Genomic DNA, 262665 nt, shown 5'->3' on the forward strand with positions numbered 1-262665 from the left:
TTTTAAAAACAGAAATGCCTTATTTACATAATTATTCAGACCTTTTACTATGAAGCTCGAAATTGAGCTCAGGTGCATCCTATTTCCATTGATCATCCTTGAGATGTTTCTACAACTTGATTGGAGTCCACATGTGGTAAATTCAATTGATTGGACATGATTTGGAAAGGCACAGACCTGTCTATATAAGGTCCCACCATCGACTGTGCATGTCAGAGCAAAAACTAAGTATTTTTGAAGGAATTGTTCGTAGAGCTCCGGGACAGGATTGTGTTGAGCCACAGCTCTGGGGAAGGGTACCAAAAAAAAACACAGTGGCCTCCATCATTCTTAAATGGAAGAAGTTTTGAATCACAAAGAATCTTTCTAGAGCTGGCCACCCGACCAAACAGGGGTGAAGGGCCTTGGTCAGGGAGGTGACCAAGAAGCCGATGGTCACTATGACAGAGCTCCAGAGTTACTGGAGCTCTGTCGTAGATCCTGCATTGAGATCAAATGTTTTATTGATAAGAAGATCCATCTCCTTCCATCTTCTCCCACTGCTGGCCACTTTGGCTTCCTCTCACTACCATATAGTGAGTGGAAACGCCAAGCGGATGGATGCTTCACATTTATACATCTGGTGAAATATCTATCTGTGGCTTTACCGGTGGAGGAGTACCAAAATGGTTGTGCGACCTTCAATACAGCGCCCCCTGTCAGTCATCCAGGGTTTATACACATCGTTGAATAATGGCCACTACATTTTCATGAAGTCTATTATTAATAAATATCTTTGGGAGGAACGATTTTGTTTACATTTGTATTTAAAATCTTAATTAAGAATAATCACATTCTAGTTGCAAATAGCCTTTAATATCTATCATAACGTATTTGTAGTCAATTACTAAAAATGTATTGAATCACTGAGAAATAAAACTTTTCAAACATAATTTGAAGCTATACAGTTATTTTAGTCGTGTGGCCTGCCAACCACCATAACATAATCTCTGGTTATTTTTTGTTAAAGAATCTAGTATATTTATGATATTTCATAATCTTCAAAAGCCACTGGGGAATTCAAATCATTGATACAATTTTGCATTTTTAGGTTTCATAGTACTTTTATTGATTATTACGGTATGAGTCATAATTAATTAAACACCTAGTGGTAAAACAAGGAAATAGTTATTTTCCACCATAAATTTTTCCCATAGGGGATTTTAGAAACACTTAAAATAAGGGCTGTGCTTGAAGGTGTAGGCTTATCCTGGCGTGATGTTTTGATAACCGTGTAAATCTCTCTAGGACAAGGTGACATATATATATATTCGCCTGCATTTAACCCCCCCCCCCCAAAATGAAATGCTAATTAGCTGCTAATATGGCTATCATAAACAACTACAAATGCCATGATGATCTGGATGAGACTGCCGAATCGAGTCAAAAGTAAGAATATCTGGATTAATTATTTTTATTTAACCTTTATTTATTATCTAATGTTAGCTAAATTTCGTAATGAATACATGGGCAACATTTCTTTAATGGACAATTCTATGAACTGTCTTGTGCAAGTTTTAAATAGACAATACCGTTACTTGCTAGCAAAGATGGCAGCTAGAGTTGACGTAATGTCTATTTTCATGCTAATTAGCATTTTCGAATCTGAGAGTAAATAGAGTTGAATATGTTGATAAAAGTAATCTTGTCTAAGATATATTTACATTGTTATGAAAACAAATGGTGGGGAAACGATTGGAACCATTTCCCCACTGTGGGGCTCTATTGCCGCGTCAAAACAACTGGCAACTCCGAAATTTCCGACCTCAGTGTGTTCATAACAACTGGGAACTCGGAAAAAACGAGCTTCAACTGGAAAAATATATATTTGAACGGTCTTCCAATTCGGAATTCCAATTCGGGAACTCGGGCCTCTTTCTAGAGCTCCTACTTTCTGACCTGAAGATCACTGACGTCATCATTTGATCCTGTATTTTCCGAGTTCCCAGTTGTTGTGAATGCGGCATAAAGTACTGATATTATGCAGACGTCAACTACAAGAAAATACCGCTACTCTCGCGATGTCTCGTATTAAAGCGTTCAGTCGTCGTGACGTAAATCGAATATTGTTGGTGCACAGCTGGCAGGCTTGGCAGCCTTCTCCACACCGTTTACTTAGAAACAACAACATGACAAGTGAGTATATTGCTATATTTTATTTACTAGCTACTAAGCTAAAGTTGTGTTCGTTGGCTACGTATCTCGGTTTGCTGTTTTAAAGAAATGAATTTAGAGACAATCAATGCTAGGTAGCTAACGTTAGCGATCTATGTTTGAACTGGATAAGTGAAAAATAAGAAAATAACGTTACTATAGCTAACTAGAAAGTATAGTGTAACGTGGTTTTCTGTTACTTTACACTAATTTGTTTTAGTGCCATGAAATGTATCATTTTTTCATTATTAACTGGTAAGAAGGATCTGCTTTGTAGTTAACGTAACGTTAGCTAGTTAGCGAGCTAACGTTAACTGTCTAGGCCCGTGAAGTGCCACGCACAATAACAAACCCTGCTAAGCAGTTGCCTAGCCGTATGCTCTCTCTCTCCGGAACGTACATGTATGGATGAAAGTTATTTTCGTCTTATCCATTAGGTAACTGTTTATCTAGCCAGTTACGTTACTGTTAATAGCAGTTACGTTACCAAACGATCAATACAGGGCTGTAGATTGCCAATAGCTAAAGATGCTTGGTTTTAATTTAGTCTTTAAAATGTAAGACATAAGCAATGACTCTGCAACTGTACTCTCCTCACCTGGGTCTTTCAAATCGATTTCTTTGCAGGGGGGAATCAGCGTGACCTTGCTCGTGCTAGAAATGCCAAAAAACAAGGGAATGACAAGGGAAAGAAGGCTGATGATGGCATGTCTGCAGCTGCGAGGAAGCTGAGGTCAGTCACTAGTATTGGCTTTTAGGAAGTTCTCCTGGTATACAGGTGAGAATCTTTCACTGAAACCAGGACACATTTTAAAAATGCATTTCGTTTTTATTTGGTTTAACCATTTGTTTTGTCTGTCTTCCTTAGGGATGCAGAGATAATGCAACAGAAGCAGAAAAAAGCCAATGACCCTAAGCCGGCAGACGAGAAAGCCAAATAGCAGGATACAGAGCCAGAGCCCAATCACAACTATTCTCAGATACCCAGATGTTATCCATTTTTGAAAGATGACCAGTTCTTGTTTTTGTCCCATAATCTGGGGTTTAGAACCAGTTTGTAATATTTTGTGGTGGTGGTGCAGTATAGTTTGGGAAATGAATAAGGACTAATGCGTAAGCCTATTTCAATACACAGGTCGAATGTTAATCAGTATTTACAATGTAAAGAGCAGGAATTTCAAACTCCACTACTTGGAATTACAAAAAAAGCTTGTATTTTTGTATTTCCTCATCTAGAATGTTACTCAACTAGTGGTTGTTTATGGTTTCTATACCATGTTTATTGCTTTTATATTGATGAACATATGCAGTGCTGTAAGATTAATCAAATAAACTAACGAAAGATTCAATCTGGGGAACTTTAATCTAACAAATTATACCACACCTCAGTACAGAAAGTTTATTCAATTAAAACAAATAAAATCAGCTGACATACTGAAAGCACCTCATTGTAAAATGTAGTAATTTCTGAATGTTTCTAACCACAGCATTGTTTCAACTGAGCCTTTCTGAATACAGTAAATTCCTGATGTGTACAACAGATACATGCAAACTATTTAGGTGCCGTACAAGTCCCATTCAAATACATTCATTAAACATCTCTGGAGATCTACATGCTCCAGATCAGTTATGTGCCACGTTAAGGACAATTACCTTTCAGAAGTTGGCAATTACTTGGATTAAATTTAAAATATGAATTAAACATATCTACAGCAATCTCAGGAGATTTGTTACAAAACAGCTCTGCATCACATTCTCAATGATAAAAGCTGTGGTGCTAAAATTGTCTCCATCCTCCCAAGTCTCCAGTCAGTAGATGCATTCCATAGGGTGAAGTGATGGGCCTCCATGGTTATACTCTGCAGCAGTTGGTCAGAGCTTTCTTTGAACTGCTTAAACTCAACTTCACCTGTGACTCTGATTGCCGTCTCAGTTTCACATTTTTCTTAACTTCTCTGTGTTAGGAAAAAATGGTACGAGCTCAGTTATAGTTTAGGTATTCGTGGTAGGGATTGGATGGGAAGATTAAGATTATTACCTTGCCAGGTGAAGTACTGCCTCCACTATATTTGTTCCCTCTTTAGCACTAGTTTCACAGAACAGGGCATCGTATGTCTGAAACACATGTCATATTGTGATTTAATATTTATTTGATGGACCCATGAACAGCTGTTATTGACTGGCAAATGAGATTGTACCCTTGCCAGCTTTTCCCCATCAACAGTGCTGACACAGCTTCCCTCTGGTCGATCTTCCCGCAGGTCCACTTTATTCCCAATCACACACATTGGGAGTTTCTCATCTGTGGAGTCCTGGGATAACAAGTGCAGTTTGTTTTTCACTAAGTTCCTGATTTATGTGTAATCATAATTATTCCTTTTATATTGAATATAACTGAAATATAGACAACCATTATTTTGGCATCCCATTCCAAGTTTTTTTTTTTTTTTATCTCAAGGACCATAAAACCCCTCCACTGTGACTGCTACCTGAATCTGGTCCATCCACTCTCTGACATTAAGGAAGCTGCTTTCAGAAGTGACATCATACAGCAGTAAAACTCCATGGGCTTTACGGAAATAAGACCTGGCAATACTGCGGAACCTACAGTAACAGGGAAATCCCATTTAGTTTTTGATATTACATGATCATTTGGAATCTTCCAGCACTTCAGATTAACAGCCACATCACCAAAGACACATCATGGAACAACTTTGATAAGGCTTTTAGTATGTCAATGTACAGAAACATACCTCTCTTGTCCAGCAGTATCCCATATCTGGAGGTTTGTTTTTTCTCCATCCACCAACATCTTCTTGATTTGGAAATCAACTCCTAAGAACAACATTATGTAATGGAAACAGCAATGCACTTTCTGCATTTATTCTACCACTACCAAAAACTTACTGTACATGTACTTACCCAACGTCGTCTGAATATCTCCCCTGAACTCATTGAGACTCAACCGCAATAGAAAGCTGGACTTCCCTGATCCTGCATCTCCCGCCAAAACTAACCGGTACATGGGACCAGGGCACTCAGGGCCACCAGTGTCAACAAGGTCTGCTTCTGTTTGCTGAGGACCAAGTAGCATTACTTAGGTTATGGAAAATAAAACAGATACCATATTTTTTTTTTTTTTCACCAGGTAGGCCAGTTTAGAACAAGTTCTCATTTACAACTGCTACCTGGCCAAGATAAAGCAAAGCACTGCGACACAAACATACAGTCAATAACACAATAGAAAAATCTATATACAGTTCGTGCAAATGTAGTAAGATTAGGGAGGTAAGGCAATAAATAGGCCGTTGTGGCAAAATAATTACAATTTAGGAGTGATATGTGCAGAAGATGAATGTGCAAGTAGAGATACTGGGGTGCAAAGGAGCAAAAATAATAATAATATGGGGATGAGGTAGTTGGGTGGGCTATTTACAGATGGGCTGTGTACAGGTGCAATGATCGGTAAGCTGCTCTGACAGCCGATGCTTAAAGTTAGTGAGGGAGATATAAGACTCCAGCTTTAGTGATTTTTGCAATTCGTTCCAGTCACTGGCAGCAGAGAACGGGAAGGACAGGCGGCCAAAGGAGAAGTTGGCTTTGGGGATGACCAGTGAAATATACCTGCTGGAGCACGTGCTACGGATGGGTGCTGCTATGGTGACCAGTGAGCTGAGGTGAGGTGGGGCTTTACCTAGCAAAGACTTATAGATGACCTGAAGCCAGTGGGTTTGGCGACGAATATGAAGCGATGGCCAGCCAACGAGAGCATACAGGTCGCAGTGGTGGGTGGTATATGGGGCTTTGGTGACAAAACGGATGGCACTGTGATAGCAAATTGGATGTAGTCTGAGTAGTGTTGGAGGCTATTTTGTAAATGACATCACCGAAGTCAAGGATCGGTAGGATAGTCAGTTTTACGAGGGTATGTTTGGCAGCATGAGTAAAGGAGGCTTTGTTCCAAAATAGGAAGCCGATTCTAGATTTAATTTTGGATTGGAGATGCTTAATGTGAGTCTGGAAGGAGAGTTCACAGTCTAACCAGACACCTAGAGATTTGTAGTTGTCCACATATTCTAAGTCAGAACCGTCCAGAGTAGTGATGGTGGGCAGGCAGGGGCAGCAATCGGTTGAAGAGCATGCATTTAGTTTTACTTGCATTTAAGAGCAGTTGGAGGCCACGGAAGGAGTGTTGTATGGCATAGAAGCCCGTCTGGAGGTTAGTTAACACAGTGTCCAAAGAAGGGCCAGAAGTATACAGAATGGTGTCGTCTGTGTAGAGGTGGATCAGAGAATCAGCAGCAGCAAGAGCGACATTGATGTATACAGAGAAAAGAGTCGGCCCGAGAATTGAACCCTGTGGCACCCCCATAGAGACTGCCAGAGGTCCGGACAACAGGCCCTCCGATTTGACACATTGAACTCTATCTGAGAAGTAGTTGGTAAACCAGGCGAGGCAGTCATTTGAGAAACCAAGGCTGTTGAGTCCGCCGATAAGAATGCAGTGATTGACAGAGTTGAAAGCCTTGGCCAGGTCAATGAAGACGGCTGCACAGTATTGTCTTTTATCGATGGAGGTTATGATATCATTTAGGACCTTGAGCGTGGCTGATGTGGACCCATGACCAGCTCGGAAACCAGATTGCATAGCGGAGAAGGTACGGTGGGATTCGAAATGGTCGGTGATCTGTTTGTTAACTTGGCTTTCGAAAATTTTAGAAAAGGCAGGGCAGGATGGATATAGGTCTAAAACAGTCTGGGTCTACTGTGTCTCCCCCTTTGAAGAGGGGGATGACCGCAGCAGCTTTCCAATCTTTAGGGATCTCAGATGATACGAAAGAGAGGTTGAACAGGCTAGTAATAGGGGTTGCAACAATTGCGGCAGAATTTTAGAAAGAGGATCCAGATTGTCTAGCCCAGCTGATTTGTAGGGGTCCAGATTTTGCAGCTCATTCAGAACATTAGTTATCTGGATTTAAGTGAAGGAGAAGTGGGGGAGGCTTAGGCAAGTTGCTGTGGGGGGTACAGAGCTGTTGACCGGGGTAGGGGTAGCCAGGTAGAAAGTATGGCCAGCCGTAGAAAAATGCTTATTGAAATTCTCGATTATCGTAGATTTATCGGTGGTGACAGTGTTTCCTAGCATCAGTGCAGTGGGCAGCTAGGAGGAGATGCTCTTATTCTCCATGGACTTTACAGTGTCCCAGAACGTTTTGGAGTTTGTGCTACAGGATGCAAATTTCTGTTTGAAAAAGCTTGCCTTTGCTTTCCTAACTGCCTGTGTACATTGGTTCCTAACTTCCCTGAAAAGTTTCATATCACGGGGGCTATTTGATGCTAATGCAGTACGCCACAGGATGTTTTTGTATTGGTCAAGGGCAGTCAAGTCTACCAGCATATACCAATTCCACATGAGCCTCCCTACACAATGTCTTACTGTGCTTCAAAACTGAGCATCTCAGCTCAAAAGCCTTACCTTCATTGGGAAAGCAGACAAGCGTCTCCGGATGGATGAAGCAATGGAACTAGCTTTGCTGGGAGCTACAGACAGTATTGCCTGATTTGCTTCCAATTTCACATCTGATATCTGGTGCAGAAATAGGTACATTCATGTATTAGAATGTGAAACGTACTAATACAATTGTTGGTCAACCCTTGTAGTTACCCTTACCTCAATGTCTGAGGGCACATATGAATAACTGTGGTGTACTGTTTCTGTAGAGTCATCACTGTCAGACTCGCTGCCTGAGCTTTCAGTAGTGTCCATAGGCAAGGACACACCACTGTCCGGGTATGTATCAGCCCAGCTGGCTACATGGGAGTTGGTCGTTTTACTGGAGCCTACAGTTGTGTGTGCTCCCTCTGAACTGGACTCAACATAGGGATGAAAAAATGTAAACATTAGTTAAGTGGTCAATTAATATTATTAATCAATAGGTCCAGATTTCTAGGATAAGAATATAGTATGTGTACTTTATAAGCGTGCTTTGTCGAACTGGCTTCATTCTTCGAGCTGGGATTTCATTGTTGGGGGATAGCTGTGGGGAGGAAGATTTGTAACACTAATGCTTTATAAATGTTGTATAAATGTAAATATAAAGGGGTATTGTGAGTCTTCTTTATCTTGAGTGAAAACAACCAAACTTACCCTCCTTTTACTTGATGCCACATCGTTGACTAAGGCAGAGCGCAAGCCATCATTGCTGTCATACAGCTTTTTGTTCATGGCCCTAATAGGAAGGAGTCAATGTAGAGAACATTTCAGATGCCTAACTAATCTTTTAGCCTGCCACCTTTAGAGTAGAGTCAGCGTTCATTACAATGAGCATATGGTGTGCACTGCACGGATGTGCATGCATGACTCAAAGCTTTGCTTGACTACGATACAACAAAAACAATCATGAAAGGACATACTGTACTAATGAACAATCGGGTCAGACAGACTTACTGGAGAATTTCAATGTGACTGGAGTAAGACTGGTATTCAATAACCATCTTTTTCAGTTCATCACTTTCTCTGTGAAAATAGACAAATTACAACATTTTTTATCAACTAGTCTGTATTTACTCAGTTGGACTTGATCCATTGGACCTGAACGTGAAGTCTGATCTCACCTCTCATGTTGAAGTTTCTGGTCTGCATACATGTTCTTCAGCTTGTCCATCTCTACCTGCAGAATGGAGATGTTTGTCTGTGCTTTGAAGAGAGAAGTCCGTAACTGCTCCTTTTCCTGAGGATACATAATGTAATATGTACAACATTACTGGAAAGTGCACAGGAAATAACGTCCAGGGCATTCGGAAAGTTTGCAGACCCCTTCCCCTTTCCACATTGTTGTTCTGTTACAGCCTTATTTTAAAATGGATTAAATACACACACAATAGCCAATGACAAAACAGATGAAGAAATTTTAGCAAATATAAAAAAATTGAAAAACCTTATTTACATAAGTATTCAGACCCTTTGCTATGAGACTCGAAATTGAGCTCAGGTGCATCCTGTTTCCATTGATCATCCATAAGATGTTTCCACAACTTCATTGGTGTCTACTTTTGGTAAATTCAATTGATTTGACATGATTTGGAAAGGCATACACCTGTCTACAGTGCATGTCAGAGCAAAAACTAGGCTATTAGGTTGAATTAATTTTCCGTAGAGCGCCAAGACAGGATTGTGTCGAGGCACAGATCTGGGGAAAGGTACCAAAAAAGTTAAGCAGCATTGAAGGTCCAAGAACACAGTGGCCTCCATCATTCTTAAATGGAAGAAGTTTGGAACCACCGAGACTCTTCCTAGAGCTGGCCTCCAGTCAAACTGAGCAATCGGGGGAGAAGGATCTGGGGAAAGGTTCTCCCATCCCCACAGAGGAACTCTGGAGCTCTGTCAGAGTGACCATCAGGTTGTTGGGATGGGAAAACCTTCCAGAAGGACAACCATCTCTGCAGCCCTCCACCAAGCAGGCCTTTATAGTAGAGTGGCCAGATGGAAGCCATTCCTCAGTAAAAGCCACATGACAGCCCCCTTGGAGATGGTCAAAAGGCACCTAAAGGACTCTCAGACCATGAGAAACAAGATACTCTGATGAAACCAAGAATGAACTCTTTGGCCTCAATGCCAAGCGTCACGTCTGGAGAAAACCTGCCGCTATCCCTATGGTGAAGCATGGTGGTCGCAGCATCATGCTCTGGGGATGGTTTTCAGTGGCAGGGACTGGGAGACTAGTCAGGATCGAGGAAAGATGAACGGAGCAAAGTAGAGATATCCTTGATGAAAAGTGCTCCGGAGCACTTAGGACCTCAGACTGGGGCGAAAGTTCACCTTCCAACAGGACAACGACCCTAAGCACACAGCCAAGACAACGCAAGAGTGGCTTTGGGACAAGTCTCTGAATGTCCTTGAGTGGCCCAGCCAGAGCCCGGACTTGAACCCGATCGAACATCTCTGGAGGCCTGAAAATAGCTGTGCAGTGATGCTCCCCATCCAACTGACAGAGCTTGAGAAGATCTGCAAAGAAGAATGGGAGCAACTCCCCAAATACAGGTGTGCCAAGCTTGTAGCGTCATACCCAAGAAGACTCTAGACTGTAATCGCTGCCAAAGGCGCTTCAACAAAGTACTGAGTAAGGCTTATTTTAGAATAAGGCTGTAACGTAACAACATTTAGAAAAAGTCAAGGGGTCTGAATACTTTCCGAATGGGACTCAAGATACAGTTGTCTAACTGATCCAACATACCTGAGTCAGTTCACTTATTTGGTTCTGTAGTTTGTCAACATCCTGCCTGGAACTGTTCAGTTCAGATTCCCCTTGGGACTACAATGAAAAGGTTTCCATTTATTTCAAATTAATCATAAATATGATTAAGCATCAACTGAAATCATATTCACACTTAAGGCTGCCTGAATCTAGGTAAATACAGTACTGCAAACATAAGAGTGGCAATCCTTGGGAAACATTAAATAACCTTTCAACACCAACAATAATAGGTCAATAGATGAAATATGTCACAAAACCTGTTTCAAACAGATGACACCTACCTTTAACAACCTGTCCATAACAGTATGCAGGTCTGCCACCTCATTCTCATGCCTTCTCTGGAGTGCCGCCATGACTCCCTCCATTCTCTTATGCTCCTACAGACAAGAAACCCAAGGAGAGACAACTTTGCTCATTGGCTCTGAACTTAAAGAGGGTCTTTCACAAAACTGTAGAAAGGGGCCTTTGTGAGCGTTTGAGCTAGCTGCTCTCCCTTCTCTAAAAGGTATATCCCCTACCACAAATATGCGGATAAACACCTGTGCCGAGGCCCCTCTTGAAATAAAAACAGTTTAATCTTAATTTCCAACAAACTATTTGCCCAAGTCTATTATATTCAACTTTTTCCTCACCATTTTTTTGTACATTTTCTAAGGTATGTTTTCAATGACACCATTGCCTTTTTAATGACTTAGCTTGCTTATTTGCTTGCTTTGTTTGTTTTTAGTTATTAAATACTTGAGAGTGAATTACATGTTTTATTTCTAGCACAATGTGTAGAATATACTGTAGTAACTAAGTCCTCATAATACGTCACTTACCTCTTCTCTCACCCTGACCTCTACACAGGCAAGCTGCTGCTGCATGTCCTCCTCCAGCTCTGTCAACTGACTGGTGTTCAGCTCCTCTGTTCTGTCGGCACACAGAGGTACATACCATTTACATGTCTGCCCTGGTTGTCCATCAAATGCAAAACAACTGCCCAAACACTAGTCCAGCAAAAGTGATGAGTCAGAATATAAGGTGAAGGTGAGGCATTGTTTGCAAGCAATAACACATCTTCAAACACAGCAGAAACACAGCACACAGAACTACACCTTTTGGTTCCAATCATATCTGTTCCATTGGTATCCATTGCCCATGTGTTTTCATCTTGTGGTGAACTTTGAGCGGGCGGGACACTATTCAGTTAAATGTGTTTTATCATCAAGTGACAGCACTTGGTCCAGCCAGTCAAGAGACTCATTTGCAGTGTGAGATTGAATGAATCAAAATACAGCACGTCTTGCCACTGATTAGCAAACATTCTTACAGGCACATTCATTTGCATAAGGGTTAAGATTAGGCCTAAATGGAAATCTAAAAAAGGGACAACTAGGTTTAAAAGTGGAAAATGGGGGGAACAAGACTAGCAACTCATTTAAGAGTACTTCCTTGGGTGAGAAATGTCATCCCTATCAAGAAATGCAGCCTCTGAACCGAGAAAGCAACTCCACACCATCTACAGTGGCAAGAAAAAGTATGTGAACCCGTTGGAAATACCTGGATTTCTGCATAAATTGGTCATAAAATTTGATCTGATCTTCATCTAGGTCACAACAATAGACAAACACAGTCTGCTTAAACCAATAACAATTATACATTGTCATGTCTTTATTGAACACACAGTGTAAACATTCACAGTGCAGGATGGAAAAAGTATGTGAGCCCTTGGATTTAATAACTTGTTGACCCTCCTTTGGCAGCAATAACATCAACCAAACGTTTTCTGTAGTTGTGGATCAGACCTGCGCAACGTTCAGGAAGAGTTTTGGACCATTCCACTTTTCAAAACTGTTTAATTTCAGCAATATTCATGGTATGTCTGGTATGAACCGCTCTCTTGAGGTCATGCCACAGCATCTCAAATCGGGTTGATGTCAGGAATCTGACTGGGCCACTCCAGAAGGCGTATTTTCTTCTGTTGAAGCCATTCTGTTGTTGATTTACTTCTGTGTTTTGGATCGTTGTCCTGTTGCATCACCCAACTTCTGTTGAGCTTCAATTGGCGGACAGATAGCCTAACATTCTCCTGCAAAATGTCTTGATAAACTTCGGAATTCATTTTTCCATCGATGACAGCAAGCTGTCCAGGCCCTGAGGCAGCAAAGCAGCCCCAAACCATGATGCTCCCTCCACCATACTTTACAGTTGGGATGAGGTTTTGATGTTGCTGTGCTGTGCATTTTTTCTCTACACATAGTGTTGTGTGTTCCTTCCAAACAACTCAACTTTAGTTTCATCTGTCCACAGAATATTTTGCCAGTAGCGCTGTGGAACATCCAGGTGCTCTTTTGCAAACTTCAGACGTGCAGCAATGTTTTTTTGCACAGCAGTGGCTTCTTCCGTGGTGTCCTCCCATGAACACCATTCTTGTTTAGTGTTTTACGTATCGTAGACCCGTCAACAGAGATGTTAGCATGTTCCAGAGATTTCTGTAAGTCTTTAGCTGACACTAGGATTCTTCTTAACCTTATTGAGCCTTCTGCGCTGTGGTCTTGCAGTCATCTTTGCAGGACGGCCACTCCTAGGGAGAGTAGCAACAGTGCTGAACTTTCTCCATTTATAGACAATTGATGAACATCAATGCTTTTAGAGATACTTTTGTAACCCTTTCCAGCTTTATGCAAGTCAACACTTCTTAATCTTAGGTCTTCTGAGATCTCATTTGTTGGAGGCATGGTTCACATCAGGCAATGCTTCTTGTGAATAGCAAACTCAAATTTTGAGAGTGTTTTTTATAGGGCAAGGCAGCTCTAACCAACAACCCCAATCTCGTGTCATTGATTGGACTCCAGGTCAGCTGACTCCTGACAGCTTATGGAGAAGTCATTAGCCTAGGGGTTCACATACTTTTCCCAATGTTTAAATGATGTATTCAATATAGACAAGAACAATACAATAATTTGTGTGCTATTAGTTTAAGCACACTATGTGTGTATATTGTTGTGACTTAGATGAAGATCAGATCAAATTTGATGACCAATTTATGCAGAAATCCAGGTAATTACAAAGGGTTCACCACATGCAATTATGTCTGATTATAATAACCTTACTGTGGGAAGCATACTGGCGCAACCAATACTCAAATTTTGTAAATGTTAACTGCTTAATAGCTCAAGCCTGATCTTGATTGAAACATTGTTGCATGGATATCCCACAACATAAACACTACATGTGTTTTTGGTAACACAAACAGGCAAATGACCAAGTTAACTGATATATACATTTGTTCCATTTGTGAAGAGAACAAAATTCAGACAATATAGTTTGGTAGATTGTTTCTCAATATATTGTTTTCCTCTTATTGAGAAATCTGAGCCAAGAGATGCTGCTATGACACAATCCCTACCTTCTCAAACTGGTTTCCAGTTGCTCACTCTCAAGCCTGTGGTCCTTGCTTTCACTGACAAGAGCATCGACAAGTCCCTCATATTGTTGCAACAACAAAGGTTCTGAGATGTACATGGCTTGGTGCAGTTCAGCCAACTGATCCCGCAGTCTGAAAGATGAAAGATTATGGACAACCATCATTTCTACAATTTACATAGTTATAAAACAGAGGAAGGAACGCAGAACGAACATCTACAAATTACACCCACAGTCTACTGTAAGAGCTGTAATAGCAGGTGCAACTTTCTGTCAAACAATTCACACCAACCACCCACCAGATTTACCTTCCTGAGAGGAGACCGGTTGCATCGTCCATCCTGCTCTGGAACTCTTCCCAGGGACTTCCTTGACTTTGAGGAGACGCTCCAAAAGAGGCCAAATCCAATGTTTCTGAAACCTCTTGAAACCGCGATGAAAAATTGCTGTAATTAATACATCCATCTTCACTAGCGCCGAATTTGTTGAATAAAGTTTTGATTTCGTCTTCAGGCACATTCAGCTCTCGACAAACAACTGTAAAGTCTTCGTATTCAATCACACCAGATTTATTAATGTCACACGCTGAAAACAGTCTCTGGAGGCTGGATTTGTCCATGACTTCGTATTTCGAGTTTAAAAGTTACATGAAGTCCGTCTTGGGAAATAACCCCTTGTGTAAAATAAAATCGATATGCTAGCAACAGGTGCAATACTTGACCATTTGATCCCCACCTTTATTTGTGTAACCTTATCCCGCACCAGTGATCAGAATTTTAGCCTGTCAGTATGAAGTGTTGAAGGCAGTAATACTTTTCCCACGCTAATGATAACTCTATTCACGGGTAGACTGCTGTACAATCACTAAGCCACTGATTGGCTCAGCCGGCCTGAAATGGGCGTGACTGCGCGTGCAGACCGATGACAGCACTGGGGCCAAGACATCAGACAGTGAGAATGTGCGTCACCTGTACTTGGCTTTTTATTTTATTTTTACTGTTGTTAAAAATGTCAGTGTTTGTACACGTTGTCATGCAACACACATACTTTACTTATTTTATTTTATTGAGTGGATGTACGTATCACAAATAAATCACAAATAAAGTTTAAACAAAATACACAATTTACATGTATAAAACACTCATATAAAATATTTAAATTAAATGTATCTCAACAATATTTTCAAATAGTATATGATGTATTTGCACAGGGGTGGAGAATAATTGTATATTCATTGCTAGGATGTGGCAAGGATTCTACCTATGACACCGAAGTAGACTATTTTCCTTTCAGGTGTGGACTGCACTCTTTATCAAGAATAGTTGCCTGCCCGCCATTGTTATACTCTACCATACTCAGTAATTAACTCCACCCTACCATGTGATATCCCTAGCCATACTTATTTTTACTACTATGACAGAAACACCTCTACTAAAAAACACAGAACTACACTATTAGCTTATTTGTTTTACATGCTAATGCAAGAATTAGGCTCACATAAAAAAAAGACTGAACAAGTTGAACAGGAACTTTCCACGCTGTTCTTTGCATATGTTTTTATTTGAGTCTGGTGGAATGCGTCAGCAAACGCTGTGCTCCACCTTAATGTGACTAATGTGTTGACATAGGACACAGTCACTGTTAACATTTCACTAATCAAAGAACAGAGGGGATAAAAATGGCTCACACATACTGCTTTAAAAGAACATACCAATTACATTCCTTACTGTAATGACAGAAATCCCTTTTTACATTACAATAAATCTTCTGAAAGTTGTTGATAATATTGTGGCCACACAGTGGCAGTGTAAGAGCAGAATCAGGCAAGTCTGGAACTACTTCTTACACCAATACAGTATTTGGATCCATTTAGCAATGACTGAAACTTTATGATATAGACAGATTTTGAACATTTGTTTGATTGGTGTATTGCTTCACAATCAAGTGCAGCAATGTGACAAGCACAATTTGTGTCCTAGATTCTGTCTAAATTGAGGTTATTCTCTAATTTCATGTGGCATTACAACTATAGAGTTCATGAACCATATAGGAAACTAATTGTATCCATTTATCTTTATTTTATAAAATGTAAATAAAGTGCTTTTATGTACAGAACAATAAAAACAACTGAAACAGTAGTGATGTATAATATAAAAAAATACAGTTCACAAGAGCTTTTTACACTGGCAGCTCAATTTACAAAGCATTTTAACATACAAACTTACAAGACATGTTGACATGAGTCAGAGAAACTTGTTACACTGTCACAAATAGAAGGCTTGGCTGAAGTGGTTCTTCAACTAACAGAGGTGCCTTACTGCAACTCAGTAGAAGCTTATAACAGCAGTCTCAAACATCTTATGTAAGTATATATTCATTTGGAGCAGTGATCAAACAAGTGATTTGTATGATGCATGTCTGAACCTATTATGCTAGATATTCAGGCTGATTTTGTTCTGCATTCGGCTAATGTATTATTGAGTTTAGATAACTTTACTCATCTGATCCAAGCTGTCATTTCTTCACTTGCAATCTTTGTCACAAAATAAAAAAGAATCATGAAATGTTCAGTTGTCAAGACAATGTTTCAACTTCTTCTCCTCCCATCTTTGTTACAATTGGAGTCATTGAACCCCTGATGGAGTTCACACGTGTTGTGCAGACCTTAACAGTATGGGATTTCTGTACAGGTTGAGACTATCATTCCATATACAGGGGTTTGCAATAGTGTCAACACAGAAATACATTGTGACGGAAGTTGAAGCCATTCTAACAGAGTTATTGTACTGATACTGGCCATAATCTAAAGGAATTCACTCAAAGTGTTGTAATAGTATTGTTGGGCATGCCCAGTAGAGTTCTACAGTCTATTCTGTCGTACATATCATGCAGGTGATGCTGCTGCTACCTGGTTATCCATGTGATTAAGTAATGTCACAAGGTCAGGAGAACACATTTAGTATCCCAAGATGTACAACTCGATTCTTTAACTTTGCTTAAAAGGCATGAAAAAATAAGTTGAAAACCTAATACATAATTCTCAACAAAATCCTAATTTGTATCCCAAACCAAGTCTTTCCAACATTCTGTGCAAAAACAACGCGTTCTCAAGGTCTTTGCTGGTTCTGCACCTTCACCACAATGACACAACTTTCACCAGTCTTCTCCAATACAATACAAATGTACATTATATACAATCAGCCAACATGGCAGTCCTTTAGCAGTATGCTTTTTGCACAGCTACTTTGTCTTTAAAAAAAAAATATGTCCCTTGTACAAAATTCAATATCTAGAATAAACTTAAATAAACAGTTTTACTTAGAAATTGTTTTGGAATACTTGTATCACCACATTCCACAACGCAATGTTGCAAGAGTTCATATTTACCACAAATTTGCACTGACATAGCAACATCTATGGAATATGTAGAACTATTATTTATTTACCATCATGAACAGCTGAAAACATATACCTGTTATTGGGTATTGTAATGCCTGAATAAAAGCCCTTGCTTTTGGATGATCAAATATTCTGCAAGTTCTATCCTTTAACAATATCGGTTTCTACAGTAGTTTAAAAAAACCACACACATTCCTCCATTGACTGGTCCATAACTGCTGTGTGACCTTTTGCTCCATGTTAGTAAAACCCATTTTACAGTCATTAGTGTCATTAAACCAGAGGTGATGGTTGTAACTATGACAGCTTTCATATGCACTACGTTATGAATGGCCTAAGCACATACTGTTAGGTACAGTACATGCTGAATCAGTCAGGCCCATTAAACATAAGACATTGATTTGACATGACAGTTGTGTTGGATAGGATGAAAACAAAAGATGCATGATTTAAAAAAAGTTATTTTTGGCACAACAATCACTTTGTTTACATAAATGAACACACAGGAGCTTGGTTGCCTCTGGGTGTGTCACATCAACGACACTAACAGCTCCATAGCCCACTGGCTGATTCTCTGTTGTGTTGCCACTCTTCCTTTGTCTCTTCTAACCTCTGCTGTCTACTGGTCTCTGAATAACAGGACCAGAACAGAGCTATCTAAACAATGTGGTGAACAGGTTTTTATAGTCTCAGCCCACTTTTACTTGGTGTCTGAAGTGACTGAATTTGGATTGAAGGAATCAGTTCTTGACTGGCACTCTGAACTAGTCATTAACCATTTTATACTGGGACTTCACCCTAGCTACATCAACTCCAGGCCTAGTGATAGTCTTTATCTCATCCCGTGCCTCTATGACACAGAAATGGCTCAAAATCACTTGCATACTAAATTGCATGTGAGTATGCCTCTCATTCTCTGTAATTAAGAATGTGCTGACACCTATGTGCTTGCATTCTCAAGATCAGATTTTGGTGTGACCTTTCACCCCACTTCACATGATGTGCTTTGCATAGTCTGTCTGCTCCATAATGAACAATATGTTAATACCTGGTCTAGGGTCTTCCCCAATGTCAAGGGTACATTTCAACCCTGTGAATGTCAATCTTCCACAACTTAGGCACCATATCCTCCAATACTTTGGGACTTACAAATTCCATCTGTGCCACTCTGGTGGAGCAGAGGAGAGGGCCTCAATAATACCTGTCCAGTGTTATGTTATTCTGTTGTGTGCTATTTTAACCTCACCTCATTCCAGGCGGTGACTACCTCTTTCATTCCTTCCTCATTGGTTCCTCTCCATGTCTCTCTGGTACTGCTAGCCCTTCTCTTGACCAGTGGATACCATTCTAATGCCTGTCTGGTTATGCTGCATTGAGGTTTATGTACAGTTTCAACTGCCTTGAATTAATAGTGGCAGCAGGTAGCCTAGTGGTTAGAGCATTGGGCCAGTAACCGAAAGGTTGCTGAATTGAAGCCCCGAGCTGACATGGTAAAAATCTGTCATTCTGCCCCTGAACACTGTTCACCGGTAGACCGTCTTTGTAAATAAGAATTTGTTCTTAACTGACTTCCCTAGTTAAATAAAGGTTTAAAAATTTGCTGTTATAACTAAGTCATAGGCCTAATGATCTCCTGTTTGAATACGAGGTTGTTTACTCCACTGCTATCCTGAGTCTGTCTCAGTGCAGGGCTAAGCCCATGCTTATGGATGTAGGTGGGAGAGTTAAGGGTCAGTTCTTGACCCATAGAGTATCTCTCTACTTTCAATGCAATGCCAACAGAGTAATTGGATGGATTGAGTGTCAAAGCATACAAACATGACTAAACCATATAGAAATTGTTACAGAAGGACAATATCAGCTGTATGTGTCCTACACCCACCATGAGCATAATTCCACAGCTTCAATAGTCTGAAGGCAATCTGTATCAGCTTCTCTTCGTTGTGCTTCAGATGCACTAGAGAAAGAAGAGTCACTAAACAAGGAAATGAGAACTGACTACAGGGACAAAATGAAAAAGACAAATGTGCAAAATCAGTGTAATGAAATGTCCCTCTTTAAGAAGAGGTTGGCGGTTTTCAGTGTTCCCTCCTTTAGTGTTTTTCTTTTCTTTCACTTATAGTCCCCTCTTTCCTTACAGTTCAAACTTAGTCACTCTGCATAACAGTTTTATTTCCTGCTCAAGTTGATCAAAGCTGTCCTCACACAATGGAGTCTTTGATCTCTGAGCCCAGTCTCACCCGAGGCCGTGGGCAGGTGTGCGAGATCTCGACAGTGCTCTCCTTCAAGTTTAGAGGCCTCTTCTCTGACTCTGAGAAGCTCTTGCTGTTGTCTGGTGATGAGCATTCATGTGACGGCGTGTTGCAGATGTAGTTGTCATTGAGGGTCTGGTAACCCTTGTGGTCTGACACAGATGCTGGAACTGTGCTGTTGCCATTCAGAGGCACGTTTTCTGCAGGCTTCCCCACTATCCTGGGTTTCTTCTGCTGCATGTTAGGACACTCACCCTCCTTCAGCATGGACTTCATGCGGTCACGGTTCCTGTAGACCACAAACAGGGAGAAGACCACCAGGGAGAAGCCCAGCAGGGCACACACTACGATCAGCTCGTTCCAGTAGGTCTTGGTGTTGATCTGTGGAGAGCGGGTCTCTCCGGGTAGGATGATTGGCTCCTCCTGGGGGACCAGAGGGGTGCGTGAGCGGCCGATCAGGGTGGTGCTCTCCTGTCTGGCCTCACCTCTCACACAGTAGTTGGCCAGGAGCTGCCTGAAGCCCTCCTCCACTGACCAGCACTCATAGGTTTCCTGTCTGTCAGCCTGGGCCACCACCACTAGACCTCCCTCAGGACTGGGGTACAGGAAGTGACCTGCACCCTCACTGTACTCCCACTTCCTCTCAGCCAGGTTGGAGCGCAGCTTACAGGGCAGCACTTTGAACGTGTTGGCTGGGATCATTATCACCTGGCATGAAGACATCCCTGCAGACAACAAAAGGAAGGGCTTTTTCATTTTTCATTTGTGAAAGAAAGTCCATCCCAGGTAGTTTGAACAAACTGCATTATTATATCACTGTGGTAGCTGAGTAGGAGTGCGCTGAGATGGAATAAATTAAATGAGCTGGGTACGAATAATGATGTTAAGGGAATATTGGAATAAAATTGTCAGCAAAATGTTAATTTAAATGCAGCAGTCCCAGAGTAGAGCACAGTGGTACAGTATAGAGCCGAAAGGATTTAGTCCAGCAGGAGCAGATGGTATGGTACCGTACTTACGTGTGGGTGGGGGTTTAACAAAGCGAGGGCTGGGCTGTGTCTTGTTGCAGATAACTGATGTGTCTGCCTCGTCCACATCCTGCTGCCAGTGGCTGAGAAAACAGACAACAGTAAATCAGAGAAATGGGTGTCTCAGAACAGCTCTAACTGGCACTATCAATCTACACATAGATGGTCTTGACAGACTACAGTGTTAGTCTGCACATATAGCATGTAAGCAAACAGCATTGAGCATTGTCCTGTATTGTCACTTTTTCTTTGGTGTAGTCAGATGTTCTGGAACGTTTTCAGTCATTATGAGAGCTTAGCATCAAAATAGTTTATACCTATCTCTTACATGCCAATACAAGGCTAGAGGCTTACATGCCAATACATCTCTCTGAGTGGACCATGGAAATGTAAAGTATAATGGTTGGTGGTCTGGATGAAATATACCTATCTGGTGGAGCCAGCCTGACATCCAGGCACTGCCTCCCTGTCCAGGCACAGTAAGGGTCTCTGGACAGGACACACTCTCCACAGCTCTGGTAGTTGGAGCAGTTAGCCACAGGGACCTCCACCAGGCCAGAGTAGGAGGACACAAACAGCAGGCCCTGTAGAGAGACCAGTCAGTCAGTCAGATGCCAGGGAGGAATAGCCCTAGGTCATGTATTCACATACAGTTAACCCTCTCTAATATAGTATCAACACCATCCCCTCTACGAACCCAATGCTGGAGTAACAGCACAGACTAACAGCACAGAGTAACATCACAGGGTAACAGAACAGAGTAACAGCACAGAGTAACAGCACAGAGTAACACAGGACAAGATTCATGATGGGTCACACGCCGTTTACAACCCATCTGTTTTCAGTTCCCCTGAGAGGAAGTTGCATGCAATTATCCCAATGAACGTGAGCTGAGCTCCCCTTCAGGCTCCGGCTCTCTTCACGGCTCATGGGACCCCTAAGCTGATAGTGCTGACATTTAGTGAGCTCAATATTACTACCACTATGAGGACATGCTTCAGAAATAAACAGAGTTCTCACTCTACACTCTGTACTGTACCTTCTCAGACTCCAGTTCTATGTGTTCTACAGGCTGGGGGTCAGTGAAGAGCACCATCTCCTCAATGATGTGCATCTTGTTGTTGACATTAATGGCTTTGTGGAGTCTCCCGTCATCTGCCAGAGACATATGACAGAACAGTAGATGGTTAATGTCTGCTAAAGCTCTGCCTGTCATACAGAACATGAAAGGGGGAGAAGGTCTGTCAGCTGAGCCTGTTTACAGAACCTGTTCCAACGAAGAGCACATTGTAGTGTTTGTGGATGGCTTGGACCCGGTGGACAGCTATCTGGGTGTAGCGGACACTGCGTTTCAGCAGGAGTGGCTGGCTGCGGATCACACTGTCCATCAAGAAGTGGTCCTTGACGAAGTTCAATACCTTGTCAGGCATGTGCATGGAGGAGGGGATGCCCTGGTCCCGGGCTGCATTAGTGATGCACTGTGGAAGAAACACAGGGAGTCTCATAAGCACACACTGGGCTACAATACACACTACACAACCATACTACTCCCCCATCAATATGTGTTTGTATCCTTCAGTTGATGTGGCCATGATAACACTGCCAGGAAATGAAAGCAGCAGCAGCTTTTTGATAACATCAGGCCTTCTGGGAAGAGGGCAGCCAGTGACAGCAGAGAAACAGATAACTTAGCTGCTTAAGCACTGATGTTCAGTCCAGATTGGTGATGTGACTAAGGCAGGCTAGAACACATCCGACCTGCACACACGAGGTTTGCTAAAGTTTACTGTAGACTTCCCAATGGAACAATTTTGCGCATATATTATAAAAAAAAAATTCTGTTAAGTAGCTTTCAGCAGTTTTATTCTTCGGCTGTTCGAGCACACATTCTTTCCTTGAGGCTTGTTGTTGTCACGACTTCTGCCGAAGTTGATGCCTCTCCTTGTTCGGGCGGTGTTCGGAGGTCGACGTCGCCGGTCTTCTAGCCATCGCCGATCCATTTTTCATTTTCCATTTGTTTTGTCTCGTTTTCCCACACACCTGGTTCTCATTTCCCTCATTATGTGTTGTGTATTTAACCCTCTGTTCCCCCCATGTCTTTGTGTGGTATTGTTTATTGTAAGTGCTTGTGCACATTTTGTTTTACTGGTGCGAGTCGGGTTATTGTGCCCATACTTTGTATTTCTTATGCTGTTGGTTTAACTATTAAACTGCTCCGGCTATTATCAAGTTCTGCTCTCCTGCATCTGACTTCCCTGCCACCAGATACGCACCCCTTACAGTTGTAGTTCGGTAGTCAAAGTTTACGCCCCTTCGACGGTGATTGGTCAACAGTAAGTGTTCTTTAAGTGTTTGTTGTCATTCAAAGACAGGCGACTAGTTTTCATGCAAATGTTTTCACTTGAAAAAAAATTAATTACAGATTTCTTGAGTTATCTTAGATTATTTCTGACTATTTTGAGGAAGTGTACTGGCTGATACAGCGTTTCATGGCGTCGGAGAAGATGGCTGACGTTTTCCTAACCAACTGTTTTTGGTTCATTATTTTGTGTTGTTTGTAACTTATTTTTTTACTTATTTTGTACATAATGTTGCTGATACCGCCTCTTATGACCAAAAATAACTTCTGGACATCAGAACACCGATTACTAACCACGAACTGGCAGAAGCCTTTTTTTCCCTTTAACGAGTCCAACGAGCCCGACGTGAAGGACAAGGACATACTGCTTTCCCGGGAAGAGACCCAAATCCCCGTAATTTGCGTGAAGAGAAGGCAGAGAAAAAGAGTTCACATCGTCGGATGTGGCTGGGCTTGCAAACCATTACAGACTACAAAGAGAAGCACAGCCGAGAGCTGCCCAGTGACATGAGCCTACCAGATGAGCTAAACTACTTCTATGCTCGCTTCGAGGCAATTAACACTGAAACATGTATGAGAGCCCCAGCTGTTCCGGACCACTGTGTGATTACGCTCTCCGCAGCCGATGTGAGTAAGACCTTTAAACAGGTCAACATTCACAAGGACGCAGGGCCAGACGGATTACCAGGATGTGTACTGCGAGCATGCGCTGACCAACTGGCAAGGGTCTTCACTGACATTTTAAACCTCTCCCTGTCCGAGTCTGTAATACCAACATGTTTAAAGCAGACCACCATAGTACCTGTGTCCAAGAACACAAAGGTAACCTGCCAGAATGACTACCGACCCGTAGCACTCACGTTTGTAGCCATGAAGTGCATTGAAAGGCTGGTCATGGCTCACATCAACACTATTATCCCAGAAACGCTAGATCCACTCCGATTTTCATACCGGCCTAACAGATCCACAGATGATGCAATCGCTATTGCACTCCATACTGCCATTTCCCACCTGGACAAAAGGAACATCTATGTGAGAATGCTATTCATTGACTACAGCTCAGCGTTCAACACCATAGTGCCCTCAAAGCTCATCAATAAGCTAAGGACCCTGGGACTAAACACCTCCCTCTGAAACTGGATCCTGGACTTCCTGACGGGCCGCCCCCAGGTGGTAAGGGTAGGTAACAATACATCCGCCACGCTGATCCTCTACACAGGGGCCCCTCAGGGGTGCATGCTCAGTCCCCTCCTGTACTCCCTGTTCACTCATGACTGCCCGGCCAGGCACAACTTCAACACCATCATTAAGTTTGCCGATGACACAACAGTGGTAGGCCTGATCACTGACAACGATGAGACAGCCTATAGGGAAGAGGTCAGAGACCTGGCCGTGTGGTGCCTGACAACAACCTCCTCCTCTACGTGATCAAGACAAAGGAGATGATTGTGGACTACAGGAAAAGGAGGACCGAGCACGCCCCCATTCTCATCAACAGGGCTGTAGTGGAGCAGGTTGAGAAGTTCCATGGCGTCCACATCAACAAACTAACATGGTCCAAGCACACCAAGACAGTAGTGAAGAGGTCACGACAAAACCTATTCCCCCTCAGGAGACTGAAAAGATTTGGCATGGGTCCTCAGATCCTCAAAAGGTTCTACAGCTGTACCATCGAGAGCATCCTGACTGGTTGCATCACTGCCTGGTATGGCCATTGCTCGGCCTCCGACCACAAGGCACTACAGAGGATATTGCGTACGGCCCAGTACATCACCGGGGCCAAGCTTCCTGCCATCCAGGACCTCTATACCATGCGGTGTCAGAGGAAGGCCCTAAAAATGGTCAAATACTCCAGCCGCCCAGTCATAGACTGTTCTCTCTTCTACCGCACAGCAAGCGGTACCCTAGCGCCAAGTCTAGGTCCAAAATAGAACGCAGCATCATCTGGATATGTGTACAACAAAAGTTCAACATTCACCTTCTGCTACCATTTCTGTCAAGTCGTCTGCGCATACAGTTTTACGCATACGTTCGAGAAATCCAACGTATGCACCACACAGAAGGCACTGCAACACAATGCTTCAAGGCAACGTTGCATTTGAAATTAATGTACTTCTGGTGTACCACCAAATGCAACTGCAGTATTGGTGTGATCGAGGCGTAATGCAGGTTAGTGATACTGTGTCAGCTGTCCAGCAGAGGGCAGTGGACACTAACTCACCGTTCCAGGCCGTGGCTCAGGGACAGGGTGGTTGTAGGTGTACCACTGCTGGGTCTCCCGGTTGACCTCCCGGTAACGGCCGTTGAAGGCCTTCTCCACCTGGTCCATGGTGAAGGCACACACTGCTGAGCTGCCAGAGGCCCCTTTATACCTGGGATAACACCACACAGCAGTTAGGCTGCATCACATTCCTCTTCCCCCAAGTCATCCTATTCTTTACTCTGACAGTAGTGCCGAACTAATATAAAGTACGTGATCAATAATGTCTCCAATACACCATAGACGAACAGAGGGAATGGAGGTGTGGCTGTTTGATATGATAATCTGCTATAAACTGTATGGAAAATGTTATTGAGGAGATGAGTGTAATACCAATATTTCATGACCCAAATCAATAGAAAATCCTGCACACTCTTGCATATGTACTGTATGTCTTAGTGACAAAGAGTTTCCTCACCACTGTGAAGTGAAGACCCCGTAGAACACGGTGTTCTTCCAGTCTTCTGGACTGGGCGTCAACACAAACATGTCCTGGATGATGTTGAAGGGGAAGCCATCATCAGGCAGCGAACACAGGAGCTGGGCTTTAAGGAAGGTGGTCCATTTCTTCTGCAGCACCCTCTCTCCTCCTTTGTCACCCTGTAATACAAATCAGAGCTTTGTTACAGTATATGGACCTGCAGTCACAGTAACCCAGTGTCCAGTAGAGGGCACAAGCATGTACGTTTAAACTGTAAACCCAGTAGTTGAAATGGTGAGAATGCATAATAATCTGATGTCATGGCAAACAACTTGCCTAAATATTATTATGGTTTACATTCTGCCTGGTATACATGTTCTACACCTGTTGTATTCGGCACATGACAAATACAGTTTGATTTGATATATGTAATGATATGTCTGAAACATTATTCTCCCCAGTTGTTTACCTCGAAACAAGGAACTGTTTGAATTGGCAGAAATGAGAACCAATATTGTAAAACCACTAGACTGAGTACAACGGATGGTGGCTATAACACATCTCCCCTGGGGCAGTGGAGTTCTAGGTCAAGAAAACAATATAAGACATCACAACTGGATGGAAGAAAAACACTGGGGCACTGGGGAGGCCAAATGCTTTTCAGTGAGAGAGCGAAAAGGACACTGCTCACACACAATGCCTCTCCACGGACACTACCACTCTGAACCTGTGCCCGTGGCACTACCCTGCCTGGTGGTCTGTGGTCATCTATGGAAGCATGATACTTGGTTGGCTTGAGAAGCTAAAAAAGCAGCACAACTTTTCCATTAAGAAATTATTCATTCACTTAGATCACTCCAACCTCTCCATGAAAGATATTATTTGTGAGCCTTACAGCTATGAATGCTGTACCTATACAGATAGCTGAATGTACAGGGAATGTGTGGGGACATACAACTGAAAAAAGGAATATAATTTTCTGTTTACATTCACTTGAGTCTGTGGCTCAGAGTGCAGCAATTACTCCAATTCTTGTCTGGGACATAGATCTGAGGAGATTGAAAAGGCTGAGCGAGGAACGGTAAGTCATCTTCACAGAGCACTGTTCAGAGGACTAAAAAGAAACCAAAAGAAGTCTAGCCTACATAACCCAGAGCCCTGTAAGATGTGCCTTCATCTGAGTCCCCCTCTGCCCAACATTAATCAGAGGAAATAACATCAGTGAATGGTAAAGGGAAATGACACGTGACTAATGCTGAGTTTCAGAAGCAATTACTTGCTGTATTAACCCAACCAGATAATGAGCTACATGTATTCCCTGCTCTGCTCCCCTGGGTCTACCTAGTTATTATTAAAACCAGAGAGAGTGTGTACCTAAAGTCTCTCCTTCTGAATATTGGACTGAAAGTGCTCAATTCATTAATCCCTTACATAAGCCCCCCTTTCCAACACGCAGGTACTCAGGGCCAGGTTGAATTTCCAGAGTTTCTGTAATAACAGTAATACCAGTGTAACGGCAGCCTTCCCTCTCTTCACTAGAAGAGAGAGTGTAGCAGGGATCGGACCAACACGCAGCGTAGCCAGTGCTCAACATGTTTAATAACACTAATAAACAGTGAACACTTAACACTTAACAAATAACAAAATAACAAAATGTGGCAAACCGATAACAGTCCTATCTGGTGCAGAACACAAACACAGAGACAGGAAACAACCACCCACAATCCCCAACACAAAACAAGCCACCTATATATGATTCTCAATCAGGGACAACGATTGACAGCTGCCTCTGAATGAGAACCATATTAGGCTGGACACAGAAACAGACGAACTAGACACACAACATAGAATTCCCACCCAGCTCACGTCCTGACCAACACTAAACAAGCAAAACACATAAGAACTCTGGTCAGGACGTTACAGTACCCCCCTCCTGAGGTGCGGACTCCGAACGCACCCCTAAAACTCAAGAGGAGGGTCTGGGTGGGCATCTGTCCGCGGTGGCGGCTCCGGCGCCGGACGAGGACACCACTCCACCACTGTCATTGTCCCCCTCCTTAGCGTCCTTTGAGTGGCGACCCTCGCCCACGACCTTGGCCTAAGAATCCTCCCCAAGGCCCCCACATGATTTAGGAGGTAGCTCAGGACAGAGAGGTAGCTCAGAACAGAGAGGTAGCTCAGGACAGAGAGGTAGCTCAGGACAGAGAGGTAGCTCAGGACAGAGGGGCAACTCCGGACAGAGAGGCAGCTCTGGACTGAGTGGCAGCTCCGGACTGAGTGGCAGCTCCGGACTGAGTGGCAGCTCATGACTGAGTGGCAGCTCATGACTGAGTGGCAGCTCATGACTGAGTGGCAGCTCATGACTGTAGGGCAGCTCATGACTGGAAGGCAGCTCATGACTGGAAGGCAGCTCATGACTCGAGGGCAGCTCATGACTGGCGGGCAGCTCATGACTGGCGGGCAGCTCATGACTGGAGGGCAGCTCCTGACTGGCTGGCGGCTCTGGCGGCTCCTGACTGGCTGGCGGCTCTGGCGGCTCCTGACTGGCTGGCGGCTCCTGACTGGCTGGCGGCTCTGGCGGCTCCTGACTGGCTGGCGGCTCTGGCGGCTCCTGACTGGCTGGCGGCTCTGGCGGCTCCTGACTGGCTGGCGGCTCTGGCAGCCCTTGACTGGCTGGCGGCTCTAGCGGCGCTGGGCCTGGCTCAGATGGCACTGGGCAGACGGGTAGGCCTGGCTCAGATGGCGCTGGGCAGACGGGTGGCTCAGATGGCGCTGGGCAGACGGATGGCTCAGATGGCGCTGGGCAGACGGATGGCTCAGACGGCGCTGGGCAGACGGATGGCTCAGACGGCGCTGGGCAGACGGATGGCTCAGACGGCGCTGGGCAGGCAGGCAGCTCAGACGGTGCTGGGCAGACGAGCAGTGCAGGCGGCGTTGGGCAGACGAGCAGTGCAGGCGGCGTTGGGCAGACGGCCGACTCTGACCTGCTGAGGCGCACAGTAGGCCTGGTGCGTGGTGCCGGAACTGGTGGTACCGGACTGGAGACACGCACCTTAAGGCTAGTGCGGGGAGCAGGAACAGGGCACACTGGACTCTCAAAGCGCACTATAGGCCTGGTGCGTGGTACCGGCACTGGTGGTACCGGGCTGAGGGCACGCACCTCAGGGCGAGTGCGGGGAGAAGGAACAGTGCGTACAGGGCTCTGGAGACGCACAGGAGGCTTGATGCGTGGTGCCGGAACTTTAGGCACTGGGCTGGAGACACGCACCACAGGGAGAGTGCGTGGAGGAGGAACAGGGATCTGGAGACACACTGGAAGCCTGGTGCGTGGTGTAGGCACTGGTGGTACTGGGCTGGGGCGGGAAGGTGGCGCCAGATATACCGGACCATGCAGGCGTACTGGCTCCCTTGAGCACCGAGCCTGCCCAACCATACCTGGTTGAATGCTCCCCGTAGCCCGTCCAGTGCGGGGAGGTGGAATAACCCGCACTGGGCTGTGTTGGCGAACCGGGGACACCATGCGTAAGGTTGGTGCCATGTACACCGGCCCGAGGAGACGTACTGGAGGCCAGATATGTAGAGCCGGCTTCATGGCACTTGGCTCAATGCTCAATCTAGCCCGGCCAGTGCGGGGAGGTGGAATAACCCGCACCGGGCTATGCACACGTACAGGAGACACCATGCACTCTTCCGCATAACACGGTGTCTGCCCGTACTCCCGCTCTCCACGGTAAGCATGGGAAGTGGGCGCAGGTCTCCTACCTGACTTCTCCACACTATTCTTTAGCCCCCCCCCCCCCCCCGCGTCGTCGTGCTAACCTCATTCGCCGGTATCCCTCTGCACATTGCTCCATCGAATCCCAGGCGGGCTCCGGCACTCTCCCTGGGTCAACCGACCATCTGTCTATTTCCTCCCAAGTGGTGTAACCCAGATCCGGCTTCTGCTGCCGAGCTAGCTCCTCAAAACGTCGCCTCTCTGCTTTTGATGCCTCCAGCTCTGCTTTGGGGCGGCGATACTCCTCTGGCTCTGCCCTGGGTCCTTTTCCATCCAGCTTGTCCTCCCATGTCCATTTCTCCTGGTCCCGCTGCTGCTGCCGCTGCCGCTGCTGCCCGTTGCTACGCTGCTTGGTCCGAGTTTGGTTGGTGGTTCTGTAACGGCAGCCTTCCCTCTCTTCACTAGAAGAGAGAGTGTAGCAGGGATCGGACCAACACGCAGCGTAGCCAGTGCTCAACATGTTAAATAACACTAATAAACAGTGAACACTTAACACTTAACAAATAACAAAATAACAAACTGTGGCAAACCAATAACAGTCCTATCTGTCCTAACCTTTACAAGAAGAATTCCCTAACAAATATAAGAATAATATAAGATAAGAAAGTCCAGGAGCTGTAGCTAAGATACTCTGTACTCTGAGTTCAAATCTCCCCTGTGATTGGCCTGCACACCACCATCCTGTATTTCATTTTAGAGGAGAATCAAGGGTGTGTCCTGCAGTCTCACTCTAACAGTGGCAGACACACTGGTTACCATTTGACTGCCACTCAGTGTCAAGACATACACCTGCAGACAGCTACTGTAGAGAAGCCTTGCTACTTGCAGTCTGCAGAGCCTGGGATGTATAGGCAGTCAAAATCCTATTACTAGAAGCTGTCTGCTGCCTGTTTGAAAAATATAAACAAGGGAAAATATCCCTCCATTGGAACTGCAACGTATGGGGCCTCTTAAAATGCAAAAGATGCCTGTCGCTGCTAAGTGTAGACTGCTTTAATGAGTTTAGCTCGTATGGCCAAGGTGGAAATTAAATTAAAAAGGCACGGAAGCAATTGAAATGACTTGTGAGCTGGCCCCAAAGCAGAGCTCTATTTCACATCTCATCATGGTAAATATTTTCAAATTAAGTTTGATAATGGGCTTTGGTGGATTCATTACGTTTGTTTGTTATATGCGGGAGGACAAGGTGCTGCCTGCAGGAGGACTTAGTCACACAGCTCCTCCCTTCATTGTATGCACCTCACTCTGTCCACTCTGGCAGCACTGCAATGGTACTGCTTATCTCTTCATAAAACGAAAAAGGAAAGAAATGCAATATTACAAGATGCTTTCCCGGAAGATTGACTGCTGGAAATGCAAAGCCTGGGAGGAGGGGTGTTGCCCATAAAACTGTCAGCTAGTATTTCACACTGTGTTTGGATTGGCCATACTACAGCTGGGATAAACAAGAGGCCATGACCATGCTGTCAAAGTGAGGGCAGATTCTCTGGTCACAGAGAATAGAAGAGGTTCATTAAATTATTGTGAAGAAGAAGTATCACTCAACAATAGACCGGTGGTAAAATGTTTGGAAACCATTCCTTTCAGGTTCAAATTCTGGAAACTGAAATAAAGTGTTCAGGCTGCTCGTAGTACACCCTTGTCTGCAGGTAAGTGCAGGAAAGAGGTGGAAAAGGAGAAGGCATTTTAGGTCTGCTGTGAATCCTAGCTGAATGCTAATATTTGCTGAAATGTGATAAGAGTGGAGGAGGGCCCAAACAGGGGGAACTCACAGGAGGAATGTTTTTCTGTAACACAAACCCCTGTCCCCCCCCCCCCCCCCCTGTGAAACCAACCACTTTCACCCTTAAATCCCCCACCTCACACACACATGCATACACCACATAGAAGTGTACACACACACACTTCTCCCACTCTGATAGAGTCCATTAAAGTGTGTCTAGATCGGTGGGGTTGAGGAGAGCCTTGCTCAAGGGGAAAATACACTCTTTAGACAGGCCATCTCCGTTGAAGCGTCACTCACCTTACACACGCGAGCGATGCGTGACACAATGGTTTTGTCAAAAAAATCAAACTCTTTTCCCGCTTCGCTGAAGAAGAAGTAAATCTTATCGTCGTCGCCTACTGGGTTGCCTTCGGGCAGGCTCTCCTGGATGTAGGCAGAGCCCACAAAGGCTGGGTCTGGAGGAACAACAACAACAACATAACCACAGGGTGAAATGTTAACCTACAACCATGTCTTGTAGGACACCGACATGCCTTTTACATCCACAAACGTCTTCTGGTGATTCAGTCATTTTGCAACAGGAATTGTGGTAACTACTGCATGTTGAAATTAACAAAATACCATGGAAACGCCTATAGTTCTTCAAAGCTACGTCATTTTCATTTATCATGTCCAGCCTGAGGTCTTCAAATACTGATTGTATGTTTAGGGGAAAACTATTTATGCGTGTATGTTTACCTTATCAGCCAGCTTCATATACAAACAGTAGACCATGACATGAAGCAGTTACCAGATAGCTTGAAGACCTGAACGTACCTTGGAGCCAGTTCAAGGAGTTTTCTGTCTTCAGGGCAGCGCCTTGGCCCAGGCTCTTGTAAATGATAGGTTCATTTCCTTGGAAATTACTGACTGTACCAGCATACAGTTCTCCATCTATAATATAAGGAACGATAAGATGAAGACAAACAATATCTGGACCTAGAGATGGAGCCTCTGTGTCACTCATAACAAACCCTGGAATCTAGAAGGGAAGGGTTGTCTGCTAGTATATTTACAGTATGGAAGACACTAAGGATGGTAAAATATACATTGCAGCTACTGTATATAAAATATTTTATAATTGATAAATCAGTAATTAAGTATGTCTACATTATGTCTATTATTTGTATGCATGTATTGACTTGTATACAGTATGTATTGCGTACACAGTCTTATGGAAGCCAAACATATTTCCCTAACAGTAAATAAGTGACCCATATAGTGAACGTACCGGCTATGATGGCAGTGGACTTGTACTCAGGGTTGAAAGGGCAGCGGCTGCGCCCGTCCTCTGTCACTATCTCTCCAGTCTGGCTTCTCACCAGGGTGAAGTCAGCTGTGTTCTGGAGAGGACCCAGAGAGAAAGAGAGGATTGAGGAGAAGTAGGGCTGTAATCTACACTGACAATTCCCACTGCCTGCTGGCCACTCTGTTCGCTACTACAGCGCTGTAGTAGAACCACCAATTTTCCCACGGTTGCATACCAGCCGCTGAAGCTAATTGGCAAAATTATTTGGCTAACTCCTCCCACCTGCAAACACACACAAGAGACACCCACATCAAACCACACCGGGTGTTACACAAATGACACAATGTAAATGTTCATTTTGCACAACTTTTAGTTGTCTCATTAAATGCTTTCAATATTTGTATATGAAAATGTATAGATGGATTGAAGTTTTTAAGTCATTGACATTTGAAGCTATTGACCGTTTAAAATATTGTCCGATGTACATTGTGCAATTTACTGATGGCCACTAACCAGCCCCATAGGGATATCGAATGTCAAACCAAATTGACCATGGGCATTACAATCGGGTCGCGTGCAGCTGCGCTCCGAATGTATGATTATGTGCGTGCTGCCATCTGTGGGCAGGATTGAAATAAACCCAACCTGTTATGCTACCCTTCATTTTTTGCATTATCTTGCAAATCTCACTTTTGGATGAGACTGAATTTATGACCAAATTTATCTTAAATTCACTTTGTAGTACATTTTTACACTATAATAAATATTATGCCACATAGGCCATTTTTAAATGATAAATAGCTTTTAGGGGCCGTCGCTCTTTAAGTAAATGTTATTATACAATTCCTTTTAAAAGCGATCTGGTGATGGGGAAGATGAGGATTGCTGCTTACAGAAGGAATGGACAGAACTTTGTATACTGTACTTTATATCCCTGTGTGGGCTGAGACTCAATGGTTGTGATAAGAGAGACGCTCGGGAATCCTGGTTCACAACCTAAAGTTCAGCCAAGATACTTCTCCTCCTCCCTTAATGTCCCCCCCCCCCCCCCCCCCATATTGAAGTAGTACAAGGGGGAAAGGGACACACATTTGAGATGTTCTTTGACTGTCAATATTTTTAAATGGAAATGTCAATGTTATTCTGAATTGCCTCAGAGACTTGTCTGCTCCATCAGCAGAACACTTTTAAAGATGCACTTCCTCTCAAATCTGTGTGTTCGAAAACGTCTTCATACAACCCAGAGCCACACATGCTCACTAAGCATCTGTAAGGGGTATACTTGGAATACACTGATTTCAGGTGGGGAAAAAATGCAGTCTCCAGGGGGATAATCGCATGGAGAAGAAAATAAGTACCTTGATTGACAGAGTGAATTACATGGCTAATCACATCTCTCCACAGCACACAGGCATGGTGGTTCTTTCTACAGCACACAGGCATGGTGGTTCTCTCTACATCACACAGGCATGGTGGTTCTCTCTACATCACACAGGCATGGTGGTTCTCTCTACATCACACAGGCATGGTGGTTCTTTCTACAGCACACAGGCATGGTGGTTCTCTCTACATCACACAGGCATGGTGGTTCTCTCTACATCACACAGGCATGGTGGTTCTCTCTACAACACACAGGCATGGTGGTTCTTTCTACAGCACACAAGCATGGTGGTTCTCTCTACATCACACAGGCATGGTGGTTCTCTCTACATCACACAGGCATGGTGGTTCTTTCTACAGCACACAAGCATGGTGGTTCTCTCTACTTCACACAGGCATGGTGATTCTTTCTACAGCACACAGGCATGGTGGTTCTCTCTACATCACACAGGCATGGTGGTTCTCTCTACATCACACAGGCATGGTGGTTCTCTCTACAACACACAGGCATGGTGGTTCTCTCTACAACACAGAGGCATGGTGGTTCTCTCTACATCACACAGGCATGGTGGTTCTCTCTACAACACAGAGGCATGGTGGTTCTCTCTACAACACACAGGCATGGTGGTTCTCTCTACAGCACACAGGCATGGTGGTTCTCTCTACAGCACACAGGCATGATGGTTCTCTCTACAACACACAGGCATGGTGGTTCTCTCTACAACACACAGACATGGTGGTTCTCTACATCACACAGGCATGGTGATTCTCTCTACATCACACAGGCATGGTGGTTCTCTCTACAGCACACGGGCATGGTGGTTCTCTCTACACAACACAGGCATGGTGGTTCTTTCTACAACACACAGGCATGGTGGTTCTCTCTACATCACACAGAAATGGTGGTTCTCTACTTCACAGAGGCATGGTGGTTCTCTCTACAACACACAGGCATGGTGGTTCTCTCTACAACACACAGGCATGGTGGTTCTCTCTACAACACACAGGCATGGTGGTTCTCTCTACAACACACAGGCATGGTGGTTCTCTACTTCATACAGGTATGGTGGTTCTCTACTTCATACAGGCATGGTGGTTCTCTACTTCATACAGGCATGGTGGTTCTCTCTACATCACACAGGCATGGTGGTTCTCTCTGCAACACACAGGAGTGGTGGTTCTCTCTAAAGCATACAGGCATGGTGGTTCTCTCTACAACACAGAGGCATGGTGGTTCTCTCTACAACACACAGGCTCTGTGGTTCTCTACTTCATACAGACATGGTGGTTCTATCTACAACACACATGCATGGTGGTTCTCTCTACAACACACACGCATGGTGGTTCTCTCTACAACACACAGGCATGGTGGTTCTCTCTACAACACACAGGCATGGTGGTTCTCTCTACAACACACAGGCATGGTGGTTCTCTCTACAACACACAGGCATGGTGGTTCTCTCTACAGCACACGGACATGGTGGTTCTCTACAGCACAAAGGCATGGAGGTTCTCTCTACAACACACAGGCATGGTGGTTCTCTCTACATCACACAGGCATGGTGGTTCTCTCTACATCACACAGGCATGGTGGTTCTCTCTACATCACACAGGCATGGTGGTTCTCTCTACATCACACAGACATGGTGGTTCTCTCTACAACACACAGGCATGGTGGTTCTCTCTACATCACACAGGCATGGTGGTTCTCTCTACATCACACAGGCATGGTGGTTCTCTCTACAGCACACAGGCATGGTGGTTCTCTCTACAGCACACAGGCACTGTGGTTCTCTCTACAACACACAGGCATGGTGGTTCTCTCTACAACACACAGGCATGGTGGTTCTCTCTACATCACACAGGCATGGTGGTTCTCTCTACAACACACAGGCATGGTGGTTCTCTACTTCATACAGGCATGGTGGTTCTCTCTACAACACACAGGCATGGTGGTTCTCTCTACAGCATACAGGCATGGTGGTTCTCTCTACAACACACAGGCCTGGTGGTTCTCTCTACAGCACACAGGCATGGTGGTTCTCTCTACAGCACACAGGCATGGTGGTTCTCTCTACATCAAACAGGCATGGTGGTTCTCTCTACAACACACATGCATGGTGGTTCTCTCTACATCACACAGGCATGGTGGTTCTCTCTACAACACACAGGCATGGTGGTTCTCTCTACATCACACAGGCATGGTGGTTCTCTCTACAGCACACAGGCATGGTGGTTCTCTACAGCACAAAGGCATGGAGGTTCTCTCTACAACACACAGGCATGGTGGTTCTCTCTACATCACACAGGCATGGTGGTTCTCTCTACATCACACAGGCATGGTGGTTCTCTCTACATCACACAGGCATGGTGGTTCTCTCTACAACACACAGGCATGGTGGTTCTCTCTACATCACACAGGCATGGTGGTTCTCTCTACATCACACAGGCATGGTGGTTCTCTCTACAGCACACAGGCATGGTGGTTCTCTCTACAGCACACAGGCATGGTGGTTCTATCTACAACACACAGGCATGGTGGTTCTCTCTACAACACACAGGCATGGTGGTTCTCTCTACAACACACAGGCATGGTGGTTCTCTCTACAGCACACAGACATGGTGGTTCTCTACATCACACAGGCATGGTCGTTCTCTCTACAACACACAGGCATGGTGGTTCTCTCTACAACACACAGGCATGGTGGTTCTCTCTACAACACAGAGGCATGGTGGTTCTCTCTACATCACACAGGCATGGTGGTTCTCTCTACAACACAGAGGCATGGTGGTTCTCTCTACAACACACAGGCATGGTGGTTCTCTCTACAGCACACAGGCATGGTGGTTCTCTCTACAGCACACAGGCATGATGGTTCTCTCTACAACACACAGGCATGGTGGTTCTCTCTACAACACACAGACATGGTGGTTCTCTACATCACACAGGCATGGTGATTCTCTCTACATCACACAGGCATGGTGGTTCTCTCTACAGCACACGGGCATGGTGGTTCTCTCTACACAACACAGGCATGGTGGTTCTTTCTACAACACACAGGCATGGTGGTTCTCTCTACATCACACAGAAATGGTGGTTCTCTCTACAACACACAGGCATGGTGGTTCTCTCTACATCACACAGGCATGGTGGTTCTCTCTACAGCACACAGGCATGGTGGTTCTCTACAGCACAAAGGCATGGAGGTTCTCTCTACAACACACAGGCATGGTGGTTCTCTCTACATCACACAGGCATGGTGGTTCTCTCTACATCACACAGGCATGGTGGTTCTCTCTACATCACACAGGCATGGTGGTTCTCTCTACAACACACAGGCATGGTGGTTCTCTCTACATCACACAGGCATGGTGGTTCTCTCTACATCACACAGGCATGGTGGTTCTCTCTACAGCACACAGGCATGGTGGTTCTCTCTACAGCACACAGGCATGGTGGTTCTATCTACAACACACAGGCATGGTGGTTCTCTCTACAACACACAGGCATGGTGGTTCTCTCTACAACACACAGGCATGGTGGTTCTCTCTACAGCACACAGACATGGTGGTTCTCTACATCACACAGGCATGGTCGTTCTCTCTACAACACACAGGCATGGTGGTTCTCTCTACAACACACAGGCATGGTGGTTCTCTCTACAACACAGAGGCATGGTGGTTCTCTCTACATCACACAGGCATGGTGGTTCTCTCTACAACACAGAGGCATGGTGGTTCTCTCTACAACACACAGGCATGGTGGTTCTCTCTACAGCACACAGGCATGGTGGTTCTCTCTACAGCACACAGGCATGATGGTTCTCTCTACAACACACAGGCATGGTGGTTCTCTCTACAACACACAGACATGGTGGTTCTCTACATCACACAGGCATGGTGATTCTCTCTACATCACACAGGCATGGTGGTTCTCTCTACAGCACACGGGCATGGTGGTTCTCTCTACACAACACAGGCATGGTGGTTCTTTCTACAACACACAGGCATGGTGGTTCTCTCTACATCACACAGAAATGGTGGTTCTCTACTTCACAGAGGCATGGTGGTTCTCTCTACAACACACAGGCATGGTGGTTCTCTCTACAACACACAGGCATGGTGGTTCTCTCTACAACACACAGGCATGGTGGTTCTCTCTACAACACACAGGCATGGTGGTTCTCTACTTCATACAGGTATGGTGGTTCTCTACTTCATACAAGCATGGTGGTTCTCTACTTCATACAGGCATGGTGGTTCTCTCTACATCACACAGGCATGGTGGTTCTCTCTGCAACACACAGGAGTGGTGGTTCTCTCTAAAGCATACAGGCATGGTGGTTCTCTCTACAACACAGAGGCATGGTGGTTCTCTCTACAACACACAGGCTCTGTGGTTCTCTACTTCATACAGACATGGTGGTTCTATCTACAACACACATGCATGGTGGTTCTCTCTACAACACACACGCATGGTGGTTCTCTCTACAACACACAGGCATGGTGGTTCTCTCTACAACACACAGGCATGGTGGTTCTCTCTACAACACACAGGCATGGTGGTTCTCTCTACAACACACAGGCATGGTGGTTCTCTCTACAGCACACGGACATGGTGGTTCTCTACAGCACAAAGGCATGGAGGTTCTCTCTACAACACACAGGCATGGTGGTTCTCTCTACATCACACAGGCATGGTGGTTCTCTCTACATCACACAGGCATGGTGGTTCTCTCTACATCACACAGACATGGTGGTTCTCTCTACAACACACAGGCATGGTGGTTCTCTCTACATCACACAGGCATGGTGGTTCTCTCTACATCACACAGGCATGGTGGTTCTCTCTACAGCACACAGGCATGGTGGTTCTCTCTACAGCACACAGGCACTGTGGTTCTCTCTACAACACACAGGCATGGTGGTTCTCTCTACAACACACAGGCATGGTGGTTCTCTCTACATCACACAGGCATGGTGGTTCTCTCTACAACACACAGGCATGGTGGTTCTCTACTTCATACAGGCATGGTGGTTCTCTCTACAACACACAGGCATGGTGGTTCTCTCTACAGCATACAGGCATGGTGGTTCTCTCTACAACACACAGGCCTGGTGGTTCTCTCTACAGCACACAGGCATGGTGGTTCTCTCTACAGCACACAGGCATGGTGGTTCTCTCTACATCAAACAGGCATGGTGGTTCTCTCTACAACACACATGCATGGTGGTTCTCTCTACATCACACAGGCATGGTGGTTCTCTCTACAACACACAGGCATGGTGGTTCTCTCTACATCACACAGGCATGGTGGTTCTCTCTACAGCACACAGGCATGGTGGTTCTCTCTACAACACACAGACATGGTGGTTCTCTACATCACACAGGCATGGTGATTCTCTCTACATCACACAGGCATGGTGGTTCTCTCTACAGCACACGGGCATGGTGGTTCTCTCTACACAACACAGGCATGGTGGTTCTTTCTACAACACACAGGCATGGTGGTTCTCTCTACATCACACAGAAATGGTGGTTCTCTCTACAACACACAGGCATGGTGGTTCTCTCTACATCACACAGGCATGGTGGTTCTCTCTACAGCACACAGGCATGGTGGTTCTCTACAGCACAAAGGCATGGAGGTTCTCTCTACAACACACAGGCATGGTGGTTCTCTCTACATCACACAGGCATGGTGGTTCTCTCTACATCACACAGGCATGGTGGTTCTCTCTACATCACACAGGCATGGTGGTTCTCTCTACAACACACAGGCATGGTGGTTCTCTCTACATCACACAGGCATGGTGGTTCTCTCTACATCACACAGGCATGGTGGTTCTCTCTACAGCACACAGGCATGGTGGTTCTCTCTACAGCACACAGGCATGGTGGTTCTATCTACAACACACAGGCATGGTGGTTCTCTCTACAACACACAGGCATGGTGGTTCTCTCTACAACACACAGGCATGGTGGTTCTCTCTACAGCACACAGACATGGTGGTTCTCTACATCACACAGGCATGGTCGTTCTCTCTACAACACACAGGCATGGTGGTTCTCTCTACAACACACAGGCATGGTGGTTCTCTCTACAACACAGAGGCATGGTGGTTCTCTCTACATCACACAGGCATGGTGGTTCTCTCTACAACACAGAGGCATGGTGGTTCTCTCTACAACACACAGGCATGGTGGTTCTCTCTACAGCACACAGGCATGGTGGTTCTCTCTACAGCACACAGGCATGATGGTTCTCTCTACAACACACAGGCATGGTGGTTCTCTCTACAACACACAGACATGGTGGTTCTCTACATCACACAGGCATGGTGATTCTCTCTACATCACACAGGCATGGTGGTTCTCTCTACAGCACACGGGCATGGTGGTTCTCTCTACACAACACAGGCATGGTGGTTCTTTCTACAACACACAGGCATGGTGGTTCTCTCTACATCACACAGAAATGGTGGTTCTCTACTTCACAGAGGCATGGTGGTTCTCTCTACAACACACAGGCATGGTGGTTCTCTCTACAACACACAGGCATGGTGGTTCTCTCTACAACACACAGGCATGGTGGTTCTCTCTACAACACACAGGCATGGTGGTTCTCTACTTCATACAGGTATGGTGGTTCTCTACTTCATACAAGCATGGTGGTTCTCTACTTCATACAGGCATGGTGGTTCTCTCTACATCACACAGGCATGGTGGTTCTCTCTGCAACACACAGGAGTGGTGGTTCTCTCTAAAGCATACAGGCATGGTGGTTCTCTCTACAACACAGAGGCATGGTGGTTCTCTCTACAACACACAGGCTCTGTGGTTCTCTACTTCATACAGACATGGTGGTTCTATCTACAACACACATGCATGGTGGTTCTCTCTACAACACACACGCATGGTGGTTCTCTCTACAACACACAGGCATGGTGGTTCTCTCTACAACACACAGGCATGGTGGTTCTCTCTACAACACACAGGCATGGTGGTTCTCTCTACAACACACAGGCATGGTGGTTCTCTCTACAGCACACGGACATGGTGGTTCTCTACAGCACAAAGGCATGGAGGTTCTCTCTACAACACACAGGCATGGTGGTTCTCTCTACATCACACAGGCATGGTGGTTCTCTCTACATCACACAGGCATGGTGGTTCTCTCTACATCACACAGACATGGTGGTTCTCTCTACAACACACAGGCATGGTGGTTCTCTCTACATCACACAGGCATGGTGGTTCTCTCTACATCACACAGGCATGGTGGTTCTCTCTACAGCACACAGGCATGGTGGTTCTCTCTACAGCACACAGGCACTGTGGTTCTCTCTACAACACACAGGCATGGTGGTTCTCTCTACAACACACAGGCATGGTGGTTCTCTCTACATCACACAGGCATGGTGGTTCTCTCTACAACACACAGGCATGGTGGTTCTCTACTTCATACAGGCATGGTGGTTCTCTCTACAACACACAGGCATGGTGGTTCTCTCTACAGCATACAGGCATGGTGGTTCTCTCTACAACACACAGGCCTGGTGGTTCTCTCTACAGCACACAGGCATGGTGGTTCTCTCTACAGCACACAGGCATGGTGGTTCTCTCTACATCAAACAGGCATGGTGGTTCTCTCTACAACACACATGCATGGTGGTTCTCTCTACATCACACAGGCATGGTGGTTCTCTCTACAACACACAGGCATGGTGGTTCTCTCTACATCACACAGGCATGGTGGTTCTCTCTACAGCACACAGGCATGGTGGTTCTCTACAGCACAAAGGCATGGAGGTTCTCTCTACAACACACAGGCATGGTGGTTCTCTCTACATCACACAGGCATGGTGGTTCTCTCTACATCACACAGGCATGGTGGTTCTCTCTACATCACACAGGCATGGTGGTTCTCTCTACAACACACAGGCATGGTGGTTCTCTCTACATCACACAGGCATGGTGGTTCTCTCTACATCACACAGGCATGGTGGTTCTCTCTACAGCACACAGGCATGGTGGTTCTCTCTACAGCACACAGGCATGGTGGTTCTATCTACAACACACAGGCATGGTGGTTCTCTCTACAACACACAGGCATGGTGGTTCTCTCTACAACACACAGGCATGGTGGTTCTCTCTACAGCACACAGACATGGTGGTTCTCTACATCACACAGGCATGGTCGTTCTCTCTACAACACACAGGCATGGTGGTTCTCTCTACGTCACACAGGCATGGTGGTTCTCTCTACAACACACACGCATGGTGGTTCTCTCTACAACACACAGGCATGGTGGTTCTCTCTACAACACACAGGCATGGTGGTTCTCTCTACAACACACAGGCATGGTGGTTCTCTCTACATCACACAGGCATGGTGGTTCTCTACTTCATACAGGCATGGTGGTTCTCTCTACAACACACACGCATGGTGGTTCTCTCTACAGCATACAGGCATGGTGGTTCTCTCTACATCACACAGGCATGGTGGTTCTCTCTACAGCACACAGGCATGGTGGTTCTCTCTACAACACACAGGCATGGTGGTTCTCTCTACATCACACAGGCATGCTGGTTCTCTCTACATCACACAGGCATGGTGGTTCTCTCTACAGCACACAGACATGGTGGTTCTCTCTACATCACACAGGCATGGTGGTTCTCTACTTCACAGAGGCATGGTGGTTCTCTCTACAACACACAGGCATGGTGGTTCTCTCTACAGCACACAGACATTGTGGTTCTCTACATCACACAGGCATGGTCGTTCTCTCTACAACACACAGGCATGGTGGTTCTCTATACGTCACACAGGCATGGTGGTTCTCTCTATAACACACACAAATAGTGGTTCTCTCTACAACACACAGGCATGGTGGTTCTCTCTACAACACACAGGCATGGTGGTTCTCTCTACAACACACAGGCATGGTGGTTCTCTCTAAATCACACAGGCATGGGTGTTCTCTCTACATCACACAGGCATGGTGGTTCTCTCTACACAACACAGGCATGGTGGTTCTTTCTACAACACACAGGCATGGTGGTTCTCTACTTCACAGAGGCATGGTGGTTCTCTCTACAACACACAGGCATGGTGGTTCTCTCTACAACACACAGGCATGGTGGTTCTCTCTACAACACACAGGCATGGTGGTTCTCTCTACAACACACAGGCATGGTGGTTCTCTCTACAGCACACAGACATGGTGGTTCTCTCTACAGCACACAGGCATGGTCGTTCTCTCTACAACACACAGGCATGGTGGTTCTCTCTACGTCACACAGGCATGGTGGTTCTCTCTACAACACACAGGCATGGTGGTTCTCTCTACAACACACAGGCATGGTGGTTCTCTCTACAACACACAGGCATGGTGGTTCTCTCTACAACACACAGGCATGGTGGTTCTCTCTACATCACACAGGCATGGTGGTTCTCTACTTCATACAGGCATGGTGGTTCTCTCTACAACACACAGGCATGGTGGTTCTCTCTACAACACACACGCATGGTGGTTCTCTCTACAACATACTGGCATGGTGGTTCTCTCTACATCACACAGGCATGGTGGTTCTCTCTACAGCACACAGGCATGGTGGTTCTCTCTACATCACACAGGCATGGTGGTTCTCTCTACATCACACAGGCATGGTGGTTCTCTCTACAACACACAGGCATGGTGGTTACTCTACATCACACAGGCATGCTGGTTCTCTCTACATCACACAGGCATGGTGGTTCTCTCTACAGCACACGGACATGGTGGTTCTCTCTACATCACACAGGCATGGTGGTTCTCTACTTCACAGAGGCATGGTGGTTCTCTCTACAACACACAGGCATGGTGGTTCTCTCTACAGCACACAGACATTGTGGTTCTCTACATCACACAGGCATGGTCGTTCTCTCTACAACACACAGGCATGGTGGTTCTCTATACGTCACACAGGCATGGTGGTTCTCTCTATAACACACACAAATAGTGGTTCTCTCTACAAAACACAGGCATGGTGGTTCTCTCTACAACACACAGGCATGGTGGTTCTCTCTACAACACACAGGCATGGTGGTTCTCTCTACATCACACAGGCATGGGTGTTCTCTCTACATCACACAGGCATGGTGGTTCTCTCTACACAACACAGGCATGGTGGTTCTTTCTACAACACACAGGCATGGTGGTTCTCTCTACATCACACAGAAATGGTGGTTCTCTACTTCACAGAGGCATGGTGGTTCTCTCTACAACACACAGGCATGGTGGTTCTCTCTACAACACACAGGCATGGTGGTTCTCTCTACAACACACAGGCATGGTGGTTCTCTCTACAACACACAGGCATGGTGGTTCTCTATTTCATACAGGTATGGTGGTTCTCTACTTCATACAGGCATGGTGGTTCTCTACTTCATACAGGCATGGTGGTTCTCTCTACATCACACAGGCATGGTGGTTCTCTCTACATCACACAGGCATGGTGGTTGTCTCTGCAACACACAGGAGTGGTGGTTCTCTCTACAGCATACAGGCATGGTGGTTCTCTCTACAACACAGAGGCATGGTGGTTCTCTCTACATCACACAGGCATGGTGGTTCTCTACTTCATACAGACATGGTGGTTCTATCTACAACACACAGGCATGGTGGTTCTCTCTACAACACACACGCATGGTGGTTCTCTCTACAACACACAGGCATGGTGGTTCTCTCTACATCACACAGGCATGGTGGTTCTCTCTACAACACACAGGCATGGTGGTTCTCTCTACATCACACAGGCATGGTGGTTCTCTCTACTTCACACAGGCATGGTGGTTCTCTCTACAGCACACGGACATGGTGGTTCTCTCTACATCACACGGGCATGGTGGTTCTCTACATCACAGAGGCATGGTGGTTCTCTCTACAACACACAGGCATGGTGGTTCTCTCTACAGCACACAGGCATGGTGGTTCTCTCTACAACACACAGGCATGGTGGTTCTCTCTACAGCATACAGTCATGGTGGTTCTCTCTACAACACACAGGCATGGTGGTTCTCTCTACAACACACAGGCATGGTGGTTCTCTACTTCATACAGGCATGGTGGTTCTCTCTACATCACACAGGCATGGTGGTTCTCTCTACAGCATACAGGCATGGTGGTTCTCTCTACAACACACAGGCCTGGTGGTTCTCTCTACAGCACACAGGCATGGTGGTTCTCTACAACACACAGGCATGGTGGTTCTCTCTACATCAAACAGGCATGGTGGTTCTCTCTACAACACACATGCATGGTGGTTCTCTCTACATCACACAGGCATGGTGGTTCTCTCTACAACACACAGGCATGGTGGTTCTCTCTAAAGCACACAGGCATGGTGGTTCTCTCTAAAGCACACAGGCATGGTGGTTCTCTCTACACAAAACAGGCATGGTGGTTCTCTCTACAACACACAGGCATGGTGGTTCTCTCTACAGCACACAGACATGGTGGATCTCTCTACAACACACAGGCATGGTGGTTCTCTCTACAACACACAGGCATGGTGGTTCTCTCTACAACACACAGGCATGGTGGTTCTCTACTTCACACAGGCATGGTGGTTCTCTCTACAACACACAGGCATGGTGGTTCTCTCTACATCACACAGGCATGGTGGTTCTCTCTACAACACACAGGCATGGTGGTTCTCTCTACAACACACAGGCATGGTGGTTCTCTCTACAGAACAGAGGCATGGTGGTTCTCTCTACAACACACAGGCATGGTGGTTCTCTCTACAACACACAGGCATGGTGGTTCTCTCTACAACACACAGTTATGGTGGTTCTCTCTACAACACACAGGCATGGTGGTTCTCTCTAGAACACACAGACATGGTGGTTCTCTACTTCACATAGGCATGGTGGTTCTCTCTACAACACACAGGCATGGTGGTTCTCTCTACAACACACAGACATGGTGGTTCTCTACTTCACACAGGCATGGTGGTTCTCTCTTCCACACACAGGCATGGTGGTTCTCTCTACAACACACAGGCATAGTGGTTCTCTCTACATCACACAGGCATGGTGGTTCTCTCTACGCACCACAGGCATGGTGGTTCTCTCTACATCACACAGGCATGGTGATTATCTCTACATCACACAGGCATGGTGGTTCTCTCTACAACACACAGGCATGGTGGTTCTCTCTACAACACACAGGCATGGTGGTTCTCTCTACAACACACAGGCATGGTGGTTCTCTCTACAACACAGGCATGGTGGTTCTCTCTACATCACACAGGCATGGTGGTTCTCTCTACATCACACAGGCATGGTGGTTCTCTCTACAACACACATACATTTTGGTTCTCTACTTCACACAGACATGGTGGTTCTCTCTACAACACACAGTCATGGTGGTTCTCTCTACAGCACACAGGCATGGTGGTTCTCTCTACAACACACAGCCATGGTGGTTCTCTACTTCACACAGGCATGGTGGTTCTCTCTACGTCACGCAGGCATGGTGGTTCTCTCTACATCACACAGGCATGGTGATTCTCTCTACATCACGCAGGCATGGTGGTTCTCTCTACAACACACATGCATGGTGGTTCTCTCTACAACACACAGGCATGGTGGTTCTCTCTACAACACACAGGCATGGTGGTTCTCTCTACAGCACACAGGCATGGTGGTTCTCTCTACAACACACTGGCATGGTGGTTCTCTCTACAACACACAGGCATGGTGGTTCTCTCTACAACACACAGGCATGGTGGTTCTCTCTACAACACACAGGCATGGTGGTTCTCTCTACATCACACAGGCATGGTGGTTCTCTTTACATCACACAGGCATGGTGGTTCTCTCTACAACACACAGGCATGGTGGTTCTCTCTACATCACACAGGCATGGTGGTTCTCTCTACAACACACAGGCATGGTGGTTCTCGCTACAACACACAGGCATGGTGGTTCTCTCTACAGCACACAGGCATGGTGGTTCTCTCTACAACACACAGACATGGTGGTTCTCTACTTCACACAGGCATGGTGGTTCTCTCAACAACACACAGTCATGGTGGTTCTCTCTACAACACACAGACATGGTGGTTCTCTACTTCACACAGGCATGGTGGTTCTCTCTACAACACACAGGCATGGTGGTTCTCTCTACATCACACAGGCATGGTGGTTCTCTCTACAGCACACGGACATGGTGGTTCTCTCTACATCACACAGGCATGGTGGTTCTCTACTTCACAGAGGCATGGTGGTTCTCTCTACAACACACAGGCATGGTGGTTCTCTCTACAGCACACAGACATTGTGGTTCTCTACATCACACAGGCATGGTCGTTCTCTCTACAACACACAGGCATGGTGGTTCTCTATACGTCACACAGGCATGGTGGTTCTCTCTATAACACACACAAATAGTGGTTCTCTCTACAACACACAGGCATGGTGGTTCTCTCTACAACACACAGGCATGGTGGTTCTCTCTACAACACACAGGCATGGTGGTTCTCTCTACATCACACAGGCATGGGTGTTCTCTCTACATCACACAGGCATGGTGGTTCTCTCTACACAACACAGGCATGGTGGTTCTTTCTACAACACACAGGCATGGTGGTTCTCTCTACATCACACAGAAATGGTGGTTCTCTACTACACAGAGGCATGGTGGTTCTCTCTACAACACACAGGCATGGTGGTTCTCTCTACAACACACAGGCATGGTGGTTCTCTCTACAACACACAGGCATGGTGGTTCTCTCTACAACACACAGGCATGGTGGTTCTCTATTTCATACAGGTATGGTGGTTCTCTACTTCATACAGGCATGGTGGTTCTCTACTTCATACAGGCATGGTGGTTCTCTCTACATCACACAGGCATGGTGGTTCTCTCTACATCACACAGGCATGGTGGTTCTCTCTGCAACACACAGGAGTGGTGGTTCTCTCTACAGCATACAGGCATGGTGGTTCTCTCTACAACACAGAGGCATGGTGGTTCTCTCTACAACACACAGGCATGGTGGTTCTCTCTACAAAACACAGGCATGGTGGTTCTCTCTACATCACACAGGCATGGTGGTTCTCTCTACTTCACACAGGCATGGTGGTTCTCTCTACAGCACACGGACATGGTGGTTCTCTCTACATCACACAGGCATGGTGGTTCTCTACTTCACAGAGGCATGGTGGTTCTCTCTACAACACACAGGCATGGTGGTTCTCTCTACAGCACACAGGCATGGTGGTTCTCTCTACAACACACAGGCATGGTGGTTCTCTCTACAGCATACAGTCATGGTGGTTCTCTCTACAACACACAGGCATGGTGGTTCTCTCTACAACACACAGGCATGGTGGTTCTCTACTTCATACAGGCATGGTGGTTCTCTCTACAACACACAGGCATGGTGGTTCTCTCTACAGCATACAGGCATGTTGGTTCTCTCTACAACACACAGGCCTGGTGGTTCTCTCTACAGCACACAGGCATGGTGGTTCTCTACAACACACAGGCATGGTGGTTCTCTCTACATCAAACAGGCATGGTGGTTCTCTCTACAACACACATGCATGGTGGTTCTCTCTACATCACACAGGCATGGTGGTTCTCTCTACACCAAACAGGCATGGTGGTTCTCTCTACAACACACAGGCATGGTGGTTCTCTCTACAGCACACAGACATGGTGGTTCTCTGTACATCACACAGGCATGGTGGTTCTCTCTACAACACACAGGCATGGTGGTTCTCTCTACAACACACAGGCATGGTGGTTCTCTCTACAGCACACAGGCATGCTGGTTCTCTGTACATCACACAGGCATGGTGGATCTCTCTACAACACACAGGCATGGTGGTTCTCTCTACAACACACAGGCATGGTGGTTCTCTCTACAACACACAGGCATGGTGGTTCTCTACTTCACACAGGCATGGTGGTTCTCTCTACAACACACAGGCATGGTGGTTCTCTCTACATCACACAGGCATGGTGGTTCTCTCTACAACACACAGGCATGGTGGTTCTCTCTACAACACACAGGCATGGTGGTTCTCTCTACAACACACAGGCATGGTGGTTCTCTCTACAGCACACGGACATGGTGGTTCTCTCTACATCACACAGGCATGGTGGTTCTCTCTACAGCACACAGGCATGGTGGTTCTCTCTACGTCACACAGGCATGGTGGTTCTCTCTACAACACACAGGCATGGTGGTTCTCTCTACGTCACACAGGCATGCTGGTTCTCTCTACAGCACACAGGCATGGTGGTTCTCTCTACGTCACACAGGCATGGTGGTTCTCTCTACAACACACAGGCATGGTGGTTCTCTCTACAGCACACAGGCATGGTGGTTCTCTCTACGTCACACAGGCATGGTGGTTCTCTCTACAGAACAGAGGCATGGTGGTTCTCTCTACAACACACAGGCATGGTGGTTCTCTCTACATCACACAGTTATGGTGGTTCTCTCTACAACACACAGGCATGGTGGTTCTCTCTAGAACACACAGACATGGTGGTTCTCTACTTCACATAGGCATGGTGGTTCTCTCTACAACACACAGGCATGGTGGTTCTCTCTACAACACACAGGCATGGTGGTTCTCTCTACAACACACAGTTATGGTGGTTCTCTCTACAACACACAGGCATGGTGGTTCTCTCTACATCACACAGGCATGGTGGTTCTCTCTACAACACACAGGCATGGTGGTTCTCTCTACAACACACAGACGTGGTGGTTCTCTACTTCACACAGGCATGGTGGTTCTCTCTTCCACACACAGGCATGGTGGTTCTCTCTACAACACACAGGCATAGTGGTTCTCTCTACATCACACAGGCATGGTGGTTCTCTCTACGCCACACAGGCATGGTGGTTCTCTCTACATCACACAGGCATGGTGATTATCTCTACATCACACAGGCATGGTGGTTCTCTCTACAACACACAGGCATGGTGGTTCTCTCTACAACACACAGGCATGGTGGTTCTCTCTACAACACACAGGCATGGTGGTTCTATCTACAACACAGGCATGGTGGTTCTCTCTACATCACACAGGCATGGTGGTTCTCTCTACATCACACAGGCATGGTGGTTCTCTCTACAACACACATACATTTTGGTTCTCTACTTCACACAGGCATGGTGGTTCTCTCTACAACACACAGTCATGGTGGTTCTCTCTACAGCACACAGGCATGGTGGTTCTCTCTACAACACACAGCCATGGTGGTTCTCTACTTCACACAGGCATGGTGGTTCTCTCTACGTCACGCAGGCATGGTGGTTCTCTCTACATCACACAGGCATGGTGATTCTCTCTACATCACGCAGGCATGGTGGTTCTCTCTACAACACACAGGCATGGTGGTTCTCTCTACAACACACAGGCATGGTGGTTCTCTCTACAGCACACAGGCATGGTGGTTCTCTCTACAACACACTGGCATGGTGGTTCTCTCTACAACACACAGGCATGGTGGTTCTCTCTACAACACACAGGCATGGTGGTTCTCTCTACAACACACAGGCATGGTGGTTCTCTCTACATCACACAGGCATGGTGGTTCTCTCTACAACACATAGGCATGGTGGTTCTCGCTACAACACACAGGCATGGTGGTTCTCTCTACAGCACACAGGCATGGTGGTTCTCTCTACAACACACAGACATGGTGGTTCTCTACTTCACACAGGCATGGTGGTTCTCTCAACAACACACAGTCATGGTGGTTCTCTCTACAACACACAGACATGGTGGTTCTCTACTTCACACAGGCATGGTGGTTCTCTCTACAACACACAGGCATGGTGGTTCTCTCTACATCACACAGGCATGGTGGTTCTCTCTACAACACACAGGCATGGTGGTTCTCTCTACTTCACACAGGCATGGTTGTTCTCTCTACATCACACAGGCATGGTGGTTCTCTCTACAACACACTGGCATGGTGGTTCTCTCTACAACACACAGGCATGGTGGTTCTCTCTACAACACACAGGCATGGTGGTTCTCTCTACAACACACAGGCATGGTGGTTCTCTCTACATCACACAGGCATGGTGGTTCTCTCTACAACACATAGGCATGGTGGTTCTCGCTACAACACACAGGCATGGTGGTTCTCTCTACAGCACACAGGCATGGTGGTTCTCTCTACAACACACAGACATGGTGGTTCTCTACTTCACACAGGCATGGTGGTTCTCTCAACAACACACAGTCATGGTGGTTCTCTCTACAACACACAGACATGGTGGTTCTCTACTTCACACAGGCATGGTGGTTCTCTCTACAACACACAGGCATGGTGGTTCTCTCTACATCACACAGGCATGGTGGTTCTCTCTACAACACACAGGCATGGTGGTTCTCTCTACTTCACACAGGCATGGTTGTTCTCTCTACATCACACAGGCATGGTGGTTCTCTCTACATGACACAGGCATGGTGGTTCTCTCTACAACACACAGGCATGGTGATTCTCTCTACAGCACACAGGCATGGTGGTTCTCTCTACGTCACACAGGCATGGTGGTTCTCTCTACATGACACAGGCATGGTGGTTCTCTCTACAACACACGGGCATGGTGGTTCTCTCTACGTCACACAGACATGGTGGTTCTCTCTACAACACACAGGCATGGTGGTTCTCTCTACAACACACAGGCATGGTTGTTCTCTCTACATCACACAGGCATGGTGGTTCTCTCTACTTCACACAGGCATGGTGGTTCTCTCTACATCACACAGGCATGGTGGTTCTCTCTACATCACACAGGCATGGTGGTTCTCTCTACAACACACAGGCATGGTGGTTCTCTCTACAACACACAGGCATGGTGGTTCTCTCTACATCACACAGGCATGGTGGTTCTCTCTACATGACACAGGCATGGTGATTCTCTCTACATCACACAGGCATGGTGATTCTCTCTACATGACACAGGCATGGTGATTCTCTCTACATCACACAGGCATGGTGGTTCTCTCTACATCACACAGGCATGGTGGTTCTCTCTACAACACACAGGCATGGTGGTTCTCTCTACAACACACAGGCATTGTGGAATTGTATGCCGTATGCTGCAGCAGAGTAGAAAGTTAAACACTTACTATGTATGCACAGATTGGGCTGAAGGCATACGTTCCACACACGTATAGATGGGTACTGTTCACACGCAGTAAAATCTTGATGTAATTGAAGCAATCCGTCTGCATTAAAGACACAGGAGAGGAGAGAGCATCGTTAATATGATTCATATGTTCCCACAAACTATTCTGGAGGGAGAGTTACTCAGGTTGAATGGAGTAGCTCGTTAGGCGACCCTCCAAGCATATTCCCACATTACTTGGCCGGAATGAATTGCTTTCAAATAGCCTGGGAGGGCTGTTGGCAGCAGTGTGACAAACGTATGAGTGACTGTCTCACACAGAAAACGGATTAGAGTGTCTTCATCACGATCCTGGTCTATAAGAACTGTACCCCAACCAACCAATCAATTAACCATAAATGAATCATACAATATGGCCTTCTGATAATATACTTCCCACAGAATTGAGGTTTCACCACAATCACAGGGGATTGGTTAGATGGGATGAATAGACAATTTATCTGGCTGTAAAGAAATCACTCAGGCCACCACTGCTGAATGGATATGTACTTAAATTAGAACTTCCACTGCCTCTGACTAAGTTCATTTTCAGTACTATGGCAAAAAACAAGCCTACGGACTGGAATGGAAGTGTAAATATTGTCACTAGAGTTCCACACATGTAGCGCAGTGTACTCACCTGTAGGTCTTTGCCTTTGAAACTGCACTCGTCTCTCTTCATTTTTGGGGTGCTCCATGTAAGCTACAGGAGAGGAGAGTACAGGTGTCAGGCACATTACTAAGACACATCATAGAGCTGTAAAGAAAGTAGCTGCCAAGCACTGTCAAAAAGAGCAGTGTCCACAAGATGTCATACACCATATAAGTTATATACTGTAATTAACATATCTTCACGCACGCACGCACGCACACACACACACACACACACACACACACACACACACACACACACACACACACACACACACACACACACACACACACACACACACACACACACACACACACACACACACACACACACACACACACACACACACACACCAGTACTGTGATGATTTGTATCTGAGAGCAGAGAGGGTATTACATACCACCTCTAAAAATACAAATGTTTCAATATTCACACACAGACACACTCGTGCCCACTTACATTGCGTTGTAGTTTGACTCTGCTGATATCAGAGAGGTTGAGGGCGAAGAGCTCCTCTCGTGCTCCAACATAGAGCATGTTATCTTCCTTACTGAGGAGCAGAGAGGTGTAATTGAAGACTCCATCCACAGAGAATCTCTTGGCTGATCTCTCCTTTGCATCTGGGGAGAGAGGAAAAACAGAAAGAGGAGAAGAAATATTAACCTTACTGCAGTGGGCTAAATCAGGTTCACAGAATGTTTCTTAAACAAACCTACTATGAAACTCAAGTATATACCTCACACACATGCGGTTGGTCTTGAAAAGAAGACACCTGTACCATGTCAGATATAAATGCATTCAATGTTGGGTTTGCATACCAATATTACACGTTATAGACATCACAGAAAACTGAAATAACACCAAAACGTTTGACATAGAAACACCAGATTTTCTGCACTAAGAAAATAGTTTATTCATTATTCATTATGAAAAATATGAATAACATTCCATCCATGAGGCCACTAGAGGGCGATTTGATCATCTGACTGCAGAAAAGGACTACCGAACAGAATGTATTAATGCAATATGACCCTGCAAAGAGCCTGCAAAGAGCGTTCTGGGCAAGAAAGGGCAAGAATTAAACATAAAAAATGCAGTGTGTGTGTGTGTGTGTGTGTGTGGTCACATAACATCATGAGCAGGATAAAGACAGATGTTGTGTCTTAACCAGAGACACCAGCACACCATGTCATTACTGACGGTGCTCCTTCAGGCTGTATATTTGTTCCCATGACAACACTGTCTGGCCTAGCAGGCTGTCTCTCTCCATCGCTACAGGGGAACTACAATAGGAGAGATGGACAGAGCCTGGCCTCCTGTATGTGTGTGTGTGTGTGTGTGTGTGTGTGTGTGTGTGTGTGTGTGTGTGTGTGTGTGTGTGTGTGTGTGTGTGTGTGTGTGTGTGTGTGTGTGTGTGTGTGTGTGTGTGTGTGTGTGTGTGTGTGTGTGTGTGTTCAGTTAGCAGTATACATTAGCAGCCTCCAGTCTCATCACCTCTGGAGTGGGCTGCAGAGAAAGAGAGCGAGAGCCGGCACCCAATCTGTCTCTCACCATCCTGACACCCCTTCAAAAGCCCTCACTCTGTCTGCAGCCTGTAGCCACGTGTCTTATCATTGACTCTCTCTATAAGCCTTCAGCGTTGCTGTCAAAGCTCCACATTCAGCGCACTGTTGCAGACTGGAAGTCTTTTGAGCTGGCCACGGTCAAACACTTTGTCTTTACGCCAGTCCAACATTAGCAACATGGAGAGCATTCTGTCATGCAAACAACGCCTACTAAGTGATTCTCAGAGGACATTACTGCCTTATGGATTATGAGCCAAATACGTCTAGGTAGTGTGTAGTTACCTCCCGGCCTGCTAACCCCACCACAGACGACAGAAGGTGTGTAGAGAGGGTTCGCTTCCCCAGGGGAAACTACAGGCTAATAGCAGTGCATCAACGCAGCAACAGGGGGCCTTTACCACAAAATCATGCTGCAAAACAAAAACAGGATCCTCGCTAGTCTACATAGCAAAAACCCAAGCCCACCAGGACTGCTCCCTCTCTGTCTGTGATTACAGGATGTAGTATGATTGGCGCTCTATGCTAGTGCCATTTACCCTCTCTCCTTCCTTCTCTCCTCTCCTCCATCTTCCTTCTCTCACCTCATTTCCTCTCCTCTCTTCTTCTTTCTCTCTCTCGCTCCTCTCCTCCCTTAGAGCGTTGGGCAAATTTAACAGTGATTTACCCATGCTAAGACAAAGGCTGGAGCTTGAACCAAAACAAGGGGTTAGAGGGATTTCCACAGAAGAGGGTATCTACACAGTTAGAGTTAGATCCCCACTGTCATATTCTCTGAGCACTGCTGAGGGAGGCACAATGAGGCGGGTAATTGTGTACCATTAAGGGAATCCATGTGGGTTTAAATAGTGTGATGCTTTCGTTTTATAATTTCAGCCAGTCATTAGTCAGGTTTCTATTTCCATTGTGTCACACTGCAGTGATGAGGTTTGTATACAATGTTGTGTATAGCCAAACAATACTCAACATGGTTGTCCATTTATGCTGCATGTCTTCCCATTCCATAACATTGTGGTAGGTATAAGTGTCACGGATTCCTCTGGAACTTTCATTGCGCACACCTGGCCCTTATTCCCACTGATTGTGTTTGTATATATGTGCCCTTTGTTCACCATGGTGCTGTCGATTATCGTTACTATGTCCGTTGGTTCGTGTGAGTACCTGTTCTGTGTGTTTTGGGCTTTCGTGCCCTTGTGGATTGCGCAGATGATTACGGGTCTCGTCCTGTGTGATTTTTTAAAATGTTAATTTATTTCACCTTTATTTAACCAGGTAAGCTAGTTGAGAACAAGTTCTCATTTACAACTGTGACCTGGCCAAGATAAAGCAAAGCAGAGCGACACAAACAACAACAGAGTTACACATAGAATAAACAAGTGTACCGTCAATAACACAATAGAAAAAAGAAAGTCTATATACAGTGTGTGCAAATGGCGTGAGGAGGTAGGCAATAAACAGGCCATAGTAGTGAAATAATTACAATTTAGCAGATTAACACTGGAGTGATAAATGGGCAGATGATGATGTGCAAGTAGAGATACTGGTGTGCAAAAGAGCAGAAAAGTTAATAAAAACAATATGGGGATGAGGTAGGTAGATTGGGTGGGCTATTTACAGATGGACTATGTACAGCTGCAGCGATCGGTTAGCTGCTCAGATAGCTGATGTTTAAAGTTAGTGAGGGAAATATAAGTCTACAGCTTTAGCGATTCGTTCCAGTCACTGGCAGCAGAGAACTGTAAGGATAGGCGGCCAAAGCAGGTATTGGCTTTGGGGATGACCAGAGAGATATACCTGCTGGAGCGCGTGCTACGAGTGGGTGTTGTTATTGTGACCAGTGAGCTGAGATAAGGCGTAGATTTACCTAGCATAGACTTATAGATGGCCTGGAGCCAGTGGATCTGGTGATGAATATGTAGCGAGGGCCAGCCGACTAGAGCATACAGGTCGCAGTGGTGGGTGGTATAAGGGGCTTTGGTAACAAAACGGATGGCACTGTAATAGACTGCATCCAGTTTGCGGAGTAGTGTATTAGAAGCTATTTTGTAGATGACATCACCGAAGTCGAGGATCGGTAGGATAGTTAGTTTTACTAGGGTAAGTTTGGCAGCGTGAGTGAAGGAGGCTTTGTTGCGAAATAGAAAGCCGATTCTAGATTTGATTTTGGATTGGAGATGTTTATTATGAGTCTGGAAGGAGAGTTTACAGTCTAGCCAGACACCTAGATATTTGTAATTGTCCATGTATTCCAGGTCAAAACCATCCAGGGTAGTGATGCTAGTCGGGCGGGCGGGTGCGGGCACCGAACGGTTGAAAAGCATGCATTTGGTTTTACTAACATTTAAGAGCAGTTGGAGGCCACTGAAGGAGTGTTGTATGGCATTGAAGCTTGTTTGGAGGTTAGTTAACACAGTGTCCAAAGAAGGGCCAGATGTATACAGAATGGTGTAGTCTGCGTAGAGGTGGATCAGAGAATCACCACCAGCAAGAGCGACATCATTGATATATACAGAGAAAAGAGTCGGCCCAAGAATTGAACCCTGTGGTACCCCCATAGAGACTGCCAGAGGTCCGGACAACAGGCCCTGCGATTTGACACACTGAACTCTGTCTGCGAAGTTGGTGAACCAGGCGAGGCAGTCATTTGAGAAACCAAGGCTATTGAGTCTGCCGATAATAATACGGTGATTGACAGAGTCGAAAGCCTTGGCCAGGTCGATGAAGAGGGCTACACAGTACTGTCTTTTATCGATGGCGGTTATGATATCGTTTAGTACCTTGAGCGTGGCTGAGGTGCATCTGTGACCAGCTCGGACACCGGATTGCACAGTAGAGAAGGTACGGTGGGATTCGAAATGGTCATGATCTGATTATTAACTTGGCTTTCGAAGACTTTAGAGAGGCAGGGCAGGATGGAAATAGGTCTATACAGTTTGTACAGTTTGGGTCTAGAGTGTCACCCCTTTTGATGAGGGGGATGACCGCGGCAGCTTTCCAATCTTTAGGGATCTCGGACGAAACGAAAGAGAGGTTGAACAGACTGGTAATAGGGGTTGCAACAATGGCGGCGGATAGTTTTAGAAATAGAGGGTCCAGATTGTCTAGCCCAGCTGATTTGTACGGGTCCAGGATTTGCAGCTCTTTCAGAATATCTGCAATCTGGAAATGGGTGAAGGAGAAGCGGGGGAGGCTCGGGCATGTAGCTGCGGGGGGGACGGAGCTGTTGGCCGGGGCTGGGGTAGCCAGGAGGAAAGCATGGCCAGCCGTAGAGAAATGCTTATTGAAATGTTCGTTTGTCATGGATTTATCGGTGGTGACCGTGTTACCTAGCCTCAGAGCAGTGAGCAGCTGGAAGGAGGTGCTCTTGTTCTCCATGGACTTTACAGTGTCCCAAAACTTTTTGGAGTTAGAGCTACAGGATGCAAATTTCTGTTTGAAAAAGCTAGCCTTTGGTTCCTGACTTCCCTGAAAAATTGCATATCGCGGGGACTATTTGATGCTATTGCAGTCCACCACAGGATGTTTTTGTGCTGGTCAAGGGCAGTCAGGTCTGGAGTGAACCAAGGGCTATATCTGTTCTTAGTTCTACATTTTTTGAAAGGGGAATGCTTATTTAAGATGGTGTGGAAATTACTTTTAAAGAACGACCAGGCATCCTCGACTGACGGGATGAGGTCAATATCCTTCCAGGATACCCGGGCCAGGTCGATTAGAAGGGCCTGCTCGCAGAAGTGTTTTAGGGAGCGTTTGACAGTGATGAGGGGTGGTTGTTTGACCGCGGACCCATAGCGGATGCAGGCAATGAGGCAGTGATCGCTGAGATCCTGATTGAAAGCAGCAGAGGTGTATTTGGAGGGCAAGTTGGTCAGGATAATATTTATGAGGGTGCCCATGTTTACGTATTTAGGGTTGTACCTGGTGGGTTCCTTGATGATTTGTGTGAGATTGAGGGCATCTAGATTAGCTTGTAGGACTGCCAGGGTGTTAAGCATATCCCAGTTTAGGTCACCTAACAGAACGAACTCTGAAGATAGATTAGGGGCAATCAATTCACTTATGGTGTCCAGGGCACAGCTGGGAGCTGAGGGGGGTCTATAACAGGTGGCAACGGTGAGAGACATGTCTGGGGAGATACATTTTTAAAATTTGAAGCTCAAACTCTTTGGGCATAGACCTGGAAAGTATGACAGAACTTTGCAAGCTATTTCTGCAGTATATTGCAACTCCTCCCCCTTTGTGTGCTAGTGTTATTTATTCGAGGTACTCCTCGCTCTTTTGTTTGGGTTTCAACCCTGTGTTTTTGTTACGTGTTTGTTTGGTCTTAGTCCCTGTGCCTTTACATGGCACGCCATAATTTGGGCATACTAAAAAAAACTATTACGCATTCCTGCGCCTGTCTCCCGAATCTCTTCATGCCAACGTGACAACAAGGATATGTGTGTCCAGAATAAAATTATTTCCATGCATCTGATGGCGTGCATTTATTAATTATTCATGGAGCAAACTAAGATAATTGCTCATAAATCCAAGATAATAATCTGGACTGATACAAGAAAATGACCCTATAAAATGTATCAACGATTTGAGCAATTCAACGCATTTCCAGGAAATGGTAACATATGGAATGTGAGGCTATTGGCAGAAGAGGTGCAGCTGCAAGGAGGGCTATAAAAAACTCAAGGGAGTAAATATATTGGATAAAGATATAATACAAGATATAATAAATATAGACAGAGTCTGTCTGCCTGAATGTACTGGTGCTGCTGTTAAGGATTTTGTTTAAAGGTGCTATTACAATGGCATAATTTAGGAGTTAAAGATAACATGATTGCTGATAACATGATTCTCAAAGGGACAAAATATGATTTGGAAATAAAATACAATTTCTAGCCCTGGGATGACAAACCCCAATAGTGAACTGGAATAACTGTGGGTCAGTGTCTGTCTGTAGACTGTCTCCCCCAGTCACCATACAGACAGAAAGTCACCAGAGTCTCTTTCAGACAGACTCCAATCTATTGTTGTTAGAGCGTCTGAGGTTGACTCCCGGGGGCCATCCCATGACAACGCAGGCAGCCATGGAAACGCTGTGCTGTAGTCTACTCTGGGAAGAGAAGAGGTCTGGTCTGTTTAGTGTTCAGAGGAAGCAGAAGCATTCAAGAGCTGCTAGTGTCTTCTGGAGCTTGGGAGACAGGGGGATGTCTGCCGGAGCTAAAGAAGGCGAGGGTGTTAGGGAGGGCAGGTAAGTGGGCACAGTGTAACAAATGAATAGTCACAACAAACTATATCACAACTAGCGTGCCCTCACATTGTTGAGCACACTCCCCCTCTCCCTACCCTGCACGGCAACTGAGAGCTCCACAGTACTTTTATCAAAGGGACATCTCATAATTGAGTCCCACAATGTCAATGACGAACAGGGGAAATCAAGCTAATAGAGGCTGGGTTCAAATAGCAATACACTTTCTTTGGAGAGGAGACATGGCTATCTAGGCTAACAACCTAGCACGTGTGCAAAGGGAACTGCATTGACAGGTGTTGTTAAAATGACCACAACATTGTTTTCTGCTATCACTGCGGGGTTTGTCACTGTTTTGAACATTCATTTGGATAGACTCAGTCCAAGTACAACATTGGTGCATATCACAGCTTCCAGTCTCCGTTTCACAGACAGGCTCTGAGTTCATTCAACACAGTCCTATTTAACCTGCTGGCTCTGACTGAAAGACACAGCCTCCACCTGACACAGCTGCCAGTCACACATTTCTCTTCCTGTCAATGTGCCAGCTCTCTCACCGTATCGCTATACCCAGGCCCCCGTCTGTCCGTCCTTCCATCCATCCCACACCCTCAGAGAGAGCAGCTTTGTGTGACTGGGAGCACTTCCTGTGTGACCCCACAACCAAACCACACAGACACACCACACGTACACACCAGTGCTCCTTCAGCAGAACACACAATAAGATGCAGTGAGGGGGGATGGCTCAACCACGGGCAGCTGTAAGCAATATGAGATCTTTACAATCATTATGTAATTAAATGTCATTTTTGCAAATGACACTGCTAAATGGATTTTAATATCCACCCTGCCTTGTTCACTAATCCATTTAGGGGCAAATTAGCGATGTGGGATTTTTGGGAACCCTAGTCTACGTTTTGTTGCTGTGGATTTCCCAACGGCTCTGAGTTCCAACAGCACAAAGTTAATTATGAGCACAGAACATCCCGTCTAAAAGGCAAACCTCAACTAGCCTGTACCCCTGCACAATGACTCGGTGCCGGTGCCCCCTGTATATATCGTCGTTATTCTTATTGTGTTACTTTGTATTATTACTTTTTATTTTAGCCTACTTGGTAAATATTTTCTTCTTCTTGAACTGCACTGTTGGTTAAGGGCTTGTAAGTAAGCATTTCACGGTAAAGTCGTGGCCAAAAGTTTTGAGAATGACACAAATATTAATTTCCACAAAGTTTGCTGCTTCAGTGTCTTTAGATATTTTTGTTACTATGGAATACTGAAGTATAATTACAAGCATTTCATAAGTGTCAAAGGCTTTTATTGACAATTACATAAAGTTTATGCAAAGAGTCAATATTTGCAGTGTTGACCCTTCTTTTTCAAGACCTCTGCAATCTGCCCTGGCATGCTGTCAATTCACTTCTGGACCACATCCTGACTGATGGCTGCCCATTCTTGCATAATCAATGCTTGGAGTTTGTCAGAATTTGTGGGGTTTTGTTTGTCCACCCGCCTCTTGAGGATTGACCACAAGTTCTCAATGGGATTAAGGTCTGGGGAGTTTCCTGGCCATGGACGCAAAATATCGATGTTTTGTTCTCCGAGCCACTTAGTTATCACTTTTGCCTTATGGTAAGGTGCTCCATCATGCTGGAAAAGGCATTGTTCGTCACCAAACTGTTCCTGGATGGTTGGGAGAAGTTGCTCTCGGAGGATGTGTTGGTACCATTCTTTATTCATGGCTGTGTTCTTAGGCAAAATTGTGAGTGAGCCCACTCCCTTGGCTGAGAAGCAACCCCACACATGAATGGTCTCAGGATGCTTTACTGTTGGCATGACACATGACTGTGAAAGAAACTAGCTCCCTGGTATACAGAAAATACCCGAGCTCTGAAGCAAGCTTCCAGAAAATTGGAACGGAAATGGCGCCACACCAAACTGGAAGTCTTCCGACTAGCTTGGAAAGACAGCACCGTGCAGTATTGAAGAGCCCTCATTACTGCTCGATCATCCTATTTTTCCAACTTAATTGAGGAAAATAAGAACAATCCAACATTTTATTTTTGATACTGTGGCAAAGCTAACTAAAAAGCAGCATTCCCCAAGTGAGGATGGCTTTCACTTCAGCAGTAATAAATTCATGAACTTCTTTGAGGAAAAGATCATGATAATTAGAAAGCAAATTACGGACTCCTCTTTAAATCTGCGTATTCCTCCAAAGCTCAGCTGTCCTGAGTCTGCACAACTCTGCCAGGACCTAGGATCAAGAGAGACACTTAAGTGTATCTCTTGACACAATGATGAAAATAATCATGGCCTCTAAACCTTCAAGCTGCATACTGGACCCTATTCCAACTAAACTACTGAAAGAGCTGCTTCCTGTGCTCGGCCCTCCTATGTTGAACATAATAAACGGCTCTCTATCCACCGGATGTGTACCAAACTCACTAAAAGTGGCAGTAATAAAGCCTCTCTTGAAAAAGCCAAACCTTGACCCAGAAAATATAAAAAACTATCGGCCTATATCGAATCTTCCATTCCTCTCAAAAAGTTTTGAAAAAGCTGTTGCGCAGCAACTCACTGCCTCCCTGAAGACAAACAATGTATACGAAATGCTTCAGTCTGGTTTTAGACCCCATCCTAGCACTGAGACTGCACTTGTGAAGGTGGTAAATTACCTTTTAATGGCATCAGACCGAGGCTCTGCATCTGTCCTCGTGCTACTAGACCTTTGTGCTGCCTTTGATACCATCGATCACCACATTCTTTTGGAGAGATTGGAAACCCAAATTGGTCTACACGGACAAGTTCTGGCCTGGTTTAGAGCTTATCTGTTGGAAAGATATCAGTTTGTCTCTGTGTCACGTTCCTGACCTTATTTGCCTTTGTTTTACTTAGTTTAGTTTGTCAGGACGTGAGCTGGGTGGGTAGTCTATGTTATGTGTTTCTATGTTGGGTTGAATGTGTTGCCTGATATGGTTCTCAATTAGAGGCAGGTGTTTGACGTTTCCTCTGATTGAGAACCATATTAAGGTAGGCTGTTCTCACTGTTTGTTTGTGGGTGATTGTTCCTGTGTCTGTGTCTGTCGCACCACACAGGACTGTTTCGTTGTCTTCCGTGTCTGTGTATGTCGCACCACACGGGACTGTTTCGTTTTCGTTCGTGTATGTAGTCTGTTCCTGTTCGTGCGTTCTTCGTGTTTATGTAAGTTCACATGTTCAGGTCTGTCTACGTCGTTTTGTTGTTTTGAGTTTATTCAACTGTTCATCGTGTTTCGTCTTGTTATAATAAATCATCATGTCTTCAACCTACGCTGCATTTTGGTCCGACCCTTACTTCTCCTCCTCGTCCGAGGAGGCATTAGACGATGTAACGGCATTCCTCCTCCTCTTCATCTTCGGAAGAGGAGGAGTATTGAGGGAACCAAGGCGCAGCGTAGAGAACAGACATATTTTATTGAACACAACACGAACTTGATTAACTAACAAAAACAACAAACGGTGTAGACAGACCTAGACGACGAACTTACATAAAACAAGAAGAACGCACGAATAGGAAACATAAGCTACACAAACCGAACAAACCGTAAACAGTCCCGTATGGTGCAAACAATTACACAGACACGGAAGACAATCACCCACAACGAACACTGTGACAACGCCTACCTAAATATGACTCTTAATTAGAGGAACGCCAAACACCTGCCTCTAATTAAGAGCCATACCAGGCAACCCAATAAACCAACACAGAAACAGAAAACATAGAATGCCCACCCAAACTCACGTCCTGACCAACTAACACATATAACAAATTAACAGAAATAGGTCAGGAACGTGACAGACGAACGTTACAGAATCACCCACCAACAAAGGACCTAGTGGCGTGGGAGTAAGCAACAGCGATCGCAGGATTCATGGACATGGGAGGAAATATTGGACGGAAAAGGTTCATGGGCACAGCCAGGAGAATATCGCCGCCCCAAAGAAGAGCTGGAGGCAGCTAAAGCTGAGAGGCGGCGATATGAGGAGGCAGCACGGAAACGAGGTTGGAAGCCTGCGAGTCAAACCCAAACATTTCTTGGGGGGGGGGGACTCTCGGGGAGTGTAGTTGGGTCAGTCAGGAGACTTGAGCCAACTCCTCCTGCTTACCGTAAGGAGCCGGTGAGGGCGGAATTGGAGGTGAGTGACGCAGAGACAGTGAAGGAGTTAATGGGGAAATTGGAGGAGAGAGTTATGAGGGATGTACTGGTTTTTTCGTGCATGAGGCACGACATCCGTCCGACTGAACGTGTTGGTGAGTTGATGTCACCGGGAACAGCTCTCCATACTCGTCCTGAGGTGCGTGCTAGCCGTCTGGTTAAGACAGTGCCTACACCACGCACCAAGCCTCCTGTGCGTCTCCAGAGTCCTGTGCGTCCTGTTACTGCTCCCCGCACTAGCCCTGAGATGCGTGTCCCCAGCCCAGTACCACCAGTGCTGGCACCACGCACCAAGCCTCCTGTGCGTCTCCAGAGCCCTGTTCCTCCTCCACGCACTAGCCCTATGGTGCGTGTCTCCTGCCCATTACCACCAGTGCCTACACCACGCACTAACCCTCCTGTGCGCCTCCAGAGTCATGTGCGTCCTGTTGCTGCTCCCCGCACTAGCCTGAAGGTGCGTGTCCTTAGCCCGGTACCTCCAGTTCCGGCACCACGCACCAGGCCTACTGTGCGCCTCAGCCGGCCAGAGTCTGCCATCTGCCCAGCGGTGCCTGAACTGCCCGTCTGCCCAGCGGCGCCTGAACTGCCCGTCTGCCCAACGGCGCCTGAACTGCCCGTCTGCCCAACGGTGCCTGAACTGCCCGTCTGCCCAACGGCGCCTGAACTGCCCGTCTGCCCAACGCCGTCTGAACTGTCCGTCTGCCAAGCGCCGCATGAACTGCCCGTCTGTACTGAGCCTGCAAAGCCGCCCGTCTGTACTGAGCCTTCAAAGCCACCCGTCTGTCATGAGCCTTCAGAGCCGTCTGCCAGACAGGAGCCGCTAGGGCCGTCCGCCAGACAGGAGCCGCTAGAGCCGTCCGCCAGACAGGAGCCGCCAGAGCCTTCCGCCAGACAGGAGCCGCCAGAGCCTTCCGCCAGACAGGAGCAGCCAGAGCCTTCCGCCAGACAGGAGCAGCCAGAGCCTTCCGCCAGACAGGAGCAGCCAGAGCCTTCCGCCAGACAGGAGCAGCCAGAGCCTTCCGCCAGACAGGAGCAGCCAGAGCCTTCCGCCAGACAGGAGCAGCCAGAGCCGCCAGCCAGCCATGAGCAGCCAGAGCCGCCAGCCAGCCATGAGCAGCAAGAGCCGCCAGCCAGCCATGAGCAGCCAGAACCAGCCAGCCAGGATCCGCCAGAGCCAGCCAGCCAGGATCCGCCAGAGCCAGCAAGCCAGGATCCACCAGAGCCAGCCAGCCAGGATCCGCCAGAGCCAGCAAGCCAGGATCCGCCAGAGCCTGCCAGCCAGGATCCGCCAGAGCCTGCCAGCCAGGATCCGCCAGAGCCGCCAGCCAGTCAGGAGCCGCCAGACCTGCCCTCCAGTCATGAGCTGCCCTCCAGTCATGAGCTGCCTTCCAGTCATGAGCTGCCCTCCAGTCATGAGCTGCCCTCCAGTCATGAGCTGCCCTCCAGTCATGAGCTGCCCTCCAGTCATGAGCTGCCCTCCAGTCATGAGCTGCCCTCCAGTCATGAGCTGCCCTTCAGTCATGAGCTGCCCTCCAGTCATGAGCTGCCCTCCAGTCATGAGCTGCCCTCCAGTCATGAGCTGCCCTCCAGTCATGAGCTGCCCTCCAGTCATGAGCTGGCCTTCAGCCCGGAGCTGCCCCTCAGCCCGGAGCTGCCCCTCAGCCCGGAGCTACCAGTAGTCCAGAGTTGCCCCTCTGTCCTAAGCTACCTCTCTGTCCTAAGCTACCTCTCTGTCCTGAGCTACCTCTCTGTCCTGAGCTACCTCTCTGTCCTGAGCTCCCTCTCTGTCCTGAGCTACCTCTATGTCCAGAGTTATCTAGGGGGGACCGGTGTTAAGGTTCCTAGACCAGGGTCGAGGGCGAGGATCGCCACTCGGAGGACGCTAAGGAGGGGGACAGAGACAGTGGTGGAGGGGTGTCCTCGTCCTGCGCCAGAGCCGCCACTGTGGACAGATGCCCACCCAGACCCTCCCCTCGAGGTTCAGTTTTGCGGCCGGAGTCCGCATCTTGGGGGGGGGGGGGGGGGTACTGTCACGTTCCTGACCCATAATGCCTTTGTTTTACTTTGTTTAGTTGGTCAGGGCGTGAGCTGGGTGGGTAGTCTATGTTATGTGTTTCTATGTTGGGTTGAATGTGTTGCCTGATATGGTTCTCAATTAGAGGCAGGTGTTTGACGTTTCCTCTGATTGAGAACCATATTAAGGTAGGCTGTTCTCACTGTTTGTTTGTGGGTGATTGTTCCTGTGTCTGTGTCTGTCGCACCACATGGGACTGTTTCGTTGTCTTCCGTGTCTGTGTATGTCGCACCACACGGGACTGTTTCGTTTTCGTTCGTGTATGTAGTCTGTTCCTGTTCGTGCGTTCTTCGTGTTTATGTAAGTTCACATGTTCAGGTCTGTCTACGTCGTTTTGTTGTTTTGAGTTTATTCAAGTGTTCATCGTGTTTCGTCTTGTTATAATAAATCATCATGTCTTCAACCTACGCTGCATTTTGGTCCGACCCTTACTCCTCCTCCTCGTCCGAGGAGGAGGCATTAGACGAACGTTACACTCTGTGAATGGTTTGTCCTCTGACAAATCAATAGTACATTTCGGTGTTCCTCAAGGTTCCGTTTTAGGACCACTATTGTTTTCACTATATATTTTACCTCTTGGGGATCTCATTCGAAAACATAATGTTAACTTTCACTGCTATGCGGATGACACACAGCTGTACATTTCAATGAAACATGGTGAAGCCCCAAAATTGACCTCGCTAGAAGCCTGTGTTTCAGACATAATGAAGTGGATGGCTGAAAACTTTCTACTTTTAAACTCGGACAAAACAGAGATGCTTGTTCTAGGTCCCAAGAAACAAAGAGATCTTCTGTTGAATCTGACAATTAATCTTGATGGTTGTAAAGTCGTTTCAAATATAACTGTGAAGGACCTCGGCGTTACTCTGGACCCTGATCTCTCTTTTGACGAACATATCAAGACTGTTTCAAGGACAGCTTTTTTACATCTACGTAACATTGCAAAAGTCAGAAATCTTCTGTCCAAAAATGTGGCAGAAAAATTTATCCATGCTTTTGTTACTTCTAGGTTAGACTACTGCTATGCTCTACTTTCCGGCTACCCGGATAAGGCACTAAATAAACTTCAGTTAGTGCTAAATACGGCTGCTAGAATCCTGACTAGAACCCCAAAAAATGTATCATATTACTCCAGTGCTAGCTTCCCTACACTGGCTTTCTGTTAAGGCAAGGGCTGATTTCAAGGTTTTACTGTTAACCTACAAAGCGTTACATGGGCTTGCTCCTACCTATCTTTCCGAGTTGGTCCTGCCGTACATACCTACACATACGCTATGGTCACAAGACGCAGGCCTCCTAATTGTCCCTAGAATTTCTAAGTAAACAGCTGGAGGCAGGCTTTCTCCTATAGATCTCCATTTTTATGGAATGGTCTGCCTACCCATGTGAGAGACACAGACTCGGTCTCAACCTTTAAGTCTTTACTGAAGACTCATCTCTTCAGTAGGTCCTATGATTGAGTGTAGTCTGGCCCAGGAGTGTGAAGGTGAACGGAAAGGCTCTGGAGCAACGAACCGCCCTTGATGTCTCTGCCTGGCCGGTCCCCCTCTCTCCACTGGGATTCTCTGCCTCTAACCCTATTACAGGGGCTGAGTCACTGGCTTACTGGTGCTCTTTCATGCCGTCCCTAGGAGGGGTGCGTCACTTGAGTGGGTTGAGTCACTGACGTGATCTTCCTGTCTGGGTTGCTCACTGACCTGACCTGTTCACTGGACGTGCTAAAAAAGCCAACTGACATTTACTCCTGAGGTGCTGACTTGCTGCACCCTCGATAACTACTGTGATTATTATTATTTGACCATGCTGGTCATTTATGAACATTTAAACATCTTGGCCATGTTCTGTTATAATCTCCACCCGGCACAGCCACAAGAGGACTGGCCACCCCTCATAGCCTGGTTCCTCTCTAGGTTTCTTCCTAGGTTTTGGCCTTTCTAGGGAGTTTTTCCTAGCCACCGTTCTTCTACATCTGCATTGCTTGCTGTTTGGGGTTTTAGGCTGGGTTTCTGTACAGAACTTTGAGATATCAGCGGATGTACGAAGGGCTATATAAATAAATTTGATGACTGATGGTAGCGCTCACCTTGTCTTTTCCGGACAAGCTTTTTTCCGGATGCCCCAAACAATCGGAAAGGGGATTCATCAGAGAAAATGACTTTACCTCAGTCCTCAGCAGTCCAATCCCTGTACCGTTTGCAGAATATCAGTCTGTCCCTGATGTTTTCCTGGAGAGAAGTGGCTTCTTTGCTGCCCTTTATGACACCAGGCCATCCTCCAAAAGTCTTTTGCCTCACTGTGAGGGCAGATGCACTCACACCTGCCTGCTGCCATTCCTGAGCAATTTCTGTACTGGTGGTGCCCCAATCCCACAGAGGAATCAACTTTAGGAGACGGTCCTGGCGCTTGCTGGACTTTCTTGGGCGCCCTGAAGCCTTCTTCACAACAATTGAACTGCTCTCCTTGAAGTTCTTGATGATCCGATAATTTGTTGATTTAGGTGCAATCTTACTGGCAGCAACATCCTTGCCTGTGAAGCCCTTTTTGTGCAAAGCAATGATGATGGCACATGTTTCCTTGCAGGTAACCATGGTTGACAGGGGAAGAACAATGATTCCAAGCACCACCCTCCTTTTGAAGCTTCCAGTCTATTATTCGAACTCAATCAGCATGACAGAGTGATCTCCAGCCTTGTCCTTGTCAACACTCACACCTGTGTTAACGAGAGAATCACTGACATGATGTCAGCTGGTCCTTTTGTGGCAGGGCTGAAATGCAGTGTAAATGTTTTTTGGGGATTCAGTTCATTTGCATGGCAAGAGGGATTTTGCAATGAATTGCAATTCATCTGATCACTCTTCATAACATTCTGGAGTATATGCAAATTGCCATCATACAAACTGAGGCAGCAGACTTTGTGAAAATTAATATTTGTCATTCTCAAACTTTTGGCCACGACTGTACACTTGTTGTATTCGGCGCATGTGGCAAACAAAGTTTGATTTGATTTGATTTGAAATGTGGAGTAATCTGTCATTCAGTCAGGGAGATCCAAGTGCTTCATTTTGTAGGGCATCCATCTACGGTAGCAGCCTGATTCACTAAATGGCCTCTTCTATGAAGGGGTGTTGGCTTTCACAGCTGTGGGTTGAGGGGTTTGAAGTATGCATTCCCCATTAGAGACAAATGTTGTTATTGTTTACTTCAATGATGCAGAACTAGGTGGAAACAGTGATGGCCACTGGCAGAGCCATGTGTATCTCTAGTACACGTCGCTGGATGGCAATGGGACAATACACAGCAGACTGAACCGCTTTTGAATAGTGCCAGATTCTGTTAATGTATGTTTTAGAAATCTAACAACAAAACCAGCATCCTAACAGAGGCCTTGAGTGGAGAAAAAGAGGCAGGAGAAAAACATGATGAGCACTCTTTCCATTACTCAAATCCTCCCCCTTCCTCCCAATTCAGACCTGCATTATTTGAGCAAATAGATTAGGCTAAAATAAGTGACAGCTCTCTATAGCTGCAATAAAATACGTTGTCTGTTCAAACAGTCATTAATTTGGTGCCTGTCATAACAGCAGATGACCTGGAAACAATCTCATCCCTCTTCATTGAGATCAAGCAGCATGCCCTGTTGGTGCATCTTGAACGGGATGTCTGATGTCCCATTTCTAGCAGTCTGTCTATAAACATGGCCTAGATTCTCCTGTGGAGGGACACATGAAGATACTTCTATGGCATTGGCAGTAGGAGGCCACTATGGACAAAAGGGCTGTGCCTTCTGTAAGCAGGGCAGAACAAGCCTATCAGCAGCAGAGAGCTGAGCACAGCCCCACAGCCACAATTACAGACTGATGGAGCTGGACCTATTACTCACAATAAGACAGAGCACACCTCCACAACCAAAACACACTAGAGCAGGGTCTCAGCAGCACCACACGCCATACAAAACATGTCTGTGGAACTACATAAACTAACAGGGCCTCCACAAGATTCAAGAGCTTATGGGGTTTTCATTAAGATGACCCAAAGATGTACATACGCAGGCCACTTTGGCCATATCTCAGTAACAATTAATTGTAAGCAGATGATCAGGCCTATATATTCATAGGTAACTGGGATTTAGCCTAAAAAGGATAGCTGTGCTGTGAAAACCATAGGAGGAAACCCTGTCATTATTGAACACATACATGAAAGATATCTGTCCAGAAAGTCCAATCAAATAGGTAGCGTAATAAACAAACACAGATACCAGAACTTAAAAACACGAACATTTGCGTTGTGTTAAGAGTTGGAGTCTGTAGTGGGAGTATGCTGAGTGAGTGGGGTTTATCAAGGATTAGACTATAAACTTTGGAAGGTGAAATGGTGGGGTTTAAAAGAGAGGTTAGGTAGAAACAAGGGGGTGGATGGCAGTGAGATTGTTTCACCACAGCCAGACCAAAGAGGACAGAGTATCAGAAGGGGCTCAATGGTGTTTCATATGTCTCCGAGTCTTTCTGCTCCACCTGTAGCAGAAACACTCACTGTCTTTTCATCTCACATATCCACACCTATCTCATGTGTCTATCAGCACGCAGACACACACGCACACACACACAAATCTGTGTCATCACCATACTTGTTCTTACAGGATCCTCTGTTTTGACTTTGTGCACACTAAAACCAGGCGGTTACTTTTAGTCATGTTCTTTTTCAGTTGGATCTTACCCAATGTAGAAGAACAGATACAGAACATTCAATAACCCAACATGTTGTTCTACTCACAGAGGAAGTGGTCACACCCCAACTCTTGGGAAACAGTACCAGGAACCCCTAACACAGTTAGAACTGAGCAGCTCTTCCCGCTTTCTAGAAACCACTTTCCCAATGGGGACAGACTGAGCTAGGAACAACGTCAGTTCACAACTTCCCCTATCATCCCATCTAATCATATTCTCTGTGGACAAACAGCAGGAAGAAAAAACCCACCACAGACCTTGTTCATTGTGGAGGCACACGACATCAGTTGACCTAGAGTGGGAACTGAGTCAACCCAATGCTCTGGGACCTGGCAGCTTGCATGAGTACTATGCTGCAGAGGTGAAAAAGCAACATGAACTATGATTAGTAGAATGGTGCATGGACGTGGTAGAGCAGAGGCAGAGAAAGGGGCAGACATCAGATCCACCAGGAGATTCATTAGGCACTCCGTGAGTCAGCTGTTTGTTTAGGGAAGGGCTTGGGTCTTGGCTCGCTATGGTTAGAAGGAGATAGGCTAGAGCTCACAAATGGTAGCATGAATAAAACATCATGGTGATGCTGAGAATTCTGGCAAGTTTATACACAATCTATGTGAAGAGGATGTTGGTTACCACAACAATTAAATGAAGATGTGCATATTAATGGTGTGAAAATGCAGAATCATAGAACTCAATAGGCATCTACAGAACAATTAATTTTGCCTAATGAATAACTTTGTTCGGCAAAGAGGGGCGTAACAGGTTTCATGGGAACCATAGTAACATTTATTGGGAGAAAGAATCAAATTAAACTGCTCAGTGTTTTCAGAATTGATACAGCCTGCAATTTGCAAACAGCGGTGTGGCTCGGCTAAAAATAAACTAATTCCCGCTGGAAAATAATGTTGCCCTCCTATGATCTAGGACCTGTTCTGCTGGTCAGAGAGATCATGCTGCTGTATGCTGCTGAGTGTTGCTGCTGACCCCTCAATATGGTGCTCCACTCCACAATGTAAACCAGCCGTGGCCTCAGGCGCTCAGGCTCAGGACCTCCTCATGACCCCTGCTGCACTATGGGGAGAGGCTGAGCATCAGCACCATGTAGTCAGAGTCCTTGGTGTGAGAGGCCAGCAGGGGGCTGAACAGGCTGGCGGCAGAACTAGGCTACATGCTGAGTGCAGCACCAGACTAGACTATACAGTGTGTTGAGGAGTCCCTCCCCACAACACAGGTTAGGAGATGAGGGTGGAGGAGGAGCAGCGATGAGGGTGTTTTCAAAACAAGACCTGTCCAGGGTGATTTATGAGCAGCTAGCTCCCTGGAGAAAGTGTCTGGGTCTCATAAACACTAGCAACATCAACATCAATGTTCTCCTCTTTATAATGAACCTCAGTCACCCGAGCCACAACCTGTTCACCCCGCTACCATCTAGAAGGTGGAGACAGACCGAGAGACTGACAAACAGCTTCAATCTCCAGCCATCAGACTGTTAAATAGTCTCCACCAGCCGGCCACCGCCCAGTATCCTGCCCTGAACCTTAAGTCACTGTTACCACACGGTACTCTACCCTGCAACTTAGAGACTGCTGCCCTATATACAGTTGAAGTCGTAAGTTTACATACACTTAGGTTGGAGTCAATAAAACTCGTTTTTCAACCACTCCACCAATTTCTTGTTAACAAACTATAGTTTTGGCAAGTCGGTTAGGACATTTACTTTGTGTTTGACACAAGTAATTTTTCCAACAATTGTTTACAAACAGATTATTTCACTTATAATTCACTGTATCACAATTCCGGTGGGTCAGAAGTTCACATACACTAAGTTGACTGTGCCTTTAAACAGCTTGGAAAATTCCAGAAAATTATGTCATGGCTTTAGAAGCTTCTGATAGGCTAATTGACATAATTTGAGTCAATTGGAGGTGTACCTGTGGTTGTATTTCAAGGCCTACCTTCAAGCTCAGTGCCTCTTCGCTAGATATCATGGAAAAATCAAAAGAAATCAGCCAAGACTGGTCTGGTTCATCCTTGGGAGCAATTTCTAAATGCCTGAAGGTACCACGTTCATCTGTACAAACAATAGTACGCAAGTATAAACACCATGGGACCACGCAGCCATCATACCGCTCAGGAAGGAGATGCGTTCTGTCTCCTAGAGATGAACATACTTTGGTGCGAAAAGTGCAAATCAATCCCAGAACAACAGCAAAGGACCTAGTGAAGACGCTGGAGGAAACATGTACAAAAGTATCTATAGCCACAGTAAAACGAGTCCTATATCGACTTAACCTGAAAGGCCGCTCAGCAAGGAAGAAGCCACTGCTCCAAAACCGCCATAAAAAAGCCAGACTACAGTTTGCTACATATGGGGACAAAGGTCGTACTTTTTGGAGAAATGTCCTCTGGTCTGATGAAACAAAAATATAACTGTTTGGCCATAATGACCATCTTTATGTTTGGAAGGAAAAGGGTGAGGGTTGCAAGCCGAAGAACACCATCCTAACCGTGAAGCACAGGGGTGGCAGCATCATGTTGTGGTGGTGCTTTGCTGCAGGAGGGACTGGTGAACTTCACAAAATAGATGGCATCATGAGGGAGAAATTATGTGCATCTATTGAAGCAACATCTCAAGACATCAGTCAGGAAGTTAAAGTTTGATCGCAAATGGGTCTTCCAAATGGACAATGGCCCCAAGCATACTTCCAAAGTTGTGGCAAAATGGCTTAAGGACAACAAAGTCAAGGTATTGGAGTGGCCATCACAAAGCCCTGACCTCAATCCTATTGAAAATTTGTGAGCAGAACTGAAAAAGTGTGTGCGAGCAAGGAGGCCTACAAACCTGACTCAATTACACCAGCTCTGTCAGGAGAAATGGGACAAAATTCACCCAACTTATTGTGGGAAGCTGGTGGAAGGCTACCCGAAACGTTTGACCCAAGTTAAATAATTTAAAGGCAGTGCTGCTAAATATTAATTGAGTGTACGTAAACGTCTGACCCACTGGGAATGTGATGGAAGAAGTAAAAGCTGAAATAAATCCTTCTCTCTCCTATTATTCTGACATTTCACATTCTTAAAATAAAGTGGTGATCCTAACTGATCTAAGACAGGGAATTTTTAATGGATTAACTGTCAGGAATTGTGTAAAACTGAGTTTAAATGTATTTGGCTAAGGTGTATGTAAACTTCTGATTTCAACTGTACATAGTCATTGAACACTGGTCACTTTAATAATGTTTACATACTGTTTTACCCATGCGAAGTGCCTTCAGAAAGTGTTTATACCCCTTTACTTATTCCACCAATTGTTGTGTACAACCTGAACAAAAAATGTCATAAATAGATTTTTTCCCCTCACCTATCTACACACAATACCCCATAATGGCAAAGTGAAAACATGTTTTTAGAAACTTTCACAAATGTATTGAAAATTAAATACAGAAATATCTCATTGACATAAGTATTCACACCACTGAGTCAATACTTTGTAGAAGCACCTTCTGCGGCGATTACAGCTGTGAGGTTTTTTGTTTAAGTCTCTAAGAGCCTTGCACTCCTGGATTGTACAATATTTGCACATTATTTTTTCAAAAATTATTCAAACTCTGTCAAGTTCATTGTTGATCATTGCTCGACAGCCATTTTCAAGTCTTGCTATAGATTTCCAAGCCGATTTAAGTCAAAACTGTAACTGGGCCGCTCAGGAACATTCAATGTTGGTAAGCAACTCCAGTGTAGATTTGGCCTTGTGTTTTAGGTTATTGTCCTGCTGAAAGGTGAATTCGCCTCCCAGTGTCTGTTGGAAAGCAGACTGTACAAGTATTTTTTTCTATGATTTTGCCTATGCTTATAGTTTTATTCTGTTTCTTTTTATGAGTGGTACTCAGTCATGTGTTGTGTTGGATTTTCCACAAACATAAAGCTTATGTTTATTCAGGACAAATAGTTAATTTCTTTGCCACATTTTTTGCATTATTACTTAAGTGCCTTGTTGCAAACAGGTTGCATGTTTTGGAATATTTGTATTCTGTACAGGCTTCCTTCTTTTCACTATGTCATTTAGTGTCACGTTCCTGACCTGTTTTCTGGTGTTTTTTATGTGTGTGATGGTCAGGGCGTGAGTTTTGGGTGGGCAGTCTATGTTTTCCGTTTCTATGTTGGTTTTGGGTTGCCTGGTATGGCTCTTGATTAGAGGCAGGTGTTTTGCGTTTTCCTCTAATTGAGAGTCATATTAAGGTAGGGTGTTCTCACTATTTGTTTGTGGGTGATTGTCACTGTGTCTGTGTTACACCACACGGTACTGTCTCGTTCGTTCGGTCGTTCCTGTTTATGTGTTCCTCGTTTCATGTAAGTTCATAGTTTAGGTCTGTCTAGTTCGTTTTGTTGTTTTGTAAAATTATTCAAGTGTTCTTCGTGTGTTTAGTTTCGTCTTGTTTAATAAAGTTCATTATGTATTCACAACCCGCTGCGCCTTGGTCAACTCACTCACCGAAAGAGAGCCTTTACAGAATCACCCACCAAACCCAGATCAAGCAGCGGGTTAACGGACAGCAACGACAGCAGCAGCGCAAGAAGGAGGAATGGACTTGGGAGGATGTTTTGGATGGGAAAGGTTGCTACACATGGGAGGAGATTCTGGCTGGAAGGGATCGCCTCCCATGGGAACAGCTGCAGGCACTGAGGAGAGCAGAGGCAACCGGAGAAGGGAACCGGAGTTATGAGGGGACTCGTCTAGCACAGAAGCCCGAAAAGCCCGTGAGTACCACCCAAAAATTAATTGGGGGGGGGGGGCTAAGAGGTAGTGGGCCGAGGGCAGGTAGGAGACCTGCGCCCACTTCCCAGGCTAACCGTGGAGAGCGGGAGTACGGGCAGACACCATGTTACGCAGTAGAGCGCACGGTGTTTCCTGTACGGGTGCATAGCCCAGTGCGGGTTATTCCACCTCCCCGCACTGGTAGGGCTAGATTGGGCATTGAGCCAAATGTCATGAGCTTACATGGCACCAGCCTTACGCATGGTGTCCCCGGTTTGCCAACACAGCCCAGTGCGGGTTATTCCACCTCCCCGCACTGGACGGGCTACGGGGAGCATGCAACCAGGTAAGGTTGGGCAGGCTCAGTGCTCAAGGGAGCCAGTACGCCTACACGGTCCGGTATTTCCGGCGCTACCTCCTCGCCCCAGCCCAGTACCACCAGTGCCTACACCACGCACCAGGCTTCCAGTGCGTTTTAAGAGCCCTGTTCCTCCTCCACGCACTCTCCCTATGGTGCGTGTCTCCAGCCCAGTGCCTCCAGTTCCGGCACCACGCACTAAGCCATCTGTGCGTCTCCAGAGCCCTGTACGCACTGTTCCTTACATTTTACATTTACATTTAAGTCATTTAGCAGACGCTCTTATCCAGAGCGACTTACAAATTGGAAAGTTCATACATATTCATCCTTCTCCCCGCACTCGCCCTGAGGTGCGTGCCCTCAGCCCGGTACCTCCAGTTCCGGTACCACGCACCAGGCCTATAGTGCGCTTCGAGAGGTCAGTGTGCCCTGTCCCTGCTCCCCGCACTAGCCTTGAAGTGCGTGCCGTCATCCCGGTACCTCCAGTTCCGGCACCACGCACCAGGCCTACTGTGCGCCTCAGCAGGGCAGAGTCGGCCGTCTGCCCAACGCCTTCTGCACTGCCTGTCTGCCCAGCTCCGTCTGAGCCATCTGTCTGCCCAGCTCCGTCTGAGCCATCTGTCTGCCCAGCTCCGTCTGAGCCATCTGTCTGCCCAGCGCCGTCTGAGCCATCTGTCTGCCCAGTGCCGTCTGAGCCATCTGTCTGCCCAGCGCCGTCTGAGCCATCTGTCTGCCCAGCGCCGTCTGAGCCATCTGTCTGCCCCGCGCCGTCTGAGCCATCTGTCTGCCCCGCGCCGTCTGAGCCATCTGTCTGCCCCGCGCCGTCTGAGCCATCTGTCTGCCCCGCGCCGTCTGAGCCATCTGTCTGCCCAGCGCCGTCTGAGCCATCTGTCTGCCCAGCGCCGTCTGAGCCATCTGTCTGCCCAGCGCCGTCTGAGCCATCTGTCTGCCCAGCGCCGTCTGAGCCAGGAGTCAGGAGCCGCCAGAGCCGCCAGCCAGTCAGGAGCCGCCAGAGACGCCAGCCAGTCAGGAGCCGCCAGAGACGCCAGCCAGTCAGGAGCCGCCAGAGACGCCAGCCAGTCAGGAGCCGCCAGAGACGCCAGCCAGTCAGGAGCCGCCAGAGACGCCAGCCAGTCAGGAGCTGCCAGAGACGCCAGCCAGTCAGGAGCTGCCAGAGCTGCCCTCCGGTCATGAGCTGCCCTCCGGCCATGAGCTGCCCTCCGGCCATGAGCTGCCCTCCGGCCATGAGCTGCCCTTCAGTCATGAGCTGCCCTACAGTCATGAGCTGCCTTACAGTCATGAGCTGCCCTACAGTCATGAGCTGCCCTACAGTCACGAGCTGCCTTACAGTCACGAGCTGCCTTACAGTCACGAGCTGCCTTACAGTCACGAGCTGCCCTACAGTCACGAGCTGCCCTACAGTCACGAGCTGCCACTCAGTCATGAGCTGCCACTCAGTCATGAGCTGCTACTCAGTCATGAGCTGCCACTCAGTCATGAGCTGCCACTCAGTCCGGAGCTGCCACTCAGCCCGGACCTGCCAGAGTCCCTCAGCCCGGACCTGCCAGAGTCCCTCAGCCCGGACCTGCCAGAGTCCCTCAGCCCGGACCTGCCAGAGTCCCTCAGCCCGGACCTGCCAGAGTCCCTCAGCCCGGACCTGCCAGAGTCCCTCAGCCCGGACCTGCCAGAGTCCCTCAGCCCGGACCTGCCAGAGTCCCTCATCCCGGTGCTGCCCCTCATCCCGGTGCTGCCCCTTATCCCGGTGCTGCCCCTTATCCCGGTGCTGCCCCTTCATTTAGGTGGTTTTAGTTGGAGGGTGGTCATTGGGAGGGGGATACAGAAGCGGGGAGTGACTATGGTGGTGTGGGGACAGCGTCCGGAGCCTGAGCCACCACCGTGGTCAGATGCCCACCCAGACCCTCCCCTGGACTTTGTGCTGGTGCGCCCGGCGTTCGCACCTTGAGGGGGGGGGGGGGGGGGTTCTGTCACGTTCCTGACCTGTTTTCTGGTGTTTTTTATGTGTGTGATGGTCAGGGCGTGAGTTTTGGGTGGGCAGTCTATGTTTTCCGTTTCTATGTTGGTTTTGGGTTGCCTGGTATGGCTCTTGATTAGAGGCAGGTGTTTTGCGTTTTCCTCTAATTGAGAGTCATATTAAGGTAGGGTGTTCTCACTGTTTGTTTGTGGGTGATTGTCACTGTGTCTGTGTATGTTACACCACACGGTACTGTCTCGTCTCGTTCGTTCGGTCGTTCCTGTTTATGTGTTCCTCGTTTCATGTAAGTTCATAGTTTAGGTCTGTCTAGTTCGTTTTGTTGTTTTGTAAAATTATTCAAGTGTTCTTCGTGTGTTTAGTTTCGTCTTGTTTAATAAAGTTCATTATGTATTCACAACCCGCTGCGCCTTGGTCAACTCACTCACCGAAAGAGAGCCTTTACATTTAGGTTATTATTGTGGAGTAACTACAATGTTCTTGATCCATCCTTAGTTGTCTCTTATCACAGCCATTAAAATCTGTAACTGTTTTAAAATCACCATTGGCCTCATGATGAAATCCCTGAGAAGTTTCCTTCCTCTCCGGCAACTGAGTTAGGAAGGATGCCTGTATCTTTGCAGTAGTTGGGTGTAATGATACACCATACAAAGCCTAATTAATAACTTCACCATGCTCAAAAGAATATTCAGTACTGCTTTTTTTTTTTTTACCCATCTACCAATAGGTTCCCCTCTGTGAGGCATTGAAAAACCTCCCTGGTCTTTGTGGCTGTATCTGTGCTTAAATTTCCCTACTCGATTGAGGGACCTTACAGATGACTTCATGTGTGGGGTACAGAGATGAGGTAGTTATTCAACAATCATGTTAATTAAGCAATAAGGCACAAGAGGCATTGCTGTATCATGAATACAGTCACAGGTAAATGCTGTTTTTCGGTCCGCTATAACAAAGGGGTTGAATTCTTATTGACTCAATGTTAAATTCAGGCTGTAACAAAACAAAATGTGGAAAAAGTAAAGGGGCATGATACTTTCCGAAGGGACTGTATATACTGTATTCTAGTCATGGTTCATCCTATATAACTACTGCTGTACACACCTTTTCTACTCATATGCTGTCCATACTTTATATATATATATATTCAGCCCTCTGTTTGTTAAACCCAGTGCGGCCAGTCTAATATATATATAATATATATACTAATTTCGGACTCGTTCTGATATTTCTTAATTTTTTAATTTTTATTTGGGGTTTTGTGTATATTTTTTTGTATTGTTAGGTATTACTGCACTGTTGGAGCTAGAAACATAAGCATTTCACTGCACCTGCATTTACATCTGCAAAATATGTGTACGTGACCAATAGATTTTTTTTTGATTTGAACAAACAGATACCAGTGTGCTGCAATATCTAGCAGATTTTAGCATGAACAGGTAAAACAGCATGTTTTCACACATGGTCACTCTTTTCATGGATGATATACACTGAGTATACCAAACATTCCCCCGTCCCCCCCGTCCCCGTCTCTGCCATGGGGCTGTGGTCTAGTGGAGCGTGTCTAAGCACCTACGGCCAAACCCCTCCCATAACAACACAGTCCACAGGCATGGAGACCATTTCATGCATACTTAAAGAAGATTACGGTGTAGTAGCTACATTGTGCAACTATACTGTACATACATTCTTGGTAGTCATTTTCAATCACTTCAACATGAGTGGCTCAACAGGCCTAATCACAGTCCTACAGGACAAGAACAAAGCACATTCTGATATACATTATGTGCTTTCAAATTAATGATCTTCTTAATTATTAGTGCTGTAGGCATGGCAGCTATATGCTGACCTATACCATGACTGGCCGCATTGGGTTTACCAAACAGAGGGCTGAATAGATCGACAGGCACATAGAGCCAACATAAACCGCTTATAGGTGTCCCTTTAAATAGCATTCTAGCTCTCTAAGCTCTTCGGCATGGTCTGCATTAAAGCCAGGAACAAAAGAAGAGAGCAAAGCAGATGTAGGATCGCCTCCCTGAACCCATGATCCATCCTGATAGGCGCATAATGAGAACCAGATCTATGTTCACACCATAACACACACAAATCCCCATTCAATATTCATGGAAGATTAGCCTCTTCATTGAGGCGGAGGGCAGATCGGAGGGATGGCGGGGGAGGGGAGAGGAGAGAAAGGCTGTCCAGGAAAATGTTGCTGCTGCTGGGCCTGATGAGGGACTGGGGAGGGCATGGCTGGTCTGAGCGCACCAGAATCATAAGGCATGCAGTCATGAAGTCATGAATGCTCACATGAAGTCATGAAGGCTCACATACAAACTGACAGGACTGAGGGGTAGATGGAGAGGAGAAGTGAGGAGTCAGCCTGGTTCTGTAAGGCCTAGGTCCCCAAAGGTCATGGCATGAAATGTTGCTTTGATACAGTAAACAAAGAGTGACTCAGCCCTTTTGCCGGGAGCCTAGAAAATGTAATCACACCGGCACTGATGTTAGCAGGCAAAGGCAGCTTCCATCGTCAGGCCACTGGCAATCAGCATCCCTATCAACATGGCCACTTTGTTTTCTCTTCATGAAGGTGTATGCTTAACCAATGGAAGATATATCACTACTGGACACAAACATTTGCCTATTCCAAAGAAACAGATCTGTGTAGGTTGTTTAAATGTCAGTGGGACCACACCATTTCCCTGTCAGATGCAGTGCTGCAGCTGGTAAACGTTTATATGACTGTAACTGTATCATGAGCAGACAGTCAGGTCCTTTTACTACTGAACCTCTCAACGTTTTAAGAGCTGGAAGTCACTCATATTGTTATTAAAGTAGGCTGTTTCCTTACGTTGACCCCATTGAGAAAAACGACTCAACAGTAGAACAGTGGCAAGACTGCAGTATGATGTCCAGTAATGTGATACTAATTAGCTTACAGCTTTACATAATGACTGAATGGGTTTATGGATTATTCCCAATGGATGCTTCTGTAACAATGGTTTCCTAAACCAAAAAACACAACCTACAGAGTACAGACACACAAGTGAGAAGATAGAAACTTGGCATATATCCAGAATCTTGACCTAATGTAGGCTTCTTGACATGACTGACTAGGAAAGTGACATTTAGGTCTTACATGTTTTGTAGTGTTCATTCAAGATTAGTGATTCACCCTAAAAGCAAATATTTTTCCAGCCCGAAGAGAAGTGTGAAATGTGAAGGGACTGAAAGGGCCTCTTCAGTTGTGATTGATGGTGTATGCTGTTATGAAATGCTCCGTCAGGGCCGTGCTGGGGGCTTTGTGAAGGCTGGCAGGTGAGAGACATGACCTGGGACTATAGAGGTCCACCAAGAGAAAGCCAGGATGCATGCTGGGACAGGCAGGTAGGCAGGGCTCCAAGCTGAGGGCTCCGTGACCCATTTTAATCTTCCCCTGGCCTCAGAGGAGAACACAGTGGCTTACACTATTGTAGGCGAAGATATTATGACAACAAAATCTGAGCACACCGTTTCTATGCCAGTATGTGCATAAAGACTATAGGCTGATTGGGATCATTGGGATCAACAGTAAACTAACCCTATTCCTGCATTTGCTGTCTTGCATCACTACTATCCCATCCAAATATCCATAAAGCTTTTGTCCTCCTATGAAAACAAAAGTGTTACAGATTAATGAAAAGTATAGCTATGATTTCTAGTGCTGCCCTCAATAGTGCTGGACCCTCTGCCCCCCAAATGGTCTGTAAGACCTGAGACCATGTGAACCGTGACGAATTGGGTGGTAAATCACTTTATTAATGGTTCACACCAAAGGGCATGGGAGCCATCCATAGCTTTAGCATTATGTGCACACGCTCATCAAACCTGGCAGAGCATTAGTATGTTGACAAATGGGTTGTATTGCCATTACATATCATTTGCTTCCTTCTTCCAAAACCTCAAATCTGGAGCCATATTGAAATCAGATGAGAGAGCATAATCCCTACGCTTATTAGTTTAACGCACTGCACTGAATAAAGATGTGTTTTGAAGAGTTTTTAAATACGGTGTTCATCTTGCAAACAAACAATTAGCACAGACTTAAGAGGAGGACTCCAGAAGAGCAATACCTCCCTGTTGATGGAAACTCTGTGTGTGATACTGTCCTGAGTAAGACTGAGTACAATGACCTGGTTCATGTTGTAACTACCTTTGACCTGCTATGGCTTGATAGACCCACCCAGATGGAACTGCCATTCATGCCCTGGAATTTAGCTGGCTTTCCTGCCATTAAGGTCTAGACACACTGAGGAACACACTGAGGAACACACTGAGTCAAATGCATGGATTGGAAACTTTTCGTACTGCTGAGCCATCATGAATGTTCCTTTAAATTTTGCGAGGAACTGTCAGTGAAATGTATTGAAATGTTGCACAATGACAGTGGAAGTTAATCAATGGAAACACAAGCAAAATGTAAAATCACTGACAAGAGCATCATTCTCACAATAGGTTACATAATACAGCATCTTGTCCTGAGTAACAATATATCCCTAAGACCTTGCAGAACATGCTTTCTCTCCTTTTCAGCAGGATAACATTCAAAGTGTGTGAGGCACTGTCCTGAAATACCAGCGACTTTCCGTGAGCATGGCAGTAATGTAAATGTTGTGCTCCACCACGATGTGTCCCACTGAGAACACACTGAGCTCCTCCACAGAGCCGGTTAGAGAGGAACAGCCCTGCTACCATCCATCAGTTCATCAACACCTTGCCAAGCGTTACTGTCCATGTCGTATATTCCTCAAAGCCCTGCCTGAGCCCCAGTGCTCCAGAGCTCTCCTCTCTTCTCAACACCATGGGCCATCCCAGCCACCTCCACCACAACCACAACACCACACTACTCCCTGCTCTTATTTATAGACAAACAACAACTCTGGGAGTGAAGCAGGCTGAGGCCTTACACATTTTTTTGCCTTACACATTTTTCAGTAAATGGATGATCTACACACCCAGGTCAGTGGGGAGAGCACACCAAGAGCACACTCTCGCTCACTTTGTTTCTCTAACACTCAAGGAATTATTGTGTTTCTCACACTATGACCTACACCTGGTCCTGGAGAAAAAGGAATACAGGAGGGAGGAGAGTTACAGTGCATTCGGAAAGTATTCAGAACCCTTGGCTTTTTCACATTTTGTTACATTACAGCCTTAATCTAAAATTGATTAAATAGTTTTTTTCCCCTCATCAATCTACACACAATAACCCATATTGATAAAGCAAAAACATTTTATTAGAAATGTGAAATGTTTGCAAAACTTAAATATTACATTTACATAAGTATTCAGACCCTTTACTCAATACTTTGTTGTAGCACTTTAGGCAGCAATTATAGCCTTGAGTGTTCTAGGTTATGACACTACAAGCTTTCCACACCTGTATTTGGGGAGTTTCTCCCATTCATCTCAAACTATGTCAGCAGTACAGAGTCGCTGCACAGATATTTTTAGATCTCTTCAGAGATGTTTTATTGGATTCAAGTACGGGCTCTGGCTGGGCTACTCAAAGACATTCAGAGACTTGTCCCGAAGCCACTCCTGCGTTGTCTTGCCTGTGTGCTTAGGGTCTTTGTCCTGTTGGAAGGCGAACCTTCACCCCAGTCTGAGGTCTGGAGCAGGTTTTCATCAAGGGTCTCTCTGTACTTTTCTCCTTTCATCTTTCCCTCGATCCTGACTACTCTCCCAGTCCCTGCCGCTGAAAAACATCCCCACAGCATGATTCTCCCACCGTAGGGCCAGAGAATCTTGTTTCTCATGGTTTGAGTCCTTTAGGTGCGTTTTGGCAAACTCCAAGTGGGCTGTCATGTGCCTTTTACTGAGGAGTGGCTTCCGTCTAGCCACTTAACCATAAAGGCCTGATTGGTGGAGTGCTGCAGAGATGCTTGTCCTTCTGTACTTTTCTCACATCTCCACAGAGGAACTCTGGAGCTCTGTATGAGTGACCATCGGGTTCTTGGTCACCTCCCTTACCAAGGCCCTTCTCCCCCGATTGCTCAGTTTGGCCGTGCGGCCAGCTCTAGGAAGAGTCTGGGTGGAGCCTCGACACAATCCTGTCTTGGAACTCTACGGACTATTCGCTCATAGAGGCTTGGTTTTTGCTCTGACATGCACTGTCAACTATGGGACCTTATATAGACATGTGTGTGCCTTTCCAAATCATGTCCAATCAATTGAATTTACCACAGGTGGAGTCCAATCAAGTTTTTGAAACATCACAAGGAAGATAATTGGAAACCGGATGCACCTGAGCTCAATTTCAAGTCTCATAGCAAAGGGTCTGAATACTTGTGTAAATAAAGTATTTCTATTATCATTTTTTATACATTTGTAAAAATTTCTACAAAAAGGTTTTTGCTTTGTCATTATGGGGTATTGTGTGTATATTGATGAGGATTTAAAAATATATATAATACATTTTAGAATAAGGCTGTAACGTAACAAAATATGGAAAAAGTCAAGGGGTCTGAATTCTTTCCGAATCCACTGTAAGGTCCCATAAAGAACTACAGCTATTCTAACAGTCAGGAAGGAAAGCAATGGATGACACTTACTGTAAGTGAAGCTGAGTCGTGGAGTGACATCGTCCTCGGTGGCAGCTGCTTGGACAAAGGCGTAGGCCAGTAGAAGAGTGAAGGCCGGGAAACAGAGCTGGACCATGCTTATTGTCCACATGGCTCCTCTCCTCACGACTGCCAGCCAACTCACACTGTTTGTTTTTCAGGATTTGGGGGAATTCATGAAGAGCGTCTTTTTCTCCCGTGTTTATTTTCTCTCCCTCTCTTCCTGTAGGTCTGGGCTCCCTAAATGGGAGACCTGTGCTCTATTGTGAAAGTGAAGCTTCTCCGGGGCTGCAGACAACTCTGGCCTTGGAATGATGACCTTTCACCTCACAACGAGCCTCCCAGGACGGACAGCCAATCAGCCTCCATACAGTCAAACCACCCCAGGGGCTCAGCTGAGATCTACACACATGGACAAAAGAACATTCATTCACATTGGTGTACAGACAGTGCAACACAGTTCACATGATTCCTCTCCTTATCATGGAACATTGGTTCGGAAAAACATTCCATTCGCACATGTCTCAGTACTAACAAAGGCTTTAGCCATAAGGCTACTGGCTACATAGGAGCTACTTTAGGCTGAGTGCACTTCCCTGTGTTTGTGTTTGTTAGACATAACTGGCTGGACGTATATTAATTTCATAGCTTGTGGTCATTTCTGTCTGTTTTCAGATGGGCAGAGTGCACTCTTTACCTGGACCAAAACAAACACATCCTCTGTCCTCTTAACGGGCCCATAATATCATATCTGACAGACTGAGACGAAGCAGAGCTGAGACAAAGACTCCCTTCTCTAAGGGAGTTAGACTGATGTTTTCACTACAGTTAATATCATAATATCACCTGGCTTGTATGGGTCTGCTTTCAATTCAAATCAAAACCAAATCAAGTATATTTGGTCGTGTACATATATTTTCAGATGTTATCGCAAGAGCAGCAAAATTCTTGTGTTTCTTGGTCCAGCAGTGCAATTATACCTATTAATACAAAACAGTACATGCAAATATATATATACAGTACCAGTCAAAAGTTTGGACACACCTACTCATTCAAGGGTTTTCTTTATTTTTATACTATTTTCTACATTGTAGAATAATAGTGAAGACATCAAAACTATGAAATAACACACATGGAGTCATGTAGTAACCAAAAAAGTGTTAAACAAATCAAAATATATTTTATATTTGAAATTCTTCAAAGTGGCCGCCCTTTGCCTTGATGACAGTTTTGCACACTCTTGGCGCTCTTGACAATAGTAAAACTAAAGAAATACAGTTGAAGTCGGAAGTTTCAATATACTTAGGTTGGAATCATTAAAACTTGTTATTCAACCACTCCACAAATTTCTTGTTAACAAACTATAGGTTTGGCAAGTCGATTAGGACATATACTTTGTGCACAAGTATTTTTTCCAACAATTGTTTACTTATAATTCACTGTATCACAATTCCAGTGGGTCAGAAGTTAACATACACTAAGTTGACTGTGCTTTTAAACAGCTTGGAAAATTCCAGAAAATGATGTCATGGCTTTAGAAGCTTCTGATAGGCTAATTGACAATAATTTGAGTCAATTGGAGGTGTACCCGTGGATGTATTTCAAGGAATACCTTCAAACTCAGTGCCTCTTTGCTTGACATCATGGGAAAATCAAAATAAATCAGCCAAGACCTCTTGTAGACCTCCACAAGTCTGGTTCATCCTTGGGAGCAATTTCCAAACACCTGAAGGTACCACGTTCACCTGTACAAACAATAGTATGCAAGTATAAACACCATGGGACCACGCAGCCTTCATACCGCTCAGGAAGGAGACGCGTTATGTCTCCTGGAGATGAACGTACTTTGGTGCGAAAAGTGCAAATCCCAGAACAACAGCAAAGGACCTAGTGAAGACGCTGGAGGAAACATGTACAAAGTATCTATAGCCACAGTAAAACGAGTCTTATATCGAGCAAGGAAGAAGCCACTGCTCCAAAACCGCCATAAGAAAGCCAGACTACAGTTTGCAACTGCACATGGGGACAAAGATTGTACTTTTTGGAGAAATGTCCTCTGGTCTGATGAAAAAAATAGAACTGTTTGGCAATAATGGCCATCGTTATGTTTGGAGGAAAAAGGGGAAGCTTGCAAGCCAAAGAACACCATCCCAGCCGTGAAGCACAGGGGTGGCAGCATCATGTTGTGGCGGTGCTTTGCTGCAGGAGGGACTGGTGAACTTCACAAAATAGATGACATCATGAGGATGGAAAATTATGTGGATCTATTGAAGGAGCATCTCAAGACATCAGTCAGGAAGTTAAAGCTCGGTCGCAAATGGGTCTTCCAAATGGACAATGACCCCAAGTATACTTCCAAAGTTGTGACAAAATGGCTTAAGGACAACAAAGTCAAGGTGTTGGAGTGGCCATCACAAAGCCCTGACCTCAATCCTATAGAAAATGTGTGAGCAGAACTGAAAAAGCGTGTACGAGCAAGGAGGCCGACAAACCTGACACAGTTACACCAGCTCTGTCAGGAGGAATGGGACAAAATTCACCCAACTTATTGTGGGAAGCTCGTGGAAGGCTACCCGAAACGTTTGACCCAAGTTAAACAATTTAAAGGCAATGCTACCAAATACTAATTGAGTGGATGTAAACTTCTGACCCACTGGGAATATGATGAAAGAAGTAAAAGCTGAAATTAGTCATTCTCTCTACTATTATTCTGACATTTCACATTCTTAAGATAAAGTGGTGATCCTAACAGACCTAAGATGGGGGATTTTTACTAGGATTAAATGTCAAGAATTGTGAAAAACTGAGTTTAAATGTATTTGGCTATGGTGTATGTAAACTTCCGACTTCAACTGTATAATTGTGTGTAGAAAGCCAGTATGGACAGTATATGAATAGAGAAAGTGTGTACCGCGGTAGTTTAATATGATATGAGCCTTGATTAGAATACAGTATACAAATATGAAGTGGGTAAAACAGTGTATAACCATTATTAAAGTGACAATTATTAAAGTTTTTGTTTATAAGGGTAAACAAGTAGAATACACAAAGAGATGGTTTGGTAATGATTCACAAAATACTAAGCCATAATTTAACTCTGCCCGTAGGCATGCATTTCTCTGTGTGCATGAGGTAATACGTGAGGTCAGGTTCATTTGAAGGCATCACCTCATGACGAAACATCCTCAAACCCTGAGAACTGGTATCTCCATACATACACTACATGGCCAAAACTATTTGTATACCCCTTCAAATGAATGGATTCGGCTCATTCAACTACACCCATTCCTGACAAGTTAGTAAGATCAAGCACACAGCCATGCAATCTCCATAGACAAACATTGGCAAAAGAATGGCCCATGCTGAAGAGTTCACTGACTTTCAACGCACCATCATAGGATGCATCATTTCCAACAAGTCAGTTCGTCAAATTCCTGCCCTGCTGGAGCTGCCCCAGTCACATGTAAGTGCTGTTATTGTGAAGTGGAAATGTCTAGGAGCAACAACGGCTCAGCTGCTAAGTGGTACTGAAGGCCACACAAGCGCACAGAACCGGACCACCGAGTGCTGAAGCGCGCAGCGAGTAAAGATCGTCTGTCCTCGGTTGCAACACTCAATACCGAGTTCCAAACTGCCTCTGGAAGCAACGTCCGCACAATAACTTTTCGTCTGGAGCTTCACAAAATGGGTTTCTATGGCTGAGCAGCCACACACAAGCCTAAGATCACCATGCGCAATGCCAACCATCGGCTGGAGTGGTGTAAAGCTTGCCACCATTGGACACTGGAGTAGTGGAAACACATTCTATGGAGTGATGAATCACACTTCACCATCTGGCAGCCCAACGGACTAATTTGGGTTTGGCGGATGCCAGGAGAACACTACCTGCCAGAATGCTAGTGCCAACTGTAACGTTTGGTAGAGGAGGAATAATAGTCTGGGGATGTTTTTCATGGTTACATATAGGCCTAGGGTTTCAAGCTGGTTGATTTAAAATGTAATGATATTTGGTGATATTGAATTGTGTTTGGTTGTCAACGCAACCAAATAGTAACATTTGAAGGAGATGTACTGTATCTTCTGATTTTAAATGATTGAAAGCTCAGTGATAGACATTTTGGTGACAACTTACCCAAAAATAAGACATTGTTTTTCCATTGGAATTTGGTTGTGCTTTTAGATGTTTGAAATCATATTGATAACACATTGGAAATTCAACCAACTTTTGGCTGTCTTTTTGAGTGGGTAAATATAGGTTGTACGTTTCAACCAAGTATTACCCAATTATCCACATTGAAATGACATGGTGTGCCCAGTGGGAGTAGTCACTGAGATAAGAGGCCTTGTGTTTATTCATAATTGATCATAAGATGTTTTGGTTTTCACTGTACATAACAGCCTGTCTGCTTTCAATTATGTCCTCTACAAAACCGTATTAAAGGAAATTGGAATAAGTAGAGCTTGTTGCAAACCATTTGTGGTGGGGTTTGAAGAAAATGAAAGGACCAATGCCCACAGGAGAGGAGAGGCCTCTGTGATAAAAATGGTTGGACACAGCTACAACACTTCTCAACTCTCTATGGATCAATGATAGGCTATTACATCTATGATGGGCTATTTAATGTACTTGCCAAGACCAAGAGTGGACACTGGCTACCTTGTATGCCCACATCTTAGCCAATATGATATGTGAAAGCAAAAGGACAAAACCACAAAGCAGCTGTACAAGAGCATTAATGTGATGTGAACCACTGAAATTGACAGTGTGGCAAACGGCAAGGACTATATAGTAACAGAATGTAACATGATAGACATCCCAATTCTGTCTATTTGTCACACCCTGGCCTTAGTTATCTTCGTTTTCTTTATTATTTTAGTTAGGTCAGGGTGTGACATGGGGGATGTATGTGCTTTTGTATTGTCTAGGGGTTTTGTATGTTTATGGGGCAGTGTCTAGTCTAGGTGTATGTTTGTCTATGGTTGCCTGGATTGGTTCTCAATTAGAGACAGCTGTCTATCGTTGTCTCTGATTGGGAACCATATTTAGGCAGCCATATTCATTGGGTAGTTCGTGGGTTATTGTCTATGTCTATGTGTAGTGTTTGTGTCAGCACTATTTGTTTATAGCGTCACGTTCGTTCGTTTGTTGTTTTGTTTAAGTGTTCTTTATTACGTCGTTTAAATAAATAGAAAATGTATTCACTTCACGCTGCGCCTTGGTCCTCCTCTCTTCCACCATCTAACGATCGTGACAGAATAACCCACCAAAATCGGACCAAGCAGCGTGAAAGAGATGAACAGCGCGTTGTGGATTTCTGGACATGGGAGCCTGATCTGGAGTATAATACTTGGGAAGAGATAGACAGATGGGCGGTCGACCTAGGGAGAGTGCCGGAGCCCGCCTGGGATTCGCTGGAGCAGTGCGAGGAGGGATACCGGAGAATGGAGTTGGCGAAACGAGCCCGGCGGCGCGGTAGGAAGTCCGAGAGGCAGCCCCAAAAATGTATTGGGGGGGCACACGGGGAGTGTGGCGAAGTCAGGTAGGAGACCTGTCAGTAGCTGCCAGAGCCGCCCGCCAGTCAGGAGCTGCCAGAGCCGCCCGCCAGTCAGGAGCTGCCAGAGCCGCCCGCCAGTCAGGAGCTGCCAGAGCCGCCCGTCTGTCAGGAGCTACCAGAGCCGCCCGCCAGTCAGGAGCTACCAGAGCCGCCCGCCAGTCAGGAGCTACCAGAGCCGCCCGCCAGTCAGGAGCTACCAGAGCCGCCCGCCAGTCAGGAGCTGCCTGAGCCGCCCGCCAGTCAGGAGCTGCCTGAGCCGCCCGCCAGTCAGGAGCTGCCTGAGCCGCCCGCCAGTCAGGAGCTGCCTGAGCCGCCCGCCAGTCAGGAGCTGCCTGAGCCACCCGCCAGTCATGAGCTACCCCTCAGTCATGAGCTACCTCTCAGTCCGGAGCTACCCCTCAGTCATGAGCTACGCCTCAGTCCGGAGCTGCCCCTCAGTCCGGAGCTGCCCCTCAGTCCGGAGCTGCCCCTCAGTCCGGAGCTGCCCCTCAGTCCAGAGCTGCTCCTCAGTCCGGAGCTGCCCCTCAGTCCGGAGCTGCCCCTCCGTCCAGTGACGCCCTTTACGAGGGTCTTCAGTCCGGGACTCGCTGCAAGGGTCCCCGCTCCAGAGGCGCCACCAAAGCGGGTATTGACTATGGTGGTGTGGGGTCCACGTCCTATGGTGGTGTGGGGTCCACGAAACGAGCCCGGCGGCGCGGTAGGAAGTCCGAGAGGCAGCCCCAAAAATGTATTGGGGGGGCACACGGGGAGTGTGGCGAAGTCAGGTAGGAGACCTGTCAGTAGCTGCCAGAGCCGCCCGCCAGTCAGGAGCTGCCAGAGCCGCCCGCCAGTCAGGAGCTGCCAGAGCCGCCCGCCAGTCAGGAGCTGTCAGAGCCGCCCGCCAGTCAGGAGCTGCCAGAGCCTCCCGCCAGTCAGGAGCTGCCAGAGCCGCCCGCCAGTCAGGAGCTGCCAGAGCCGCCCGTCTGTCAGGAGCTACCAGAGCCGCCCGCCAGTCAGGAGCTACCAGAGCCGCCCGCCAGTCAGGAGCTACCAGAGCCGCCCGCCAGTCAGGAGCTACCAGAGCCGCCCGCCAGTCAGGAGCTGCCTGAGCCGCCCGCCAGTCAGGAGCTGCCTGAGCCGCCCGCCAGTCAGGAGCTGCCTGAGCCGCCCGCCAGTCAGGAGCTGCCTGAGCCGCCCGCCAGTCAGGAGCTGCCTGAGCCGCCCGCCAGTCAGGAGCTGCCTGAGCCGCCCGCCAGTCAGGAGCTGCCTGAGCCGCCCGCCAGTCAGGAGCTGCCTGAGCCGCCCGCCAGTCATGAGCTACCCCTCAGTCATGAGCTACCTCTCAGTCCGGAGCTACCCCTCAGTCATGAGCTACGCCTCAGTCCGGAGCTGCCCCTCAGTCCGGAGCTGCCCCTCAGTCCGGAGCTGCCCCTCAGTCCGGAGCTGCCCCTCAGTCCGGAGCTGCCCCTCAGTCCGGAGCTGCTCCTCAGTCCGGAGCTGCCCCTCAGTCCGGAGCTGCCCCTCCGTCCAGTGACGCCCTTTACGAGGGTCTTCAGTCCGGGACTCGCTGCAAGGGTCCCCGCTCCAGAGGCGCCTCCAAAGCGGGTATTGACTATGGTGGTGTGGGGTCCACGTCCTGCACCCGAGCCGCCGCCGTAAGAAGGCCCACCCGGACCCTCCCCTTCTGTGTCAGGTTTTGCGGCCGGAGTCCGCACCTTTGGGGGGCGGGGGGGGGGGGGGGGGGGTACTGTCACGCCCTGGCCTTAGTTATCTTTGTTTTCTTTATTATTTTAGTTATGTCAGGGTGTGACATGGGTGATGTATGTATTTTGTATTGTCTAGGGGTTTTGTATGTTTATGGGGCCTAGGTGTATGTATGTCTATGGTTGCCTGGATTGGTTCTCAATTAGAGACAGCTGTCTATCGTTGTCTCTGATTGGGAACCATATTTAGGCAGCCATATTCATTGGGTAGTTCGTGGGTTATTGTCTATGTCTATGTGTAGTGTTTGTGTCAGCACTATTTGTGTATAGCGTCTCGTTCATTTGTTGTTTTGTACTTTTGTTTAAGTGTTCTTTATTACGTCGCTTAAATATATAGAAAATGTATTCACTTCACGCTGCGCCTTGGTCCTCCTCTCTTCCACCATCTAACGATCGTGACACTAGTATTTCTCCTATATGCATTTAGCGCCAGCGTACCGCTACTGCTAAATCCTGGCCTCCACTGCAAAATGTTTTAAAATAATTATACAATAAAATATATAATGTATGACGCAGGACAACCCCATCACCCCATCCACTGCTTTAATTATAGTTGTCGAGAGGCTTTGTTGGTGCTATATTTGTGCTATATTTGTGCTATATTTCAGTGCTGCTGAATAACAAATGATCAAAATGTTTCAATGTCAGAAAGCCCCTCAGGTTAAGAACGTCTCATCACCACCAGTGAATACCCACACAGGGAGCCGCAGAGCTCCTCATACTGACTGTATCATGAATTAATCAGGAGCATCTGGATCAGACAGGATACGTGTTTTACTCCGTCAACACTGCGGAAGGTGTCCCGTCTCCTGTTTCAAACTGATGTCTATTTTCTCACTCAACTAAATCACTCAACAGTAAAATACATTCACAAATGCAAATACGTACGCATTTTCAAAACTCCAACCAGGCTGTGTTTCTCTCTAACCCCTTGTAGAGTCCTAATTCGAAAAACTGGTTGCTGAAAGAACATAGACTCTAAAGAGCACAAAGAGAGAGGCTTCAGAGAGTTGTGATAGTCTGCTTGGCTATGATACCCCATCAAGGGCATCAATGATAAGATAAAATGAAAGACAAGGAGGCCATCTAATAGAAAAGGGCCACACTGTAATGGTAGCGCCTTCCAAGTTTCCCTGTCTTTTGTGTGGACTGTTACGTGCCATAAACAGGGCCATGGTGAGGGCCACATCAGCAGGGGAGACAGCCACAAGCATCATTAGCCTTCTTTGTGGGGAGCAAATTGGAGTCAAGTCCCATCTGACCAATGAGCAGCCGCTGCTCCATTAATCCTTCTGTTGTGTGACAGGCAGAGGTAGAGTCCTACGCTACACTACTGGCCCACATACATCAGGCCGAGTTTTGCTGAGGCATGCCAACACTTGAACTCACTGTGAGTAATAGAAGGAGGGCCTTTGACAGCATAAAGATTGCAACTCTGTATTTCTCTCTAGTATGGTTTATCTGAAGGCACTGAATCATCTCATTGTCTTACTATCATCTCTTTCACACACAACAGCCTACAATTTGCTATGGTCAAGATACAACGGACCATAGCAAACATATATGATACAACTGAATAATGGATTTCATTGGTATCAACGTAGGCTACTACTTTATCTTTTTGAGTGAATTTTCATTCAGATACAATCAGGTTGGAGCAACCCTTTCTACTACTGTAGCAAATGTCAAGGTTGTTGATAACAGCTGCGAGTTAGTTTCCCCTTTAGGTTGGAATAGCATTTCTGGCATGTCTCTTTGGACACAATGTAGGGAAAATAATGTGTATTTTTTTTGTGCAAATGAAAACAGCAGAGAAAAAAACATTTAAACACTTACATTTCCAAAGGAACAAGATGATTATGCCATGGTTCATTATTGAGGTGCTAAGTGAGTTGGTCTACATTTTCTAATAGACTTCACATTTTCAAAGGCATAAAGATGCTTTCCCTCAGATTCATACTTGCCTATCATCTGCATGATGAGTAATAGTAATAGTTTTGACCAGTCACTGCAATGGATTAGTTTGGAGAGGAGGTGACCAATATAACTAACCAGCCTTTCCCAGTCACTGTGAGAGTCACTCTACTGGCCTTCCTAATTATTGCCGGAGTCCTATACTGGGAGAAACCGGAGCACTTGTGAGAACTGTGCCAGTGTGCTGGGGAGCCACCATGGAGTTTCTTACTGGAATTGTTTACAGAATCATGAATGTTTCCATTGCACTTTTAAAGGGAGCAAAGATTATTATGTAGTGATTATTCAGAGCAGAGAAAAGCTTTGAGGCAATCTAGACATATTAACTCAACATTAAAAGGGTATTAAGAGCTATGACAAGTTCAGAGCAGGATCAGCTGGAGCTATGTTATTGTTCCCACACTGAAGAAATAGATCATAGAAGGGTCTGACGCAAAAGAGGAAATACGTTTTATATTGAACTAAAACAGGGAAATTCCCAATACTCTGTATTAGTCATATCCTGGAGTACAGTTCCTGTTGTAATTTACAGTGTATATCACTGTATTACAGTATGTGTTATTAACATATACAGTACCAGTCAAAGGTTTGGACACACCTACTCATTCAAGGGTTTTTCTTTATTATTTTTTTCACTGGAATAATAGTGAAGACATCAAAACCATGAAATAACACATGTAGTAACCAAACAAGTGTTAAACAAATCAAATTATATTTTATATTTGAGATGCTTCAAAGTAGCCCCCCTTTGCCTTGATGACAGCTTTGCACTGTAACGTTCCTGACCTGTTTTGTGTTGTTTTTGTATGTGTTTATGGTCAGGGCGTGTGTTTTGGGTGGGCCGTCTATGTTTTCTGTTTCTATGTTGGTTTTGGGTTGCCTGGTATGGCTCTTAATTAGAGGCAGGTGTTTTGCGTTTTCCTCTAATTGAGAGTCATATTGAGGTAGGGTGTTCTCACTGTTTGTTTGTGGGTGATTGTCTTCCGTGTTTGTGTATGTCGTTGCACCACACGGGACTGTTTTCGGTTTGTTTTGTTCATCGTTGTTTTTGTGTAGCCTGTTTTCTCTATTCGTGCGTTCTTCTTGTTTCATGTAAGTTCGTCGTCTAGGTCTGTCTACACCGTTTGTTGTTTTGTTAGTTTATTCAAGTTCGTGTTTTTTCGTTAATAAATATGTGTTCAAACTCCACTGCACCTTGGTTCGATCAATACTCCTCCTTTTCGACCGAAGAGAAGGAGGACCGCCGTTACATGCACACTCTTGGTATTCTCTCAACCAGATTCATGGGGTAGTGAATTGTGCCTTGTTAAAAGTTCATTTGTGGAATTTCTTTCTTTCTTAATGCGTTTGAGCCAATCAGTTCTGTTGTGACAAGGTAGTGGTGGTATACAGAAGATAACCCTATTTGGTAAAAGACCAAGTCCAAATTATGGCAAGAACAGCTCAAATAAGCAACGAGAAACAACAGTCCACCATTACTTTAAATCTCTACAGGATCGTTGGGTCCCCCGCGGGACGGTTGAGCTAACGCTGGCTAATGTGATTAGCATGAGGTTGTTAGTAACAAGAAGATTTCCCAGGACATAGACATATCTGATTTTGGCAGAAAACGTATATTCTTGTTAATCTAACTGTACTGTCCAATTCACAGTAGCATATTACAGTGAAATAATATCATGCTATTGTTTGAGGAGAGTGCACAGTTATGAACTTGAAAAGTTTTAATAAACCAATTAGACACATTTGGGAAGTCTTGAACAGAAATGCAAAGGCTCATTGGATCAGTCTAAAACTTTGCACATACGCTGCTGCCGCTGCTGCTCTAGTAGCCAAAATCTAAATCATGCCTGGGCTGGAATAATACATTATGGCCTTTCTCTTGCATTTCAAAGATGATGCTACAAAAGAAATACAGAAAAAGGGTTGTTTTTTTCTTTGTGTTTTCTTTTACCAAATCTAATGTGTTATATTTTCCTACATTCATTTCACATTTCCACAATCTTCAAAGTGTTTCCTTTCAAATGGTATCAAGAATATGCATGTCCTTGCTTCAGGTCCTGAGCTACAGGCAGTTAGATTTGGGTATGTCGTTTTAGGCGAAAATTGAAAAAAGGGGCGGATCCTTAAGAGGTATTAATTTGCAAGTAAACATGTTTCAATGAAACAGTAGATAAGTCTGTCAATATAACAAATAAGTAGACATGGCTTATATTCAAGACAAAGTTTATTTGCTCTGGAGACCAAGGTGAGTTTCCACAGCAGTTATGACAATGTATGATACATTAGAAGGAAAAATATACTACTTTTAGCCTAGTGGTTAGAGCGTTGGACTAGTAACCGAAAGGTTGCAAGATCAAATCCCCGAGCTGACAAGGTACAAATCTGTCGTTCTGACCCTGAACAAGGCAGTCAACCCACTGTTCCTGCCATTAAAAATGAGAATTTGTTCTTAACCGACTTGCCTAGTAAAATAAAGGTAAAAGATAAAAAATAAATATTACAGTTCTACAAAGGGAATATTGTGTGTTTGGGTGGTGCAGAGTCACTTTGATACAAGAGGTATTTTTCTTCACATCTCGAGAGTCAACTTCTTTGAATCCAAGCGGATTCTAACTCTGTGAGAGTTAGACAAAAACACTATTACACGTTCATTGGCAATCATTGGCAATCATTGTGCACTGTCCATATTCATGGTGCAGAATATGAGACATCTCACAGACACATGTTAGAAAGCTAGCTACAACACCCAGGTATAGTTACTCCAAGACTAATATGAGTCATAAAGCCAAAGTCATTCCTTTACTCTCCGCAATCATCATCAAACATTTATCCAGTTTTGCTCCTAATGAGAGGCACTGAGGCTAGCCAGGCTAGTTAGCTAGCTAGCTATAATGTTAGACTACAGTACATTTTAGGTATAGCAAATACACAGCTAGCTAGCTAGCTAAACTTGGCTAGCTTGCCTTGTAATGGTACTAGCAAGCCCCGTTGTGGCCGATCATCAAATTATACTGTACTGAACAACATCCCTCATGTAAAAAATATATCTTATATTGCTAGCTAGCTAGCTACCGACAGCGAAACAACTTTCTCGTTTGTCATTTTCCCTCCTGAGTCCAACTGGTCTAGGCTGACCGCAACTGCTTGCTGGTCTCGCAATGATTTTTCTCGCAGTCTCAACTCCTCTTCAAAGTATTCCGACTCAAATAAATGGGGTTGTATGTTCCTATGTAAAAGAACATTTCATTTTTTTTGGCGGGGGAAAGGAAACATCAGATGCAGCCGTTGTAGCTAATTATATAGCAATTCCGGATTGACAGTGCATGGTAACATAGCTTCCATAAACCTGTAAACTAGTACAGCACCCATTTTGAAAGCCTGCCTTCGAGGGTTGGAACAAGGAAATAGGGCTCCCGTCAGGCTGTAGTGTTTACAAAGCCAGGGAAAATGTGTCAACCTAAATATTCTACAATGTCCTGGCAGATACGAACATAATTGATGTCCAATGGCTCTAATGAAAAAGGACAAACACAAAGGCCACAATAATTGCTACAAAACATGACCCAATTAAAATCAAATCAAATTTTCAAATTACAGTGAAATTCTTACTTACAAGCCCTAACCAACGATGCAGTTTTAAGAAAATACCTAAAAAATTATAAAATTAAAAAAGTAAGAAGAGATAAGAAAAACAAGGAATTAAAGAGCAGCAGTAAATAACAATAGCAGGGCTATATACAGGGGGTACCGGTAGAGTCAATGTGTCAATGTGCGGGGGCACCGGTGTGGAGGTAATTGAGATAATTATGTACATGCAGGTAGGGTCGTTAAAGTGGCTATGCATAGACAATAGCAGAGAGTAGTAGCAGCTTGGAGGGGTGGGTGCAAATAGTCTGGGTAGCCATTTGATTAGCTGTTCAGGAGTCTTATGGCTTGGTGGTAGAATCTGTTAAGAAGCCTCTTGGACCAAGACTTGGCGCTCCGGTACCGCTTGCCGTGCGGTAGCAGAGAGAACTAGGGTGGCTGGAGTCTTTGACGATTCTTAGGGCCTTCCTCTGACACAGCCTGGTATAGGGGTTCTGAATGGCAGGAAGCTTGGCCCCGGTGATGTACTGGGCCATACGCACTGCCCTCTGTAGTGCCTTGCGGTTGGAGGCTGAGCTGTTGCCATACCAGGCAGTGATGCAACCAGTCAGGATGCTCTCGATCTGTAAAAGCTGTAAAATCTCTTGAGGATCTGAGGACCCATGCCAAATTTTTTCAGTCTGCTAAGGGGGAATAGGTTTTTTCGTGCCCTCTTCCTGACTGTCTTGGTGTGCTTGGACCATGTTAGCTTGTTGTTAATGTGGAGGCCAAGGAACTTGAAGCTCTCGACCTGCTCCACTACAGCCACATCGATGAGAATGGGGGTGTGCTCGGCCCTCTTTTTCCTGTAGTCCACTATCATCTCCTTTGTCTTGATTACTTTGAGGAAGAGGTTGTTGTCCTTACATAACATGGTCAGGTCGGTGACCTCCCCCCTATAGTCTGTCTCATCATTGTCGGTGATCAGGCCTACCACTGTTGTGTCATCAGCAAACTTAATGATGGTGTTGGAGTTGGCCGTGCAAGCAACTGGCCGTGCAGTCATGAGTGAACAGGGAGTACAGGACTGAGCACGCATCCCTGAGGGGCCACCGTGTTGAGGATCAGAATAGCGTATGTGTTGTTACCTACCCTTACCACCTGGGGGAGGCCCGTCAGGAAGTCTAGGATCCAGTTGCAGAGGGAGCTGTTTAGTCCCAGGGTCCTTAGCTTAGTGATAAGTTTTGAGGACACTCTGGTGTTGAACGCTGAGCTGTAGTCAATGAATAGCATTCTCACACAGGTGTTCCTTTTGTCCAGGTGGGCAAGGGCAGTGTGGAGTGCAATAGAGATTGCATCATCTGTGGATCTGTCGGTGCAAATTGTGTAACCATGTGTTGTGTAGCCATGTGTAACGTCCTGACCAGAGTTCTTATGTGTTTTGCTTGTTTAGTGTTGGTCAGGACGTGAGCTGGGTGGGAATTCTATGTTGTGTATCTAGTTCGTCTGTTTCTGTGTTCAGCCTAATATGGTTCTCAATCAGAGACAGCTGTCAATCGTTGTCCCTGATTGAGAATCATATATAGGTGGCTTGTTTTGTTTTGGGGATTGTGGGTGGTTGTTTCCTGTGTCAGTGTTTGTGCCACACAGGACTGTGACGGTTAGTTCGTTTGTTATTTTGTATAGTGTCTATGTCTAACGTTAGTAGCTTGTGTATTGCACTTTCGTTTGTAGCTTCACGGTCGTTTGTTGTTTTGTATTAGTTTGTCAGTATCTTGTCTTTGTGTTAATTAAATTCATGGAAAATTACCACGCTGCACATTGGTCCTCCAATCCTTCTCTCCTCTCCTCGTCCGAGGAGGAGGAGGAGGAAGAGCTAGAATGCCGTTACACCATGACCAGCATTTCAAAGCATTTCATGGCTACAGACGTGAGTGCTACGGGTCGGTAGTCATTTAGGCAGGTTACCTTAGTGTTCTTGAGCACAGGGACTATGGTGGTCTGCTTGAAACATGTTGGTATTACAGACTCAGACGGGGCGAGGTTGAAAATGTCAGTGAAGACAACAGTTGGTCAGAGCATGCTCGGAGTACACGTTCTGGTAATCTGTCTGGCCCCGCGGCCTTGTGAATGTTGACCTGTTTAAAGGTCTTACTCACATCGGCTGCGGAGAGCGTGATGACACAGTCATCCGGAACAGTTGATGCTCTCATGCATGTTTCAGTGTTAATTGCCTCGACGCGAGCATATAAGTTATTTAGCTCGTTTGGTAGGCTCGTGTCACTGGGCAGCTCTTGGCTGTGCTTCCCTTTGTAGTCTATAATAGTTTGCAAGCCCTGACACATCCAACGAGCGTCGGAGCCAGTGTAGGACGATTCGATCTTAGTCCTGTATTGAGGCTTTGACTGTTTGATGGTTCGTCGGAGGGCATAGCGGGATTTGTTATAAGCTTCCGGGTTAGAGTCCCGCTCCTTGAAAGTGGCAGCTCTACCCTTTAGCTCATTGCAAATGTTACCTGTAATCCATGGCTTTTGGCTGGGGTATGTACATACATTTTTGATCAGACAGCAAGCTCAATCAACCAAGGAGTCTGCTCTGGGCGTTCGTAAACTCAGAGCGTTGACAGATTGTCAGTTCGTAAATTTAGAGCATCTCGCTCTCGGAGCACTCAGAGCGCACCCTGGTGCTTTGGCCGAAAAGTACGGTTGAGCTGAGCGTTCTGACCTAACAACAGCAGTCAAGCACCCAAGCTAACAGGCTAGCTTTGGAAAAAGAATCCCCTAATTTCATTGTATCCAATTGGTAGTTAGAGTCTTGTCCCATTGCTGCAACTCCCATACGGACTCAGGAGCAGTGAAGGTCAAGAGTCGTGCATGCTCCGAAACACAACCCAGCCAAGCCGCACTGCCCGCTTAACCTTGAAGCCAGCCGCACCAATGTGTCAGAGGAAACACCATACACCTAGCGACAGTGTCAGCATGCATTGCGCCTGGCCTGCCACAGGAGTCACTAGAGTGCAATGGGACAAGGACACCCCTGCAGGCCAAGCCCCTCCCCTAACCTGGACGACACTTGGCCAATTGTGTACCGCCCCATGGGTCTTCCGGTTACGGCCAGCTGGGCCAGAGCCTGGACTCAAACCAGGATCTATAGTGGCACAGCTAGTACTGCGAGGCAGTGCCTTAGACCACTGCGCCGCTCCGGGGGCCCAATGTTGGCTAGCTTGCTAACTATTCCAGACACAAATGAGAGAACAGCTCACTCGACCCTTTTACTCGCCCCACTCATTATCTCAGTCAATCACGGCGAGCGGGAAAGTTGCTGTCTTCTTCCATGGTTAATCCAATTAGGCTCGAAATGTAACAATTTTATTCGTATACAGATAGCATACAAGTTTGTTATTAAGGCACATGAAAGTTCACATGTTCCAGAAGGCATTTCTGCCTAAAAACACATTTTGATAAAAAATAAAAGTTTACGTTCAAATTGCGCTCTTGTGAAGTACTGATGCGCGACATACACCTAGTTTCCTGAAACTAGTCACATATCATCACATTGTCCTCTGGATACTTCTCGCATTCCGCTGCAGCACATCATCGTTGCTGTTGAGATGTTCCTGTAGTAAATGGGAAACGTGCAGCCAGCTAGTCTGTGTGAAGGTGACCGAGGGGCCTGGAAAGGCCACGTCTCTCTGCCCATTTCAAAGTCCGCTCCCCAGGCCCAGCTTAGAGTAATTAATGGCTTATTCATTCCTGAGCAAACCATCCAGCAGTAATTATGACCATATGCTATTTCAAAGACCTTTAATTGGCCAATTAAAATCTTATTAGACACCAGATCAGAGATGGGAGAATTTTTTTTACTTCAGGTTTTGGGAGTGTAAAATTCTTCAAGCCAAATTACTACAGGGACTCCTGAACCATGGTCAGTAGCCGTTACTTTAATCACAACCAGGGTTTTTTATGGATAAAAAAGCATCGTGGCAATGGGCGCAGTCGGCCCATTGGTGTGGTTGGATTTTAGAGAACATTTTAGAGGCCCCCATCTTGGCGGTGTAGAGAATAGTTTTAATATTTAAGCCAATTTCCTGCAAACATAATAACAAAATCAATATAGCAAAATCAATTGTTTTGGGAATTTTCAATTCTCTCTGACTGTCAAGCTTTAATTTTGCTGATTGTTAGTTCTTAAAGATTATATTATTTAAAAAAAATCTAGGTCCTTTTCTACATACTTTATATCTGATTTAAGTCATTTAAGTTAACACTGAAAGCGTTTTTTACATCCTGAAAATGTATTAAAAAAAGATTTATTAAAATGTTTGATACCGTTTGGACTTCGTCATCCCGAAAAAACACTTAGGCGGCCCGTCCAAGGATTTCAATGGCAGAAACATCCCTGACAACTGCTGACTGGATGAAATCGTTCCTATGTGAGGAGGACATCAGATGCTCTCTGTGAGCCCAGCTCATTGATATATTAATGTAATATATGGCTGTGAAAGTGGATGAGAATATTTCATCACCTCTGTCTTTGAAACCTACGCAGCAAACTGCCTAAATCAACCAGCTCTCAGAAGTGAAAATATTTGAAATGGTATTCCGTTTCATTCCATTTCCCCTCTGTGCTAAATTTCCATAACAGATGTGGAGGCAGCAGAAGCACCTACTGTAGCTGATGAAATGTAAAGTAGCTCTCTCTCTCTCTGTCTGTCTGTCTGTCTGTCTGTCTGTCTGTCTGTCTGTCTGTCTGTCTGTCTGTCTGTGTCTGTCTGTATTTTCTGAAATTACAAGAAATTACAGTGATTGGGGACACTGCCCTGTATAGGGTGCCGTCTTTCGGATGGGACGTTAAACGGGTGTCCTGACTCTCTGAGGTCATTAAAGATCCCATGGCACTTATCGTAAGAGTAGGGGTGTTAACCCCGGTGTCCTGGCTAAATTCCCAATCTGGCCCTCAAACCATCATGGTCACCTAATAATCCCCAGTTTACAATTGGCTCATTCATCCCCCTCCTCTCCCCTGTAACTATTCCCCAGGTCGTTGCTGCAAATGAGAAAATGTTCTCAGTCAACTTACCTGGTAAAATAAAATAAAAAAAATAAAAAAATACCCCCCTGTATATAGTCACGCTATTGTTATTTTACAGCTGCTCTTTAATTACTTGTTACTTTTATTTCTTATTCTTATCTGTATTTTTTTAAACTGCATTGTTGGTTGGGGCTCGTAAGTAAACATTTCACTGTAAGGTCTACACCCGTTGTATTCGGCGCATGTGTCTAATACAATTTGATTTGATTTGATCATATCAGTAGCTCTTAGGAATAATTTTTGGTCAGTTTTGACAAGAGAAATAACCTACTTAATATTCAACATCCTGTAAAAATACTATATTCTCTTTCCATTGAGAGGTGTGCTTTAGGTGGTTTTGTCCAGTGAGATGTGCTGGCCTAACTGAGTGAGAGAGAGAGGTGGTGCTCACAGCCTCCCTTCCTCTTACAGCCAGGGCTTTCTTTCCTGGCACTGGGGCCAAATCTCCCTGTCAAAACACATCAGGCAGGGTCTAAACCAGGCGGATTAAAACCTCTCGTGTGTTGTTATGAAGTAAGTTTCATAACACAGTGAATGCAGAGGGACTGAGAAACATTTTGAATAGTGAGAGGGACCATTTCTTCGTATTCTCCACAACTCTTGAAGAACTCTGCTGTAAGCTGATCTTCTTTGGGAGGTACCTTGTTGATTCAGTTGAAGTGGCTTGATTATTTTCTACAGTATGTGTTACTCTTGTCACACCCTGTATTGTGCATAGGAACACCTCTACTTCCCCTTCACTATAGCACATTATATTTATTGGACCACTGGTTATTTGATATGAAGCCACTATATTCCCATGGTGTAAGCAACAGTACAGTGAGCTTTCCAGAAGGTAATTCGGAGAACTCATAGTGGGCATCCACAAAAGATGAACCCATGCAGGGACTTCAAGAACAAATGAGATTCCTCATTGAACTATCCAACACTTGAGGTATTACATGCTCTATCCATAGATCCCACTATTTGAATGCATGGCAGAGGTGTTATTGTTGTCTTAGCAGTGTATGGTTAGTAGCATCCCCTGAGATAGCTGAAGTAAAAGGCTTACCATACCTAATTTCCTGGGTAAATACAGTATGTCATGCTGACATTTGCTTTGGTACACAATGCAAGGAGAATATGACTATACTGTTTACAACTTTCTAACGCAGGGGGGGATGTGTAATGGTCCAGAGGAGTTGTTCAGATACAGATACAGAAGACTGTGTGGTGAGCTACAAAACCAACCTTGACTGCCATCTCAGTTATTTGAAATTATTGAGTATTCAACAAATACATTAGTGTGTAGCCTATAGCCTACTCTAAATGCATGCATTGTTATCATGTTCGCTTATCTCCAACACTATCAAAGCCGGTACTGATTGGGCTCCAGCTGGTGCATGTTTAACTGATTCTTACCAAAGATATGCAAAATCACCCATTATAATCTTTGTCTTGTATGTGCTGTTATGATGATAGTATTCAACTGAATCAAAGCCTGCAGGTTCTATTCCCCTTCTAAACATCCTCATCAACCGCTGTTAGAGAAGTCATAACACTTCCATCTGTTGAGCCTCCTGGCTCCCAACACTCACAGAGCTGCTCAACATGCAGTCAGATCAATTGTCATCCCACATGTGTTTGGCAAGTACCAACCTGGTCTCAGAGCATTTCATATTATTCTGTACGTAAATCTGAGACACTCCATTTAGTATGACATGTTACGTTTTGTATGGTATTTATTAATTTGTGGATGTCCATCATCCATTTCGCATGAATTACAATTCATAGGATATGTTACTTGCTAACGTTAGTTAGGTGGCTAGGTAGTTAACGCTAATATTAGCTAGCTGGCTAACGTTAGCTAGGCTAGGGGTTAGGGGTTAGGTTTAAGGATGGGGTTAAGGTTAGGGGTTAGGTTAACTTCTCTAGGGTAGGGGGCAGCATTCGGAATTTTGGATGAAATGCATGCCCAAATTAAACTGCCTGCTTCTTGGGCCCAGAAGATATGATATGCATGTAACTGGTAGATTTGGATAGAAAACACTAAAGTTTCCAAAACTGTTAAAATAGTGTCTGTGAGTATAACAGAACTGATTTGGCAGGCGAAAACCTGAGAAAAATCCATTCAGGAAGAAGTTTTTTTTGTTGGTTTTGTAGTTTTCTATTCAATGCCATTACAGTATCCATTGACTTAGGACTCAAATTGCAGTTTCAATGCCTTCCACTAGATGTCAACAGTCTTTAGAAATTGTTTCAGGCTTGTATTCTGAAAAATGAGGAAGTAAGAGCAGTCTGAATGAGTGGACCCTAAAGTGTCACAGAGCTTTTTCATCCGCGAGACCGAGATAGTGACTTTCTTGTTTACCTTTTAAATTGACGACGTTATTGTCCGGTTGAAATGTCATCGATTATTTAGGGTAAAAACAACCTGAGGATTGAATACATAAACATCGTTTGACATGTTTCTATGAACTTTACAGATACAATTTTGATTTTTTTGTCTTCCTGTTTTGACTGCAGCCTGTGGATTACTGAAGAAAACGCGTAAACAAAACTGAGGTTTTTGGATATAAAGAGACTTTATCGAACAAAAGGAACATTTATTGAGTAAATGAATGTCTGCTGAGTGCAACCATCTGAAGATCATCAAAGGTAAGGGATTATTTTTATCTCTATTTCTGACTTGTGTAACTGTTCTACTTGGCTGGTTACTGTTTGTAATGATTTGTCTAGTGGGCTATGTTCTCAAATAATCGTAAGGTATGCTTTCGCCGTAAAGCATTTTTTAAATCTGACACCGTGGTTGGATTCACAAGAAGTTAATCTTTAAACCTATGTAAAATATGTTTTGTGTTCTGAATTTTTATAATGAGTATTTCTGTATTTTGTATTTGGCGCCCAGCAGTTTCACTGGCTGTTGAAGAGGTGGGACCCTAACGTCTCACGTACCCAAGAGAGGTTAAAGGGTTTTAAGGTTAGGTTTAGGGGAAGGGTTAGCTAAAAGGGTTAAGGTTAGGTTTAGGGGAAGGGTTAGCTAAAAGGGTTAAAGTTAGGGTTAGGGGAAGGGTTAGCTAACATGCTAAGTAGTTGCAAACTAGTTAAAATGTGTAAGTAGTTGAACATTTGCTAATTAATTAAAATGCTAAAGTTGTCCGTGATGAGATTCCAACATGCAACCTTTGGGTTGCTAGACGTTTGCGTTATACGCCCACCCATCCACTCTGACCCACCATCCGCCTTTCGTTTTTGCCTAACCATACCAAACGTAACGTATCATACTAATTTGAGTGTCTTGGATTTACATGTATTATGTTACGTCTAGTCTATGAGACCAGGACCATGTTCTCAAGGCGTGCTTTGTTTAGAGGGGTCACATCGTCAGAGACACAGGTGAAGAACTGTGAAAGTCCTGGCTGCTTAAAGTAGGTCAGAGCAGGTCTGTCCAAATGCTTGCTGCTCCGCCTCTAAGTGTTTCCAATTGTTTGGAATTATCTCCACGTATCCTTCTTTGTACATTTACTGCCGGAGCAATATTGACCCTGATACGCTAAGCACTGATAAGCCTGTTACAATCTGCATGATTTCAAATCTCACTGTAGTTTCTGTTTTGCTTCAGGTCTGACTGCATATGGTAGATTGGTCTTTAATGGCAAGGGCCTATCATTGTTAGTTCAAAGTACACTGTGGATGCTTGCCTTATAAATGACTAACACATCAGGTTTTACTAATACATAACCTAAGTACTTTAATTAACATTATGTTTCATTGTCACAAAAAATGTATAGTTATTGACCACCAGATTGAACCTGCATAGATAACATGAAGAAATGTAAACTATTCTTTAACAAAATTCCTGAGACTAGGAGAAAGATGACATACAGAAAAACATAGGCTATTTCAGAATGTGAGTGAATACGGGTGCACGACCAGTGCTCTATTTGGTTGCGCGCATTCCAGTAGCTTAGACGCTTAGACAGATGCTCAGAGCACTGGCCAGATCAGGGCGGTGTGCTCAGTCCATCCATCCATCCATCACTGTGTAGGGACGATTAAGGGCTCAGAGTCACTGCTCCTACACACACCCATCACTGACACACAGCCCCCAAGGCTGTGTCTAGACTTGACAGTTAATGTAGTTTTTGTATTCTGATCATGGAGTTCTGATCATGGAATTCCAAACACATCATGTGTCTACACTTACAGTTGAATGTGTCCACCATGTTCACACTATGTTCGGATTTTCTTTTCCTGAGCTCTATTCAAATGCCAGTATGCATTTTGCAAATGGTGGAATAGGCAAAATATGATAATAATAACAACAACTTGATGGCAGTAGCTAACTACTGTAGCTAACTAGCCAGCTAACATCTGTAGCTAGCCAGAAAGCTAGCAAGCAAAGCTAAAGGGATTGCAAAATTAAATAGTTTTTCTAAATATTAGCTAGCTGGCTAGCATTTATGAGGCCATCACAAACTTTCCTCACACGCTGGGAACGTATTTCCTCCAACGTTATAATGAAAAGGTGCCTCTCGTCACAAAATGGGCTCTCGTGGCCTGATTGCGTCCAGACTGAGGAGAAATCCGCACACAATGTGCTCCGGCTCTATTTTCACATCATCTGACCAAAGCACCGGTTCCGATTCAAGTGCCAATGCTGTTTAGCAAACTTCAGGCATTTACATTTGTTGGATGACATGAAAATAGAGCTCTTTGGCCACGCACACCAGTGGTGGGTTTGGCGTTGAAATGAGAATTCATGAGCAGAAAATAACCCCGTACCTACTGTAAAATATGGTGGTGGATCTTTGATGTTATTGGGCTATTTTGCATCCACTGGTCCTGGGGCCCTTGTTAAGGTCAATGGCATCATGAATTTGACCCATTACTAGGACATTTTAACCAAAAACCTGTTTGCCTCTGCCAGTACGCTGAAACTTGGCCGCAAGTGGATCATCCAGCAGGACAATAACCCCAAGCAAACATCAAAATCCACAAATAGTTGATTATTTGGCCACAAAATCAACATTTTGCAAAGGCCATCTCAATGCCCGGACTTGTAACCCATTAAAACCTGTGGTTTGAATTGAAGAGGGCAGTCCATAAGTGCAGACGAAGGATATTAAGGATCTGGAAGGATTCTGTATGGAGGAATAGTCTAATATCGATCCTAATATGTTTGTTAACTCAGAAAAAAATTCTGAAAAAAGATCTGTGTCATTATCGTCGCACGGTGAGGTATTGAACGCTATTGAAAATAGGGGTGTCAATAATTTTGACACCAACCTTTTTGAGAGAAAAAAATATTATATGTTGAACAAAATCTCTTTCTCTGAGAAATTGCATTAGTGTCAAATAATAGAATTTCCCAATTTTTTGCATCATCCAATATAGCTCAGTATTAGAATTATTTCTTTCATACAATAATATTTGATCATCTTTATCAAGTGTGTCAATCATTTCAGGACCCCACTGTATGTGTGTGTATTGTTATCTGCATCTATAGGCTACTTGTTGTCAGCTCATAGCAAACCCTGCACACGTTTACACATAGCTTACTGTATGAAGAGCAGAGGAAGAAACTGACTACAACTCAATATGCACTACACACAATATGACCTAGAGGATAACATTGATTATTTAGCCTACATGTCTGAGAGGTGTAAGAGGAGATTATGCATACAAAGTAGTCATATACAGTGGGGCAAAAAAGTATTTAGTCAGCCACCAATTGTGCAAGTTCTCCCACTTAAAAAGATGAGCGAGGCCTGTAATTTTCATCATAGGTACACTTCAGCTATGACAGACAAAATGAGAAAAAAAAATCCCGAAAATCACATTGTAGGATTTTTTATTAATTTATTTGCAAATTATGGTGGGAAAAAAGTATTTGGTCACCTACAAACAAGCAAGATTTCTGGCTCTCACAGACCTGTAACTTCTTATTTAAGAGGCTCCTCTGTCCTCCACTCGTTACCTGTATTAATGGCACCTGTTTGAACTTGTTATCAGTATAAAAGACACCTGTCCACAACCTCAAACAGTCACACTCCAAACTCCACTATGGCCAAGACCAAAGAGCTGTCAAAGGACACCAGAAACAAAATTGTAGAGCTGCACCAGGCTGGGAAGACTGAATCTGCAATAGGTAAGCAGCTTGGTTTGAAGAAATCAACTGTGGGAGCAATTATTAGGACATGGAAGACATACAAGACCACTGATAATCTCCCTCGATCTGGGGCTCCACGCAAGATCTCACCCCGAGGTGTCAAAATGATCACAAGAACGGTGAGCAAAAATCCCAGAACCACACGGGGGGACCTAGTGAATGACCTGCAGAGAACTGGGACCAAAGTAACAAAGCCTACCATCAGTAACACACTACGCCGCCAGGGACTCAAATCCTGCAGTGCCAGACGTGTCCCCCTGCTTAAGCCAGTACATGTCCAGGCCCGTCTGAAGTTTGCTAGAGAGCATTTATATGATCCAGAAGAAGATTGGGAGAATGTCATATGGTCAGATGAAACCAAAATATAACTTTTTGGTAAAAACTCAACTCGTCGTGTTTGGAGGACAAAATAATGCTGAGTTGCATCCAAAGAACACCATACCTACTGTGAAGCATGGGGGTGGAAACATCATGCTTTGGGGCTGTTTTTCTGCAAAGGGACCAGGACGACTGATCCGTGTAAAGGACAGAATGAATGGGGCCATGTATCGTGAAATTTTGAGTGAAAACCTCCTTCCATCAGCAAGGGCATTGAAGATGAAACGTGGCTTGGTCTTTCAGCATGACAATGATCCCAAACACACCGCCCGGGCAACGAAGGAGTGGCTTCGTAAGAAGCATTTCAAGGTCCTGGAGTGGCCTAGCCAGTCTCCAGATCTCAACCCCATAGAAAATCTTTGGAGGGAGTTGAAAGTCCGTGTTGCCCAGCAACAGCCCCAAAACATCACTGCTCTAGAGGAGATCTGCATGGAGGAATGGGCCAAAATACCAGCAACAGTGTGTGAAAACCTTGTGAAGACTTACAGAAAACGTTTGACCTCTGTCATTGCCAACAAAGGGTATATAACAAAGTATTGAGATAAACTTTTGTTATTGACCAAATACTTATTTTCCACCATAATTTGCAAATAAATTCATAAAAAAAATGTTTTTCTCATTTTGTCTGTCATAGTTGAAGTGTACCTATGATGAAAATTACAGGCCTCTCTCATCTTTTTAAGTGGGATTACTTGCACAATCAGTGGCTGACTAAATACTTTTTTGCCCCACTGTAACTGCCCACAGTAGAGTACCAGAAAACGGAGAAAGAAAGATACAAGCATTAAATACATACATACAAAACTGATGGCCACAACAGTCAACTGGGGGGTGACATTAACGTGTTTCTTCTTTGATATTCGTAATATCGGCACACTATTTGACTGTTATCATGTTGCTCATCCCAGATGCTTGTTCACCCTCTTCCATGCACCAGTTTGTGTGTAAGCTGCTCTTATTTGCCGTGTGAAGATTGTAAATAGATTTTTCATTGCAGGGTGTGTACTGTAGTAAATCTTCATCTGAGCATCCGTGTTTTCATTTTCATAATGCAGAAATAATGATAATTACAATGGTAATACCAAATAGCAGGTCTCCCAGCTCAAACTGAATGCAGAAGTTGCCGTAATATGCAGACTGCTCTGCTCTGCCTTTGTAGTCAGGCTGTGCTCTGAATGATAAGACACTTCTCTATGGGCTGCAGATAGGAGAAAATGCTCTCTAAACATTCTGAGGTTGAATTCTAAACCCTGAACATAGTGCAAAGATTGCCTGCCTGATATTATTTTGCCAATCAGGTTCACAAAATCCGGTTTACAGAGATATGCAAATGAGGTGCTACTAATCCTGGGGCAACAGCAGCAGACACTCTGACTGATGCCTGTAGTTCCTCCAGTTCCTCTGCTTCTTACTCAGCCGTGAAATGAGTGGGGATGATACCAAGTACCAGCCCAAGCCCCCTGGTTGTCTTTATCTAGCTTTATCTAGCAGACAGAGCGTTTTGTTTTTAGTATAGTCTGTGTGTGGGCTATTGGCCCTCCACATGCAGTGACCTCATAGTGGAGTGATCAATAGCATGCTACTCATTCCTAAAGAGCATTGGTATGCCAGTCATCCTAGGCATATCATCAATCCTTTACACCACAGATATATAGGGTACATTCCACCCAACAACCTAGACAACTGGCTTTGACCCCAAAGGGTGGGGGGCTGGTTGCCAATCTGGAGAAGACTTGGTCTTGTCACTCAATGTGTCAACCTGATAGCCATGGAACGCTAAAGCGCAACACAGCTCCTAGTTATTTTTTAATAGTAAAATGTATAATTGAAGATAAAATCACATTGGAGGGATTGTTCTATCAAGCCTTTCTCCTCTTTTTTTGTTCATATTTCTAAGTAAAGTTCTGCAGGGTCCCTATGATCCCTGTGCTGTATGGTTATAAGGCTGACTGACTGACTGCTCTACTTAACCAGACAAGCATAATAACAAGATTAGCAGCCTATCAGATGACACGGTATAGTGAAGCTGGTTGCAGGTACATACAGGCCCACATCTTATGTCACATGGTCTGGTCAACAAGCACTATGCAGTATTAGAGTGCAAATGGCTTAATTTGAAACTTGATGTCTGAGAAAGAGGGTAGAAATTAAGTTTCTCCTTTTCATTAACACCAAGCAAAAATACATGCATAACATGCATTAAAATGCATAACCTTTATATCACATTTCTGCTAGTGGGAGTTAGCTTTCAGCTTGCTTTCACTGGCTCTGCAGAGGATTGTTGGTTAATGTAGTACAGAGTGGAGTGAACCTCAAAAGGACCCTTGAAGTTCCTGTGGCCTTTGTTTGCAGTGAAGGGCCCAGTCATAGAGTGTAGTGGATGTGTGTGAGATCCAATCAGAGTCCTGACACGTCCACACAGCTCAGCTCTTTGCAGGGCCCTGCGGCTGCAGGCATGGAGGTGGGAGCTGATGTCATGGAGAGATGGCAGTGAAATGATCTGTGACAGGAAAGTTGAGCTTCTTCAATACCATGTTAGAGCCAAGCCCACATAGCATTTCCTCAGACAACTTCATCTACTTTCACAACAGAGGTCAAGGCACGTCAAACCACAGGTCAGGCCCTCTGATGCAATCTCTTTTCCAGACATGAGCAGAGCAAGACAGATGCTGCTTTTTCCAATATACACAGAGAAGAAAGATCATGTGCAGAACTGGAACAATGATAACCTATTTTCTTATCTAAGAAATGTTGTAGGTCAATCTATCAGGCAGACTAAATCCAAGTAGGTACTGTAGATAACTATCAGTTTTAAAAGAGTTTTGCTTAACCTTAAGAGCTGGGTCTGAACAAACCAAAGGTTTTATTTTCTACCTGGATCCAGAGTCAACTGATTAGAGGGCACAGGAGGACAAACAGTAATTTCAAGAAGACACAACTCAGACAATGAGCATACAGTATCCCTCAGGAGCCATACAAGGCAATATCCCAAAATACCCTATAACTTCAGGGAGAACTATGACTTGTGAAACTAGGCTCTACTGCTTTGTTGTTTAGTAAAAATGCAAATACATGCCGTATCTCTTTCTTTTGGGCAACCTCCTCACAATAAGTAATACAGCATCCTTCAAATAAAGCACAAGAAGGTCCCTTACCTACTTTATTAATTCAGGAACATGAGGAGCAGTCTTTTACAGACTAAAGTATGGCTGTGTAGAGGGACAGCATGAGGATATCTTTGTGATCTGAACCAATTAGACCAGCGGCCCTCTCCTCTGTTCCACTGTCCCATCAACCACGCTGGCAGCAGTGAGGAAAATGAGCATCAAAGCATCAAAAGCGTTAGTTGCTTCCTGTGAGCTGCTACCTGCATGCTAAGCAGTTCCATTCCCCCAGATGTCTAAAAGCTCTGCTGAACCCCAGGCAGAAGCAGCATATCTGTAACCGTCTCCCTCCCAGGCTGTCCAGACCAGACTAGCCAGGCAGACAGTGTAGTGGACAGGTGCAGGGATCTGAACCCTGCTGTCACTCACAGAACAAGAAAGCACCGGGATAAGATGTTAGCTTCCTTTAAAAGGCCAACGAATGCCTTGCCCTGGGTGTTTATACATCACATATTCGATCCAATGCCATTAATTATTCAGACTGCACTCTGCCTACTGTGGCTCTTACCTCAAACACCTGCACTGTCTGCCTACCTGCCCTGGGTAACAGTGTTACCATAAGAAGTACGATTCGATATGTATCTCGATTAATGGGCTCCGATACGATTCAGGAACGATACGTTTTAGTTTGAAATGATTCGGTGCGATTCAATTTGATTAGAATAACGAATCGATGTGATGCACTAACATTTGTTGCATAAACACATTAATTTTACATGATATATTAAAAATGTGTGTGTGTGTGTAAATTATGTATATGTCTATGGTGTACACACTTTTGATCTGAAATCACCGTCACCCACTAATTAATTTGTACCCACTGAATATATAGGACAACTTTGGATTCCACCAATCTCACAATGAAATGGTTTAGATCTTTTGGAAGGTTTGAAAGACTGGACCTAAAATTGTGTATAAACGATCCTACAAGAGGTTTTGCCATGATTCCTATGTTGAAGATGTGAAAATTATTTGTTGGTCTGTAATGAGGAACATTCTGATGCTGCACTTGACGAATTCATGAAACTGCTTCTCCGGTTACTGGTAGGCATGCACCCATCAAGAAACAGACTGTTAGAACTGCCAAATCCCGATGGATAGATGATACATTTAAAAACGGTATGGCTGAGAAGGATAGCAAATAAGTCTGACAACACAGCAGACTGGCAAACATACAGTAAATTGAGAAATCACGTAACTAAACTAAACAAAAAGAAGAAGAAACTATACTATGGAACAAATAGAAATTATATAAAGAATAAAAGTAAAAAGCTCTGGAGTACTTTAAATGAGATTCTAGGTTCCATCCTTCATTGAGGCAGACGGCTTGTTCATAACAAAACCCTTTGATATAACTTTTTTTGTTGACAAGATTAGCAAATTTAGGCATGACATGCAAACATCAAATTCTGAGTCTTCATTTCATGCATACTGGACCAAATAATTAAAGACAAGCACTGTAATGTTGAGTTCCACAATGTGGGTGTGGAAGAGGTGATTTATTTTTGCTATCTATAAGGACAAATCACCTGGTACTGACAACCTGAGGTTGGTAGCGGAATACATTGTGACTCCTGTTTGCCACATCTTCAATTAAAGCCTAGAAGACGTTGTGTGCCCTTAGACATGGATGGGGTCAAAGGTCATTCCGCTGCCCAAGAATAGCAGAGCACCCTTTAATGGTTCAAACAGCCGACCAACCAACCTGTTACAAGTGCTTAGCAAACTTTTTGAAAAAATAGTGTTTGATAAAATACAAAGTTATTTTTACAGAAAACAAATGAACAACATGCTTTCAGCATGCTTAAAGGGAAGGGCTCTCAACATGCTCGGCACTGACACAAATGACTGATGATTGGCTGAAAGAAATTGATAGTAAGAAGGTTGTGGGAGCTGTTCTGTTAGACTTCAGTGCAGCTTTTGATGTCATTGATCATAACCAATGTTCCCTCAAAAACTTTTCGGCACTGAGCAAATTTCAGAGCAAACATGAAATTCTGTGTAACTTCCTGCGTTTACTGTGAACACTGAGGCTGTACCCAAGTTACAGCTTAACAGTGGCCAAGTAGGCTACTGTGGCTATTTGATCATAATATAGGCCTACCAGAGTGGCCTACCATCAAAAACAATGGAGAAAATGCATCCCATACGTAACATTTTAACACAGAAATAGCTGTTCTACCATTCAGCCTACAGTAGCAGCTAATGTGTGGTGTTCAATGTAGGGCTTGCCATGAACCTGTTTGTCCATCCTTCAGACACGGTGACTGAAAATGTTGTTTTGTTTTGTTTGATGCATTCAACCACTTTACAAAATGAAATGCATTATTATTCCAATGCCATTATTAGAGAGAATCCGACAAATTATGCTACCCTCTGCCTATTGGCTACTTAGCATATTCAAGCCTGTCTCAAAATACAACACTGCCCATTTAAGACACAAAAAGCTCTTTACCTTACTCGCTTTTCAAAGATGTCTAGAAATGTATGTTTTTTGCTCTTGTAGGCAATGGTCTATTTGCATATAGGCTTACTGCAGCTCTGTTTGTTTATGCAGCACAGGTCTGTGTAGAGTAAGGGCTGACTCGTGTGTGTCAATGCAATAGAATCCTACTCCGATGCATTCTGCCTACAACTAAATCTCTTGTGTAGTTCGTTTTGGGTATGTTACATTGAAAGTGGCTAATATTGTGTTGATTCAATCACAATAGCCACAGTAAAGGGAAACGTTGATTGAGTTAACAGGGAAAATGTTATTGTATTTCAAAATTTGAGGAAGGCTATATGATCACACCGGTAATATATCCATTGTTGTGTTACTTGTGAGGCACAGCTGAGTGAGCAAAACATTTTATAATTAGCTTTTTATTTGTGTTTTACTGGGCTGATGGTGGCTGCATCTGATGGTCAGTCTCAGGGAGAGAGCAGCAGACTGAGGGTCTGTCTCAGCGGAGGGAGAGAGCAGCAGACTGAGGGTCTGTCTCAGCGGAGGGAGAGAGCAGCAGACTGAGGGTCTGTCTCAGCGGAGGGAGAGAGCAGCAGACTGAGGGTCTGTCTCAGCGGAGGGAGAGAGCAGCAGACTGAGGGTTCGTCTCAGCGGAGGGAGAGAGCAGCAGACTGAGGGTCTGTCTCAGCGGAGGGAGAGAGCAGCAGACTGAGGGTCCGTCTCAGCGGAGGGAGAGAGCAGCAGACTGAGGGTCTGTCTCAGCGGAGGGAGAGGGCAGCAGACTGAGGGTTCGTCTCAGCGGAGGGAGAGAGCAGCAGACTGAGGGTCTGTCTCAGCGGAGGGAGAGGGCAGCAGACTGAGGGTTCGTCTCAGCGGAGGGAGAGAGCAGCAGACTGAGGGTCTGTCTCAGCGGAGGGAGAGAGCAGCAGACTGAGGGTTCGTCTCAGCGGAGGGAGAGAGCAGCAGACTGAGGGTCTGTCTCAGCGGAGGGAGAGAGCAGCAGACTGAGGGTCTGTCTCAGCGGAGGGAGAGAGCAGCAGACTGAGGGTCCGTCTCAGCGGAGGGAGAGAGCAGCAGACTGAGGGTCCGTCTCAGCGGAGGGAGAGAGCAGCAGACTGAGGGTCTGTCTCAGCGGAGGGAGAGAGCAGCAGACTGAGGGTCCGTCTCAGCGGAGGGAGAGAGCAGCAGACTGAGGGTCCGTCTCAGCGGAGGGAGAGAGCAGCAGACTGAGGATCCGTCTCAGCGGAGGGAGAGAGCAGCAGACTGAGGGTCCGTCTCAGCGGAGGGAGAGAGCAGCAGACTGAGGGTCCGTCTCAGCGGAGTGAGAGAGCAGCAGACTGATGGTCCGTCTCAGCGGAGGGAGAGAGCAGCAGACTGAGGGTCCGTCTCAGCGGAGGGAGAGAGCAGCAGACTGAGGGTCTGTCTCAGCGGAGGGAGAGAGCAGCAGACTGAGGGTCTGTCTCAGCGGAGGGAGAGAGCAGCAGACTGAGGGTCTGTCTCAGCGGAGGGAGAGAGCAGCAGACTGAGGGTCTGTCTCTCAACATCCCTCCGCTCTCCCTTTCCTCCACTGACACTGACCAAAATGGGACACCGTCTTCCATCTGATGGCGAAACTCGAGTCGCACCGCATTATTTCGGCCTCATGCACTCATTCATGCTGTTACTCCTATTAACAGAAAAAGTGAAATACTCCTCCATGTTAAAAAAGACCCAAGCCGCTAATAATAACAACAAAGCAAGCCTATTGATATTCATTCATTACTGCTTCCGTGCTTGTTGTTACGCTGAGTTGAAATAGGAAGAACGCACATTTTATGGTTATAAAAGTGTTGAATACAAAATGTTGACAGTGCTGAGTAAGAACTTAAAAACATGAACTCAATCATAAAATCAGCAGTTCTTTGCTGTATTAGTTGACAGTATCTTTCTAGTTAAATACATTTACATTTTAGCATACAGGAGCAATTAGGTTTAACTAAGTGTCTTGCTCAAGGGAACATTGACAGATTTTTCACCTAGTCAGATTCAAAGCAGCAACCTTTTGATGACTGCCCTGACCTCTTTACCACCAAGCTACCTACTGCCATGGTTTTAAAGGCTTTGAAATCTCACAATATCAACTTTGCTGTAGTTTTCTTTTATGTCTGCTACATCACTGCAGACACGTAATCTGAGCCATCCGATTGGCCAGTGGTAGGCCTATAGTGCACTTGATTTGCTCTCTGGGCCGCCGGGAATGCAAAGTTTGAAACCTTCAGACACATGAAATGGTTCAAAATGGAAACAGTTCGCCTACCCGGTGCGCAGGGCAGCTGAATCGGGTGCACCTGTAACAGTATAACTTTAAACCGTCCCCTCGCCCCGACACGGGCGCGAACCAGGGACCCTCTGCACACATCAACGACGGTCGCCCACGAAGCATCGTTACCCATCGCTCCACAAAGGCCACGGCCCTTGCAGAGCAAGGGGCAACACTACATCTAGGTTTCAGAGCAAGTGACTTAACTGATTGAAACACTACTAGCGCGTACCCGCTAACTAGCTAGCCATTTCACATCCGTTACACACCTATCATCAGAATAGTTTTTACAGAAATATTCAAGGCACTAGGAATGCCTTGGAGATCGACCAGTCGATCGCGATTGACCGGTTGGTGACCACTGCTTTAGAAAATGGTCACGAACTTGTGCTTCTCTCTGTGGGCTGATATTTCTTCTGCGCGGCAGTCCTGGCGGGGCTGTGCGGCAGTCTCAGGGCTACTACACGAGGTAACATTGATCTTAACCTATTGAAAAGATGTAGGTGTTATGGATTAGCATCCTCTGCTTTATTATGGATTGAGGGTAACCTATCTAAGAGAACACAGAGGGTTTTCTCATGCAAATTCAGTTGAGTGTGGTGTCCTGCAGGCCCTAGTTTTGTCACGCATGGACTACTGCGCAGCTGTGTGGTCATGTGTGGCAAAGGGACATAGGTAAATTAAAGTTGGTCCAGAACAAGGCAGCATGTATCACACTTAGATGTACACGGAGTGCAAGTGTCAGTTACATGCATGTCAATTTCTCCTGGCTCAAAGTTGAGGAGAGATTGACTGTATCACTATTGGTCTTTGTGCGAGGTGTTGATGTGTTGAAGGTACCGAACTGTCTGTTCAAGCAGTTGACACACAGTTCGGAGACTCATCGAGACAACACAAGACATGCAACCAGAGGTCTCTTCACAGTCCCCAGGTCTAGAACAGAGGCTGGGAAACACACAGTATTAAATAGAGCCATGACTACATAGAACTCTCTGCCACCCCAGGTACCTCAAGCCAGCAATCAAACCGGTTTTTAAAAAACAAATAAAATAACACCTTACTGCACGAAGGGGACTGTGAAGAGACAAAGCCATTTTATATATATTGTATTGTCATTTGCACTGTATTATGTACTGATATGTAACCTATTTTTGACGTTTTAAAATGTACACTACCGTTCAAAAGTTTTCGATTACAGGCTCAAAATGTCCAGAAACAAATAACTTTCTTCTGAAACTCGTCAGTCTATTCTTGTTCTGAGAAATGAAGGCTATTCCATGTGAGAAATTGCCAAGAAACTGAAGATCTCCTACAACGCTGTGTACTGGCAGCGTTGTCATTAAATAGTACTCGCAAAACACCAGTCTCAACGTCAACAGTGAAGAGGTGACTCCGGGATGCTGGCCTTCTAGGCAGTTGCAAGGAAAAGAAAAAGCCATATCTCAGACTGGCCAATAAAAATAAAATATTAACCTTTTCACAAGTACCAACACACGGGTGTGATCATTCTACAGTGGTCCCTGTAGTGTACGATCAAACCGGTGTGATTAGAACACTTATTTAGAACGCTTATTTAGAACGGCCAGTTTCGAATGACACAACAATCAGCATTTGAGCTGGCCACACTTTTTTCAGAAATATTTTGCACAAACACCGTCCTTAGAAAGTTAACATCTGAACTGGGTGAATCGTTACATCCCTAATAACTAGCTTTTAGACTGCCACTGTCTACAATCAGTATTTCAGTTCAACTGGAAGCCCTGGACAAGCACACCTAATTCAACTTGCCAACTAATCATCAAGACCTCAATGAGTTGAATCAGGTGAGTTTGTCGGGGGCTACAATAAATATGTGTGCTGTTGGGGGTACTTGAGGACTGGAGTTGGGAAACACTGAACTAGGGTGATACAACCAGCATACAGTACTCCCCTCACTCACTTTGTTTGTGGATTCCAGCTACAAATGAAATGGCCAAATACCAGCATCTCTCCTCCCGGTTCTCCTCTGTGAAGCTCCCACTCCTAACTATCAGCAGGGATTCCTGACTGGATAATGTGACCAACACTTCCAAGTTTAGATGATGACAGAATCACCCAACTACAGTTTAATGAGCCCGGACTTCTCAGCTAGGCCTAGGCTAAATATTCAGTTAGCCTTCACGTAATTGGATAATTGATAAAGAATATATTATCACAAAAAAACAAGGCCTATGACTTGTTTATCAGTCACTCCGCGATTCTGTGATTAATTCTCTTAATGCAAAATCAACAATGCCTAGCATATTATGCGAGGGCTTGAAAATCTGACCAATCACTATACAATTTCTGCATAAAACAGTAAAATCATCTCAATGTAATTGCATAAAACTGAACCATCACCGTAGTACAACAAGAGGGCTCCCAATTTCAACCAATCACTGCACATTTACTGCATAATATGGTTCAATCAAGCCACACATCAACAAACATCCCACCTCAGCACATTTTGGCTACAAATTTGGTAAAATCCTTGCATACTGCCATGCAAAATGTCAGAATTGGCACAGCAAAATCAAGTATTTTGCCTGCAAATATCACAACAAATCCCTGTGAAAAGCAGTAGAAAAGCAATTAAAAGCCTTCTATGATTAGTGGTCTGAAGTTGGGAGTCTGGGAGGGTCAGTAGCACCATTATTGGAGTAAAGGGCACAACCTGGAATGCTGGGAGATATCGAATCACTGCAGAGGGGGAAGGAGAGGGGGAGGCTGCCATTGTACAAGGCTGATTCCATTCATCACACACAGCAGCACCACACTGGTGTCAAAGAGGAGCACACCAACACCATCACAGTGAGAAACACCTCATATAGACACGTTTAGATCAACATGGCAGCGACTGACACGTCGTCCTGTTTCTAGCTCCTAAACAACTTTGCTGTAGTTTTACTTTGTTATTTCTTACATTATTTGCTCATAAGGTTTTTGTATTATTACCTACAGACGGAAATAACATTTGGATCTAAGATCGCCAGTCACTCGCCAGGCAATAAAGTGCAAATTAATTACTTAAAAATCCAATACAATGTGATTTTCTGGATTTTTGTTTTAGATTCCGTCTCTCACAGTTGAAGTGTACCTATGATAAAAATTACAGACCTCTACATGCTTTGTAAGTATGAGAACCTGCAAAATCGGCAGCGTATCAAATATTTGTTCTCCCCACTGTAGTTTTCCTTTTTCATGATGCCATCTATTTTGTGAAGTGCACAAGTTCCTCCTGCAGCAAAGCACCCCCACAACATGATGCTGCCACTCCCGTGCTTCATGGTTGGGATGGTGTTCTTCCGCTTGCAAGTAGGCCTGTTTGTCCTCCAAACATAACGATGGTCATTATGGCCAAACAGTTCTATTTTTGTTTCATCAAACCAGAGAACAAAAAGTCCGATCTTTGTCCCCATGTGCAGTTGCAAACCGTAGTCTGGCTTTTTTATGACGGTTTTGGAGCAGTGGCTTCGTCCTTCCTGAGCGGCCTTTCAGGTTATGTCGATATAGGATTCGTTTGACTGTGGATATAGATACTTTGTACCTGTTTCCTCCAGCATCTTCACAAGGTCCTTTGCTGTTGTTCTGGGACTTATTTGTAACTTTTCGCACCAAAGTACATTCATCTCTAGGAGACAGAACGCGTCTCCTTCCTGAGCGGTATGATGGCTGCGTGGTCCCATGGTGTTTATACTTGCGTACTATTGTTTGTACAGATGAATGTGGTACCTTCAGGCGTTTAGAAATTGCTCCCAAGGATGAACCAGATTTGTGGAAGTCTACACTTTTTTTTCTGGTGTCTTGGCTGATTTATTTTGATTTTCCCATGATGTCAAGTAGTAGGCCTTGAAATACATCCACAGGTACACCTCCAATTGACTCAAATGATGTCAATTAGCCTATCAGAAGCTAAGCCATGACATAATTTTCTGGAATTTTCCAAGCTGTTTACAGGCACAGTCAACTTAGTGTATGTAAACTTCTGACCCACTGGAATTGTGATAAAGTGAATTATAAGTAAATAATCTGTCTGTAAACTATTTTTTGAAAAATGACTTGTGTCATGCACAAAGTAGATGTCCTTGCCAAAACTATAGTTTGTGTACAATAAATGTGTGGTGGTTGAAAAACAAGTTTTAATGAATCCAATCCAAGTGTATGTAAACTTTCGATTTCAACTGTAACTACTGCTGTTCACACCTTTTCTATTCATATCCTGACCATTCTGTCTTTACACACCATTATACACTGAATGTACAAAACATTGGGAACACCTTCCTAGTATTGAGTTGCACCCCCTTTTGCCTTCAGAACAGCCTCAGTTTACTGGGCATGGAATTTAGAAGGTGTCGAAATCTTTCCACAGGGATGCTGGACCATGTTGACTCCAATGCTTCTCACAGCTGTGTTAAGTTGTCTGATGTCCTTAGAATGGTGGACCATTCTTGATACACACAGGAAACTGTTGATCATGAAAAACCCAGCAGCGTTGCAGTTCTTGACACACTCAATCCGATGTGACTAGCACCTACTGCCATACCCCGTTCAAATGCACTTAAATATTTTGTCTTGCTTATTCACCTTCTGAATGGCACACATACACAATCCAAATCTCAATTGTCTCAAGGCTTAAAAATCTTTCTTTAACTTGTCTCCCCCCCTTCATCTACACTGATTGAAGTGGATATAACATGTGACCTCAATAACGGTTCATAGTTTTCACCTGGATTCACCTGGTGTCACGCCCTGACCTTAGTATTCTTTGTTTTCTTCATTATTTTTGGTTAGGTCAGGGTGTGACAAGGGTGATATATGTTTTTTTGTCCTGTCTATGGTTTTTGTATGTTTATGGGGTTGTTCCTAGTCTAGGTGTTTTGTATGTCTATGGTTGTCTAGATTGGTTCTCAATTAGAGGCAGCTGTTTATCGTTGTCTCTGATTGGGAACCATATTTAGGCAGCCATATTCCTTGAGTATTTCGTGGGTGATTGTCTATGGTTAGTTGCCTGTGTCAGCACTATTATTATATAGCTTCACGTTCGTTTTGTTGTTTTTGTATAGTTCGTTCAGTGTTCTTTCTTCATTAAAGAAGATGTACTCAAATCACGCTGCGCTTTGGTCTCATCACTATAACGAACATGACACCTGGTCAGTCTGTGTCATGGAAAGAGCAGGTGTTCATTATGTTTGGTACACTCGGTGTATATATATATATTTATATACATTATGTGTTTATATATTTATATTCCAGTCTCTGACATTGCTAGTTCTGATATTTCTGAATTTCTCTATTTACATTTTTCTGGATGATGTGTATTTATTTTATTTATTTTTTAAATTGCTAGGTATTACTGAACTGTTGGAGCTAGAAACACAAGCATTTCGCTGCACTTGCGATAACATTTGCAAATCTGTGTATGCGACCATGATTTCATTTGTTTGGTGTACACAGGTCACACACTTAGCTCCCCTCCAGGTCGGGCATTAGTAAAGGACACTCACAGACACTCACATTCCCTAGCTCACCACTGTTTAAAATAGAACGGTATAATGTGTGTAACATGGACATGCAAGAACAACAGGTGTGAACCCGAGGGTGACGGACAGCATGCCCTGAAGACAATTTTGCAATTCTCACATGGACACATGAGAAACACTGAACCACGTGGAAACATATTCCAAATGTCTTCCCAAAACTGTTGCACAGGCCGGCTTGTGTACAGTTAAAATAAGTCACTGGTCGGGTGATGTGAAAGCCTGAGGCACCTTGTAGTACATGTGCTGTGTTTCTGTTCATGTCTCATATGGGTTAAAGGCAAATCTGAGGCTCTCTGAGACAGCCGAGCAAACACAAGGTTCTGGATAGGATCCATGTCCACAGCCATTTCCCACATCATGCCACTGTGACTGCTGTGGACTGGGAAAACACAGGAGACTGCTAGCTGTGTTCCCAGAATGACTGTTTGCAGAGTTCCCATGAGTAAGTAGACAGTAATAGGACTCCCTGAAGGCCCATGTTTAACCTTCAGGTTACAAGTGGCTGCCACTCCATGACCCATCCCCCTCTAGTCTCTCCCTGCTATCAACACCTCTCTCACTCACGCTATCCATCCGCCACAGCAAAACCTAACTGCTCTCTCACATTAAGACCCTTGCATTTATCATAGCACCTCAGTCCCAGCTGGCTTTCACAAACATTAAGTGGCAATCAGTCATCATAATGGTGGATGGGTCCTCCGAAGGACAGGGGTTCAGCTCACTCACATTACTTAATTTGCTTCCTCATTGAACTAAGCACATGACTGTTGAGAGGGGGATGGGTTGGGTGAGGGTTGAAGTTGATTTACATTCCTTATTTTTACGACTAGAACGAATTGCATAACCTAATTTGTGATCCACTTCACACACGCACAAGCAAGTGTGTACACATGCGCACACACGCACGCACACACGTAAACAAACACTCACCCAGGCACTAAGCCCAAAAAATAAAGAAGAGAAATCAGAGTAATGCTGAGAAAAGACCCCTGGGATTATATGATGAATGTGATTAGAAGCATGTGCTAGAGCGGGGCCAGGGTGGGTTGTGCTGTGCAATACTACAGTGTGATGATTTTCTTATTTTATTTTTCTCAGAGCCGGATCACTAATCTGTAACAGGTTGTGCATTGCACTCACATTGTGAAGCTTCAGTGCACAGAAGCACTATTTATCTTTCTTTGCTTTGTGCCCCTCAACTGCTGGAACAGCACATCAAGAAAGTCCTTCCACTGTAGCTAAAAACAGCCATTAAATGCTGTTTACTTTAGGCATTATATTATCACTTTTAACGTTAGTCAAATATCCGAACTGACGTTAGTATTCGAATATTTGTACGAGTATACATTTCTGTGAAAGAAAAATGCATATAGGCCTATTTTAACACTGAAAAGGCTTTTTCTAAATTAAATGAAAATACCCATGTGACATTGTTACATAAAGGATATACCATGACATTTCAAATTAGTAATTAAATAAGACAACAAACTTTTCAATGTAGTTTAGCAAAATGAGAAGGAGTAGGGTACAATGAGCAACCAACAGGTAGAATATTGTTTTATCTGAATGGGGTTTGGTCATGGCCGTGGGAAGGAGTATTTTTCTCCACTCATACAGGAGTAATAAAGGCCTAGTGCATTAATTTAGTAAAAAAAAATATATATATGTATATATATATATAGCACCCCCACTTCCTGCGGCTATGGGTTGGGGAGAAAGTGCACCATGTAGCCTCAATTAGCCTAGCTAGCTATAGCCAGCTAGTTTAGCTAGCTTCTCTAGGCTGCTCCAGTCAAGACAGGCACTGTTATATGGGACAATAAATAACATTGTGTCTGCTACAAGTTAGCTAGTCTTGGCTGTAGCCGAATTGCCTTGGCTAGTGGCTACAACGTCTGTCTCTCCCTCCATCTGCTCACTCTTATCTCACACATACTGGTCCATCCACAGCTGCAGCAATAGAGCGCCAGCCTCTCCCCCAATTAAGATATTTTGGAATATACGCATATTCGACCACAACATCTGACCAAAATTCATGATATTATTTGAATAGTGAAATTAGTCAAAGCACAATATAGATATTTACACTGTAGTATTGGCATTGAGAATACCACTATAGAAACATTAATTTACAGTTCATATCCAAGGAACCCCATCCATTAACAGTACATAGAATATCACACAATGAAATGTACATCTCCCAATGGGATACTAGAAGTGGGTAGCTGGAGTGTGTATTTGAGGTATTGATGTAACAGGCACCGTTCTCTACCAGAGAGCCAAACTCTTTGTGACAGCGTCATACAGGCAGCTCATTGTCAAGGATTCTGTACCCAGAATTCTGTTGCCAGCTGTTGTTTTTATGGATCAGACCAAAAGAAAACACAGGGACAAGGTCATCAGCAGAGGCAGGCTTTTCTTCTCCTCGCAAATGTGCCACAGATGGGGAAATCGACACGTTTCCAAATGAACTAGGTAACATAATTCACCTTGTTTAAAGAAGATATCCATTGTTCCGTCCTCTCATTCTGAGAGGAACCCCCTCTGACTGCTTGTTGTAAAAAGCTGAATATCTCTGCTGTAGTTCTACATTTGCTGATTTTGTTGTCTCCTGTAGCATATCCATGGTTGGGATGGCTAGCCTATGTCCAGCTGTCTAGTCACATAACTGGACTACACCTCCAGGTTATAATGAACTGGTCTGCCTCTGAGGGATACTTCACGTTCCATAGTGGTTCATATTGCACTTCAGTGATACAGTATCTAGGCTATGTAGTCCCGAATAGGTTGATGTTGACGCCATATTTTGACAAAAAAGTAGGCACTGACCAATGTGCACTAGTAACATAAAGTATGTCCCAGAATGAACTACCTGTACACACAACTATTGTATAGGTTAAGTCACCGTTTCCCAAACTATGGGTCACAAACCCAATGTGGGGTCGCCTGATTTGAAAATGGGGTCATGAGGGAAACTCTGAAAGAAAATAAATGCAATCACACTTGGGTTACGTCAGTAACCTCCGGCAGCCGCTAGATGTGGTTGTAATAAACAGAGTGGTTTGGCTGTTTAAGCTAAAAAATATTACGACCCCATCACTGAAAGACTCTCAGGAACACGTATATGTCTTCTGCTTCCCTCTACCAGCCCACAAGCTGTGCAGGACTCATTAGAACAGAGTGGACAAGACCAGGCACTAAATCAGACTGGGGGAAAAAGAACATCATCAATGATGAAGTTCTTTTCTACACAGAAGAGCATACAACATGATCGCCTGATGATCTTTTGAACTTCCCAATACTTTTCTGATGCATTTCAGTCATTTCAAATCATACTTCCTTCAGATGGAAATACTGTCAAAAGTAATGTCAGACTGATTTGTAATAGACTGTAATAGCCCAAATTCAAAAAGTAAACACTGGCCGCTGATTGCATCACTTTTTTCACATGGTGGGGTGGTGATTTTTTTAATATAACAAAATGGGGTGCGGCCCAAAAAAGTTTGGGAACCCCTGGGTTAAGTTATGTACACTAAGTACTTGGAAACCCTGACTCTCCAAAGAAAGGCAAAAAGTGTAACAAAGGTAGGCTTGTTTACTTCTTCATAGACTGGATTCAGTTTCCATTTATGTAATAATGAACCTCTAACACATTGGCAGGCATTATGTCAAGACTGTGCTGCCAGCAGAGTGAGGGTGAGAGGTTTGAATTTCACACTGTAATACCTGCAGCCTCTGGCCTGAAGATGCCCAGCCACAACCCCCTAATACCCACAACCCCTGACTGGCATCACAACTCAAACCACCACCTGTCCTGCTGCACAGCACAGCCTGAAACCACTACGGGAGAAAAGGCATAATCACGCTAACACACTCTCAAATGTTGCTTTTTTTGTTTGTTATTTCCCCCCATTTACAAAGCCAACTTTACCACAGGCCACAGAGTTCAAGGAAAGTTCCTGTGCTGAGAGAGGATTTGAGTGCACTGGCTGCCACATTCACTGACTCCTATCTGTAGAGAGGCACCATTCCCTGTCACACACTCTCTGTGCCACAGTGGTTCTCTAGTTTAAAGAGCTGGAGAGACTGAGCCATCATCTCCACTAGAAAAAAACACTGCTTTACTATGGTCCCTCACACCCAGGCCAACAACCCTTTAAATGTGAACACACCCAGGTAAATAGCTGTGTAAATACAGAGAGAAAAATACTGAGTCAAATGCCAACATCTCTTTTTTTGCAGGAGGATTTAAACACACCCAAAAATATAGCCTGCCACTATGTAGAAAAAGGCAGCCCTTTAAAAAACCCTCTGCCCTGCTATCACCTTGTGATAAAAACTTACTGGGGAGAGGCTGTCTCATGTCAGCATACACCCACTCTGGCAATGTGTACATAGAGAGAGGTAGAGCAGCAACAACTAACCCCATGCAGACAGAGAGAGCCATAAAGTAGCTCTAAGCCCATAATGCAGCGAGACGGAGCAGAATGACAGCACAGAGAGAATGACGTCATTTCAAAAGGTAACCAAAACCACAGGAGACACATCAATGATTAACTGAGGCTAGGCTCAGCGCCGTCAATAAATACAGGGCTGCCTCTATAGTAGTGGCTTGTAGTTACACGATTCTTGTACTTACACTCTTTCTAGCACTTCTCTGTACAAAAATGATCTTCAGATTTAAACGGTTCCTTTAAGGTGAATCAGAGATAGAAGTCCTTCAGGGATTGAGTAATAGATTAGCCAGTATGTTATCCAGCGTAGAGCAGTTTGAATACCAGTAGTTAAGGGCTCCTACTCCGTGTCTGTCTGCCTTCTCTCTCTCTCTCTCTCTCTCTCTCTCTCTCTCTCTCTCTCTCTCTCTCTCTCTCTCTCTCTCTCTCTCTCTCTCTCTCTCTCTCTCTCTCTCTCTCTCTCTCTCTCTCTCTCTCTCTCTCTCTCTCTCTCACACACAGTCTGACACACTGTTGTAGTACAGCCTGCCTCAACTCTGGCCACTCTCCACCATAGCCCCTCCCCTCACACACTGCTGCCAGAGAGAGAGCGAGAGAGGAGGGAGGGGACTCTTATATTCTGATTCCACAGAGGTGGGGGAAGAAAGTGAGGTGGACAGGATACATCCACAGAATGGTTCTCTATCTGATGCATGAACCAGGCGTAACTAGAATTACCACTCTAAACAATGGAACCATTTAGAAGGGGTTTGAAGAAGAAAAAACCTACGCCTGTTTAATTCAATCAAAAAGTCACTTTGTATTTGACTTGCTACATACATGTACATATCTACTGTATGTCACTGTAATTTGACTAGGCTATATAGTGATACGTCCCCTGAAAGTTCAATATTTCACACACAATATTAGGTATATTATTATAAGGAGTCAGTGAATGATATTGGATGGGTTAGGGTTACATCCATTAAAAAATGATGTTCATCATATCTAGAAAATTCAGTGGGAAAACTAACTTCTCTGTCCAATTGTTTTGTTGAGTATCACGATCAGAGTATTAATTGGAAGAAGTTAACTGGTTAAGAGGAACCACGAGTGTATTTTATATTAATCAGAAGAAGCAGAGGCAGAGTATGAGGCTATCCCTGACATGATGGTGTCATGAAGTGCTACTAAAATAATACCCAACCCACTGCCAAGGACAAGCTTTCAGGGATAGACATACACAGCTAACAAGTCTTGGTGGGAATTGCATTCAGAACTAAGAGACCATTTCATACGCTGAAAAGGGGCCACTGTCTTCTGGTGAAACCACATACTCCCATGCTAAATAGACACAGTTTGGAGTTGGCTCTCATTTCAATAACATTAGTAAATGCTGTTATTCTTGCATGAGTGCCTTGGAGAATGCTGAAATGGAATTGAAAATGGACAAATCATATCACTCAGCCACCACATGCTTTTTTCCTTTATCAAACAAAACAACTATGAGTGTTTGGTAGAAAACAGGTGCATTACATGCAAACACTTTAAGGAATGGATTCAGTCCAATTTCACACAAAAAAAGTTGCAGTCTCTGATGTGTAAAAATAACTTTTGAAAGTAGAAAAAGCCATCCATAAGAACACAGAGAAGTGTAAGGGAGCAGGCTGTTGAGAGGGGGACGCCTGTGTCTAAACTAGTGGGTGCTAATTAAGCCTGTTAACAAATACAAATGATAATTTATGCCAGAGTGCTAAGGAGGCAGACAGAATGCCAGGTTTAGCCTAGAGGTGTCAGGAATGGAAATGCCAGCTCTGGGCATCTCTGCGAGAAGGTATGAGGCTGAGATTCCATTGGTCACATGAGGACTACTAGGACTACTATGGCAAGGCCAGCCTACTTTACAGACGTCTTATTTAGTCACTGGACACGGTCAGTCAGTCCTGTACTTTAAGGAGACTGTCTGTTCTGCAGCACATACTGAAGCCAGACAGACAGTGTACCTCTATAGAATGTGTGTAGGACAGTCAGTTAAGTTAGAACAACTGTCATTGCCTATACCAGATGTCCCTAAAGTAAACAGTGCAGAAGGTGCAGAAGGAACCCCTCACCGAGGCTGGGAATATGTGGATCAAACTAGTCAAACAAAAGGAGACAGAGGTGATCATTAAGGCTCTTTCTATTGTCTGGGATCCTATTAATACATTTGAACAGGTCTCTCTGGACTTCAGACTCCAGTCTACATACGCTACTGTATGGAGGGAATGCAGATAGGCTAACCAAAATAGTAATTTCACATAACGGTACCTATGAAATAGAAGGCATTAAACATATTCATAAAATATTTGTTTAATCCTTCTGTGCATCACACACCCAGAGGAAGTGTTGACAAGTCACTTTATACAAATTACTTACAAATAGTGAACAAATTACAGCACAGGGATAAGAGTCTGTATTACACATATTAACCTAATGGGAAAACACCAGATAAGGTCCCTATTGAACTAGTGGGGCTGACAGGACCAATGAGACAAGAGAGATAGGCTAGCTCCTCAATGTTATCACCTCTGTGTTCAGGGATTATTTTATTATATTCAAGACCTCATCATCTTCAGGATAAGGTTTGGGTTTCACATCCAACCACACAATGTCAACATTTACACTCTTTGCTCCTCCATTGTGACAAAAACGCAGGTATTTTTATCTGTAGAAACATTGGTGATTGATGTTGAGTGACCTTGTTACAGACAGCTGTGTAGAAACCTCTTTCTCTCCCTCTCACCTTACTTTGAGCGGACACACACATCACCATCATCATGGTGTTGAATTTAGAAGGTCTTAGTTGAGTGTGCACTGCATATGAGTAAGTGATAATAATTTTGAAACTTTCAACAATTAACAGCAGGGAATGTTGTGGAAGGCCACTTTATTCATGTGAATGTGCATCCAGAGGATAGCCACTCTGACTCAGCGATTTGGACCTCTATAGACAAAGACAGGTACTGCATCATCAATAACATGACACCACTTGACCTTTCCAGTATCGATTCAGGAAAGAAAACCATACAGAGATGCATAACGGTATTGAATGATAGATATGTCAGAACTAAGGTAGTCATGATACAGAGACTATGAACCCAAGGTCAACTGTCTACTCCCACGCTCTCTCTCTCTGTTCTCAGGTTATCTATTATAAAAACGATATGGCAAAGCTGTCTTTTACATCACGTCTCAGCTTGTCACAGCCACAGGCACTTTAAACAGAGTGACGGTTTGCCTCTATTCACACAAAGTGTTGAATACTTTAGACCAAATTAGTGTATGTTAAAAACAGAATTTAGAATACGATTTTAACAAAAGTCTACAACTTAAGTAATTAAGTAATTGTTCTCACAGTTCATTTATATGATTGTGACCAGAGATATTTTTTTTCTCTGGAAAAGTACAGGCAGGAGTGGCACTGTGTCACAATGGTGGGGGTGAAAGAATCATCTTAACCTGAGAGACTGTAGCCAGTAGCACGTTGCGTTAGAGTGGCATAAACAGTCATGTACTTCTCAGATGGCTGATGTCACAGGGTATGTAAGGCCAGTTCACTAGGTTTCCGCTCTAGATGATGAAATCTGTAATTGCTATTTTGAAAATTCACTCAAAAGAGTCATTGAGCTGTACAGTATGAACAATAATAACATCAGTATGGTGGCATGGCATAGCCTGTCACAAGCTCTTGAAGCCAAATCCTCCATCTTCCCAACAGCATTAATATATAATCTAGCATTATAAAACAGTAATTCCCTGACCAGAAGCCTTATTACACCACCAATAATGCCTCTGTATCTCCTAGGGAGGGGTAGGGTGTGGGCCGCGATGCGTGCCCTCTGGCAGATTGGCAATCCCACTGCTCCATCCCAGGATGTGTTGTAAAAGAAGGTTTGTGTTAATCTGTGTGACTCACTACACGACATGTCCTTTCATTAGAATACTGAGTCCATGCATGCTCCTCTGTCTCATACACTATGTCACTCCCATTACTCATCAGGCTAACCTCCCTCTCTTTCTCCAGACCTGTCTGTCATGTCCTCACCATATCAGCTGTGTACAACATCCTTCTCTCTCCTAAACATGCTTTATCCCTCCTCGTTCTCTCTCTCTCCCTCTCTTTCTCATCCTCTATAGAGCATCTAAATTTGTGACATAATCACAACTGTGCAATATTGAATAACCATGATTAACAAACAGTTTATTGAGTTGATAGTTAAACTCCTTCAGCATCTCTCTTTGTCAGTATTGAGAATCTATGTTCTGGCTTGACTAGAACAAGCACCTGTTCAATATTCAGATAGGGCTTTGGGGAGAGAAAAACTCCTGTGCTCCTCAGGTGGCCCTCCATGTCCATATCAAAGGCAACAGCAGCTCACTTTCACTTTCCTTAAAAGGAGTACTGAATATACATTACATAACCAAAAGTATGTGGGCACCACTTTAAATTAGTGCATTCTGCTATTTCAGCCACACCTGTTGCTGACAGGTGTATAAAATCGAGCACACAGCCATGCAATCTCCATAGACAAAGAATGGCAGTAGAATGGCCTTACTGAAGAGCTCAGTGACTTTCAACATGGCACCGTCATAGGATGCCAACTTTCCAAAAAGTCAGTTTGACAAATTTCTGCCCTGCTAGAGCTGCCCCAGTCAACTGTAAGTGCTGTTACTGTGAAGTGGAAACGTCTAGGAGCAACAACAGCTCAGGCGCGAAGTGGTAGGCCACACAAGCTCACAGAACGGGACCAGCGTTCTCTGGAGTGTTGAATCAGGCTTCACCATCTGGCCGATGGATGAATCTTGGTTTTGAGGATGCCAGAAGAACGCTACCTGCACAAATGCATAGTGCCAACTGTAAAGTGTCACGCCATGATCTGTTTCACCTGTTCCTGTGATTGTCTCCAACCCCTCCAAGTGTCGCTTATTTTCCCAGTGTATTTATCCCTGTGTTTCCTGTCTCTCTGTGCCAGTTCGTCTTGTATGTTTAGGTCAAGTCAACCAGCGTGTTTTTCCCGTACTCCTTTTGCTATTCTCCTTTTTCTAGTCCTCCCAGTTTTGACCCTTGCCTGTTCTCTGGACTTTGTACCCGCCTGCCTGACCATTCTGCCTGCCTTGACCACAAGCCTGTCTGCCACTCTGTACCACCTGGACTCTGATCTGGTTTTGACCTTTTTGCCTGTGCACGACCATTCTCTTGCCTACCCCTTTGGATTAATAAACATTTTAAGACTCCAACCATCTGCCTCCTGTACCTGCATCTGGGTCTCACCTAGTGTCATGATAAAAAGTTTGGTGGAGGAGGAATAATGGGGAGGTTTTTCATGGTTCGGGCTAGGCCCCTTAGTTCCAGTGAAAGATTTTCACATTTGAAACACTTAAACAATCTGTGTAAGTCTTTCCCTGTTGGTTGGTTGTGTGGGGCTGCTGATGTTGGTGGGGGCTTGCAAGGGGCTGCTGGGGTTCAGGGAAAGTCAAGGCTTATGAGAAGGTCTGCTGAACCCAGGAAGCCAGCTGGAAGTCTCTAATACAAGCCTGTACTCTGGGGGCCTGAAATAAAACACTAATTAACTCTGAGTAGTGATAATAAATGACTAAGTGCCTTTATTCAGCACAACATCCTTCTGATGTGTAGTCTGGAGCAAAAAGACAGCAAAACACAGTCCTAAAAAGGTTAATGAAATCAAGAGATCTCTGTAAAGGATGAAGTACAACATATTGATTATTCTGCTGGTGTTCAGCTTGTAAAATAGTAATTAGATTGTGCTTTAGAATAATGGGCCTGAGAAGCCAACATACTGAGCAGGCATAATTGGGTAATATTTGGTTGAGACATTGATCAATAAGATTACAACCTATATTCACCCACTCAAAAAGTTAGTTGAATGTCCAATGTGTTATCACTATGCTTTCAACCATCTAAAAGCACAACCAAATCCCAATGGAAAAACAATGTCAGATTTTTGGTTTAGTCTGTCTCTATCACTGCGCTATCAACCATTTAAAGGTACAGCAAAGTTCAAATAGGAATACAATGTCAGATATTTTGCTTATTTATACAACATATTAATGTGTTATCCCTGTGCGTCATCAAATAGCAGAACCAAATGACCTTGATTGCGGTTGAGATTACATTAAAAGTACAGGGTTCAGTGCTTAATTTGTAAATCTGGAGGTGCCGAAACAAAATGTGAGCGCGAGAGGGGGGTGCCCTGTGGAGCTCTGAGGTACCGGAACACATGATTTAAAAAATCACCTTTATAATAAGGCATTGCGTGCATAGCATCGCATTTGCGTAGTGGCATATAGCAATAGAGCAGAGGCACTTACACATGGGGGGAAATTTTGTAGCCTAGGGTCCCGGAAACATGTGGCCTTTTATAAACGCATTTCATACAATTCTACATCATTTTACATGACTGGAGAATTTGGCAGAAACTTTTTTAATACCGCACAAATGATCGAAATGATAGGATACTTTGGCACTGACAAACTGAGAATCTGACTGAGATCAATAAAAACGACCTTGAATCCATCAATAGCATAGGCCTAGGTGTGTGGAGACACATATAGCAGGCTACAATATGAGGAGGAAGTTAGAGTCCTGAACATCCTTTCCCAATGATGCGCAGATGCGTTCTTGCCAAAAGCCTATATCTCGCTCTTGTTTTACTTGATTTGGAAGTTGGTCAAATATGTTGTTAGTCTACATCAGGTAGATTCGAGTCTTCTCTTTTCAGCAGGAGCCATTTGGTTTCCAAACTGTTTTCCCGTAATTGTATTTGAAATATTGCGAAAGGCCTGTTTTGTCAGCATGCTAACAGATTTGCCGCACATTCCCGACAGTAGGCTATTCCTTGCTATTGTCACGTTCCTGACCTGTTTTCTGTTGTTTTGTATGTGTTTAGTTGGTCAGGGCGTGAGTTGGGGTGGGCATTCTATGTGTTGTGTTTCTATGTTGGGTTTAATGTGTTGCCTGATATGGTTCTCAATTAGAGGCAGGTGTTTGACGTTTCCTCTGATTGAGAACCATATTAAGGTAGGCTGGTTTCACTGTTTGTTTCTGGGTGGTTGTCTTCCGTGTTTGTGTCTGTGCACCACACGGGACTGTTTCGTTTGTTCGTTTGTTTGTTGTAGTCTGTACCTGTTTGTGTGTTCTTCGTGTTATGTAAGTTCTCATGTTTTAGGTCAGTCTACGTCGTTTATTTGTTTTGTAGTTTATTCAAGTGTTCTTCGTGTTTCGTCTGTTTATAAATAAATTCATTATGTATTCACAACCCGCTGCGCCTTGGTCCGCTCAATCACCACAAGACGACCATTACAGAACCACCCACCAACAATGGATCAAGCAGCGGTGTAACGGGAGAAAGCAACAGCGCACGAAGGAGGAATGGACATGGGAGGATGTTTTGGACGGCAAGGGTTGCTACACATGGGAGGAGATCCTGGCTGGAAGAGATCGCCTCCGATGGGAACAGCTGGAGGCGATTAGGAGAGCAGAGGCAACCGGAGAGAGGAACCGGAGTTATGAGGGTACGCGACTAGCACGGAAGCCTGTGAGTAAAGCCCAAACATTTATTGGGGGAGGCTACAAGGGAGTGTGGCGAAGTCAGGTAGGAGACCTGAGCCAACTTCCCGAGCTTACCGTGTAGAGCGAGAGTATGGGCAGACACCGTGTTATGTGGTAGAGCGCACAGTGTCTCCTGTACGTGTGCATAGCCCGGTGCAGGTTATTCCACCTCCCCGCACTGGCAGGGCTAGATTGAGTATTGAGCCGTATGTCATGAAGCCGGCCCTACGCATCTGGCCACCAGTGCGTCTCCTCGGGCCGGCATACATGGCACCAGCCTTACGCATGGTGTCCCCGGTTCGCCTACATAGCCCAGTGCGGGTTATTCCACCTCCCCGCACTGGTCGGGCTACGGGGAGCATACAACCAGGTAAGGTTGGGCAGGCTCAGTTCTCAAGGGAGCCAGTACGCCTGCATGGTCCGGTATATCCGGCGTCACCTCCCCGCCCCAGCCCAGTACCACCAGTGCCTACACCACGCACCAGGCTTCCTGTGCATCTCCAGAGCCCTGTTCCTCCTCCGCGCACTAGCTCTATGGTGCGTATCTCCAGCCCATTACCACCAGTACCGGCACCACGCACCAAGCCTCCTGTGCGTCTCCAGAGTCCTGTGCATCCTGTTGCTGCTCCCCGCACTAGCCTGAATGTGCGTGTCCTTAGCCCGGTACCTCCAGTTCCGGCACCACGCACCAGGCCTACAGTGCGTCTCAGCCGGCCAGAGTCTGCCGTCTGCCCAGCAGCGCGTGAACTGCCCATCTGCCCAGCGGCGCCTGAACTGCCCGTCTGCCCAGCGGCGCCTGAACTGCCCGTCTGCCCAGCGGCGCCTGAACTGCCCGTCTGCCCAACGGCGCCTGAACTGCCCGTCTGCCCAACGGCGCCTGAACTGCCCGTCTGCCCAACAGCAGCGTCTGAACTGCCCGTCTGCCCAACGACGCCTGAACTGCCCGTCTGCCCAACGCCGCATGAACGGCCCGTTTGTACTGAGCCTTCAAAGCCGCCCGTCTGTACTGAGCCTTCAAAGCCGCCCGTCTGTACTGAGCCTGCAAAGCCGACCGTCTGCCATGAGCCTTCAGAGCCGTCCGCCAGACAGGAACCGCCTGAGCCGTCCACCAGACAGGAGCCGCTAGAGCCCTCCGCCAGACAGGAGCCGCTAGAGCCGTCCGCCAGACAGGAGCCGCCAGAGCCTTCCGCCAGACAGGAGCCGCCAGAGCCTTCCGCCAGACAGGAGCCGCCAGAGCCTTCCGACAGACAGGAGCCGCCAGAGCCTTCCGCCAGGCAGGAGCAGCCAGAGCCTTCCGCCAGGCAGGAGCAGCCAGAGCCGCCAGCCAGCCATGAGCAGCCAGAGCCGCCAGCCAGCCATGAGCAGCCAGAGCCGCCAGCCAGCCATGAGTAGCCAGAGCCGCCAGCCAGCCATGAGCAGCCAGAGCCGCCAGCCAGCCAGGAGCAGCCAGAGCCGCCAGCCAGCCAGGAGCAGCCAGAGCCGCCAGCCAGCCAGGAGCAGCCAGAGCCGCCAGCCAGCCAGGAGCAGCCAGAACAGCCAGCCAGGAGCAGCCAGAGCCACCAGCCAGCCAGGAGCAGCCAGAGCCGCCAGCCAGCCAGGATCCGCCAGAGTCGCCAGCCAGCCAGGATCCGCCAGAACCGCCAGCCAGCCAGCCAGGGTCCGCCAGAGCCGCCAGCCAGCCAGGGTCCGCCAGAGCCGCCAGCCAGCCAGGATCCGCCAGAGCCGCCAGCCAGCCAGGATCCGCCAGTAGTCTGGAGTTGCCTCTCTGTCCTGAGCTACCTCTCTGTCCTGAGCTACCTCTCTGTCCTGAGCTACCTCTCTGTCCTGAGCTACTTCTCTGTCCTGAGCTACCTCAATGTCCTGAGTTATCTAGGGGGGACCGGTGTTAAGGTTTCTAGACCAGGGTCGGGGGAGAGGATCGCCACTCGGAGGATGCTAAGGAGGGGGACAAAGACAATGGTGGAGTGGTGTCCTCGTCCTGCGCCGGAGCCGCCACCGCGGACAGATGCCCACCCAGACCCTACCCTTGAGTTTTAGGGGTGCGCCCGGAGTTCGCACCTTGAGGGGGAGGTTCTGTCACGTTCCTGACCTGTTTTCTGTTGTTTTGTATGTGTTTAGTTGGTCAGGGCGTGAGTTGGGGTGGGCATTCTATGTGTTGTGTTTCTATGTTGGGTTTAACCTGTTGGGGATGGGGGCGCTGTTTAGACTATTTATGCTAATTTGGCTAATTTTTTAAACGGCTTCCCACAAAATCCTTGATCGTACAATATGCATATTATTATTATTATTGGATAGAAAACAGTCTATAGTTTCTATAGGAGTTGAAATTTTGTCTCTAAGTGGAACAGAGCCCATTCTACAGCAATTTCCCTGACATGGAGTCAGATTTGAGAAATGTTGGCCACTCTTCTGAAGTCAGTTAAAGGGGCACTGTCGTTGCTATGACTATACGGACACTTCTTACGTCTTCCCCTGGATGCCTTTACGTGATGACGATTCCAACGGGGTCGATTGCGCGTTCACAGGCCCTACAAATGAAAAAACCCTGAAGCTAGTCATTCTTTGGGAGCTGCGTCATGAGCCTAGAGGACACCGGCGCGCACCTGTTCCAAGCGTTAGTTTAGCCTGTTATATTTCTCCGGTCATCTTTTCACTCGTTATAGGAGTTAAAAACATCATAAGGTAGTTAATTTAAAGCGTTTTATAGCAATTTATATCCGTTTAGTGCGATTTTGGGACATTTATTTTTGCAACGATGTGAAAAGTTGGGCACGCTTTTCAGTTCATCCCGAACGCAGTTGACATTTCCACATGGCAAGAGGACAGCTTTCCACCAAAAGACGATTTCTCCCAAGAAAGGATCCTTTGCCCAAGATACTGATGGAAGAACAGCTCAAGGTAGGACATTTTTATTATGATAAATCGTGTTTCTGTCGAAACATTTTAGTGGCTTAGGACGCCATGTTTTTTGACGTAGCTTCGCTTGGCGCAAACTGTATTGAAAAGTAAGGATAAATAAAAAAATGTAATAACGCAATTGTATTAAGAATTAAATTGTCTATCAATCCCTGTCCACCCTGTATTTTTTAGTCACGTTTATGAGTATTTATGTATAAGAGTAGATCACTGTCTAAGTGGCGCAAGGACATTTTCTTTACCAGCTTGTCTACATTTCACATTGTCTAACCATGATTTTGGTGGCTAAATATAAACATTTTCGATCAAACTGTATATGCATGTTGTAATGTGATGTTACAGGAGTGTCATCGGAAGAATTCTGAGAAGGTTAGTGAAAAAATTAATATCTTTTGGCGATGTTGACTTTTATCGCTCACTTTGGCTAGAATCAATGCTGGGCTGCTAATTGCTATGTGCTAAGCTAATATAACGATTTATTGTGTTTTCGCTGTAAGACACTTAGAAAATCTGAAATATTGTCTGTATTCACAGGATCTGTGTCTTTCGATTCGTGTATGCTGTGTATTTTTACGAAATGTTTGATGATTAGTAGTTAGGTAAACACGTTGCTCATTGTAATTATTCTAGTCCATTTGTGATGGTGGGTGCAATTGTAAACTATGAAGTCTACCTGAAATATGCACTTTTTTCTAACAAAACCTATCCCATACCATAAATATGTTATCAGACTGTCATCTAATGAGTTTTTTTGTTGGTTAGGGGCTATAAATATCTTAGTTTAGCCGAATTGGTGATGGCTACTGGTGTTGGTGGACAAATAAAAGATGGTGGATTATGCTAATGTGTTTTTAGGTAATAGATGTACATCTTTACATATTGTGTCTTCCCTGTAAAACATTTTAAAAATCGGAAATGTTGACTGGATTCACAAGATCTGTGTCTTTCATTAGCTGTATTGGACTTTAATGTGTGAAAGTTAAATATTTAAAAAAAATATTTTTTTTTAATTTCGCGGCACTGGTTTTTCAGTGGGGGGGGGGGGGGGGGTGCCGCTAGCGCCACGCTGATCCTAGACAGGTTAATGTGTTGCCTGATATTGGTCCGCTCAATCACCGCAAGACGACCGTTACAGTTATTGGGCTACACACAATCCACAGCTAAGCCATTTAAGAAAAATAAGATACTGATCTTATGTGGCTACATTATGGTCATTTCCATGGTGTAGTAGGCTATTCTGAATTAGTTCATTTCTTTCTGAACAGATACCAGTTATTCTATAACTTCGGCAAATGTATTTCACATTTTCAGGGGTGCTGCAGCTCCTCCAGAACCCATCGGCTATGATTCAATAAAGAAAGGAATTATGAACTGCAATGCCGGAGTGATGAAAGTTGCAGGCTCATGTCTATCAGTACCGGAACCGGTTAAATAGGTCCCGGAACGACACAATGCAAAACGGAGACGTGCCGGATCTGGCAGGATCCGGTGTTGTGCCGAAAATCTCCCCCCTCCCACCTGTTTTCTGTTGTTTTGTATGTGTTTAGTTGGTCAGGGCGTGAGTTGGGGTGGGCATTCTATGTGTTGTGTTTCTATGTTGGGTTTAATGTGTTGCCTGATATGGTTCTCAATTAGAGGCAGGTGTTTGACGTTTCCTCTGATTGAGAACCATATTAAGGTAGGCTGGTTTCACTGTTTGTTTCTGGGTGGTTGTCTTCCGTGTTTGTGTCTGTGCACCACACGGGACTGTTTCGTTTGTTCGTTTGTTTGTTGTAGTCTGTACCTGTTTGTGTGTTCTTCGTGTTATGTAAGTTCTCATGTTTTAGGTCAGTCTACGTCGTTTATTTGTTTTGTAGTTTATTCAAGTGTTCTTCGTGTTTCGTCTGTTTATAAATAAATTCATTATGTATTCACAACCCGCTGCGCCTTGGTCCGCTCAATCACCACAAGACGACCATTACAGAACCACCCACCAACAATGGATCAAGCAGCGGTGTAACGGGAGAAAGCAACAGCGCACGAAGGAGGAATGGACATGGGAGGATGTTTTGGACGGCAAGGGTTGCTACACATGGGAGGAGATCCTGGCTGGAAGAGATCGCCTCCGATGGGAACAGCTGGAGGCGATTAGGAGAGCAGAGGCAACCGGAGAGAGGAACCGGAGTTATGAGGGTACACGACTAGCACAGAAGCCTGTGAGTAAAGCCCAAACATTTATTGGGGGAGGCTACAAGGGAGTGTGGCGAAGTCAGGTAGGAGACCTGAGCCAACTTCCAGAGCTTACCGTGTAGAGCGAGAGTATGGGCAGACACCGTGTTATGCGGTAGAGCGCACAGTGTCTCCTGTACGTGTGCATAGCCCGGTGCAGGTTATTCCACCTCCCCGCACTGGCAGGGCTAGATTGAGTATTGAGCCGTATGTCATGAAGCCGGCCCTACGCATCTGGCCACCAGTGCGTCTCCTCGGGCCGGCATACATGGCACCAGCCTTACGCATGGTGTCCCCGGTTCGCCTACATAGCCCAGTGTGGGTTATTCCACCTCCCCGCACTGGTCGGGCTACGGGGAGCATACAACCAGGTAAGGTTGGGCAGGCTCAGTTCTCAAGGGAGCCAGTACGCCTGCATGGTCCGGTATATCCGGCGTCACCTCCCCGCCCCAGCCCAGTACCACCAGTGCCTACACCACGCACCAGGCTTCCTGTGCGTCTCCAGAGCCCTGTTCCTCCTCCACGCACTAGCTCTATGGTGCGTATCTCCAGCCCATTACCACCAGTACCGGCACCACGCACCAAGCCTCCTGTGCGTCTCCAGAGTCCTGTGCATCCTGTTGCTGCTCCCCGCACTAGCCTGAAGGTGCGTGTCCTTAGCCCGGTACCTCCAGTTCCGGCACCACGCACCAGGCCTACAGTGCGTCTCAGCCGGCCAGAGTCTGCCGTCTGCCCAGCAGCGCGTGAACTGCCCATCTGCCCAGCGGCGCCTGAACTGCCCGTCTGCGCAGCGGCGCCTGAACTGCCCGTCTGCCCAGCGGCGCCTGAACTGCCCGTCTGCCCAACGGCGCCTGAACTGCCCGTCTGCCCAACGGCGCCTGAACTGCCCGTCTGCCCAACAGCAGCGTCTGAACTGCCCGTCTGCCCAACGACGCCTGAACTGCCCGTCTGCCCAACGCCGCATGAACGGCCCGTTTGTACTGAGCCTTCAAAGCCGCCCGTCTGTACTGAGCCTTCAAAGCCGCCCGTCTGTACTGAGCCTGCAAAGCCGACCGTCTGCCATGAGCCTTCAGAGCCGTCCGCCAGACAGGAGCCGCCTGAGCCGTCCACCAGACAGGAGCCGCTAGAGCCGTCCGCCAGACAGGAGCCGCTAGAGCCGTCCGCCAGACAGGAGCCGCCAGAGCCTTCCGCCAGACAGGAGCCGCCAGAGCCTTCCGCCAGACAGGAGCCGCCAGAGCCTTCCGACAGACAGGAGCCGCCAGAGCCTTCCGCCAGGCAGGAGCAGCCAGAGCCTTCCGCCAGACAGACGTGCCGGATCTGGCAGGATCCGGTGTTGTGCCGAAAATCTCCCCCCTGCTAGACCCCCCCCCCCCCACCCCCCCCCACCGTTCGCGTTCCTCATTGCTGCGATTTGCTTGCTACTTTGGATTTCTGCTCTTCACTCCATTGTCAGTTTAGCCTACATTTCACTTATCTTAGTATTAGAAAGCATTTTTGTCTGCAGTTTTCAGTTTGGCTATTTGTTTCAAGTGTATGTGGCGGTTCTAGCTTGTATGGCGCCCTGGGCGAACCTTACCTTCAGCGTCCGCGCCCGTCTGCACTCTGGGCGGCATTTAAGATTGCGCCCTGCGCGGCTGCCCATGTCGCCCATAACTAAATCCGCAACTGAATTTTGTATTAGTCTATAAATAAATCTCTTTGCCAAAATTCGTCATCTCCCCCATGTCTTATTCGACTAGTATTTTTGAATGTGTAAGGATAATAATTCAGCCATAGTTGTTCTGAAATGTTTATTGCTTGCCACATTTTACTCCCTCCTCTATGTTTAATATAACACACATACATTAATTATTATTTTCGGTTGCCTATCCTGACGTGAAGTTTGTTCTATAGAATTTTTTTGACTCGGATGTGTGCCACAGAAAGTATTTGACTCTAGCCACAAAATTAAGGAAATTGGAAGTTGGCTTCTGGCAGGGGGGGAGATTTTCGGCACAACACGGCTCAAATGAAGCACTGACAGGGTGCAAGTGATCAGTGGCATATGGGATTCTGCGCAGATTATTACAGCAATTGTGAAGATTTCCACTGACCCGCGAAGACCTATGAATGTTATCTTGAACATGCAGGAGTTATATGATTACATAAAAATACATTTTATAGTTACAGTAACCTCAAAGCGTGGCCATGTTACTCATTTTAAGTTTGAATGTTATGTTAGTTTGTAAGATAGCATTCACTTTAGGCTATTTAGTGTTTTACAAAATATATTTTGAATTGTGTTTGGTTGAAAACACAGACAAATATCAACATTTGAAAGAGATCTGCTTGGATAATTCCATCGGTGCGACTAATTTAGTCTGGATTTAATTCCAGTTTGTCTAATAATTAATAATTGGTATGTTGGATTCATGTCTCCATATTAACCAAAAATCTAAGTTAAAGAATAGGACTAAATCAAATCAAACTTCATGTCCTATTCTTTACTTGGATTTTTGGTTGAGATGGAGATGTGAATCCAACATATCTATTAATCCGTAGACAAACTGGAATTAAAGTCAGACTTAGTGGCACAGATGGAACAATCCGAGCAGAAGATACATCTCCATCAAATGTTGATATTTGTTTACGCTGAAATGTGGTTACCATGATGATATAATACTATGGTTGAAATTTCACCCTCAAAACAACAGTTAAAAAAAAAATCCAATGTATTTTCCAAGTCACAATACGTTGACAAATTACATTGAAACATCTTTAATTCAAACAGTTTGTGCCCAGTGGGAATGTTCGATTTTCAACAGCTGTTTAAAGATCAGACACATTAACTTTATAAACGTTACCCTAGTGCACACATACCAGATTTTTTCAAATGTAACCTTTATTTAAACTACATTACTATGATTTATATATATATTTTTAAAGTAAGGACATAAGAGTAACCTCGGCATAAAAGTGACCAAAACCAAATGTATTTTCAGACCTATAATATCCACCCTCATACAAAGGGTTGATAGTAGACTGATAGTATGATACGATTCTATTGGGAGTCCAATGTATGAGCAGCCCCTATGTTCTCCCCAGGCCTTCTGCATGACTAAGGTCTGAGTGTAGTATTTGAATAGTAATCCACCACATCTCAGAGACAGACAGGTCTTCCCCAGCTACTCTCTTAATTGGAAACCATTTCAATAACAAGTCTATTTATGGCTTTCACTCCTTTCCCAGGAGAAGTTTAACACAAAAACACCTGCTGTCATGGTGCTATATTCAGCTAACAAGTGTAATAAGCAAAGCCCTTCGTTTACAGAATCACTACCTTGAAAGATATCATATTGGTGTAAGATTAACATTTTTTAGACCCCACAGCTCAATAGAATTAGATAGGACCCCTTTTTTTAAAAGTTTGCCTAAAATGACATACCCAAATCTAACTGCCTGTAGCTCAGGACCTGAAGCCAGGATATGCATATTCTTGATACCATTTTAAAGGAAACACTTTTAGTTTTTGGATTTTTTTTTATTAATGTAGGAGAATATAACAAATTAGATCTGGTAAAAGATAATACAAACAAAAAACATGCGTTTTCTTTTCCTTCTTCATCATCTTGAAATGCAAGAGAAAGGCCATAATACAATATTGCAGATTAGGCGCAATATAGATTTTGACCACTAGATGGAAGCAGTGTGTGTGCAAAGTTTCAGATTGATCCAGTGAAGCGTAGCCATACTGGGGAATATTTTGTATCAAATCTGCTCAAATGTGCCGAATTGGTCAATTGATGCGTTTTCAAGTACATAACTATAGAGAACATACCAAAACATCATCAGTGATTTCCACCTTTGCCGCCCGGACCGACCCGCTCCTTGTCCGAGGGGTCGTCCCTCTGGTCGGCATTATCCTGCGGTTAGAGCCTCGCGTCAGTGGGGGGGTACTGTCACGTCTTCTCCTGCTCCTTCCCTCCCACAGGGTTAAGGGATCGGCTGCTGACCTGGGCACACACAGCTGTCATCGCTGGACATCCAGGTATTTCCCGCACCATCCACACCAGAAGTACTGGTGGCCCACCTAGGTGCAAGATGTCACTTGGTATGTAAACTCCTGTTCCATATGTGCTCAAACCAAGTCCCCCCCCGGAATGCTCCAGCAGGGAAACTCCTGCCACTTCCAGTGCCCCAGCGACCTTGGTCACATCTATCCATTGACTTTGTAACCGGTCTTCCCTCCTTGGATAGATTTTCCAAGTCATGTCGATTAATCTTTCCGGGTCTCCCCACTGCTCTCCAGGTCGCTGAGGCACTCTTCCAGCAGGTCTTCCTGCATTATGGCCTTCCGGAGGACATTGTCTCTGACTGTGGCTCCCAATTCACATCATGAGTATGGAGGACCTTCTTGGAGAAGCTTGGGATCACGGTCAGCCTCACTTCCGGGTATCGGCACCTGCCCTGCAAGAAACTAAGCCCCCGGTTTGTGAGGCCATTCAAGGTTCTTCGGAGGGTCAACAAGGTGATGTACAGGTTACAACTACCCAGTCACTATTGTGTCTCACCCTCTTTTCATGTCTCCCTTCTCAAGCCGATGGTTCCTGGTCACCTAGCTGATACTGTTCCCCAAGACACACCTCCACCCCCCCCCTGGACATCGAGGGGGGTCCGGGGTACGCTGTCAGATCCCTATTGGACTCACAACGTTGTGGGGGTCAGCTCCAGTATCTGGTGGACTGGAACGGGTATGGCCCAGAGGAGTGGTGTTGGGTTCCAGTGGGGACATTCTGGACCCCAACATCATCCGTGATTTCCACCTTCGCCAGCCGGACCGACCTGGTCCTTTTCCTCGGGGTCGTCCCTCTGGTCGGTGTCAAACTGCGGCTGGAGCCGCGCGCCGGGGGGGCGGGGGAGATAATGTCACGTCTTCTCCTGCTCCTCCCCTCCGGTGTACGACGTCGCCGGAATACTAACCACCGGTCGTGGGATTCATCATTACGCACACCTGGCACTCATCATTATACGCACATGTTAATCATTATGATTCACACCTGGACTTTGTTACCTTCATCCTTTCCTCCCCTTTATATGTCACTCTCTTATGTTCACTCACCAGTTGGTATTGTTTTTGTGTACCGGTGTGTAGCCACATGGAATTGTTTCGTTACTGGTTTTGTTGTTTTATTAAACGTTGCAAGTGCGTCCCAACTCACAGCTCCATTATTACACAAGCACACCTTGTCAACTAATCATCAAGCCCTGAGGTGTGTTTGTCAAGGGCTACAATGAAACTGTATACTGTTGCGGGTACTGGAGGACCAGGGTTGGGAAACATTGCTCTACAGTATGCTACACATGCAGATGTTTAAATGTTTAAATTGCCTGAAGCGTACTACTGTCTGTTGGCTGAATACTACAGTATAGTTTGGCTCAAAGAGCCAATTACCTTGACTGTAAACATCACCTCTTCCCATGGGGAAATCATAGGATGACGCCCCCCCCCCCCCCCCCCCCCCTACATGATCTTACCTGACCAATCAAAGCAGGGGATTTTTGTCTACAGTAGATCTTCTCTGCACAAAGGATCCCCAATATTCACACCTTTTTGTGTTTGGTTTGAGTGTTTATATAAATGGATGATTAATCTGAAAATATGATGAAATCAATTCCAAATTGTTAAAAGTGTACCAATATAGTGGCCTGAATGTCAAGCAACATAGTGAGATAAGTGAACATATTACAGTCCTTAATTACACTGAGTGGTTAGTGGGTACAGAGGGGTGTAGGTATTCTCCTCTGATAGTAGAAGGGGAAATCCTCTGGATGAATTAGTAATGTCCACAGACAAGACATTAATTATTAACATTGCATCAGACAACGTACCAGAGTTTAGCCCAGGCAACCACTGAGAATTCACCAGTTACATTTAAACTAGCAACCGATTTGAAGCATATGGACCAGAAATATATATCCAGAGTATATTTTTGACAATATGATGACGTAAGCATGATGCATTAAACCTGTACGTTATCAATCTACCTCCACTTTTAAAACAATCCATGATCTAAATGGAAAGAGATCTGCAATCATGCAGATGACTCCTACTGTATAACTCATGCACATCATTGGCCATGCACACACCCACATTTTCTGAACTGAAAAAAATCATATATTGAAAATAGATAGAAACCTATAATTATTACACTTAGACAGAACAGCATAATCATTCATTTAGTTACAGCAAAATGTCGATTTTCAAGTATGAGAAAGAATAACAGTAACCCTGTATCCCTGTTCTTTTCAGAAATATGGTTACTCTTAAATAATTGAGAAGAAAAGGAAGCTTACTGTAATTCTCCATGAAATGTGCCTGGGAAAAAAGGAATAACCTTTCCAAATGTAGCTCTTCACTAGACATGCTGAATTAGCTCTGAGCCAGTATGGGAATCCATCCCATCTTAACCATGGTAACCAACACCTTATACTACATGCACAGAGAGGCAGGCAGAGAAAGAGAGTGGGGGTGCGATAGCAGAAGCCACAGGGTGCAGAATTCAATCTATTGCCATGGCAGCCAGCGCTACAGAGACAAGAAGCTTTCACAGCACAGACCGATTCATTCAGCAGTTGACTGGACACCAAGCCAGGTTTCTCCTGTCATTCCTCTCTCCTTTCTCTGTCTCTCTCTCCCTCCCTTGCTCTTTACAATATATTCCTTTGTGGTGAGCCAGACGAGTTACCTTGAGTAATAGAGGATAGGTATTGCGGTGGTCTGTACCAGTATCTTCTAGTCAAGCGGTGACAGAGGAACAGAAGCTCTGCAGGGATCCCCAGAGATGCCGAGGGCTGCAGCTGAACCAAACCAGCGCCCGGCTCGCAGACTGAGCCACTACTACCAGCAGCCTCAGAAGCAGCAGACAGCAAATAGGAAGGGGAGGGGGGAAATCTAAAACAGGAGAGGGGTTTGCTCTATCAGTGGCAGGCACATTACATCATAGGCTGCTCCTGTAGAAGGGTGGGAGAGGAGAGGAGGGGAGAGCGCTGGGGAGAGGAGCGGCTCCCTGTAACAGCAGTACTCTCTGTCACTGGTGGGCTCTTCACACTGCACACACAACAATGAATGCGCTGTTAATTCCTGTAATAGTCTGAGGTCATTAACAGAAGATGCTGTAATGCTGTAATTAATGCTCAGTATTGCTGATTGTTACAGAAGATTACTGTTATTGTTAATGGTACTAATGCTATGTATCTGAGTGTTATTCTAAAGGGTGTAATTTATGTGTGTTTGCTTAGTATTGGAGAGCATGCTTGTATTGTGTGCGTTGGCGGATGTTTTTTGTGTGTGCACACATAGGTGGTAGCATTGCAGGTTGATATTCAGCTCCTAACAAAAAGTCATTTTAGATTCCTTACAGCAATGTTATTGAGAGTGAAAATGTGGAATTGTTGCTGGTAGACATCTGCTCAAGTTGATTACATTTAAACCAAACTGTCACAATAAATAAGTGAGGCAGCAGGAAAGCTGATATGTGAACAGTTCTCCTCCTGCAGCATGTCTCCGACAGAGAGAGACACACATAAAGACAGAACACAGACAGAGTCTGGCTGGTGGCACTAGGGAAGACATGATGGTGGTCCTCCCTTCACCAGTAAACATATGTTCATCCCCCACCAACAGACCCACCACATGCCACACACAATACCCACAGCAATGACTGTTCAGAAAAATATTAACTTCATATCATACACTCATACACTGCTAATGTAGGCTATTGGCCTGATATCCTCACACATGAGGTTAGATGAGGCAGGGTGAGACTGGCCGTGTCCGAATACTCATATTAGTGTACTACATACTTAAACTGCATAGTATGTACTCATCATAGCATACTATTTAGCATACTGTTCAGTAAAAAGTATGCAGTATGCTATGGCGTCAACGCAGTAGCGGCTCCTGATTGGCTGTGTAGGTGGGGCGGGGCCGAGGGGATTTTTCCAAATTCAACAGACATGCATCACATTAACCAGCCTGATAATAGCTGATTTGATTTGTTTCTCTAAACTCTGAATAGAATAGGAATGGAGGTATAGGCCTACTCAGGCTGCTTATAATCAGACTATCACATTCAACGTATACAGGAGGTTAAAAAGAACTGAAGACAGAAACAGATAATTTGGGTCCATTTCAACTTATTTATTAGTGAAACCAAAGTGATATAACATATATAAATTAAATCAAATACTATAGTACACACACCAAAACAAAATGAAGACTTCTGTTCAAATCTTGAATACCACCGCAGAAGCTTTGCTATTTGGCATCTTCCCAATTAAGTAGCATAGTTTTGTTGATGGCTACTTGAAGAAAACTAGGGACTATCACTCGCAGCCCACCTCTTCCAATGCATGGTGGAAGTTTGCATCGAATTCTACTAGATGAAGAGACAAAATGAATATAACATGCTGGTATTTAAACCATACTTGATTTTCAAAAATGTACATACTATAAAACATTCTATTTTTGCATACTTAGAAGGCGTCATGCGCGATTGTGTTGTTTCCCGCTATTAGTTGATTTCACTAGCACATCCCTATATCTAATTGATCAGCTGTTGTCAAAGCCGAAATTTGTATGACATCCGGGCATTTAAAGTACACCCGATTTTCGAAATGTTGCATACTATCAAACTTTTTTGTTCGCATACTCAAGCAGCCTACTATTTAGGACGGACATATGGGTATTCGAAAACCTCCAGTGTTTTCAAGAGGTCTTGACAGCACATTGAGTCAAACAGCAGAAAATAGCAGCCAATGCTTCTCCAGCTGGTGCCAGATGTTACTGGCAGAGAGCACAGCTCCTCAGTCCCCCCTGCTATTACCTCAAGATTGAAGGAAACATTAAAACCCTTGGATTTCTCTCTTTGCTCAGTCTCATATCGATCCATAGAGAGAACTGTAGAAAAATAACAGAATCGATTGACGTTTTAGAATGAAAAAGACCATGGACAAAAATTGGAACCTAAAGCGTGAAAAATTATCCCCTCTCCCCCTCCTACTGTCCCTGCATCACTCATCTCCAAATCGAGACAAACCTTGTGCCTCCCAACGGAGACTGTGTCATCATGTTATTGTGCACTCTCTGTGTTTACACAGCTAGCATTCCAAGTTAAGCTCTGTCCATCCAGGAAGATAGTATACTGTTTGCCTTGCAGCCACACTGCCTGTACCACTGTGCACACTTTGCCCATCTGGCAAATTGCCATTGATAGATAATACTGTTCAAATTGACTTTATATTGTTCAGATTGACTCTTGGAACATCATTGTTTTGACTTACAATTGAATGTCAATCATGTGGGTTTCCTGTTTGGGTCATTTTGGACTGTCCAGTTTACCCAGCATTGTAGCACTGCCAAAACTAATGCTACCACTCAACATCCTCAAACAAAGGCCATTTAACTCAAGCGTGAACTCAAGAGATCCTTCTGTGGAGCTGATGAATTGTGTTAGTGTTTGAAGGACATATTTTGTATAGTTGTCACATGTCTTTACGGTAAGGTTGAGGTAAACTGCTTCAAATACCGTGCTGATGATATGGATGCCACTGTCGGTTTGCACTTCCATGTAAAAGGTCCCATGAGCACCTACATGTGAATTTCATAGGAGCATGTCAAATCAAATGAAAGCTAAAAGTTTTTATTTTAGAGAAATGAAGGCATACAGTTGAAGTCAGAAGTTTACATACAGCTTAGCCAAATACATTTAAACTCAGTTTTTCACAATTCCTGACATGTAATCCTAGTAAAAATTCCCTGTCTTAGGTCAGTTAGGATCACCAATTTATTTTAAGAATGTGAAATGTCAGAATAATAGTATAGAGAAAGATTTATTTCTGCTTTTATTTCTTTCATCACATTCCCAGTGGGTCAGAAGTTATACACTCAATTAGTATTTGGTAGCATTGCCTTCAAATTGTTTAACTTGAGTCAAATGTTTCAGGTAGCCTTCCACAAGCTTCCTACAATAAGTTGGGTGAATTTTGGCCCATTCCTCGTGATAGAGCTGATGTAACTGAGTCAGGCTTGTAGGCCTCCTTGCTCGCACATGTTTTTTCAATTCTGCCCACAAATATTCCATAGCATTGAGGTCAGGGTTTGTGATGGCCACTCCAATACCTTGACTTTGTTGTCCTTAAGCCATTTTGCCACATCTTTGGAAGTATGCTTGGGGTCATTGTCCATTTGGAAGACCCATTTGCGACCAAGCTTTAACTTCCTGACTGATGTCTTGAGATGCTGCTTCAATAAATCCACATAATTTTCCACCCTCATGATGCCATCTATTTTGTGAAGTGCACCAGTCCCTCCTGCAGCAAAGCACCACCACAACATGATGTTGCCACCCACGTGATTCACGGTTGGGATGGTGTTCTTCGTCTTGCAAGCGTCCCCCTTTTTCCTCCAAATATAACGATGGTCATTATGTCCAAACAGTTCTATTTTTGTTTCATCAGACCAGAGGACATTTCTCCAAAAAGTCTGATCTTTGTCCCCATGTGCAGTTGCAAACCGTAGACTGGCTTTTTATGGCTGTTTTGGAGTAGTGGCTTCCTCCTTGCTGAGCGGCCTTTCAGGTTATGTGGAGATAGGACTTGTTTTACTGTGGATATAGATACTTTTGTACCTGTTTCCTCCAGCATCTTCACAAGGTCCTTTGCTGTTGTTCTGCGATTGATTTGCACTTTTCGCACCACAGTACGTTCATCTCTAGGAGACAGAATGCGTCTCCTTCCTGAGCGGTATGCTGCGCGGTCCCATGGTGTTTACACTTGCGTACTATTGTTTGCATAGATGAACGTGGTATCTTCAGGCATTTGGAAATTACTCCCAAGGATGAACCAGACTTGTCTACAATGTTTTTTCTGAGGTCTTGGTTGATTTCTTTTGATTTTTCCATGATGTCAAGCAAAGAGGCACTGAGTGTGAAGGTAGGCCTTGAAATACATCCAAAGGTACACCTTCAATTGACTCAAATGATGTCAACTAGCCTATCAGAAGTTCCTAAAGCCATGACATAATTTCCCGGAATTTTCTAAGCTGTTTAAAGGCACAGTCAACTTGGTGTATGTTAACTTCTGACCCACTGGAATTGTGATACAGTGAATTATAAGTGAAATAATCTGTCTGCAAACAATTGCTCAAAAAATTACTTGTGTCATGCACAAAGTAGGTGTCCTAACCGACTTGCCAAAACTATAGTTTGTTAACAAGAAATTAGTGGAGTGGTTTAAGGTCTCCAACCTAAGTGTCTGTAAACCTCCGACTTTAACCCTATATACATTTTTCAAATATTTTCCATCCTAAATATTAGGAATAAGCAAAGGTTTGGAAAAATCCCCCCCCCCTCCTCTGCCTCTCTCCCTTTTCTCTCTCGCTCCAGTTAATATCACCTCTCCCTAATCTTACACCTAACCATGAGCCCCCTCTCTTTCCATTTCCATCCTTACCCACTTACACCGACCGACACCCCGGATGTTCCTGGATGTTTAAAAGATGTTGACATTTTGCTAGTCCGCCTTGGCCCTGATTTCAAAGTCCACAGATGTATTTTTTTTGGTACTTCCGGACCAGCTTTAATTTCAACGTCCACAGATGTTGACTTTTGGTCCAGTCTGGACTTGATTTGGCCCAAACATAGACGTCTATGATTGATTCAAATTTGGCCCAGTCTGCAACAAATCTGAACCGATCACAGACATCTATGTTTCACAATTTTGGAGAGCACAGTACAATACAGTAGAGCACAGTTGAGTATAGTGGCCACCGTGAGTAGGTCATTTACGCGTTAATCCTCACGGCATCCAAGACGCGTCCTCCGAGCATGTGCAAACCAGCTGGCTGGAGCGTTTGAGGACATTTTCCATCTCTTCATATCCCATACTGTTGTCCCCAGTTACTTCAAGATTTCCACCATTGTTCCTGTACCCAAGAAAGCAAAGGTAAGTAAACTAAATGACTCACTTCTGTCATCATGAAGTACTTTAAATTTAGTTAATGAGGACCATATCACCTCCAGTTTGTCCGACACCCTAGACCCACCACAATTATCATACCGCCCCAACAGGTCCACCTGGACAAAAGGGGAAATAACTATGTAAGAATGCTGTTCATAGACTACAGCTCAGCCTTTATCACCATAGTGCTCTCCAAGCTAATCACCAGGCTAGGGACCCTGGGACTGAACCCTTCCCTCTGCAACTGGGTCCTGGTGGTGAAGGTATGCAACAACACCTCCGCCACACTGATCCTCAACATGGGCGCCTGTCAGGGGTGCGTGCTAAGTCCCCTCCTGTACTCCCTTTTTACCCATGACTGCGTGTCCATGCACGTCTCCATCTTAATCATCACGTTTTCTGACGACACAACAGTGGTAGCCTTGATTACCAACAACAATGAAACAGCCTACAGGGAGGAGTTGAGAGCCCTGGCGGAGTGGTGCCAGGAACATAACCGCACCCTCAATGTCAACAAAACAAAGAGGCTGATCATGGTCTACAGAAGAGAGCAGCGGAGCAGAGAGAGAAGAGAGAGCACGCCCCCATCCACATCAACAGGCCACAGTGGAGAGGTTCAAGTTCCTCGGTGTGCACATCACTGATGACCTGAAATGGTCCCTTAGTCACTGTTACTAGCCGGCAACCACCCAATACTCTACTCTGCAACTTAGAGACTGCTGCCCTATGTACATAAAGTTATTGAACTCTGGTCACTTTAATAATGTTTACATACTGTTTTACCCACTTTATATGTACACTAAGTGTACAACATGTTATGAACACCTGCTCTTTCCATGACATAGATTGACTAGGTGAATCCAGATGAAAGCTATGATCCCTTATTGATGTCACTTTTTAAATCCACTTCAATCAGTGTAGATGAAGGCGAAAAGACAGGCAAAAGAAGGATAAGCCTTGAGACAATTGTGACGTGGATTGTGTATGTGTGCCATTCAAAGGCTGAAGTGCCTTTGAACGGGGCTATGATAGTATTTGGTATAATCAGTGTATATACTGTATTCTAGTCATGGTCCTATATAACTACTGATGTACACACCGTTTTCCATTAATATACTGTCCATACACCATGTATATATATATACACTGAACAAAAATATCAACGCTACATGTAAAGTGTTAATCCCATGTTTCATCAGCTGAAATAAAAGATCCCGGAAGTTTTTCATACGCACAAAACGCTTATTTCTCTCAAATTTTGTGCACAAATTTGTTTACATCCCTGTTAGTGAACATTTCTTCTTTGTCAAGATAATCCATCCACCTGACCGGTGTGGCAAATCAAGAAGCTGATTAAACAGCATGATCATTACACAGGTGCGCCTTGTGCTGGGGACAATGAAAGGCCACTCTAAAATGTGCAGTTTTGTCACACAACACAATGCCATAGATGTCTCAAGTTTTGAGAGAGAGTGCAATAGGCATGCTGACTGCAGGAATGTCCAACAGAGCTATTGCAAGATAATTTATTGTTTATTTCTCTACCATAAGCCGCCTCCAATGTTGTTTTAGAGAATTTGGCAGTATGTCCAACCGGCCTCCCAACCGCAGACCACATGTATGGCATCATGTGGGCGAGCGGTTTGCTGATGTCAACGTTGTGAACAGAGTGCCGCATGGTGGCTTATGGTATGGGCAAGCATAAACTACGGACAATGAATACAATTGCATTTTATTGATGGCAATTTGAATGCACAGAGATACCGTGATGAGATCCTTAGGTCCATTGTTGTGCTATTCATCTGCCTCTTTCACCTTATGTTTCAATGCACGGCCGTATGTCGCAAAGATCTGTAGACAATTCCTCTAAGCTGAAAATGGCCCAGTTCTTTCATGGCCTGCATACTCACCAGACATGTAACCCATTGAGCAAGTTTGGGATTCTCTAGATCGAAGTGTATGACAGCGTGTTCCAGTTCCCGCCAATATCCATCAACTTTACACAGCCATTGATGAGGAGTGGGACAACATTCCACAGACCACAATCAGCAGCCTGATCAACTCTATGCGCAGGAGATGTGTTGCCCTGCACACCAGATACTGACAGGTTTTCTGGTCCATGTCCCTACCTTTTTTTTAAAGGCATATGTGAACAACAGATGCATGTCTGTATTCCCAGCTATGTGCCTAATGAATTTATTACAATTGACTGATTTCCTTACTTGAACTGTAACTCAGTAAAAATTTTGAAATTGTTGCATGGTGCGTTTACATTTTTTGTTCAGTGTATATACTCACTGGCCAGTTTTACTAAGTGCCCATATAGTACCAGATCGGAACCCCCTTTGACTCCGGAACATCCTGAATTCTTCAGGGATGGATTCTACAAGGTTTTGGAAACGTTCCACAGGGATGTTGGTCCATGCTGACGTGATGGCATTATGCAGTTGCTGCAGATTGGACGGCAGTACATTCATGCCAACAGCCCATTCCATCTCATCCGAAAGATGCTCTATTGGGTTTGGTCAGCAACAATGTTCAGATACGCTGTGGCATTCAATTGTTGCTTAATTGGTATCAAGGGACCTAACATGTGCCAGGAAAAGATTTCCCACACCAATACACCACCGCCACCAGTCTATACCGTTGACACCAGGTAGGATAGGTGCATGGACGCTGCTTACACCAAATCCTGACTCAGCCATCAGCATGACGAAACAGGAACTGGCATTCATCAGACCAGGTAATGTTTTCCACTCCTCAATTGTCCACTGTTGGTGATCGAGTGCCCACTGGAGCCACTTCTTGTTTTTAGCTGATAGGAGTGGACTCCAGTGTTGTCGTCTGCTGCAATAGCCCATCCGTGACAAGGATCAACGAGTTGTGTGTTCCGAGATGCCGTTCTGCACACCGTTGTACTGCGCCCGCTAACAGGCGGTTAGCTTCAAAACTGTTATGTTTACATTCATTCTGATTATTTCCAGAGATACACAACATCCTGAAATTCATGTAGATATCTTTGTTAGAAAGAATACTTTATTTCCCTTGATGTAGTGATGCTTTTGGGGCGGGAGGTAGCCTAGTGGTTAGAGCGTTTGGCCAGTAACCAAAAGGTTGCTGGATTGAATCCCTGAGCTGACAAGGTAAAAATATGTTGTTCTGCCCCTAAACAAGGCAGTTAACCCACTGTTCCCTGGTAGGCCATCATTGTAAATAAGAATTAGTTCTTAACTGACTTGCCTAATAAAAAATGTCTAAACAATCTCCCCTACATGTTGCTTGTCATTTATTTTCCAGCTGTTTTAAACAGTGAACAAAGTTGACTTTTTTATTAGGTCATGCAGCTGAATCCTGAGATCACTTGAGATTTTAGTAAGGCCTTGAAGGCAAAGTTTACCATTATATGGGCATGTCAGAATGATGGCTGCCTCAGTGCTTGATGTGGTGCCATCAATGCTTCACTAGGGATTTACTGATACTTACTCCTTATTCGTCCCTACATAGCCATCATTCAACTCTTATCCAGCACCATGGACAAAATGTACAGGCCAGAAACACACTCCCCAGATGAGTAGGAAAACTACAGTGTATTTTCTCAGTAACAACATGTCATGCTTTGATTTGTGTTTAAAAATAGAAATTACATAAATGTGATCAAAACACTACATTATATTAATTTGGAAAAGTTAAATGGGAGTTATATTTCACCTCCCTCGTCAGATGCATTTTACACATCTCACCCCTCACTCTCTCCCTCTAATCAAATCACATCAATCACCTTCCTAATATTGAGTTGCAGCCCCTATCTCCCTATGTGTCACGCCCTGACCGTAGATTGCTTGGTATGTTTCTATTTTTTGTTTCGGTCAGGGTGTGATGTGGGTGGGCATTCTATGTTTTGTTCTATGTTTTGTATTTCTAGGGGTTTGGCCTGGTGTGGTTCTCAATCAGAGGCAGCTGTCTATCGTTGTCTCTGATTGAGAACCATATTTAGGTAGCCTGTTTTCCCACTGTTAGTTGTGGGTGGTTATTTTCTGTTTAGTGTTGGTTGCACCTTGCAGAACTGTTTCGGCTGTTCTTTTTGTTATTTTGTATTCAGTGTTCAGTCAGTTAAGCGAATAAAGATGAACGCGCAGCATACCCCGCAGCATTTTGGTCTGACGATTCCTCTTCTTCTTCCGATGAATGCCGTGACACTATGCCCTCAGAACAGCCTCAATTCGTTGTGGCATGGACTCTACAAGGTGTCAAAAGCCTTACACAGGGATGCTGGTCCATGTTGACTCCAATGCTTCTCACAGGTTGTGTTAAGTTGGCTGGATGTCCTTTGGGTGGTGGACCATTCTTGATACTGGTGTGCCTGGCACCTACTGCCATACCCCGTTCAAAGGTTCTTTTGTCTTGCCGATTCACCCTCTGAATGGCACACATACAAAAAAAAATCTTTAACCTGTCTCGTCCCCTTCATCTACACTGATCGAAGTGGATTTAATACAATAGCTTTCACCTGGATTCACCTGGTCAATCTATGTCATGGAAAGAGCTGGTGTTCTTAATGTTTTGTATACTCAGTATATATATTCTGGACTCTGACATGGTTGTTTCTGATATTTCTTTACTGTGTGTATATTATGTGTGTATTGCTAGGTATTACTGCACTGTTGGAGCTAGAAACACACATATTTTGCTGCACCTGCGATAACAAATTTGCGTACATGACCAATGAACTTTGATTTGAGTTCAGTACATCACAGTATTGTAGAGTACAGTCATGTACTGTACTTTACAGTAGAGCATACTCGAGTTGAGTACATTAAAATGTACTGTGTTGTCCTACACTCTACTGAGCTAGGCTATACTCTACTTTACTGTACTCTACTGAAATGTACTGTCCTGTATTGAACTCTACTGTTCTGAGAGATTTTTTCAAACTTCAGGTGTCATTTTATTTAACCTTTATTTAACCAGGAAGGGCTCATTGAGATTTAAAATCTCTTTTTCAAGAGCGTCCTGGCCAAGATAGGCAGCACCAAGTCATTACAAAAATTACAGACAGACAACATGAAAAACTACAAGTAATCTAGTAAAAACCATTGAATTCACAAGAGTATAACAAAATCAAAAACGGCAAATTAAAAACATTGACAGGTCAGGGAATCAGCCTCAAAATCCTTCATCAGTGATTTAAAAACACCAATCGGGACAAGTTCTTCCAGTTTAAAATGATTTTGTAAGGTGTTCCAAGACGATGGCGCAGAGTACATAAAAGCCCTTTTACCAAATTCAGTTCGGACATTTGGAACAGTTAGCAGGATAAAGTCCAGCGAACGAAGAGAGTACCCACCACATTTCTGAACAATAAAAATGCCAAAATAAAAAGGTAGTAAACGCAAAATGGCTTTGTAAATAAAAGTATGCCAGTGACTGAGCCTACGAATGACTAGAGAAGGCCAGCCAACCCTGGTATACAAAGTGCAGTGGTGCGTAAGGGTTTTGCAGTTTAAAATAAATCTCAAAGTGCCATGGTAAAGAGTGTCAATTGATCTCAAACACTGAGCGGAAGCATTCATATATAAAATATCCCCATAGTCTAGTAAAGGCATAAATGTAGCTGATACTAGCCTCCTTCTGGCTTCAAAAGAAAAACAGGTCACAAAAACGGTCACTAAAACTGACAGCCCATAATGCTATTTCACAGTTGTATGAGTAGGTTTCAAATCAAACTATAGATCATACATGCCATATCTTTGAACGTAGCCATCTACAAAATCAATATGAGTATGTTTATGAATCTTACTATGCTAGTCTGAGAATATCCATAATTATGTCCAGGTGTTTTTTCTGACAGCGTTCCCAACAAAGACAGAATACAGCTCCAGCATCGTAACATGCAGATGTGACCTTCACTTCCCAACAATATAGCACATCTCAGCAGTGATACGCCCAAACAGAATGAGAAAATAAAGGGGCCATTGTGTGTTGCTGTGTAGAACTTAAGAAGTATGACAGGCAAGGGAGCAAATCAGTCTAGCTAGTCTTTTGCTTCTGCCTCTTTTACAAACTGAAGAATGAAATTCCGAACGCGTTAGAGACTGTAGGTTGACTGGAATGCAGAACAGAAGATGATCTTGGAGAGAGCAGACTGACTGTATGATGTCCAGTGTGTGTAGAGGACATGGCCTACTATGGCCTACTATTGAGTAGAGAACTATTGGCCTGGGGAAGGACAAAATGTAAACACCCCTACAGATGGAGCTGACCCCTACTACCATAAATTGGTTGAACCCTTATAACCGCAGGGGACAGCAGCTATGAAATATTATTGCTCAACACACAGCTTTCTATTTTCCACTGCAATAAAATGCTATTTTCACAAAGAATTGTGCAGTTACAAAGTTGCTCATAGATTCCAGTATTACATTGCATGAAGCGGAGGGGAAATAACAAAAGCATTCAACTGGAGGGGATGACCTTGACAAGAGAAGCAAAAAGGAAGAGAATCATTTTCATGGAATACAGTGGTTCACTTCAGCCATTAAACATATTAAAGTAGAAATATTCATATTATGTGAGTGAAGTAACATTGTAAAATGTTAATCAAACAAAGAACAATTAGCCTATTCTTGTTATATCAATATCACATTGTACAGAAAGCAAAAATGGAACAAAGAAAATCAGGCATACATCTAGTTCTTGTTTTTCTTCGTTCTCCTACCAATCCAAATATTTAGCTACAAAACACGGACTTTCATGAGAATCACTGTGGTTGTATAATTCAATAACCAGACAATGAGTTCCTTTGAGGGTGTTAGATGTCAGAGAATTACTCAGATTTCACACATGGAGTTGAGAAGTGATCAGTGTTCAGACTCAGCGTGATGCATGGTGCTGATTAATCACACTTAGCAGTAGCATCCTGGCCCCCGGCCCCTGAGAGCACTTCCCTAATTAAAAGGTCAGAGGCGAGTGCTTGGCCCCTTCTGTAACCGCTGAACAGAGGCGAGAACAATCAACGTCATGACAACCTCACTCAGTGACATCCTCCCTGATATGAGGAAAATTATGGACATTAGTGTAGTGATATCTGGCCTCACACATACATTAATCATGGGAGATAATGCCACACCAGTAATGGTGACATACTTAATTAACCCAATGCATGGACAGACTCAGCCCAATATGAGTGGGGTCAAGAGTCAAACAGACAGAGAGTTTAAAGCATAAAGGTCCCCATATCACTGATGTAGAAGACGGGTATTCCTTCTAATATGGTGTCTTCCACATCACCTCGCTCTCATTACTAGGCCTATACATTGTAAGAAGTGAATTATAAAATAATACCCTAGGCTAAAAGACTGGATGTCTAATGTTCATAGTCTATGTACCTTACCAAAGCATTTTAAAGCACATTCTTCCCACAAACTGAAACTTTGCAGCTCTTCTCATATTTACCACTGTCTATTAGACCAGCTTTGCAATTAATAACCAGGGTCAAGCCAGGCCTTTCAGATGCCTCAGCTAATGCTGCAAGCAATTCATCACTTCGACACTTCCACAGCCTGTTTTCTCTGGATTTTTCCATCCTTTGTTTCTCTGCTGTTAACAAGTCAAACAGAACAAAACAAGAGTGCAACAGTTCTAAATGAAAGAATGACAACGCAAACAGATTAGTACAAGGGCATGAACACGAACACAACCTTATTTTTTGTCAAAACACTTGTTCCAGACAGTGAAGCATCAACAAGAAACACAAGCTGAAACCCTGCTGATAAACATGCAACTCTCTGGTAATTGTGTACTCTAATGATACAAAAATCAAAACAAAAACAAGTGAGGCCCTACAGATGTCTAAACATGGCCATGAGAACATCTGACCTTCATTACCGTTGAAGCCTTTACGGGAAAAAATGCAGTTAGAATGCAGTATAAATGCAGTTCAACTGCAGTACACTTGTCACGGCCATTGCTGGAAGAAGACCAAGCTGCAGCGTGGTGAGCGTACATTTTCCTTTTTATTTCAAAATGTCGCCAACAAAACAACAAATGAAAAACAACCTTGAAGCTTAGGGGCTATAGTGCCACAAACAAAGACAACTACCCACAACGAAAGGAGGAAAAAAGGGCTACCTAAGTATGGTTCCCAATCAGAGACAACGATAGACAGCTGTCCCTGATTGAGAACCATACCGGGGCAAAATATAGAACCACAAAATCATAGAAAACAAAACATAGAATGCCCACCCCAAATCACACCCTGACCAAACCAAATAGAGACATAAAAGGCTCTCTAAGGTCAGGGCGTGACAATACCGCTCTGGAAGGAGACGCGTTCTGTCTCCTGGGGATGAGGGTACTTTGGTGCGAAAAGTGCAAATCAATCCCAGAGCAATAGCAAAGGACCTTGTGAAGATGCTGGAGGAAACATGTACAAAAGTATCTATATCCACAGTAAAAACAAGTCATATATTGACATAACCTGAAAGGCCGCTCAGCAAGAAAGAAGCCACTCCTCCAAAACCGCCATAAAAAAGCCAGACTAAGGTTTGCAACTGCACATGGGGACAAAGATCGGACTTTTTGGAGAAATGTCCTCTGGTCTGATGAAACAAAAATAGAACTGTTTGGCCATAATGACCATCGTTATGTTCGGAGGAAAATGGGGGTGGCTTGCAAGTCGAAGAAAACCATCCCAATCGTGAAGCACGTGGGTGGCAGCATCATGTTGTGGGGGTGCTTTGCTGCAGGAGGGACTGGTGCGCTTCACAAAATAGATGGCATCGTGAGGGTGGAAAATTATGTGGATATATTGAAGCAGCATCTCAAGACATCAGTCAGGAAGTTAAAGCTTGGTTGCAAATGGGTCTTCCAAATGGACAATGACCCCAAGCATACTTCCAAAATTGTGGCAAAATGGCTTAAGGACAACAAAGTCAATGTATTAGAGTGGCCATCACAAAGCCGTGACCTCAATCCTATGGAGAATTTGTGGGCAGAACTGAAAAAGTGTGTGCGCGAGCAAGGAGGCCTACAAACCTGACTCCGTTACACCAGCTCTGTCAGGAGGAATGGGCCAAAATTCACCCAACTTATTGGGGGAAGCTTGTGGAAGGCTACCCAAAACGTTTGACCCAAGTTTAAATTGTTTAAAGGCAATGCTACCAAATACTAATTGAGTGTATGTAAACTTCTGACCCACTGGGAATGTGATGAAAGAAGTAAAAGCAGAAATAAATCATTCTCTCTACTATTATTCTGACATTTCACATTCTTAAAATAAAGTGGTGATCCTAACTGACCTAAGACTGCATTTTTACTAGGAGTAAATGTCAGGAATTGTGAAAAACTGAGTTTAAATGCATTTGGCTAAAGTGAGTGTAAACTTCCGACTTCAACTGTATGTATTGCGATTCGATACTGTGATTTATTTGCAATTCGATGTTCCAAACATATTGGTCACTATACTGTATGTCTGCTGCAGACAGACAAGAGAGAGCCATGAAAAAAACGAGTTTTGATCAGACATGGAAATAAAAGTACTGAAAACAAGTAGAGTTTTGCTGCAGATACAGCCAACTAGCGCAAAAACAATTGTGTGATGTTGTCAAAACGATACGATATATCGTCAAAAATAATATCCAGAGAGGTAACTGTATAGATTTGTTCCCCCCATCATTGACTCGCAGGCGTGCAAACATCACATAAATCCATCATGTTTTCTCCAGTTATCTCAAAAACACTTTGTACTCTAGGAATTTCTTCATTTGGAGAAAGTCACGCATTTTTCTGAGACAAGATCAACACAACAGAGGCGGAAACTGTTAGTAAGATATGCCATGTGTGGAATACTCAGCCCTCCCCTCAAGTAATCCAGGCAGGGTTCAAACCACCCAAGGCCTAGTCAGACTACAATGCAACTGTACAGTACACTTTCCTTACACTTCCCGGACTGTCATTTGATCAGCCCTTAATTTCCCATTAACCAGGAGAGTATGCACAACCTCTAACACCTTACCGCTGAGCTACTACAGGTAATTACTTCTGTTGCACCAGTACCTGTCCAGCCACACCTCCACCTACCTACTTTTGCTGCGGTGTCCTGTTCCCCGTTACCTTGGCAACACAGCGGTTATGTTCTCCTCTCCATTCACGCAGCACTCTTGTCTCACTAAGGAACACTCTGGTTGTCAGCACACTCTGAGAGAACAAAAAAGAACCATCCACTTGGCCATTACAACAAACACTCAGTTTCACTACAAGCAGGGGGAAAAGGCCCCTCCCTACTCTATTGCATATTTCAAACAGACAAGCTGTGATGTGTAAAAGTGGCCTCAAGGGGTTAATGCTCACATCTCATGGAGGAAGAGGTGGGACAGATTTAATTAAGTTTTACATCACTGCTTTCCCAGTGTGCTGCCAAGGGCAATGTCACGTTTCTTTATCCATGGCACACGGTACAGAGCAGCTCTCCCTATTCTGTTATCTCCTCATTGGACACCAGCTGAAATGTACTGCGCCAATGATAACCAGGTCAAACACACAGGAACAACATTGTGACAATGGTACATTGGTAAATTCAACTTCTACAGCTCGCTATACAGAATTACTGATCACAAGAGTGATGTGCAGAACAGAACAGGACTGTATCTTCACAGTCAGTCACAGAAGGGTGGCCTATGTATAGGTACTGGTGAATATTTTGTTAATGTAGCAAACTGTGTGAACTCAACAGTATAAACAATTTATAACCACATATAATTCAAAATAGCACCATCTACTATAAGATTCCACAGCAAACACATTCAGATGCTGCTTCCATGGGTTTTTTATTTTATTTATTTTATTTTATTTAACCTTTATTTAACCAGGTAGGCAAATTGAGAACACGTTCTCATTTACAATTGCGACCTGGCCAAGATAAAGCAAAGCAGTTCGACACATACAACAACACATAGTTACACATGGAGTAAAAACAAACATATAGTCAATAATACAGTGAAAAAAAATAAGTCTATATACAATGTGAGCAAGTGAGGTGAGATAAGGGAGGTGAAGGCAAACAGATATATGTATAAATAAATAAAAATATAAAAAGGCCATGGAGGCGAAGTGAGTACAACACAGCAAGTAAAATAAAAACTTTTTAAAAAAAACTTAAAAAAACACTGGAATGGTTGGTTTGCATTGGAAGAAAGTGCAAAGTAGAGACAGAAATAATGGGGTGCAAAGGAGCAAAATAAATTAATAAATAAATACAGTAGGTAAAGAGGTAGTTGTTTGGGCTAAATTGTAGATGGGTTATGTACAGGTGCAGTAATCTATGAGCTGCTCTGACAGCTGGTGCTTGAAGCTAGTGAGGGAGATAGGTGTTTCCAGTTTCAGAGATTTTTGTAGTTCGTTCCAGTCATTGGCAGCAGAGAACTGGAAGGAGAGGCGTCCAAAGGAAGAATTGGTTTTGGGGGTGACTAGAGAGATATACCTGCTGGAGCGCGTGCTACAGGTAGGTGCTCCTATGGTGACCAGCGAGCTGAGATAAGGGGGGACTTTACCTAGCAGGGTCTTGTAGATGACCTGGAACCAGTGGGTTTGGCGACGAGTATGAAGCGAGGGCCAGCCGACGAGAGTGTACAGGTCGCAGTGGTGGGTAGTATATGGGGCTTTGGTGACAAAACGGATGGCACTGTGATAGACTGCATCCAATTTATTGAGTAGGGTTTTGGAGGCTATTTTGTAAATGACATCACCGAAGTCGAGGATTGGTAGGATGGTCAGTTTTACAAGGGTATGTTTGGCAGCATGAGTAAAGGATGCTTTGTTGCGGAATAGGAAGCCAATTCTAGATTTGACTTTGGATTGGAGATGTTTGATGTGGGTCTGGAAGGAGAGTTTACAGTCTAACCAGACACCTAGGTATTTGTAGTTGTCCACATATTCTAAGTCAGAGCCGTCCAAAGTAGTGATGTTGGACAGGCGGGCAGGAGCAGGCAGCGATCGGTTGAAGAGCATGCATTTGGTTTTACTTGTATTTAAGAGCAGTTGGAGGCCACGGAAGGAGAGTTGTATGGCATTGAAGCTCGCCTGGAGGGTTGTTAACACAGTGTCAAAAGAAGGGCCAGAAGTATACAGAATAGTGTCGTCTTCATAGAGATGGATCAGAGAATCACCAGCAGCAAGAGCGACATCATTGATGTAAACAGAGAAGAGAGTCGGTCCAAGAATTGAGCCCTGTGGCACCCCCATAGAGACTGCCAGAGGCCCGGACAACAGACCCTCCGATTTGACACACTGAACTCTATCAGAGAAGTAGTTGGTGAACCAGGCGAGGCAATCATTAGAGAAACCAAGGCTGTCGAGTCTGCCAATGAGGATGTGGTGATTGACAGAGTCAAAAGCCTTGGCCAGGTCAATGAATACGGCTGCACAGTATTGTTTCCTATCGATGGCGGTTACGATATCGTTTATGACCTTGAGCGTGGCTGAGGTGCACCCATGACCAGCTCTGAAACCAGATTGCATAGCGGAGAAGGTGTGGTGTGATTCGAAATGGTCGGTAATCTGTTTGTTGACTTGGCTTTCGAAGACCTTAGAAAGGCAGGGTAGGATAGATATAGGTCTGTAGCAGTTAGGGTCAAGGGTGTCCCCCCCTTTGAAGAGGGGGATAACCGCAGCTGCTTTCCAATCTTTGGGGATCTCAGACGACACGAAAGAGAGGTTGAAGAGGCTAGTAATAGGGGTGGCAACAATTTCAGCAGATAGTTTTAGAAAGAAAGGGTCCAGATTATCTAGCCCGGCTGATTTGTAAGGGCCCAGATTTTGCAGCTCATTAAGAACATCAGCTGACTGTATTTGGGAGAAAGAGAAATGGGGAAGGCTTGGGCGAGTAGCAGAGGGGAGGGCAGTGCTGTTGTCCGGGGTAGGGGTAGCCAGGTGGAAAGCATGGCCAGCCGTAGAAAAATGCTTATTGAAATTCTCAATTATAGTGGATTTGTCGGTGGTGACAGTGTTTCCTATCTTCAGAGCCGTTGGAAGCTGGGAGGAGGTGTTCTTATTCTCCATGGACTTTACGGTGTCCCAGAACTTTTTTGAATTTGTGTTGCAGGAAGCAAATTTCTGCTTGAAAAAGCTAGCCTTGGCTGTTCTAACTGCCTGTGTATATTGGTTTCTGGCTTCCCTGAAAAGTTGCATATCACGGGGGCTGTTCGATGCTAATGCAGAACGCCATAGGATGTTTTTCTGTTGGTTAAGGGCAGTCAGGTCAGGAGAGAACCAAGGGCTATATCTGTTCCTGGTTCTAAATTTCTTGAATGGGGCATGCTTATTCAAGATGGTGAGGAAGGCATTTTTAAAAAATGACCAGGCATCCTCTACTGACGGGATGAGATCAATATCCTTCCAGGATACCCCGGCCAGGTCGATTAGGAAGGCCTGCTCGCTGAAGTGTTTCAGGGAGCGTTTGACAGTGATGAGTGGAGGTCGTTTGACCGCTGACCCATTACGGATGCAGGCAATGAGGCAGTGATCGCTGAGATCTTGGTTGAAAACAGCAGAGGTGTATTTGGAGGGCAAGTTTGTTAGGATGATATCTATGAGGGTACCCGTGTTTACGGAATTGGGGTGGTACCTGGTGGGTTCATTGATAATTTGTGTGAGATTGAGGGCATCAAGCTTAGATTGTAGGGTGGCGGGGTGTTGAGCATGTTCAAATTTAGGTCGCCTAGCAGCACGAGCTCTGAAGATAGATGGGGGGCAATCAGTTCACATATAGTGTCCAGAGCACAGCTGGGGGCAGAGGGTGGTCTATAGCAGGCGGCAACGGTGAGAGACTTGTTTTTAGAGAGGTGGATTTTTAAAAGTAGAAGTTCAAATTGTTTGGGAACAGACCTGGATAGTATAACAGAACTCTGCAGGCAGTCTTTGCAGTAGATTGCAACACCGCCCCCTTTGGCCGTTCTATCTTGTCTGAAAATATTGTAATTGGGGATAAAAATGTCTGAATTTTTGGTGGTCTTTCTAAGCCAGGATTCAGACACGGCTAAAACATCCGGGTTGGTAGAGTGTGCTAAAGCAGTGAACAAAACAAACTTAGGGAGGAGGCTTCTAATGTTAACATGCATGAAGCCAAGGCTATTACGGTTACAGAAGTCATCAAAAGAGAGCGCCTGGGGAATAGGAGTGGAGCCAGGTACTGCAGGGCCTGGATTCACCTCTACATCACCAGAGGAACAGAGGAGAAGTACGATAAGGGTACGGCTAAAAGCTATGAGAATTGGTCGCCTAGAGCTACTAGAGCAGAGAGTAAAAGGAAGTTTCTGGGGGCGATAAAATAGTTTAAAGGAATAATGTACAGACAAAGGTATGGTAGGATGTGAATACAGTGGAGGTAAACCTAGGTATTGAGTGATGATGAGAGAGATCTTATGTGGGTGGTGGAACTGAGAGGTTGGATATGGTATAGAGAGCAGGGCTAGAATCTCTACAGTGAAATAAGCCAATAAACACTAACCAGAACAGCAATGGACAAGGCATATTTACATTAAGGAGAGGCATGCTTAATCGAGTGATCAATAAGGGTCCAGTGAGTAGAGGTTGGTTGGGGTCGTGGCGATCCAGACAGCTGGCCGGGTATATGGCTATCGGTAGCAGCATAGGATGGAGGTCTGTTTGTAGATACCTCGTGCGTTTCCGTCGGTAGGTTCCGTGTAGTGGGGTTTTGTTCAGATAGCAGCCGATAAGACAGCTAACGATTAGCGGGCCTCAGATGAGCGTTCAGGTAACGTCGGGACGGAGGTGCCGGTTGGATAAATCCCTCGGGCAGATAACGTCGGCAGTCAGTTGTGAAGGCCCGGTGGGGTTCTGTATCTGCAGCAGCAACAAAAGAAACGGGTCCGGATGGTGATGGAACTCCTCAGCTGGCTAGCTCCAGCATGATTTGAGTTTGCTCCGGGGTCGACGTAAGCCAATAGTCACACGGTATGCAGCTAGCTAGCTGCGAAATCAAGGTGCAAGTGTCCAGAGCCTGCGGTTGGAATCCGGGGAAACTGAGAGAAAAAAAGTCCCGGAATGCTCCGGTCCGAGTCGCGTTGCACAAAAGTGCCGGTAGATTATCGAGCTAAAGGAATAGCTGATGACCGCAAAACGTGGGCAGCTGAAACACCAACGCTAGCCAGCAAACCGGCTAATTTCGGGGCAGCTACAGATTAGCTTCTGGCTAGCTATCGGAGTAGCTTCTGGTTAGCTTTCAGGCTAGCTTCTGAATTAGCCCCTGGCTATCTTCCACGATGGATTTTCAGATTGAGGTAAATAATACTTATTGTAATTGGTGAAGCGGGTTGCAGGAAAGCTTTTGCAGGAAAGCTTTTGTAGTTGAGTTCTTGGATAATAAAATAAATTAAAGATATGTGAAGAAAAGGTGTAAATATATATATATACAGGACACGACACGACAATACGGAAAAAGACGTCTGAACTGCTAAGCCACCTTGGAATTATGTTGCCCATAACTCTGAAGGAGCTGAGTGAAGTCTTCATCGAACTAGGTAAATCCTATTTCAGTTTTAAAGCACCTCATTGCTGGAACCAATTATACTGAACAAAAATATAAACGCAACATGCAACAATTTCATATAAGGAAATCAGTCAACTGAAATAAATTCATTAGGCCCTAATCTATCGATTTCACATGACCGGGAATACAGATATGTATCTGTTGGTCACATATACCTTAAAAGAAGGTAGGGGTGTGGATCAGAAAAAACGTCAGTATGTGGTGTGACCACCATTTGCCTCATGCATTGCGACACATCTCCTTCGCATAGAGTTGATCAGGCTGTTGATTGTGGCCTGTGGACTGTTGTCTCACTCCTCTTCAATGGCTGTGCGAAGTTACTGGTATATTGGCGGGAACTGGAACACGCTGTTGTACATGCCAATCCAGAGCATCACAAACGTGCTCAATGGGTGACATGTCTAGTGAGTATGCAGGCCATGGAAGAACTGGGACATTTTAAACTTCCAGGAATTGTGTACAAATCCTTGCAACATGGGGCTGTGCATTATCAAGCTGAAACATGAGGTGATGGCGGCAGATGAACGGCACGACAATGGGCCTCAGGATCTCGTCACGTTATCTCTGTGCATTCAAATTGACATTGATAAAATGCAACTGTGTTTGTTGTCCGTAGCTTATGCCTGCCCATACCATGATCCCTCCGACACCATGGGGCACTCTGTTCACAACGTTGACATCAGCAAACTGCTCGCCCACACCACACTGTCTGCCATCTGCCTGGTACATTTGAAACCGGGATTCATCCATGAAGAGCAAACTTCTCCAGCGTGCCAGTGGCCATCAAAGGTAAGCATTTTCTCTCACAGAAGTTGGTTTACATCGCTAAACTGTATTCAGGCCATGACCCTGTTGAGGACAACGAGCATGCAGATGAGCTTCCCTGAGACGGTTTCTGACAGTTTGTGCAGAAATTATTTAGTTGTGCAAACCAACAGTATCATGAGCTGTCCGGGTGATTACACATGATCTGCAATTGTAAGGCCGGTTGTACGTACTGACACATTTTCTAAAACAACGTTAAAGGCGGCTTATGCTAGAGAAATGAACATTCAATTCTCTGGCAACAGCTCTGGTGGACATTCCTGCAATCAGTATGTCATTTGCACGCTCCCTCAAAACTTGAGACATTGTGGCATTGTGTTGTGTGACAAAACTGCACATTTTAGAGTGGCCTTTTGTTGTCCCCAGCACAAAGTGCACCTGTGTAATGATCATGCTGTTTAATCAGCGTCTTGATATGCCACACCTGTCAGGTGGACGGATTATCTTGGCAAAGAAGAAATGCTTTCTAACATACTTTTTTCCCTCACCCATCCGCACACAATGCCCCATAGGCCAGTGACACAAAATCTCAATTTTGATCTTTTTAAATTCAGGCTGAAACATAACAAAATGTGGAATAAGTCAAGGGGTGTGAATACTTTCTGAAGGCACTGCCCATACCAAGGAGAAAGTATAACTATTATGTTTTTCTTCAGTCTGACATCATGGCTGTGTTCATTGGGCAGGGGAGTGCTTCTCTATTCTGATGGTGTACTTCACCCGATTTCACCTCATCTCTTTCCAGATTAGGAGCCAAAAACATTAGATGAGTACAGCTGTTCCCTCATCTAGATTAAACATTTTCATTCTGCATTCAGAGCCAGCCCTCTCATGCACTCCTCAATTATTCAGTTTTTCTCTAGCCTCAGAAAGGAGGACCATTTGAGCAGTGGTAATTTGAGGGCTAGAGTTAAAGAGCAGGTAGGTATGTCAGGGAGCGCTGGGCTGTGTGCACATCACCAGCCTGTTTATTTGCTGCAAATGTCTGTCTGATTGCTGCAGGTCTAATGACAGGCTGTATATCCAATAAAGTAACACATCAGATCAGCCCCCTGATTGTCACCTGGTACAGCAGCAATACACAGCACTCATCCCACTTGGGTATACTCTATGTGATTAGAGCAGAGCATCCCCATAAGGGTGCTGCAGAGAGAGATACTGGGTCTGTCCATCAGTCCGCTCATCTGTCAGTCTTCCTGTCTATATCTGCCTGGCTGCCTACCTGCCTGTACCTCAGTCAGTCAGTCCCCAGGAGAGCAGAGAGCAGGGCTTCATTACTCTCGCCTCCATGCAGTAAGCTCTGATATGCAGAGTGACATCTCCCAGCGCAAACAGTAAGGCAATCAATTTGGGACATAATTACAATTTTCACGGACACTGCTCTCGACTAACAAGGATTAACTGTAGCGATAAATGAACGGCAACGCATCACATTTCATACATAAGTTCATGTCTCATCCATTTCAATTGGGACATTGCACCCACCTTGTGTTTTCTTTATCAAGATGCTGGTATTTACAGAAAGAGATTGAACAAAATAACTAAATACCTTTGTCATAATATGTTTCAATAGGGAAAGGGAAGCCTTGTAGTGGCAGTGACATTGTAGCTACAGTCAAGGTGACCCTCATTGTGATTTCAAGGTAATATTTGCAGAGCAAAGCATGGACATGAAGATGGACCTGTGCAATAACAAAACTGTTCCAAATGAACTCATTTTAGGAGAATTCCCCTTAAATAAGAGCAGTAGATTATGAGAAGCAAACCAAGCTGACAGAATCAATGTTCTATAAATGATCCTGTATCAGACGTCATTCCTGTTCAAACATTAGGTACTGTAGGCAGCAAGAAACTTTCAAACTTCAGAGTTTATTTTTATAAGAGAAGCTTCGTCATTGGCTCTTCCTGCCTCTCTTCATAAAATATGAAGCATATGACGCACACCAACAGTGGCGTGGGCACAAAGCACCAGGCAGAATTACTCAGCATTAGCTGTGGCAAACTTGGGAGAGCAACGGTTGGGTTGAGAATATGTTGTGCATTACCGGGTTCTGATGAGCTGTTAACTTCCATGCTGTGTTGTCCTGATCTGAACCACGAACATCGTAAGGTAACGTTGACACTCGTATTAAGCTGATGTGAGCTCAACTGGGGAATATGGAAAAACCTATTTAGACATCCAAAATAGAGCATCTCCCTGTACTGCAGAGCCAGTTAGAAAAACTGGTAACAATGAAGCCAGGTATAGCTTTCCTCAAAGCTACACCTGACACAGTGTCTCTCTCTCAATCTCATTAACACAACTGATATGCTACTTTCACATAGTAACAGTAACTGGTATGAGCTTTGATATGAGAATCACACCTTACACTAAATAAGCTATTCCACCTAGGGGCGGCAGGTAGCCTAGTGGTTAGAGTGTTGGGCCAGTAACTGAAAGGTTGCTAGATTGAGCTGACAATGTAGAAATCTGTCATTCTGCCCCTGAACAAGGCATTTAACCCATTGCTCCTAGGCCATCGTTGTAAATAAGAATTTGTTCTTAACTGACTTGCCTAGTTAAATAAAGGTTCAATAAAAAATGAACTGCACAAACTTGATTTAAACCAATACAATGAAGTATGTGTACCTATAATTTCCCCCACTAAAAGATGTGAAAGCTGGGTGAGCATCTATTACGAAAGGACAGGGACTGTACAGTGGGTTTTATCCTCTTCACTGTGGTAAGAGCCACAGCCATCTTTAACTGGTGATTTCATGATGTGTCACAAGAGTACTCACTATAGGCCTGCTTACCTTATCAATGAAATAGTCTGGTTTTCCTTGAACTGACTGCACCGTTGTAGGCTACTGTTTGTCATTGAAAAACGAGGCTATTTGTTTTGTCTGTTTGAATTTGTCATTTTCCCTAGATACCACACATTTCTCTAACCCTGTCAGTATCTCGGTCTCCTTCAGCAGCTAGACGCTACAGGACAGATAACTGACAATATAAAGGAAACTCCAATATAAAGTGTCTTAATAGGGCGTTGGGCCACCACGATCCAGAACAGTTTCAATGCACCCTGGCATAGATTCTACAAGGGTGAACACCAGCACAAAATATTTTTGGTATCTCAGATTGTTCTGGCAATCCTCACATAGAAACTTCATTGGGAGGAAGGATGTTTGACATGTGTTTTACATTTGGTGTTTTGTTGATGGTGGTGGAAAATGTTGTCTCAGACGCCGCTCCAGAATCTCCCATAAGTGTTCAATTGGGTTGAGATCTGGTGTCTGAGACGGCCATGGCATATGGTTAACATCGTTTACATGCTCATCAAACTATTCAGTGATCACTCGTGCCCTGTGGATGGGTGCATTGTCATCCTATGGAGGCATAGCCATGGTAGCCAAAATAATAACCCGAACATAAATATAAACACAACATTTAAAGTGTTGTCCCATGTTTCATGAGTTAAAATAAAAGATCCAGAAATGTTCCATACACACCAAAAGCGTATTTCTCTCAGATTTTGTGCAGATATTTGTTTACATCACTGTTAGTGAGCATTTATCTTTTGCCAAGTTAATCCATCCATCTGACATGTGTGGCATATCAAGAAGTTGATTAAACAGCATGGTTATTTCACAGGTGCACCTTGTGCTGGGGACAATAAAAGGCCACTCTAAAATGTGCAGTTTTTTTACACAACACTTTGCCACAGTCTCAAGTTTTGAGGGAGCGTGCAGTTGGCATGCTGACTACAGGAATGTCCACCAGAGCTGTTGCCAGATAATTTAATGTTCATTTCTCTAACATAAGCCACCTCCAAAGTTGTTTTAGAGAATTTGGCAGTACATCCAACCGGCCTCACAACCTCAGACCACGTGTAACCACGCCAGCCCAGGACCTCCACTTCCGGCTTCTTCACCTGAGGGATCGTCTGAGACCAGCCACTCAGACAGCTGATGAAACTGAGGAGTATATCTGTCTGTAATAAAGCCCTTTTGTGGGGAAAAACTCATTCTGATTGGCTGGGCCTGGCTCCTCAGTGGGTTGGCCTGGCTCCTCAAGTGGGTGGGGCTATGCCCTCCCAGGCCCACCCATGGCTACACCCCTTCCCAGTCATGTGAAATCCGTAGATTAGGACCTAATTAACTTATTTTAATTGACAGATTTCCTGAAATGAACCGTAACTCAGTAAAATCATTGAAATTGTTGCATGTTGCATTTATACACTGCATTTTTGTTCAGTATACTTTGTATCCCTCATTTACTCATGTGTTTCCATTATTTTGGCAGTTACCTGTATCTCTGTGTCCCTCATCCCTTGTGTGGAGCCCAGAGATAGGGTACAACAGCAACAAACAGTCAGCTACATGCATCTCTGTTCCCCCACTGTCAAACTATGCTATTCATTTTGTTCCACACAGCCGGGTGAGGATCAATCGCTCGCCCCTCTCTCTCATTGGTGTTTCTGACATTTATTCAAATACTGTTCACATGAGCACATGGCTCAATGGCAACTCTATTGACTATCACTGGCCAGCTGCACACCAGAGGATAACATCATGTACTCTTATACATCATATGAATTACACATTACCTATTTTTTTAAAGGGACAATATCAAGAGATTTTCTTGGGTAACTGGTGAAATGATTGTAAAACATATCATTATCAAACAATGATATGATCATGAAGACAGGCTATTGTATTGAGAGTATGTAAGGAGAGTAGAGTGGCCTGCTCAAAGTCTGAGGTGAATGCGTGGTGTGTACTAGCGTTATACAGCATGTGTTTTTACTCCCATGCCAGTCCGAATAATACACTGACCCGGCATGCACCCCAGTCACAGCCAATACAGCTACACACATAGGCCTCGTTCTCCAGGCTGGTAGCGCCCAGAAATCCTCCCAGGTCACTCCTCTCTCTCTGCAGGCCTCTAATGTTTGAAAACAGAACGGAGCAGATCAGTGGACGACGGTATGCAGGCCTGCTGCTGGGTCGCATGGCAATCCCTTAAAGGGCACAAAGATATGTGACAACTGCTAGAATTCCCAGGCAACGCCGTTGTCATCACGGAACCTTAGCAAGCGCTTTAATCCCAGAGACTTCGTTTGAACTGTGACAGACGAATGCACAACCCTACGACTAAGAGATTATTCAAAAAGCTACATTGAAAGTTTAAGTTTTCTACACGTTCTCACAAAGAATTACACAATCTGGTTCTTATATAAAGATGTGGTTCTTAGAGATGAGGAGTATCGTGCAGCTATAAAGAAAACATTTGATGTGACATTGAATAATTCCAGCAGATGTTTTTTATTTAACTAGGCAAGTCAGTTAAGAACAAATTCTTATTTACAATGGCGGCCGAGGAACAGTGGGTTCAACTGCCTTGTTCAGGGGCAGAACGACAGATTTTTACCTTGTCAGTTTGGGGATTCGATCTAGCAACCTTTCGGTTACTGGCCCAATGCTCTAACCATTGGCTACCTGCCGCCCCGGATGTCCCGGAAACATTGATAAAAAACCTTAAAGGCCCAGTGCAGTCAAAATTTTGTTTTTTTCATATGTTTTGTAGCCTACCGTACAACAACTGATAAAACTAACATTGTAAAAGTGTGATTTTTTCAAATCAGTGTTATTTTATGATTGTTGCTGGTTGAAAATATAATCTACACAGGAACTTCTAATTAGCAGGTTTTGCATGGGTGGAGTTTCGGCTTGCCTGGTGACTAAGGGGCCTAGCCCGAACCATGAAAAACAGCCCCAGACCATTAATCCGGCAGGTAGCGTTCTCCTGGCATCCGCCAAACCCAGATTCATCCATTGGACTGCCAGATGGTGAAGCGTGATTCATCACTGGAGAGAACGCGTTTTTACTGCTCCAGAGTCCAATGGCGGTGAGCTTTACACTGCTCCAGCTGACGCTTGGCATAGAGCATGGTGATCTTATAGCTCATGGCATAGCATAGCATAGCAGAGCATGGTGCATGGTGTGCAGCTGCTCGGCCATGGAAACCCATTTCATGAAGCACCCGACGAACATTTCTTGTGCTGATGTTGCTTCCAGAGGCTGTTTGGAACTCGGTAGTGAGTGTTGCAACTGAGGACAGATGATTTTTACGTGCTACACATTGCAGCACTTGCCAGTCCCGTTCTGTAAGCTTGTGTGGCTTACCACTTCGCGGCTGAGTCGTTGTTGCTCCTAGATGTTTCCACTTCACAATAATAGCACTTACAGTTGACCAGAGCAGCTCTAGCAGGGCAGAAATTTGACGAACTGACTTGTTGGAAAGGTGGAATCCTACGATGGTGCCACTTTGAAAGTCACTGAGCTCTTCAGTAAGGCCATTCTACTGCCAATGTTTGTCAATGGAGATTGCATGCCTGTGTGCTCGATTTTATACCCGTCAGCAATGGGTGTGGCTGAAATAGCCGAATCCACTCATTTGAAAGGGTGTCCACATACTTTTGTCTACATCTAAATGGTTGCTTATGCTTTCTGGAAGATGGAGCTGGAGGGTAGGGCTGCCGTCTTGTCGGCTCTTAACCAACCATGCTATTTTGTTAGTTTTTTCGCATTGTACGTAACTTGTTTTGTACATAATGTTGCTGCTACCGTCTTATGACTGAAAAGAGTTTCTGGACATCAGAACTAGGATTACTCACCTCTTCTTCAATGAGTTGGACGCGAGGGATATACTACGGACACCCAACCAGGCACAGATCCCTGTGATTTGCTGGAAAAGGAAACTTAGGTTTCGCGGAAAGAGATCAGGATGCCTTGTGTGGATCAGGCGACGAGCGGCTAATCTGCACTTGCCTTCCGTTCTGCTAGCTAACGTTCAGTCGCTGGAAAATAAATGGGACGAACTGAAAGCATCCTACCAACGAGACGTTAACAACCTTAATATCTTATGTTTCACTGAGTCGTGGCTGAACGACGACGTTAAGAACATACAGCTGGTGGGTTATACACTCTATCGGCAGGACAGAACAGCAGCCTCTGGTAAGACAAGGGGCGGGGGCCTATGCATATTTGTAAACAATAACTGGTGCACAATATCTAAGGAAGTCTCAGGGTTTTGCTCGCCTGAGGTAGAGTATCTCATGATAAGCTGTAGACCATACCACCACAGACCATTCATCTGTATTTTTCGAAGCTGTCCACATACCACCACAGCCCGAAGCTGGCACTAAAACCACAGCCAATGAGCTGTATTCCGCCATAAGCAAACAGGAAAACGCTCATCCAGAGGTGGCGCTCCTAGTGGCCGGGGACTTTTATGCAGGGAAACTTAAATCAGTCTTTCCTAATTTCTATCGCATGTTAAATGTGCAAACAGAGGGGAAAAAATTCTAGACTACCTTTACTCCATACACAGAGACACGTACAAAGCTCTCTCTCGGTCTCCATTTGGCAAACCTGTCCTCCTGATTACTGCTTACAAGCTAAAAATAAAGCAGGAAGCACCAGTGACTCAGTCTATAAAAAAGTGGTCAGATGAAGCAGATGCTAAACTACAGGACGGTTCTGTTTTGCTAGCACAGACTGGAATATGTTCCGGGATTCTTCTGATGGCATTGAGGAGTACACCACATCAGTCACTGGCTTTACCAATAAGTGCATTGAGGACGTCCCCGCAGTGACTGTGCGTACATACCCCAACCAGAAGCCATGGATTACAGGCAACATTTGCACTGAGCTAAAGGGTAGAGCTGTCGCTTTCAAGGAGCGGGACTCTAACGCGGAAGCTTATAAGAAATCCTGCTATGCCCTCCGACAAACCATCAATCAGGAAAAGCATCAATACAGGACTAAGATTGAATTGTACTACACCAGCCCCCGAAGCTCGTCGGATGTGGCAGGGCTTGCAAACTATTACAGACTACAAAGAGAAGCACAGCTGAGAGCTTCCCAGTGACACGAGCCTACCAGACGAGCTAAATAACTTCTATGCCGCTTCGAGGCAAGTAACACTGAAGCATGCATGAAAGCATCAGCTGTTCTGGACAACTGTGTGATCACGCTCTCCATAGCCGATGTGAGTAAGACCTTTAAACAGGTCAACATTTACAAGGCCGCTGGGCAAGACGAATTACCAGGATGTGTACTGCGAGCATGCGCTGACCGACTGGCAAGTGTCTTACCTGACATTTTCAACCTCTCCCTGTCTGAGTCTGTAATACCAACATGTTTCAAGCAGACCATCATAGTCCCTGAGCCCAAGAACACTAAGGTAACCTGCCTAAATGACTACTGACCCGTAGCACTCACGTCTGTAGCCATGAAATGCTTTGAAAGGCTTGGAATGGCTCACATCAACACCATTATCCCAGAAACCCTAGACCCACTCCAATTTGCATACCGCACCAACAGATCCGCAGATGATGCAATCTCTGTTGCACTCCACACTAACCTTTACCACCTGGACAAAAGGAACACCTACAGTTGAAGTCGGAAGTTTACATACACTTAGGTTGGAGTCATTAAAGCTTGTTTTTAAACCACTCCACACATTTCTTGTTAACAAGCTATAGTTTTGGAAAGTCGGTTAGGACATTTACTTTGTGCATGACACAAGTCATTTTTCCAACAATTGTTTACAGACAGATTATTTTACTTATAATTCACTGTATCACAATTCCGGTGGGTCAGAAGTTTAAACACACTAGGTTGACTATGCCTTTAAACCGCTTTGAAAATTCCAGAAAATTATGTCTGTAACGCTCGTCGTATGAAGTGGACCAAGGTGCAGCGTGGTACGTGTTCATGATTCTTTATTTCTCAGAACACCAAAACAACAAAAGAATAACGAACGTCAAGTCTCTGAAGGCTTCTCAGAGCTAACAAAAAACCACATCCCACAACCTAAGGTGGCAAAACAGGCTGCCTAAGTATGATTCCCAATCAGAGACAACGATAGACAGCTGTCCCTGATTGAGAACCATACTCAGGCAAAACATAGAAACACAAAACATAGAATGCCAACCCCACATCACACCCTGACCTAACCAAATAGAGAAATAAAACGTCTCTCTAAGGTCAAGGCGTGACAATGTCATGGCTTTAGAAGCTTCTGATAGGCTAATTGACTTAGATTAAATATCAGGAATTGTGAAAAACTGAGTTTACATGTTTTTGGCTAAAGTGTATGTAAACTTCTGACTTCAACTGTATGTGAGAATGCTATTCATTGACCACAGCTCAGTGTTCAACACCAGAGTGCCCTCAAAGCTCATCACTAAGCTAAGGATCCTGGGACTAAACACCTCCCTCTTCAACTGGATCCTGGACTTCCGACGGGCCGCCCCCAGGTGGTAAGGGTAGGTAACAACACATTTGTCACGCTGATCCTAAACACGGGGGTCCGTCAGGGGTGCCTGCTCAGTCCCCTCCTATACTCCCTGTTTACTCATGACTACACGACTCCAACACCATCATTAAGTTTGCAGATGACACAACAGTGGTAGGCCTGATCACCGACAACGATTGACAGCTTATAGGGAGGTCAGAGACCTGACCGTGTGGTGCAAGGACAGCAACCTCTCCCTCAACGTGATCAAGACAAAGGAGATTGTGGACTACAGGAAAATGAGGACTGAGCACGCCCCCCATTCTCATTGATGGGGCTGTAGTGGAGCAGGTTGAGAGCTTCAAGTTCCTTGGCGTCCACGTCACCAACAAACTAACATGGTCCAAACACACCGAGACAGTTGTGAAGAGGGCACAACAAAACCTTCTCCCCATTAGGAGACTGAAGAGGCATGGTCCTCAGATCCTCAAAAGGTTCTACAGCTGCACCATCGAAAGCATCCTGACAGGTTGCATCACTGCCTGGTATGGCAACTGCTCAACCTCTGACTGCAAGGCACTACAGAGGGTAGCGCGTACGGCCCAGTACATCACCGGGCCCAAGCTTCCTGCCATCCAGGAACTCTATATCAGGCGGCGTCAGAGGAAGGCCCTAAGAATTGTCAAAGACTCCCGCCACCCAAGTCATAGACTGTTCTCCCTGCTACCGCATGGCAAGCGGTACCGGTGCGCCAAGTCTAGATACAAGAGGCTTCTAAACAGCTTCTACACCCAATCCAAAAGACTCCAGAACAGTTAATCAAATGTCTAATCTTAATTAAATAGTACCCGCAAAAGACCAGTCTCAAAGTCAGCAGTGAAGAGGCGACTCCGGGATTCTGGCCTTTTAGGCAGAGTTGCAAAGAAAAAGCCATATCTCAGACTGGTCAATAAAAAGAAAAGATTAAGATGGGCAAAAGAACACAGACACTGGACAGAGGAACTCTGCCTAGAAGGCCAGCATCCCGTAGTTGCCTCTTCACTGTTGACGTTGAGACTGGTGTTTTGTGGGTACGGTTTAATCAAGCTGCCAGTTGAGGACTTGTGAGGTGTCTGTTTCTCAAACTAGACACTCTAATCTACTTGTCCTCTTGCTCAGTTGTGCACCGGGGCCTCCCACTCCTCTTTCTATTCTGGTTAGATCCAGTTTGCGCTGTTCTGTGAAGGGAGCAGTACACTGTGTTGTACGAGATCTTCAGTTTCTTGGCATTTTCTCGCATGGATTAGCCTTCCTTTCCCAGAACAAGAATAAACTGATGAGTTTCAGAAGAAAATTATTAGTTTCTGGCCATTTTGAGCATGTAACCCACAAATGCTGATGCTCCAGATACTCAACTAGTCTAAAGAAGGCCAATTTTATTGCTTCTTTAATCAGAACAATAGTTTTCAGCTGTGCTAACATAATTGCAAAATGATTTTCTAATGATCAATTAGCCTTTTAAAATTATAAACTTGGATTAGCTTACACAACGTGCCATTGGAACACAGGAGTGATGGTTGCTGATAATGGGCCTCTGAACACATTATGTAGATATTCCATAAAACATCTGCCGTTTCCAGCTACAATAGTAATTTACAACATTAACAACGTCACACTGTATTTCTGATCAATTTGATGTTATTTTAATGGACAAAAAAATGATTTTCTTTCAAAAACAAGGACATTTCTAAGTGACCCCAAACTTTTGAATAGTGTACAAATGCACACCATGAACTGAGAAACAATCTGGCCACTAAGGGCTTCATAAACTAATTTTCATTGATTGGTTGAAAGTGCTGTATAGCATCCTGATGATACTGTTTACTGTGGGTGTGGAATGGGATGCATGTAATTGTATCACACAATTTATTATGGAAACCCCTAAGAGGTGATGATTAGGAAGAGAGCATGTGCATGGTTGAGAAAAAGAGAGGAAAGAAGAGAGAGAGCGTGAGAGGGAGAGAGATTATGTTCCTGACCACAGTTGTATCCCATTTGATGCTCTGCTCCTCTCTCTCTCTCTCTCTCTCTTCCTCCCTCTCCCTCTGTTAGTCTGTTCCTCTAGGTCAGTGAAAGCGAGGGAAGTGATGTGTAAAGTCGGGGCCCAGCAGCAGAAGGCAGGGAAAAAGAGGAGTTGCAGATGATAGGAAGGATAGATATGTGGAGCGAGGAGGAAGCGGAGGGAGGAGCGGAGTGAGAGGGAAGGGAGAGGGGAAGAGGAGAGTGAAGAAGGAGAGTGGGGGAGAGAAACATGGAGAGGAAGAGGAAGATGGAGAGGAGGAAGCAGAGGGAGTGGAAGAGGGAGAGCACACCCAAGAGGGGAGCCTACGTTTCCATGGAGAGCGTCTGCCCCAAGTCCCACCATTCACCCTTGTACCACACAGCCTGGGCCTAAAGTGACAGTGGCAGGGGTATTGGAGTTGTTTTTAAAAGTAGTAGGAGTCTGTTTTTTTTCTTCAGATCTTGTGTTTAACACCAACCTGTCACTGAATTGTTGTCAAAGTAGGCTACTATTTCTAAATGTTGTGTCGGGCCTGGTCTGTACTAAATCTTATTAAGAGAGGATATGTACATTATGTGTCAGGCCTGGTCTGTACTAAATCTTATTAAGAGAGGATATGTACATTATGTGTCAGGCCTGGTCTGTACTAAATCTTATTGAAAGAGGTTATCTACATTTTGAAATAGTTGTTTGGATTTTTACAGAAGTAAGACTCTTTGTCAATACAATAGCCTACTTTGATTTATCACTCCAGTGTTAATCTGCTAAATTGTAATTATTCGATTTATTGCCTACCCCCTCATGCCTTTTGCACACATTGTATATAGATTCTCATTTTTTGTACCATGTTATTGACTTGTTTATTGTTTACTCCATGTGTAACTCTGTGTTGTTGTCTGTTCACACTGCTATGCTTTATCTTGGCCAGGTCGCAGTTGCAAATGAGAACTTGTTCTCAACTAGCCTACCTGGTTAAATAAAGGTGAAATAAAAAAATAAATAAAATAAAAAACTTTGTACGGATGCATTTAGATTCATTCTCTGGATTTTTTCCAATACTTGTTGTGTTTACTGAATTGTTTTCAAAGTACTATTTTTACATTTTGTGCTACTTTGTAGGAGGGGCTGTGCTTCAAGAAGTTTCATGCCATGTTCTAGGCTAAATGCAAACACTTAAGTGACAGTGTGACATGAATTTGTCCTACAAATCTTATAGGGAAATTGTGTACTTTTTAAAATAGTTGTGTTTTGTATCTTCCCTCTTTATCTGTCTCTAACTAATTCTTGTTGCATTCACTAAATTGTTGTCAAAGTAAGGTACTATTTCTATATTTTGTGTCAGGCCTGGTCTGTACTAAATCTTATTAACATGTGTCAGGCCTGGTCTGTACTAAATCTTATTAAGAGAGGATATGTACATTTTGTGTCAGGCCTGGTCTGTACTAAATCTTATTAAGAGAGGATATATACATTATGTGTCAGGCCTGGTCTGTACTAAATCTTATTAAGAGAGGATATGTACATTATGTGTCAGGCCTGGTCTGTACTAAATCTTATTAAGAGAGGATGTGTACATTATGTGTCAGGCCTGGTCTGTACTAAATCTTATTAAGAGAGAATATGTACATTTTGTGTCAGGCCTGGTCTGTACTAAATCTTATTAAGAGAGGATATATACATTATGTGTCAGGCCTGGTCTGTACTAAATCTTATTAAGAGAGGATATATACATTATGTGTCAGGCCTGGTCTGTACTAAATCTTATTAAGAGAGGATATGTACATTTTGTGTCAGGCCTGGTCTGTACTAAATCTTATTAATATGTGTCAGGTCTGGTCTGTACTAAATCTTATTAAGAGAGGATATGTACATTTTGTGTCAGGCCTGGTCTGTACTAAATCTTATTAAGAGAGGATATATACATTATGTGTCAGGCCTGGTCTGTACTAAATCTTATTAAGAGAGGATGTGTACATTTTATGTCAGGCCTGGTCTGTACTAAATCTTATTAATATGTGTCAGGCCTGGTCTGTACTAAATCTTATTAAGAGAGGATATGTACATTTTGTGTCAGGCCTGGTCTGTACTAAATCTTATTAAGAGAGGATGTGTACATTTTGTGTCAGGCCTGGTCTGTACTAAATCTTATTAAGAGAGGATGTGTACATTTTATGTCAGGCCTGGTCTGTACTAAATCTTATTAAGAGAGGATGTGTACATTTTATGTCAGGCCTGGTCTGTACTAAATCTTATTAAGAGAGGATGTATACATTATGTGTCAGGCCTGGTCTGTACTAAATCTTATTAAGAGAGGATATGTACATTTTATGTCAGGCCTGGTCTGTACTAAATCTTATTAAGAGAGGATGTGTACATTTTGAAATAGCCTCTGAATAGTTGTTTGCATTTCTACGTTGTTACAGAAGTAAAAATCATTGACAATCAAAAAGCCTACTTTGTGTGGGAATTTAAATACTTTCTGAATATTGTCCTCTGGTCACATTTGGGATTATAAATAATATACTTGGTACATTTTGAGTGAGTAATTAAGTCAAATTTACTACAATTTAAATATTCTGGAGTTTTTTGTTGTGATGAGTGTTAATCGTTTTTTTGATAGTGAATGTCACTCTTTACAAAATGGAAGACAAAAATAGTGTTATTCCTATTGACATGAATATGGTTTCATATTAAAGACAAAGTTGTGCTCTTTAAAACTAAGTTAACTTGTAATGTAATTTGTTCTTTGTTTTTGAGCTATGTCTGCTTCTTTGAAATGTGTGAGGAAAATAGCTTTATCTTGAAAATTCCGCGGTAACCTACAGCAGCATTCTATAATTCTATTAGGATCTAAAGGATTAATAGACCAATAACAAAGAGAGTTCCAAACCTCTCTCTAATAACAGCTAGTTTTCAGTTTTCCCCTCCCCACTCAGACCAATCCAAGACAGTCCTAGCCAAATTATTGCTTGAGAAATATTTTTCAGCTAAAAATACATTTTTGTTTCTTTTAGACCATTTTAATGTAAAACTATTATAGTAAATTACTTAATTGTTACCCAGAAATGATTTGATATTGATATAAAAATGGCTGCATTGGGCCTTTAAACATGCCAACAATATCTTTCGTTGTGTGCCAAATGTTTACATCACTTCTTGGTGAGAGGTTATTTGATAATATGTAAACCCTATTTGGGGATTTTTTATTTTTCATGCCTGGTTTCCTCCAGATGTGACGCTTAGCTTTCAGGTCAAAGAGTTCAATCTTGGTTTCATCAGACCAGAGAATCTTGTTTCTCATGGTCTGAGTCCTTTAGGTGCCCTTTGGCAAACTCCAAGTGGGCTGTCATGTGCCTTTTACTGAGGAGTGGCATCCGTCTGGCCACTCTACCATAAAGTCCTGATTGGTGGAGTGCTACAGAGATGGTTGTCATTCTGGAAGGTTCATGTCCAATCAATTGAGTTTATCACAGGTGGACTCTAATCAAGTTGTAGAAACATCTCAAGGATGATCAATGGAAACAGGATGCACTTGAGATCAATTTCGAGTCTCATAGCAAAGGGTCTGAATACTTCTGTAACTAAGATAATGCTGTTTTGATTTGAATACATTTGCAAAAATGTCCAAAAACCCATTTTCTCTTTGTCTTTATGGGGTATTATGTGTAGATTGATGACTACATTCTTTTTATTTAATCAATTTTAGAATAAGGCTGTAACGTAACAAAATTGAAAAAATTGGAGGAAAAATGTGGAAAAAGGAAGGGGTCTGAATACTTTCCGAATGCACTGTACACTGAAAATAAGAATTTGTTCTTAAACTGACTTGCCTAGTTAAATAAAGGTGAAACAATTAAAAAATAAAATACTTGTAAGTAAAAATGTCACAAGGATAATTAAACTTAGACAAATCTTTTTCATCATTAAAATAGGCAACAACAAAAAAAACACTCAAAAAATTAACACTCACTCAAGTAATTGATTACTAACATCCGTTCAGATATCCGGATATTCGATTAACCGTGCCTGGCATCCCTAATAAACAATATTCTGTACGTGCTGTACTTTGTGTGACACCTATGACGGTGTACCGTATAGGCACAGCCATTTCACCCAGGGTGCTTTCTGAACTTTGGATTTGATTTCCAAATAGGAAATCAGATGAGTTCAGAATGTGCTACTCACATGCAGAAATGCATGACTGTAACCTCTCTGACAGGTCAATGTGGGCTGAGGGAGAGGATGACATGACATGTTCTTTCCAACAGCCCATTGTGAGCGTAAGCTATGGGACGTTCACATACTGTACTTACACATCTTTGGAATTATAAACACAAAACTGCTTTATACATAAGTCAAACCCATGGCAGAAAATGGGCACGTATCTGTAGACTGAGAGAACGTCAGCTATAAATACAGTTAAAATGTACCACCGGGACAACTGGTGATCAGATTCTGTGGTAAAACTGGATATAAGTGGCAAAGAGGTGGCTGTGGCTCCAGTAAATGTATGAATGAATCCTGTCACGGTCAATTGAGTAACATTCTTATGTAGTAATTGAAAAGATTAAACAAAAACAATGTCATACCGCATATGGTTTCATTCACTGAACTGAACCCATTGAAAATGGCTTTGGCAGCATAATGGCAGCATAATACTGTACCTTTTCATTCATATTTAGATGCAGTTTCAGAAAAACATGCCGAGACCTGAGGCTGACCTGTCAGTGGTTTAGAATAGAGACATTCACTTGGGGGCAGGAGTAGGCTTGGAACAAATCAGGCTGATCAAAGAGCTGGAGAGGAGTTGAAAGGTCACGGAGAGAAGAACACAATAACTTTGACAACCATAACATTATGAGGAGACATAATGATGGACACTGTCTGCTAGGAGAAACCTAACCATAATAAGAAGTTGCCAGACAGAATTATTCTCTGTTTTGTTTCTTCTTTGTTGGGGGAATTAAAGCAGATCTGTAAAAAATCCCCAAATCAAAAAAAAAAGTCCAAAAAGAGGAGACTGTACAATACTGTTCAACCATCACACAGAAACACATTTAGAATATAGGACTTTTATGTCCAACCCTCCTCCTCCCCCCAGAAACAAGATTCTCCAGAAAACTTGGGGAGCAAAATAAAATCACCCACGGGCCATATTTGGCCCACGGGTCGCCAGTTGGGGAACCCTGCTGTAGACAGTAATCATGTCTCTATAGGTGAGGAACTGCCATACAGACACCTGACCACCACACAGAAACATCAGACAAGTGGGTAAAAATAACTGTAAGGAGTTGGAGAGTGACTCATTAGTTGAAAGACTTTTTGACAGAAACAGAGAAATGTGTCAAAACGTTGCCTTGGCGGGTGTTGTGATGCGATGCAGACCCACCGCCAGCATATTTCTTGTTCGTCTGATGGACACAGGCCTTGTGTCATAACATCAGCACCTCATTTCAAAGCCCCCTTCCTCTATGTTTACTGAAATCACTCAATGAGGTATCATCTGAGCAGATGTATTTTGACAACTCAGGACTCAACCTGCTGGGATTATTTCTGAAGTCTGTCACGAGGAGCCTGCAGAGATGATTTCCGAGGATTTATTCTTCTTAAATTGAGCTGCTGCTCCTCAATCTTCACGCTTCCTTGTCCCTACGGGTCCAATAATACTGCTGCATGGCATAATTACACATCCTGCATGGATGCCTACAGCATGGAAATCCTAATACCCTTTTTGTTCTGGGCTAAATCTGGCTGCAAATCTGCCTCCCTTCTCCAATTACACCCCTTTTAATATCAGGTTCACAGAGAAACCTCTCCATTACTCTCAAACAACAAACTCACTGCACACTATAAAATATGGAAAGGTGTAGATATGTCTGTATTTTTACAGCAGCACTACAACGATGTTGCATTGACATTCATAGCCTCCCCCTACAATTTATTTTAACAGCAATCTCCTCCAGAGAGAACACAAAACACATGATGTCTAGAATGAGATCTCTACTCGCACTGCAACCTGTTATTGCAGCTGGCTGCCTCTTCGGATTCCTATTAATGAGATGGACTATGTTACAGTATGTTTCCGCTTGGGGAAGGAGGGAGCAGTTCCTGTGGCCAAGGGTGTGTCCTCCTGAGCACCTTTTATCTATGCACAATAACAAATTAGAGCACAGGAAGAACCACGTTTTGTTCTGAAACCCACCCAGTCCATACAGACATAACACACCCATCAGAGTCAATGGGAGCCCCTCTATCTGAGTTGAACTGGACATGTCAGCCTGAAGAACACATGGCTCTCCACATGAATGGTGTTTTCAAAGAACATCATTCTCAAATCTTCTTGGCATGATCACTATAGTTGTAGTAACAGGAAAGAGGGTAAACAACAATAGACTGAGGTGATGCGTCATGATTTCTAGGAACCCTGAATCACCTTCACACCAAAACCACTTATACCAGTGACCCACCCAGGGTCATTGAGTGGAGTATGGTAGCAGGTGCCAGGTGCACAGGTTTGTGTCAAGAACTGCAACACTGCTGGGTTTTTCACGCTCAACAGTTTCCCATGTGTATCAACAATGGTCCACCACCCAAAGGACATCCAGCCAACTTGACACAACTGTGGGAAGCATTGGAGTCAACATGGGCCAGCATCCCTGTGGAACGCTTTCAACACTTTGTAGAGTCCATGTCCTGACGAATTGAGGCTATTCTGGGGGAAACTCAATATTAGCAAGGTGATTGATGTGATTTCATTAGAGGGAGAGAGTGAGGCTTGAGATGTAGAAAATGCATCTGACGAGGGAGGTGAAAGAACTCCCATTTCCAGATCCCTTTTCCAAATTAAACAATGTAATGTTTTGATCACATGTATCTAATTTCTATTTCTATTTTTAAACACAAATCAAAGCATGACATGTTGTTACTGAGAAAATACACTGTAGTTTTCCTACTCATCTGGGGAGTGTGTTTCTGGCCTGTACAGTTTGTCCATGGTGCTGGATAAGAGTTGAATGATGGCTATGTAGGGACGAATAAGGAGTAAGTATCAGTAAATCCCTAGTGAAGCATTGGTGGCACCACATCAAGCACTGAGGCAGCCATCATTCTGACATGCCCATACAATGGTAAACTTTGCCTTCAAGGCCTTACTAAAATCTCAAGTGATCTCAGGATTCAGCTGCATGACCAAATAAAAAAGTCAACTTTGTTCACTGTTTAAAACAGCTGGAAAATAAATGACAAGCAAAATGTAGGGGAGAATGTTGAGCCATTTTTTACATTCAGCATCACTAGATCAATCGAAATATAGTATTATTTCTAACAAAGATTTCTACATATATTTCAGGATGTTGTGTATCTCTGGAAATAATCAGAATGTATGTAAACATAACAGTTTTGAAAACAGCTTGTCAAAAAAAGTGGTCTCTTGGAACAACTTACCCTGGGTATGGGTTTAGTTGAGCATAGGGACAGAGTATGTTGAGCAGCCTTTGGGTAAGTGGGTGATGGTGCTGGTGCTGGTATTTCAAAGTATTTTTTATATTTTTTTCATCTTATTTTTGCACTTTAACCCCTTTTTTGTGATATCCAATTACAGTCTTGCTGCAACCCCCCTACGGACGAGAGGCAAATGTCGAGAGCCATGCGTCCTTCGAAACACGATCCTGCCAAGTTGCACTGCTTCTTGACACACTGCTCGCTTAATCTGGAAGCCAGCCGCAGCAATGTGTCGGAGGAAACACCGTCCAAATAGTGACCGGAGTCAGCTTGCAGGTGCCCGGCCCGCCACAAGGAGTCGCTAGAGCACAATGGGACAATGAAATCCTGGCTGGCCAAGCCCTCCTGTAACCTGGACGATGCCTTAGACCACTGCTCCACTCAGGAGGCCGATAGTTCCAAGTTTAATTCATGGAATGTGGGTGTGGTGTATTGTATATCTTAAATGTATGTCTACATTCATATATAGATCTCTCTGTTCAACATCACTTACACTTCCATTTCTAGACCAGTTGTCTAGAACAGGGAGGTTTATTCAATGTGCCAATTCTTAGGCAAGTTCTCTGCATTTGAGGCTTTCAGGGCATACACAGGGCATAATGACGTATAATGACGTATTCCCTGTAACAATAAAAATGCTATTCATATGCATGACACATTGCAAAAATACTATGCAATCACTATGTAATCATTATTTGTATGGGGGTATGCTGGCCGTTGGCTCAATTTACCCCATGGTCATTGGCTCTACTTACCCCAAGGCAAACATTTTGATGATATTAGCTCACACAGCGACAAGGATGCACTTTCATGCTAGGTTTAGGACCTGATAATGTAGCTTATAGAGACCCCAACTGATGTTTAAAACTTAAAACTATCAACTTTGGTTTAGATACAAGCATCATGAAACCTATAACACAATAAATTAATTTGATGATCTGTTTTTTGGACCTAATTTGCTTATCACTTTTCCCATGTGGTTTCTTCCTTCACAGGCTCCATGAAGACCTCTTCCTAAATATTAAGTCACATGATTCATTTGGTGTATGGTTTCCCAGAAACAAGGGGTGGCTCAACTAACACTTTGGCTCAACTTACCCCACTCTCCCCTACTTTAGGCTACTTTAGGCTAATACCACTATGCAGGCACTTTGTCTGTTCAGTACAGAGCAGCAAGTCAATGTTTGATGGTGTTTGCCAGCAGCATAATGGGAACGTTCAGATAATAATCAAAGTCAGTGGCTACATGACAGAAGTAAAATTGGCAGAAAGGTCCAACAACCCACGTGTAACCCAATATCATCCTTCTCCAGTAATAGTGGCTTACAACATCCCCGGGCTCTTCAAAGTTGAAAGGCCTTCTGAAACCACTATGCCATTACTTAGCTACATCAAATGTCACCTGCCTTAGAAACACCTGCACCGGGTGAATCAGGACACAGATGTAATACTATATCTATATATTACATCAGATCTTTATACGACCTGCAAGTAACCTCAGGCTAAAACTCAAAAAGGTTTGGAAAATGAGAATGTATCATAAAGGTAAGAACAAGAAGAGAAAGATAGTCCCTGTCTGATGTAAGAGACATGGTCCTCTGCTGCTGCTCACAATAAGGACTGACAAGACCTTTGGAGGCATTGCAGCACTGCAAAGGCTTATCAAGAGCTCAACAAGCTCATCTCCTCATAATAAAACACAGGGATGTAAAATGTAAACAACCTCCCTGTCCCGACTCATTCTTGTTGATGTGATGCCTCACATATTAATGCTGCTGGAGCGCTTATTTTAAAGAGCACTTCGCCCTGACTAGAACACACAGAAAAACCCACATAGCCGAACAATCTGGAGGTGAAGGGGTATCACCCACTGGGCAAAAGGTGGTTTGTTGTTTCCATGCAATTTAAACCCAATAATTCAATATTATGACATTGAATCAATGTGGAAAACTGATTGGATATGAAAAAAGTTACAAAAAAATTTTTAAATATTTTTTTTTCACACAACATTTTTTGTTGATTACACTTTGAAATCTCATTAGTTGACAAGCTAACCAAATGTTAATCAAAACTAGACGAACTGACGTCTGTGCCCAGTGGGAATACTGTGAAATGCATGTTTGGATTCTTAGTTGATGATATGCTCTTCACTTCAATAATAAAAGCAGGAAGGTACATCCACTTTCATATGAATAGGTAGGTCTACGTATTTCATGTGATTGAAACAAATGTCAACCAGGCTTGTAAATTACAATTTCATGAGGTTTGAGAAGATGTTTCTATGAACGTTTTCCTTTACAGCAGTATTTCTTTTAAATGGGTTACTTTGAGCAACTGCAGCGGGAAGACAGAGGGAGACAGTCAGCTTTTAGAACACTGCTGAAGAACAGTGCTCGTTGAGAAATACAAAGGCTCAGTGGGAAAATTATATATTTTGGTACGATAGCATGCGTCATCAAAGCAGAAAATGAACCCTGCAGCTGAACTAGACAAGTAGCACAGAACAGGCCTGTTGAGTATCATTGACCTTGAGGGTCTTTGTGAGAGAGTTTCAGTCAAAACCACAGTATAGGACAGTTCAGAGATTTAGTGTCAGCTTATTAAGAGCAGAATATCTTTCCCTGGTAATGAAGAGCCTGTCAGGGCTGCACTCACATCAAACAGTGAGAGGTTCTTCCTTGTCTGTCTGATCAGACCTCAGGCAGTATCAGCCTGGCCTCAGTCTGGAAGGAGTACAATTGAAACCTGAGACCCAATCACAGCTGGACTGGTTGAGCCAATATGACACTTTGGAACCATCTCCCTTCCGTATGCATGTACCTTCCTCTGACAAAAACAGGGTTTGTCCTGGTCAGTCCCTGAATGGGAGACCAGATGCTGCTGGAAGGGGTGTTGGAGGGCCAGTAAGAGGCACCTTTTCCTCAGGTCTAAACAAATATCCCAGGGCACCCTGTGTAGGGTGCTGCCTTTCGGATGGGATGTTAAATGGGTGTCCTGACTCTCTGTGGTCACTAAAGATCCGATGACACTTATCGCAAGAGTGTTAAGCATGGTGTCCTGGCTAAATTCCCAATCTGGTCCTCATACCATCATGGTCACCTAATCATCCCCAGTTTACAATTGGCTCATTCATCTGTCTCCCCTGTAACTATTCCGCAGGTCGTTGCTGTAAATGAGAATGTGTTCTCAGTCAACTTACCTAGTTAAAATAAATAAATCCTAAAAATTGTACAATAACCTCTAGTAATAAAAATAGCACCCTAATACAGTGTGTGTGTGTGTGTGTGTGTGTGTGTGTGTGTGTGTGTGTGCGTGCGTGCGTGCGTGCGTGCGTGCGTGCGTGCGTGCGTGTGTGTGTGTGTGTGTAAAAATTATGTGCAACGGAGCCCGGAGCTGATCCTCGGCCCTAAGCGGAGTCCTGCACAGTGACTGGATGTGACAGCTGAGAAGTATTATTTAGCCCATTATCCCACCAGTCATACTGCTGCCTGGGAGCCATCACACTTCACTGTCGCGTCACCTAACAGTACATTGAAAACACATTCCGCTGCATCTCCACCAAATACAGAGCAGTACCAGCAGCAGTGGTGGCCATTGGATGAGAGTTATTGTCCTTTTCAACCTTAAATGCGGCAGGTAGCCTAGTTTTTAGCACATTGGGCTAGTAACCGAAAGGTTTCTAGATCTAATTCCCGAGCTGACAAGGTAAAAATCTGTGGTTCTACCCCTGAACAATGCAGTTAACCCACTGTTCCCCGGTAGGCCGTCATTGTAAAATAAGATTTTGATCTCAACTGACTTGCCTAGTTAAATAAAGGTTAAATAAAAATGTAATATATATACTGTATATATAGGTTTGCGTAATGACTTAAGCCTTCACATGCTTTGGTTTCCAACCCAGGAACAGGTTTGGAGAGCCCTGGGCTAGGCGAAACGAACAAGTGTGCTCGCATACTCCCTTAATAGACCTTCACTTGAAAAATGAGAAAAACAGCATTAGCACTGTTTCTCCATCTTGAGACACCATAGCCAGTATACACTGCCTCATGATATAATTAACCGAAGATAACTCAATAAATCTGTCATTCATTTTGACATTTTTGCAGAGGAGATGTTGGTCACACAATTTTACATCTACTGTAACTAAGATGTTTGGTGCAGTATTTCTCAAGTGAAAAACTGCATGAAAACGATTGATCTCTCATTGAATGACAACAAACACGTCATTGAAAAATCCCTACTGTTGACCAATCATAGATGAAAGGACGTAGACTTCGGCTACCGACTTCGGCTTGCCTTGAGAAAAAAATATTGTGTGTATGAACAGCCGAAAAAACCCTTGACGGAGACCAGAACGAACGAAAATGTCCCAAAATATCGTCATGTTATATGCACGAACTGTTCCGAACTGTTTCAGATTAGAAGCATGCGGATGCCTTTACTGGTACATCTACTGAGATTTCCATGTAACAGAGTCAATGCTTAAATAAATGCCTTTTTGTTAACGTATTATTCTTGTAAACATTCAGTTTGGTACTTCCATTGCTCTAAAACATAGAGTAAACTCTTTAGCACTGAGTAATTGCTTTGACCTCAGCATTGTAATGTTAAGTGAATCACCAACGGGTACATCACTGCATGATGAGATTTTTCAAAAGATTGTGCTATTGTTTGTTGAACATTGAAGTCTTTACAAATCCTCCTGACTCACGTAGCCTGAATCAGAGCTTTTTATTACTCAGTCGTCTGTTGGTCATGGTTAGGGGCTTGACTGAAGAAGTCTGCTAAATTAAAAACATACTGTCTAGGAGGTGATGGGCTGTAAAGAATTATAAAGCTGTTGCCTCGTGATTGGGATTGCACAGGGCCACTTTCATTATTTTAACCTGAATAGTTACATTAGAATTATTGGCGCAATACTAAATCTACCAAATTCTACTTGATTCTAGTTCACTACTACCATTTCCCTTCTCCAAGATTAGATAAAATTGCAACAAAGACAAGTCATCAGAATGAGAAATTAAAGATACAATATTGAATGGTAGAAATTGGATACCTCATCAGACTTGGCAATTCAATGATATTGCTAATACTGGAACAAACTACATTGTCAATGTAGTGATCATGCAGTTTATCTTTTCAGAACCAACTACTGAACATTTCTACATCACCAATGTAATCAGCTATCACAAGTTGGAATAGAAAGTATGCCAATGGCCAAACTCTGTTTTAAGCATTTGTGTTGAACATCTGTTGTGCCAGTTAAGATGCAGGGAGGAGTCTGGTTATATTTTTGTTGTGCGACCATACACACATGCTCACTCACAGCCCCAGAGCTAGCCTACATTGCTCCATAACCTGAATGCTTGACTCCTCACCCCAGTGCTGTGGTGGTGTGTTGCTCTTCTGTTAACCACACTGTTTTGTCTAACATACTAAAGCTTTGGTCAGTCAGCAGCCGTGAACCTGAAGCTGGGACTGGGAAATAGAACAGAGCTATATTGAGTGCATTCTTCCATTGAAAAAGGCAACTCTTTTTGGAAGCTATTTACAAATTGTCACAAAGGATGTGTTAAGTCACAGTGCAACAGAGGTCAAGTTTCTGCTGTTGCAGGTGTTTAACAGGACATTTGGTCTGGATAGTGCCTTTTAAGAACAAGATACATTCTGTGATCCGACTAAGCGCAGACGTCATTTCAACGTCAGTTTTGATTTTCATTCGGTTGAGCTGTCAATAGGGATGTGCATCTTTTCTTATCAAGACGATTTAATACGTGTCTTAATAAATGGGCTACGATATGATACAGGAACAACACGTTTCAGTTTGAAACAATTCAGTGCGATTTGATTTGATTAGAGGAACAAATCAATGCGATTTGGTTAAAAGCGATACGATTCATTAACATTTGTTGAATAAACACATTCATTTTCCATTCTGGAATAAAATACACTGCTGATGGAGGTCCTGAGTTGGTCCTCTCTGAGCTGACTTCTCTGTGCGTGTGTGTAAATTATTTGCATTTACAGTGCCTTTGGAAAGTATTCAGACCCCTTGACTTTTTCCACATTTTGTTACGTTACAGCCTTATTCTAAAATGTATTAAATAAATAAAAAATCCTCAGAAATCTACAAGCAATACCCAATAATGACAAAGCAAAAACAGGTTTTTGGACATTTTTGGAAATGTATATATAAATAAAAATGTATATACCTTATTTACATAAGTATTCAGACCTTTTGCTATGAGACTCAAAATTGAGCTCAGGTGCATCCTGTTTCCATTGATCATCCTTGAGATGTTTCTACAACTTGATTGGAGTCCACGTGTGGTAAATTAAATTGATTGGACATGATTTGGAAAGGCACACACCTGTCCATATAAGGTCCCACAGCTGACAGTGCATGTCAGAACAAAAACCAAGCAATGAGGCCGAAGGAATTGTCCATAGAGTTCCAAGACAGGATTGTGTCGAGGCAAGATCTGGGGAAGGGTATCAACACATTTCTATAGCATTGAAGGTCCCCAAGAACACAGTGGCCTCCATCATTCTTAAATGGAAGAAGTTTGGAACCACCAAGATTCTTTCTAGAGCTCGTTGCCCTGCCAAACTGAGAAATTGGAGAGAAGGGCCTTGGCCAAGGAGCTGACCAAGTACCCGACGGTCACTCTGACAGAGCTCCAGAGTTCATCTGTGGAGATGGGAGAACCTTCCAGAAGGACATCTCTGCAGCACTCCACCAATCAGGCCTTTATGGTAGAGTGGCCACTCCTCAGCAAAAGGCACATGACAGGCCGCATGGAGTTTGCCAAAAGGCACCTAAAGACTCTCAGACTATGAAAAACAAGATTCTCTTGTCTGATGAAACCAAGATTGAACATCTGGAAGAAACCTGATGGTGAAGCATGGTGGTGGAAGCATCATGCTGTGGGGATGTTTTTCAGCATTAGGAAATGGGAGACTAGTCAGGATTGAGGGAAAGATGAACAGAGCAAAGTACAGAGAGATCCTTGATGAAAACCTTCTCCAGAGTGCTCAGGACTTCTGACTGGGGTGAAGGTTCACCTTCCAACAGGACAATGACACTAACCACACAGCCAACATAACGCAGGAGTGGCTTTGGGACAAGTCTCTGAATGTCCTTGAGTGGCCCTGCCAGAGCCCGGACTTGAACCAGATCAAACATCTCAGGAGAGACCTGAAAATAGCTGTCCAGCAATGCTCCCCATCGAACCTGATAGAGCTTGAGAGGATCTGCAGAGAAGAATGAGAGAAACTCCCCAAAATACAGGTGTGCCAAGCTTGTAGAATCATACCTAAGAAGACTTGATAATGTAATCGCTGCCAAAGGTGCTTCAACAAAGTACTGAGTAAAGAGTCTGAATAGTTATGTAAATTAATTTTCATATTTTTTTATATATATAAATTAGCAAAAATGTCTAAAAACCTGTTTTTGCTTTTTCATTATGGAGTATTGTGTGTAGATTGATGAGGACAAAATACAATTTAATACATTTTAGAATAAGGCTGTAACGTAACAAACAAAAAAAATGGAAAAAGTCTAGGGGTCTGAATACTTTCAGAAGGCACTGTTTCTACTAGATAGTAAAGATGAATAAAAACAAACTGATTGTTTGTCTTCATTTAAGGTTAGGGTTAGGCATTAGATTAGTAGTGTGGTGAAGGTTAGGTTATAAATAATATTTTAAGAAGAGAAACTGCAGAAATTAGCAGGGTCATGACTTTGTGGCTGTGTTAACAATTGACGACCCACCTGAGGCGAGCCATAACGGAAACTGGGCATCTACCACCCCACTATCAGATTATAAGGTGAGAGTCATGTATCAAGCGGTTGCTTAGTTAGGCTACTTCCCCACTGGTCAATGTTGCTTCCACGTCATTTCAATTAAATTACATTGAACCAACATGGAATAGACTTTGAAATGACGTTTGCTTCCAGGGGGTTTATTTCGGTAAAATACCATTTTCAACAGCACATTTGACAACAATAACCTAGCTAATTAAATTGGTTCAACTAATGAAGCTTAACATTTCGCAAACCTTTTTTTTTTTTTACAAACATTAGAAAGCTGAAGGTGATGTGCGGTTTACCTCTCCCTCTTTGTTAGAACAGGCGATTCTTAACGTTTGAAACGGTTTTCTGAACGATGCATGCTAATTTTTGGAATCAGTTTGGGATCCTGCAGACCAATCAATGCACTCGCATATGAAACATTTGTATCGGTGAATCATCCCTAGTTGTCAACTAATGTGATTTCAACGGGAAAATCAACAAGAAATGTCACCATGTCATTGGATTTAGGTTAAAAGTTGGGTTAAATAAAGACAAATGTTGATGATTTTTTTGCCAATCCAATTAGTTTTCCAGGTTGATTCAACATTGTCACATTGATGTATTTTGTTGAAATTATGTGGAAACAATGTTGATTCAACTAGTTTTTGCCCAGTGGGATTTAATGTCACAGGGGATATATTATCAGTTCAATATTGTTGTGAAACATGGCTATATAACTATTTGAATCTACATTACAATAAACTACTGAGGCATTATAATTGACATGCTTTGATTTTCCATCAGAATGTTTATGAAAGAGGAACATCACTAATTACTTGAAGGCTGCACCGTTTTCCTTTGAAAAGAAAATTAAACACCAGCTTATTAGGGTTCAGCTAATTAGAGATCCATCGATTTCTAAAGGAAGAAAACAGCTCCAAGTCAACGCTCTCAGCTTAGGCGAAATTGCGAAGGTAAATTGGTAGAGCCCAGGGTCCAGAAAGACCTTCCTTGGACTTTCCTGTTTGTCTGGGTTCATCAACGATAATCATTTGACATTTCCCTTTGTGAAAGACTGAACATTCAATAGGAATTTCTATGGCAACTATTTTTAAATGCCTTGTACACTCTGAGGTTTGAATTGTCTACCCTCCGTTCTATTGGCAAACGTACAATCACTAGAGAACAACCTGGACGAGCTCCGTTTGAGACTATCCTATCACTGGAACCTGAATAACTGTAATGTCCTATGTTTTTATAGTCATGGCTGAACAAGGACATGTATATTATCCATGTATACACATTTTTCTTTGTTCTGTTATTTTTTGTTTGAGGCGTTACAGGTACATTATCCCAAAAAACATCTAGCTGGTTTTTCTATGTATCGTCAAGACCGAAATGGAGCTTTGGGTAAGGTTACGGGTGAGGTGTGTGTCTCTTTGCTAACAAAATGTTAATATTAATAAGGAAATCTCAAGGTTTTGCTCACCTGAATTAGAATACCTCATTATAAGCTACAAACCATACTATTTACCAAGAAGGTTTTCATCTATATTTTTCGTAACTGTCTATTTACCACCAGAAACCGATGCTGGCAACAAGACCACACTCAAAGAGCTGTATAGGGCCATAAGCAAACAAGAAAATGCACATCCAGAGGCAGAGCTCCTAGTGTCCGATGATTTGAATGCAGGGAAACTGAAATCAGTCTTACCTTATTATTACCAGCATGTCACCTGTGCAACTAGAGGTGACAAAATTCTAGATCTCTTTTACACCACACACAGAAATGCATACAAATCTCTCCCTCGCCCTCCATTTAGCAAATCTGACCATAACTCTATGGTTACAAGCAAAAACTTGAACAGGAAGTACCAGTGACGTGCTCAATAGAGAAGTGGTCCGATGAAGCGGATGCTAAGCTACAGGACTATTTCACTAGCACAGACTGGAATATGTTCCAGGATTCATCCAATAACATTGAGGTTTTCACCACTTCAGTCATCGGCTTCATTAATAAGTGCTTCGACAACATCGTCCCCACAGTGACCGTTTGTACACATCCCAACCAGAAGCCATGGATTACAGGCAACATCCTCACTGAGCTAAAGCTGACCCTTTCAAGAAGCGGGACACTATTCCGTACTCTTATAGGAAATCCCGCTACGGCCTTCGACGAACCATCAACCAGTCAAAACATCAATAAAGGCATAAGTTTGAATCTTACTAAGCCGGCTCTGACGCTCGTCGGATGTGGCAGGGCTTGCAAACAAACTATCATGGATTATAAAGGGAAACCCTGCCGCGAGATGCCCAGTGACGCAAGCCTACCAGATGAGCTTCTATGGCATGCCTTCCAAGACAAGCAACACTGAACCATCCATGAGAGCACCAGCTGTTCTGAATGACTGTGTGATCTCGCTCTCTGTAGCCGATGTAAGATCATTAAACAGGTTAACATTCAGATGGATTACCAGGAAGCATATTCTGAGCATGCTCTGGCCAGCTGGCAAGTTTTTTCACTGACATTTTCAACCTCTCTATGACCCAGTCTGTAATGACCTACATGTTTCAAGCAGACCACCATAGTCCCTGTGCCCAAGAATGCCAAGTAACCTGTCTAACGCATCTTACCCCTGTCATGACGTTGGCCTGTGGGTAAGGTTTATGACCCACCCCACAAATACCTTTCTCCCTTCCCTCTCTCTTGACTCTACAGAGGGACTCTTGAATAGCTTTTGTTAAACAGAGAGTCTGGGAACATCAAACAAGTGGAGGGAAAGGAACCATATTTAGGTAATAGAACCAGTTGAAAATATGCGTTGGTACTTAATGAATATGATGTCAGTTTGGTTGTCATCTGAGACATTATGACTGATGACAGGACAACATAAACTGTATCTGGGAAAGTCTACACGTTATAGTTATCAGATTCACGTGAAATTGTTGTGCAATTCAAATGTTTAAAAATACAATTATTTGTGAAAAGATTAAATGTCATTTTAGCTTCCAAATGAGAGATTTGGGTTTTCATAAGGTTAGGGCTCTGCTCAATCAGTGGCCCGCCCCTGTGAAGAGACATGGGTTATAAACTATGAAACACACCCTTCTCCCTCCACTATATAAGCCCTTGACGAAAATGTAACCTGCTGTTCCGGGTACATTAGGATGACGATCCGATGTCAGAAGGATTCAGATAATAACTACAGAACGAAGCCAACCTCAGCATGAGCTTTGGTTGCGAATGGTATTAACTTGGAAGTCTTATTCGCTACAGAAGTGATACCTCCTAGCCGTTGAGTTAGCAGCGGCCGCTGTAAACGTGGGCTAGGAAAGGACGGACAGAGTATCCCATCTACCACAAAGCGACGACACTACAACGTTTCCCGTTCACCACCAGAGACACTCTTCAAAGGACAAAGGACTCTGTTGGGCAACACAGCCTTCCATCTACCACCAACCTATTGAAGCGCAGCTAGGAGTAAATATTTATTGCTTTTTCCATTTCCAAATGGGCGGTAATTTAGAATGCATAAGATTCTATATTTACGATAGAGTGGCTGCCTACAGCCCGATAGAGACATCGCTTCTCCCTTCGTTCTTCAGTCTTCCCGCTCTTTCACTCAAACCCAAACCCATTTTCTTTGGGTAACCAGCTGTCATATCTGTTCCGTCCGCCAGGGACGTTTTCCTTTACGACATAATTTGTAATCAATGTATGGTTCATTCTGTGTATATGTACTTCTGTGTGATTAGTTAGGTATTTAGTAAATAAATAATTAAACCCAATTTTGTATTGCTGATTCAACTTGTTAGCCAGGGTTCATGAAGATAACCAAGAATTTACAACTTTCAGATGAGACTGAAATAAGGTGACGATTAATATTGACTGCTATTGGTGTAAAATATTATTAGGTCTTTAAGAGTTTATTCGGAAGATAACAGCTCTATAAATATTCTTTCGTGGTGCCCCGACTTTCTAGTTAATTATATTTACATGATTAGCTCAATCAGGTAATAATAATTACAGAGAAAAGGTTTTATAGAATAGCATGTCACATCACTTAATCCGGCATAGCCAAAGACACGACACCCCTCAGGACGCTGGAAAGATTCTCAGATCCTCAAAAATGTCTACAGCTGCACCATTGAGAGCATCTTGACTGGCTGCATCACCGCTTGATATGGCAACTGCTTGGCATTCAACCACTAGGCGCTACAGAGGGTAGTGCGTACAGTCTAGTTTATCTCTGGGGCTGAGCTCTCTGCCATCCAGGACCTCTGTACCACGCAGTGTCAGAGGAAGGCCCTAAAAAAATTCAAAGACTTCAGCCACCTAAGTCATAGACTCTTCTCTCTGCTACTCTTCTCTCTGCTAGTGGTACTGATGCACCAAGTCTAGAACCAACAGGACCCTAAACAGCTTTCTACCCCCAAGCCATTGAACTGCTGTATAGTTAACCAAGTAGCTACCCCGGACTATCTGCACGGACCCTTTTTGCATTAACTTTTTTGACTCATCACATACACTGCTGCTACTGTTTATCTATCCCATTGCTTAGTCACTTTATCCCAACCTATATGTACATATCTAACTCTATTACCTCGTACCCCTACACATCGACTCGATACTTACCCCATGTATATAATGATGTTATCGTTACACATTGTGCATTTGGTCCTAGTAGTATTTTTCTATTATTTCTCTATTTGTCTCTCCGCATTGTTGGGAAGTGCCCATAAACAATCATTTCACGTTTAGTCTACACGATGACGTGGATGTCGATTAGGCAACCCCCTGCACCGTTCTGTTTCAGAGGGGTTGGGTTAAATGTGGATGACACATTTAATTTGAATGCATTCAGTTGTACAACTGACTAGGTATCCCCATTTCCCAGTTTTCCAGTGTTGTTTCTGAAGCATGTGACAAATACAATTTGATTTGACATGCAGTACATTGTTTTTAACTCCTTGTACGCTGGCTGGGCTTTGACAAGGAAAACACACTGAGCCTTTTAAGATTACAATTTACCCACAGTGCTGACAATGGATTGAGAGGCAAACACTTTGGGGCTCTACTGTTGATTTTCTTTCTCAATGATTGGTTTCAGGATTGTTTGCACAGATTTATACCCCTATGACTTTCACTGTATCCATCCATCAAATTTTACAACAAATTCAACTAGATGTGGATGTGTGCATGAATGTGAGAAAGCATTATAGATTTGCTAAGTTTTGCACATTTGCTTTTGCTTATACTTATCTGATGCTTGAGAAGTCAATTTACAGTGTGTCATAGTATTGGGCCTACAGTGCCTTCGGAAAGTATTCAGATCTTTTGACTTTTTTCACATTTTGTTCGTTACAGCCTTATTCTAAAATTGATTAAATAAATAAAAATCTGCAGCAATCTAAACACAATATCCCATAAAGACAAAGTGAAAACAGCTTTTAAGAAATGTTGGCAAATGTATTAAAAATAAAAAAACAGACAAACCTTATTTACGTAAGTATTCAGACCCTTTACTATGAGACAAAAAATTGAGCTCAGGTGCATCCTGTTTCCATGTATCATCCTTGAGATGTTTCTGCAACTTGGAGTCCACGTGTGGTAAATACAATTGATTGGACATGATTTGGAAAGGCACACACCTGTCTATATAAGGTCCCACAGTTGACAGTGCATGTCAGAGCAAAAACCAAGCCATTTGGTTGAAGGAATTGTCCGTAGTGCTCCGAGAAAGGATTCTGTCGAGAAACAGATCTGGGGAAGGGTACCAAAACATTTCTGAAGCATTGAAGATCCCCCCCAAAAAACACAGTGGCCTCCAGCATTTTTAAATGGAAGAAGTTTGGAACCACCAAGACTCTTCCTAGAGCTGGCCGCCCTCCCAAACTGAGCAATCGGGGGAGAAGAGCCTTGGTCAGGGAGGTGATTGGGTCACTGACAGAGCTCTAGAGTGCCTTTGTGGAGATGGGAGAACAATCCAGAAGGACAACCATCTCCGCAGCCCTCCACCAATCAGGCTTTATGGTAGAGTGACCAGACGGAAGTCATTCCTCAGTAAAAGGCACATGACAGCCCGCCTGAAGCTTGCCAAAAGCCACCTAAAGACTCTCAGACTATGAGAAACCAGATTCTCTGGGTCTGATGACACCAAGATTGAACTCTTTGGCCTGAATGCCAAGCATCACGTCTGGAGGAAACCTGGCACAATCCCTACGGTGAAGCATGGTGGTGGCAGTACCAAGCTGTGAGGATGTTTTTGAGCGTTAGGGACTGGGAGACTAGTCAGGATCGAGGGAAAGATGAACGGAGCAAAGTACAGAGAGATCCTTGATGAAACCCTGCTCCAGTGCGCTCAGGGCCTCAGACTGGGGCTTAGGTTCACCTTTCAATAGGATAACCCTAAACACACAGCCAAAACAATGCAGGAGTGGCTTCGGGACAAGTCTCTGAAACTGCTGGAGTGGCCCAGCCAGAGCCCGGACTTGAACCCGATCGAACATCTCTGGAGAGACCTAAAAATAGCTGTCCAGCAACGCTCCCCATCCAACCTGACAGAGCTTGAGAGGATCTGCAGAGAAGAATTGGAGAAACTCCAAGTACAGGTGTGCCAAGCTTGTAGCATCATACTAGACTCGATGCTGTAGTTGCTGCCAAATGTGCTTCAAAGTACTTAGGAAAGTGCCTAAATACTTATGTAAATGTAATATTTCAGTTTTAATTTGTTCACAAAAATTTATAAAATCCTGTTTTTGCTTGTAGTTATGGAGTATTGTGTGTAGCTGTCACGTTCTGACCTTTATTTCCTTTAAGTGCGCGAAGAGGCGCACTAAAACTATGGTGAAGTGGGGTCCAAGTCCCGCGCCAGAGCCTCCACCGCGGACAGACGCCCACCCAGACCCTCCCCTATAGGTTCAGGTTTTGACGTTCACGTTCTGACCTTTATTTCCTTTGTTTTGTCTTTATTTAGTATGGTGAGTTGGGGTGGGCTGTCTATGTGTGTTTTTCTATGTTGGGGTTTTGTGTTCGGCCTGGTATGATTCTCAATCAGAGGCAGCTGTCAATCGTTGTCCCTGATTGAGAATCATACTTAGGCAGCCTGGGTTTCACTTTTGGTTTGTGGGTGTTTGTTGTCGTGTCAGTGTTTGTTCGCCACACGGTACTGTTTCGTTCGTTATTCTTTGTTTATTGTTTTGTTCCAGTGTTCCGGGTTGCTTATCAAAATGACATGAACACTTACCACGCTGCTCTTTGGTCCTCCTCTCTTCCACCTAACGACGAGCGTTACAGAAACACCCACCAACCAAGGACCAAGCAGCGTGGTAACAGGCAGCAGCAGCAGGAGCAGCGCAAGAAGGAGGAATGGACATGGGAAGACGTTTTGGACGGCAAGGGTTGCTACACATGGGAGGAGATCCTGGCTGGAAAGGATCGCCTCCCATGGGAACAGGTGGAGGCAGCTAGGAGAGCAGAGGCAGCCGGAGAGAGGAACCAGCGATGTGAGGAGGCAGCACGGAAGCGAGGCTGGAAGCCTGAGAGTCAGCCCCAAAAATTTCTTGGGGGGGGTCTAAAGGGGAGTGTGGCGAAGTCAGGTAGGAGACCTGTGCCAACTCCCCGTGCTTACCGTGGAGAGCGAGAGTACGGGCAGACACCGTGTTATGCGGAAAAGCGCACGGTGTCTCCTGTACGTGTGCTTAGCCCGGCGCGGTACATTCCAGCTCCACGTATCGGTCGGGCTAGAGTGGGCATCGAGCCAGGTGCCATGAAGCCGGCTCAACGTATCTGGTCTCCAGTACGTCTCCTCGGGCCGGTGTACATGGCACCAGCCTTACGCATGGTGTCCCCGGTTCGCCAGCACAGCCCAGTGCGGGCTATTCCACCACGCCACACTGGCCTGGCTACGGGGAGCATTAAACCAGGTAAGGTTGGGCAGGCTCGGTGCTTAAGAGCTCCTGTACGCCTTCACGGTCCGGTATATCCGGCGCAACCTCCTCGCCCCAGCCCAGTACCACCAGTGCCAACACCACGCACCAGGCTTCCTGTGCGTCTCCAGAGCCCTGTTCCTCCTCCACGCACTCGCCCTGTGGTGCGTATCTCCAGCCCGGTACCATCAGTTCCGGCACCACGCACCAAGCCTCCTGGGCGTCTCCAGAGGACAGAGTCTGCTGTCTGCCCAGCGCCACCTGCGCTGCCCGTCTGCCCAGCCCCACCTGCACTGCCCGTCTGCCCAGCGCCGTCTGAGCTGTCTCTCTGCCCAGCGCCGCCTGCACTGCCCGTCTGCCCAGCGCCGTCTGAGCTGCCCGTCTGTCCTGAGCCTTCAGAGCCGCCCGCCAGACAGGAGCTGCCAGAGCCGCCAGCCAGCCAGGATCCGCCAGAGCCTTCAGTCAGCCAGGCGATGCCAAAATCGTCCTTCACTCTGGAGCTGCCGGAGGCGTCCTTCACTCCAGCGCTGCCGGAGTCTCCTGCCTGTCCGGCGCTGCCGGAATTCCCCGTTCATTCTGGACCCATGTCTAGGGTCCCCAGTCCAAGGTCGGTGGCGAGGGTCGCCGCTTTAAAGAGGCCACGGAGGCGGGCGAAGAGGCGCACTAAAACTATGGTGAAGTGGGGTCCACGTCCCGCGCCAGAGCCTCCACCGCGGACAGACGCCCACCCAGACCCTCCCCTATAGGTTCAGGTTTTGACGTTCACGTTCTGACCTTTATTTCCTTTGTTTTGTCTTAATTTAGTATGGTTGGGGTGGGCTGTCTATGTGTGTTTTTCTATGTTGGGGTTGTGTGTTCGGCCTGGTATGATTCTCAATCAGAGGCAGCTGTCAATCGTTGTCCCTGATTGAGAATCATACTTAGGCAGCCTGGGTTTCACTTTTGGTTTGTGGGTGTTTGTTGCCGTGTCAGTGTTTGTTCGCCACACGGTACTGTTTCGTTCGTTATTCTTTGTTTAATGTTTTGTTCCAGTGTTCCGTGTTGCTTATCAAAAAGACGAACACTTACCACGCTGCTCTTTGGTCCTCCTCTCTTCCACCTAACGACGAGCGTTACAGTAGCTTAATGAGGAAAAAAAAGAATATTGAATAAAATGTTAGAATAAGGCTGTAACATAAAATGTGGGGTCTGAATACTTTCCAAAGGCAAGGCATAACCCCCCAGCTAACGGTTCACATTTTGTATGCTAGGTTTTGCTGGGGGAATCAGAGATGCAAGTGGAGAGACTGCACACAATTTATGCCCCGACAATGAATACTGGAAATGTATACAGCTTGCTTTGGAATACAGGCCTGCATTGAACTAGCCACTGAATGTGACTAGCCTTCATGGCACATTAGTGCGCTAACATGGGCATGTCAGTTCAGAGGGCAAGAGTTTTCGCTATGCCTATGGCTGAAGGGGCAGTATTGAGTAGCTTGGATGAAAGGTGCCCATTTCAAACGGCCTGTTCCTCAGTCATAGTTCCTAATATTTGCATATTATTATTAGTATTGGATAGAAAACACTCTAAAGTTTCTCAAACTGTTTGAATTATGTCTGTGAGATTAACAGAACTCATATTGGCAGGCAAAATCCTGAGTTGAAATCAAAACAGGAAGTCAGAAATCTGAGCTTGTCTGTATTCACCAGAGTCCCTTAAGAAATCCAATTGAGTTATGAATGATGTTGCCTAGGGGTTCCACTAGATGTCAGCAATCAATAGAAATTCCAATAAGACTTCTATGATGTTGTGGGAGAGAATGAGAGCAGAATCAGTCAGGTGTCCATCAAGCAGCCATGCCCTGATCATGCCTTTTCTTCATGCAAGGCACTGACGTTCCATTGCTCACGCAGACAAGAAGGAATACTCAGTTTGGAACTTTATTGAAGCTATATGTTAAAAACATCCTAATGATTGATTCAGTACTTAGTTTGAAATGTTTCTTCAACTGGTAATATCACATTTTGAAGTTTTTGTCCGATATAACGCTGACCAGAATTAGCGTTTGGATATGTAAACCAGACGCGCTAACAAAAGAAGGTATTTGGAAATAAACAGATTTTTTCGAACAAAACAAAACATTTATTGTGGACCTGGGATTCCTGGTGTGCTTTCTGATCTACATCAAAGGTAATGGAATATTTATCATGTATTTTATTGTTTATAGTGACGCCATCTTTGCAGCTGTGGTATGCTACTATTGAGCGCCGTCTCAGATTATAGCGTGCAATTATTTTTCCGTAAAGTTTTTTTGAAATCTGACATAGCGGTTGCATTAAGGAGAGGCATATCTATAATTCAATGTGTATAACTTGTATTATCATCTATATTTATGATGAGTATTCATGTTGAAACGATGGGCTATGCAAAGTCACTTGATGTTTTTGCATTTAGTGAATCTTGTAGCCTCAATGTAAACTCAGATCGTTTGATATATATATGCATTTAATCAAACAAAACATGCATGTATTGTGTAACATGAAGTCCTATGAGTGTCATCTGATGAAAATAATCGAAGGTTAATGATTAATTTAATCTATTCTGGTTTTTGTGAAGCTATCTTTATCTGGGAAAATGGCTGTGATTATTTTTGGTTTTGTGGTGACCTAACATAATCGTTTGTAGTGCTTTCGCTGAAATGCCTATTTGAAATCGGACACTTTGGTGGGATTAACAACAAGATTATCTTTAAAATGATATGACACATGAATGTCTGAGGAATTTTAATTATGAGATTTCTGTTTTTTGAATTTGGCGCCCTGCACTTTCACTGGCTGTTGTCATATCAGTCCCGATATCGGGACTGCAGCCATAAGAAGTTTTAACCATGCCAATATTCTGTTCATATTGTCAACTGAAAAGCATGGGGAACAAAGTCTTTGAGGATGCAAGAGCCATTGCTCCCACACCCAGATTAAATAAATAAGCAACTGAGAGGAAAAAGTGCAAATAACCCACTTGCTCAATTACAAACATCCTTGCACATAACATTTTTAATCAGGGTTGGAACAATGCATTTGTCAAATTTTACAAACTAATACTAGCTGACTATCAAGGCACAAGGCAAAACCCAGATGCAGACACAGGCGGCAGATGGTTGGAGTCATAATGTTTATTAATCCAAAGGGGTAGGCAAGAGAATGGTCGTGGACAGGCAAAGACTAGATCAGAGTCCAGGAGGTACAGAGTGGCAGGCTCATTGTCAAGGCAGGCAGACTGGTCAGGCAGGCGGGTACAAAGTCCAGAAACAAGCAAGGGTCAGAACCGGGAGGACTAGAAAAAGGAGAATGCAAAAAGCAGGAGAACGGGAAAACCACTGGTTGACTTGGACACATACAAGACGAACTGGCACAGAGAGACAGGAAACAGGGATAAATACATGCGACACCTGGAGGGGGTGGAGACAATAACGAGTGAAACAGATCAGGGTGTGACAGTACCTCCTCTAGGGACGCCACCTGGCGTCCTATCTGGGTGCATACCTGGTTGACCGGGGTGTCGGTGGAAGCCGGTGATGAGGGCTGGGTCCAGGATGTCTCTAGCGGGAACCCAGCACCTCTCCTCCAGGCTGTAACTCTCCCAGTCAACCAGGTACTGGAAACGCCTGCCCCATGGTCGAACGCCCAGGATACGTTTTACCGTGTAGGCCGGATGGCCATCAATGACACGGGTAGGCGGGGGTGGGCCTGGGGACAGAAGACAAAGAACAGTGAGACACATGCTTAATCTTGGACACATGGAAGGTAGGGTGAATACGGAGGGTACGGGGTAACACAAGACTGACAGCAGTGGAAATTAGGACTCTGGAGATGGGAAAAGGACCAATGAAACGAGGGGACAGTTTGCGGGACTCTACCTGAAGGGGCAGGTCCCGTGTGGACAGCCATACCCTCTGCCCAATGCAGTAGCGGGGAGCTGGGGTCTGGCGACGGTCTGTTTGTCGACAATACCTGGAGTTGGTCTTAAGAATATCCGCCCTGGCTCGTCTACAGGTATGTCGACAGTGGCGGACAAACATCTGGGCCGAGGGTACGCTGACCTGCTCTTGTTCAGGGAAGAGTGGAGGCCGATTCCCCTTTCGAGTGCTCCATGGGGTGAGGCCCGTGGCAGAACTGGGATGAGTGTTTCTGGCATGCTCCACCCAGATCAGTAGACGGCTGCAGGTAGTGGGGTTGGTTGAGACAAGGCACCTTAAGGTGGTCTCCAGGTCTTGGTTGGCTTGCTCCGACTGACCGTTAGTTTGGGGATGGAATCCGGATGACAGGCTGGCCGACAACCCAAATAAGGATGCAGAATGCCTTCTAGAACTGAGACGAGAACCCCGATCGGAGACCATGTATACAGGTAGTCCATGGATCCGGAAGACATGCTGCACCATAAGCTGGGCCGTCTCCTAAGCAAAAGGTGGTTTGGGGACAGGGATGAAATGGACGGCCTTGGAGAACCGATCGACTACTGTCAGAATGACAGTGTTGCCATCAGAAGGAGGGAGCCCAGTGACAAAGTCCAGAGATATGAGACCAGGGATGATGAGGAACGAATGGTGCCTTCAGGAGACCAGAAGGAGCTTGCCGTGGAGTCTAGTCTTGAGCGCACACAGTGTATGCAGTGACGAAGGCAGAGACGTCAGGGACCATTGTGGGCCACCAGAAACATTGTCAAAGGCAGGCTAGTGTACGACAGGACCCTGGATGACGGGTCAGCCTGGAGGAATGAGCCCATTCCAGGAACCGGGACTGGACTGGATTAGGGACAAACAGCCGGTTAGCCGGGCCCCCTTCAGGTCCAGGCTGGGAGCGTTGTGCCTCACGGACCAGGTTCTCAATACCCCAATCCACAGTTGCAGCAAGGCATGAGGTAGGGAGAATGGTTTGAGGTCGAAGGTGTGGCAGAGGAACTGTATAGGTGCGAGAGGGCGTCAGGCTTCACATTCTTTGACCCTAGGCGGTAGGAGATGGTGAAGATAAATCTGGTGAACAGGACGGCCCACCTGAAGTTGAGGCGCTTGGCTATACGGAGATATTCCAGGTTTTTATGGTCGGTCCAGACCAGGAATGGCTGTTCTGTTCCTTCCAGCCAGTGCCTCCACTCTGCCAACGCTATCTTCACCGCCAGGAGTTCTCAGTTTCCAACATCGTAGTTCCTTTCAGCAGTATTGAGACGATGGGACAGGAAGGCACAGGGATGAAGCTTCTGGTCCTGGGTAGATCGCTGGAACAGGATGGCCCCCACTCCAACATCCCAAGCATCCACTTCCACTACAAATTGATGCGAGGGGTCCGGATGGATGAGGATGGGTGCTGTTGTGAACCGATGCTTCAGGTCCACAAAGGCTTTGTCGACAGCTGGAGACCATTTGAACGGTACCTTGGGAGAGGTGAGTGCCGAGAGGGGGGCCGACAGGGTGTTGTAGTCCCAAATGAAACGGCAATAGAAGTTTGAAAACTCAAGAAACCGTTCCAACTGCACCCTGGATGTTGGTTGAGGCCAATCCACCACTGCTTTCACCTTTCCAGGATCCATCTGAACATTGCCCTCAGCAATGACATGTCCCAGAAAGGTGATAGTAGAGCGGTGGAACACACTTCTCGGCTTTCGTGAACAGTTGGTTCTCTAGGAGGCGTCAAGGCACACGAACACAAACCGGTGTAACATGTCCCAAAGCACATCATTGACCAAAGCCTGGAAAACAGCAGGTGCGTTGGTGAGTCCAAATGGCAAGACCTGGTACTCATAATGTCCACTGGCTATGTTGAAGGCTGTCTAGCACTCATCCCCCTCACGTATCCGAACCAGGTGGTAGGCATTTTGAAGGTCCAACTTGGAAAATATCGTGGCCGCCTGGAGAGGTCCAAACACCACAGAGAGGTAGGGGGTAACGATTTTTGACAGTAATGTCATTAAGTCCCCGGTAGTTGATGTACGGACGCAGGGTCTTGTCCTTCTCCACAAAAAACACCCTGCACTGGCAGGAGTTGCAGACGGACGGACGGCCTTTGCAGACCCATGTTTGCCTTACTGAACACTTCCAGGAGGTCATGGTATTCTGTAGGGATAGTCTTGCTAACTTCCAGAGGAAGACGACTATGGGAAGGCTGTGCTGCTTGAAGGCAGTTGGAATGGCAAAATGGGCTCCAACCCAGGATGGAGCTTGTGGTCCAATCAATCAATCAATCGGATTGTGCTTTTGAAGCCAGGAACACCCAAAACAACCGGAACATGGGGAGATGCAATGAGGAGTAACTGTATTGTCTCACTGTGGTTACCAGAAACCCGTAATTGATCGGGCACAGTACTATGGGTGACTTCCCTTATAGAACAGCCATCCAGTGCCCTAGCATCCATGGGCACAGAGAGACTTAGTGGGAATACCAAGCTCCGAAGCTATCGTAGCATCCATAAGACATTCATCAGTACCAGAGTCAATGAGCACTCGGAGAGACTTAGATTGGTCTCCCCACAGCACAAGAGCAAAAAGGTGTGTACAGGTGATGGAAATTAAGGAACTCCCAGTCTGACTCACAATAGTACTGGTACCCACTAGAGACAGGGGTTTCCTAATAGGGCAGCTAGCTATAAGAAGTCCTGCCCCTCCACAGTGCAGACAACAGTTATTATTCATCCTCTGTGAGCGCTCCCAAATTGCTAGCCTAGTTCTTCCCAACCGCATAGGCTCAGGAGTATCCAACGCACCCGTCGTAGATTACTGAGAGAGCTCGGGTGGCATCGACTCCTCCTCGGAAGAGCTGCCTTCAGAAACATCCGCACCATATCAGGTGCACGAGTGTGCCAGAGACCAGACCTCTCACTCTTGTGTTCCCTTGGGCGTCCATCAATGTTAATGGTTAAGCCGATAAGGGAGTTGAGGTCCACCGGCAGTTCTCGAGCAGCTAGCTCATCCTTAACCTCAGATAATTCGTGCAGAAAAGTATTGAAAAGAGACTCATGCACTCTCGGTGGCCAACGTGCGAAAGTCCACCGCGTAGTCTGCCACACTACTGGAGTTGACATAAGACAAGCAGTTTACTTGCCGCCTTTCTCCCAGAAAACAGAGACTCATACTTTCTCACTTCTGCCATGAATTCCTCCAGATGACCACAAAAGGCAGATTGTTGCTCCCAAACTGCCATAGCCCAGGAGAGCGCTCTTCCCGACATTAGCATAATAATATAGGCCATCTTCGATCTGTCTGAAGGAAACGAAGATGGCTGTAGCTCAAAAATAAGCGAGCATAGAGAAAGAAATCCCTGGCAGGTACCAGGATTCCCTGAATATCGCTCCGGAGGTGGGAAGCGGGGTTCTCAGGGAGCCGGGATAGGCTGTACAAACTCACCACTGATAGGGGGAAAATTACTGGCTGATTGGAGTTTTTCCCCAGAGGTGGCATGCAGCCTCTGAGCTAACTCCCTGATTTGCTCCATAATAGCCTTTAACCCATGGTCGTGGCATTCCGTCAAGGACCTGAGCCCTTCCAAAAGGCCCTGAACCAACTCCTCGTGTCTCCTAATTGTGGCTCCCTGCAGGGAGACAGAGTGGCGGAGCTGGTCCAAGTCTGCAGGGTCATGGCCAGTTCGTACTATCAAGGGACAAGGCGAGACCCAGCTGCAGACACAGGAGGCAGATGGTTGGCGTCTTAATGTTTATTAATCCAAAGTGGTAGGCAAGATAATGGTCGTGGATAGGCAAAAAGGTCATAACCAGATCAGAGTCCAGGAGGTACAGAGTGGCAGACACGCTCGTGGTCAAGGCAGGCAGAATGGTCAGGCAGGCGGGTGGGTACAAAGTCCAGAAACAGGCAAAGGTCAAAACCAGGAGGACTAGGAAAAAGGAGAATGCAAAAAGCAGGAGACCAGGAAAACTGCTGGTGATTTGGAAACATACAAGACAAACTGGCTCACAGAGACAGGAAATACATGGATAAATACACTGGGGAAAACAAGCGACACCTGGAGGGGGTGGAGACAATAACGAGGACAGGTGAAATAGATCAGGGTGTGACACTGACACTGATATATTCTTCATGTGCTCTTGGCAACATAGTGATAGTGACCAAAAATTCACACCACGATTACTAACATCTCACAACAGACAGTAATTGGATGAGCAATAGCATACATTAAATGATATTTCATGTTCATACTTGTGACAGTCTAAAATGAATAGGATAAATATCTCTGTATGTATCTATAATTGCATAAGCAAACTAATCCGGCAGTTATTATCTCACAATAATTAAACCTCAATTCAAATGTTTTAATTAAGGCTTGGGATGCTATTTCAGATGCATTTTCAAAATACCACGCTATAAACCCCAATGTGCTGTCATTACTCAAAACTTTTGAGGAAACCCATTGCACTTTATCTATCTGAGTACAGTTACTTAATTAAAGTGATAGTGTAGTCATTACTCAAACCATTAGAGTCACTGTGACTCTGTAGGGTGTCCAGATTTGAGTTGTATCAGTTTGAAAATGTTAAGTAATGCCCCCACTAAGCCACGCACTCAATATCCTTTCCCAGTGTGCCTTGCCTTTTCGAGTGAATTGTAGAGTTACCACCCATGACTGTATTTGTTAATGACATAGATATGGTTATTGAATTTTGCCCAGCTAACCAAACTCCTTACTCTGGCCAAACACTTCACCATGCCCACGAATGTTTTTTCTCCACAATGAGTCTGGATCTAAATACCTAACTGATTATTTCTAGAATCTGTCTGATTTGTCACATAAACTGATGGGTTGGGCCACAGCCAGAATGCACATCGGTAAAGCGACATTTTGAAAATATGGATTTGGCTTTGACACTCTGAGGGGTTAGAAATGATCCAATCGCTGATGTCTTTGTTTTGTACAACACTTCTCATTTTCACCTCACCACAAACGACTTCAATGATGGCAGTCTCAGACGAAAGTATGTAGCGAACGATACAGCATCAGAAGAATTCACTTTGAGTTCCTAGGCAGATATTATGAATATAATTAAACTCTTTATAACAATACATTACATACAGTATCTTATAATGCCTTATTTTGAGGCCTAACTTTACCCTCATACAGTGGCCTGAAACTCATGGTTTGAAGTCCACATCAGGCCTGCCAGTAGGTTGCAAAATTCTGTTAACTTTCCCCAAATTCCAGATTTTCAAAACATTCTGGTCGAAGGATTTCCATAAATCTTCCAACCGTTATTTCATGGAAAACATGGGAAATGTACCAGGATTTTGCAACCCTACCTGCAAATCTCATTATGCTGGCTTGCAAAGTGATGTGTAATTCCTATTGCAATCCAGCCAGAGCTAGGATATCCAACAATTCATAATGACTGCCAGGGTTAGGAACAGTGTGAGGAGACTACCTAAGCCATTTAAACTGGAACAACCATTTCAGTAACGGGTGCAAAATAATCTAACCTAATTATTAGATTAGTTAAGAAAAATGTTCTTTATCTTTGTATAGCATAAGATTAATCAATGACTCAATGTACATGAAAAACACAGATATTAAAAACAATTCCCGCCTCTCAAGTGGTGCAGCGGTCTAATGCACTGCATCGCAGCTGCGTCACTACAGATCCTGGTTCGATTCCAGACTGTGTCACAGCCGGCCGCAACCGAGAGACCCATGAGGTGGCGTACAATTGACCCAGCATCGTCCGGGTTAGTGGAGGGTTTGGCCGGAATTAAAGTGAAATTATAAAAATGTTAAATTAAATAATGAATAAAGTACACATTTTTTTAAATCAACCTGCAGTAGAACATGCTGGGATTTTTTTTTTTTCAATTACAGTTGATGTGACTTCTCATTTAGTTTTGAGTCAGTAGCACAAATATATAAAGCTATAATGACTTAATTGACTTTGTGTTCAACTTACTAGAAGTATTTTATTTATAAATGCCTTGGGGTTTACAGTGCAGTGCTGTATGTCCGCATAATGGACCATGACCCTGCATTTGAAATAGACCTGCATCTAAGCAAGTATGGTTAGGAGGGATAGCAGAGGCACACAGATGTGACGACAGGAGCTGTTCTCACACAGTGGCCAGGGCTGCAGGTAGCCTGCTGCTGACAATGATGCTGACCTGGACAAACCTCCAGCCACAGAGGCCAGCCCAACTCAACACATAGAGATCTCTCACTGCTCACATAGTCAGACACACAGTGTTCAGCTGGTTTACAGGATACTTTCTGACCTTTGCCATGCAAACCTGCCAAGCTCTCAGCTAAAAGGGGAAGGTCTAGATGTACAGTTCAAAAGGTACTCACACTCAGACCATGAAAATGAAAAATCCAAGGAGGCCGAGATGCAAAGATGTACTTAATAATCCATGCTTGAAATAATACAAAGGTGAAAGTGTAAAGTGATAAATCATGGTGATGTCTAGAAACAAACTTCTGATGGGACCCAGGTATTCCTATTGCTATGTCAGTTTTCCTTTGTTGCATGTTTTTCAACCTGATCAGTTCATTCCAATTGTTTTACTCAGCAATCTTCCTGTATACTACGAGTCTAACTAGTCCTTCTGTGTGTGTATAAAAACAGCCACAGCAGTGTTAGTGATCATAAATGTTCCCCTGGGTTGGGGGCTTCACCCTGAAGGCAGTGTAGTGTAGAGCTGACTTTGAACCTTGAAGATAAATCAACATTAAGGTCATGGCTGGGACACGTCTGCACCTTTTTTAATTTTTTAATTACATTTTTTAAATTCATAGTACAAAAATCAACTTACATTGCTACATCAAACATGTCTAACAAAACAAAACAAAACACAGGTATTAACAAGAAAATACTCAAACATACAAAAACAGCTGGGAGCTCCAGGTTATGACATCACACGGAGCAGCAGCACAGTCAGACAACTCTAACACAGCCAATCTCAGCCCAAATTTGGGATTAGTAATCCATTAAATATGTTTTGTGGCACATAGGGCCTAACATTAGATGGTAAGTCTTTTTTTGCATGTGTTCCGGTCCTGTACATTACCTTGAGGTTAGGGCTCACTTTCAAGCAGAGCTGTATAATGTGAGCAGAGGGGGAGACCAATTAATTTCCAGCCGCTGAACTTCCTCATCTGTTCAATGCCAGTCTCAGCAGTGTCAGGACTTTTATTTTGACTAGTTAAGCAGAGAGGAAGTGGGACTACAACAGACCCATGTTTGGAAAGTCATAATATAAACTTTTAGATATTCCCCCAGTCGTAACGACCAAATGTCATGCCCATCGGCACAGTAAATAGAAATGGAATTGTATTTAACTTCTGTCTTCCCTCAAACTGTTTTTGTGCAACCCAATAATTGGGAGTAACGCAAGTGTATGTAAATACACATGTTGCTAAAAGCAGCTACAGAGTAGAGATATATGGATGCAAGGACTGCCCATCCAGGATACCAAATATATAGTTCTAACCATGTTTTAAGGCTAAACAGTGTTTGTTTGCATTTACATTGTTTACAAACATTGGAATAAAACAAGCTTACATGGGGTTTTGATGGGGTACAACAGTTTAACTAAGCTTATGTGGCATTTTTAAGTTATTTTCTTCTAGAATAAATGGGTATATAAAAATCATTTTTAAGTCCCAAATGGATGTAGCAACTAAGGATTCTAGCTTTAGTTTAAACTGTCTTGGAGCTCCTGCGCCATCTGGTGGAATTTGCATTTCACTACAGATAATGATGTCATGGAATTTCTACTAAAATAGGGTTCATTCACAGATATGGTATATCATGTTGGTGAATTTGGTACACAGGAGGCTGGTGGCACTTTAATTGGTGAGGACGGGCTCATGGTAATGGCTGGAGCAGAATAGGTGGAATGGCAGCAAATACATCAAACACATGGTTTCCACATGGTTTCCATGTGTTTGATGCTATTCCATTTTCTCTGTTCCACCCATTATTATGAGCCTTCCTCCCCTCAGCAGCCTCCACTGCGGTCCACCTGTCTAGAAAGCAGAAAATCACATTTTGCTATAGACCTACTCTTTAGTATTGTTACTTAACTTTAATCTGCACAAACACTGTTCTCAGTGAGCTGGAACTGGATCAGGTGAAGAGAACCATAGATGCTAGGCATTTAAGTGTATCAATCCAATATGTTGTTTGAATCGCATTTAGGGATTTTTTTGTGCAAATGTTGAGAATTATTTTATTTACCATAACAGTTGATATCTTGTGCTTGTGATATCTTGTGATATCTTACACACTCCCTCAAAGCAGACAAAGCCAGTCAAGTCCCTACTTCAAACAAATAATTCTGAAGAAAATCTGCCAAATTCATTGAGACCCGAGAAAACTTCGCCAACGTCAAGTGATTCCTTAAGTAGCTAGTTTTTGGTAGCTAGCTAGCTAGTCTGACCGTCACTAGTTACCACAACTACAAAGACATAAACCCTGCCTATTTCTTTAATTTCTCTTTATTTAAATTAGATTTTAAACCTAACCTTGAACCTAACCATAACCACGCTGCTAACCTTATTTTTACGACATGGCCAATTTGGACTTTGTGGTAACTAGTGGAAACCAGCTAGTTTCTCCAAAAATTCTGTAACAAAATTGCTTAAACATCTCAACCTAACCAAATCCAAATTCAGTAGCAGGCTGGAGGTTCTGTTTTGCTGAGAATTATTTCTTGGTGCAACAGCTAGCTGTGGCTAGCATTTTATTACCACGACTTTAAGTGTCGGATATGTGAAAATAGTCGATTGTTTTAAATTATTCAGTATATTATTACCTGTCCCTAACTTGTTGTGGACCTTGCTAGCTAGCTATGCAGCAGCCATCACATCAGTTGGCGGGTTGTTTGTCAGAAGGAAGTCTGTACAACCAAATGGTAGGCGATCATCACTAGGATGCTTTAGCTGCTAGCTAAGATGGCAATCTAGCAGGTATCTCTACACACACCGACAATCTGGATATTACTTAGCATTTATTTTTTTTTATATAGTTTTTTACCCTACATAGGTGAGACCCATTCAGCTTGCCTCTCAGACAAACCTCTCCAATGTGCCCGTGTGGGTGATATATTATTAAAGTTAGGCCTATACAACTTAGTATGTGTAACGGGTGTCCTCCTCCTCTTCGGACGAAGAAGAGGAGTAGGGATTGGACCAAAGCGCAGCATGGAATGTAGACATAATGAAGTTTATTAAAGTTAAGACGAAAACCGAAAACACCTCAACAAACTACAAAATAACAAAAACGACGTAGACAGACCTGAACATGGAACTTACATAAATACACGAAGAACTCACGAACAGGAACAGACTACATCAAACGAACGAACAAACCGAAACAGTCCCCTGTGGTGCAACATACACAGACACAGAAGACAACCACCCACAAACAAACAGTGTGAACAGCCTACCTTTATATGGTTCTCAATCAGAGGAAAAGTCAAACACCTGTCTCTGATTGAGAACCATATAAGGCTAATTACAAATGACCTAAACATAGAAACACAAAACATAGAATGCCCACCCCAACTCAAGCCCTGACCAACTAAACACATACAAAAATAACAGAAAACAGGTCAGGAACGTGACAGTATGGAGGCGAACTGTTTACCTGAAAGGCTCACATTTCAATTGTATTGCTCATAAAGCTATGAGTAAACTATTATATGAATACATTTATTACCAGTCAGTTAACCTGGAAAAAATCTTTTCATTTTTTTTTAGCAATGTTTATTACAAAGTCCCTCAAATTACTAAATTACCCTTTATATTAGTGTGATTGCCTTGGAATTAAAAAGACCTGGTTTTGAGTCCCATACAGTCATACTATGCTACCCCTGAGTCCTGGGATCTTTAAAATCAAGAAATAAAACATAAAATGTTAACTAGCCTACATTCATAGCGACCATCTAAAAGAAAACAGACATGTGGCAAACGTACAAAGGATTTTGAAATTAAGTCGAAGTGCAGGGAGGCGCTTCCCAGAGGAGGGGGGTATTATGGTAGTTGAGAGGTGTAGGCTACCCTTTTTTTACTCATGAGTGGCCTTCGAGCAAAATTATGCAGTGTACTTTTAAAAAGCCTCTATTTCTTGATTAAACTCATTCATAATAAACTACACCCTGAAATGTCCTGGGTTGACCACTGTTCCAGACGTGAGGGTATTCCTGAGTCTAATAAACTACTGTCTATCCCACTCAGACCGAAGGTAGTCAGGAGATTTCAGGATCTGTTGGGAAAGTGTAAAAGGCATTGTTTTTGCATTTTTAAGGCATCATCCAAAATAATTGAAAATTGATTGTGAAGCTCAACAAAGTTACTTATAGATTTTACAAACGACCTTCCACTGACCTTGCATATAGCCTGTGTGTCTATGTACGCTGACGACTCAACAGTATACATTTTGGCTGCAACCGGCTGCAATTTTCCACTAAACCTCTTTTAGATCTATTATTGAATAATGTGGCTATTGAGCAAGTTGAGGAGACTAAACTGCTGGGTATAACCCAAGATAGCGAGCTGTAATGGTCAAAACATATAGACTCAGTGGTTGCTAAAATGGAAAGAGGGCTGTCTATGATAGAGTGTTGCCCAGCTGTGTGGTCATGCCCAGCTGTGTGGTCATGTGCGGCAAAGAAGGACATAAGTAAATTAAAGTTGTTCCAGAACAAAGTAGCACGTATTGCACTTCAATGTATATGGATGGAAAGTGTCAGTAACATGCATGTCAATTTCTCCTGGCTCAAAGATGAGGAGAGATTGACTGTATCACTATTGGTCTTTGTGTGAGGTGTTGATGTGTTGAAGGTACCAAACTGTCTGTTCAAGCAGTTGACACACAGTTCGGACACTCATTGCTACAACACAAGACATGCAACCAGAGGTCTCTTCACAGTCCCCAGGTCTAGAACAGAGGCTGGGAAACACACAGTATTAAATAGAGCCATGGCTACATGGAACTCTCTGCCATCCCAGGTAACTCAAGCCAGCAATAAAACCAGATAAATACCAGATAAAATAACACCTTACTGCACGAAGGGGACTGTGAAGACACACAGCCATTTTAAATATATTGTATTGTAATTTGCACTGTACTATGTATTAGACTTAGACATTGTGTGTATGTACTGATATGTAGACTTTGTGTGATGTTTAAATGTATGTGTCACGCCCTGACCTTAGAGATCCTTTTTATGTCTCTATTTTGGTTTGGTCAGGGCGTGAGTTGGGGTGGGCATTCTATGTTTTGTGTACTATGTTTTGTATTTCTTTGTTGTTTGGCCGGGTGTGGTTCTCAATCAGAGGCAGCTGTCTATCGTTGTCTCTGATTGAGAACCATACTTAGGTAGCTCTTGCCCACATGGGTTTTGTGGGTAGTTGTTTTCTGTTTTGTGTTGTTGCACCTTACAGGACTGTTTCGATTTTCGTTTATTCACTTTGTTATTTTTGTATTTAGTGTTCAGTTTTCAATAAAGCATGAACACTTACCACGCTGCGTTTTGGTCCGATCCTTCCTGTTCATCAGACGAAGAAGATCGTTACAGTTTGTGTGTGAGTCCTTGACTAATAATGCACAGTACTATACATTATGTTATGTTTCCTGAGGATCCCAGGAAGAGTAGCTGATACTTTTGCAGCGGCTAATGGGGATCCTAATAAATACCAAAACCAAAGGAAGATTTGAACATGATGCATGAAAAATGCTAATATCGATCACATGACTGGAATGGGATTTCTGCCACAAATGCTAAAATGTTATCATGTGGAAACAGTGCCAGGAAAAGTAAACCAAAGAACAGATTTCTGTCATACCTTGTCCATAGTCTGCTTACAGGGTAAGGAAACCAATATGTACATTCCTAATTTGGGTGAATTATCCCTTTAACAATTAAAGGTCAACCTTAACCAGTATCACTCAGGTCTCAACAGACCAGAATGCAGAGATTACTAACATATATTTTTGTATTGTATTTGTTATGTTTTTAAGCTACTGCCCTCCAGTTGTATCTGCGTGGTGCTTTAGAGTATCTAAATACCTAACTAGGTCAGGAACTGTAGCCCCCAATTATTCTTTCTCTTTCCCTTCCACATTCTCAGTCTTGTGTAGCCTACTACATGCCTATAATGAAGGATAAGAATTTCTAAGATATCATTTATCAGGAGGATCCATCACACTTAGTATGTCGCCAACATATTTGGCTTGTGGACAACATTCATTTTATAGACTTGGTCCGGGTGAGTTTTTTTTTTCTTTTTTTTTTTTCCTTTTTTTCAAATTTTTATATCCTTTTCTCCCCAATTTTCGTGGTATCCAATCGCTAGTAATTACTATCTTGTCTCATCGCTACAACTCCCGTACGGGCTCGGGAGAGACGAAGGTCGAAAGTCATGCGTCCTCCGAAGCACAACCCAACCAAGCCGCACTGCTTCTTTAACACAGCGCGCCTCCAACCCGGAAGCCAGCCGCACCAATGTGTCGGAGGAAACACCGTGCACCTGGCCCCCTTGGTTAGCACGCACTGCGCCCAGCCCGCCACAGGAGTCGCTGGAGCGCGATGAGACAAGGAAATCCCTACCGGCCAAACCCTCCCTTACCCGGACGACGCTAGCCCAATTGTGCGTCGCCCCACGGACCTCCCGGTCGCGGCCGGCTGCGACAGAGCCTGGGGGCGAACCCAGAGACTCTGGTGGCGCAGTTAGCACTGCGATGCAGTGCTCTAGACCACTGCGCCACCCGGGAGGCCCCGGGTGAGGTTTTTGATCCATATATCTTTAAAACCTCATCAGGCCGAGGACCCCAGCAAAAATCTGTGTTTTTTTCACTACTTTAATTTATCTGTATGTCCAGCCCTTATATTTAGCCTGTGTTTTACCATTTTCTTTTCAGGACAACCAGGGCTACAAGTAGAACACAAACCATTGACATAAACAGTAGCATTTATGAGTTATATTGACAAATGTCAACACAAAAATAAGGTCCGCCAAGCAAATCCCTCAGCTTTTCATAGGAGGGTATTAATAGTAGCTCAACCATTTGGATTTTACAGACGTTTTTGTGAGGAGAACCACCCCCGGACCCCTTCAGAATCTGCCCTTGTCTCACTAACACCGCTCTAGCTCAGCCCCCATTAATCACATAGACTAATGGTTGGTATCAATGGATGCAGAAGAGATAAACATATGTGGCTCAAACACAATGTTTAAAAGGGGATAGAAGTCCAAAACGCGCCGGCGTCACGGTGGGACTGTAGTAGTTAAAGTAGCTTTTTTAAGCCTTGTTGACAACAGATGACCAATGTTAACAGAGGTGGCTGTGCAGTAGATCTACAACTTCAGACTGTAATCTCTCTAGCTCTCATTCAGTCCTAAGTGTTCTATACTTATAAAATAGAATTGGTGGTTACTGTAGGGTGCTGTGGATAGATACTTTGTTTAAATCACAAGTGTAGGCCTGCCCTCTCGTTATTACACAATCATTCATATTGGCCAACACTGTTATTATTGTTCGTGATGTGCAACTTTACCAGAGTAGAGCTGGAAGGTCAGTGTTTTCAATTACAGATTGCATTGCTGATATCCGGTATCAGATTCTTGATCATTACATAATTTGTGCCTGTGTGTAGAGTTAACCTCATGGAGGCCACACACAGACAGAGAAGTGAATAGTGTTGCTATCACTGTCAGATGGAGAAAGGATGGATTGGCGTGGTCGCTCACATGATTATTCATCAGAGATAATGTTCCCCTTTCAATGCGTGATTGTATTTCAGGCACCATCTTTTTTAGATAAGTGATTTTGTGAATGTAATTTTCAATAGACATCTTTGGATTTGATTTTGTCAGAAACACTCACAAATGTTCATAAGTCTTAAAAATAGCCAAAATGCCACGACTTCTACCGAAGTCGGTCCCTCTCCTTGTTTGGGCGGTGTTCGGCGGTCAACTTCACCAACCTTCTAGCCATCATTGATCCATTTTTCATTTTCCATTGGTTTTGTCTTGTCTTCCTACACACCTGGTTCCAATCCCATCAATTACATGTTGTGTATTTAACCCTCTGTTTCCCCTCATGTCCTTGTCGGAGATTGTTTGTTGTATGTAGGTGTTTATTGTTATTTCTGGTGTGCGACGGGTTTTGCACCCTCTATTTGTTATTTTGTATTCTTTGGTTGTCTGAAGTTATGATGTTTATTAAACAGCTCCATTTGTACCAAGTTCATTCTCCTGCGCCTGACTTACCTGCCACCAGCACGCACCACATTACACAACTTCTCCTGGAAAAAGCATATCCTCCTGTCCCAATAGTTGCTCTTCAATATATTCTGTTATTATGTGTTCAGAGACCTTTTTCATATTGCCTACATATAGGCCTAGTTGTCATTGTTCAAAGCAAGCTACAGTTGAAGTCGGAAGCTTACATACACTTAGGTTGGTGTCATTAAAACTCGTTTTTCAACCACTCCACAAATGGATAATCGGTTAGGACATCTACTTTGTGCATGTCTGTCACGCCCTGACCTTAGAGATCCTTTTTATGTCTCTATTTTGGTTTTGTCAGGGTGTGATTTGGGGTGGGTATTCTATATTCTATTATTTGTATTTCTATGTTTTGGCCGGGTAGGGTTCTCAATCAGGGACAGCTGTCTATCGTTGTCTCTGATTGAGAACCATACTTAGGTACCCCTTTTTCCCACCTGTCTTTGTGGGAAGTTGACTTTGTTTATGGCAGTTAGCTTCACGGTTTGTTTTTGTATTGTTTATTGTTATTTGTCGGCATTTCCAATAAAAAAGGAATATGTACGCTCCCCACGCTGCGCTTTGGTCTACTTCCTTCAACAACCGTGACAATGTCACAAGTAATTTTTCCAACAATTGTTTACAGACAGATTATTTCACTTATAATTCACTGTATCACAATTCCAGTGGCTCAGAAGTTTACATACACTAAGTTGACTGTGCCTTTAAACAGCTTGGAAAATTCCAGAAAATGATGTCATGGCTTTAGAAGCTTCTGACAGGCTAATTGACATCATTTCAGTCAATTGGAGGTGCACCTGTGGATGTATTTCAAGGCCTACCTTCAAACTCAATGCCTCTTGCATGGGAAAATCAAAAGAAATCAGCCAAGACACCATAAAAAAATTGTAGACTTCCATAAGTCTGGTTCATCCTTGGGAGCAATTTCTAAACGCCTGAAGGTACCACGCTCATCTGTACAAACAATAGTACGCAAATATAAACACCATGGGACCACGCAGCCATCATACAGGAAGCACTCAGGAAGGAGATGCGTTCTGTCTCCTAGAGATGAGGGTACTTTGGTACAAAAAGTGCAAATCACTCCCAGAACAACAGCAAAGGACCTTGTGAAGATGCTGGAGGAAACAGGTACAAAGTATCTATATCCACAGTAAATCGAGTCCTATATCGAAATAACCTGAAAGGCCGCTCAGCATGGAAGAAGCCACTGCTCCACAACCGCCATAAAAAAGCCAGACTACAGTTTGCAACACATGGACACATGGGGACAAAAGATCGTACTTTTTGGAGAAATGTCCTCTGGTCTAATGAAACAAAAATAGAACTGTTTGGCCATAATGACCATCGTTATGTTTGGAGGTAAAAGGGGGAGGCTCGCAAGCCAAAGAACACCATCCCAACCGTGAAGCACAGGGATGGCAGCATCATGTTGTGGTGGTGTTTTGCTGCAGGAGGGACTGGTGAACTTCACAAAATAGATGTCATAATGAGAAAGGAAAACTATGTGGATATATTGATACAACTTCTCAAGACATCAGTCAGGAAGTTAAAGCTCGATCGCAAATGGGTCTTCCAAATGGACAATGGCCCCAGGCATACTTCCAAAGTTGTGGCAAAATGGCTTAAGGACAACAAAGTCAAGATATTGGAATGGCCATCACAAAGCCCTGACCTCAATCCCATAGAAAATTTGTAGGCAGATCTGAAAATGCGTGTGCGAGCAAGGAGGCCTACAAACCTGACTCAGTTACACCAGCTCTGTCAGGAGGAATGGGACAAAATTCACCCAACTTATTGTGGGAAGCTTGTGGAAGCCTAGCCGAAATGTTTGACCCAAGTTAAACAATTTAAAGGCAATGCTACCAAATACTAATTGAGTGTATGTAAACTGCTGACCCACTGGGAATGTGATGAAAGAAATAAAAGCTGAAATAAATCATTCTCTACTATTACTCTGACATTTCACATTCTTAAAATAAAGTGGTGATTCTAACTGACGTAAGACAGGGAATTTTTACTAGGATTAAATGTCAGAAATGGTGAAAAACTGAGTTTAAATGTATTTGGCTAAGGTGTATGTAAACTTCCGACTTCAACTGTAGCTACGTAGTTTAAATATCAACCGTACTGCTACTGCAGCATAACATGTGATTAACACTTGATAACACTTGATTTAGCCTACATCATCATCAATATTCAGTCTGAATGGCTGATTCCGCAGCAGAGAGAGGCAGAAAGACATAGAGAGGTAAATCACAATTAGTAAAAGAAATCGAGTGCATTTCATGTTGCTCTTACAGTTATACATGCTTTTATAATGATGGTTAAGCCTGTATTTTTGTAGTCTTACGTTGGTTAATACTATGGCTTAGGGAGTAGGGTACGAACGCGGAACTATAAATAAATAAACTATCATCTCTCTCTGTCTTTTTCTTTCTCTTTTCTGCAACCCCTCCTTCTGAGATGAAGCTGTTGACGTTCCCTAATGGGGGGTGTGTCTCCACATCTCCACGTGTGTTGATGGAACACTCTCTTCCTCATGTGTTTTACTGCTCTAGCTTTCAGTGTTCTGGAAGAGGATGCGAGGACGCTTTCACATTCTTAAAATAAAGTGGTGATCCAAACTGACATAAGACAGGGAATTTTTACTAGGATTAAATGCCAGGAATTGTGAAAAACTGAGTTTAAATGTATTTGGCTAAGGTGAATGTAAACTTCCGACTTCAACTGTACATTATTTTTCACAGAGAAATATAGAAAATGCATAGGCCTGTTATGCTGATGGTATTAGAGTAGTCTATAGTCAAATGTAGAAATATAGATGGTGATGTACAAGTTTTATGGAATAGAACAATGAAGCAATGAAGTCCCATCTTTACTAGTAACCTGCTGCCAAGACACCTGTATTGCTCTCAATTCAATATGATCTGTGGAATATCTGAAACATCAATATTGCACCTTACTTGTGTTCTTAGAATGGGCTAATGCAAGATGTTCTATATAATGCAAAACATGCAAGCCATTGGTGACTAATGGTCTCTGACAGCAGTGCTAAAAACACTCTATTGACAGATGAAAGCGTTTATTGTGTATAACCAGACTATGTTAGCTTTGTATATATTCTGTAAGAAAGCCTTTGTAATGTATTCCTCCTTTCTTTTTCTCCTTCAAAATGCATTTCCACTGAAACATGTCTTTCTATTCGAACATTCAATACTTTTTCTCTCTGCTTTTCTCTGTCTTCCCTCCTTCTCTATGTCCTTCTTTCTTTTCATTCTTTCTCTTTGGCTGCCTTTCATTCCTGTTTTCTTTCATTGTTTTTCTTTTTTCCCTCGCCTTGGGACCCCATATTTTTCTCTTCCTCTATTCAGGTTTTCTTTATTCTCTTTCCTGAATAGTTGTGGTACTTTGAGGGGAAGGAGAAGAGAAGGAGAGGGAGGTTAGTTTCAGTCAAAGCTGCAGCACAAAACTTCCTCCCACACCACATGCACTGTCTCTTGGAATGAGTTTGTCACTGACTCCATGGCACTTAGTCCTACACAGTCTCAACTATTTGTCTATATGTAATGTATCGCTGAGTGTTCTCGCCAGCATCGACATGGCATGTTGCAGAGCACCGGAGGCTGGTTGCACCTTAATTGGGGAAGACAGGCTTATAGTAATATCGGAAACTGAGTCAATGGAGTGGTATCAACCACATGGAAACCACATCGTTGATGTGTTTGATACCATTTCATTTACTCCATTCCAGCCATTATTATGAGCTGTCCTCCCCTCAGCAGCCTCCTGTGTTGCAAAGAGCCAAAGCGTTCCATTCCCTGACTGAGTGGTGTGTTGGGTTCAGTGTCGCCTGGTAAAACTTGATAGGATGGTGCGTTAAACTGCCACAGCTGTGTTCAAATGTTGTTATCTCCGAACAGAGGCACGTACAGGGAAGAGGCATTTGCCGTACACAAGAACATATTCATCACTGCACAGAGCTGACAGGCTACAGGAGGCGATGCCATGTAGAGTAGCACTACCTACTCACAGGCCTCAGTCTCAGAGATCCACTCAGATAAACACATATAGATTACTGTAACTCATTGTACAGTGCATTCTGAAATTATTCAGACCACTTCAGATCCACGTGTTCTTACGTTGCAGCCTTTTTCTGAAATGGTAATTGTTTTTCCATCATCAATCTAAACACAATACCTTAAAATGACAAAGGAAAAACTGTTTTCTAGAAATGTTTGCAAATGTGTTAAAAAAAAACTTTAATATAACATTTACATAAGTATTCAGACCCTTTACTATGTACTTGTTGACGCACCTTTGGCAGCGATTCCAGCCTCGAGTCTTCTTGGGTATGACACTACAAGCTTGGCGTACCTGTATTTGGGGAGTTTCTCCCATTCTTCGCTGCAGATCCTCTCAAGCTCTGTCAGATTGGATGGGGAGCATTATTGCACAGCTATGTTCATGTCTCTCCAGAGATGTTTGATCAGGTTCAAGTCCAGGGCTCTAGCTGGGCTACTTAAGGACATTCAGAGACTTGTCCCGAAGCCACTCCTACGTTGTCTTGGCTGTGTGCTTAGGGTCATTGTCCTGTTAGAAGGTGAACCTTCGCCCACAGTCTCAGGTCCTGAGCGCTCTGTAGCTGGTTTCAAGGATCTCTCTGTACTTTGCTCCGTTCATATTTCTCTCGATCCTCCCAGTCCCTGCCACTGAAAAACATCCCCACAGCATGATGCTGCCACCACCATGCTTCACTGTAGGGGTGGTGCCAGGTTTCCTCCAGACGTGGCGCTAGGCATTCAGGCCAAAGAGTTAAATCTTGGTTTCATCAGACCAGAGAATCTTGTCTTAATAAGGTGCCTTTTGGGAAACTCCAAGCAGACTGCCATGTGCCTTTTACTGAGGAGTGGCTTCCGTCTTGCCACTCTACCATGAGGCCTGATTGGTGGAGTGCTGCAGAGATGGTTGTCCTTCTGGAAGGTTCTCCCATCTCCACAGAGGAACTCTAGAGCTCTGTCTGAGTTACCATCAGGTTCTTGTTCACCTCCCTGACCAAGGCCCTTCTCCCCCGATATCTCAGTTTGGTGGTTCCAAACTTCTTCCATTTAAGAATGATGGAGGCCACTGTGTTCTTGGGCACCTTCAATGCTGCAGACATTTTTGATACCCTTCCCCAAATCTGTGCCTCGACAATCAATTAAATTTACCACAGGTGGACTCCAATCAAGTTGATCAATGGAAAAAGGATGCACCTGAACTCAATTTCGAGTTTCATAGCAAAGGGTCTGAATACTTATGTACATAAGGTATGTCTGCTTTTATTTTTAATACATTTGCAAATATTTCTAAAAAACAGTTTTCGCTTTGTCATTATGGGGTTGTGTGTAGATTGATGAAAAAAAATGTAATCCATTTGAAATTAAGGCTGTAACGTAACAAAATGTGGAAAAAGTGAAATGGTCTGAATACTTTACAAATGCACTGTACATGTCTCAGTCAGAAATCACTCCATTGTCTACAGTTAGTTAAAAATGCTGCAGCTCGGCTTTTAACAGGCACCAGAAAATGTAACCAAATCACACCTATTTAGCTTCTTCACACTGGCTACCAGTCACTTTTAGAATATATTTTAAAAATGTATGAATCACATTTAAGGCTAGCCTTGGTTTAGCCCCATCCTAAATCACATATATTTTATCCCTCTACAAGCCAGGATGCAGTCAGATATACTGTACCCTGGCAGGACACTGTTGACCATTCCGAAGTCTAGGTTGAAAAGGAAAAGAGACCAGGCATTTGCCATTAGGGCCCCCAGACTTTCGAATTGTCTGCCAGAGGAGATCAGGCTTGCAGATTCAGTGCCTCTTTTTAAATCCATGCTGAAGACACACTTTTTTAAAGATGCTTTCAATGTATGATTTCAATGTACTGTATGATTTTAATATTTTTTCATTCTCCTTCCTCTTGTCTTTGTTTCTTTGTTAGTTTTTTAAATTGTATTATTTTATGATATGAAGCACTTTGTTAGTTGTATTGAAAAGTCCTATATAAAGAAAGTAATTACTATTATCTGGGACTGCACTCCACCTACCTACCAATACAGACAACATGAATGAATAAACAGTTATTTGTTTCGTAACATATGTTTAAGCTACAGTAAGAAGGTGGATAGAGCAACCTCAGTCAATGATTGTTACTCAGAATAAATCATTTCAAATCAACCAGTTATATCTAGATTTTTTTATGATGGTAAAAGAGTAGCCTAACTAAGCACATTTGGTCTCTATCTTACAGTGACTCATCCTTTCTTGGACAATAATTGACAGCATAGAAAAACATGACGGAAATGGAAAGTGGGTTGTATAAATTGGAAATGATTAAAAATGCAGAATTGACAGGGAAACCGATAAAACTTTCTTTCCATAAGTAAGAACCAAAAAGCAGCATGATGGAATGGCAGGCTTGAAGGGGAGAGAAAGGTGAAAGACAGATGAAAGTGAAAAGAGATAAAAGTCGGAGAGAGGAGGGTGTGGGATAAAGCAGGAGGAAGGGAGGCAGAGATGAAAGCAAAATGAGAAAGATAAGAACAGAGTGAGAGAGACAGAGAGGGAAACGGAGGAAGAGATAGATAGTGTACAGAGCAGAGGGGTAACCATGGAAACAGGAGGAAGGTACAAAAGAAGAGATAGACAAAGGGTTTTGATTTAAAAGAATGAAACTTGGACGAAGGAAAAGTAATTCGGACTGAAATTTGTTACCGGAAGGTAAAGGAATAATACAAAAGAGTAAGGAGGACCATAGAGGGACAACAGAAGCTCGGTCCTGCAGTCTGTTTATGAGTCCATGTGAATGAGGTGGGCTCTTCCCAACACTAGGCACTCCAGAGACCTCTAGTGTTAATAGGCTTCACTGGCTCATCATGGGCCTCACCTTGAGTAAATCTTGAAGCATGGGAGTAATGTAGGACACTGGCCTTACTCCACCTCTTGGTGTGCAAAGTGTCAGGGCCTGTCCACACAATGACTGGATAAAACTTGATGAGACTATACCTCAGTTGAAAGATACCTTTACATGTTCTGCATGGTGTGAGTCTGAGGCTCAAAGTCCTTGGGATGAGATATATGGGTAGATCTATCACAAACCTTGTATTGATATGAAGCTGTAGGCTATAAATTAAATGAAAATATATGGCTCCTTCCTCCATGGTGCCACTTTACATTTAGTTATCGATTCAAATAATTTGAGGTCCATACTATATGCTGTACTGCCGTCTTCTACTCCATCATAAATGTATAAAGAGCTAGAGATATCTATATAGTATAATTCATATTTGTATATATAGAGAGAGAGTTACAGGCAGACAGAGGCTTTTTATTGTTGTTTTTTAGTCTCTCGTGGCTCTCTTTTTCTCCCTTCCCCCTCTGTTTTTCTCTTCTCTGTCTTTCTCTCTCGTCCTCTGTCTCTGTTTCTCACTCACTCACTCCCCCTCCCTCCCCCCTCTCTCTCCTCTCAATCTCTCTCCACTCCCGCTCTCGCTCTCTCTCGCTCTCCCATGCCCCCCTCTTTCTCTCACTCTCTTATGCTCTCTCTCCTCTTTCTCTCTTTCCTTCCATAGCTCTCTGTCTCACTCCCTCGCCCCCCTCTCTGTTCCTTTTATATCCTCCTTGCTGAATGCTCTTCTCCTCTCCTCTCCTCCCTCAACTCTGTCTTTTCTTCTTTATATTCAGTCTTTTTTTCCAGCTCTCCTCACACTCCTTTCTCTAATGTTGTCTCTTAACAGAGCTATTTCATTCCTAATATTCTGTCCTTCCATTTAGTAGCCCTGTGCAGAATGAGGGGAGTAATCTTTTATTTACGATTTTGGCTCTGCCCATCTCTGCATCCTGTCTCTCTGCGTCTGTGAGACTGATTTGTTAGAAGAATCTAACAGTGTAAAAAAAATATTTCAGAAATCAGTATTGATAAATCACTAATGCTGTGTTTGCTGCAAATTCTTGTTTGTTTGCTTGAGTAAGCGTTGTCTGTGTGAGTCACCTACAGGCCAACTTTGTCTGAATACGCTTTTAGATCATGCATATCTGACACTTAAAGTTACTGCATAGTATGTACTCATGATGATTACTGAGCCATGTGTTGGGTGCTCACCTGTCCATGTGTCGTTTCCTATCAGGGTTCACCTGATAGCAGAGCATCCTGGTCTCATAGACTAGACAAAACATAGTAAACACTCAAATTAGTATGATACGTTTGGTAGGGTTATGTAGCACTTGTGATGTCTAGTACTGCTGTGCACACCATTCAACCACATTCAAGGGTTGGACCAGTCAAGGTTTTCTGCTGGAGCAGAATGGGTAAATAATAAGACTGGGGGACAGTTGTAAAGTGTAAAAGATAATGCCAGCTTGTATTAAAATAGAAATAGGAATAAGGTAATATGATCGATCAATATACAAAGCGCTCAAATGAATACAGTTACGACAGAAAATTGTAATAACCATGTAATGACAATGGGTAAGAAAAACCTCATAATAATCTTGTTATGAACAACAACTTTCTGGCAGTCAATAGTATTTCTAGGTAATTATAATCTAATTGAGTAATTCTAATCTATTGGGTGTACCCTTTAAATCTAAACCTGATAGAAATACAATGTAGCAATACAAAATCTGTTTCAGAAATGTATGAAAAAATCTATCGTTAAATACAATCAATTCACCCATTCAATAATACAACAATCCCACCACGTTAGTAAATAACACACAGTGAAACCAACGTGAGTACAATAGAAATGTGAGTCTACACTGAAATGTGCAGAGCAATGAGTGGGAATAGCTTCCTACTACCTGTACACTATATAAACAAAAGTGGATAAATAAGTGGATACAGCTATTTCAGCTATTGCTGAAAGGTGTATAAAATCAAGCACACAGCCATGCAATCTCTATAGACAAACATTGGAAGTAGAATGGCCTTACTGAAGAGCTCAGAGACTTTCAATGTGGCACCGGCATAGGATGCCACCTTTCCAACAAGTCAGTTCGAAAATGTATGCCCTGCTAGAGCTGCCCAGGGCAACTGTAAGTTGAAACATATAGGAGATACAACGGCTTAGCCACAAAATGGTAGTCCCCACAAGCTCACAGAATGGGACAGCCGAGTTCTGAAGCACGTAGCACGTAGAAATCGTCTGTCCTCGGGCACTACTGAGTTCCAAACTTCCTCTGGAAGCAATGTCAGCACAAGAACTGTTCGTTGGGAGCTTCATGAAATGGGTTTCCATGGCCGAGCAGCCGCACACAAGTCTAAGATCACTATGCGCAATGCCAAGCATCGGCTGGAGTAGTGTAAAGCTTGCCATGGAAACCTATGCATCCTGTTTCTGCCACTGGACTCTGCAGCAGTGGAGAACGCCGCCTGCCCAAATGCATAATGCCAACTGTAAAGTTTGGAGGATAAGTAATGGTCTGGAGCTGTTTTTCATGGTTCGGGCTAGGCCCCTTAGTTCCTGTGAAGGGAAATATTAACGCTGCAGCAGACAATGACATTCTAGACGATTCTGTGCTTCCAATTTTGTGGCAACAGTTTGGGGAAGGCCCTTTCATGTTTCAGCATAATAATGCCCCCATGCACAAATCGAGGTCCACCCAGAAATGGTTTGTTGAGATCGGTGGAGAAGAACTTAACTTGCCTGCACATAGCCCTGACCTAAACTCCATTGAGCACCTTAAGGATGAATTGGAACTCCGACTACGAGTCAGGCGTAATCACCCAACATTAGTGCCCGACCTCATTAATGCTCTTGTGGCTGAATGGAAGCAGGTCCCCGCAGCATTGTTCCAACAATTATTGGAAAGCCTTCCCAGAAGAGTGGAGGATATTATAGCAGCAAAGGGGGGACCAACTTCATATTAATGCCCATGATTTTGGAATGAGACGTTCGACGAGCAGGTGTCCACATACTTTTGGTCATGTAGTGTAAGTGCGGCAAATAAAGGGCTCAACGTCCTTCCAAGGAAGAAAGTATTAGAAATAAAGCCAAAAGAGATAGACTAAGCATCAACAGAATTACAATATAGTAAAGTTCAAGTATAACAAACTACATTCATTCACTTAGCTTTGGTTCAAAATAAACATTATTTCAACATGAAATCAAGTAAAATTGCTTTTCTCACCAATCGTTCAATGGTACATGCACTCTACATGCACTCAGACCATCACGAGGTGGCGGTGTGCAGTACACGGGGACACAGATAGGGGGAAAAAATATCCAACAATGTGGCATGAACATACTTTTTCATTGAGTAAATTAAGTAAGGGCTTAAAGTGCAATAAAACAAACAACAGTGCATCTAGTGCAACTTAAATTAATTATCAAAACGTAAGGCATGAGGGGAAAGTAATACAGTTGAAATTCAAGAGCTATTTTATAGTTAAAGCTACAATATGTAACGTTTTGCGTGACCCGACCAAGTTCACATATAAATGTACGTTATAGATCTGTCATTCTCATTGAAAGCAAGTCTAACAAGTGGTAGATATGTTCTATGTGCACAATTTCTATTCTTCTGGTTCTTAAGTTTACTTTTTGCGTCTTATAATTTTGGTTTTGTACACCAGCTTCAAACAGTTGAAAATACAATATTTCTGGTTATTGAAAATATATTTCACAGCGGTTTAGATGTTACAATGATTCTCTACACTATACTTGTTTCTTTTGTCACAAACTTAAATTAGACAAACTATTAGAATTTTAGAAAACCAGAAAATGGCAGAGCAATTTCTGCATAGTGAATCTTTAAAATAATTCAAAATTGCATTTAGCTTTAAAGCCTAGCAAAGAGCAATGCTCAATTTTAAGTGAATGGAGCAGTTAGCATGCTAACTAGATTAACTGCTAACAGAGCTAGCACATTTTGCAACATTGTAGTTCGCCAAAGTCTAGGTCTCACAAACTCAACAAAATCTTGTTCAAAACTATCCCTCAGCATGGAACGGAAGCTTCAGGTGAGGAGCAAGTTGCAGTGGTTTAATTTATCCAAAATATTCAACATTATAACTATTTTCAAGCATTTTTCTGTCCTTTTCTCTGGTGTAATCTTCATTCATCAGCAGTCTAGAATCTTCTGGTCGTCAGCGAGTATATTCCAGCGGGCAGGGTTGCCAGGTCTAGATAACATTTATTTTTTTCCCTTATATTTTATTATTTTTACGCCCCTTTTCTCCCCAATTTCGTGGTATCCAATTGTTAGTAATTACTATCTTGTCTCATCGCTACAACTCCCGTACGTGCTCGGGAGAGAAGAAGGTCGGAAGCCATGCGTCCTCCGAAACACAACCCAACCAAGCCGCACTGCTTCTTAACCCGGAAACCAGCCGCACAAATGTGTCGGAGGAAACACTGTGCACCTGGCTACCTTGGTTAGCACACAGGAGTCGCTGGTGCGCGATGAGACAAGGATATCCCTACCGGCCAAACCCTCCCTAACCCGGACGACGCTGGGCCAATTGTGCGTCCCCCACGAACCTCCTGGTCGCGACCGGCTGCGACAGAGCCTGGGCGTGAACCCAGAGTCTCTGGTGGCACAGCTAGCGCTGCGATTCAGTGCCCTAGACCAATGCGCCACCCGGGAGGCCCTAGATAACATTTTTATGTGAATGACTACTCAAAACCCACCCAAAAGGCCTGAAAACTAGCCCAGCATTCCATTGTATACAGTACCAGTAAAAAGTTTGGACACACTGACCCATTCCAGGGCTTTTCTTTATTTTTACTATTTTCTACAATGTAGAATATTAGAGAAGACATCAAAACTATGAAATAACACATATGGAGTTATGTACTATCCAAAAAAGTGTAAAACAAATCAAAATACATTTTACAATTGAGATTTTTCAAAGTAGCCACCCTTTGCCTTGATGAAGCTTTGCACACTCTTGGCATTCTCTCAACCAGCTTCATGAGGTAGTCACCTGGAATGCATTTCAATTAACAGGTGTGCCTTCTTAAAAGTTTATTTGTGGAATTTCTTTCCTTCTTAATGCGTTTGAGCCAATCAGTTGTGTTGTGACAAGGTAGGGGTGGTATACAGAAGATAGCCCTATTTGGTAAAATACTAAGTCCATATAATAGCAAGAACAGCTCAAATAAGCAAGAAGAAATGACAGTACATCATTACCCTAAGACATGAAGATCAGTCAATATGAAAAATGTCAAGAACTTTTAAAGTTTCCTCAAGTGCAGTCGCAAAACCCCTAAAAAGCGCTATGATGAAACTGTCTCTCATGAGGACCGCCACAGGAAAGGAAGACCCAGAATTACCTCTTCTGCAGAGGACAAGTTCATTGGAGTTACCAGCCTCAGAAATTGCAGCCCAAATAAATGCTTCATAGAGTTCAAGTAACAGACACATCTCAACATCAACTGTTCAAAGGAGACAGCGTGAATCAGGCCTTCATAGTCAAATTGCTGCAAAGAAACCATTACTAAAGGACACCAATAATAATAAGAGACTTGCTTCGGCCAAGAAACACGAGCAATAGACATTAGACCAGTGTAAATCTGTCCTTTGGTCTGATGAGTTAAAATTAGAGATTTTTGGTTCCAACTGCCGTGTCTTTGTGAGACGCAGGGTAGGTGAATGGATGATCTCTGCATGTGTTGTTCCCACCGTGAAGCATGGAGGAGGAGGTGTGATGGTGTGGGGGTGCTTTGCTGGTGACACTGTCTGTGATCTATTTAGAATTCATGCCACACTTAACCAGCATGGCTACCACAGTATTCTGCAGTGATATGCCATCCCATCTTGTTTGCACTTAGTGGGACTAGAATTTGGGTTTTCAACTGGACAATGACCCAACACCCCTCCAGGTTGTGTAAGGGCTATTTTACCAAGAAGGAGTGTGATGGAGTGCTAAATCAGATGACAAGGCCTCCACAATCACCAGTTGAGATGGTTTGGGATGAGTTGGACTGCAGAGTGAAGGAAAAGCAGCCAACAAGTGTTCAGCATATGTGGGAACTCCTTCAAGACTGTTGGAAAATCATTCCAGGTGAAGCTGGTTGAGAGAATGCCAAGAGTGTGCAAAGCTGTCATCAAGGCAAAGGGTGGCTACTTTGAAAAATCTAAAATATATTTAGATTTGTTTAACAATCTTTTGGTTACTACATGATTCCATATGTGTTATTTCATAGATTTGATGTCTTCACTATTATTCTACAATGTAGAGAATAGTGCAAATGAAGAATAACCCTTGTATCCGAACTTTTGACTGGTACTGTATAGCGATAAAAATGATGCCAGCACGCCAACTACCATGCTGAAACATGAGGTGATGGTGGCGTATGAATGGCACGACGATGGGCCTCAGGATCTCATCACGGTATCTCTGTGCATTCAAATTGCCATCGATAAAATGCAATTGTGTTCATTGTCCATAGTTTATGCATGCCCACAACATAACCCCACCGCCACCATGGGGCACTCTGTTCATGATGTTGACATCAGCAAACTGCTCGCCCACACTACGCCATACATGCTCCGCTGTCTGCCATCTGCCCAGTACAGTTGAAACCAGGATTCATCTGTGAAGAACACACTTCTCCAGTGTGCAAGTGGCCATCGAAGGTGGGCGTTTGCCCAATGAAGTCGGATTCAAAGTCGAAATAAAGTCAGGTCATGACCCTGGTGAGGATGATGAGCACACAGATCAGCTTCCCTGAGACGGTTTCTGACAGTTTGTGCAGAAATGATTTAATTGTGCAAACCCACAGTTTCATCAGCTGTCCAGGTGGCAGGTCTCAGACGATCCCGCAGATGAAGAAGACGGATGTGGAGGTCCTGGTTTGGCATGATTACACGTGGTCAGTGGTTGTGAGGCCGGATGGACGTACTGCCTAATTCTCTAAAATGACATTGGATGCGGCTTATGATAGAAAAATGAATCTCTGGCAACAGCTCTGGTGGAACTTCCTGCAGTCAATATGCCAATTGCACACTCCCTCAAAACTTGAGACATCTGTGGCATTGTGTTGCGTGACAAAACGGCACATTTTAGAGTGGCATTTTATTGTCCCGAGCACAAGATGCACATGTGTAATGATCATGCTGTTTAATCAGCTTCTTTATATAGCACACCTGTCAAGTTGGATGGATTATCTTGGCAAAGGAGAAATGCTCACTAACAGGGATGTAAACATATTTGTGCACAACATATGAGAGAAATAAGCTTTTTGTGCATATGGAACATTTCAGGGATCTTTTATTTCAGCTCATGAAACATTGGACCAACACTTTACATGTTGCGTTTATATTTCTGTCCAGTATACTTTTTGGGAACAACACATGCAGAGACTTTTTAGTATACCTAACCCATAAGCCCTTTAATCCTAACCATAACCATAATATAGGACTAAGATCAAATCGTACCACACCGTCTCCAACGCTCGTGGGATGTGGCAGGGCTTGCAAACTATTACAGACTACAAAGGGAAGCACAGCCGCGAGCTGCCCACTGACACGAGCCTACCAGACAAGCTAAATTACTTCTATGCTCGCTTCGAGGCAAGTAACACTAAAACATGCATGAGAGCATCAGCTGTTCCGGACGACTGTATGATCACGCTCTCCGAAGCCGATGTGAGTAAGACCATTAAACAGGTCAACATTCACAAGGCCGCAGGGCCAGACGGATTACCAGGACTTGTACTCCGAGCATGCGCTGACCAACTGGCAAGTGTCTTCACTGACATTTTCAACCTCTCCCTGTCTGAGTCTGTAATACCAACATGTTTCAAGCAGACCACCATAGTACCTGTGTCCAAGAACCTGCCAGAATGACTACCGACCCGTATCCACTCACGTCTGTGGCCATGAAGTGCTTTGAAAGGCTGGTCATGGCCCACATGAACACCATTTTCCCAGAAACCTTAGACCTACTCCAATTTGCATACCTCCCCAACAGATCCACAGATGATGCAATCTCTATTGCACTCCACACTGACCTTTCCCACCTGGACAAAAGGAACACCTATCTGAGAATGCTATTCATTGACTACAGCTCAGCGTTCAACACCATAGTGCCCTCAAAGCTCATCACTAAGCTAAGGACCCTGGGACTAAACACCTTCCTCTGCAACTGGATCCTGGACTTCCTGACCGGTCGCCCCCAGGTGGTAAGGGTAGGCAACAACACATCCGCCATGCTGATCCTCAATACGGGGTCCCCTCAGGGGTCGGGTAGGCCTGATCACCAACAACGATTGACAGCCTATAGGGAGGAGGTCAGAGACCTGGCCGGGTGGTGCAGGACAACAACCTCTCCCTCAACGTGATCAAGACAAAGGAGATGATTGTGGACTACAGGAAAAGGAGGACCGAGCACGCCCCCATTCTCATCAACAGGGCTGTAGTGGAGCAGGTTGAGAGCTTCAAATTCCTTGGTGTCCACATCACCAGCAAACTATCATGGTCCAAGCACAACAAGACAGTCGTGAAGAGGGCACGACAAAACCTATTCCCCCTCAGGAGACTGAAAAGATTTGGCATGAGTCCTCAGATCCTCAGAAAGTTTGACAGCTGCACCAGAGAGCATCCTGACTGGTTGCCTTCACTGCCTGGTATGGCAACTGCTCGGCCTTCGACCGCAAGACACTACAGAGGGTAGTGCGTACGGCCCAGTACATCTCTGGGGCCAAGCTTCCTGCCATCCAGGACCTATATACCAGGTGGTGTCAGAGGAAGGCCCTAAAAATTGTAAAAGACTCCATCCACCCTAGTCAAAGACTGTTCTCTCTCCTACCGCACGGCAAGCGGTACTGGAGCGCCAAGTCTAGGTCCAAAAGGCTTCTCAACATCTTCCACCCCCAAGCCATAAGACTCCTGAATAGCTAGTTAAATGGCTACCCTGACTATTTGCATTGCCCTCTCCCACTCCTCTTTTACACTGCTGCTATTATCTCTTTATTATCTATGCATAGACACTTTAACTCTACCTACACGTACATGATACCTCAATTACCTCGACTAACTGGTGCCCCTGCACATTGACTCTGTACCAGTATCCCCTGTATATAGCCTCGCTATTGTTATTTTACTTCTCGTCTTTAATTATTTGCTACCTTTAATAATTTTTTTTACCTATCTATTTTTTACTTAACACGTATTTTTCTTAAAACTGCATTGTTTGTCAAGGGCTTGTAAGTAAGCATGTGACATATAATTTGATTTGACCTTAAGCCCTAACTTAACCCCTTGCCTAGCTAATGTTAGCCACCTTGCTAATCTTAGTGTTTGCTACCAAGCTAACATTAGACACAACAAATAGCAATTCATAGCATATTATACAAATTGGAATTCATAACATATTATCCGAAATGGATGATGGACATCCATAAATTAATACATATCATACCAATTGTAACATATCATATGGATTTTGTTTTCTATGTTTAGTCTACCCCTGAGTCCAGGTTAAGAAGACAGTTGGAGAGATGCAGGCAGGGTGCGGCAGCTTTTTACCCATTGCAATATTCCATCTGTGACACTCAAATTCAAGCTGTGCATTTGTCTGTGCTTATGAAAAAGCCTGCTGTGTTTTTTTGGGAAAAGCTTAATTACGGCAGCTAATCATGCTTGAGGCACACTATTATATCAGTGTGTCATGCAGAGGTGAGGCTTGTGTGGCTCTGACTCTGGGCCTGGCTGCTTCCTGATACAGGTCTGAGATGGGAGGCCACTTGACCACAAACAACATTAGCCCATAGGACTGATCACAAGTCCAGGTTCAAAACCAGAGGGAAGTGATTTCCTTTTGAAGTTTTTTTCACATTGTTTCCCAGGGTGTAGAAAATGTAAAGAGGTTTACTGGAAAGACGGGTCGACGAATACGCTTTCTATACCTCACCTGAAACGTGAATATATCTTTAAGTGTGTTTTATAGATGGCTACTAGTAGACCTAATAGAGTTGGAGACTCAATGTCCAAAGCTTAGCATTACCCTGAGCCACCATAATCTCTTATACCTTGCTCCTCAATCAGTCACTACGATGAATGAAGATGTCTCTGAAGCACTGGCTATGTGAGCTCAATACACGGGAGGCAGGGGAACATAAACTGATTGTACAAAACATTAAGAACACCTGCTCTTTCCATGACTTAGACTGACCAGGTGAATCTAGGTGAAAGCTGTGATGCCTTATTGATGCCATTTCAATTCGTGTAGATGAGGGGAGGAGACAGCTTAAAGAAGGATTTTTAAGCCTTGAGATAATAGAAACATGGATTGCGTGTGTGTGCCATTAAGAGGGTGAATGGGCAAGACAAAAAATGTAAGTGGCTTTGAACGGGATATGATAGTAGGTGCCAGGTGCACCGGTTTGTGTCAAGAACTGCAACGATGCTGGATTTTTCACACTCAACATTTTGCTGTGTGTATCAAGAATGGTCCAACACCCAAAGGACAAACAGCCAACTTGACACAACTGTGGGAAGCACTGGAGTCAACATGGGCCAGCATCCCTGTGGAAAGCAGTCGACAGCTTTCAGAGTCCATGAGAGACAAATGTAGGTGTTCTGAGGGCAAAAGGGAAGGGGGGCTGCAACTCAATATTAAGAAATTGTTCCTAATATTTGGTATACTCAATGTATGGAGAAGGACTAACCTGAGACTGAAGAGTGTGTGGGTGTTTCTGCATGTCTCACATAATAATTACTCATCACTAGAAGTCCATCCTGACCTATGGTAGCTGAGTCTCTCTCTCTCTCCCAGAATACATTGTATCAAATCTGACTATCACTGAGATATGATACTGTTGGCTATATTATGGTTCTTATTACAGATGTAAAGAACCAGTCTGTGAGGAAATTTAAAGGAACATTTTTACAGTAACTTACACAGACACCCATGTCAAGTGTGTTGTTTAAGAGCTGTAGGGTGGTGGAGGGACCTGAAAGTGTGTGTTGATGTCAGTGTGCGCCTGTCCCTGTTCGCAGGAGCGCTCACACACATACACACACACACACACACACAGTGGAAACCCCAGTTGAGTGTTAGTAGATACACTAGTGAGAGCTGGGCCATGGCTCACTTCCCTCTGTTTCTCTCAGTATGTGATGCATGTGGAAACCTGTGGAAACACAGAGAGGAGTGACATGAGCAGGCTCTCATTATTCATTGTATGTTTCTCTCTCTATCATATTAGTGCTGGTTTCCAACAGCAGACCCATATTTAGAGAGCATTAGAAAATACGTTTTGATCAGTCATCGAAATAAAAGTACTGAAAACATGTTGGCTCACTAGTTAGAAATAAAGTGGAGATGAGAAATACCAGAGTTTTGGTACAGCTAACTAGTGCTAGCTAACACTACTTAGCTAACGCTACTTAGCTAACGCTACTTAGCTAACGCTACCTCGATACTCCAAGTAGAAATCGATACTGGAGTCAAAGTATCAATATAATATTAAGGTATGTAACTATTCATTTTTTTCTGGTATTCTGGTGTTGTAAAGATGGGGGCCTGGAACAGAGATTGTGTGTTCCTTCCCAAAACTTTTGTCGTCTTTTTCATTTTCCCCATAGGCTAGTTCTGTGTTGTTTTATGTACGTGTCCCTTGTTGTTTCTTCCATGTGGTTTCTTTGTCTTTCAGCCTCTTATCTCTTTGTTTCTTCCCTTGCTCTCCTTCTATTTTCTCTCCTATTTTCTCTCTTGACTTCCTGCTATCTCTCCCCCTCAATCACACCCTCACTCAATCTCTCTCTCCCCCTCCTTCCCTCGCTCTCACTCCCTATCTCTGTATCTGCTTCTCCCTTCCTCTCTCTATCTCTCTCTCATTCTCAGCACTCCCAACCACTGATTATTTATCAATGTTTTCAAGGTTTGCCCTTTCCTGTTATTTAGTGGAGAATATTATGCACAGCCTGCCTCCATAAGATCAGGATTAGCATGTGCTCATTTACTGTAGGCTGTGTGTTTGTGTGTCGGTGTGTGTGTTGTGATAGTAGCCCCCTGTCAGAGATGTTGATCAGTTGTTTCTGAATTAAAGAGAAGCATGTTCATAATAGCGTACCTGTCTCATTATCAAGATCAGCTCGACCACTGACTGCCTTCCCACACACACACACCCAGTGCCCAGCCCGCAGATACTTTGCCGCACTCTTTCTGAACACAGCCTGAAAGAAATCTGGAAGTTCAATAGTTAATGTCTTCCCTTGCTGTTTTTCCTTTTCCTCACTCTCTCCCTCGCTCGCTCCCTCTATCTCCTTTCCTCTCTCTCCATTCCCCTCGCTCTCACCCCTCTCTCCTTCATTCTGCACTCCCCCTCTCTCTCTCTTGCTGATGGACTCTTCTTTTTATTTTCACACTCCACCATACCCCCTTTTTTGTTCTCTTTTTCCCTCTCCTTCTTTCCTCTAGCCCTCCCTTCCTCTTCTCCCTCTTTCACTGCATGTTCTTTCAGCCCTCCCTCTCTTTATCTCTCTTCCCCATCCCCACCCCCTCTAGAGAACTCCTCCCTCCCTCCTCTTTTCTTTTCTTTCTTTCTTTCTTTCTTTCTTTCTTTCTTTCTTTCTTTCTTTCATTCTTTCTTTTTCTCTTTCTTTTACCACATCCTTTCTTATGCTTTTGCTCTCCCCGTCTCTCCTTTCCCTTCTTCCTCCTTTTTTGCTGCATTCTGTTCTTCCCTCCCCCTCCCCCATCTCTCTTTCCTCTCTCTCTTTTTCTTTCTGTCTCTGTCTCTTTCACCCCCCCATCCTCCCTCCTCTCTGCCTCACTCCCCCTCCCTCTCCCTCTTTCTTCCTTATTCTCTCTCCCCCATGTCTGTCTCACTCCCTCCCTCTCTTTCCTGACTGCTTTTCTCTCCTTTCTTTCTCCTTCTCTTTCTTTTGTCACTCATTTTTCTACTGAATCTCAGACATGGTACACTTCAAACTGTCTTGCGTTTAATTAATTAAATGTAATAAATAAAGACAGAAATATACATGTTCTCTGGAAAGTTAAAATGTTAGCATATCTTATTTGATAGTTAGCCACTGACAGAGACACATCCACCTATACTGTGTGTGCATGTGTATGAATGTGTGTCTGTGTGTGTACGTGCGCACGCACAGAGGAACTACCGATTAGATGTTATAATTGTTTGTGTGTTTGATTAGGCTTGCTAAAGGAAATGCAAAGTATGAGTGTGATAAAGAGAAGATAGGCTTGGGTTTCTGTGTGCCTTAAAGACAAACGTCTGTTGAAGGGTCATGCTGAATTGTGTGTGTGAGAAAGAGAGATAAAATGTGTGCGCTGTATGTGTGTGTGTTTGTCGGTGTGTCTGTGTGAGTGAAAGAGAGAGAGAGAGACTAGGAAGAGAAAGAAAAAGGAGAGGGGGAGAGAGATAAAGAGAAGTGAGCTGGGAGGGAGAGAGGGAGGGAGAAAGAAATGGTGTGTGTGTGTGTGTGTGTGTGTGTGTGTGTGTGTGTGTGTGTGTGTGTGTGTGTGTGTGTGTGTGTGTGTGTGTGTGTGTGTGTGTGTGTGTGTGTGTGTGTGTGTGTGTGTGTGTGTGTGTGTGTGGAGGGGGGGGGGGGGGACAGGCACAGTCAGTTCTGATAACAGCAACAGTAGGAGGAGGATGAGTCGTGGGACCGCCCCACTCTCCCACAGATATAAATAGGAGCCAGATTTTTTTTACTCCACTCAGTTCTCCTGAAGGATGAGATCCCTGAAACACCTCAAACATCACACCAGGAACAATGTGGTGAGTTGTTAGCCTAAACTGAGACTGTGATTACAATACTTGTTCAGTGGGGATGTTGTATGTTGATTTTAAGGTGGTTACACTGTCTCTCTCTAAGTCAAAGGAGATTACTTTTCTACATTCATACAGTACTGCAGCAAGAACATATTTTACAGCTAAGAGTAGATCACCAGACTAGACTACTAACTATTCTCTCCTCTCTGTCTCTGTCACACCTCTGCTAAGCTGCTAAGCTTCATATTGTTCTGATTGTTTGATATTTTGTCTTAAACCTTCTTTCACATACAACTTCAAATGTATAAGTATAGACTTGCAATTACTATCTTGCCTTTCTGTTTCTCTGTCATTTGTCTTTTTGCCTTTCATTTTGTCGTGCTTTTCTCCTTCCTTCCCCCTCTCTACCTCCCCTCCTTTCTCTCACTCACTCACTCTGTCTCTCTCTGTCTCTCTCACTCCTCCCACACCCCTCCCTCTCCTTTTCCTTTCTCTCCCTCTCCCCATCTCTCTCACATGCTCACTCAATCTCTCCCTTCCCCTCCCCCCTTTCTTTATCTTTCAGCCTCTGCATCTCATTTCGCTCCCTCTCCCTCCACTCCTCCCCTGCCCACATCTCGCTTTCTCTTTCTTTTCCTCCCTCTCCTACTTTCTCTCTCACACACACACACACACACACACACACACACACACACACACACACACACACACACACACACACACACACACACACACACACACACACACACACACACACACACACACACACACACACACACACACACACACACACAGAAAGAGAGAAAGAGATACACACCTCACTCTCTGTGTTCCTCTCACAAACACAAAGTCTGTCTCTGTCTGACTACTTTAAAAGGAGTAATTATAAATTATGTGGTTACCAGGGCATCCAGGTCTACCCCCCCACTCTTCTCTCTTTCCCTCCTTTCTCTTCCTCCCTTTTTTCTGTCTTCATCCCCTCTCTGTCTCTTTCCTCAGTATTGCATTATGAAAGATAGCAGCTCATAATCTGTTGTAGTGTATGTCCTAGACCAGGGGTACTCAACTCTTACCTTACGAAGTCCGGAACCTGCTGGTTTTCTATTTTACCTGATAATTAATTGCACCCACCTGGTGTCCTAGATCTAAATCAGTTCCTGATTAGAGGGGAACAATGAAAAAATGCAGTGGAACTGGCTACGAGTTCCAGAGTTGAGTTTGAGGGTCCTAGACTAAGGTGTATAAAGAGGCTAGGGTTTATCTCATGTATTTTTCCATCATTACACCAGGTTTGAAGGAAATTACCTGAAAGTATTGGGGTACACTAGGGACCTGCCATTTATTATGGAGCTGGAGCTTGGTTGTGCCAGCATTTAGCTTTCTTCTAGTTCCACTCTGTTTTGCCTTTTCAATCATCTAGAGGGCAAACACAATCATTTGTAGACCATAATGCTGCTTTTTGGTGTGTACCATAACAATACTCTTATGTATAAGTATTACATACTTAATCAGTTCTCCTCTCAATCATATTTCTGTCATGGTTATAACTGAGTATGTCATGTACCACCTTGTAACGGAAGCCCTGTGGCAGTGGAGGTGAACTGTGAGAGGAGACCATGTGTTTGGTGTTAGCCTACTATTAGCAGTGCAAGGCAGACGGCTAGGCTTGCTCCTCACAAATGGGACTGATAGATAACCCCAGCCTCCAGCCCAGTGATGATGAACCCAGTATGGTCAGCCTGGCCAGGGCCACTCTGGACTCCACAGGAAACTCTGTGGACAGGCCACGGAAGTCCACTTCCTGGTTGGGCCTGCATCCCATTTGTGTTCCTTATGATTTTAAAGGCTGTCAAGGAAGGAAACAGGGCTCGAGTACCGATCTGCCTTATCTCCTCCATCTAATGTTCTCTGCTGGATTCAGAGCAAAGAAGCACGACGTTGTCAGAATGCAGCTGACTGTCTCTAGCAGGCTGTAGGGAGTTGCATGAAAAACAAATGTGTCAGACCACTTCAGGGATCTTATGAACTATCAATCATTATTCCCACCACACACACCTACCATTGATTTCTTAGGAATACGTATCACTTAGAGCGATCTGACAGTCAGTCCTTGTACTTAAGCAATATGTGGCTTATACAACGGCAGTATATTATAAAGCAATCTCACAATTTTGAATACATGTCTTTGTGTGGTGTAGTCTGCTGCTGTGTGCTGACCTGATCAGTGTTGTGTGTGTGTTCTCTGTTAGGAGGAGGAGAGTGGCCGTCTGGTGCGGTGCTACCCCAAGGTGGTGGAGGGCCAGGTGGAGGGCCAGGTGGATGCAGGAACACAGACAGAACCCGTGGTGGTGCTGTCACTGGCCCAGGCTGCTGTCCTGGGCCTTATCTCCCAGAATGAGATCTTTGGCGCCACCATCGCCCCCAATGGCTTCTACATGGGCGAGCCCAGGGAGTATGGCAGGACCCCTCCTACTCCAGAGGGCATGGAGTATGAGTACGCTGACCAGCTGATTGGGGCCAACGGGGACTACCTGGCTGAGCCTGTAGGGGAGTCGGAGCACCACAGCAGTGAGAGGAGGCGCCCCGGGCCCAGAGGGAGGACCAGGAGACCCAGGAGTGAAGGAGGAGCGCCAGGGGAGCCCCCTCATAGAGTCCCCAACATACAGACTCAGGTCAAAGGGGAGCGGGGAGAGTCTGACACCCCTCCGTCCTGCATCCACATGGTGAAGAGTCGTAGCAGCCCAGGCAAGACAGATGAGCCAGCCACTCACAGAAGGCCTCTGAAGGAGGAGCAGAGCTGTGGTAACTGTGCTGTGTGTGTGAGAGAGACGTCCAGTCAGACCCAGACAGATGCACGGCCAGAGCAGGGGCCAGAGGAGAGGAGGGAGGGAGGAGGAGAGGGACAAGAAGAGGAGGTAGCTGAGGAGGAAGAAGGAGTGTTGAACCTCAAGACTGGAGGAGACAGGGGAGACAGTCCCAGTCCCGTCATGAACCGCTACTTTGAGTCCAGCGAGGTGGCCTATGAGTCTGCTGACATGGCCGTGGGGGACTATGACGAGAGCAGCCAGGGCATGTTGTGGGCTGCAGACGCTGAGGGAATAGCCAGGCGCATGCAGATCGACCGGCTGGACGTCAACGTCCAGATAGATGAGTCCTACTGCGTGGATGTGGGAGAGGGCCTGAAGAGATGGAAGTGCCGCATGTGTGAGAAGTCTTATACCTCCAAGTACAACCTGGTCACCCACATCCTGGGCCACAACGGCATTAAGCCCCATGAGTGTCTGCACTGCGGAAAGCTGTTCAAGCAGCCCAGCCACCTTCAGACCCACCTGCTCACCCACCAGGGCACCCGGCCACACAAGTGCACCGTGTGTAAGAAGGCCTTCACCCAGACCAGCCACCTGAAAAGGCACATGCTGCAGCACTCGGACGTCAAGCCTTACAGCTGCCGCTTCTGTGGCCGAGGCTTCGCCTACCCCAGCGAGCTCCGGTCCCACGAGAACAAACACGAGAACGGCCACTGCCATGTGTGTTCCCAGTGCGCCATGGAGTTCCCCACCCACGCCTACCTGAAGCGCCACCAGACCAGTCACCAGGGCCCCACCACCTACCAGTGCACTGAGTGCAACAAGTCCTTTGCCTACCGCAGCCAGCTTCAGAACCACCTCATGAAGCACCAGAACGTAAGGCCCTACGTCTGCCCAGAGTGTGGAATGGAGTTTGTCCAGATCCATCACCTCAAGCAGCATTCCCTCACTCACAAGGTACTGACACCACAGGCCCTCGCCGACCAGGTACTAAAACCCCACTGACTTGATATTCCATATATTCCATTATTCTGTACCAACCCCTGTTCTAACTCCAGCTCAGAGTATCAGAGTAGTCCAGGCTCTCACAGGGTCACCCAGGGGTCACACCAGCTCTAGAAGGTCATCAAAATCCCCGCTTCTAATGAATCACACATTTCTTGATTGATGCGATAAACCCTGAGAAAAGATCCATTGCATTCTGCTCATTGAACAACACTCTCTGAGCTGTTTCTATGAATTCCCAGTAACTTGAATTAATTAACAGGCAGAGACAGACAGGGTTAGGTGAACTCAGAGGTATATCAAAATACCTAAAGGCCGTTATTCCTATTGCCTGAACCAGTTGCAAGTGTAAACATAGCCTTCAAAATGCTTGGTTTGTTGTGTTTGGTCTGACCTACTCCAGCATGTGCTTTGTGCTGTGAGTTGTCATACAAACACATACCACCCTTCATGCCTGATGCTACAGTCTATGCTTTGATCCACAGGAGGTTGGTGGCACCTTAATTGGGGAGGATGGGCTTGTGGTAATGGCTGGAGTGGAATCAGTGGAATGGTATCAAATGCATCAAACACAAGGTTTGATGCCATTCCATTAGCTTTGTTCCAGCCATTATTATGGGCCGTCCTACCCTCAGCAGCCTCCACTGCTCTGATCTACACTGATTCATCCTAGGCCTAGAGCCTCAGTCAGAGAAATTGTAGTGTCACATTAACAGAGTATTTACCTAAATATTGGCTTACACATATTGTCACAAACAATTCTATTTATTTTTAGCATTCATCAAAATGTAGGAGTATCCAAACATTCATGTTCATGTTTTAACATGCTTTCAATACTAATCATGCACCTCTCCATATTGTGAGAGTATCACAAGCTTAGAGAGACAACACTTGGTGGTGCTAACGTGTATGTATCAAGTTTCAGCCATTATGCAAGGATTTCACATCTACCCTACAGCAGGTACACCTCTTGGACTGACCTATAATGTCTGTGTGTTTTTGTGTGAAAGCTTGATCGTCTGATAAATGACTATAACAACCACCAATCTTAGTGCTCATTTCAACGTGTAACTTGCTGTTCAAACCGTAACTTGCTGTTTATCAACAATAAAACCAACTTTATTCAACCAAATTAATTAATGTGCCAATCCTCTTTATTTTCCCAGAGTATGAAGGAATTCAAATGTGAGGTGTGTGCCCGGGAGTTCACCCTCTCTGCTAACCTCAAGAGACACATGCTGATCCACGCCAGCATCAGGCCCTTCCAGTGTCACGTCTGCTTCAAGACCTTTGTCCAGAAACAGACCCTCAAAACACACATGATCGTCCACCTGCCTGTCAAGCCTTTCAAATGCAAGGTAAGAAGAGTAGGTCTCTATAGACAGCATGGGTTGAGATCCACTGTTTCCAGAGTGTTGAAATTGAGTGTTGTTCTCTTGTGTTCCAGGTGTGTGGCAAATCTTTCAACAGAATGTACAACCTCCTGGGCCACATGCACCTCCACGCTGGCAGCAAGCCCTTCAAGTGTCCTTACTGCTCCAGCAAGTTCAACCTGAAGGGCAATCTGAGCCGACACATGAAGGTCAAACACGGCATCCTGGACGCTTCACCAGACGGACAAGGTGACTAACATTATTCATTTATACTATCCTTCAGTTATGTACCTTGTTAGTTATGATTTGATCTTGAATTGGCTAATTCAGTTATGTGATTTTTGTTCCTTGGTGCAGAATGTTTATTTCTCAGATACACTAGACATTTCAGTGGGCTCCGTGTTTCATTGTGTTTTTAGTCAGTCTGCCCTTAATGCACTTTAACTCAGCATGTATGTTATCTACTGACAAGTGTTTTGGTGCTTCTCTGCCGCTCCCCTCCCTCTGTGTTTCGCAAATATAGAAGTGCTTGGACTAGACATGCCTGTCTCTATCGGTAGAGAGGGATAGGGAGGCAGGGGAGGACTCTACTGTCCTCTATGAGGCTGGGAGGAGCTGTGTGTGTGTGTGTGTGTGTGTGTGTGTGTGGTTGTGTGGACAGGATGGGCTTGTATGTTTGTGTGTGTGTGGACAGGATGGGCTTGTGTGTGTGTGTGTGTGTGTGTGTGTGTGTGTGTGTGTGTGTGTGTGTGTGTGTGTGTGTGTGTGTCGACAGGATGGGCTCATGTGTGTCTGTGTATTTCCTTCCTCAATAGCCCCCCCTGACATAGAGAACCAGGAGGACTATGACGAAGACAACTTTGAATTCAGCGAACGAGAGAACCTGGCCAGTAACAACACACCAGACATCGCTAAACTGTCTGAATTGGAGTATTATAGCAGCTACACCAAGGGTGCAGTGCGCTACAAAACTGTATGAATGATTAAAAGACCCCATATTGAGTAGAAATGTAAACTAATAAAGGAAGTTAGTGCCACTAGCAGCTGACAGCAATGTGATGAGCTTTTACTCACTGTAAGGGCATGATTTAAAGTGGTGGAGTCTGCCCATTCGTATACACTGGAATCTGTTCTCTCGCTCTGGCATTCATTGGGAGTGAGAGACAGGTAATTTGGGATTGTAGATTTCTCATCGGTCTGTTTGTTTTGTGCTGAAATGTGACTTCAGCTCTAGCTGCCACAACATTGTGATTGATAAATGTAGTTTTCACAGGAAAAAGGGGTCATATCTGAAAATAAACCATCATCTAAACCTCTGGGAGAGATATACTCAACATACATCCCCAGAGGTGGCCTAACTCTGTAAGCACACTTTGTAGGGAAACACCCATACAGTACAGACGTGGCTCAGTGGTAGAGTACGGTACTTGCAACACCAGGATTGTGGCATCGATTCCCACGGGGGACCAGTACGAAAATGTAATCACTCACTACTGTAAGTCGCTCACTACTGTAAATCGCTCTGGACAAGAGTGTCTGCTAAATGACTAAAATGTAATAGTAAAATGCACTTACTCATTCAGAGCCATCCCCCAGTAAGTCTGTGTGGGTAAATTAGAATACAGCTGAGTATTATTGCTTTTATTAACATATATAACAATGCTTACAAGCCAGTCAAGTAAATGTGTCCTCTGTTCATGTCACTTACCAAAGCTGATACCATTCAAGCAGTTCTCATGATGGTTAGCCAACCAACTTTTATTTTTATTTACTTCTCTGTTTTACATTTATACTGTGAGTAGTTTCAACTACAGTTCTAGGTTTAGATAACATAGGATGTTCATTTCATATTCTGTTGTATTTGAAATGTGCAGAAAGAATCATTCGGCCAGTGTCATTCAGACTCCTCGAGTTGGCTGGTTCTGCGCAAGTCATCACTTTATGGCCCCATGTTACCAGCTTGATTTGAAGTTTCTGCATTGGCAGACATTTTTGTTATTGATCCCGAGTTAAATAATTGTATTGATGCAGCCCACATCTTTAAGTGAGCTAAAAGCAAAATAAAATATGTTCGAATTGCCCTTCTGATGTAGCCACCATGTGCCAAAGAATCTGACCAATGTTGGGCCACAAGGCCAAACCCTACTGCTGAGGACAATGGTAGTGTAGTGACACCCACTCTCTGCTTTGTAGAGCTAGGACATTCGATTTCACGTCCCCCAATAGCAGACTTCATGCAATTACTTTTTAGGCGTCATGCTCCCCCTAGTAGATTTTTCCAAACGATTACCACTAAGACACTAGCGCAGTTTTTTTTAGGATCCTTCACAATTCATGCCCCATGCAAGCCTTCATGGAACAGACTGCAACATTTCTCAAACGCAAACACAGCCCCTGCATACTCATTGTGGTTTTGATGGGTGAATTGCAACAGGATCTGTCCTAAAAAACTTTAGACAGAAATAAAGTGCCCTTGTGTCTCCAGGACTGTGCAATCCATCATGCTACACATTGGTCTAAAGTGATGAACGACAACCTCCCAACATGTGACAGGGCCACGGACCAAGCAGAAAATGACTTGGGAAATTCCCTATATATATATATATATATATATATAGTTTCCCCCTGTGCTTCGCTTTAAAACCACCTGCAAACTAGGTATATATATATATATGCAAGGTTTATTTTGAATTGTACACATTTGCAGCTAAAAGCTGAATTGCTGCATACAGAGGCCTACATACATTAAGAGATGTAGTATACAATAGTGCAGTCTCAAAGTAAGGTATAGTGCTGTTGTAGTACCTGCCAGTCCAAGTAGGGGGAAGGTTCAGTTTGTGACTGTATCTGGTAGATTTGCCACGGACATGACCTCTTGTCTGAAGCAGCCATTTGTTGTAACACCATTATGGTATCCATACACAATGTTGATATAGTGCGCTTAATATACAAAAATGCTCATTTCTGTGGGGGAAAAACAAGTCTTTAGTGATGAAACAAATGGGGAAAAAACTGATCTGGAACTTGAATGGCTTTCTGTGTTACACATTGGTGTGGAAATATGCTGTTGATAGAAATGTAAAATGTGTACCAGACAATACTGTAAAATAATAAATTTATTTTAAAACTTTAAAATCAGTGTGCACCTTTTATCTTACAAGATAAAAATGGAGGCAGAATACAAGCATAGGATCGAACAAGGAAGATTTATTAGCAAATATTCTTGACATCGCCTTCAAGTTTCTTCCAAGGTATAATACAGTACTTCACATAAAAATATAACCTCGGAGACATGGGGAAAGAAGGTTGAAGGAGTGCTAGATGGAACAGAGCTCTGAATAAAAGAAGGACCTAATCTGGTACACTGAATAATGCTCTACAGATGACCTCTTCCTTCAGACAATACGCATGTGGCTATCTTGACCTAAATTAAAAACAAGGTACAAAAACAGAATGACAACATTTGTCATTTGCAGGCTAGCTGTACTCTAAATTTAAATCTTTCATTTGCCCAGGGCTTTGTCCAGGTTGTTCTTGATGGCATCCAGGAAGTCCTCAGTGTTGACGTAGTGTACATTCAGCTTGCATCTGCAATCACAGATCAGAACACAAGTTACTCAGTCCTCACAGTCAGGACCCTGTCCCTGAGACAGAATTATACAAACTTCCAATAGGGAAATATGATTCCCCCCATGATTATAATACAATCCATGCATTAATAAACATGTTAGATCAAGAATTTGGTCAAAGGAATAGTAAGGAGCTCACTTGGAAAGTCCGTGAATGCAGCCGGCGAGGTCCTTAGTCATAACACCACTCTCAACGGTCTCCACACATACCTTCTCCAGAGTCAGGGCGAACCTGCAGGTCAAACAGACAAGATTCAGTAATGGGCACAACAATTGGCTTGTGAATATAAAAACACTTGCCATTTGCCTGGCAAACACTAATGGAATAGGACACGGGGACAGTACACCATTATATAGTTAGTGACAATATTAGTTAAAAATTACAAGTTGAAAATGACACACTGCATTAATTTCTTACTTGATCAGGTCAGGGTTCCCATCAAGTTTACCCCGATGCTCAAGCCCTCTGGTCCAGGCAAAGATGCTGGCAATGGGGTTGGTGCTGGTTGGGTTTCCCTAAAGGTGGATACAGAAGGGGTAAAGTTAGGTTACAGTGTACCAATGGAAATACAGATGCATTTACATAATCTGTAAAGTATGGACAATATGACTCCAATAATCCCATGTTGATGGATAATTTCTTTCATCCTATGAAGTCATTCTGGCAGCATATTGTCCACCACAAGATGGCACTGTTCATACATAAATCAAACAGACATTCAAATAGAGAGCCACTGTAATTTGACTGTTGTACGCACCACGGACATGATTTATGTTTCTCTAAATATGGATCTAGGGCTGTAATGGAAGTTAGTAGAATGAGTCTAACCTTCTGGTGCTCGCGGTAGTGTCTGGTCACTGTGCCGTGGGCTGCCTCAGCCTCAATGGTCTTACCATCGGGACATACCAGCACTGACGTCATCAGACCCAGAGAGCCGAAACCTATGGAGACCAAACAGTATGTCTGTCACCCATAGTCTGTTATAGGACTCTCTTAATCCAATCTCTACTGCACTCACCATTTGGATCATCATTTATATTCCATTTGAAATTAAACTGAGGTGTTCCTAATCCCTCACCCTGAGCCAGGATGTCAGACTGTACGTCTCCATCGTAGTTCTTGCAGGCCCACACGAAGGCACCATCGGACTTCAGCACCTGGGCAACCATGTCATCAATGAGCCTGTGCTCATACCAGATCTTCAGCTTGTCAAACTCTGGCTTGTAGTTCCTATGGACGCAAAACACATGGTAGTGTCAGAGCACTGTATTAAACATTATAACCTGGGTAGTTTTGGTCCTGGATGCTGAAGCAGCATTCCAGCTGGGTGTATAACAAACAATATACCCTTTGGTATGGAACAAAACTACTTGTTTACTGTTATATTTATGTTGGCAACCAGTTTATAACAGCAGTAAGGCACCTTGGGGTTTTGTGTTATATGGTCAATATACCACAGCTAAGGGCTGTATCCAGGCAATCTGCTTCACATTGTGGCTAAGAACAGCCCTACAGCGTTTATTTAAGCAATAAAACCCGAGGGGGTGTGTTATATAGCCAATATACCACAGCTAAGGGATGTTCTTTGCACGATGCAACGCGGAGTGCTTGGATACAGCCCTTAGCCAGGGTATATAGAGTACCACAGTATGCGTCATAATACCCATAAAACCTAGAGGTCAAAAAGGGAAATGGTTCCAATGGTCTTTCCACCATTCATTTTTCCCCATAGGGAATTTTAGAAACACTTAAAATAAGGGCTGGTGTCGTGTAGGCTTACCCTGGCGCGACGTTTTGATAACCATGTCAATCTAGGACAATGTGACGTTTCAATAGCCTGTATCCTGTATCCCCCCCCCCCCCCCCCAAATGAAATGCTGATTAGACGCTAATGTGGCTATCATAAAGAACTACAAATTCCATGACGATCTGGACGAGACTGCCCAATCGAGGCAAAAGTAAGAATCTCTAGATTAGCTAACATTACATAGTTAAATGTAGTAATTGGCAACATTTCTTTAAATGGAAGATTCCTTGAACTGTGTTGTGCAAGTTTTAAATTGACACAAAACCTGCGAGCAAAGATGTCAGCTAAAGATGACATGCAGGACCTTGCAGGAATTTGTAGTTTTGCATGATGTCTACTGCTGCTAATTAGCATTTTAGAATCTGAGTAAATAGAGCATTATAACACCTCCACTGTGGGGCTCTATAGCACAGAGGTGCCTTATTGCTATTATAAACTGGTTACCAACGTAAGTAGAGCAGGAAAAACAAATGTTTGGTCATACCCGTGGTATACAGTCTGATATACCACAGCTTTTAGCCAATCAGCATTCAGAGCTCAAACCACCCAGTTTGGCTAATATGCTAGAAACCCAATATTAGACTTTAGTTAATAAAGTGTGCATGGCTGAAGTACTGGTATTTCAATGCACAATTGTTTTATATACACAGGTCTGGAATGCTGTTTCAACCAATCAGTATCCAGGACCACTGCCCAATACATGTTGAGGCTAATGAGACCATAAAAAGCAACAAATACTAACGCCTGGTAGATTTCCTCAAAGATGTCCTTGAATCTGCCATCATAAGCTTTGAGAATGGTGTTCTTGGTGCTCAGATAGAGGGGCCACTTCTTGCCAATGGCGTACTGGAAGCAGCTATGTGCAAAGCCTGAAATAGACTGGTGGAATAGAAAGTGTACAAAGGTCTCCACTAGTGTAGCATGCAGGTCATATGAGCAGCAGTAAAAGAGGTTAACAACCTTCTATCTCTTAACCCTCAACTAGCCCCCAATTCACACTTCTATTTCCACTAGACAAGTTGAAAGTCTGCCACATGACCTCTGACGGCGTAAAATCAAACAGAATCCTGCTTGTGATGGTAAACAAACAATATTAAGGCATGTTTACAGGAGGCCAACTCACTCCATTCACTACTGCTATAATTTCATGAAGGGAAAAATCTGTGGCAAAATAAAGTCTGACAAAAAAAAAAATCTAATTGGCAAAACAAACCACAGTGCTGAACTCACCTCATCTGTGTTGTACATGCCCATTCCACAGCCACCTCCGGGGAACTTGTAGACCTCCCACTCCTGGCCTTTGCTCCCATCAGTAGGAGAGAAGACCATCTTGAATGTGCCTGGTTGGCTGATAACAAAGTCTGTTGCTCTGTACTGTAAAACAATGGATCGGTTAAAAATAACATTATTTAGATAAAAATATTAAAATCGCTCCAATTTATAAGGAACTGACCTGGTCACCAAAGGCATGTCTGCCAATGGTGATGGGCTGTGTCCAACCTGGAACAAGCCTGGGAATGTTCTTGCAGATGATTGGCTCACGGAAGACTGTGCCGCCCAGGATGTTCCTGATGGTTCCGTTAGGGCTCTTCCACATCTTCTTCAGTTTGAACTCTGATGGTAAACCACAGTTCTCACAAAACAGCGACATTTAAAACACAGGTTCCTATTGTAGGTTTAACTACAAAAATACTGCAATGTGTGATTGCTCTCTAAGCCAAGTGACCCTTAAAGGGAGCATTTGGAGAGGGAATTAAACCTTTATAGCAAAACTATAAAACACTGCTTATATGCTATAGAAATACCTTCTACTCTTTGTTCATCAGGAGTGATGGTGGCACATTTAACAGCGACATGGTACTTCTGGGTGGCGATGGCAGAGTCGATGGTGACCTGGTCGTCAGTCTGGTCACGATATGGCAGACCCAGGTCGTAGTACTTCAGCTCCACATCCACATTGGAGAGGATGAGCTGGAAAAGCAGAACATAGTGACAGGAATCAGAACTCATTCTTTCTTTACATTGTCAACTGCTCTACAGGATTTCAGACACTGTTTATGTCAGTGAACTTAGACTGATAGAATGGACGTGCTTTAGTCAACGGACGCACCCCAGTCCAAGCACATAAGGGTCAAAATTCCAGGCTGTATCACAACCAGATTTGATTGGGAGTCCCACAGGGCAGAGCACAATTGGCCCAGTGTTGTCCGTGTTAGGCAGTCATCGTAAATAAGAATTTGTTCTTAACTGACTTGCCTAGTTAAAGGTTATATACAAAAAAATAGTAAGACGTCAAGTCAATGTTTACAAGAACAATCTTTAAAAATACTATGACTTAATGCAATATAGATCGCACCATATTTATTGATAGATTTAATACTCGTATCTCCATTCATGTGTAGTGTGTACCCATATTGTTTTACGTGGGGGACAAAACACATTTAACATTGTTTGTCAGATAAAAAGTAATGTTTTTTTACTCCCATGAATCTCCATGTTCAGACTGAGCCAACGCAACATCTGCTCTCTCCAGAGGTGAGTAGCCAGTGGGTGACAAACCTTACAAAAAACCCTCCCACATCATACAGACAATCTCCCTGCACTCAGGCACATACACACTTATTCACTCTGAATCTATGCGTCAGTCAGTTTTGTGAAAATAGACTAGTCAGAGCAGACCTTCCCTGGGGCTGACAGACACCACTGTCGTCCCCCTCCCAGTTCAGCACCTTCTCTTTGATGAACTCCCAGATGATCCTGGTCATCTCATCTCCATCCATCTCCACCACAGGCTGGGACACCTTGATGCGCTTGTCCCCATCTGTCCAAAATAAAAATAAACAGTGCATTAAATGGAAACTGCCAGTCGTCACAATTTTGACCTACACACATTAGTAAGGAGCACGTTAGCCAATGTTGGCGTGTTAAGTACAAAAACTGCTTAGCACTGATTATAGCTTATCATCACATGGAATTATATATAGAAATAATACATCTGTTTGACTGCAACATGGCCCCCGAAGAACTATGAGAACTCGGGAACCTGGTCTCTATGAATAGCCTATACAGCGTCTAAAGGTCTCCGGAAATGTTCCCTGAATAGGCTCATGCTGTTTGTGAGGGTTCAAGAAACAGTTGGTTCTAAATTAGGGGAGTCATGTGATCAAAGTCAACTCATCCTACAAAGAGACTGCACTGTCATTTACACTTCATGGTTTCATCTCTCCATGGACAGTAACATTCAGCTCTCTTCATGCCCATACATACAGAATATTGACAGCAAGATATTTATATTTTCATTCATCTGTAGCGGCCATGCATCTTGCCCTTTGATTCACCCAGACTAGTAGTCCAATTATCTAGTAAAACAAGTCCCTGCTCCCACACTGCTCTGCCCTTTCGTGGCCCTGGGAGAAGGCAGGCCCTCACCCACTCTCCCAGCTAGACCATGCATTGGAGACGGAGTGGAAGAGGGGAGGTGCAGGGAATCAAGTGACTTTCTAATGTTCCTGCCAAGTCTATGCTTCCACTGCTCCCCATGACGTCCAAGAATAGTGTTTATACTTAAGGAGAAACAAAATGGCGGTATCCAGCGGGAAGGGTGAAATAACACCATCACGTGGATCTATGCTGTATGACAACCTTTATACCAAGTATACACACGAACATGAGACCTTTACTGCAACTATGCACCTGTCAAAACAACCTACTCACAACTCAGTTGGACATTAACAAACCCTCGCAGCAAAAGAGATTGTGTAAAACAAGGCCCATATAGGATAACCTTGCCCGCAAGCAAAGAACTGGGTATATACACTGACTGCTTCGCCTATTCCTTTCTCCCGCAAGCCTGTTTGCTTCATCCCATGAGAGACAATAGTTTACTTTGCGTGAAAAGCCAACACAATAGGCAAGGATTAGGCTATCCTTTATAATACTCTAGTGAACATGTAGCAGAACTCAGAAGATGTGTTTTGAGCACAAGTTTGCCAGGTGTGAAAATCTAAGTCTCTAAAAGTTAGACGGCTGGCTAAAACCAGCACTTTTACTGAAACGTCGATTAATGTGCACTGTCCCTGTAAAAATAAAAAATAAACTCACTCATATTTTTTTTAAGCTGATGATTTTGGCTGAATTACAGAACACCCTAAATCTGTCTGCACAAGCAGTATAGATCAGATTCACTGCAGACATCAGTCTGAGGGGGATGGGTGAAAGGTGATTATGAAACACTGATTATATGCAGTTTCTAACAACTAAGTGAAATCTGTAGTGACAGCTGAACTTTTGTAAGGTCAACACACCTTTGCTATGCATATTCTGATAGTTAAAATCTGTTACAATTATGTTTCTGGTCATTTTAAAACATATTACTAAAATGTAGGGCCTCTGTTCATAACTGCACTTGGCTACTCTTCAAGACGCTTTAAATTAGCAAATGAAGTAGTCATTGATTTGAAGGGATTGTGTATGGTACAAAAAGATGACCAAAACATGTGCCACTATGTAAATTTCTATGACTCACTCAACTTTTAAACTAACGTCTTATATCAAATAAAACAAAAATAGATCACTGAATTTGATCTACATGTCAATTGAATCAATGCAATACAAATCAGACCAATGATCTGTATTGCATGACCAGGCAAAAAAACATTGGTCCTAAGACATGATGTAAAATAATGTCACACCAAAATACAATGCCCTCCAAAAATAACCCATATTTTGAAAACGTTTTCCATCCATGATCATTGTTAAAAAATATATACATTTCCTTACAACCACAACAAGGGTATGTGACTGGATAGATAGTGTGTTGCTTTAACAGGACCAAATCCGTGAAACTATCTAGAGCCCCTCAATTTGATTCAATCCTCACATAACCCTATACAAACATATCAGTGACTTCTGCAATTGGGTGAATATCAGGATCCTGATGCAGAGACAGCTGACTGTAGAATGTGCAGACAGGGGAAGACGAACTGCCCTTCAATTGACCTGCTACTTTATACAGTGCTTCAAAGTCAAATAGAGGGGGCAGGACATTATAGGCCTTATAGCTATCTAACAAAACAACTAGCCTAAATAACATATTTTGGACTTTCTCATTTGAAAGTTATTCTGGAAGTTTATATAGGAGGACAAAGAGGGTCAAATTTATTTTTCCAGTGCGTGTAAAACAGCTTCCTAGATCGACTCAACAGTTCAGACATGATTTAGTTATGCTGCTGCAGAAAATAAGATTTGGTGGGCCATTGAACACTTGTGGCAGCCATTGCAGAGCGTCCCACTATAGGCTGACCTTGTGGAAAGTTTCTTAGCAAAAAAAATAGCTAGCGCTCAAACAATGGAGGTGTAAACTTTTTGGAAACAATTATATCAATGCATATTCAATATTTCTAATTGATTGACACACTTCTACAGCGTGTTTACATAGCTCACATGCCTGATTGGCATGGGCAGGTGGCTTGGGGTCTTCGATACAATTGCTGCCAATTGGTTTGGTTGCGTGGCGAATGGAAAGCGTCACATTTTTGATTCAAATATTTAGAGTATTTTTAACTAATCTCGAGATAGGCTGATTTATTTAACAGTATGTACATTCACGCTTCTTTTTAGGCCAAAGCAAATGTGATTTTTTTTTTAATGGCCAATAAAGAGTGACGCAGACAAAGAAATCTCACTCGACCCTCATCTTCCCGTCGCTAGCGGTTTCTAGGAAAGGCAGCTGACTTTGCGAGGAGAGTTAATTTTGTGACAACTAACGTTACCTATTGTGACAACTAACGTTACCTAGCTCCATTCACCGAGCAAATGTTGGACTCCGCATTAATGGGATAATTTAGCGAACTGACGAATATTTCATTATGTTAGCAACAGTTACTTCACCAACAAACAATCCAAAACTGGCCAAATGTGGCGCAAGATGCAGCCTAGTTAAAAGTAACGGCGAGAAAGCTAGACTACTAGCTAAACCACCAATGCGATTGCAACTGGGTCTGGTCTACTTTCTTAGTTCATACATATGAACCAGAAAAATATGAGTGGGAAGTCTCGCTTCCTCTTCCGTCTATGGCTAGCTTCCATACATTGAATAGGCCAAAATTATTTGACGGCGTTTTGCGATAGGCATTATACATTCCCTTTCTGTATGATTTTGTAAAATATCATGTAACCATGTTAAAGGTCGGACATTTTGCTCAAAACTCACAGTTCCTCTGTTGCAAACTCTGGCAGGTTGCAGATGGCGCGAGTACCGCGGGTTTTTTGGAGAAAGTGGCTGCCGACCTAGATAGAAAGCTGAGGACCTTCAAGTATCCAGCCATGGCTTGCCCAAATTACTAGCAGTTGATATCCGACAAACTCCGAGCAAAGAAGGGCCGAAATGAAATGCCGCTCACTGCAATAGACGCAGCACCTCCCCACTCTACACGCTTGACGCTACGTCAAAAGTGATAGAGGAGGGAGGGACTTCTAATTGACCATCCCCAATCAGAAGAGTTTTTCTGAGTTTCATTCCACTACTGCTGTCTAGACTCCAGATAAGGGTCAGTTAATTTTCGTTCATGGAGCTGTATGTTACGAGATATGGTACTCCCTGTATATAACCGCATTCTTGTGGTCTTTATTCCTCTTGGGTTATCATTTTAAATGTCTTATTTTAACATCATTGGGAAAGAGCTCGTAAGTACGCATTTCACGGTAAAGTCTACACCTGTTGTATTTGGCGCATGTGACAAATACAATTTGATTTGATGTTAGAAGCCTGGACCTTCATACAGGCAGAATGTTACATGCTGCCATGCATAGATCGAATATATTATAGATTATAGAGGGAATAGCCATGCAGCCATGTATAGATGTAATAGATTATAAAGTGAATAGATGAGTATGTCTTTATGTAGGTATAATTGATTCTCAGCAGTAAGAGCAAAGGCACTATGCTGGTAGTCCAAATTCAGTGTAGGTTATATATTCTATGGGTTGATAGGTCCAGATGGGTGGTGTATGGACTGGTTTATGAAGCTGAAACAATCCTCTCACATTCCATATTCTCAGTCACCGCTGTGAAGGGCCCTAATTTTAGCTGGCACAGGTTACCATACTGGGAGAAAGAATGGGTAGTGTGTAGGCATGTGGGAGTCAAAGCTTGCAGCATATTAAAGTCCCTCAGCTCAGAGCAGCCAGGTCACCTCCCAAGGAAGAGGGAGCATTAAAGGACAAAAACACTGCATGACTTCGGAACTCAGAAGAACACAAATGTATCCATTTTCTGAATAGATGGGCTTGTGGTTTGTTATCCTCTAGATACCTGGACAAGTTTGCATTCATTTTCACTATTACAGTGATCTAGATGAAAGGTCAGTCAGAGGCGAGTCAGTGCTATGACATAATGTGATGACTTGAGTGAGCACCCAACCTTTGGACCCTTGGAATGTAAACAGTTTTGGAATACAGTTGGAATGCAGTTCAACCAATGACAGTTAAAATAGTCTAACAGATGAAGAATCACCCAACAAAAGGCCCTACGGTACAAAGATCAGGTACATATCTTTAGGGCACCTTCTGTTCTGGATGGCACACATAGTAGTCTCTCGTCTCGTGACAGATTGCCAGCGCACGCAAGATTCGAGTCTGGGTTCAGAGATGACACAATGTACAGTTTACCCACATCTCATACACCCTAGTGAAATGTAAAAATAATTAAAATGATCTAAATCTAGAATAACATACTGTATCACAATACAAACCATTAAAAGAGAAAAAATCATGACATTCTACACTGATAGGATAAGTTTCTCAATGTGAAAGAGGTTATTTTTAACTAGGTAAATCAGTTTAGAACAAATTCTTTTTTACAATGACGGCCAGGAACAGTGGGTTAACTGCCTTGTTCAGGGTGCAGAACGACAGATATTTACCTTGTCAGCTCGGGGATTCGATCTAGCAACCTTTTGGTTACTGGCCCAACCCTTTAACCATTAGACTACCTGCCACCCCTTATTTAAGTATAGATTTCACCCAATAGGCAATATAAAATTAATCACATTGCATAAATGTGGTCCAAGAAAGATGTTATCTCCTTAGTCTGGTTTTTATACAGTTGTAGATCTTTGAAAAATCATTTGACACTGTGTTCTATCAACCCCACCTGCTGGAATAAAATATGAATGCATTTGTAGAACTTGAGTGGGCCTAGAGCGACCTCTGCTGGATGAATTTTGTAGATGAAATGATAGGCAACCCATACAATTCAATTATACTAATATGATTCCACTGTTCGATTGGAGGTATTATGGCGGCTGGCTAGCTGGATGGCTTTGTCAAGTTAGCTAACAGAAGATTAATTGTACTGTGTTAAAACGAGGGTTATCTGCGAGGATGGCGGAAATGGGGCTCCCGAGTCGTGCAGTGGTCTTAGGCACTGCATCTCAGTGCAAGAGGCATCACTGCAGTCCCTGCTCGAATCCAAGCTACATCACATCCGGTCGTGATTGGGAGTCCCATAAGTTGGTGTGCATTTGGCCCAGCGTCGTCCAGGTTTGGCCTGGTAAGGCCGTAATAAGAATTTGTTCATAACTGACTTGCAGCGTTAAAAACATTAAGAGGAGGAAATGGAGACATGGTACATTTTCATGTATGTTGTCAGAAATGTATGATAATTGTCTTTGGAGACAGCTGGTTATGAAGAGAGAGAAGCAGCCCGGAAAGATGGCGAGTGGAGGAGACCCCGTTTCTTGGTCGGAAGCGGAGATAGGAAAGCAAGGAAGAAGGAGAGGAGCTGAGTGCAAAGGGAAACATTGTGTCAAGGAAGATTGGCGCTAAGTACCAACAGTGCAAAGTGTTCTCCGATAGCTTAGAAAGTGAAGTTGATGAGTGAGATGGCAAGTGTGGTGAAGATCCCCGAGTCTTTTCCCAATGGTTATGACAACAATGATTCTGGCCCAGTAGGAGTGACATTCTTGGAAAAAGTGTATTGCTTCCTTTTGGCTGACAAAGTCATGTTAGGATATGTCAGGTAACCTGTTAGAGCTTTTGTGCCGAACCCACTACGGTATTTCAGGTGCCATGCTTATGGTCATGTTATAGCAGTGTGTAGGAGGTATATTCCTAGATGCGAGGAGTGTACAGGAGGGCATGGGACAGAGGAATGTGTTGTTTTGGTGAAAAAGTTGTGCGTGTCAACTGTAGGGGTGCCAATATTACTTGGGATCAGAAGAGTCTGGTGTGAAATAGGCAGGTTGAGGTGGCCAGTGCCAGAGAAGTACAGGTGTCGTATGCTGAGGCAGTGAAGAATGTAGAGGATGATGGATCAAGGTTGAGGGATCCTAAGAAATTTGATGTGGGTATGTCTTTGCCATGCAATCACAACAAACAAGCAGTAGTGGGTACAGCGAGGTAAGCTAGGCTAGCTTTGCTATGGCGAGAACAAAGTTTTGAAGTAGAGGACTTCCCCCCTCCTGACTCACCATCTCAAGATGGTCAGTTCTATGTGTAGGTTAAAGCTTGCAATGACTTTGTGTTTAGCCAAGCTGACAGCAGCTATCTAGCATAGCTTGGTGATGGCTGTAGCTGGCTATCCAATCTAGCTGATATTTCTCTGTCAAATCAGTTATGGCAAGATGGCTTAAAGAGTAATATTTTTTGTTTGTCAGGTGGTGCTGGGGCTACCTTGCTGCCTCCAGACGTGCCACCTTAACAAACATGTCAGTCGTCATACCTTCCTGTATGGTGTCACATACCACCCCCCCACCCCACCCTTGATAGTACCATTTGATTCAATAACAACAAAATATGATAAAAAGTTATAGATGTCTTGTATAATTCTATTGCTGAGTGCAAGGGCTCGCTCCATTCAGAGACATCAGCATCAAGCCCGTCTGTCAGTCTGGACTCTTATCACATTTTGAAGTCTCCCAAATGCTGGCTCCATATACAGTAGGTATCTGTGAAGACATACATACATACGTAGTTGCTGTTCTATTACCAATGGCAGTTAGAGTAGGTGACATCTGACACACAAACAGATACTATGTTGAAGTTTGAACAGGTCAGACTTAAACATACCTTATTCTGTTCTTCCCATCCTTGGACCACTCGAGGCAGTGAGAGCTGTGATGTTTGGAATATTAGTGAATAGCGATTCAAAGGGACACTGTAGGTTGGCGAAATATGTAGAGATGTATGTGATGTTTTGAAATAAAGGCCTAGAATATGATTGAAAGCTTTGTAAATTACATGACCATGTAATTGTAATTGTGAGAAGACAAGAGGTGAGGCCTTTGCCAGAGCCTCATTGATGGGCATAGCAGCGTAGATCAGCTCAGATACTGGTCGGTCACACACAAACACACACGTAGAGCACTGATTACATTATCAATGTCTATTATGCCTGGTGGAATCAACCAGATCGATGCGTTCACCTTTATTTCACTTCAGATATCATAAAATGTGAACTCCAATAGAATGGTGAACACAGCGATCAGGCAGGTTCCACCAGGCTAGGTTATGGCCTGGACATTATATGCATTTAAGTAGACATTAAGCAAAAAATAATGTCAGATACATAACCAGCAGTCTATGGTGTAGTTACCGGTATACTTACCACCACTGGGGACCAATGAACTCCAACCACCTATTCTGCACGCAGGGTGCTTCAGCAGTGCATGCAAAATATAGTTGGCTGTGCATCCTGTTAGAAGCATGCATTGTCGAACCAGAGCCGGAGGCATGGTCAATACGTATTGGGCTTTTCAGTCTCAAACGGCAGATGAAACATCAGCAACCCATTCATTCAATGAAGGGAAGCGAAGTGGGCGGAGGGTTGATTTCCACATGGAGCTTGGCAAAAGGGGGCCTGAGTTGTTGACATAATTGTAATCCAAACCCAACCTACAATTGACTCGTTGTGACACACTCGGGTTACTAAC

The 262665-nt window shown here is 44.2% G+C and overlaps 5 protein-coding genes and 1 long non-coding RNA gene across 8 annotated transcripts; 3 read left to right on the forward strand and 3 right to left on the reverse strand.

Moving 5' to 3' along the window:
* Positions 1-1149: 1149 nt before the first annotated feature.
* On the forward strand, positions 1150-15293 carry LOC129867036 (uncharacterized). Its single transcript, XR_008761574.1, has 3 exons — positions 1150-1428; positions 11295-11373; positions 14703-15293. It is a non-coding gene; the product is annotated as an uncharacterized LOC129867036 (long non-coding RNA).
* Positions 2046-3542, forward strand: LOC129867033 (small EDRK-rich factor 2-like). The gene is made up of 3 exons (XM_055940138.1): positions 2046-2175; positions 2821-2926; positions 3062-3542. The coding sequence occupies exons 1-3, from the start codon at positions 2061-2063 to the stop codon at positions 3132-3134; spliced, it is 294 nt and encodes a 97-aa protein (XP_055796113.1). The 5' UTR covers positions 2046-2060; the 3' UTR covers positions 3135-3542.
* On the reverse strand, positions 3642-14687 carry LOC129867019 (ras and EF-hand domain-containing protein-like). The gene is made up of 17 exons (XM_055940120.1): positions 14162-14687; positions 13837-13986; positions 11267-11357; positions 10727-10822; positions 10425-10502; positions 8806-8921; positions 8639-8707; positions 8339-8420; positions 8164-8228; positions 7862-8057; positions 7667-7777; positions 5116-5269; positions 4947-5028; positions 4683-4797; positions 4392-4505; positions 4232-4308; positions 3642-4148 (listed from the first exon to the last, which is right to left on the reverse strand). The coding sequence occupies exons 1-17, from the start codon at positions 14470-14472 to the stop codon at positions 4046-4048; spliced, it is 2010 nt and encodes a 669-aa protein (XP_055796095.1). The 5' UTR covers positions 14473-14687; the 3' UTR covers positions 3642-4045.
* Positions 15294-15380: 87 nt separating the features above from the next.
* LOC129867018 (semaphorin-4B-like) lies at positions 15381-126857 on the reverse strand. 2 transcript variants are annotated; one of them, XM_055940118.1, is made up of 15 exons: positions 126661-126856; positions 84091-84501; positions 53052-53212; positions 52581-52643; positions 51903-52001; positions 32344-32455; positions 31890-32006; positions 31371-31528; positions 25570-25751; positions 25113-25263; positions 21800-22010; positions 21572-21687; positions 20959-21116; positions 20524-20615; positions 15381-20229 (listed from the first exon to the last, which is right to left on the reverse strand). In XM_055940118.1, the coding sequence occupies exons 2-15, from the start codon at positions 84209-84211 to the stop codon at positions 19454-19456; spliced, it is 2517 nt and encodes an 838-aa protein (XP_055796093.1). In that variant the 5' UTR covers positions 84212-84501; positions 126661-126856; the 3' UTR covers positions 15381-19453. The 2 variants fall into 2 exon arrangements, with proteins under 2 accessions (XP_055796093.1, XP_055796094.1); XM_055940119.1 differs by lacking the exon at positions 51903-52001 and having other exon boundaries at positions 126661-126857.
* A 114110-nt stretch (positions 126858-240967) lies between these two features.
* LOC129867037 (zinc finger protein 710-like) lies at positions 240968-249432 on the forward strand. 2 transcript variants are annotated; one of them, XM_055940139.1, is made up of 5 exons: positions 240968-241118; positions 243362-244906; positions 246091-246282; positions 246372-246546; positions 247113-249432. In XM_055940139.1, exons 1-5 carry the CDS (start codon positions 241074-241076, stop codon positions 247274-247276), a joined length of 2121 nt encoding a protein of 706 aa, XP_055796114.1. In that variant the 5' UTR covers positions 240968-241073; the 3' UTR covers positions 247277-249432. The 2 variants fall into 2 exon arrangements, with proteins under 2 accessions (XP_055796114.1, XP_055796115.1); XM_055940140.1 differs by having other exon boundaries at positions 240969-241118; positions 243362-244876.
* Positions 249433-249484: 52 nt separating this feature from the next.
* LOC129867038 (isocitrate dehydrogenase [NADP], mitochondrial-like) lies at positions 249485-258162 on the reverse strand. The gene is made up of 11 exons (XM_055940141.1): positions 257946-258162; positions 254464-254555; positions 253540-253705; positions 253188-253348; positions 252965-253108; positions 252477-252613; positions 251006-251157; positions 250756-250868; positions 250345-250442; positions 250066-250158; positions 249485-249885 (listed from the first exon to the last, which is right to left on the reverse strand). The coding sequence occupies exons 1-11, from the start codon at positions 258058-258060 to the stop codon at positions 249801-249803; spliced, it is 1356 nt and encodes a 451-aa protein (XP_055796116.1). The 5' UTR covers positions 258061-258162; the 3' UTR covers positions 249485-249800.
* Positions 258163-262665: the final 4503 nt, after the last annotated feature.

Source organism: Salvelinus fontinalis, chromosome 12 (assembly GCF_029448725.1).
Source record: "Salvelinus fontinalis isolate EN_2023a chromosome 12, ASM2944872v1, whole genome shotgun sequence".
Classification (NCBI taxonomy): domain Eukaryota; kingdom Metazoa; phylum Chordata; class Actinopteri; order Salmoniformes; family Salmonidae; genus Salvelinus; species Salvelinus fontinalis.

Coding starts and splice junctions, on each gene's coding strand:
- LOC129867038 (XM_055940141.1), bottom strand. CDS start 258,060: ATGGCTGGATACTTGAAGGTCCTCAGCTTTCTATCTAGGTCGGCAGCC. Junction 252,614..252,964: donor GCATGTACAACACAGATGAG/GTGAGTTCAGCA, acceptor CTATTCCACCAG/TCTATTTCAGGCTTTGCACA. Junction 251,158..252,476: donor TTTGAGGAAATCTACCAGGC/GTTAGTATTTGT, acceptor TTGCGTCCATAG/GAACTACAAGCCAGAGTTTG.
- LOC129867033 (XM_055940138.1), top strand. CDS start 2,061: ATGTCTCGTATTAAAGCGTTCAGTCGTCGTGACGTAAATCGAATATTG. Junction 2,176..2,820: donor TAGAAACAACAACATGACAA/GTGAGTATATTG, acceptor ATTTCTTTGCAG/GGGGGAATCAGCGTGACCTT. Junction 2,927..3,061: donor GCAGCTGCGAGGAAGCTGAG/GTCAGTCACTAG, acceptor TGTCTTCCTTAG/GGATGCAGAGATAATGCAAC.
- LOC129867019 (XM_055940120.1), bottom strand. CDS start 14,472: ATGGACAAATCCAGCCTCCAGAGACTGTTTTCAGCGTGTGACATTAAT. Junction 11,358..13,836: donor CTGGAAACCAGTTTGAGAAG/GTAGGGATTGTG, acceptor GTGTGCCGACAG/AACAGAGGAGCTGAACACCA. Junction 8,421..8,638: donor AGTCACATTGAAATTCTCCA/GTAAGTCTGTCT, acceptor CCTTCCTATTAG/GGCCATGAACAAAAAGCTGT.
- LOC129867037 (XM_055940139.1), top strand. CDS start 241,074: ATGAGATCCCTGAAACACCTCAAACATCACACCAGGAACAATGTG. Junction 246,283..246,371: donor TCAAGCCTTTCAAATGCAAG/GTAAGAAGAGTA, acceptor CTTGTGTTCCAG/GTGTGTGGCAAATCTTTCAA. Junction 246,547..247,112: donor CGCTTCACCAGACGGACAAG/GTGACTAACATT, acceptor CTTCCTCAATAG/CCCCCCCTGACATAGAGAAC.
- LOC129867018 (XM_055940118.1), bottom strand. CDS start 84,211: ATGTGGACAATAAGCATGGTCCAGCTCTGTTTCCCGGCCTTCACTCTT. Junction 31,529..31,889: donor CTCCTTGAACTGGCTCCAAG/GTACGTTCAGGT, acceptor TTGTTCCTCCAG/ACCCAGCCTTTGTGGGCTCT. Junction 21,117..21,571: donor TAGAACTGGAGTCTGAGAAG/GTACAGTACAGA, acceptor GTCTCTCTACAG/GGCCTGCTGTTTGTGTCCTC.